Raw genomic sequence first — 288,358 nt, forward strand, 5'->3', positions numbered from 1 at the left:
CTATCGCTTTTGTTTATCGATATTCAAACGCAACGGATATTGGAAACTCGTGAGAGGGAGCCACGAGGGCGAGTCGCAGTTGCGCTAGCAGAATCTTTTCGTTCGTTCTATTATTATTACCTATACTTCCGCGATAAAATCAACAAGATTATAAGCCGACGACCTCTATCGTGTATCGAAAAATTTCATATTACGCAATTCAAACGAATCGGTATCGCATACATTTCCGGTTTTTAGTGATTATCAATTGGTAATTGTTGGCGAGCTGCCCGTAAGACTTCGCCGCGAGAATCCTTTTTCGGTTTATCATATCTAAGACTCGATAAGCCTCTGCCAGTGAGAACGACGGATGATGAGGAAAATATTCATCGACCAATTATAGTGGGGAAAAAGAGAAAAATAAATCGTGAAAAAGTGTGATTTAGTGAGGCTTGTATTCGCGAAACGCGATAGACGGTATAGAATTTCGTTCATTTTATATGCCTGCGCGTACATCAAACTTCACCACAACAATATATGAAGGAACTAGAAGAAAATAAACGCAATCATGTTTTTTGTTCAGTTATATTTGTCGTATAGAGCGCATTTATGTATCGCATTTTATTTCTTTTATAATCCTCGTAACAGCGATATCTGCAATGCCCCAGAATATGTTTTTTGCATCAACCATTCAAGTTTTTGGAACATACAGAACAAAGGAACAGGTGGAAAGATGCATAGTAATAGGCTCACCAGTAATTTGCAAGGCATTGCAGGCACCACTTGACACACTTTTTTCGTTTCGTAATTCAATCGAAGATTTTAAATAAAAACTGAAGCATACTACTCTCGCATATAAGAAAAAAGCGCCTTATTCATTCAGAAAAAGGATTGAAAAAAGCAGCGTTTGTGTATTGTTTCTAACGAATGTAATAAAAATGTTGAATCGTCTCGTTCGAATGATGATTTCTGCGAGAAAGACCCTGCTTCAGATCAAAACGCTCAGTCAATTTTTGACAATCTCAGGCCTCGTCAGGTACGAAGATCGTACAAGGCTCCCATTCGATTGTAAACATCGATTTCGGCGGTTATTTTATTTCCAGGCTGTCGATTAATGAATCATTGAAATAAGCTTTGTAGAAAATTTTATTGACGAAACACGAGAGAAAGGAATTTCGAGTCATCGGAACCAACGGATTCTTAGATCGTACCCAGTGGAAGGCGTAGCACGATGGGTTTTCAATGTGCGCGACATCGACAATAAAGTGAATATTGAAATCCGTCAACGTTGAACAAAAATTGATTTAGGTTATGTTTGATGGGTTTCCGGTTTTCGAAATAACATCGAAACTGCCATCTCGGGCAATTTCCGCTTGAACTCGTTCAAGTTTTTAAGACATAAACAGCATTTTCAGCGGTTGATTTTCTGACACATAGAGCTCAGTCAGTCAGAATCATTTATTGCTTTTTTGTAGTCTTATCTTCAGTGTAACTTCACTGAGGACTCGTTCGATAAATATTGCATGATGAATGGAAACCTCAGTCTTATTTTATCGCTGATAATGTGTTTGTATGAAATCTGAATAGTGTATTCGTATAGTTGGCTCGTTAAGTAATGCTTGCGCGTACCCGCAAAAGACAAGGCAGCGGGGGAGGGGCTATAAATTATCTATTACGAAATTTACCCTGGACGCTTAGTCTGTTCTTGAACTCAGTCCGACGAGCATTCTCATTTTTTTGCCGATTCATCCTGTGTAAAAATCTTCATATCATTTCTTCCAATTATTCTATTCGTCTCCATCGAATTTTTTATAATCATGGAGAAAATGCTCACCGTCGATGATTACAAGCAACGAGCAATGGAACTTCTTCCACCGTTAGCCAGGGATTATTACAGAAGCGGAGCTGGTGACGAGTTGTCCCTGCAATGGAACCAAATGGCTTTCCAAAAGTTTGTACACTTGAATTCCTGCATTGCTGAATTATTGAATTATTTATTTTCATTTTGAAATGCAACAAATTTTCGTTAAGTCTTTAGGGTTTTTTTAGTACGAGGAATCTTTCCGTACGAACGTGTGAAATTTTGATAAAATATTTTCATAGTTTTTATAAAAACATGAAAATTGAAATGTTTGAAAGAAATTCATTCGGAATTTTTCCATCCGACGAAAACAAAAAATTGTAGAGTTTCTATTTTTCGATTATTTCGAAAGTTCTAATATTTGTTTCCAATCATTTTTCGCTGATAACCTTACTAACGTTGATTTTCATCATTTTTTCGCCAGACTTCGAATTCGTCCAAAAGTACTAAGAAATGTATCGCACAGAGACTTGAGTACGATGGTAATGGGCGAAAAAGTGTCAATGCCTCTCGGTGTTTCACCAACGGCGATGCAACGAATGGCCCACCCGGACGGAGAGTGCGCAAATGCAAGAGGTAAAGAGATAAATTAATGACGATAATGAGGCGAGAATGGTAAAAATCATTTTGTAATAAAATTTTATTATACAATATGATAATTATATAAAAATACATATTAAATGCATAACCGATTTATCAGGCTAATGGCAAGATTGCACGTGTCTCAGCAATTTTTCATTTTCACCAGTTAAAATCCTCGTGTATCAGGTCCGAAGAAATGTCACGTACTTCTTTAGACTCACGATGAGTATTCTCGAAGAACATTAAAAATAATATTAGTAATCGAATATACGTACGATTTGAATAATAAACAATGTTAGGTAATAACGATGAATTGTTTTAAAAAATCGTTAAACTAATATTAAATTGAGCAATTGAAAATTGATCCCACGTTTGTTTCATTACAATCTCAATAAGAGAAACAATAATAATAATAATAATACTATTATAGTGTATGCACCATTGAATATAAGGCACAATTACCTTTTTTCAAGAATGAGTATGGATTTCAGTGATAAAAAACATCCAAAGTAAAGGAATAAATGAAAGGAATTCATTGAAACTTGAGTTCCTTGGAATATGAAGTTTGCGATGTTGAAAAAATAGCTCCTGCTTCTATAGCAATACTGATAATCTCAGTTTTCAGAATGATTAATACGCGTTGTTCATGACGTTGCAAAAACTCAAAAAGGAAATGGAAAATCATTCCAAGACAAGAAAATAAGGGTATTCATCGGCAGTGACTAGTCGACGATAACAACGTTTCTGTACAAGAAAATAATTCTTGGCTGGTTGTAAGGACGTTAATTTCGATGGCCTGATCTCTACTCATTCTGAAAAACGAAAATAAATTTAATACGAATGGTCTAGAAGAGTGTAAAAGTGTTTCTATTGGTGTTTGGAGCCAATATTAGCCCAATCGTTAATAGCCTTCATGTTGACAGTCTCGATTCTCCATTTTTGCGTGGAGGACGCTGCATCGCAACTAGTTACAAATACTTTTTTATTTGAGGGATTGATGTCCAAGCATCTTTCGGAATTGACGTGTTTCAGCCATTGATTTTCGACGTCGTAACGCCACAGTTGGTTGCCATGCTGGCCATGACAAGGATATAAACTAATGGGTGATTTAGAATCACCCCGGGAAACGTCCAAGCAATCGGCACGACTCTTCGGTCTGATGTCTTTGTGCCAAGTGAGGCGAAATTCTTGTTCGCCGTCGATCGACGGATCGTCTTTTGAGCAAACGTCTGCTTCGATGAACTCGTCCTTCTTTTTCTTTTTACTGTCTAAGCAAAGATTGGAAGCGCCGATGTTGCGTATTTCACCGTGAGCGAAATCGTCCGGTTCGACCGGTGGATAAACTTCGACAAGGTCGAAAGCGATCGTCTCAATGAACCATTTGAAAGATTTACATTGGAGTTTCGCTCGAAGAGCTTTTTGCTCGGTGAGGTTGCCAGGGTTGAGAGCTCGAAGGTGCGGACGTCGACGATAAATGTGTTCAGCATATTCGTCCATCCAAACTTCAGCAACTCTCTTATAATTCTTACCCAAAAAATCGCCTCTTCCAGGGTTGGGAAATGGTGGAAATTTTCTGTATATGTGTCCGACTCTCGAACACGGGGCATCTAACATTTGACCACCGCATTGCCAAATCTTGAACGACAGCTCGTACTGTTCACCTCCCCAGATGTCAAGACCCGGATCGTATCCACCCAGTTCCCAAAAATATTTAGCACTTATCGTAAACAATCCTCCAGCCATTACAGGACTCTTGAACGGTTCGGTGGGACGTTTCAAATCTTCAGGGAGCAGCGGAAGCCTCTTATAGTAAAGTTCCCAGTCAAAAGCTCCACGCGCACCTTCGTCCTGGGCTCTGTACTCGAAAGTCTCGTACGCTATGACGTCGATAAACGGGCAGACGCAGGTCTTGTAATCCTCGGCGATCGGTTCGAGCAACGGTGGCAACCAATTGACGTTTGCCTCCGTGTGGGAATCCAGGAAGACGAGAACTTTGGCTTTGGCTTGTTTAGCACCTGCCAATCTTCCTCTTATGAGCCCTGATCGCTTTGGCAGACGCACTATTTTCACCAATGGCAAATGTTTTTCAACGTACTCTGACAGTTCTTTTTTCAATTCTATTTTTGTGCTTGCGTCATCCACCAAAATAATTTCTTCCAATAATACTTTAGGTGATCTATTGATTACGCTCCAACAAGTTCTCAAGAGAGTCGTCAGATGCTCGTTGTGAAAAGATACTATGACCGATACAGAGTCCAAGTGCGCAGAATATTTCTTCTTTTTACAATCCGGATGCCTTATGTCCGGAATTGAACGGTTCAGCGATATTTCATCACTAAGGGCAGCGTTGAATCCATTCACTTGATACAGCTTTTCTTTTTTCACTTCCAGCGAAGGTGACAAAACCGCTGGCTTACCCTGCTCTCCGATACCCTTGCGATTTTTCTCCATGTTGATCCTCTTGTAGTCATGCCAATCGATTTTGTTCCCATCTTCCGTCTCATCCTGTCAAGATTAATACAAAGGCATAGTTCACGCATCTTTCATTTTAATCAGTTTTCAAAAAATCCAGATGAAAAATTTCTTAAAATTACATTGTGTGGTTTTTACTGTTTTTAAGAACAGGATTGATATTAAAATCGTGTGATTCAGCTGTACGATATAGTACAATAAATTATATTAATACAAAAATGATTAAAAATACCGAATATTTTGAGTAGAAGTGTATTGATTTTCTCTTTTTTTGAGTGGACGTATGAAAAAGCGAAGAATCGGAATGAAACTTGAAATTTTTCGGCTATTGACAGTATTTTGTATAAAATAAATCCGTACCTGAACGTCGGTATTTTGTGCATTTTGGTTAGAGGATTCATTATTGATATCCGACGAAACATCCCCATTTTGTAGTGACAGCGAATGTGGTCCATTGCGAGATTGTGTACCTCGCATAAATCGAAAAATGACGATTGTCAGAAGAACGGTAAAGACGGCGAGAGTAATAAATTTTATCAGACTAACTAAATTTCGCTTCATTATCTCGCCGTAATCATCGCGTTTTTTGTGAATAACAAATCGAGGTTATCTCGATTTTTACACGTGTCAAATACCAAGTCACAATTTCCGGTAATATGTCCCAAAGGTGGATATCGGGATATACATAAAAACGCCAGCTGACTGAGAATCTTGGTAACTACACGTGACATACACAAGTGTACACGTAACACAACGAGACAACGTTGATGCTCGAACTCTCCGCGCGGATAGCCGGAATGTCTTGATAAAGAAAAAAAATATATCGTATCTCCCATAAATCTGACAATTTTATATACGCGCTATCTCGCGATATTCAGTATTCGCATCGGAATTAACCAAAGAAACCGAAAACCGAATATATATCGTATCTGCCATAAATCTGATTATATATACGTAATGCGCCGGAATGAATTAACCAAACAATTGACCGTAAAGGAGTGCTTATCATTTATGTTATTATTGAGAAAAAGTTCCACCACCTGATTCAATTGAAGAACACAATACAAATTTCGAATTGACGAGTCATTTTTTTATCGCGCATCATTATATTCAAATTCCAGCTGCACAAGCTGCCGGTACTATATTTACACTATCAACAATATCCACAAGCAGTATAGAAGAAGTAGCTGCTGCAGCCCCAAAAGCTGTAAAATGGTTTCAACTGTACATTCTCCGGGATCGAAACCTAACTCTCGAACTTATTCGGAGGGCGGAAAAATCGGATTACAGAGCTCTCGTTGTCACTGTGGATGCACCGATATTTGGCACCAGACGATCTGACGTTAGAAACAAATTTTCTCTTCCTGGACATTTGAAGTTTGTACACTGCATATTTACATTATGTAGTATTAAAGTTTACATGATAGGAACATCATGAAAATTTCAATTGTTTCTTAGTTTCCCAGTTGAAGATTTTCTCATCAGGATAATAGGATCAATGTTATTTTTCAGATTGGCCAATTTCATAGGTCCGTTGTCAAATAAAATTCATTCTGCAGAAAATGGTTCGGGACTGCAGGCATATGTGACAGATTCTTTTGACGATTCACTGTCGTGGGACGATATCTCGTGGCTCAAAACGTTTGTCTGGAAATATACTTTGAAAATTCTTTAAGGAGACCAGAAACCTTGAAAAATAAACTTTAGAAATAAATTGTAGTTTTATCTTTCGGAATTTTATAGAGTGACAAAACTACCAGTGATTGTAAAAGGGATTCTTACTGCAGAAGATGCACTTTTGTCCATAAAATACGGGGCCAATGGAATTGTAGTTTCAAATCATGGTGCACGCCAGATCGATGGAACTGCTGCGACGGTACACAAATTTTTGTTACTTATTTTCTAATGAGTAGGAAAATTGAAAACGTTTTATGATAAGAAAAGAAATTTGCTCCCCCCATTTCATTAACTGTTTTCCTTCAATTGGGCAGTTTCAGAAGTTTTTTGTGGCTAAAAATTTGGGAAAGCGTAAAATATTCCTCGTCTAAATTGACACATTTTTTCACTCCAAAAAACATTGAAATATTGAGAACAGAAAAAGGGCGAATTCACAAAGAGAAAAAAATGTTTATTTTCAGATAGAAGTATTACCAGAAATTGTTCGGGCTGTAGGCAACAAAGTAGAAATATATTTAGATGGAGGGGTGACACAAGGAACTGACGTCCTAAAAGCTTTGGCACTCGGAGCAAAAATGGTATAAAAAATTTGGTTTCAAAATTGCTGTGAAGTTTTTTCAAAAATGTGAACAAAGAAATGAATTGTTTATTTCGAGCAGGTGTTTATTGGCAGACCAATGATTTGGGGTCTCGCATGCGGTGGAGAAAAGGGAGCAAAAGACATATTGGAAATATTCCGAAGCGAAATTGATCAAACTTTTGCCTTAACAGGTACCGAAAATAATATGAAAATATGACTAAATCAATGAACCTGAATTGCGAAATCCCAAATACTCTTCACTTAAAAAAATAACTTTCATATCCAACAAAGTTTTACCACAAGTAATGAAACTTTAATCGCTTCAACAGGTTGCAGAACAGTGTCAGAGGTTACTCGTGACTTGGTTGTTCATGAATCTTTCTACAGTCGGCTGTAATTATGCTCAACTGTCATTAGTTAATCAGTGGTTTAAATTTAGGTAGCTCCCGATAAAAATCAGAGCAATGTTTCCTTTAGATAAATAACTGTAATTGAACATTCTGTTACTTTTTTTGAGTATCACGCCTCTCGATGATTTGTAACTTGTTGCAAATAATTTGTTTTCTATCCGGAATGTGAGGGTCGATACGCCACAGATGATTTTTGATTGGTTATTTGAAAAACGACTTGATTTTATAAAAGCGTGTATATTGTAAAAATTTCCAAAGTTTTCCGTCGTTTTACACCAGAGACTAACCTTTCGAAGATAGAAAAAATCCATCCAGCGATATTTTCAACGGCATGAGACTTCTATATTTGATATTCGCTTATCCAGACAATGTAAGACGATCAAAAGAATATGCTGAAAGAGTGTAACGTGCTGTGAAAATAAAAAAAAAATAACGAATGACTAGACAAAGAATTTTCACAACATGGTTGGTATTTTATTGAATATACACTTTCGCCGGTATGTGTACATGTGTATATATATATATCTGTATGTGTAGTACGCCCGACGCGTGAGCAGGCCCATTCTTTGTTGAGTATACAGTCAATAACAATCCGACTTTTCTACGTAAACCGAAAACTCGTGTACGCGTACATAAACGTAACATATTTTAGTGGACGAGCGACCACCTGCAGTATCCTCCGATAGTGAAGTAAAAGAGGTTGATGCGCGAGCAAGCCGAAAAATTGCACCAAAATAAATTGACGGTTTGGAGAACGAAGAGCGCTCGTCGATTGAATAGTCACTTTGCCAAACTTTTACAACGCACGATTGGAATCATTTTTGTGATAATATCAATCCTCAATAACGTATGTACACATGTGGACGAGTGCGACTCGCGTATTCGGAGCTTGCTATATGCTTCACTCTTCACTCGGGAGCTAAACAAAAAACGGGTGTAACGGAAAGTTAAAAAAAAAACGTAAATTCTCTACAGTCTGTTACGCCGTTCGATCAATCTGAACGTATCTTGGTACAATTATTTCGACAAGCTTCCTGCTTCTGTATTTTGGCTTATTTGTACTCGATCAAATTCAACGCGTCGTACATAATCTCTTATCCCAGTATCCGTTACAATAAAGGTTTCCGTTTCATATTGTTTCTTTTCTTATTCTTTTAATTTTCTTATTCTTCTTCACAATGTGTCAATTTACAGAGCTGATATCGGCTATATATTTTCCGGTATTGTATTATATAATTATTATACACTCAACGATCGCTCGCTCTCTTTTTTTCTATATATTTCTTTATATCGATATTTATATATGTACACATGCCTGCGTGCACATGTTCATCTTTAATATATTTTAGGTTAAAACAACGTCTGGCGCACACGCTCAACAGTTTTTGCGGCCGTTGGAACATCAAGTTTGATTATTTATCATCGCAGGAAATGTATAGCAAAAGAAAAAAAATATTTATATGTTCAAGGAAATCGAAATAAAACGTATCAGTACTGCCATATTTTTTGCTTCTGGATATTCGATTTTTGTTTCATTTAATTTATATGCTTACCGCTATGCATTGTTCGTTCAATGAGCAAACAATCAGCTCCAACGATATTGACTGAGGTTTGTGTATATATTTCTTCTTTTCAGCATATATATATATGTTTTTTTTTTAAATTATTTGACAGTTATTTATATATATCTAAATCGAGGCGATGCTTCGCTATAGATTTCGCATCAACGTTTAACGGCTTCGTTAAACACAACAAAAAATTAGTACACGCACCGTTTCTCATTTTGTACATAAATTTTCGTTACGTGTCTCGTCGCTTCTCACAAATTTATTTTCTCTTCATTATCTTTCACAAAGTTTACGATAAGAAATTTTCCAGAATAGCAAGCGCATTTTTTCGTCGTTTTATCACGTTCAATCACAAGTCGCGTCCGTCAACGTGCGATCAAAGCTTCGATTCAAAACGACTTTGTCCTCTAAAAATGACTCTTCGAATAATACACTCGGGGATACAGTTGTGATTTGTTTTTTCTAACTTCTAGGCATTTTATCCTTTTGTGATCGGCGTCTGACCCTCTGGCATTTGGTCCACGATTATTGACATCATTTCTCGAACGCCAAATAACTTTATTTGTGAATTCGAATGGATTCGCACGATATTTCTATCAACAGTGAGCCGATATCAGTTGGCAAAAATGCTCATAGATGTCGTGGCAGATGCGAGGACCTTTTTTTACCGCAGTTTCTTTCTCATTTTTCTCCTATACGTTTGTGGAGTTTGACTTTTTTTGAGTTTTGAATATCGTTTTGCTTGCTCAATTCTTCATACTGTTTCTTCGGTTCTACGATTGTTTCAACGAATATCATTCCTGATGAAATCTTTTCAAGTTAATTTATATGATTACGGAGGTGAAAACAAAATAGTAAAATAACAAATCCTGGACCAAACGTCAAGGGCGATCGAGGGTCAAATCTCGGTCGTCTACGGTATGGATATGTATAGTGCGACACGTGCGACTATTTTATATACTATATACACACATTAATATGCACACACGTTTTTTACACAACATATACATATTTATTAAAAATAACTTGGTTGTATTTGGAACCGTAAAAAAAAGAAAAAATTGTCTCGACATGAAATAACATCGCAGCATATTCGTGCATTCTCATTTTATGTTTCCTGCTTTCAACGTGTGTATTTGTCAATTGAAATTTTTTACCCGAGGAATAACTGCATGGGAAAAATGTTCGGAGTCGTCAGCGATTCGAGAGCGTACCAAATTCTTCGTGCTCCTTACTCTAATCAAGCATCGATTCTTAATCACTATACGTAACCAGAAAAATATTAGTTCGTCCATCGTGTTTACTATTGGCTTCTTCATATCAGCTTCGTATCACTGCCAAAACTAACCTATTCGATTTTTACAGTGTCGAAGAATATTGGACAGCGTCTCATCATCTTCCCTTTCCTTTCCCCATGCTATGTGCAAATTGAACAACCCTCGAATTTGCTACAATCACTATTTTTTTCGATACAATTTTACATATACAGTTATGTTGCTAATATACAAACGATGATACATTGTTCAGTACAGCTCTATATTCTCGATATATTATTTATCATACATTTGTATACGTTTATTTATATACGTGTTTATACCCCGCAGTTTGTGTGTCCTTGGTTTCAGAGATATAGAGCGACGTGTTCAAGGAATTCTTTGGTTTGTTTTTTTTTTCTTTTTTTTATTTCATCGCGTTTTAGTGAGACGTACCATTTTTATAGAAGTGTAAAATTTATCATTGGTCCAGAGATAGCTTTTTTTATATTTTGTTCTTTCCTATCGGGAGTATCAACTGATTGGCCTCCTATATTAAGCCCGGACCTAACATGTGTTTTTTGTTTGTTTACATTATTTTTCTCTCGCACTCGTATTTCCCGCACCATCCTCTTTCGTTCTCGTCCCGGACGTACATAGTTTTGGTTATATAACTCGATTGACGATGTAAAATATCCTGACTGATAGTTACTCTTTTATGACCCTGGTTGTTTTTCTCTTATGTCTTTATGATTTTGTCTCACTTTTGGTTTTCATCATTCTGTGTGCCTTCGCTCTCATTCACTGTAAATTCGTGCCAATTTTGAAGTAATGATAAGTTGATTCAAAAGATATTCGGGAATTCAAAGGAATAGCGTGAGGTTTTTTGTGAAGATGTTTTAAAAATGATGAGCAGAGTTTTTTCACGCGTGATTTTTTTTTTTCGTTAACCACATTGAGTCAAGTCGTGGTTGTGAAGAAATAAAAATCTGGAGGGACGACGGAGAGTCGTTTCAGCGAAATTGAAAAATTCACTTCATGCTTACTGTCAATATACTTTTTTTCTTTCCCACCGATTTCACTCACCAGAAAATCGGTAAGGCTGGCTCGAATACGTTTAAAAAATGAAGGAACAGACCCAACGACGAGACGAAATGGGCAATGAATGAAGACGGCGATGAATATACGACGAAGTTGACGAAACAATTTTCACAATAGTCACAGGACAGAGAAAAAGTAGTTTTTTGTGTCTGACCCTCTCATGTGTTTTCATGTGTGTCTGTATAAAGTGTTTTTTAATCAATCCCTGCAGTCAGTCTGAATCTAATTGACATAATGGTCGAAAGGTCCACTTCACTTACTCGCTCGTTTGGTTTGTTTTGTTAATCCTGTATCGTCGTTTGTTGTTGTGTCTTCAGTTCTCCCTTGCTTTGTATATAAGAAGAGGCGCGTTTCACTTACTGCCCGTTACGCGCGCGGAGCGCTACGATCGCAACGCCCAACACGGCCACTGTGGATAATGTGGATACGCTTTCGGGCTTTGCGGGCGTGCGTGCGATAAGTGAAACGCACCCGGGATGTGTTATTCTTTATAATGACTAGCACACGACCATTGGAGCAACTACTTGGTTAAGATTTACATCGTTTAATTCGTAGATATACGAACGAGACTCAAATTCAGCTGAATACCGGATGAATCGGTCTCATTAGTACGCGCTGTTGAACAAAAGAAGTGTCACATAAAGAAGCTCGCTTATTTTTATTTTGTTTCCACCCGATGACCGATTCAACCGTATCAGAAGCTCGTGTTATAATTTTGCCTCGAACACGACTTTGCTTCGTTATTAATTTTCACACAAATAAGAAGCCGCCAGTCTGCAGCACAGTGCAATCGAGCCTAACTCCTCGCTGCTGGCCTAAAATTTTTTTCACCATTTTCATCATCTCTGAATTGATTCGATCACGGATGCAATTGAACGGTATTGGTTATTTAAAAACTTACGCTCACGCTGATGGAACAACCCCCCGTCATAAATCGAAACTTTTAATTTTATGTTCGTGTTAGGACATTCAGTTGCACGTGCGTTTATCACAAAGGATCCTCGATATAATCAACATCGAACTTTTCTCACAACCTCAATGTTCATAAACTTTACATTTTTTCGTTTCTATATTATTTTCTCAAGCAAGACGCGAAGCTTTGATCAGCGATCCCTTTCCACGAGTTTTCTTTGGTGAATAACGATTTTCCCCACCCGCTCCAGCTTCTATTCTGAGAGTTATTTAAAAAAAAAATCGTCAACTCACTACTCCTACATTTACGTAGAGGCAGTAGCACATCTGTGTGGTATTTTACATTTTTTTTTTTTTAATTTCTTTTTTTCGAACTTCCATTACGAGGCTGAACTCCCAATTCCAGTGCTGCGTGTGATATTCTTGAGGAAAAGTATGCTCGTTAAAAATTTGTATTTTTTTTCTATTTCTTATTGACTCGATAGGAAGAATACTCGAAACCGGGTAGTTTTTCGAACTGTCAAATCAACAAGTCATCGCAGCTGGAAATATGGGAGCTCCGATCTGTTCGGTATCACAAGATTACGTCAAAATTACGTCTAGAGATAACTCATTTATTCCTCTAAGTTTCCTCCTTTTTTTTATAGACTCTGAACAACTCTAAATTTTCGTTTAACGCTGTTACACTTCGTAATGGCAATACACTTGGTAAATATATTCATCGAAACAGCTAGAATCTACGAAGCACTATTTTATCTCCTCGATCCCACGTCTAGTGTACGAATGAGCTACTTTTTCAAACTCTTCCTCCATTTATAATATTTGTGCGCTACGCCCACGTCTCCGTATTTGTTGATTGGCAATAGCGCGCGTCGTAACAATAAATGTATGTCAATTTATACAATTTTTTTTACGATTTCGTTTAAGACGATATAATCGAAGCCGGAGTCAGGTTGTATAGCACGTACGAATGCAGGGATTTGGTGTGACAGGTGATGAAAAACACTGCGAAGCACATTTTTTTGCAACGATTCAACAATTGTTAGCCAGGCATCATTAAAAAGTCCAAAAGTCTTTCTAGTGTTGCAGGATTGATAATCGAATTCGATATGTTGTATTACAAGTTGTTCGTTTTCATAAGAATTTCAAAGAATTTATATGTCACATTCACAGGGCGTTCGTCACTTTCTCAAAAATGTTTATTTTTTCTAAAAGTATTTTATTTTTTTAATTTTAGAACAAAAAATTAAAAAAAAAAGAAGAAAACATAAATATTAGAAATAACTAAAATTGTCTGCTCTAAAAACTGGATCAGAGGTCCGATTAGCGTGATTATCAAGGCTCTCACGTAAAATCTCACGATATGTGAAGATGTTTACGATTATGGAAGATCGTCCCGGATCCAATCGTTCGTTCGATTTCTATGACATAGGCCTGCATTTATTTGCATAATGTTTTTTTGAACTTTTACAAATTACCTTCGAGATTCGACAACAAAAAAAGCGACATTTTTTTCATATCCTCGGCATAGCCTGACGAAACTATTTTCGCGCCTGTCACCAGCAACAAATGTTAGTTTCTTCCTTTGTCAAATATATTTAGAAATGTCTGTTATTCCGCAGGAAAGTATCGTCGACTCGTTCGTTAGCAGAAATGAAACGAAAATGTAAGCGCGGAATCGTGAAACTGAATTTAAAGAGCTTGAAAAATGTACGTTTGTATCTATTTTGATAAATTAATAGAAAAAAAAATCACCGGAGGCAAGAAAACTTTTTGCCAATCTATCGAAGAATTTTCGTTTAACGGGGGTAAAATATTTGTCGCAATTATTGAAATCCCGTTCGAATCTGTCATCCAAGCAACGGATTGCTGATGAATATTGCACGACTTTGTCAATCATGGTCATTCAAATCTTTTTTCCCACGGATTCGAGTCTTTAGTGGGGTTTTTGATCATCCCGAGAGGCGTGAGTATCAGCCAACATCAATCAATCATCGTTCTCGCTTTTGGTCTCGGAGAAGAACATCGAACAAGCTATAACAAAGCTTTTTTCAACGCGCACAAGCAATGAGTAGGTGTTTATCCCTCAACATTTTCGATGCTAGTATAGACGAACACGAGGGAAACATTTTCCGGCGAATGGACTTGCCCGCGATCCGAGTGGTGTAATGAAAAATTCTGGAATATATTAGAAAAACTAAAATACACTGAAATTCATAAACGAGAGACGGGATGAATCGTTCAGTTAGCGAATTTGATATTAAAAATTCCAAAAAGGAAATATCGAAACTGTAAAAAAGTGTAAAAAAAGAAACTCAAACATGAGCCATTTCGGTTGTAACATTTCCAAAATTTCAGCAAAGAGATTTTTTTTTTATAGCAGAAATGTGTGAATTTAATGATTTTCGAGAAAGTCAGCCGCGAGCGTTTCGGCATTGAAAGAAAAGAAAAAGCGAAGCAGATCAATTTTGATGACAGAATTTTTGCAGTTTTCAAATTTTCGGATGGGAGTTTTAGTCATACGAATCACAGTTAAGTCGACTGTGCGATAGCCGTTTCATATCGGCACGTATATTCGGATACAAATATTTATAGAATAATTAATAGCGCGATAGCACGACAGTACCAAAGAGCAGGCACATTTTAATCGTAGGGTAAAAACGACTGGCGAGATCATTTTTCTCTACAATGCATCAAAATAACGAGCGCTGAATAATCATTTCGTTATTCCACTCGTTTCTTCTTCTTTTTCATTATTTTATTTCTTCGAGCTCGAAAATGGAGCGGCGTGTGAGGATGAGAGAGATTATTCAGGATGGGAAGGGTCTGTCACACGCAGGCTGTGCTCGTGTTCGTTGTGTGGTCGGCTGATCGTAAATGTACTACATTTCACCTTTTCATTTTCTTTTCATTTAATTTTTTTGTTTTTTTTTTTCGTTTAAATATATATATATTCATATGTTTTCCATAGTATCATTCAACTCAATGGGCAATCGGCTTACGATTCATTATCTCTTCCTCTCCAAATATTCTCGCAATTCGATATAGTTTTATCCATTTATTAATCAGTTTTTTTTCTTGTCGTATTATTTTTTCGTTTTTATTTAATCGAGAGTACGGTTTCGCACGACTTCTACACGCTACTTTAGCTTTTCAGATCCTAAATACTGGTCGAGGTTTCATCTCTTGGGGCACGCACACCCTGGAGTTTTTTTTCCCCCTTGGTATATTTATACACACATATATATATAATATATTCATATCCATATTCTCTCTCTCTCTATATATATATATACTATATATATATATTTGTATATACATACACGCGTTATACATTTATATATCATGTACGATGTTACTATAAGTGTGTATATGTTTCTTGTTGTTGATGTTGTTTAGCCAAGGTTATCTCAATGCAGCGTTAAAATTAATCATATTTTCTCCTTTTCTTTCATCTTCATCGGTATTTTTTTTCTTTTTCTTCAAATCTTTCAACACGGTTGTAATATATATATTTACATTTACTATCTACAATTATCTACACATCAAGAAACGGTTACTTGTTTGTTGTTGTTGTTGTTGTTGTTGTTTATTTTTATTTTAACTTTTTGTTCAGCAGTTTCGTGGCATTGTGTTATTTGGTTGGATTTTTCAAATTGCTTATCTCATTATTTCGATATAGTTTTTCGTACATCACTGATTAGCAACGTCGTGTGGTCGGTGGTGGTGTTTGTTGTGGTTTTTGTCTAGTTTATTGTTTGTTGTTTTATCATAAATCAACTAACGTGTGCTTCTCTCAATGCCTTTGAATTTACTCCGTATCTCGTTTTATCGTTGATTCTCTTAATCATCATCATCAATATTGGGAGTTGAAGATTATTATGTATTCTATACACATTCACGATGGCGACGTTGCAGAAAAAAAGATATTTTCAATCGCTCGACAATCGTTATGTCTCTTAGCCTCCCTCCCCTCTTTTCACAGGTGCTTTTTTTCGAACAAATACGTTCGCTAACATTGATACGCGAATAGTTACGATCGACTTAGAAAAATAAAACAAAAATGATGGATACAATCGATTAAAATTTCATCATCATCATCATCATCATAATCTTCGTAATTATCGTTCTTTTATCGTGTCCGCTATATAATCGACGAGAACTGCGAGTCCGTACATTCATATGTAATAATATATAAAATAATAAAATAAATACGATATTAAAATTAAGGGGTATGAAGTTAATGGTACGGGAGCGGGGGAGAATTGACGAAACAAGATCTATGGCGAGCCTTGTTATACACAATCCTAGGCCCAAACGAATGACGGATACATTTGTAAAAACGCCTCCAACTCAACTCATGTTGCAGGTGTAGTTTTCTCCAGCATCCCCGATCTTGCTGTTGATTTAACTATTTTTCCTTTCACTCACTTTTATTCTCTCTCTCGCTCTTTCGCTTTCGCTCATTATATCTGTCTCTTTCTCTATATCACTTTTTTTCTCGCATGCTTGCAGCAGCAATCTCATTAATTGACGAATATTTGAAATTCGTTTGGTAAACCGCCCCCCGCCAGAATGCCAATTAATCTCGTGTCTTTCTAGGCGTAATCAAAGCTATCGGACCTACTGTCATCAATATCTACGAGCGCCGGAGTGTTTTATACACATTCATTCACGCAATTCGATTGTTTTTTTTTTTTCAACTTCATAGACGGGCGCGATGCGATCAGCTAATTTTCATCTCTCTTCTTTCAACGTCCATTATTAGTCTTCCTCTGATCTCTCCTGATACTCGGGGGGACTCTGGAAGGGATCGAAAATAGTACATTCCTTTTTCCGTTCGTTTGTTCCTTTTCTCTCAATTTCTTCGTCTCATTTTATCTCGTTGTTGCTTCGTTCTTTTTCATCTCTTTCTTCATCTATTGACAACCGCGCGAATCCTAAGTTCAGGTAAAATTAGGCTGCGGTGTCGGCGGTGGTGTCGACGTTGACATTGGCTGCCCGAACATGGCCGTGTCCTATATGAATGCCCAACATTCCAATGTCTTAACGACAAAGTCTTCGTGCGGTGCCAATGGCTCGTTGCCGTAAGTACTGCACGATTGCGTCCTACCCTGATACAAATCACCGTCCAACCACAGACCGAATTTTCCGCTGTAACAGGATTTCAAATCCATTTAAAATTCATTCCATCGATGTCCAATTACAAGTTTATTTTAAATTATTCTTCATGCTTTCTTCGTCTTTTCAAGTGCAGTCGAAACTATTTTAATTGCTTTTTCGATTCGATTCATTGTTGTGCAATTTCGAATCCAATTTAAACTATTTTTAAACCACTTCAGTCTCATTTTGAATTTATCTCGTTTCAAAGTTCAGATTATTTTTTCTTTCAAGAGCAATGAATCAACCAATCAACTTTAATATTGCAATCATTTCGATACGTACTCTCCGGCCCCGATAACCAAACTTTCGTTGTTTCCCTTGATGAAATACAGATTATCACCGGTCCAATTGAACGCTTGGAACCTCGGTGTGAACCTGAACAGGAGGGATTCGCCCGTTCCGTAGAAGTGATCGCTCACGTGGAGTGAACATGACGTCAAAGCACCGAAAACCTGAAATTCAAGCAAATTTTGAAACATTTATTTCAATCTACTTTTTTCACCAATATAACGTCAAGTTGTTTAAAAATTTGGGTCGCTTTTGCTCGAAAAGGTAAAGAGTCGAAAAAAGAAGTTTCGAAACTTGGTAGAAACGATATGAACTATAAATTCACGCTTTATTCTTCAGTCCCGTAACCCCAAACATTGTCTGAAGCTTCAAATCAAATAGTATTCGGCTAAAAATGAAAATTTCTCTTTTCCCAGAAACACAATATTCAAGAATAGCGATTGAGGCAATGAATGAAAATCGATGAATAAGCAGAGCGTTAGAACGGTGAGTGAATTCGGAAGGTCAAAGTTGACGTACATTTCCTGCGGTGTCTTCGATGACAAGGAGAATAGGACTCTCAACTTTGGCCATTTTTCTGTACATGCTGTTGAGACTGAAGCCATGTTGGCTTGTGCTGAATACAAGAGTCCACAGATATCCTTCTGCTCTCGCGGGTAAGTGACGACAAAGATGTTCTCTGTGTTCATCGCTGAGTATTTCTGTGGTGCCAACGAGATCGGGAGGAATAATATCGACGTCGAGTGATATCGCACTGTTTGCGTATAGTGCTCGCCTGAGCTCCTCGCTCATAGACAGTACCTGAAGATAAGGGTCAAACAAAAAAGTCGTTAGTTCATTTTCTTGGACAACATTCTATATATTCACAGACACAAAATTTCGAGAAAATCATTTCTCGAATCTAAAAGTTTCGTACGATTCTACCAACTTGGAATTAAGGGTGCGTTGCATAGTCAACACGAGAGAAGCACACGAATAAACAAAAAATTTTCATTTCAAATCTACTCGTCAAAATTTTCATTATTTTTTGTGCACAACATTCATTTGAAAAATTGCACAAACATTTCATAAAAAATGGAGTCTCTATAAATGTTAATGTCCGATCAACATTCGTTGTAGCACCAACGACCATTACTTTTTCCTCCAGTTGACTATGCAATTGAGAGGAGGGTATTGACAGGTTCGAAATAATTAAGATAAACCAATATTTATGAACAAAAAGACCATAAACTCCCAGTAATGGTTTCGGGGTGTTCATTACTCGTCGAGTTTTCTCTCATGTTAAATCGGCTTCATCTTTTCTTGTTTCGATCCTGACCTACGACTACACTGTGCTTAGAGGACAACTAGTTATGTGTTACGTCAGTAACAATTGCGGTGCGACATATCGACGAGCCATACATATGTTTGTGTACATAAATATATGTATTCATTTATTTGTTTACGAATAAACATTGAGCGAACGAACCCTTGGATACCAAACATACGACAAGGTCTATATTTATTTTCTAACATCTAGGACACAACTAGAGCACATATTATTCACCATGAATACGTTTTAATCTCGTGTTATATTCAGAAATGTGAAAAATTTCAATTTTTCCATGACAACTTGAAGAGACAATATCTTTCTTGGCTTGACCATTTTTTTTGTTTCGTTAAGTAAGAAAACTGTTTGAAATTCATCGTCAAATGTGATAGAAAAATTGAATTTCGTTGGCTGACTGTTTTTTCAGTTTTTCATGGTAATTTTGTATCGAATAATTTGTTAAGAGTGTCGAGTAATTATTGTTGGTTAATTCCTGTGTATTTTCCACTTTTGAACAGTTAAAAGTGGCTCGAAAACGCATGTTATGTTGTTAAGCTTCGGTGAGATGTACGGTTAACAGCGAAGTTTAGTTGTGCCGGAGTGGAAGAACAAAGTAGTGCCAACGTAGAGAAGAGAAAGGGTCAAGAGACAGGGAGAAATAAAGAAATGGAAGGAGCACGATCGTTGTGTGTTGGAAAGCAAGGTCAGCCTGAAAGAATTACCTTGCTACGAGATTGCAAGCTGTCGAGACGAATTGAGAAGAGATTCACGATCGAAAAAGAGTGCATCGGTTAAGGGTATGTGATTACCGATGATTTTCGTTGTTTCGTTAATAACAATGGAGAAGAAAAAACATATTTTATCGATTAAGCACTGATTTTGGGGAACGAAAAATAAGTTTTTCCGTCAATGAATCTTCCACTCGATTCTCACGCTCGAATTTCATATCCTCGAGGCTTCTTTTAATCTGAGAACTAATGAATTACTGCAGTGAAAACCGGTTAATCGCGGTTCGATTACGAGCGAGACACGAACGTATCTTCTTTCACTGGATCGTCAGTACAGTGAGTAACGATCTTGGTCGATCACGAATAGCGACATCTTGGCTTTTCTGCCCTCCGAAGGTACTCGCGTGACTGACGCGAGAGCTCGAAATTGCGTCAAGATTCGTATTACATCGGTTGCAATATCTTGTTCGTCTTTTTTTAGGCATCGTGAAAATTTTCTTTCGAGAAAAAATGAGCTCGTTGCGGAGCAAGAGATGTGAGAATTTATCAAGTTATTTGTCCCCTTGAAATTTCCGATCACAAAATATCGATCGAAATGAGATTCGCGCGAGCGAGGTCGCAGAAATGACAACGTGTGAGCCTCGCTGGCCCTGTGCTCAATGTCTCTCGTCCACAGGCTCTCTCGTTCGGTGCTCGACGCGAGAAAAAAAAATCTTATAATTCCTGTCTGCACATCGTGTACCCCTTGGGATTACAACAGGTTTTCCATGAACGTTCTCTGCTGGCAAACGTAAACCGTTTTTTTATCGACGTTATCGAGGAAATTGGAGCGAGCCGATAAAACTGTCCGATATTACAGTTCGAGTATGAAAAAAGTGTACGCGATATCGGACGTAAAGCTACGCGATCCGCGGCCCAACCGATCGCGCTTTCGCGTTGAAATCGCGTTGTGGTGAAATTTTTTTAAAAAATCCATCGATTAGAACGGAGAATCGTTATTGTCGTCACATCCATTTGCGTAAACGATTCCTCCGTCAAAATGAGGAAGAGAACAACAAAGCGATTCACTCGCAACGACGAAAGGTCAGGGCCCACGTAAATGATTTTAGCACTTTTTAATTATTCTATCATTCCGAGTCCGAGTCCGAGTCGGAATGTAATGAGCGAGGAAAAATATTTTCGACTAACATTTCTTTGATTTGGGTCGCCACGGTGACTCACAAAATAAACGAGAGAATTTAAACTTATTTCAATGACCGAAAAAATCTTTCGGAGGCATTTGTTCCTTCGTATTTTCCTCGATTTCAGATGCCTCGATCGACACTCTCGAGTCTCATTAAACCCGAGAAGAAATTCATAAATTTCATCGTTCTCACCACTTCATGACTTTTATACTTATTACGTATTGATCCGTTCGACTTCTCAATTTGCATGAAGCTCATACAGCGCGAAAAAGTCGTAAACGAGGAATTTGATTTACGATCGGATTGTCGGTGTCGACGGGGCTGTTTAAAATAAGGATGCTCAAGAATCATTCTCATTCATAATTGTCATTTTCTTTGGAGAGTCGGATCGTCGGTGATCACTGACCAGGGTCAATTGCGCATTGCTCTTGAATCGCGAGTGACCTTCGATCGCGTTATTTATTATTATTTTATCTTACGGTGTGCAACCGTTACGTGCTTTTTTCCGCGTTTTAGTATCTACCAATTAACACGTACTGATCGCTGAAAGCAAAATGTCTTTGGGAAAAAAATTTGAGAAAAAAATCGTTCGATATTCGACCGGAAAACGAAGTTTTTAAAATTCGATTCGACCGATTGTGGTCCTTGAAAACTTGAGGGTTCAATCAACGTGTTTCGTGTTTGCCAGTCAAACCTCTTGAGAGGTAAAAATTGTTATTAAATTTTGGCCTGGTAGAGTGGAAACTCGACGCTGATTGTGAATACCGCTTCATTCGCTTATTATTCGCCCCTTCAAATTCCGGCGTCTATGGGAGAAAGAAAGAAAAACAATTTCACAGTTTTTTGTCGATGCGGACACGCCACCAATCACGTCGGAGGTGCCAACAGCGTTGAGTTACTGTAACGCACACTGGTAACGACGATAATGTTCGTGATCGATCGATCAAACAAATTCGCCAACGATGCGCTTCGCTTGCAACCCCTCAAATTTTACTTCATCGCCTGAGAGAAGGTTTCTCGCGCGAGGAGCAACGAGTGAAGAGTCCAATCGAATTTCAACGATTTTCCAAACCTCCCAATACAAAGCACTCGTTTCAGAGAGCACGATAAACGATTGAAAAATAAAAACGAGTCTAGAACGAGGTGCCACAAACGATCGAGGCGAACTGGCATACCGACACGAGGAAACCACTAAAAAGTTAATTGTATTTGACAGTAGGTTCTTTGTAATTGAATCATTACGCATGCGGAATACGAGATGCGTCGCGAGGAAAGGTCGAGGCTACGATTTAACAAACTCCATATTTATTGTATCTCAGTTATTATGCAAGCAGCATATAACATTCAACTGAAAAGTACTATTTACACAGTGTGCATGCACATTTTTTGTAAGTAGGAAAGAACAAAAAACAAAATGTATGTACGAGATGAAAACATGCTGGGCGAGAAGCGGAGTGGCTCGAAAATCCGAATGAAGGAATTTATAAATATAGAATGGAGCGCGAGTGCGCTGGTGCTTTGTCTAGGCGGGGGCAATAATAAAGAACCGGATGAAAGTGGAGGCACACAACGGGTTTTTTCATCCTTTTTTTCTATCCCGTAGTTCGCGAGGGCGTCGAGTTCGCTCGAGAATTAATTACGCAGAGTCTGAGGCAATAGTGCACGTTGATATTATAATTTTATGGCGAAAGGTTCGATATTATAATAGCAATGTTTACAAATGGTAGTAGCTGGGGGGAAATTTTTCAAGCGTTATTCATTCAGTGATATTGATTTGTACGCTTCTAGAGCTCTGGTCGCGATTCTGTCGGAGCGGGAATGATTATTGTCTCTCCGGTTTAATATCGATCGTCGGAGCTTCGACCAGTTTTCGAATGACTCACTGAATAATTAAGGAGGAACATCGGCTTGGTAAAAATGGTGATAGCTTAATGAAACTTTGAGAATCGATTTTTTGATAGACTTTCTATAGCTTCTGCAATTTTTAATCCATTTTATTCAGCCATTTTTTAGTAAATCATTTCCAAACTTGGAATATTTCACAGCTACGCATAGGAAATAACTCCACAGGCCCCATTTTTTCTTACTCGAAAACAAATAAAAAACGGTGACAGGTTAGAAAAAAACGTACTATTCCACAGTTTGGACTCTAAAGTACATGTGTGCAAAATTGGAGGTCGTTTAGTTCTGTCATTTTTTTATATTTCACATAAATTACACACAAAATTGACGTATTTTTGGGGGTTGATCTCGTATAAACTAAGCAAACAGGGTTTACGTAACCTAAATAACTTGGATAAAAACAATCAAATTCGAATTTGCATAACCTCACTTAACGCGAAGCTGACATTCCTCCTTAAGGTAGATCATGTCCGTAGGATCGTATTTTATGGGTGTCTAAATTGGGTCAATTTTTGCTTCTTAAATAAATATATTATCACTCTAAATCAATGTCAGAGTTATTAATTAAAAATTGCAAATACATTTTTTCATCTTATTTTTTGGAGCATGAAATTACAAGCCATTAATTAAGCGGGGATCCGTCAGCGATTCGACCCAAAATTTCATTCGTCCCTGGCGAAAATACTATGGTTTTTTATGTCAAAACTCGCTTTAGAGAGCGCAAAGGGAAGTGGATGAAGAAAAAAGTATTAATAAAAAGACAGAGAAGGCTATGACAGCAATGGGCCGAGCCAAGAAGAAACAAAATGCCGAAATAAGCAAACGTGAGGTTACGAGTGCTCGTTACCAATTTCGTTCAATCTTTAAGGTACCATATTCTTCATTACTAGTAAGACGATCGTCTCGAGTTTTTTCCCAGACCTTCATTACGTACTTCATTGTTATTGTGAACGTTTTTCATAAAATTCGTGAGAAGCGTTTATTCGTTATTTGGAAAGATAAATGATTGTTGTAGTTCCTACAAGCCTTTGTATTTTTCTTCATATTTAAACACGCTTATCGAAATAACCAATGAGACGAGCCCTTTAAAATGTGATATGCGTGTGAGTCGACTGCCCTTGAAACCCTGTGTAAATTTCAAGACTTTCTTAAGAAAATCGATTCGTGTATGAACTACCTTAAGCTCAGAAGAACGACGATGACGAGGGACAGAGACGAGAGACTTTCGGGAAATCAAATTTTGATCGAATTAAGAAGAATTATTTGTGTGCATTGTGAGCTGGGAGGATCGATCGATCCTGAAATTCTGTCGGCGATGGATCAACTCTCGATAAGAATGACGATGTTGATTATTATCCAAAGAGACGATAATGTCGCGCTCGCGATAAATTTTCCATCAAGATCGAGGCTTTCGGATAAGCGAGCTTTTTTTGCGTGTATTTCCGAACTCCTCGAGTAGTCTGGGCAACCTATCGGAAGTATATTTCGTATTTGCATAATATTCTTACCGATAACATCCGCGACGAATGTTGAAAAACGTAATTTAATATGGAGAACGCGTGGGCTGCGGTCATCTTGAAAACGTGATGAAACTTTTGGACGAAACTCCGTATTTTGGTCGTTCGAACTCAAGTGCGAACGTGTCGATCGCGATTCGACCAGAAAAATGGAGTTTTTATCTCCAAGGATCGACGAGTTACTGGCTTTAAACTTTTAACTTCGCGAGCTATGATTCTGCCGAGGGAGCCGACGGTTAAATGCACTCTGTTCGGTCCGAGGAACGAGTCGCGACTGAACTGGATAAGCATTTATCCGGGCAATATTATTCGTTCCCCAGGGACCAAATGAGTGTCAGGGCAACACAGATCTCGTTTGTCGAAGGTACCTCGGAATCTTTAGAGCGCGCGCGCGCGCGCGCCTCTGTGTACGTGCGTTTTTTCTTCAATTATACGCGTAGAAATTCTCCCTACCATTTTCGCCAACGAGACTCCGCAGAGCATCGAGTCCTTTCTTTTTCGTATGTCGAGGCTTTCCTCTCGATTTATATCTTTTTTCGTCCCAGTATATGGGCTCTCATGACTCTCAACCAAAGGATCAAGAAACTCGACTGACCTCGTCTCGATTTACGAAAGTCTCAACGACAGTGAACGTCGCAATTTCTCTATGGATATTTATACACGTGTGTGTGTGTGTGTGTGTGTGTGTGTGTTTGTTTACTCTTTCAATTTTTTCACTCCCTTGGCCATAAAGATATGTCACATCAACAAGATTACCGAGATCGTACCTTTTTCTTGTGATTATTCATTCGCAAAATCTACTCAAACGACTATTTTTTATATTCGACGATTTATTTTTGTGCACGCACGAATCCTCGGGTGGTATTTTTCATTTCCTGGAAATCATGGAATATTTCTTTTGGACGAAAACAATGAAGATGGAAATGAAGATTGAAGGCTAATTTTCTTTAGACTCTCATTCATTTTTCGACTGGAAATTCAAAAGTTTGAGGCTAATAAAAGTTTCTTTATTGAATTTCAGTATCAATTCCACGATTTGTCTGCGAGCTGAATTCGTTGTAGAGATTGGCGATCGTCCTCGTGAAAAAAAGTCGTTTGACTATCGGTCATCGAGCTCGTATTTTCTTCTCAAGATTAAACAGAATGTTGAAATTTTCCACAAAGTTTTTTCGTTACTACCGAAGCTCGGAGATATAAAACGAGATTATCTAAGAAGGTTGATCAATAAAATGAAATATGAAACGTGAGATGAAGAAAATCGATGGATTTTCGTTTCCCTGCAGAGATTTTTGCCTTGGTTCAAGCTTCTTCGAAACGTAAAAGCTCTCGCGCCCTTCGTTGATTCGAGCGAAGCTTCAAAACTCCCCAAAACCGGCGTCGATTTTAAGGATCAAATAAACTCTCGTGTATTCTCTCGGTTCGTGAGCGCAGCTTCATCGAAATAGCGCAAATGGTATTTTTCGCTTTGCCCTCTAAAGCGGGAACTCAAGGAGATCAGGAAGCTGCGAGCTCATGACCCAAAGTCCATAGCGGATGAAAACCGGAAAGATATTTCGAAGCTGTCCTGGCGCCACGGTGTTCGAGGAGTGTACACGCAGAAACAAATATCTGCGATCGTTTATCCGCTGTAAGCGATCTTTCGAAAGGTCATAAAGCGTTTAATTGTTGGGGGCATGATTAATACTGGATGATATGAAATCGATAAAAGCACGATTCCATTGAAATTGGATAGTTCAGGAAACTGCGTGTATTTTAATATATTTCGTATGCACGAAGAAATAAAATATTCAACAAAATCACAATAAAAATTTGATTCTGGCGAAGAGAGCCAAGGGGACAAATATTCCTGTCGATTCTGTCAAATTTTACGATCTCAAACAAAATTTATATCAGTTCACAAATGACTTTTTAATTTCGGAGTGTTCCTCGAATATGAATATAAAAAGATTTGAAAAAGTGAATTCGGGGCGGAAAAAGTTGTCGAAATCGTAGTGAAGAATCCACGTTTTCGAATCGGAGCTCTCGGTCCTCGAAGATCGGCGCATGAAAAAGGGTGAAAAAATGTCGAGGTTGAACGCGAGATGAAAAAAAGGTCAATGAGAAAAGTGTAACGATGCCAGTGTCCCGGCAGCGATCAGGGCTCCCAATAACGAGGTCAAATAGAAAACGCAGAGGCTGTGCAGAGCGAATTCTTTCATACGCATGAGAACGAGAGTATGTGAACGCGGGTGTTTCAATAGTCCGCGGAGGAACATTGTCGATGCTAATTTTTCATCGGGAGGCTTTATCGCGTCATGTAAATGCGGGATTTTTAATGTAACTAATCGCGAGTTGGGAGAACGATAGCGCGCTCGCGATCATCGCCGATGAGCCGAGTTTATTTTTATTTCCACGTAAGCGTAATGCGGCCGCGGTACGCAATATTTATTCGTGAATTATGAGGACGAAGATGTGGAGGTGCGAATAAAAGTGAGAAAAAGAAAACGAGTTACGATATCGTGATGTGTATTGAAGCTTCGAACCGATGCGCGCTCGGTCGATTCAACCTGTGCACAAAGCACGTGCAGCGCCAGCAGTTCGATTTATCCCGAAAACATGAGCGAGTTCGTTTTTACCGGATCTCCGCCGTTATCAATTTAATTAGCATTTTTCTCGGAACATCGCACACCACCGATATTTAACAATCGTGAATAGGCTGACAAATATTTTTCGGGGCTCCTGCGTTGTAATTTCGCCAAAATAAAATGCAATTTTATCAAATAAACTCTGGCTTCACAGGTGCAATCTTTCTGTTTATTTTTCCTCGAAATTTTATTTGATAATTCAACAAAATTGACGCACGTGCTCGTAAAACGTACTCGAGAACATGCCACATTTTTAGCATTCTTCTGCGCCGTTGGCGTTCCTTTTTTTCAAATTTTTATGTTCGATTGTCGCGACCACATCGAGCGTGCTGCTCGTTGAAAGTGATTTGAAAAAAGTCAACGCGAGAGTTTCATCTTTACCTTTGACCTCTGCTTGAGAAATTTGGTGATTTTGGTTATCGGATTCGGGATCTTTGACTTGGGCATCTTGAGGAGTGTTTCGCGACGCTTAGACGCTGTTGAATCCAGTTTTACCGGCCCGGTGTCGCACGATTGTCGTGAAAAATCACTGTTTTTTTCTCTCTCGAGTTCGTTTGCTCGTTCGAGCCGTCGATAAGTGGAGTTGGTCACGACCGTGCGTTTTACTCGGAGCGCAGAGGACTGTAAGCCTTTCTAGAATTTTTATTCCCACATGCGAGTTAGAAGTCACGTATGCACACAGAGAACAAAGTTGATCGGCGTCACGCGTGTCCCGAAACGTTTTCCCCGAGTATTTTCGAATCGGAGGAAAAGCGAATGAGTGAAACGTCGCAAGGCCAAAAGTTATCGAGCGATCTCCAATATTTTTTTCTTTTTGTTGCTCCGATAAATAAAAGTCGCTCCGACTAAGCGAATTCGATCAATTGCATCATCGCCGTGTGAATTTATGCGTTCGATAAAACCGCCGCAATAATTCACGACTCGGCTGCACCACCGAATCGTCCGTGTCGCACCACTCTTAAAGTCACTCAACGAAAGTCAAACACGCGCAATTCGTGAGTCTCAAAAGCTCCAAAATGTAAGCGAGAGTCTCCCGACGTTCGTGGTCACTAGAACCAGTTTTGATGGGCTAAAAATTCCGGTTTTAACGTCTAAATTTACGTTTGACGAATTTTTCCTTCTCCCGATTCACAGACTCCAACGATAAGACAAAACAGGCAAAAAGTCTGCTCGATTTTCGTGAAAATACCGTCCGTTAGTCAGATCGAAGGCAGTCGGGTTGTCGGACGTGAAAAAAGAAATAGAAAAATTTGGACACGTCACTCGACGCAACAATTATTTTTACTCGTTGGAACGCGAAATCCGTTGCTTTATTTATCGATTATTGTGACAGCTGAACGACTTTGGTACATCGAATTATTACGATAAATATAAAAGCAACGATTACGAAATATTTTCGTAAATAAAAGAAACGTCGAAACGAGCTTCACTTCACGAGGACTAAAGTCGTACTGAGCTTGAGGCCTCGTAACAGCCGGTAGATATATAGCCAAGCAATACAAACTCAGAACGCACACAGGCGGACATTAAAATCGCCGGTTCGTCTGTGAGTGCACCGTACGAGATGGATTAGAGGCTGATTTGTGTCCTCGCGGTGGCAACGCGCACGGTGGATTGCGCAGCACGTGCTTGTGCGCTTCACCTGCTCGGCTCCTTGGCGCACGTGCTTTTGCATCGACATACGCTTGCAATTGCGATCGAATCGGGACAGAGGAAAGAGCGCGTTTCTGGTAATTGTGCGAAAGGACACTTTTTCCTATCAATTTTCTTTCAGTCATTTTTCAAACGAGAGTAACAGAAAAGTTTTGTAAATTGGTTTTACCATTGTTTCAGAATTCCTTTCGATTAATTCACTCCTTGAGTGTAATTTCCTGAAAGTATTAAGCAAATTATTGATAAACGTGGATAACAATTGTATACTGGTGGCGGAGAATTAATTTGAAAAGTTTTTGAAGCAAGGTTCAGAACTGTGAAAGCCAGAGTCGAGATTTTTTCGAATCAATATCGCTCTGCAACAATCGAATCGTTGGCAGAGGAATTGGGATTTTTTCAATTCTTTCGGTGAAAACGTCGCTGCAACAGTTCAGTTCGAGAACGCAGGAGGGCAAAGGGGGAGGAGAAAGAGAGTGAAAACTCGTGCGAATTTCTGAGCAGTTATTTTAGTTCACGAAAACGAATAGCATTGAAGGATACGAAATGCTCTCGTGCACAGGGTGTTGAAGAAATGATGGAGAAAATATGAAGTGCTTCGCTGTGCGAGGAGGCGAACGAGGAGGACGAAGACGGTCGACGACCTCGGTAAAATTAACGCGAGACTCGACGAGTATGTTGCACTGTGTTATTGGCTGATCGAACAGTCGAGAAGATCGTTCAACGCTTTTGATTAGCATCAGTTACTTTCTTATCTAACGAGTTATCCAGGTCAATAATATGCAGACGATTTTATAGGATTGATCGAAAAAATACGAAGCCCGTTTATCGCGATGAGAGGTTCCAATTCATCGAGTTTCGTTATTTTTCAATAAAGTGCCAGCTGTTGCCGAAGCTTTGCAGAAGCTCCGGACTAAAAGAAATTTTAGTCCCCGGCGTTGACGGACACTCTTTTAAAAGCAAGCTTGGATTTCAGTCGATGAAACTGCTTTTCGCAGGAAAAATCCAGTGACGTATAGAAACCAAATAAAATGTTGGAGAGTCAGGAATTTTTAGAACGATCCGAAGTGGCAAGAACTGAGAGACAAAATTCGCCTTGATCTCTATGAGCGTGAACGCAAACAATTCTCGAGACTGAACTTCCGTTAAAGCCGAGCCGTTATACGAGACTCGCCAACTCGAATGATCTCTCGTAGAATTAAAAACTATCATTTACATACGAGAGATTGAAAATGGTGTGCTACACCAAGGGAAAAACAAAAGTGTTGAAAAAACAGTGGACAGACGTTGCTCGTTTTTCCAATGGGTCAATGTCGAATAATGTGTTACATCTTGGTGAATAACCAGCAAGGCCAAACAGCAACGCGATCCTTATTAATTCGCGTTTCCACGGATATGCCTATGCTCGTCTTCGTACACTCTTGCACGTGTGTTTCAAGCTCTCTCTTATGAACGAATTATTGCGACCGAGCGAGATCTATTATCCTCTCGGGCGCGACACAACTGTGCAAATATTCTCAAGCTGTCGCCAAGAGATACGCACTAATTAATGGGAATCGAGTGCAACTGACGCGTCTGTTAATTTCACAACGACGACTGTATTATTATTAGCGATAAAAAATATTGTGACAATTCGTATTTTTATCTTTCTCGGTTCGAGTCGAAATAATTATCCCCTGAAATATTCGTCGAGTGTCTAGCCCCGGATAGGGATTGGCTCTAATTCGATTGTGCGAGATTTTAAGACGAAACTGCTGTCAAACGCACCACCAAATGTTGCGAAAGAAAATTTATCGGTGTTGAATTTTCAAGTGGCTAAACAGAGGATAAAAAAACTTGTTTTTGCGACGAATACGAGAAGTCGTTCAGAGCCTAGATTGCCTCAGCACGAATCGAAACAATGAAAAGAATTGAGAACCTCTGGCGATCGGAGTATTGAACAACGCGTGGGTGTGTATCGGAAGATCTCCAGGTTATTTGCTGTCAACGCGTAGGAGGTGGGATTTCGTGCGGGCCGAGAGTCCCGAGTCGTTGATAACAACCCAAAAACACACGGGGGACAGAACGGATACCTTAAAATCAAGAGCACTAAGAGAAATTGAGATTGGGAGGAAGATGAACGCGGGACAATAAAAATCTTTGATTCAGTCCAAGTTTTATGGCAAATTGTAGAACGAGAAACGACTCCATAAAAGTTTACTCACAGATTAAATAATCAGCTCTTTTGAAATCGAGAGTTTTTTTTATTCTAAATGCTTAAAATATTGTGAATCTATGAAGAGTGAATAAAGTTCTTGAAATCTTATCGTAATATTTTGAATTCATTATTCTGCGAGCAGTTATCGAACGATGATTTGCCTATGTAAACAGAAGGAGAGAGAGGAAAATTTTCGGTATTTACATACTTTTAAAGTGTTCAACTTCGTGACGCAATGCCAAGCTTTTCTTTTTGACTTTGACATTTAAACACGTGGTCGAGACTCGAATGAGAGAGCATCGTTGGGCATTTAAACGGAGGTCATGGTCAGGCAAGTTTGGTCAGGGAAAAGGACTTTGCAAGGGCCATAATTCATCGATCGCTCTGCCTCTCACTCTCTCTCTCTCTCTCACGTACTCACTGTTCAGGGCTTGAGACCCCGATTGGTCGGTGTTTCGATGGGGAATTTCTTCAAAGTTTTATGAGATTAAAGTAGCTTTCTTTTTCACGTGTTTACTTAGGATTGTGCCTGGAATATCGTCGCTGCATAAAATCGTAAAAGGGCGGGCACACGACGGTTTTTAAAGGTGCTAAATTTCGACAAGTGCGAAAAATTGTTGTAGGACAGACGCTGTGAAGCCCTCCGCTGTGCTGGGATTCCCGAGTATCTTTTTTACTCTCGACGATTCAACGGAACTGGGATTATTTTTACTACCGATATCACGAGATTTACCATTTACGATTCATGCAGTTTTATTGCATCGTAAATTCGAGAGACTCACGAGAGCCACTGAATTTTTCTATAAACATGGTCGTTTCGAAGGGTCTGAGGAAACGTGGACCCCCAGCCGCAAATGGGATGATTAATTTTTCGATGGATTTGAAGAAGCCAAAACCTTGGGTCTCGGGACCGTGAGCCTTGCCGGGTCGTTACGAACACGAGAATCCATCGAATTGGTTTAAGGTCACTCTTCCCTCCTGAAAGGTAAGACCAAATGATGCGGCGTGCGTTTCGCGCGTAGACGATTTGGCAGCACGGTGGCGAGGTGCAATTGTGGGTAATCGAGGGCACGCGCGTTTAATTGATCATTAAAATGAAAAAATGTTTGAGATTTCTGCTTTCTATGTTTCTTTTTTTTCATTCTTTTCAACGTTCACGGTTTCATCGAGGTTTTTTCTACACAGAAAATCTATTTATACGTACGAATCTCTCGTGCAAAATGACTGAGCTCTCGACGAAGAAAAAACAACCGTGGGTGAGAACTTGCGAGGGGTCAAAGATGAGAGATAATGCTCTTGAGATAAGATTTGACAGTGTTTTTTTTTTAATTTTTGTATCATGTTTTCAGCTGCCCCACGCAGATTGCGTGGACATCGATCGACTCTTTATTTGCTGCGACGAATATCATTATTCGAAAGCTCCATTTCTCGAACTGAAACGATGAACGATGGAGAAGCTGAGAGACTCCTTTTGTCATTGAATCGCTGAAAACTGTTCTCGTGAACGTGTTACTTTGCACGTTCTCGGGAGTCGAGCTCGCAGCGATAATCAGAAAAAAATAAGCGCACGAAACATCTGTACGCGTTGTACAAAACACATTGTGTGAGTCATAATCTATAATGAAAAATGAGAGTGACAAAGGCGATAAAGGAGCGTTCACGGTTGGAGCACGACCGTCCCATTTTTCTGCAGCTCTTGGTCGATCGGCTTCTAGACTTTTCTTCGGATATAAAAAGTTATTTATTCTGCTCCCATTCATCATCGCGTGCCAATGAGACTACGGAAATTCAATGGGAACGAAAAATGTCTGGGCTCTTACGAATAGAGTGACAGATGAGAAATAGTTGACAAGTGTTTGAAAAATTCAGGAACGATCTTCGCAAACTTCGCGAGTAATATCGAATGAAATTTTCGAGAAACGTCGCCCCGCGGTTCGCGTAGTACAATGTTGATTTTAAGCTCGTTATTTTTGAATTTGGGAGGGGAAAAAAGTCGAAGCATCGTACAAGCGTGCGTGGCTCTTACGAAAATATAATGTTCTTTGAACGCGGTTAAAAACAACAGCGAAGCCGAGGAGAAACCATAACGAATAAGACCGTTTGGCAGGCTTCCAAAAATTGGCGTGCCACATAAAAATTCGAGATGGAATTCCACTCTCGTGGCCTTGTTCGCTGCGTTTCATACGAAACGTGACAAAAACTTTAAGGGTTTTTAAGTTGAGAATTTCTTTGTAGAATACCAATAGGAATGGAGGCTCGAATGAATTTTTTCGATTTTTCGTCGTCGGGCATTCAAGCAGAAGCTCAAAGAGACCGTGAAAGAAATTTTTTCTGATCACCATGCTGATTCGCTTCGTTCAGAAATATCCGAACGAAATCCACCAAAAAAGTGTGATTCGAATTGAGAGATAAAGAAACAACCGTTTCTCTGCAACACGAAACTAAAATGAAGGAAAGATTATGAAAAAAAATACGCGACCAGATGTGCGAACGGAAGTGCATCGACCCACTCGAGATTGATGTCCCCCGCCGAGCGATTTGCAGAATTCAGGAAACGGAAGTTTCGTCTTTCCGCATAGATTAAAAGTGCTCGGGTATACAGAATTTCTTTCAACCGAACGAATATTTATAAAGTTGATCTATTTTGAGCGAGTTATTTTGGTGTACGAGCGAAAAATTATTCCAGCTCGTCTTCTGATTTATTTGGGCTACGATGCCTAAACTCGAGCAGTGATTTAAGGTACGCGAGATGTTTTGGACGTTAACGCACCCAAAATGTGCGTCACTCGGATGAGCGAAGTGCTGCACATTCGGAGGAGTATTCGCTCCGCTAAATTTGGGAGTTAAACTTTTTTTTAGAAACGTTGACGCAAATCTTTGGGCATATTCCCTCGGGTACGTTTACTACCGAGAATATACAATTTTCGATGCGGCACATTTTTCCGAATTTTCAACGAGGTCGTAAAGACAATTATAGCAGCGAGGAAAACGAATGGAAAAATTCATTCGAACTCGGGGATGAATGGAATTTCGAGAAATTCGTGGCTGATTCTTCGTACGGGGAATAAATTTCATCTGAAAATGAGATTTTTTCGAAAATCCGTGCAAAAAAGCAACATCGATTTCGCTCGTCAATAAACTATAAATTGAAGCATTTTTAAAAACACGAATCCGCTCAAACGCGTCACGTTGTCTCATGAGTTTGTTTTCAAACGCAGCTTCCAAGACCTCGGTCTTGATTATTCGTTGGAGCTGTCAACCGTTTGGATGACGAGTGACAATTTTTTCCGATTTTCGTTCGAACACAATCTTAGCATATTCGTGAATAAAAAATCTAACTGAACATTTTCGGCTCTAGAAAGAGAGAAGCTCTGGAATGAGATTCGTGAGTTCGAAATTTACAGACTAATTTCCATTGCTGAGCATCCTCGAAAGAATTTATCGTGTTTTTTTCTTCCAATTGAGTGTGACATGCATTTTTGCAGTGCTCTAAAAATTATCCTTAAATGTTTCGACACATTAAAATACTCAATCGAACGATATTTAAATAATCCCTACGACATGCTCGATTCTTCATCATTTTTTTCGACAGTTAATCTACCGTGTGATCTAATGACGCAAAATATCTATTTTCTACAAATTGTGAGTATCATGCACATCTTTTCTCCAACTTTTCATTCATTCCCTACATTCGCTTTGTGATTATTTATTGTAGTCAATATTAATTATTGTTTTTGTATTTGTATTTCATGAGTGTCGTCGTTCGAGATAACCGAACGATGTCCTGTGCCGAAAAAATAGTTGAGAATATTCGGTGTCTTGTTTTGAAGATGTAAAGTAAAAGCTGAGGGTTTAGGGACAACATAATTCATGTATTATTGAAGTGCACCCGCATTTAACGTTCGCGTAAATGTGGTGTCAGTGAGTGATAATAATTAAGATGCTGTGACATCGAGTTGTAAAGCTCCATTGACAATAATCCAAACAATGGGAAATGAGTCTTTTTGTTTTTGTTGCTGTTGTTTTTTAAGGGTACCTCGGGGTCCTGGATCTGCTCGGAATCGGCCGATGCGCTCGAGGTCTTCAGAATGCTGTAGAGCTTTACGTACGGGGCCTTGATCAGCTACATGAATACGCGAATAGACTCGTCACTTTATTTTTCTCCTCTTTTTCTTTCGTGCTTATTTATTTTCGTCGTTTTTTTATTCGTCTTGTTTTGTTTTGTTTTCTTTTTTTTTTTTCAATTTTAATGCGGAAAACCTTGAACGAAGCCCGCATCTTGAGTTCGCGATCTTCCCGACTGAATGGATAAGCGAAAATACGGGAAACAAAGATCTGGCGATAAAAATCACGGCTCGTTTCGGTAAACGTTAGAGGAACGTTATTCGCTGCGTCGAAAAAGTTAGCACTGGTGGAAAAACAATGCAGATTAATTCACTAATTAGTCTATTTGAATTCTGACCACGTATGCGACGAGAAGAATGCGAAGTCACGACGCGAGATTCGTTTCTGTAATTTGTGGCTTTTTTGCGCGTTTGTTTTTGAAATTGTTGAAATAATTTCAAGATTTGAAGGTAAATTTTTCATTGAAGTTCAGATTCGCGGAGTAAGGTTCGAACGAGAATTTCAGCTGGTAAAGTGACAGGCTCAAGAATGAAAAAATCTTGGCGAGCGGCCTGTGGCGCTGAGAAAAATTCATGAACGACGATTCATTTTAATACTCGATCGAATTGGATTCTAAATGAGTCGATTTGTGAAGACTGATTCCATTGTAAAGTCTAGGAATAATCGTCTTTCCTTGCGTCGTAGCGCGAACGCATCACGATTGTCGTCGACAGTAGCACGATCGCGATTGCAAAACGAAAACCAAATGATACTGACCTCCCATGATTCTCGGGTGAGCTCGGTGATTTCACCGCTGTTCCCTTTTCCCTCGTCGGTTGTTTCGCCCGCTTCGCCAGACTCTTGAGGCGATAGTTCCGGCGACAAATCTGTGTCTGTATCCGATAAAATGTAGCCCTTTTCTCTCCAATAATCCTCGTCCAACTCGCCGTAGAGGCTGGGCACCCAAGCGTGGATAAATCTGTACAAATCGTCCACTCTGAAAAGACAATAATAAAGTTAAATTCTGTGTATCTTGATATCGAACTCGATAAATCATTTTCGAGAAGAGTTTTCATCTTATAATGGGAGAAAACTTGAAAGATCTTAAATAAATCTTGAATACAACATTTTTAATGGTTCATCAGTCGAATAATATTCCTGCAGGCCGAAAAAACACTGAAATCACAAGATAAATAATGAAAAGTTTAGAAAAATACCTTCGATTAAAAAAGGGCATTGTACTTTCCACAATGTTTCTCAAACGTGGAACGTACATATAGTCTAATGCTCGTTCCATCGTGCCGAGGAGAAAATTCATAATCTACACGATCAGATGGGGGTACGAAAAAGCGTTTTTTTGCGAATTTCTACTGATAGAGGCTGCCTGCGATGGTGGATATGAGAATGTTACCAAGTTTATCTTTGTCACCAGCAAACAATTGAAATTTCAGTATCGAAAGATCGAGTTTCATCCTATAAATACGATAATCGTTGGGAATCAAGATTATTATCATAAAGACATGATATTGTGAGATTCAAATCAAATTCCTATGAAAAGGTGAATCTTGATGATATTATTCGTAGATAAAGATCTATAAAAATAGATTACAGACAAAAATAATGATTTTTCCAATCGATTCCGAAAGTAGATTTCTCAGAAAACATATTTTTTCAAGCGTCACATTCTCAATCGAATCTCCATCAAGTAGCTACGGAAAACATGAGGAAAAATCTACTGCAAATATTGCCAATACACGAAAAACGACTGCTGCGTAAAAAATTATTGACATTTCAATGTTTTCTGGTTCAAATGCATACCCAATGAGCACGTAAGAGCACGGAAAAAAGTGAAATAAACTGGCGAACCGAACGCGGGTATTCTAAAGCGAGCGACTGGTTTTGCGTCTCGAAATGTTGAATATACCGTCCGAGTATAATAAAATGAAACTAAGTTTAGAAAGGTTTGACCTGAATTATATCTCGTTTTCGCGTGAGTTTACTGACTGAACAAGTGGCTGGGATTTTCTCGACGCCCAAATAATTGGGCGCACTTCCAATCTTCTTTTTCCCTCTCCCTCTAAAAAATGACTCGCGATAAGGAAAGTTATCGCTGATTAGGTGATACAAGCACTACAGTAAGTTGTTACAAACGAGCACGATTTAACGAGTCAACGATTCCAATAATCCGAAATCTACAATAACATTCGTTATGTTCATGTAAACATTTGCTTGCGACGCAATTATTCGCATGGATTTATTCGACGCGAACGTGCTCGCCACTGGACTTCAGCAGACTCCGCGTTCGTGATTCTCACATTTTCTCGCGATAGCATTCGATCACATGACCGTCGGTCAAGCACGTGAGTCATGACGTGGCACTAACGCTTGAAACAACGATGGTAAGAACCGATCGCTTGGGTAGGTGTAATTTTTAGTTGGGTAACGACCGCTAGGTGCGTGACTGCCATCCCGAGATTTGCCATTCCTTTGAATAGTATTTTTCGTCTCCATTGAACTTGGACACTAAAAAGACTGAGATTGTTACTAATTTCGAACCCTCTTTTCGAGAGGTTTGCATTCTCGAGCCTGCAAGAGCTTCTTATTTTTTTTTTTTTTTAACTTCAATTGCCGAAAACAAAACATTTTGATGAAAAAATTCATGCTCTTCTGCGATGAATTTCAAAGAAATGTTTATTCTTCCGGAAAAGTATTTCGGGGAAAAATATTTTCCAACGACTTGCAATCGATAACTAGTTTTTCCGTTTAAGGTATTCCTTTCACGAACTCGAATATTCTACAAATGACTATTTTTTAATTACGGTAAAGTAAAAGTGCGTGCGAATAGATTTGTGAAATTTCAAGTCGTTATCGAACATTTGATAAAGAATTAAAACTTAAAAAATCGCTAATTTATACGGGAGCTTATGGAGATTCCATTATCACCACATTTCTATTCAACATTCAACAATTCATGTACTCAATAATTCTAAATTCCTGATACAAACTATCTCACAGATAGAAAAAATGTAAGGAATCCATCGCGACTTCTCAGAGGTCAAGAATCAGTCCAAATTTTGAGTGACCCATATTTGCGTCACCAAAAAATACGGTCATACGAAAGGAGTACCTTAAAATTCACAAGATCGATGTCTGTTCCTGAGATTCAAGTCGCGCAAATGTTTCAACTGCGAAAATCAATTTCTTTACATTCATCAATGATTTCCAGAATGCTCTGAAGCTGAACTTCTGACTTTTCGGTATCGGTTAAGTTCGAGCCGGGTTCGCTAACGAGCCCGTGATACTTTGCGTTATCGACAAGATAAAATGAGATAAGCCTCGACTGGTCACGAGTTTACACGATTCGTCAATAAAGGGAAAAGATATTCAATTAAGTGCGATGAATCGATGATATCGTATAGACAAGAATGATGTAATCAATTATTTATGGGATCGATCGATTTTATCGATGCGGATGAAAACACGTACACGAAATGTGAATTTAAATTTGGTAATGCAGCATCCATTATGTTTTTATTCGTTCTGTCGTATGACCGGTGACAAATTGCACTGACTGACAACAGATTGATTGCGTAATCCCGGCGGTGATCGATTAAATATTGCATTAAGTAAGCTTGAATGCAGACTCCCATTTATTTTTTTTTCATAATTTCCTGTCGAGTGAAATTTTTGCAAACTTTGTTTAATATTTGGCCAAATAATGGTTTATTTGTAAAATAAAATGAAGAGTTCGATTCTACTCCGTAGAAAATTTGATTTCTAAATGAAAAGGGATTTTCATTGCTCACCTGTCACGCGGAACGCTGAACCAATACTCGGGTCGAAGTTTCTTCTTTCCGTAGCTCATGATCGGTGTCGAACGAGGTATCTTTTTGTCCTTGGGTCTGCCAGTTCGTAGTCTCAGATACAACGGGGGATCCTCGCAAGATCGTGCAGGCCGTGGGATCAATTCTGTGTCACAGGCGTTCGATCAATTAGTGAAAAAGGCCAAGGAGAAATTTCTGTTAAATCGATTTTCAAAGATTTCTTACGTTAGAATTTTGTCAACGAACTTGCGAGAGACGTAAACAAATGCGAGTTTCAAGAATAGAAAACGTTGTGTCATATTTTTCGAAATAATGTCAGATCACGTTTTAATCATCATTTTGATACGAAGTTTATTATCAAAGGTTAAATATTAAAGGTTAAAAATAAGGAAAATTCTCGCAGTTTCGTTGGCACGTATCTACAGAGCAATCCTCGATTAAGCACACTCTGAAAAAAAAATATACTTAAAAAAGGAGGGGCAGTTGGGCAATAAACAATAGTGAAACAAATGGTTACACAAAACTATAGGAAAAATCTTATTTTTGATTAATCAACGGAGCAATAACGCAGGGATCAGAGAATAAAGCAAAAATATTCTGCCCCAATTGACACAAAGAGGAAATTGCATACATAAATCGTCGATGCAATGGAGACAAAAAAAAACAGTAACGAATGATATTAATATGGTGCACTTTGCAGCAAGCTCGAGTTACACGCTTTGTAGCTCGATCCCAAGTTTGATGAACCGTTTGGACATTGTGATTAATAAATAAAGAATAAGAAAAAAATGCGTCAGCCTCGAGGAAGTTTTGAAAAAACAATACCTCGCGGTTGCACCGTTTTTACAACCTCGTTGTTATAATAATTGTGATCAAAAGTGCGACGACAATTCAAGTGTTTGAACGGACGTATTTGTCTCAACTTTGATAAATCGTCACACCCGTACGAGTCTTGGTTCGTTCCCCACATCATTGTTTTTTTACTGTGCTACGTTTTTTTTTCTTTTTCACTCAACTACGATATAATGAGAATGAAAGCCATGAAATGAAGAAAAAATACACTCGACATGTGTAGTTTTCGGATAACAAAGGGACATAAACCCACACACAGACACACGCGCACGCACAAAAGCAAATATACGAACATTTCGATCGTAAAGAAGAGAACGTTTTGTTTTTTCTTCAGTTATTTCTATGCTGGAGACATTGTGGGCTTTCTCATGAATACAACGAATGATAGGAATGAAAAGACCATGCATTAACGTTTTTTGAGTTTTTTTTACTCAGTTTCGTATAAAATAAATTATCAAATTCTGAGATATAAGTTGGGAAACTGAATATCCCGAAAAATGTTCAAGGAAATAGAAAATCAATAGTTTTTGATGAATGCTAAAAATTCGAAAGTTTCCCCGCAATTTACGAACAAGAAATTTTCGTTTCAATCTCAAAAAAACTTTTGATAATGTAAATAAAAGCCAAAAGAATTCAGTCTTCTCATCCTGTTCGTCATGGTTTGTAGCGGTAATAACAAATGGTGATGAGAGAAGGAATGAAACTATAAATAATGGAGGATCGATCATGGGGTGTATGCTTAAGAAATTTAGTACACGAAAGAAAGAATAAAAAATGGAATATTCGAGGATACTAAGCGATGGCTCGGTATTGCTGGGAGTGAACGATCTCGATGTTTATCACGAAAAGAATAAGGGGGGGGGGGGGGTTACGAAAAGTTATTTAATCTCGTGACTGGAGATATATAAGCGTGAGAAAGGGGAAGAATATAAATAAGCAATAAATGTATTGGGGGTGAGATACCGTGAGATACGATAAGCGAGAGTGAAGACAATGCAGAAAGAAAGGAGTCGAAGACAGAGAAGTTTCCATTCGTGTTCGAATCAGAGTGGTCCAGAGCAGTACAAAGGATTGTAATACTTTCAGAATTTCTTTTTCATTAGAAGTGAAAGAAGAAGAAGAAGAAGAAGAAGAAAGAGTCGAATAGTTAGAGAGAAAGCAAGCTAATACAGTATGAACCTACCGAGGCCTTCAAGTTCGGGAAAATTAGGTGCTTGGACTAGAGGGACAACAGAAAGAGATGATATTACTATTATTAGTTATGAAACTGAGAAAACCTCTTCCTGATTATGCTTTTTTTCTCTATGAACGATCGTGCAGCTCTTTCTCGTCTATTCAGACTTTTGGTTCGTTAAAAAAAGTGGTGAAATCTAAAAATGTGTAACTTTGCACATATTGTAGAAGGAAAAGTCTTTCGAGTGCACGAACTTTCACAAAGAATAAATTTGTTCCGATTCATTGTTCGAGTACAATTTTCAAGTTTCAATGTGTTCATGTAGCATCAAAATTTTCATACAAAAAATTCCTGAAAGCCCATTTCCCGACGAGACATTGTGTTTGGTATGTAAAAAGTGTTATGTAAAGGGCATGTCGATTCTTCAGCCATCGTTTGTATTGGCAAACGGTATTCAACGATTGAGCATCTATTTAATGATCAAATGGACGAAACGATGCTTACAAGGAAAATAATTGTACAGGTAAAGAAGCTGCCTATGCTGATAGCCAGTGCAGTGCATCTCACGATAATCTCAATTAATATTTAACTCGTTCATTCATGATTAAACTAGTAATTAAACAGCTTTGCAAATTAATAATCTGACGCGATAATGGATAATCAATGAATGACCACCGATTGCAACTCATAATCAACGTTTCTATAAATATTCGTCTAACATCCTAGTATTTCGAGAAAAAAATCTATTCTCATGTGCACAATAAAATTTGGAAGATAATCCTGTAAGTGAGGATATGAAAATAGGAGGGATTTGTGAATTCTGGAGGGAAACTTACTGTCAAAACTGACGAAAAGTTCAGGCATGTCATCGACCGATACCATGCTGCGATAATCAAGTCTCGGGGGTGCCGCTGAAATTTTGTTGCTTCCTCTGCTGCTGTCAACGCTGCTGCTGCCCGAAGATGTTAAAGGCTGTTGTCGAATGAATGTACCGACTGACGAGCGTCTGAAATAAATATTGCACAATTTTTGGTCGTTTGTTTTCTTTCCCTGTCGCACTGAGAACACCAAAGTTTCGAATTTCCGAGTGACAAAAGTTATTTACAGAACCTAAGATTATTTACAACGTACAAATACCTTAAAAGCATTTGACGATTCATAACCGACCATCTCGCAAGTTCGAAACCAATTTATATCTAAATCCATTTACAGCATTAACATCAAGGGGATACAAATAAAATGTATTAAGACAATTAAGGTAGATAAAACGCAACGAGCGTTGTGCATACAATGAGAAATAGTAAGACGAGACTCATGTTCATTAGTCTTTTTAGTTGTTGTTGTGTTGTTGATGTTGCCTGTAAGCGATGTGGGGCACACAAAGGGAAACATCTTTTTTTAAAGAATCTCGAAAGATCTCTCTCATACCCTTGTGGTATTTGCTGAAAATATTCCTGGAGACAGCAATAGGGGTTAGTGGGGGGCCATCAAGTCTTTATAGGAAAGAAGGGATTACATGGAAGGAATACAAACTTTTAGTTTTGGCCAATGTACTTTCTACTCCGTTTTGGGAAAACACATAAAGCTCCCATCGTTTCATGTGAAGAATTCCAATTAAAAGTTCTACGAGTTCAACATTGTTTGGAATTTCCGCATAATTTTCCACCTTGAACGCTAGTCAATGGTCCAAAATCATGTCAAGAACGGTATGTGAATCATTTTTTTCACGACTGTATTGGAGCAAATTGGAGCAAATTTCAAAATAAAAATCGAAAGAAGCGATTTCATCGTCTTCAATGATAATTAATTGGAATTCAATGGAATAGTGTATTTGTCGTGAAACTACGAAGTGACAGTTGCATTCGAGTAAAAGTTAATAATCAACTAGATAGACAGACATGTATAAAAAGGAAATTATTGAAAAATGTTGAATATCTATTGAGATTGCATTGCAAAGTTCAACGTTAACGGACATCATCGAGGATATTTGGAAAGGATAAAATTATAGGGCTGACAAAAAGTGGAGAAAGATGAGGGGGGAATGAGAATGCGGCCGGGATGAGACTCACCCGATGAGACCTCCTGGGCCCGGAGAAAACTGGGGATTGCCGATATCCTGAGAGAGAGTGGACGCGGTGAGCGGAGGAGTTCCTCCGGCTCTACCGGCACTCTCTTCGCTCGGCGTTTTGGCAAAGAGGCCCGAGCTAAAGTCACTCACCAGGTTGATCGGCGAGCTTTATTATGTACCCAAACCATCATTACCACATTACACATTCAGCGGTTAGTCACGATTTTATAGAGAAGATAAAAATGCACATATTAACCCATTTTCAGTCAACGTTAAAGCGTCTATGCATTTTTTTCATCAATCATTTAAACCGGCAATTCAATAATATGTAAAAACTGCTAATTTTAAAAGAGATGCAGGTATACGAAGGCTTTTTCTAGGCCACGTCATGGTCTTTCTAATTTTGCCATTAGGAAAAAATCATTCAAAGAAAATTTACCATTCGTTGGTACTTTTGGTAGGAAAAAAACAAAACTGCGAGCTACATATAAACGTTTCCAATCCATTGGATATTAGCAGAATTTCAAATATTTGTTAAAACTTGATGATTTAACCGTTGAACAGTACGAAATGCAATATTGCTAATAAGTTGCTCGAGAAATACTTTTGAATCGTTACAAACGATTCCACAAATTCATCCACAGCATCGGAAAATGGATTAAACGAGCGTAACAAACATTTTTTATAGAAACTTAGTTAAGGTATGAAGAAAGCGTCAATTTTTGCGCTGGAGAAATATCTCGTCACGATTGGTTTGTCAATTTGTCTTTTTTCCTCCATCACCCATGAAATTATACGCACTTGGTACTCTTAGCTCGTTCCTGTATCCGAGAGCGACTGTCTTCGTAATAATAATAAATTCATAAGAAAAGTAAAATGATCGCAGAAGCTGCACTATCGAGCAAATCGATCTAACAATGATGCTGTCACGAGCGAGCGATTTTCTATGTTTTTTCCATCGATCACTAGGCATTAAAGACAGAAAAGAAAAAGTAAAAATTTGCGCAAAGCGAGTTCGCTGCGTTGATCAATGTTTCGAACGCATCGATAAACCAAGCGTGACGAGTTTCATCATTTTCGATATCCTGACTGAAATATATTTTAGTAAATGATTTAATTCACCCTGTTACCTTACGTACAAGACAAACAAATTGATGCACTTTTCTGTCGGTTAGTATAAAGTGAATAAACGTCGAAGCGTTCCGAATATCTATTGTATACGAGATAAATGCGAGATAAAATAAGAGGTTCAATTCGCAACGGCGAATAATCGTAATTAAAATAATTGATAGTAACAGTTGTAAAAACAGGCCCTTCAGCTCTCAAATCTTCAGAGTATCTCACCTTGAAAAAACTTTACTGAAAACTGAGGAGTGATGGCTATCCGCACTGTTGGGGAGGCTCGTATTTTTATCAGATATTGATTTATTTTCGTCCTCCTTTTCGCCGGTTAAACCTTCCATCCATGACAATGGATATGATAGTCTTTTAAGCATCTGGAAAAAAAGAGTTTTGTCAATTGGGAATCACCGAGCAATAAGCTCTTCTAAAAGTCTAGTTCTACAAATATTTTGCCAACTTAACGTCGACGAGGTGTCTTCTTCCCTTCCGATAACCATTTCGAAACCGAATTCGATCAATAAAATCAGTCTTTTCGTCACCTTATTCCTACGGGTTTCCTGCTTGTCCTCGTCCTTGTGCTCGTCATCTTTTTCCGGCTCCTCAGCATTACTATCTAAACTGAACGATACCGAAGACGCCTTCTTTCTTCCGTTGATCGCCGGGGTCGCCTCCAGCGTTGTCACCGTTGTCGTGATGTTTGTCGGTGCGATCGTTATCGGCGGCACCCAATCTGAAGACAATACTATGTCCGCGTCCGAATATACTTTCTTCGACGGGATTGGCTGTACTACCGGAAGTGGAGGGTTGGGTTCGCGAATGTCGATACCTGAGTCGTAGCACGACTGCTTGACTAGAGATCCTTCCTCGTCCTCTGGGATGGCGATCGGCTTTGATGACTCCGCCTGAAAAAATCCGAATAATTGTTTTAAATATCGATCTATCAAGTAGGTAAAATATTTTTAATTTCGACGAATGATCGTGAATTTTTTTTAATCGATGAGTAATATAAACGGTTTTTATTCCATGTGTACCTTGTCCGAGTTGAGAGAATCTTGCTGCTCGTCGTCAACCGAAAAGGACAACCGATCTTTGCTAGGAACGGCCCAGTGGTGATCCAGCATCGAACGCCGACGTTCCTCAAGAGTCCTGTTCGCTTGTCCAGTTCCACCGCTGCTCTCCTTTCCGCTGCTTTCGTTGTCGTCGTCCTTATCTTTATCTTTGGTTGGGACTGAACCTTCGTCCTAAAAATCACATCAAATTCGTTAGCAATTTTGTCTATTACAAAGTAATAACATAGCAAAAAGTAAAGCAAAAACAGTAATTCGTGTGCAAATTTGTTTGCGCGCAGGTTTTAAATTATTTATTTTTCAGTATCACTCAGACAAACAGTGTCAGTTGAAAAAAAGGTTCTTTGCTTTGATACAAAAATGAAGTTTTTCACTTTTCTTCTTAGACTCACGTTTTGAAGAGTATTCGGTGCAACGAGTTGCCTGTCGAAGGCCTTTGGAAAAGCATCACCCTCGCGCTCAGCACAACTGCAAACACTCTCGTTGTCATCGACCACAAGCTCAGGAAAATGTTCATCCTTGCCAGGGGACAAACTCTTGTCGGAAACAGATGGTTTTTTCATGTAATAGATCTCGGGTTTTTTGTCGACGTTACTCGCATCTGTATGACTGACTCGCATATGAGCGATATCGTAATAAATAGCGGCGTTCACGACAAATTCCATAGGCGCTATTACACCGTAGGATTCAGCACCGTGCTCGATTACCAGAGGATCCGAAACATTAGGATCGAACATTACAGCGTTTGGCGTTACCAACAAGACTCCACCGACAACACCCTGCAAACAAAGCACCACTTAATAGCTCAAAACATTACAAAAAGTTTACATTTCTACGAAAGACATTTTAGTCAATTAAAAAATAGAACGTTAGCCTTGAAATAGTTCCGAAAGATTGTCAATAATTTTTCTGAATTTTCTGATACAATAGCAAATGAGAATATTTTGTATTGAGTGCACATAATCGATAAAAAATGTTACCTGTCCATCCGTAATATGACGAACATTGATTTTCAGAAACCGTTCCCTATAAGCTGGCTCATCCTCGTCTATGGTTGCACTGGAATTTTGAGGAGTCTTGATACGTTCCATGTGTCCTGGTTTTGGTGATACAGGCCGCAATGTGTCCAACAGATCTGCAAAAAAAAACAATTCAAATTTGCAATTAGCATCAGGATAGTACATACTTATTCTTCTAAATATGTCAATGTTTATACAATTTTCTTAACAAAATTTGAGATAACTGATCAGTGTTAAAGCATTATGAACTTGAAACAAAATGAATAGAAACTATGATGAGAATATCATAGCATGGCTGTGATTGGTGATCATTCAAATTTTCAATAAAGTACGAGGAAAAAATTGAACCATTGAATGCTCTAATTATATATTCAACATTTAAAACCGACTGCATGAGATATTTCTTTGTTTTTGAGAGTTGTTGTCATGTTAATAAAACATATTTCAGCAATAATTCTTCCAAAAAATGTTGTTACCTATTTTGTGTAACTGTACAAACGCATCTTCGTGAAGGTAATATCTCAAAGGAAAGTTTTTTCACATCTAGATATATTATCCAAAGCCAAGTGTCGTTTATAAAGGATGAGTGTACTTTAAATCACGAAAAATAAGAAAAAAAAAAATAAATAAATGCAGCAATATGTCACCTTTCAGGTACGCCATAACCTCACTTCCAGCCGATTGAAATATCGTATACATGTCGCGTATTTAAAGAGAGGAGAATCTTCTCGATAGCTTTCATCGATCGGTACACTAGCACAATTGATCGCGAGCGTGATATCGTGCTCAGGAATGGTGATAGATAAAAATTTTTCATGTTTATCGTGTTCATCATGATTATTATTGTCGCACCGCACGACGACGCCATTCCGTCATATTTGTGTAAGTGTGCGAGAGAGTCCCATGCAACCGAGTTCAAACAGTGAGGTATAACGAACTGTCATTCATTATTAATCCCACCATTATTCTTATTCTTTTTATCGCTATAAAAGAACATTTTCTACCCTTCAACTCTTTATTTCAAATAAAAATTTTCCACGTGCGGTTGTGTTGAACTTTTTCTTTCAATCTTCAAAAATAACCTCTCAAATTTTGATACGAGAACGTCCCATTCACATTTTTGTCATGTCACATTTTCTACAGTTTAATTCTAACGAAGAAAACTCGGTGTTTAAAGCTACGTACTTTAATTAAAATTTCAAAATTCCCGCCCTTTCCCGCCAATTCGTAGGAGTTCACTGTACAGATTCGAGTCGCGTTCAACATTGAGGCATTGTTAATCTTGAGGATTATTTTGTCACGGTTTGTCAGATAAGAGTGAAATGAGCGATAAGAAATCGCGTAGATGATGAAACGAATGAATTCGTTGTGACTAGGTATACACTAAATGGTATGTTAAAAAAAAAAAAGAAACAGACGCGTGTGAAACTCTAATGTGTATCGTAATGGAAAAATGACTCATGGACGACATTATCCAATTTTAGATAACATTTTAACTCGAGAAGAGAGTGACAAAGAAATCCATCATTGGAGTGGGCATAATTTGAGGGGTGAAAGGAATTAGATCGATCTTCGTTTTAGATTTCGATTTCAATCGTCAGGATTTCGTAAAATGATCTCGTTCGTGTGTTTATTGTGTTTCCGAATAGAAAAAAACAAGCAATTTTCGTAGACGAAATCCCTGTCGCGATATACATAAATAATTCATGAATCGTATTTCGAAACGAATATTTGTACACTTCCCTACAGAAAGATGAAAAAAACAAAAAAGTACGCTTCTGCGTTTGTTTTTAACGACGTTATTTACAGTCCCTAACAAATTGCTCGGAAAACATAACCTTGTGCGTTGAAGTTGTTGATTTCATACGTTTGACCTCGGAGACAACAAGTGGGCGTGTCACTCGAGCGAACGTGTAGAGAAAAATAACAACGCGTGGTACCCAATGTTAGAATCTATTCGCGTTCATATTTAGGTGATTTTCAACACTGACATTGAACTCGTTGCGAATAAAATTGGAAACTGATTTTCTCAGAGAATACTGAATCGACGAACGATTCGTTTTCGATGTATTTACAAGCTGATAAATGAAACTAACCTCTCTCCTCGGCCGGTAGGTCGTCTTGGGTATCATGATGGTCGCGACACGGATCCGGACTCGGTGCGGCAGGTCCAGACCCGGCGCCCGGATGGGCCTCGCCTTTCGTTGGCACCCACAATTGTTGGCCCGGATATACAAACGTGCTTCCGAGTCTGTTTAGTTTCGTTAGTTCGGACGGCGTAGTGTCGAATCTCGCCGCCACCGAAATGAGAGTGTCTCTGTCGCCGACCTGCAATCAAAGGTAATAACGTTAAAGACGAAAACGAAAAGAATCGCGATGGGTAAAAATATATCTGAAATAAGCTTGGAATGAAATTTTTAATCTCATCAAATTTTCCTTCGTATTTTATTATCGTTTCATGTTATTCGGTTATTTTGAATTAATTCTGAAACCGAAACCCGCCTACAACGAACCCTGGACAATGGGAACAAATTACGTTGGCTTCAACGTTTCAAACTTCAACATCATACACATGAAAACTCGACGTACCTTCGGGCTACGCCGGAGAGTTTCGTTGCAGAAATCATTTATAAAGGATAGCGAAATGAAGTGAAATTGAAGTATGAATTATGCTGCTCTGATTCAAACATCGAATTCAAACAAACCCAACGCTGATATGAAAACTTACTAAAACCCTCTCGAACACTTTGGCTACTCAACAAAAATGGTTCTCCCGGTTTTTTCATTTGATAATATAATCCATGCTTTTCCAACAACTTTGTGTTCCGTGCTTTCTTTTTTTTTTATCATTTTACGTTTCATTTTATCTTGTAAGATTTCGTAAGAAATTCGTCGCGCGGGCGATCAATGGCTCGAAATATTCGAGCCAAACTTTTTGTCCGAACGGATAAACCGAAAAGGATTCCCTGAACGAAAAAATGATGAATCTGAGGTTAGCGGATGAAAAAATTGTTAAAAAATTGATGAATCCGTAAACTCCGAGGAACTAGAGAACGATTAATGGAGCAGCGGAATGTTGGGATTGGGTAAAAACATCGTGGCGACTTTGAAGCGCGGTTAATGACGAAGCCGAGCACACGCGTGTGTCGATCGATACGTGGCGTATACGGAGCACCGCAATTTCACGGATCGCTGCTAACGCAACGTTATAAGCTCGTATCGGTCTCTCTCTCTCTTCCAAGCATTTCCTCGAATTTGCATGTGCTCTGTTCCACCGCCCCCGGCACCACCGAACCCGAGGAGCATTTTCCACCCGGTTTTGCATCGGTTATCGGCAAGCATCGACGGTCCTGTGTGACCTCACGAGTACAAAAACTCCTCCTCGAAAACTCGCATTATAATGAGAAGGGAGGATTGGTAGAGCTCCTAGAAAATTCGGACAATTGGAAACATTCGATTCTTTATTTTTTTCACCGCGATCACTTCACCAAGGAACACCGTTTTCGAAACGTTACTTTCGGGGATATTTTGAAATTTATAAACTCGTTGATCGTCTTCGAAAAAGACATCTTCAACGCAAATTTTTACCGTCGAATGTTTTATACGAATATTGAGTCTCTGGTTCGTTGAAATGTTTTTCTTTTCAGAGCACATTGCAAAATATAAATGTGAGTCGAGGTGAATTTCGGCACGAAATTCATTGGAGCGAAGAACCACGCGGATTTCCTCCCTTCACTGATGTCAATGCCACGATAATTATTCGGATTCATTGACATGAAAACTGCGCCGAATCGCTGGAACGCACCGACCGAAAAAGGGCGACCGAGCAGCTCCGAACCCAGGAGGAGATGAGCAATTTTGATGTACCGCAGTTCTTCGTGATATTTATGTTTTTGTGGCATTGAAATTCTATTAATAGATTGACAGATGTGGGCCAAACTTGACATTTCAGCCGAGCAAATACGGTGGACCGCGATTCAATTAGGATAACATAGCCGAGTAGTTTCCTCGTCGCGCTTCCTCTTCCCATTATCGTGGGGCGAATACCGAGCTCCCCGCGGTTATGCATTTCCGACAGCCAGGTACGCGCGGATTAATACGAAATAAACGGGGAATATTATTTAGCGAGGATCATCGATGTAACTAAATTCTGTTATCAATTGCGACGATAAACTGACGCATTAATAATCGAGAGTCAATTTTTTAACGACGCTGAAGTTTCCAACGTTGGGGTCCAACGAAATGAATGAAAACAAAATGATACATCCATCAGTTTATTATTTCACGAATCATAATTGTGTAGGTTGAAAAACTACGAAGTATAAATTCGGCAGGAAATAAATTAGATAATTGCTGGAATTATTGAACAATTTTTTAGATCATTTCGTTGGGCTCCAACTTTGGAAACTTCAGCATCATATTTTTTATCGAGCTTCGTTAAATTTTAGTGACGAAGCCTCGGCGAGTGGAGCAAAAGTGCAATATTTTTGTTTCCTTCACCAGGGCGAAATTCGTCAATGGAACAAGATCGATTTTCACATCGCTCGAAACGTTCTGGGCTCCGGGAGAACTGTGAATGAAAAATTCACTGCAATGTCGCCAGATTGATCGGTCCTCGCGATGTTTGATGTCAAGTGAGTTCTGTAAATCTGCGAAAATGCTTGAATTTTTAAAAAATTTTTCCAAGGGGATGGAAAATCTGTTTGAACGACATTTTGGCACCGAAAAAATCGATTTCGTTCGAGTTCGCGATATCTTCAGTTCCATTTTACGGCGAATCCCAAAAATCCGTTATTTCGTAATCATCTTTGAGAAAAATAGTGCTCGAAGCGATTAAACTCAGAGAAATATCGTTTAATAAAATTTCTCAAACGTAACGACCCCACGCGCGATATTCATGCACTTGATAAATGAAGAATTTCCTCGATACTTTTCTCCTCCGCGTTCCAGAGAGCGAGTACGCTGGCAAATTCATTAACGTGAAACGTTTCTGTTTACCTTGGTGCGAGGAAACTGAGGATACGAAATGTTGAATTTGAGGTCGGAAGAATATAAACGAGAGGAGAAGATGAGAGCGAAGAGAAGCTATTTGTCTCGGACACTCGCACTGAAAGCGCTCGTGAGAAGATATTTCGTTACGACGCAGTCCCAGATCCTCAACAATATTTTTTCACACCATCTCTTCAAAGATGCGAGTCTCAAAATGATTATTTCTCGGAACCCCGAGCGTGTTTCCATTCCCAAAATTCATTAAAAACTTCGTCCCTACTGACGAATGGAGAAAAATTGAGTTCATCCAGTGCTCCGATTCCGCCTTGTCGAAATATCTTTCCACCCCAACCGCGGAGAAGGAAAGAAGGCGTCAATTCGTCCCTGGCGAAGACGCCAGGCTGGAGTTGGAAAATTGGAAAATTGATTAGCAAATGAGGGCGTTGGATAAGAATCGGATCCGTAACGATCATGAGGATTAAAATGAAGAGAAAAAACAAAACAAAAGATTAGAAAGAACGAGAAAGTGGGGAGGGATAAAAAGGGGGAAGCTGGATAACGTAAAAGAGCGCTAGAGCCGGGGCGGAAGAGCAAGGGAAAGATGTGCCCCCAGAGAAGCGGTCGATCTCGAAGTTTGAATAGAAGGGAAAGAAAGGAAAGAGGGCAGGGAGAATGAAGAAGAAAAAAATCTCTTCAAGAGGCTATAAAGAGTGGTGTGCACTGTGCGAGGGACAAGAGGATGAGGGCCAAGCTGCTGGTCCGAAGGAAAGAGGTTTGCAGGCTGTACATGGATATAGTGTCGCATTAGGGGGAGCAGTGAATCGCGAGTGGGGAGGGCGAGAAGGTGTTTTATAGAATAGAGAGGCCAGAAGAGAGACATTGTCTTTCAGTCTCTTTTTCTGCTCTTCTCTCGCTCTTTCCTCTTCTTTTCTTTCTCGCTCTCGATCTCCGCGTGTACATCCCCTCGAGTGCTACGACAGCTCTTCTATTTCTGACAAAAGAGAGGACTGGGAAAATCCATCCTGCTCACCCTCCGATCCTCCTCGGCAGGTCCCACGTGCATCTCTCAGATTTCCAAGTCATTTCGCTAAATGCTTCTCCTCGAAACATCCATCCGAAGATCTATTTTCCCGGCGGTATTTAGACCCAACTCAATGCTCTTTTCGCGAAACTGCTGGTACGACTCGAGCGCGGTTTTCGATCGATTCAACCGATTGCTCGCAACAGTTCGAAGCCTCTTTTGCTTCCTTTATCGCGGGGCGTAAAAAGCAGTGCTTCCGGGGTGAGCGACGGGCCAGCACCGGACCATTGGACAATCCCATTTTCATCCCAGTTTATCCGTATCGAGCTAATTGAAAAAACGTTATCCGAGTTGATTCCTCGAGTAATTCAAATCAGCGGTTCGCGTCTCCTCGCAATGCGCCCCGACGCGAGCGCGCCTTTGAGAATCTGCTCCCCGCGGATACAATTCATTGCCGCTCGGGAATTAAGGAAGACCTGCGGAAAATACGATGAGGAGGAGACGCGTGCTCGGGGCGGGGGAGCCACTTTGACGAAGATTCTCCGTTCGTAGCGGGCCCGAAGAAAAAGAGTTTTCCTCGCGGTAATTCACTCCGGTACGCTTAGTTTTTTTCGTTAGGAAAACACGTTACTGAGTCAGGAAGAAAGGAAGCGAATCGAATGATCGTTTTGATAAAAATCAATGCAAAAAAATCACGAACTTCGAAAATGGAAAATCGTTTTCGAACTCGATTGAAAAACATTCGAAAATTCATTGGAAAATCGAAGAAAACAAGTCTGTTGAACCTCGCGGGGAGTGCCAAGAAAAACGAAGGAATGGAGGACATTCGTTGAAGAATTTAAGCACACCGGGAGCTTCCAAGGGGAAGGGAAACTTGAGGACTTTTCAAGGACATCAAAGTCCCTGCCGAAACATCAATTAATTGGATCAAAGAGTCGTCAAACGGAAAGAAATTGTGCGAAATGAATTTTCCTCTCGTAGAGCAACCGGTCGTATTCAATGGAGTGCCTGCGAGACTCCGACGAATATTTGCCTCGTAAACGGAGAGGAGGTCGAATAGATTAAAAGTAATTAAGATCGAATTACGCGGTTGGAGTTTTCGATTATAATCGACGGTTTGAGTTGATAGTATTGTGTTCTCGAAATTTGCGAATTAGTTGTTCTACAGAGATCCGCGCGCGCTCTCGCTCTTCGTTATGCACTCGGATAGAACGTTGGTAATTCCATTAGCTCGTTTAATGTAATATTGCCTTTGTTCGATTAGCTCGCGAGTTGTGAAATGATGGAAAATTAGAGAGAAGTTAATTTGGCAGTGATCGCAAAATAGCGTGTTTCCTGTTCACAGGAAAAGCTACTAAAAAAAATGCTAAATGTACTGGCTCCGCAATTACATCGAAAAAGGTCGAAGAGCCGATTCCAAAGTTCCGAAAGTTTGGCGACCTCAACTCTCGCGGATTATCCTCCCATTTGCATACGAATATTCTCCACGCGAATTTCTCCGTTCCCTCGAGCATCGATCGAAGATAAAAACTATTTGGGGATCGTGCGTGCAATCAATTCCTGTTCCGAGAACACAAATTTCAGGGGACACCGCGAATCTAATTTTTTACACGCATTTTTAGGCATGGGGACTTCCGAGCAGGGAGACAAAAAACCTTCATTTTTCCTTCACACTCTCCCGCGACGTCACATTTTTCGGAGAGGAGAAAAAGCCCAAAATTTCCGAAAAATCAATTTTTCTTCGACATTCTTTTCAACTTTTTTGTTGTAGCAACGAAAATTCACTGCACTTTGGCAGGGCTGATAAAAACGCTGAAAAGTTTACAACGATCTGAAATAATTACCGTTTAGGACAAAAACAAAGGATATAAGTGTGCAGAAATTCAACGAAAGTTCCGCCAATGAAAGCGAATTAGAAGAAACGAGTAAAAAAAAGATAATCAACGGTTCGAAAATCCGAAGAAAGTAGGATGGAACGAAAAAAAATTTTATTCACTCCACCAACGAAAAATAAACGAAAAAAGAAAAAAAAAAACAACATTCGAATTAATTATGAGCGCGAACACGTTTTTTCCGTGAAGCTGCGACGGTGCGGGACGGTGCATGAGCGTGGAGAGTCGTTCGGATATTTTCTACCATTCTGCACCGTTTAGTTTATCACGAGAAATTATGAGGAGAAAAGGAGAGCGAGGTGTGCAATACCTCGGAGATAACACCGAGAGAAAAAATTCGTAGAAGAGGAAAAAAAAGGAAAAAAAGCGCGTGCAATCCTCGTTGCAGGCGCTCCATTAATAATGTTGGATTTTCTATAACCGTGAATTGAGCCCGCGTCTCGTATTGTTTCAGAGGTGAAATGATCGTCAGAATAATTCGAGCGTTAATCTGCCTCCGTAATAATCTGTTAAATTCAATTGTTCTGGAGAATCGGCACAAACGTTGATAGACGACGAAAAATAAAAGCTTCCAACAGACCGAAACTAATTTTTCCGTTGGCCACGTCGTTGTTTTCAACAGTAAATACACAAACACGCGCGAGAAAGACTCACCGTGTAGGCAATCGTGTTTTCCGGCTGACAGAGGCGACTGTGTTTTTTCTCCATTGCGACACTTCCATCTTTGCTCTCACTGTCCGAATCTGAAAAAAAAAACGAAGCGAATTGTAATTTACTTATGAATCGGTGTGCCTGTGCGAGCCCTCTTTATCTCTTAGTTCGCTGAAAAATTTAAATCGAATCTATCACTCGGATGTGCGCGCATGTTTTCAAAAGTCTCCTTGACAATTGAGCCAAGGGTAAAATCGATAAGTTCAAGAGCATTTCCGAGAGCAACCAGGCTTAATGGATAAACAAGCATTGGACGATGTGCTCTCTCTCTCGCTCGCTCTCTCGTAGCTGCACGTGATTCACGTACGTATGATCAATATTGTAAGACCTCTGTAGAGACGTTGCATCGAAAGGATGGAACGCGTGATAGAGATCGATCGTCTGCCTGACTCGTGCTCCGGCTGTGTCCCTCTTCTTCGGTTTCTCTCCGAGCGACGCTGGAGCACAACGAACGGTGACAGAACGAGGGAAATAAATGATGATTGTGGACAATTTAGTGTTCTGGTCATGGGCGATTTATCGCATCTTACGAACTCACTCGACGGTCTTTTAATTGAACGATTATGCGACGAGCGTCGATCTGGGATCGATCTCTTATTTTCGTTTCGTCAAGGAAAACAATAGAGTTAGAAACTTCGAAATAATCGGTCGACACGAAGAGAAACGTTTTCTCTCAAACTCGTGCAACTGGACGTCCGCATCGCTGAAGTTGACTACAGAAAGATAAATTCATTTTGTTCCGAAGGTTGAAAGAATAAAAATGAGGAGAACGTGAAACAAGAGAACCTGTCAAAGTGACATTTTGGCGAATTGAGATCGAACTCGGAACTGCCCGACGATCGTTTATCTCGAACCTCGTCATCGTGCTTCCGAAGTAATTATTAGACAGAGAAGTTTTACTTTGAAATGAATAAAGCGTTACGAGAAATGTATGAAAAAAACTGGATCGAAAGACGCCCGTGAAAAAACGAGCGAAAGTAACCGAAATACGGGGAAGTCGGGGGTCGATGTGAGCGAGCTTAAAAGTGGTTTCATTAGAAAATCACTTTTGCTTTTTTACACACGCACTGAATTACAGCATAAGGAAAAATCTGTGGCATGTTCGTACGAATGTGTTCGACGATGAAGACTCGCGTGTTGCATGCTCGGTATCGTAACTTATGCAACTCCGACACCATATTGGTTTTGCATCGTTATTATTTACGGTTACAAAGCAAAAGTTAGCGTCGCAACGAGTACTGAAAGTGCTGCTCGACACACAGGCCCGAAGTGCGAATGCTCCAGTAAACAGAGCATCGCGCAATCAATCGCTGCAACGAGACGCGCGTCGAGTTAACGAAGCCAGAATAACAGCTCTTGAAATTTGACCGGGAATGGAAAAAATGCCGATGGTTTTACACCTACGCGAACTTCCTTCACGCAAGCCGGTCTTCGAATCAGTCTTTGGCCAGCCCCGGGAAAAACTTGATCTCGCGAAGTGGGGGATTTAAAAAAAACGTTATAAAAGTTTTCGAAGCGTCGAAACAATCGAAAAAGGGTACGAAAGTGTCGAATTTTTGCGAAACTTTTCTTGAATTTTTTCCTAAAGATCGATTAAATTATGACAGGGGAAATGAAATGAGCGAATCTGATCGAGTAATTATTTCTCTGAATTCGTTATTTTGACATTCGATCTGATATTTTTCTTTAGCTGTGTAAAGGTAAAAACAAAAAAGTACCTAATTTGACGTGAACGAATTTCTCGGGAAACAGCGAAAGCGCGTCTCCCTCGACAACGTAAAAAACAACGTAGTCCCGATATTTAATTTCGTAAATGTGAACGTTGTTGATAACTTCGTAATCGAATGGAAGATCAGGGTCGACGTTCGATCCTGGGATTTCACTGTCACTGTATTCCTCGTAAGCCGGCATATTGATTCGCGATTTTCGTGTGTCCCTCACGAGCGACGTTTGCGGACGAACTGAGAACTGACTCGAGGTGTGGGACTACAAAGGAAAGGGTCGACGCCGCCGTTCTGCCACTGTTTACATTCGTTTCTGGGAGATCGGACACTTTTCTGACGAAATATAACGATAAACACAAGTTATGTTCGGTTGAGTCGTTTGCCAAGCGATCGTAGTTCCGATGAATTCTTTGTGCCGAAAATTTTTCGTTCGCGAAGCACTCTCGATCGGTTTACGAAGCACTGATTTTTCGGTCAACTTTCGACTCGATATTTTTCAATCGTTTGCGGCTGTGCTCAGCTCAAAATTTGATCTCGAACTGACGACAAAAATCGCTGCGACATCTCGCCGAGTCCAAACCGAGTCGCGTACTGCATTAGCGTCAGATAAAATAAAGCGCTTCGTTAGCGAGTCCAGGAGGACATGCGGAGTGTCAGTCAGCGGGGTAATATGCGATACGTGCTTTATAATCGGCTCGCTAAATAATCCCTTAAGAAATCGCTGCGAGAATGTGCCGATGAAGAGAGAATGACGGGGAGCTCAGATTGGAATGGACCGGACGTTATACAGTCACGTTCGAGTAACGCGAGCGTTCAACTATCGATATCAACGGTCTAAAAAAAATTCTCAACACCTAGACGCGTGGAAGTCGAATTTCCATAATAAAGTGCAATTTCACAAGCAGTTTCGAACTGAATTTCTCGGTGTCATCGAGCTAAACTTTCATCGTACTTAACACTTGGGGACTAAGCGAGTCCCCAAACTTTCCGATGACGTTGAAGTTTGCAACGTTGGAGTCCAACGAAATGATGTAAAAAAAAACTCTCCAATAATTCGAGTAATTCTCCAATTTTCTTCCCTCCCGAATTTGCAAACTCGTGGTTTTTCAACCAACACCGATGCTTCGTGAAATAAATCGGTGAATTACAAGTGTTTTTTTCCTTCATTTCGTTGGACTCCAACGTTGCAAACTTCAGCGTCGTACTTTCCGAGTATCGAAACGTTCACAAAAAATTCCATTTTCTCTACAATTTCAAAATAATTTCATTCATCGAACACGCTCCAAGTTCAATGAAAATAATCATGAAAAAAAACATTCAGGTACCCATCGGAATTCGAGCGAACAAGTGTCGGACAAGTGTATAGAAACGCCCCATACAATCGTCTCGGAGCTGAGTCAGACTTGCAGCCGGGCTGACATGTTTTTTTCTTTTTCTTTTTTTTTTCCTATTAAGTCACTCAGCTCTCGGTGACGAAGAGTATTTATAATGAGATGATAAATAAGTTTACATTGATAAGTACAGTCATAACGGGAGACGCGAATATTTGTGCTCGCGTGACCATATTTGTATATATTCGTATATAGGAATGAGCCATTGACCGGTAAAGTGTGAAACATTTTATACAGTTTGTATACGCTGGTATGTGACCATTTTGATAGTCATTGAAACACGTTGCAGAAACTCGACGACGCACGGTTTGTCAATTTTGTTCTTTATCACGCGTGAAAGAGGTCGAGACACGAAGAGCTTATCCGAAATTTCATGACCTTAAGATCGATTTTTTTTGTTGGGATTAATAAAATGTTATAAACTCGTGATAAAAAAGTCTCGGGAAAGTAAAAAGTGTGATAAAGATGAGGATTTATGGAGGGATATTTGCGATCGACGTTCGAAGTCCTCTTTTATTATGAAATTGAGTTGTCGCGTTTTAAGTTAACCAGGATATCGATTCGGATCGATTAATTGCCGGGGCTAATACGCGATCGAGTAATCGAGATTGCGGAGGAATTAAATTTATCAAAAAACTCGATCGTGTTGTGTACCGAGTTCAGCTTCATGATTTTTTTTATCGAAGGCAAACCCGTGAGAGAACACGATTCGATAGTCCGCGATGAAACGTTCCGAGAATCGTTTAGATTCGAGCTTTTTCACCCGCCACTCATTTAATCGTGTCAACCAATCGGATTGCCTGATTTTCTGCACTTATCATCACTTTTTCTGCAAACAACGCTCGACAGAAACACGCGATTAAAACCGCTTCCTGCATTCGAATTTCACGCGAAGATAAATGACTTCGATAGTGAGCAGACGTCGACGGGAATAATGGCAGCAGTTAGCGCTCGTTAGTGGCGAAAAGAAATTTCATGCCCGAAACGTCATCGCAAGAGTGTCAATAGACTGGCCCTCGTGGCTATTCACTGCCTGATGAAACACTCTCATGAAATTGTCGCTATAAAGTATTGACAGTCACGCCTCTGGCTGCAGAATAAAATAATCTTTCGAGTGACTCATGGAAGTGTCAACGATCAAGCGTTATGCAACGCAGTAATGCATTGATCAATTGTTATCCGGAGAATGAAAAAAAAAACCAATTTTTTTCCACAACGAAAATCTCATTGTGAAAATCGTTTGAGAATTGATGGATTATTATTAACTCGACTTTGTTTATTTCCAAATAAAATGACAACGCGCGATCGGCTTTTCAACACTTGAACGATCACTTGGCAAACTTGCTTTCGACGAGCACGTAAAACGCCCACGAAAATTAGCACAATTTCAAACGTAATGCCACGGTTGATTTACCATTTTTCGAAAGAGCTCGAAACACTCGCGAAAGCGTAATTAACGCGGTCGAACACCGAGCAATTTCAGGATTTTGATAACGCCACGAAAATTAACTGGAAACATCGTTGTTGTTTAAAACTGGGACAAAAACAAATGTTTGGCTTGAAACTCTCTCGAATGTTTGGCTGTGATGCGAGACTCTCTCGGTGTGACGAGTTACCGACGACTAGTAAAGCAAGGCTTCGCTTTCTTGTTTTTACTGTAGTGAAACTCTCGTACAATGTGACACACGAGTTTATCAGCGACACGCGTTAGTGACCGTGACGGCCATACTGAAATTACGTCACAAGGAGATCGCGGAATTGTTCAAAGTGGGAAAACAAACGTGTGGTGTCGCTTCGCGACACGGTCGGTCGCTGGTGGCGCCAAACGTTTGACGAATCAACATAACCTAATCGAGTGTACGCGGTCGCATTTTTTACAACGTTTATACACTTCATTGCCGACGGAGCTTTGGACGTTGGGACACGAATCAGACAGCACCGCGTACGTTTTATATAGAAATTTTAACCAAAAACGTACAAGTAGAATATCAAAGCAACATGAAAATTAATAGGCCGTGAATGAATCTCGTTCACAAATAACCTAAAAAATCTCACGAAGCGAAATGAAAGTGAATGGTTTCTGAGTTTTTATTCGTTTATACCAAAAGCCCACGAGTGCGATCCACAAAATATTTCGAGGATGAAAAAATCGATTATTCTAAAATATTCTTGATCACTTTATTCGACTACTTTGCGGAGTCTGCAGGTGAGCATTGTTTTTTGCACGAATTTTCGGAATTCTTCAACACTCGACAGGCTCAAAGCCGAAAGTGTCGTGAAGACGGCTGAAGTTGAAAACACAGTTTCAAGGAATGAGATCGAATCGAATCTTTGCTCGATGCACCAAAATAAAGCGTTTCACGCTCTCTGTTCGAGCGTATCAAAAGCGTTTGGGATTTCGGCAGAAATTTAGCCGCCATTTCTCGAAGCATGAAATTTTTTGACGACATCCTGATAAAAACCGCATGAAATTTTCGGACGTTCCAGAGCTGTTGGGTTGCCCAACGTGTCAGCACACACGACCGCACGTCACCGACCAATCGAGCGTTTTTGCTGCCCCGAAACTCCACGCAGTAATGGAATCTCGCTATGAAGACAGACGCTGGAATTGCTTCGAATGCGGAGGGAAAACCGAGAGTGCGATTGAGGGTGCAAGTCAAAGAGGTACACAGAGGTAAGCGAGAGCATCGAGCGAGAGAAGCGCGGTAGAATCACATTCGGAATTTGGGTCAGACCGGTCAGACGCACGTGTTTAACCTCGCTCAAATATTTCGTCTCTGTGCTTACATCCCTTGAACAGTACACACGCATGTAAACGGAATAATTCATCGGACTGAAACGACGCGGATTTCGTAAATATGGCGACCGATGACGTTATCGCTCGTCATTTAATATTAAGCATCGATGTTGCAGCTTCGATTATGCTTCCCACTCCGTTTCCTGGGTAAACGTGAGCGCTCGTCTCCGTCGATTGAGCGTATTTGGGCCGTTCGAAGGAAGAAAAAGGTCCGAGGACTCGTACGAACGCGTGTGCCAACTTCGAAGGCGCGTATTCAGTCGTTTACTTCGAATCCTGGGAGTTTTGATGCCGAAACTCGACGCTAAATTGACGGTAATTATGAAGGAGGAGAATTTATGAATTTTTGAAGATTTTATTTAAAAAATGGAGTTTGAAATGAAAAAAAAAAAAGAGTTGGAATTGGAGATCGCAGAGTTTAGTGACTTTGCGAGCGATCTCAGGATCCGAGATACAATAGACTCGACTCTCCTTTTAGGACGAAAGTACAACGAGATCTTCGGAGGGAGATTCGGCTCGAAGTGCCCGAAGAAAATCCACACTCGAGGGGGACGGAGCTCGATCTTGGAGAACGCGGCGAAGAGGCCTTCCACTGTGAGATCGAGGCCACCAGGAGCGTCGACCGGAAGCCAAGCTGTGCTTTTCGTAGTTTAGCAAAGTTTGCAAACTCTCTCGTTTGGCGGACCTCCCAAAAAGGAACGAGGGAGAGATAAGCTTGTGCCGCGAAGCTCGCCGAGCTGGCGGAGGACTTTACAGAGCCGAGGGGCTCGAAACTTGATCCTTGCACCGTGGAAAAGCCTCCGGGGAAGATCGAATTGGGAAGGGACGAGAGGTACGCACCAGCGTGGAACTTAATATCCGGTACGGACCCGGGCCCCTCCCCCCGAGCGAATTTACCGACATTTTTACTCGTTACTTCTCTTTATTCGCTGCTCACTGTTGCGCACGCGAACACAAACGTACTCCGGCTGAGTCTTAAGGAGTTTCGGTACAAAAGTCTAAATGTTAAGAAATTGATGAAATTTGGTGATAATGTTCTTCAACATCAAGTGCGAAAACTCAAATTTTTTCAAAATTTTCTTCTACTTAGTTATCGAGTAATTACGCATTAAAGCAGATTTCTTATGCCCGGAATATATATGGAAACGCTATGCTTATACACGTGAACTTTAGTGATCAATTACTCGATAACTGTGTAGAAGAAAAATCTTAAAAAATTTGTATTGTCAAATTTGGCACTAAAGAATATGTTCACCAAATTTTATAAAATTCTGAACTTTTTGAATTTTTTAATTTTTTTAGCATGGATTAGCATGGCAACATTGTATCGCCTGTACCGAAACTCCTTAAATAAAAAATAGGGAACTTTAACAGTATCGAATCCGAACAGGCTCACTTTCTTTGGAAAATGCAGGTGCAAATAATGGCACAGATGAAAATCAATTGAAAAAGGATGGAGGGCCATCGGAATTTGGATTTTTCCCAAGCTTCTTTTGCTACAAATTTTCGTAATAACTTTTCTCATACTTTAGTGACGCGAATCGGAGGATCGTGGAACTGAGGAAACTCCAAAATACCTTGCGATCCGGAGTTGACCGTTGATGTTTTTCGAGCAGAATTTTTCATCGGAAATTTCAGTCGATTATTCGGATGACAAATGGGTAACAAGTCCATCGAGTCAAGGTCGAAGCGAGGACTCCTCCGAGATGATGAATCCGCAACGAATGTCAAAAGGACGTCTTTGAACGAGAGAATTTTCAACGTTGGAGAAAAACCTTTCCGAAGAGACGCATCGAGACGCGAGCTGTCGGAAGCGACACACATTTGTTCGTCTTTGAAAAAAGTGAGTCAATGAGATTCAGGCGTTTGGAATGCTCGTTTCTTGTACACCGGCAGCGCGGCAGACGTCGCGGCGTCTCCTGTACAGTTATTTTATTTCTAGTCAGCCTCGCGATCCACTCCGCGGAGCTTTTGCGTTTTAAAAATACGGGAAAAGATGCCGCGAGGAAATATTGTGGAGAACATTTGACAAAGATGCGAAGACTAATTCGAAGATTTCAAAAGAGAAGCGAATCGAAGCTTCTTTGTGAGCCCCAATTGGATTACTGAAGTCCACGGTTCGCTGTTATTGTTTGCTCCTTTTGCTCATCATTCGTCGCCACTCCCGTTCGATTCTCATTTCCATTTCAAAGGATTTGGTCATGACACCGATTCCCACGAAGAATTTGATAAAACGAGTTCAAAGTTCGCGTTTATTCTGAAATATTTGAATTTTCATTCGAGCTATGAAACTCACCTTTCGATAATTTGTCGACGGATTCGAAGCGGCTCTCGACCTTGCTTCGGAGCGAGTCCAAGTCGTAGGGCATCGTGAATCCATGATCGACGCTGCGGCTTTTGCTCCTGTGAAGAGAAAAAAAATAAAAAATTGCAAGTTGAGACGAGAGTACCGAGGAGAATTCGATATTCGTAGTTTGTCAAGGGAACTTTTAGTCGACGAAACATCGTCGACTATATAGGACATAAAAACGGAGGAGAATATTTGACGAGGGCTCGTCGCGATACGTGTACAGAGAAATCCTGGCACGAGCGATCCACAAGCGCGATTGGAGAATGCGAATAGAAAAACCTCAATTCTAAGCAAACAGAAATTCGAAGCGTTGTCAAATTGAATAAAATCAGAAATGCAAAAACGAGCGTGCCGTCGTCGTACGTACCTGAAGAATCCAGAGGCCGTGAGATTCTCGGTCGATCTTGTCTGCGTAACATCTTGTTGGGACATCCGTCGTGACCTTACGGATGCAACGATCAAACCACGAAAATAAAAGAAAACAGAAAAATGCAAAATAAGACTTCATGCGAGCAGGCAAAAATCATAAAAAACAATAACAAACAGTTTTACGAGTCAAACGCGATTTGAGGGGGGAAACCACATTAGGAGGCTCTTTGACACTCATTTTTTGGGATCTTTTTTTGATGGGAAGAATTGATTAAAACTTTATCAAATTTTCACATCATTTCATTCATATTTTAAACTGTTTTTGTGCATTTTTTAAAATAATTTCAGCCAAAAATAACGTGCCCAAAAAATCTATTATCATAAAATCTAAACGCTATTCGAGCCAACGATTTATGCGATAAATAAAAATAAATAAAATCGGATTCTTTGTACTAATTGAGTAGCAAATGAAACTGTGCAAAGATGGCAAAGATCAACGAAAAATTGCGTTATTTCCATGCGAAATTATCGGAATGACTGAAAATCATTGAAAAATGTTTCAGAGCTACGAGCTCGCCTCGATTTTTCGGTCTTTTAACCAAGCGAGTTCATCGTTTCTTTCGGAAACGTTTATTCGCTTTGAAGCCTGAAAATAATGTATTTAAATGTCAGCAGTCTCGCTTGCTTCGTCGCTCGCGATCTTAAACTTTCGAGGAACAAAAATGCACCTCGGTCAACGGTTAATTTGTATGTAGATGAGATCGAGCGGTGCGGCAAGCACCCGACTAGCCGTACGCTTCAGCGTGTGTCTATAGCCAATAGCTTTATACAGAGATACGTATACGTGCGGACTTTTGGGACGGGGATATATATGCACCTTCGTGGCAAAGTTTCATGCATACGAATGTCCAATTTCGCAGCAGTAATTCAATCGTAGCGCGAGACTTATTTCACCCACTCTCGAGGATCCGATCACGTTCGAGTTATCGGGGAGCGCATGCAGGGAGAGCGGTGGACGCGTATCCAGTAAATTTCGTGAGATATTGAAGAATTCTCGTGAGAAATAAAACTCGCTCGAAGCAGGCGGAGACGTTCGCGTAATACGTGCGCTTTCAGTTCTTCTTTCCCATCGATATTGCGAGTATCTCAATCGGGAGACTTTATCCCATCGAATGGACGACCGTTTTGACAGATGCGCGGGTATACATGGAGAAACCTTTTTTTATGGATATTTGGATAAATACATGGAAATATTCGCTATGCTATGCAGAAGGGCAGGGTCCGGTGTGTCAAATAAATAAATTGTAGAATGCTCGATGCAAAAACTTTAAGGAGGGTAGATCGCGACGTCACAACGTTGCCATGCTAAAGCATGTTAAAAATGTGAAGAATTTCAAAATTATAAGAATTTGATGAAATTTGGTAAACCTATTCTTTAAAAATATATAATACAATATACATTTTTTTAGATTTTTCTACCACGTAGCTCTCGAGTAATTGAGCACTAAAGTCCACGCTCAATTATTCGATAACCACGTGGTAAAAAAATTTGAAAAAAATTGTATTCCTATGCTTGGTGCCAAAGAACGTTGTCACCAAATTTGATCAAATTCTGATTATTTTTATTTCGTGATCCACCCGAAGGAAGCGACTGCTTGAAATTTTACTGCCGCTAGTTCATTTTCGTGTTTAAACCCACAACACCTCATATATTTTGCGGGCGCTTGAATTTTGCTGTTATTGAGCAAAATAAAAGTTATTTATTCCCTAAATTTTCATCAAATCATTTCATTATTTACAAACGCTCCCTGGTTTGTCACGAACGACAGACTCCACCAAGACCTTGGGGTAGAAAGAATTAAAACGCTTGCACAAAAACTATGCACGACATACGAAACAAGACTCGACCAGCACCCAAATCCACTCGCAAACACCCTCCTCGACGAACAAACGATCACGAGAAGGCTAAAAAAATACAAGCCCTTGGACTTACGTGAACGCTTCAACACACAATAAACACACACACACACACACAAATAGACTGAGTGTATCGATGGATACACCATCTACTAGCGCACACTACGTGCCATTTGCCCCGAATATGATTGTTCTACTCCCCAAAACTATTTATTGTTAAACTTAAGAGGATGGGTCAGTCGGTAACCTCACTTGGAATTTTCGAAATCGAAATTCTTTGAGACAGTTTGATCGATTAAAAAAAGGCTCTGTCAGCCTACGCGCAGAACGATGGTAAAAATCGACTGACAGAGCCTTTTTTTAATCGGTCAAACTGTGCCAAAGAATTTCGATTTTGAAATTTGCAGCCATCTCTCTCGCACTCACGATTGCGATATACCGACTGATCGATTCTCTTAAATAACAGATTATAGTTAATAAATAAAGAAAAAACAAAAAAGATTTCATTATTTACTATGTTTTTAATCAGAATTCGCTCGGTGTCCATTTTTTATATGACGCAGCGCGATATTTACTGTGGACTGCTGTGAGGGTTCCCCAAACAATTGTATTATTTGATAGACTCCGTATCGATGGTCATTGTAACATCGATGTGGCCCGACGTTCTATAAAAACGGTAATTTCTCGTATAAAAGTCTCTCCCTGTAGGGAAAAACATTTTTTTCACTCGCATTCATTTCGTTGAAAAAAGTTGGCTCACAATGTTTTCTGTCGAAAGGCGAATGCTGGGCGGTTCGTCCCCCAACTCGGGTCAGCAGTCCCCAACGATTTTTCCGCTCGAATCTCAATATTTTGGTACAAACAAATTTGTCGACGAAGAAAATAGCTTTCCCGGCGTAGACGAACGACAGCTTCGAATCCGAGGTGCTCGTCGTCGAAGAATCGACTAAGTTTAACGAGAAATGCTAACTTTGGGAGTCCTCGTCAATCCTGAGCACAGTTTACGAGGAGTCGTATACAGGAAAATGCAGAAACGCAAGTGCTCGGAGTTTGCAAAATCATTATTCGGAGCACGCACTCGCAGCACGTGTGAGCGGCGAGAACCCGGGACACTCGGGCGCGAAACGTGTTTGTTCCCTCGCTATTTTCCGAAACATAAGTCCACGCGAGTTGGCTAAGAAGTACGTTGTTCAGGGGACCGAGACGAACGCACCGCGAGGCACCACTCCGACGAACGAGGAGGAAGCATAAATCTGAAATTTTACACCGCGGAGAGTGCTCTCTCGCGCTTTCTTTATACAAATCCACTTTTCGTTTGCACTCTTTAAGGAGTTTCGGTACAAAAGTCTAAATATTAAGAAATTGATCAAATTTGGTGATAATGTTCTTCAACATCAAGTGCGAAAACACAAATTTTCTTCTACTTAGTTATCGAGTAATTACGCATTAAAGCAGATTTCTTATGCCCGGAATGTATACCTATATATATGGAAACGCTATGCTTATACACGTCAACTTTAGTGATCAATTACTTGATAACTGTGTAGAAGAAAAATCTTAAAAAATTTGTATTGTCAAATTTGGCACTAAAGAATATGTTCACCAAATTTTATAAAATTCTGAACTTTTTGAAATTTTTTATGCTTTTAGCATGGTTTAGCATGGCAACATTGTATCGCCTGTACCGAAACTCCTTAATCCGGTGCAGGAGAATTCCCACGATGCGCTTAATCGTGCGATCAGCCGCTGGAAAAATTCGTCCACCGGCTCGGTGTCGCAACTATTTTAATTGGAGAATCTGCTACAGAGGCCTCCGAGGGACACTGTTTCGTGAGAAAAAATTAACCGAGTTGAATTTTCAATGAAACAACGGTCCCAGCGAGGGAAGGGGGGCGAAAATTTCTCTCGGAAATTCAAGCCCCCGCGAAGCGACTGTACGGTGCGCGCTTCAGCCCACTTTGAGTCCCCGCGCGCAATTGTTTGCGCGAATTCGATGAAAAAGCCATTCGAGCTTTATTAGCCTCGCGACTCACTCGTTTTACAATCGCTGTAAAAGTTGCTCCGAGCACCCGAAAGCCGTCGTGCGAGTGCGCCCGAGAACAAATTACGTGGGAGCAGGATTGCGGACGGTTTGCTGTTTCAGCGCGTGCTAAACACGCTCGCTCCGCGAGCCCTTGCGTGACCCCATTTTCGTCGGTTATTTCAGAGCTTTCCTGAAAAATATGTTCGAAAAAGACGCGCTGTTTGAAACGGTCTCGGGACTCGATTCTTCGAGAAATTCGCAATTTTCTTGCCAGTCCATCGAGCCTGGAGTTGCGCGAAAAGTCGAAAAGTCTGAAGCTTTATAAATCCGTGTTATTTTCGTAACGCGACGACAACGAGATTGATAAACCTCAAAATTCTGTGAGGACACAATGAGAAATACGGTAAATGGGAAAGAGGAAAAATTAGAGAAGGGGAGTGGTGGAAGGAAAACGCGGGAAATGGGGCGAGTGCTCTCGACGCAGGTGCACATATTCGTGCCAAAAAGTTGCCCCGAGTTTATAATAGTTTTGCATTCACTGCTGCGCGACTCAGACTCGCGGGAGTTTCTGCGCGGTCACCTGTTGGGACCGATCAAAAAATCGCTCGAAGATAAACATTTGCGGGTGCACGCGTCTCGAGTCTCGGAGAAGAAAGACCGTCTGTCGTTTCGCCTTTAAATACACGCTCTGAAACGTATACGGTCGCCATCGTCACTCGGTGCATCACGAGAATGAGATATTATCTTGGCATCGTGCCTTCGCTCGAAGCGTCGCGTCATGCATATTCCTTGAGTTCTAGCTCGTCGATTTTTAAGCGTAACAATTTTCCAAAGAGCGATTTATCCTCGCTCGTTTTTCTCCAATAATCAACGAAAACTGTCGGGAGAATTTATTCTTCGCCAGAATAAAAATATCAATCGATGCGGCAGCTCACGATTATTCGATCGGAGGCTCGACACGACGAACGCAGAAGTGGACTTTCATGGCAAAATCGGAGATGCCAACGAGACGAACTTTCTCTCAGGAAGGAGCGAAATTCCCACGAACTGCATAAACTTGAATTTTGAAAAGTTTCGCGTTGCGTCAGCGAGCCAATTCCACGTGCCATACCAGGAAACTGCATACTTTCTCATTCATGTTGCACGAATGACCTTTGAAATTACTACTCGTACACGCTGCTACGCCACCTTTCCGGAATTTTATCCCACTGATCCCCCACGGGTGGTGAGAATTCTAGGGTTCTAATATTTCACGACAACCGACTTTGTGCATTGGAGCTTACACTTGCCAGAGATATTGACAAACAAATTCCTTTTGTCTCAGTCTCTGGGCCAAAAAATCCAATACCACGAAGCCATTAACGGGGAATTACTCTTGAATCTAAATTCTTCAAATTTCTGTCAAAGGAACCGTAAAAATGAAACGAACGGCGACAACACTAAAAACGGACGATAAAGAGAAGAAAAAGAAATGTTGAGTATTTTTCTAGATTTTCCTCTAGCAAAATACATGGAAAGCCTGTGCAGCAAATGTTCGAGAACATTTTTTCTGTTAATTTTCAAAAATCTCAATCTTTTCGATCCTCTGAAAAAATCTTGAGCCTCGCCTCGTGTCAGTGTTGCTTCCGCGGCGGCTTCGAAAAACTTCCATTTTCCCGAAAAACTTGTTTGTGTTTAATCCAAAGCATTTTTTACCTTCCGCAGAATGTCCATCTTCAAATACCCATCAAAATCGATTTCTCATTCGTTCCCGTCGTTACGAAGAGCGAAGAAAAAGTGTGTGACCGCGGCCCTCACTGCGGCGTGCAGACGGGGATTATATTTACGGAAAAGAGAAAATCGTCCGTAGTTTCCGACCCCGATGGAGGGTTCCCGTTGAAAAGGCGAACTCGCAAGAGTCGAATCGTTGCGACGACGTCTCTGCGCGTGAACAATTTGACCTTTGCAGCGATCTCCAAAATTCAGGGATTTCGAAACGAGCGACGAATCCCCGCAGATATTTGGAGCGTGTAAAAGGGAAATATGACAGAGCAGCGATGATAAAAGTCGTCGCGAAAGGACACGAGAGAATATGCGAAAATTTTGGCGTTGCGCGTCGACGCAGCGGGTGGCCGGTGGAGCATGTAACTCTTCTACTTACGCTGGTGAGGTCGTGGAACGAACGGCCGTAATTTCGCCGGGAATGAAAGAGAGAGCTGGAGTGGGAGGAGAATAGAAATTCACGCGAGTAGTGTTGGCCATTTACGGTCGGACGTAACGGCCAGACCGGGCTCTGGTGCGCCTGACGGCCGCGACCCGTCCGGCTTTTTATTACAAAACGCTCCGCGTCGCCGACGTACCGCAGTTCTGCGTATTTACCATTAGGACATTAACATTAACAGAATTTAAGCTCGAATGTGCGCGGCCTGCGTTGAACGCGCGGACGGAAGCTCTTCGTACTGCGGAGTGTAAACATGGAGGCGTTGAAAGACGACGCTGAAGTTTCCATGCAACGTTGGAGCCCAACGAAATGAATGAAAACAAAATGATACATTCATCAGTTTTTTATTTCACGAATCATAATTGTGCAGATTGAAAAACTACGAAGTATAAATTCGGCAGGAAATAAATTAGATAATTGCTGGAATTATTGAACAATTTTTTAGATCATTTCGTTGGGCTCCAACGTTGGAAACTTCAGCATCGTGTTAAAAGCCTAAACGTACAGCGTCCACCTTAAGCTATTGCTTTCGCACGGCGTATTTTTTCGTAGCACAAATTGGGGCACTCGAAATTTGGACTGATTTATAACCTCTGAGAAGTCGCGGTTACGTGGGAAAAGCTTCTGCTTGTGCCATTTTTCTAACTCGCCAATATCTCTTTTAAGGTTACTCCTAAACGCTTTTAGACCAAGTTCAACGTACCTATTAAACTTATTGTTAGTAGATGTGTATTCAAGCATATTTTATTAACGTGAAAACATATTTAAAATGATAGTTTTGCAAAACTATCAAGTGACGGATGCAAATTTCCATGACGACACATTTTCACAGGTATTTTTCAAAGAATCAACTGTATTTTTTAACCGATTTCATTGCACCGAGTCTCATTTTGTTCCTCAACTGATCCTCTACGAATTCACCACGTAGATTTTCCTTTAAACTCATTCCTGAGAGAAATTATGAATGAAAAAGTTTTTTCACTCAATGAACAATTAGCTGCAACGGTGAAACGATCGAGTTAAAAAAACAACTACACGGTGGATTCATAGAGGACCGGTTGACGAACAAAATGAAACTTGTTGCAATAAAATCGATGGAAAAACGCAGATAAGTCTTTGAACAATACCAGTGAAAATGTGTCAGCGTGAAAATTTGCATTTATCAGTTGATGCTTTTGCAAAACTAGCGTTTTTAATATTTTTACATCTTAATAAGATATGCTGTAATACAAATCCACTAACAATACACTTAATCGATACGTTAAACTTGGTCTATAAGCGTTTTGAAAATTTAGCACTCATTTACATAGCATGCAGTCCAGGAGTTACCTTAAGATGATGGATCAGTCGGTAATCACACCTCGAATTTTTGAAATTGAAACTCTTTGACATCGTTCGTCCGATTAAAATAATAAAAATGTCATCGTACGCAGCACGATCGCAAAAATCCGATGACATTTTTATTTTTTCGATCAGACGAACGATGTGGAAAAAATTCCTTTTCAAAATTTGCAGCTATCTCTCTCGCACTCACGGTTGTCATTACCGACTGATCCATCATCTTAAGGAGGTTGGATCGTGACGATACAATGTTGCCGTGCTAAACGATGTTAAAAACATTAAAAATTTCAAAATGATAAGAATTTCACAAAATTTGATAAATGTATTCTTTGAAAATATATATGACAATGTTAATTTTTTTAAATTTTCCTATTACATAGCTCTCGAGTTATTGAACATTAAAGTTCACGTGCATAAGCATAGAGTTTACGTATATACAGTTATGCATCACGTGCATAAGAGCTTGGATTTAAAGCTCAATTATTCGGTATCCATGTGGTAAAAAATTTGGAAAAAAATTGTACTTGTATACTTGATGCCAAAGAATGTTATCACGAAATTTTGTCACATTCTGATTGCTTTGATTTCGTGATACAACCTCCTTAAGAATTCGGTAACCCTTCATTTTTATAGTCGCTGGTCGGACTCTTCACATTTTTTTCTATCTGTGAGACAGTTTGCATCAGGAATTTAGAATTATTTAGTGTTGAATTATGGAATAGAAATTTCGTGATGATGCTCCGTAAGGTCCCGTATAAATTTTACGATTTTTCAAGTTTCAATTCTTCATTAAATGTTCGATAACCTGACCTGAGATTTCGCCAATCTGTTCGCATGCATTTTTACTTTACTGTTATTTAAAACCAGTTATTCGTAGAATATTCGCGTTCGTGAAAGAAATACCTCAAGTTTTAACGTCTGCAATATTTCCCTGTCGGATATTCAACGCTTTCGTTGTGGTTGGAGTGCATTTATTCGGGAGTTCAAAAAATCGTTATGGTCCCTGCTTTATTTATTTTGTTGGCAATTGAATTTTGGTGTTTTACTGAAAGATTTCGTTTGGCGAATCCAATGAATTTTCTTTGGGCCGATAAAGCTTCGAAGCTTCTCCGTGAGGCTGAACATTTCGTGTGTATTTCGTTCCAGTTTCCATAATAAAATTAGAGCTCATTGTCGCTCCGATAATACTTCGGCTCGATACCGCGCCATTAATAGACTTTAAACTCGTAATTTATCAGTGCGAGTTTGCACTTTATAAAGAGAAATGCAGAAACCGAGGCAGAAACGAGAACGAATTTCGGTGCGATTTCTGCGGCTCGGAACGCAGCTGATACGAAATCGCTCGGGCGAGCGATTACGCGAGCCCAGGTGGCGCGTACCCCGTAAAACGAGTGGACCGGGAAACAAATATTTGTACGCGAGAGCTCGGCTCGTTACCGACCAGATTATGCGAATTTTCGTATCCGTTGTGGCCGTTCAGGGACCGGGCGCGGTACGTCGCTAATTATTTCAAATTATAATAAAAATTTCGAAAATTGTGTGTTAAACTCCGCTGGATTCGGAGCTCTGCGAAAAACGCCGAATATTTTATGCAAATTTCGATATTTCGATCGCAGTAACGCAACATCACTGATTAAAATATTGTGCGGAGACCTCGTTCACGATCGTTTCGTACACAAAACGATTTACGAAGCGAGCTATCGGTGTGACAATAATTTCGAGGCAAAATTCAGCGCAGTCGCGTGTCCGCAGCAGTCTTTCCATTAGGAAAAGTCATTCGTGACGATAAACACGATTAATGAAATTTGTTAATCGAGACACGTAAATTCTCGACAGGATATGAGAGACTAAAGAATTGCAATTGAGATACCAAAAGAGGAAGAAGCCCGAGACGAACGAGCAGTACAAAGAGGGTCGTCAAAAGTCACAGGCTGCAGCTGTTACGGCGCTGCTCATTTGTGTGATAATTATTCTGAAGGTGGTCACACCGAGTGTGCTCCTTCAGCGAGGCTCGCTTCACCATCGAAACTGGCTGCGCGTAACACCACACGATCTTTACGCGAAGCGTTACGTTGCACGCACGAAAGCCAGGAGATTTCGTTGCAACACAGGATTCTAGAAAATTCGAGTCACGTTAAAACGGGGAGTGCGGCGACCTGCTCGTGTGTCGCTCTGTCGTTGCTCTGCGAGGAGGTGATCAACAGGATTCGAGTCGAATTTGCTCGGAGGGAAAGTTCGAAGGAGGAAAACGACGCCGCGCTCGTGATTTTCCGAGCAGAGTTCAACTTCTCTACTTTCGAAAGCAAGTGTACGATTGTAAATTTTTGCTGCGAATAACTCCTTTGGATTTGACGGGATCATTAGCATTTAGAGATACAAAAAATAGATTTCTTCTCTCGCCGAATCTATATGCAAATTCTTTCCCAATGGACGTCACGAAACGAGGCTTCGTGCGCGCATTTGAATAAAAACCGGTCCAAGGTCCCATCAATTCGCCGCTTTTTTTCTAGCTCGGGGCGTGTTCTCGCCGATTTGGACAGGACGCGAATACACCTTCGTTCGAAATTTCTTCACACAGAACGGGGCCTGGGTGTGTCAAGGGCGAAGAAAAAAAATTCTGTTTGTCACAGAAATTCTTAAAGTAGTTCGGCCGTTCAATAAAGTACGGTAAAAGTCCACTTTTTTACGATAAATTATAGTTTAAGGAGTTTCGGTACAGAAGTATAAATATTAAGAAATTGATCCAATTTGGTGATAATGTTCTTCAACATCGAGTGCGAAAACGCAAATTTTTTCAAAATTTTCTTCTACTTAGTTATCGAGTAATTACGCATTAAAGCAGATTTCTTATGCCCGGAATATATATGGAAACGCTATGCTTATACGCGTGAACTTTAGTGATCAATTACTGGATAACTGTGTAGAAGAAAAATCTTAAAAAATTTGTGTCGTCAAATTTGGCACTGAAGAATATGTTCACCCAAATTTTATAAAATTCTGAACTTTTTGAATTTTTGAATTTTTTTAGCATGGATTAGCATGGCAACATTGTATCGCCTGCACCGAAACTCCTTAAGATCCCCTGACAACGTGAAGCACTCTTAGGGGGCAAAATTTTCAATCATTTCATTTACAATTCTGAGTTTTTAACGGGTTACGCTATGGGAGAACTCGCAATAATATTAATTGTCAAAAAGTCGCACGGTGTTCGAGCTTCGGAAAGGTTTATATCGTGAAGAAAATTAACCACAGATTCCGTTTCTTTAAAACTAAAAATTACCTTACGTGGCTTTTAAGAAAGAAAACATGAAAAAACTTCAGTTTTAAACGCGTCGAAAACGGATTTCATTACGTGTTGAACTCAGGAATCTCGAAAATTTCATCAAATTTATTTTTGAGACTGGCTCACGCGCTTTCATTCGTCTAGTAGCTTTGCTTTTTTTTAATGAATTGGCCATTCCTTTTTCTCGGTGCCATTACACCGATTTTAACTTTCTTTCACACTTTTTTTTAAGTGTTTATTAATTTTATTAACAATTTAGACTTGATAATTAGATTTTACATTACAAGCTTGACTAGTCATAGAATGGCTGAACTACTTAAAGAGCGGAAGCTCGTGCTCGAATGTGCTTTTCCTGGAAGATCATAATTTCTGATCAGCCAAAAGTGGCCGTTTTTCTCAAGGGACTCGATGATTTCGAATGATTTCTCAATGGTCGAATGACTGAGAGTTTTTTCATGGTTTCGACATCCCCTCAGCTCTGCGGAGCAGTCTCATGAGAAAGCGTCTCAAAATATCTCGTTTTTTTCCCGTCAGAATTAATGAGAATGTTAATTTATTGTTTTTTCGAAGATGAAAATAGCAGCGCAGATGCAGAGGCTGTTTAGCTCCGCGTAAACAGATTTTCTTGGCCTTCGCTGGTGCGTCGAAGCGCGCGAGCGTTTCCATTGGATTTCTATGGAAACAGAGAAAGGATTCTGTGCAGAATGCTGCGTGCCACGATTCACGTACGTCTCCAATTCCAACTCGTGCTCCCTCCGCACCTGCTACGAGGTGTGAAGCAAAGTTTCGAAACGTTTCGAGACTTTTCGCGGAACGTTGCGGAGGTGCGCGCGGGCCTGGACTCGGACGACGGCAACCATTATTGCACGAGCGTCTGCAGGTCTGCTGCAAAGTTGCTCTCCACACGAAGGACGTAACACTTTGCTGAGTGGAGGAGGCTAAGTACGAGCAAACACAAATACTTACGCAGCTCGTCGAGAACGGTTATTGAGTTTGCCGTTACGTTTTGCGCTCATTGAAACGACTCGCCGTCGTCTCAGGCTTCCGTATCGAGTCAAGAAACATTTTTTTATCTCGTATATTGATTCAACGAAGTTGCTGTCAAAAGTACAAACACCTCGATCCAACGCTCAATTTTTCTTTAGAGCTTAAATTTTCTCAAAATTGCACTCTGCTTTTCAAGCTTTCCTGCTGATCAATTTCACCCGTTGAACGAGCATTTTGAAGTAGCAGTTCAACTGCCTCCGGCAAACATGGGAACTACACGCTACTTCGGCCTGGTGACAACGCTCAGTTTGAAACTCAACGTAATTATGTGCTTGCGTACAATGGGCGACACGCTCAAATAATATGTTAAAGAAAACAGTGAAAGCTTCGAGGCTAATGGGAAATTTCGTCATTGAATCGCACGATGGTTTTTTTCATCTGAAACTTCGTCGAATGGCGATCGGTTTTCCAGTGCTTTACTTTCATTTTCCACTCTCCTTTATTCATACCGAGATATAATTTGATGAAAAACGTGAACTGTGGGAGCGCCGGGAAGCGATTCTTGGAGCTGGGAAACGAAGGTTCATTTTGTTCGAAGAGAAAAGAATTCCGAAGAGCGTGCGTTATTTTTCGAAATTTCATTATCCTCGTAAAAGTGGACTCGAATTCTCCGTGGGAAGAAGGGCTTTCGGTTGCAATATCGAACGATCTTATTGGAATCCCTTTTTAATGAATTTCCTCGAGGTGATTGATCATTTTGTGGGGCTTCGCGGGCTGCTGTCGAGAGAAATGGGATTCGAAAGCCTCAATGGGGAGGTGAAGCGTCACTGCTTCTTCCCGCAACTGCGAGAAAACTAGCGGAGAATTCTTCGACTCTCGACAGCGTCGACAGATTCGTCGCTATTTAAAATCTACGAATTTTTCGCTCGCCTCCTCGGAACTTTCTGGGACTGGAAAATTTTCGTTATTTCTTAATTTCTCTAGTTTTCAACGTACTGCTATAAAATCGAAATCTTCCAACGAAAAATAGTTTTTTCGGGAATTTTTTTAGAGCGGATAGAATAATCTGATCATTTTCAAATTTGGAGATGAGTTTGTTATTACGGTCGAGTTTGAAAAAAAAAATTTATTTGGGATGACCAACAAAATGGCGGCGTCATTGAGGGTCTTTGGACGCTTGTTTTCGGTGACATCGAAAATTCTCCAATTGTCACTCTTTTTCTGTTGGACTGAAAATGATTTAATACGTGTTATTTGTTAACTCACACGTTAAGGGGGAGGATGTACCCAAAAAATGATGAGAAAGTGCAAAATTCAACATTTCGGAGCCTTTTGACTAAAAAATTCGACTTCCCGACATTTTTCGACATCTTTGACTCGAAAAAAGTGATTTATTTACCTGGAACCCTTTGAAATTTAGGTATATCCTCCCGATAATATTACTGAGAGTAACCGACCAAAGGTTCATAGAAATCCGTCGATCCATCCCGGGGTAAAGCCCTCTTTGCGAGCGATCCGGGACGAGGGATGCTGCGCGACGTACTTGGAATAAAATCATAAAGTTTCAAAGCGTTTGCAAGATTTGGAGCGTTACGCAGGCAAAAATGCGAATAGGAATGAGCACAAATATCGTTGCTCCGAAGCTAACGAGTTTTGCGTCTCGCAAAAGCTTCAAGCCTCTCGTGTTTTTTTGAACGCTCGTAACCCTCGCGTCCCAGTTGGTTCACCCGCTCGCCTACCTCCGCACGGACAGCTCACTTTTCCCATAATTCTACCTCGAGTCGTTTAAGTCGCGCCTCTAACGAGCAACGCCAGTCAAAAGCATGTACTTGAAAACTTCATTCAATTAAGTGAAAAAAATCGAGGTTTTTTCAGCTTGACGAGATCGCGATCGTGCTCAGTGACATTTAGAAACGTTTCTGCCCACTCGATCGGTCGTTGGCCAGCATTGATTTTCCAGCTTTGAAAAATGATCGATCGATTCGTTTGAACCGTCGACGAAACGAATTCCTTCTCCGGACAATCGGAGCCCACTTTTTTTAGGAAGAACGTTCGCTTCGAGCTAAGCGGTCGTTTCTCCAAGCGGGTTACCCAGCTCTCCGGACGCAGCAATCGCAATTCCGAGAGCAAGAAAATGGACACGGTTCCCATATACACGTGCGGATTCATTTTACAAACATAACTATTGAAGTTAACGATCCGGCTCGAGTCGACGAAACGAGAATTCGCCGAGTCTCGCCGCCGCGAGAGAACGTTGATCTTTCGGTCTCTCGCGGTCTCGCTTCAACTTTTATTTCGGAGCAAACCCTCGACAGAAGTAACTTTAACGAGCGCCGGACCTTCGTTTCTCCGAACTCTGGATTAGTCCACTGAGCACGAGAGCGGAAGTCTCGTCACGATTACCCGGAATGCCCGGGCCAACGGACACTTTTATCTCGTTTCGAAGGTTCAAGGTCTTTGACACTGCGTCGAAGGGACTGCAATTAAAAGGATCTCGACGTTGCTCCGATGGAGCGTTACGTTGCCGTGGAAAAGGAATTTTTCGAGAATTCCTGAAGAGACGACGCTCGAAAAAGTCGAGGTTCCCGGCGCGTTAAGTAGAAAAAAACTTTCGGTCTCAATGGTGATCCCCGCCAGGGAGTTGAGCGAAAAAAATGCTCGAATAGTTTCTTGGCCGATGATCGTTTCTACGAAAAGAGCGATAATATTGCGAGATCGAAAAGTGCTTCGGTTAATGAGATGCGATCAACTTCTGAGGTTTCTCGTGTTGATTTCCTGCCAACGTAGCGACGCGCGTCTCCCTACGAGAGTCTCTATTTCGCCCAATTCGTGACGAGGCCCGCTGCGCAGCGGTTCGTGCGCGAGACGAGGCCTTGACTCGTTGTCAAGCTCCGCGACTGCCCGGAGGGATATTTCGGATATAGCGACAATGAGCACCGCGATCGGATGAAATACGAGATTCTACTTTCGAAGGAGGAAAGCGCGAGGCTGGCGCAATCAGGCGGGACGTGAAGAAATAAGCTAATGCAGATTGCACGTAAATCCGGCAAATGAAACGATCAAAAATTCATAAGCTTCGTTTATCGACGCAGTAAAATATGAAACAGGCCAAGATATTCGCGTGGTGCCGAATCATTGATCGGTTTATCGAAAACAAAACGTTTTCGCGTGGGCGCGTTTATGTGTGTTGAAAAACAGATCGTATGTCATTGACAGTTCATCAGCTGGAATACATTAGATCTGAAGAAAAAGACTTTGCGTTTACACGAAAATATGTATAAAAATAAAAAATTACTCCTCAATTTGTTTTTAAATTTACCATTCTGTCGTAGTTTTAGAAAAAAAAACGTTTTCGAACGTGTTTGCCAGTCTGCAAATGCACATTGCTAATGCATCATTGAAATTTCAAATAAAGCGCACACAACCTCGAATTCGAGACGTTGCAACATCTCCAGTGACGCTCTGGAAGGGAGCGAGTGTCATGCCTCATTTTAATAATAACTCCTGTCACAAGTCACCTTCGATAAATTTTAGGCCGGATAAATGATTGTAAATATTTCGTTTCTCTACTGTTCAAATTTTCTTCCATCCTATCCATCAATAACGGAATTTCTCATAAGAGGCCATCGAGGCTCGTCGAGGCAGAAAAGAAATTACAGATATTTCGCGTTACAACCGACTGCGGACCTCAAAAATGTGTGCGAATGACTTTTACATAATAATTTGAAATTCTGCAAAGTTTCATATTGTTCTCTCCATTGATACTATTCCTGATTAACTTCCTGGACTTGTCGCCAACTCCGTTTTTGACAGGTTGCTAATAGAATTTTGCAACCCGAGAGAGTGAAAGTTATCGTCGCTCCTCTCAATTGGAGGCTTCGCTGTCGAGGAGTATCGAGGAAATGATGCAGCATGCGGCAGAGGAGCGTGAGAGAGGCGCGTCCCTTCCTAATTCCACGAAGTAGAATATTTCATCGAGTCAGTTCCCTCGAAGTTGTTACACAACTTTCATATTTTATGAGTTGTTACAAGACAAGAATGAAAAAACGTTCTTTTGCCCTTTGGGCCCTTTTGCCAACGGAAGTTTCGACCGTGAAGAGCGTCTCTGGAGGAAGGTCGTTTGACCTCATCGCACGAGGCGTCTCGCTGTACAGTCCTCCCACGGAACGTGATCACCAGCGAGCCGATACGAATAGTAATTGCCAATGCCAATGCTCGCACAATTAAGGCAGCAGCACGAGCAAAAAAGGCGAGTCAAGAAGCTTGTCTATTAAGGAGGGAGACAGCGGGTTGAGGATCGACGAGAGGACGAGGAACTTGTGAAAAGTTTCGGTCCTCCGCGCGATACACACGAAGCGAGAGTCTATTTTAACGGAGACTGAGTTTCATCGCTGGGAGAGCGTCGTCACGAGTCGACTTCAACCTCGAAGCCACTTCCGTTAGGTAATGGTCAGTTCGCTCGGCTGTGTAGCAGCGGAGAAGCTAGAAAATGTACGTGTACATCGGGGAGATAAAAGTCTGCGACACTCGCTCCTATTCTCTCGAATTCCATTGGAATTCATGACAACATGAGCCCTTTGGCTACAGCTGATAAGTAACTGAGGGGGCTGCACTCGAATGGCGTCGCTTCCGTTTCCAGAGGGACGGACGTCAATAAAGCGAGTTTTTCTCCTGCGAACTTGTTTTTCCAGAAAACACGAATCTCGTTGGATGACTAGCAGAAAAATGTGGATTTCCGTCCTCTCGTTCTCGGATTTCGAGATTTTGCAGCACGGAAGAACAAACGTGCGGGACTGAACTTTCGATACAGCAACAATGCGAAGGCGCTCTGTCGCGAGACCGTGCCTCGAGCCACACCCTCCCAACTGATCCGTTTTCTCCGCGGTCGCAGACCTCTGCGGAAAGATCACGATCGCTCCAGGATCTCGAGAACATACGCGCGGCGGCGGCGAGTTATCGCCGGAGCAATTGCCGGAGCAGCAGAGGGCTGATCGCCGGAGGATAATTCACTCGATTTTATTAATACTTGCAGGCTCTTTATTCTCGATATGAAAATTACACGGGGAGAGAAGAATGAGGAGGAAAGAGAGTGAAAAAACGTGTGGCAACCTTCCTCGAGCCACACCCTGCGTCATGAGCTTGCCCCCGGTGCCTCGCTCGAAAGTATCACAAGGTTCGTACTTTTTCTTCCTTCCCTTTCGTGCCGCTTCTGTTTGCCAAAGGAGCGTGTTGAGCTCCTATGAATAAACATGAAAAAGGCCGTGTTTCTTCCCTACCTTCGTTTCTGTCTTTTTTACGTTTTTTTTACTATGAATCACACACGCTTGGGACCAGCGAATTGCGATCGCGCTGGACCGTGAGAGGCAAATGTCCCGGCGGGAAGTCAGACCAACCAGAGCATGACCGTCGATGCATCTCGCGCGGTATTCACGCTAATATAATTATGTACGTATTTACGGATATGCGCGGCTCGCGGCACGGCCGACGGTCGCGTAGTTTCCAACTCTCAAAACGAACACACGCGGAGTCAAGTTCAAGACTCTGCTCGCGATTCTTTATACTACGAACTTGGCAAAATTAGTGCTCCTGCGCTGCCTGCTCGGCTTTCCTTTAAAACGAACTTCGTTCCTGGTGCAGCCTCCTGCTTTCGCTGCGTCCGAACGAGAAAAACAGAGCGTCATCCCGGAAATGTCAGCTTTAAGGGGGACGAAAGACACGAAGATTCATGAATTTTAGGCATTTTTTGAGGCCCGTGGAGCTTCGGGGAACATTCAAAAATTCTGGATTTGGTAAAGTATGTTTTGAAGTTACAAAGCGTAAAAATTGGATTAAATGTGCGGCCCGAATACGCCGAAATTTCGTCATTCTTGTCACTCGTATACTTTCTTCGTGAAACTACTCGAAGTGGAAAAAAAAAATAGCGAGGATCGCAGGCTTTCAAAGTAGAATGTGCGATTTTCCGAGTAATTTTCTGCCATATTTTGCTCTAAAAGTGCTTCCCGCTGCTGCATGTTTTGCAAGATTCCTTTCCAAATAGAAAGCAGCGATGAAATAGAACAAAACTGCGCCCATTTTGAATCATTTTTCAAGTAAAACGAGAAAGACCTTTGTTGAGTCAAAGGATACCTCGATAAATGCCAATGTTTCGAGATTCTCGACTCGCTGCTTCTTCCCCAAAAACATTCCCCGCGAATTCATGCACATTTTCTAATGAACTTCTCGTCAAAAGATATTGAATTCGAGGAACGGCAGAAGCGGAACAATTCAAATCCTTTCAGAAGCATCGCTACAATTTCCGGTTACAATAATAATCGTTCCATTGCTGTGAGAATATTGCCCATAAATCCCTTGAGAATCGCGAGTATCTGCGCGTCTTAATATTGAATGAAACCCGCACGATTGTGCGAACGATCCACAAAGCCTTCGTCTCTTAAGAGACGTCGAAACCACGTGATTCTCGTTCGGATGCGAGGGATCATGAGAAAATAAATTTGCTTACGTTAATGCCAGTACGACGTTAGACAAACGCTACTGGTTATGGAGCCAAATTTCGGAATGTATAAAAGCGCAAGGTTCAAAATTACGAGCATCTCGTTATCTATTCGCAGCGTCACTTATCAGCGAGTCAGACTTTATTGCAGTTTGTCATGCGCCAATGGGAGTCGAAGATATTCGATTGACGGGATGTGAAAAACATTTGAGGAATGCACGGAAACTATGAGGGAAGGAAAGACGAAGGTTTTCAGGGAGCGATCGCAACTCATGCTGGATGGAATCCTTTCATGCGAAAAATTACTTTGTTTTTATAATAACGTCGAATAATAATCGATACAGAGTGTGGCAAATAATGGGTCTGCATTTTCCTGTATACGAGCCTCGTACACTGTGCTAGGATTGCCGAGGACTCACAAAGCTATAGCATTTCTCGTTAAATTTATTCGATTCTTCGACGACGAGCAGCTCGGATTCGAAGCTATTATCGTTCGTGCACGCCAGGAAGGCAATTTTCTTCGTCGACAAATTCGTTTGTACCAAAATATTGAGATTCGAGCAGAAAAATCATGGGGACTGCTGACCCGAGTTGGGGGACGAACCACCCAGCATTCGCCTCTCAACAGAAAACATTGTGAACCAACTTTTTTCAAGGAAATTAATGCGAGTGAAGAAAAATGTTTTCACCTGCAGGGAGATACTTTTATACGAGAAATTACTGTTTTTATAGTAGCGTCGGACCGTATCGATGTTACAATAACAATCGGTACGGAGTTGGTCAAATAATGCAAATGTTTGGGGAACCGTTACCACAGTCCATAGTGAATAACGCGCTGCGTCATATAAAAAATGGACACCGAGCGAATTCTGATTAAAAACATAGTAAATAGTGAAATGATTTGATGAAAATTTAGGGGATAAATAGTTTCGTATTTTCCTTTTTACCGCACTGAATTTTGATATTAAAATCTCAAGCAGTCGCTTCCGTTACGAGCGGACCTTGTGCTCGCGAACATTTCAAATTTTTGTATCATTGAAACGTCCGGACGGTGGACCTCAACGGTACAAAAATTTAAGACATTTCACCAAAAGCACGAAGTGAAATTTAGATATCGATGCATCGCTCGATGTAAGAATCTCACAGACCTATAAATTTTGCCTGTCCTACAAAGTAAAATTTGAGAAAACTGCTCTCGGCATCAATATTACTATGAAATGTAATAAAATGGAAATATAGATCAGCGCTGTTACATAACGTAGCAAATTTTTCTATGCATTTATCCCAAATATTCGTGTAAAAGTCTCCTCGTGCTGTCTTTCAACATTTCCAATAATCCAACTGCTCGAAATATCTCTGCGCTTCGTGTAGCAGCTTACTAAACTACATCGAATATTTAACTTCCAGAGGAAATTCATTGACAAGCTCATTCAATATTCATACATCATTGTTCCATGCCCGAGTAATTTCTAGGTTGTAACCGTGTATGTAAGCTCGCGTGACGGAGCGAGATCATGAATATTCGAGCTGCTCTCATTTATGAACTCGTCGCTTGACGTTTCGGTGGTCAGCGTCAATTCAAAAATGTAAAGCGAAACTCTCGCTCATCGCTAACACCGTCGTACGCGCTCATAATTCAATATTCCGTTACAATTGATTGGCTGCAATGTGGCAGCGACCATTTTACTAATTGAATTTACCCGAAGGCGAAATTCATTGGAATTAAAATGTGAGAAAAATGAATTTTCTGGCGGAGCTCCGGAAAGCACGTTGCTCACGTTCCTTCAGAGTTTCAGAACTTCATTGCCAATTCGCTCAATTTGTTAACGCGCGATGGTTTAATATCCGTGCAAAGGGACCATCGTTAAACGAGATGAAGGCGAAGGTGAAAAAGCTTCGAAGCTACTTTCCTCAGAATTGAGATAATCTGCAAGTTTCCATGGTCTCGCTGATAACTCGCGGTTCAGTAAATTCTCTCGGGATTCAATGAAATGATTTAACGAGAGAATACCGTGGATCGTTTCCATCGAGGAAAATGTGACTCGCGAATTTTCTCGTAGAAGCTTGCCAGAGGCTTGAACTTGGCAGGTCTCGATAAAGAGTAAAAAGCAATTTTACGCCACACGAGTTACCAATTACGCGATCGCCGAATGGCATCCGAGACACAAACCGAGTATAATAGCCGGGCAAGAAATCTCTGGGTTCAGAGGCGTGTATCGATGCCCTCGTGCTAGTCGGCTCACCCACGCAAGTTCAATTGACACAGACGTACACACGGAATTTTTATATCTATTTTCACGTCCGGACGGTCTCGAAGTTGTTTTTCCTTCAAACATTATCAGGGGCGTCTACTTTTTGTGTCTTCGTTGGGAAAGAAATTTCGATAAAGCTCATGGAAGGAACGAAGACTCGAGGAATCTGGAGGGAAAAAACTAGAAAAACATCGTAAAACGATTGTTGAACCTTCTGAATTGAAAACCTTCTGGGATTGTGTATTAAATCGTAAAAAACCGGGTGACGAAATGACAATATAATTTATCTAACCCGTGCCTCGATTAGAAGAGATTATTTCCATTCGCTTTTAACGCGTGCTAATCACAATACTCGCGCGTATCAACTAAACACTTTTTTAAAACGAGCGTCCCGAGTGCGCTTCGGACGTGTTATACGCTTGCGTTTAGCGCACGAGCAATATTTAAACGTAAAAGTGAGAGGTCCACGAGCGTAAACGACGCAGACTCTCGTAACGTGTAATGATCGTTCGACCAGGAGAAAGTACATTTCTGTGGAATATCAAAAGCCACGGCGATCGTAAACGCCGCGGCGCAGAGGCCTCTCTCTCCATTTCTTTGCCTCGACTCCACCTTCAAGCAGAAATTTAGCAAAAGGAATCCAGACTGTTGCTCTCGCCCAGGAACCTTCGCAAGTGCAACGCGTTCACTCAATCCGAGATGGAAGCGAGCGTGTCCTCAAAAACGCAACATTTTATCAACGTTTTCAACGCTAATCCTAGCGATGGAGTCCCACGGATAATAAAATTTCTTCAGGCGACAAAACTGGCTCCGAAAATTCGCGACTGTTGATTTCGAGAACTCCGAAAGTCGTCGTAAAAAGCCCGACGCTGCGTCGGCGATATTCTTTTCCTGAAATCCGAGACCATTTCAAGGTCTCCAAGTCAGAATCGTCGGGGACATTTGCTCTCGAAGTGAGAGCGAAACAACGTTGGAGGAAGTGCGAAATTTCTAGGAAGCAATTCGCAAAGTTTGCTTTGCAGCGGTTTACTGATCCAATTATCATTTTTCCTGTTATTTGAGCAGCGTTTTGAGCTTTCGGAATTGGAGGCACTTCGGAAATCCCGAAACGAGGGAGTTTCGCTCAGAGTCGTGCACCGAGCCAATTTTTTCGACGCTCCCGCCCAATTTCGAAAATATATTCTGAACGATCTTTCGCTAGAATTTCGCAGCTTCCGCCACTCCGCCGCGGCACGACGGTAACGGGGCATGCCGGTATTCGGTAACAATGCGAAGTCTCGAGCCACTTTGATAATTAGCCTGACACAATCGGACTGTCGAGCTGTTTGAGTTGCGATGCGATCTCGTTTCGCGAGTCGGTACAGCAAACACGCGTAAGACGCGGTTTACATCGGGCGCGACACAATATGCGCGCGATAACTCGAAATGTTTGTACGAAACGATCACGTAACTGAGCTATGCAACACGCCGAGTGCATTTTGTGCAGGTGCACCATCTGTCGTCAAGGTCCGATAGAAAGACGCGCGATCGTGAATCCGCTCCACGTGCGGAGCGTAAAGGGGCTACGAAGTTGGAACAAAGTTGTTTCTGTTATTGCTGCTGATCGTCAGACCGCGAACGAGAGCATCAATTAAGCGCACGCTCATCAAACGAACTGAAATGCGAGCCTCTTACGAGGAGGGGGGAGCGAAACGGGCGAAATCGGCGAAGAATCGTGAATTCGTTTTTCCGCGTTTCGCGTTCTTCCCCTCTCTGGCAAAATTCGAGTATTTTTTCGGCAGTTACTCGACTCCGGGTTGGAGGGAAACTTGGGAAATGAATTTCGGTAGGTTGGCGATGATTCCCGCACAATTTTGAATCCTCGGGACGGGGAACTTTGCGAGTGAATTTTTTTCGAGTGCAAAAAAACTGTCCGCGAGCTGGTTAATTAGTTTTTTTAATAATCGACACGAAATGATTGGATTTTCGTCCGAAAATACTGCGTTCTTGGCCACTTTTGTGTTGTTGAAAAAATGATACGAGAAATAACGCGACTGAAGGGAATATGCCGAAAGGGGAGGGACGAAAAAGTCTGTAAACGCGAATCTCGATGCGACGAAAGAGCGGAAAAAGGTCGCACCAACGTCGGCATGTCTCCTCGCTGCGAGAGAAGCGGCGACGTAACCGCGGAGAGCGTGTACAAATTCACGTAATAATTTCAATGAGTTGCGGAAGACATTGTGCCGCTGCATCACTTCATTGTGTTTTTTTTTCTAGACCCAGAGAAGACTGAAGAAAACGGGAGATTCGCTGAGCGACGGAAAACGATCGAGTCGTGGCTTCTCAGCGAAGGACATAAAACGTGTTTGACCTGATATTCGGCTCAATGGAACTCGCGTGCTCTATTCCTCGTTGGAGAAACGATTTTGCTACGGAAATAAATGACGAAAGAGGCAAAAAACATCGAAACGCAAATCCTTTGAATTTTCCATCCTTTCAAGCACATTTCCCGGCGGTTTTTCCACTTTTCATTTAATTTCAAAAACGAGGGAACGACGGGCGTGGAAACCGGGTTTTTATGCGAGACGCTACGAGCTTCGTACTTGGCGTTACCGTCGACGAAGATTCACGAGGAAACATCATCGTTGGCAAACTCGCATCGAATTTGCCACGTCATCGATTAAAGAACGCGTTTGCATTTGTGCGAAGCTCCACACGCAACGAATATATAAATAAATATCGAGCATTCCAGCTCTCGGAACGAGAAGGCCGAATCCACGTTGCCATCTTATTTCAGTATTTTCGAGTCATTTATACATTTTTAGAAATGAAAATTGACAAATTAGCTATCACTCTGCCTTCAGAAATATGCTAATTGACGAATAACAAAACTAAAAGAAATTGAGAAATCGGCGCGAACACCGAAAGTCGAAAAAACAAGTTTTCGTGTCATCTTCAAAGTCTTTGCTTCGAAAAGAGCAATTTTGGATCCGACCAACTGCACGGAGTAAATTAAACGGTAATATTTCGTGAAAATTTTCAATATTTTCAGTTTTACAATAGTAAATATTGCAAACAGTAAAATTTACGGTACGTATACTAAAATTTACAAAACGTTTACTAAATTTTACGGTGACGCTCGTGTAACATTTGCGAAATAAATATTGAAATAATCTTGAAAAGTACGGCGCCTTTGACCGGACATTTATTTGAGACATACTTTTAAACATGCTCCGGTAAAAGTTCCTACTTTGGGTAATGAATATTATTTAATGTACGGGAAAAATTCAATTTTTCCCCATCATAATATCACGAATTGCGACTCCTCACCGCGCTGTCGTTCTGGACGGCGATTTTTCAAATTTCGTTATCTCCGCATGAGAGAATTAAAGAAAGTTGAAAAAATAGCGCAAACACGAGGAATTTTGTCGACAAAGTAATTGAATAAATTGAGGGACAAATTCCGTTGTAATTTTCAAAATCTATGCTTCGTCAAAAAGGGATTTTCGATCCGACTGACTTTTTAGTTGCACGCGGGGAATGTCTGACATTTTTTACGAATGGCGTTAATCGCGGTATCGAAGATCAACCGGTTTATTACATTCCGGAGATCCCTTGTCTTTCTCGAGCTCTTTGCGTTGGAGTATTGGAGTAATTAACATGAGCAAGATTGGCGGACGGTTTATTTATACACGTTTCCAGTGCCGCGTGGATTTTAGTGTGGGAGTATTAGCGCGGATGGTCGTTGTTGCATGAGTCAGGCGACGATCGGGAAATTTGCGTGATGTGAATTAATTAACTGACCTATGCAACGTCTCCAGTATCTTCATTTTCATTTAAGTGTCCCCTGCCAATCGCCGTTCAAAGTTTGTTCTCCGCTGTCATTTCAATGCGAATTTTCTTCGTCCGAGAGATTTGATCCGGTGATTAAATTAGCGGAAGTCAAGTCTCCTGGGTTACTTTTCTTATCGGTTAAATTGCAGGGGAATTCGAGCTCTCGATTTTCCTCGAGCATCGTCCGATTCGAGGTCGATACTGATCCGTCACTTGCATCAACACAATAAAGAATACGTTCAACCCAGAGAGTTATTATTTGTGCTGGCACTGCAGATTTCCATAGCAAAAATATTCACGAACGGCCCTAAACGAGGAACAATGGCTGACCTTGCGGCTGCAAAGTTCATCGAATCGTGATGATTCCGATTGATTAACGCAGCTGGAAAATATCATCGTGTGGGACATGCAAAAATATAACAAACGTTATCGCGGAAGCTAGAACGTCGCAGGCAGGAAATGAAAATTCAAACTCACGTCACGAAATGTAAAAAAAAAAAACAACTAAATTCCCGTGGTGAGAGGAACGCAGCTTTTTCTACCGCCCAAAAACAATCGTTTCGATTAAAACTTGATTAACTTCGTTGCTCATTAAACCGCAAAATTCTCCGAAAAATCTAAACTTCTAAACCAGCAAAAAACGGTGCCAATTTCCTCGCCCCAATCAAGTCTGTGAAGCGTCATTTCGTTATCTTCCGGCAAGGGGCGATAAGAAAAAGCGTTCGTTGACGATGAACCCGGAACAAAGTGTTTATTGGCTCTCGAAACGAGTTCGAATAATGGGTCAAGTTTGAAGAAGTCTCTCGACGGATGAGCAAAGAGTTAGCACAGCCGACGACGAGACGAGGCTCTCGGTGTGAATTAATTTAGACGCTGCATCCAACAGTGTGTAGAGCGTTTGTTGAGGGCTCTCCGTGGGGGGGTGCACGTGTGAGAAAGATGTTATACTGTTACATAGAGGATCGCAAAGAGTGGACGGTGAGGTCGGCGACCCGGAGCAGCCGCGCGTCAGGTCTCGTGCTCGAGTGGTTCGGTCTCCCATTGTCGAAGCGCGCGAGGAGAGACGCGAACGTGCCGGGACTGGGGGCGACCGATGGCGCGGTCAAGCTCTCGGCATCTTAGCACACTTCGCAGCATCGGCGGCTAAAAGGAGCAAAAAACGAGGCAAAAAGAGGCAGCAACGAGGAGGAAGGGAACGGAGGAGGCGGACTAACCTCGAAACCGAGTGAATTACGCAACCCCGAAACTGGAGCATGAAAAATAAACGTCTGTCGATATTTCTCTCGAACCGTTACTGCGGGCCGAGGAGAAACTCGAGATTTCCTGGGAGAAAACAAAGGAAAAGTGGGAGGAAAAAGTCCGCGGGAGTTTGCACCCGCGGACCGGGGACTCGATGGAAAAGTGGTCGAGGAATAAATACTGAAATGCTGATACTCTCGCACGAGCAATTAAATTATTAAGGGAAGGCACGACAAGCATCGAGCCGTTGAGCGATTGGCGAACGCGCTGCGAATCGAGAGGATTAAAATTCCTCGGTGTACGCACACCTCGCGCGCGCGCGATCGTTCTTTTGTTTTCATTAGCCGTCACGAGAGACGATGACTGTGTCGATGTTGGGTTACTGCTCGATTTGTTATGCGAGATGCGCGCTCGCATAATTTCGAAGGCGCAGGGAATTCACGAACGTCGTCAGGCCAAGAAAAGAAGCGTGATATACTCGACGCTATATCCAAACTTCCGTCGCCTCGGGAGTGTGCGAACACCCTCGTAAATGCAGCATTCTCGTTGTAGGACGAGAAAGTACCTTAAAGTTCTTCCTAATTGTGTAATTTTTTTAAACACTGCGTAATAGTAAAATGCGAACGTGAAGAAAATTCATTTAACGAACATTTGCACAAACGAACTCGAATGAGGAACCTCCGAATGAAACGAAAAACTCTTGTGACGACTGAAAATGATGACGATGCTGAATTGTCAAAAATATTAACAACTTACGTACGATCGTATTTTATGGGTGTCTAAATTGGGTCGATTTTTACTTCCTAATTAAAGATATCATCACTCTAAATTAATGGCAGAGTTATTCATTCAATATTCTAAATAAATTTTTTCAATTTATCCTTTGGCGAATGGAATTACAAGCCACTAATTAATCAGGGATCCATCGCTGACTGAATCCAACATTTCATTCGTCCCTGACTAAAATACTATGAAAAACCGCTGTAGACAGCGCAAAGGGAAATGAATCGAGACAAAGTGTTGATAAAAAGACAGAAGGCTGTGACAAAAATGGTCCAAGTCAAGAAGAAACAAAATGCTGCTGGAATAAGCAAACGTGAGATTACGATTGCTCATCTTACCAATTTCGTTCAATTTTTAACGTAATATATCTTTATTACTAGTAAGACAATCGTCTCGAATTTTTTTCCAAACTTTCATTATATGCTTAATAGGATATTTTACACCATGTAAGAAAATATATAAAAGTGCATGTTTATGATAGATTTCGTAAAAAGTAAATGAGAAACGTCGATATTTATTCATAAAAATGCAATGTGAATTTTATAATTCAATTTAAAAAGTCGTCTTTTTTCATTTGTTTCTCAAATTTCTAAAACGCCATCCGCCATATTGGATTCCAACGTGACGTCACTCCGATAGTAAACAATCTAGATTCTTATCGCGCGCTCTGTGTTATTTTGAAATTTTACAAGTTATTATGCACGTTTGTGGACTTTTATCATTCATTTTATTAAAATCGCATCGTGGAAGAGGTTTTTGTGAAAGCAGAAAGTACAAATCTACCAATGATAAATACGTTGATGGCGGCGACGAATCCATAATTTTCGTGGCATTTTTACACTTGTATTATTGCATTCAGGCACAAGACACCAATGATATACCGTTATAACTCATTATTTTCACAAATCTTGTTGCCTTGGCTTTCGCAATCGTATTGTTTACTAACAAAGCGACGTCACAAACCGAAACAACATGGCGGCTAGCGTTTCCGCGCGAAAATTGAAAATTATAAATAAAAAATAGTTTTCAATACACTTTTTGGGCTTATAAAATTGAAATAAAAATTCTACTGGTTTACTACGATCTCAGGATTACTTTAAAACAGTTTTCAAAAAAAGGTGTAATACCCTATTGTTATTGTGTACTTTTTCATAAGCTTAATAAGAAACGATCAATCGTTATATGGAAAGATAAACGATTTTTTACACATACTATGGTCCTTATATTTTTTTCATATTTAAGGACGTTTATCTCAATAACCAGTAAGACGAAACTTTTAGCATTTGATATGCGTGTGAGTCGACTATTCATTTAAACTCGGAGTAAATTTCGAGACTTTCTCAAGAAAATCGTTTCGTGCATGAACTACTTTTGAGGAAGAAATTCGCAAGCTCTTCAGAAGCTGTTTTTCCAAATTTTCATATCAAAATTTTATTTCAACAGTTTACTATTCTAATCTCGAATCATTCAAGATTACACTGAACAAATAAATCGTTGCAAATATCAACAAAATTCTAAAAAAAAAAAAACGATCAAATTTAAACACCGTCGAAGCAAATGCGTAAAAAAGTATGAAAACCATTCGGAAGCTCTTGAAAAAGATTTTTTTTTATTATTTTGTTAGAAACATTTTTCTTCGACGCTTTCCTCCCCGGACTAAATCATCGAAGATTAAGCTCGGCGATAAATCGTCAAAAATCTGGCGAAATTGCGTTCTCCCTCTCCCCGTTATTACGTAAACATTTTCTCCCTGTTTTGCTACTAAAGGGGGCTCCTTAAGGACGAAGGGGAATAATAAATCGTGACAAATTTGCAGCAGATATGAAAATGATCGATATTTTATCGTCCGACACTGTACTGGCTGTTTCCACTGACGCATCTACTCGCCAGCAGTTGCCGTTTGTTTTGATGACACTGGAATATCGCGCTGGGGTTATAGCAGCAGCAATCAGCGCGTAATTTCACGAGGGAAGTTTGCTCTACGCGAAGTTCAATTCCATTAAATGCGTGTACAATTGTTCAGCGTTCTTTCGATCGGACGAACGATGTCGCCGCTCGACTAAACGTATGTTTACGTGTGCGGACAATGACAAACACGAGAGCGATCGGGAATAACAGCGGAGAGAGAGCGACGAATATAGACGATGATCCATAAAGATAAACACAAAGGCGGAGGGAGCGATACGAGCGGCATGCGCAATTTAAAAAGCTTCTGCAAAACGATCGAGATCGACAAACGTCAGTACACCGGAGGCAAATGTATCTGCCTAATGATCGGCCAATTGACCAGCAGGTCGCAGCGCTCATGGCGAAGGCACGTCGGTGTTATTATTACAGCAGGAAGTCTCATGAATGTTTACATTTGCGCGAGAAAATATTTACGGTTTTTTAAAACTCTCGAATCGAGGTTGACCGCGATCAATGGGCAAATGGCAGGATTCTTAGTTTGGGGTCTTCTGAAAATTCAACTCGCGCACGTTCCGCTTATTTTTTTAGCCGTTATTAAATCATTATGGGGCAATTTATTGCTGAAGAGTCTGAGGATTGAGAAGAAAAAATACGTCGCGAGCGATTTATTGATCGTTGACGATCGACGGTGTCCTCGGATTCGAAGATCGTCGTTGTTTCATTGAAATTCATATTTCGAGTATTTGGAAACTACGGAAATTACGACGCTGAATTTCGCGGGGTTCGAGTCCAACGAAGTGAACGAAAAAAATCATTTGTAATTGACCAATTCATGGAGAGTTTTTTCGGATCATTTCGTCGGATTCGAACGTTGCAAAGTGTTCGCAAAGTTCATTCGCTCATTTTTCAAGATTTTGTCGCCGCTACGGAGCGCAGGAAAGATTTTCGTTGTCTGACCCGTGCTCGAGCGAATGTACCCTCGAGTTGATTCTACCCTCGGAAACACGACGAAAAAAAGCGTTATAAAATGCACGTTGCGTAATACCTGCCAACGGAATCCGGCACGAAAATGTTCCACCAGGAGAGTCTCTTTTGTCGTGAATTATAAAGGCCCTCGGTGCTTCCGGTCTCGGAGGCCGAGCCCCCGCCGGCGACTCCCTTGCGTCTCTTCCGATCCAATTTGGGCGCTTTTGCCAACGGATGCCACGACTTGCGGCGTCCTTTTTTAGCGGCCATTTCAATCTCCGTTTCCCTCGGACTGTTCTCGTTGGCCGAAAGGTCAGTATTTTCCTCGAGGAGATCATCCGATACGTAAAATACGGAGCCTCTCCTATTGCCCTCGCTGCCGCGACGTTTATCTTTGCTTTTTTCTTTGTCGGACGAGCGAGCGCCGTTTTCTTTCTCTTCGAATATACTGGCTCGTCGGGCGCGTTGAAAGAGGCTGTCGCGACGGGCGCGCAGGTCGTCGAGGACGCTGTATCTTCGTGCTTTCGGTTCTCGAAGTATTTCAGGGCTCATTTCGATACTTCCGGAACGCCCGAGTATCGAGGATTCCTCGACGAGCGCGGGGATCGAATTCGTCGAGGCGAATTTCGGGGTGCCCGCACCGCCCGCTTGGCCGTTGCTCTCTGCCATGTACATCGCGCTTGCCATTTCGTACGATCCCGAGCTCGAGTTCCTAGGTCGGTGATCTTACTTGGGCACTTGCTTCCTCAAAATCTTGCGGGGATTCCTTTTTCTTAACGACCAAAATATCAGTCCGTTCGCGGCTTCGATTCAGCCATTTTCATATTTCACTTCCTCAAATATATACACGCATTTATATATTTATTATCGTCCCTTTGGATCTCCGCCCACGCTGCGCCGTTGCTCAGCAACGAGCCTGAAAAATACCGATTCGATGAACTGCGACTCAACTCCGAACAACGAGGACGCAACGAACGCGCTTTTATCCGAATCGCTCAAACTTTTCCTCCCCGGAATACCTCGCTCGCGTTCCCTTTTTCGGTGAAACTCCGGTAGATTTTCTACCGGAAGTTTCGACCTTTTTCACCGATCGAAATCGCAATAAAACCGCGTTCGTTTGTCGAGCTGAAAACTCGTTGCGTTCTAATTACATTGGGAGACTCGCGCGCCTGTTTTTGTCGGATTCATTAGTTCACGAGAATTTCATGAGCACGTGGTTGAGTGTATCAGTGAAAAGAAACCTCGCGCAGGCCCGGGTTCGTTGGGGTTAAGTTAAAACCGCGTTATCTAATCGCTGGTAGGAGGACATTCCGGGAGGATCGAGAGTCGTTTGAAATTTCATGGGTTAAAAAACCGAAGATTCGTTAGAATTTAAAGTTAGCGGGGGAAATTCTGCGCCGATTTTTCGACGGGCGTTCCCGAGGAATTTGTCGAGCAAAAAAGTCCCGGAAAGTTTTGAAAAGCGAGTGATTGACGCGGAAAACGAAGCGCACGGAAAGTCGGGGGCCTTCGTACGAGAAAATATTTCAATTTAGAGCCGAAGTCTTCGTTCGCTGTGCCCGAACGAGCTGAAAAGCATGATTGTTTAAAAAAAAAGTGTTTACGTGTACGTGAGAGGAGCGAGAGGCAAACGAACAGCGGCGAGCGCAGCGCGGTGTTAATCCAGGTGAAAGCCGACGAGTGTCGACGACTTACACGGACACGGAACACAGACGCGAGTTAAACCGCGAGCGGGCGACCGCCTTTTCACAATAATACGGGTCTGTGCTCGCCCGATCCCGCGGTAATATTCGTCGCACGCTACTTCGACGCTTGTTTCGCTCCGCGGATCTCGAAAATTGTCGAAAAAGGAGGAAAATAGGATGAGAGAAAAAATCGGCGAGAAAATCTGCGACGTTCCAATGTCGATCGAATCGGTGGGATCGAGGGAAACGCAAGCACGCACGCACGCGCGTCAACCGTTTTTCTAGAAACCGTAGTTTCCCATTACGAAACGTCGGCAAGTATTTCCGGTGTAAGGACGAGAGCCTCGCTCTCACGTTTCAGACTCTTTTTCATCCGTTTCGCCGCAGCGATCGCGGGAGCGAATTTAATTCCGTATTAATCGACTGGGAATGGCGAAAGAGTTTAAAAACGCGGCGAGAAAAATTGGGCCTCACCAGCGTGACGGGGAGAGAGAAAAGGGCAAAATCGGCGATCGACCAGGTCCAGTCGATCAACGACTGCTATCGATTCGCTCGAGTCTTCGCAACACTCGCGTTTCGCGAATCGGCCTTTGTCATCGAGCACGAATGATGAATTTACAACGAGAGTCAGTCACGACCGGCATGTCTCGAGGTTCGGAGCCTCGAGCCGGAAGTTGAGTATTTCGTCCCGAATAATTCTCCAGAATTTCCTAGTTTCCTGTTATTTTATCTCTCTTTCGTTGCCCGCACCATCGATCCCTCGAATACATTCGCACAGACACAAAAAACTCGACTCTATTCGTATTTTTATTTATTCACGAATGTACTCAAACTCTCGGTGAACGAAAGACACAAAATTTAAGCGCGTCGAATGAGAAACGATTCCGATGAAGGCTCGGCCGACACTGGCGAGACTTTCCTCGAGTGCTTCGGCTCGTTGGCCGACTCGCGAGGCTTATAACAGTCGGTATGGCACTCACAACACGTTTGGGGCCACGTACACACACACACACACACACACGCGAGCAATATACCTCGGGAGAGCACGGAATCGAGCCTCTTCCTTCGTCAGCGCGCTTTTCTCCGTTGTCGCGCACATACAGCGCGAGCGTCCAACGGACAACACCACCGGCCACTGTGAAACCGATTCGATCTCGACCTTGGGGAGGCCACGGTGACGACAACAGGATCAGGAATCTCGGGCGCGATGTTTCGGGCGCGGTGCGAGCCTCATCGTGGCTCCATCTTCCGCTCCACTCATGCCGATTTATCGTTTATTTCGTTGCTTCCGATCCCAAATTTCGTTATTTTTCTGGTCGTTTATCGACTCGACAAACGCGAGTTAACAAAACTTTTCGCATCGATTTTTGACATGACAAAATCTTTCCCACTTTTTTCGATGAAAAAGTTTCAATTCACGAGCGTGATCGACGAGCCTGAGTTTTTCCTCCATTCTCGAAACTTGCTGACTTTTTGTGAAATTTTGACAGCAACTGTTCCTCCACCTTGCACGAATTTTTCTTCCCGAATTTCCGCTCCGAGTCGATTTCTCGGTGTTGATTCGAATATCTCCTCAAACATCGAATTCGACTAGACTCTTCTCCCGAAGACTCTAAAAATGTGTGACTTTCGATTCAGCGGATTTTCTCCTGGCGAATACGAGACGAAAGAGGATTCGCTTGGCGCAGGGAGCGAGGGTACAGCGAGGCGGGTCTTGCCGATCCGGCTGACCTTGAAGGGCTTGCCTCCTCCTCGCGGAGCGCCGTCTTGGCTGAGCGTTGCTACACGCTCGTAAAAACTTAACGACCAGGGAGAGGTTCAGCGGCACGGAGATTTTTCCAATTAATACCCGGGGCGTGTGTAAACATTTGAGATTTTCATCTTTTGTTCCCCGCGCGCGTCGACGCCCGTCCGGAGCTCGGTATCCGCCGCGGCAAAGTCGCGCGGTGAAGGAGAGCGAGATTTTATTTACATTCAGTGAAGAAAAACGTGTCTACGATAAGCTTCGTTATTATCGGTAGAGGAATATTTGTCGGAGCCTCATCGAGCCACGTGCTTTTCACATTCTTTCCATTCTTCAATGTCTTTTCTGCCTCCTCGTCGTCGTCGTCGTTGTTTTTGAGGGTCGCAACGGTGGCATGTTTACGCGGCGTGTTCCTTGGATCTCGGGAGCAGGCTAAATTTGCACAGAGCTTGTCACTCGTGTGTTGGATTTCCCCGTCACTCTTGAGCCACCTCTCCTAATAATTCCTCGCTCCTTCGCTCGCTCGTGACGAGCGAAGAGCGTCGAGGAGCGAAGAGACGAGAGGGAGCTCCGTGGCTTTAACTTCGACGCAATTCCTCTCCGGCGCGCGCGCTCCCGTTACTTCACTCGCCACTTTTTTCCTCCGAAAGCCACAGCCGCGTTTTCGTCATCCTCTCCAAAAACTCAGGGTTCGTCGTACTTTGCGGGCTCTTCGTGCTCCCTCGAACTCGACTCGTGCTCGACTCCTCGCGATCGAGTTTCACGCAATAAATATCCTCGTAACTAGCAGGTTTATTGAGAATTTTTCCAAGCGGCGTTCCATTGTTAGCGGAAGGTTGGTTCGTTCAGCGGAACCTACGAGGTATAACGACGGCGAAATAGTCATTTGAGAGACGACACGAAGCCCGATCACCGAGGGTCGCTCCGCGGGGCATAAAATACGGCACTAAGCACGAGCAACCGAGTCGGCTTGTATTTATACGGTAGTGCATCAGCGAGAACGCTCGTGCTCTTTTGGCTTTGAATCTGGCCGGTGTATGTACAAGCAAATGCTGCTGCTACTGCTGCAGCATATCCCTGACGTAAATAAAAGAAGAAATTAAGAGGCGAGGAAGAAACGGCGACTCTGCAAAAGAGCGACTGTTTTCTGCTCGCTCGTTGCTTCTCTTTTTCTGTGTACCTTGCATTTCCTCTTTTCCTGCTGAAGAATCGTGAGCTACACACTCCGAAAACTTGACCGGAACGTTTCTATCATAAACGTTCGGGCGCTGATGCGCATTTTATGTCGCATTTATTATCGGATCGAATATTCTCTTTGATTTTTAATATTTATCTTGACCCGGCCTGCGATTGGCTCGGGATTGTTGACCGTGCCCGCGGACATTGGAAGTGAACGAGCCTTCGAAGTGGTGCCTTCGAATTTGAGGATTAGAAACGATCGCGTTGGGTCGTGAGCGATTACTCGACATCGGACGAGGAATTTTGCTTTTTTATTATAAAACTTCAAATCAAGGAACGTTTTCTCCAATTTTTCCACTCGATTTCGGTAGCTTCGTGGCCCGACTGTTTTTCTTACGTGTAGCGAAGCCCCGGTCGGACTCTCCTCAGCGAAATATGAGTTGCGGATTAAAGAAAGTTTGAATGACGAACAGGATTTGGCTGACAGAGCCGCGTTTGCAGTGCGCGAGGGACCCCCGCGTAGCACAAAATAAACAGAGAAACGTCGAGCACCATTTCGAAGGAGACAAAATTCGAATCGTTTCTCGTGCTCTGTACCTCGAGAGTATTTTGAGCGTAAACAAAGCATGCGTCGCTTATCAATGCGCGAGCGAGTAAACGCGAGCTTCGCATTCGTCGTCGTGAATTGAATGACAGCGAGCCGAGCTTTGTCCCGGCACTTTATTCCTCTTCTTTTATTTTATTACAAGACGAGATGTTTATCTCGGGGAAGCATAACAGGTGAGTAAGCAAGCTACTGTCTCGTTAATTTCTGTATGCGAGCTCTCTCGAGGCACACTAAACAAGGATTGATCGAGTGGCTTTCGAAGCATAAATCTCGAGGACGAATTTCGCGTTTGCAGTTAAAGCAGTTCGGCTGTTCGACAAAGTACGGTGAAGCTTCACTTTTTTTGCGGCAAATGATAGTTCAAGGTCCCCTGAAAACGTGCCTCTTACGGGGCATAATTTTCAATTATATTTCATTCAAAATGTGGAGTTTTTAACACGGTGCCCTGTGGGAGACTCGCAATAATATTAATTGTGAAAAAATTGCGCACGGTGTTCGAGCTCCAGAAAAGTTTATAACGCGAAGAAGATTTATCACAGATCCTGTTTCTTTAAAAAAAAAAAAAAAAAACATTACTTTACGGGGCTTTTAAGAAAGAAAACACGAAAAAACTTTAGTTTTTGACGTGTCGAAAGCGGACGTCAGTCATTACGTTGGGCTGCTGGTAACGGCTGACTGAACTTCGGGCAAATTCGGGAATCGAGGCAATGTCATCAAATTTTTTTTTTGATACTGACTCGCGTGCTTTCATTCGTCTCGTAGCCTCACTTTTTATAGTGAATTGACCGATATAAACTTACACCGATATAAACTTTCTTTCACGCAATGAAAATAATGCTTTCTACCAGGAAAAAACGGATTCGCTCTGTACAGTGAGGAATATATTATTTTTCAAGAATTTCAACAGTATTTAGGCACCGATTACAAACAGCATAGTGTATTTTTTGAATTTTCTAATTTTTCCTCCCTGCAATTATAAACAGCTTTATGTGCATAGCAAAAAATGATGCACCTGAGAACTATATTTCGTTTTGTTTTCGAGTGTTATTCATCGTATCAGACTAGCACTTACTGATAAGTGGAAATGTATTGTAAATCACAAATTTTCACTGTCAGCATAGTAAATTCTACACGAATATACACCGAATATGTGTGACATTTTACCATATAGTTTTTTTTCAGGGTTGCCTGAGCATACTTCACAATATAAACGTTTGAAGTGACTGAAAACATTTTTTACTATGCTTATAGAGAAAAAAACTCTCAAGTCTTTTGAATAAAAGGTATGAATATTGGTTTTTTTACTATGGCGGATAGAACAGTTGTTGTTATTGCTCTTCGAATTAATGCTGCAATCCAGTCCCCGAGATTCTTAGTACTTTCCTCTAGAATTTTCGGCCTCGTTTTCTCCGTGTAGGTTATGCGTATTTAAAGGGTCGAACTCAATCATTATAACTAGTCAAGTTGAAGTAAAAATTTGATCTTTTATGAGATTTTTAAAGCATTTTACAACATTATCTTGTGATAAAAATATTCTCAATGCAAGTGTTTATTAATTTTATTAATAATTTATACTTCAAATTATTAATCATCACAAAGTAGCTGGGAACTTGACTAGTCATAGAGCGGCCGAACTACTTAAATACGAAAACTATGAAATTAATCGTTTCATTGTTATCCTCGACTGCATTACCTTCTTTTTCAGTCTCACTTTTAGCTCCTCGTCAGTGGGACTGTGCGTGGGAAGTTTGTAATTATTTAGTGCGACGTTGAAACAGGAAGTGCGAACGTCTCGTTATTATTGTTGCTCCACCGGTGAACCAGCGAGGGATATAATTACATTCGAAAGATTCGGGGTTCCCTATTCGTGTCAGGTTTCACCAGAGTCGTGAGATCCTCGCCCGAGAAGCCTGGCACGACACGCGATTATCCGGCGAATTCGCGAGGTGAGAAGAGACTCGAGGCCACGGAAATAATGTGTAGGACAAAGTTTCTGGGATGAAAGTGATCGAGTTAAATTTGCGATGGGTCGGAGGCAGCGCGGGTGTATTTTTGTCGAGTAAAAAGTTCTTCCTCAAAAGTATCGGACTCGGGGGAGGAGACGCGGACGCGTGCAAACCGGTGACAACAATTTGTCAATTCGTAAGAGGCCAATTATGAAATTGCTGGGAATGAAAATACGAGAGAGCGCGCACGCGCGCGCGCTTAATTCGATTGAGCCAATTAACCCGAGCGCGAGGCGACTCATGTCCAATTCGTACTTGCCTCGTTATTTTTCCCCAGTCATTCGTCCCTTCCAAGTCTATTTTTCCTCGGCTTCATTTTCTTCGGAAGCGATCATTTGACGTTTCGAATAAAATTACGAAGATCCACGGCAGGCCGGGAGCGATCGGGCTTCCATTCGGGCAACAGCCCCGCAGCCACGTGCTCTTATCGACGTTAATAGAACACGAAACGTCCAGAGGCCACGATAACCCTCGAGATAAAACGGCCACGGGGCCACCGGGCCAATAAAACATGCCGAAAGAGCGATCCTACCGAAGAGAGAGCTTCGATGAACGGATCTGCTCCTTAAAACGCGATGCGGAACTGCTCGCAATTCCTTTTTCTTTATCAATTTTCTTATTGCCAGTAGCCCGGAGATCTGTTCGCCTCGCACCCTCCTCGTCACAGCTGCGAATGATGCAGCAACCTCGAACCGCTCGTAAAGCTGTCGCATAATTCCTCCTTGAGGTCGTCGCAGGAGCGATTAAAATAATGTAGCGTGCGCGCCCGATAAAATTCATGCGCTGCTCCCGATCGCATAATCACGGAGAAACACTTTTTATTTACGTTTATATACCACGAAACGGTGCGCTTGCGAGCACGCCGGAGACCAACTGCGAAAATCTTGCCAATCCATTTCTACGGTCAAGAATTTCATAATGTTTCCACCGAATTTGTAGGTTTTGCGCAAACGTCTCTGACAAGGTCGACGCGAACACGGGGGACTTTTGCCGAAGCATAAAAACACGGTTTGATCGTTTGCGTTATTGTGGTTTCATCCCTACCCAGAAGGGAGGATCCGCCTCATCATTTGTCACTACTATCAGTGTTTATCTTCGGTCATTTTCCTGTCTGTCCTCCGGCGATTGCGTGTCACTCGTGTCCCCCGAACCCTTGACGGTTCTACGACTGACCATTGTGTAAGGGGATCAAAAAATGTGTTGGTACGAACGAATAACGTTCCGAAAAGCTTTCTTTTGTTCGGCGATACCGGATAAAGGGGAACCCTTTGGGCGGTGGTCGTCGTTTACAAGAAACGTGAGATTTGCCAGGACTCGAGCCACTGGAGTCGTGGACTCGGAAATGATTTTTATTTAGTCGTTGCCGGGAAATTTATTGCGATGTAGTCGAATTTATTTTGATGAAAAGGGATTATTCATATCTCGAGATTCTCTCGAGCGATTGTTGACGAGGACGAGGATGGGCGCCATTTCGTTTATTCGAGCTTTCCCTTATTTGCTGATTTCTGATTGGTCTTCGGGGAGGAAAGAAGCAAGGGCTTCGCTGGTTCGATGCTAAGTGCACCGATGCGTAAATCTTCGTCGGAAGTTAATGAAGAAGGAATAGAATTAAGGCAGGTCATGCCCGAAGGATCGTAATTTATGGGTGTCTAAATTGGATCGATTTTCACTTCTTCATTAAAGATCTAAATCACTCTAAATTAATGTCAGAGTTGTCAATTCTAACTTTAAATACATTTTTCCAACTTATCTTTTGGCGAATGAAATTACAAACCATTGATTAATCGGGGATCCATCACTGACCAAATTTCATTCGTCCCTGGTGAAGATACCATACTTTTTTATGTAAAAAATCGCTTTAGAGAGCCCAAAGGGAAAGCACGAAGGGAAATGGATGGAGAAAAAAGTATTAATAAAAAGCCAGAAGGCTGTGGCAGGAATGGGCCGAGCCAAGAAGAAACAAAATGCCGAAATAAGCAAATGTGAGGTTTTTTTTACGCATACTGTGGTCCTTATTTTTTTTCATATTTAAGGACGTTTATCTCAATGACCAATAAGACGAAGCCTTTAAAATTTGGTGTAAATTTGAAGCTTTCTCAAGAAAATCGTTTCGCGAATGAACTACCTTAAAAGTACGAAAGAAGAGGAGCGACGAAAATGTGCGTCGCGGGCTCTTTCCACCGTGACATATTTTTGACGGTCGTCGCTTCTCTCGCAACCTCGGAAAAAATCATTCGCGAGTTTGCTCGTGTGCTTACACGCTCGTCATTTTCGTTCTCGTTTGCCCATTACTCATCCCCGCGCTCACGTGCACATTCATCATCGCGCATGCACAAACATTCAATGTTGTTAGCAAAAATGTAACCGCTCGTTTGTAAACGGCAGACGCTCGTGCTCTCTCATCGCACGAGCAACAATAAATCTTTTCCTCGTTTACAACGACTTTTGAGTTCGGTCATAACGAAACACTCGCACGTTGACAATCGAAAACAACCAGCGTGCTAAATCCCGGACGGAATTGCTGCACGCAAACAGGCCAGGGAGCACGACGATCGTAAGAAAAAGAAGAAAAAGCGATGAGACTCCGGCGCCGAGTAAATATTTGAACTCGTAATCTAATTTCTAGAGCTCAGAGACTCTCGTGTGTTGTGAGTTTTCCAAACGCTCATTTTCATGCCATCTCGCCTCCAGACCTTAACCAAATAATGTTTCTTCCTCGACCTCGACACTCGGCAATTCTTGGAAAAGAGCGACGAATCAGAGGAAAATCGTCGAAAGCTTTCCGGCGAGGGATTCGCCGACACATCTCATCCGGAAAAGCTCCCAGAAATTTTTCACATCCGTTGCTCCGGTGGCTGCGCCTCGCGGGAAAATAATCACGAGAAATCCGATCGAAAGATTGGAAGATCGAGGGGCATCGAATTCGACACGACTTCATGAAAATTTCAAAAATTTTCAACTCCACGATCGCCGACGAAAAACAATTGGAGAAGAAAATCAAACAGCAAATTCGACATACCGCTAGAAAGGTTTTCCACCCAAGTATTTTTGTTGGAAAAGTTGCGTCGAGAAACGGAGACTCTGCGGTCAATTCCCCGCGTGAAAATGGCTAATTGATTCCAGCGAAGCAAACAATTCCAGCGCATTACGCTGCGCAGCAAGAAAGCATCACGCGGCGTGCACGCGATGGTCCGTCAGAGCCCTTGCTGATACGTGACCATGGGCGCGTTCTCCTGCATGCGGGACGGGAATAATGAGCTGCAGAGATCGACCAATCGGGAGCAGGTACGCGACGGAGTCAGCAAAGATATTGCGAGTGCGCGACGAAGATTGGAGTACTCATTCGCGGCGTAGAGAACGTCCAAGAAAATTTATTGCCCGTTCTTTTAAGAACGTTTGCAAAGACTTCGTCATGGAAAGCTCCGATTCGGAGGCTGCTTCGAAGGATCGTTATTTCCATCGGAGGGTTACGATGTTTCCGAAAGTTTCGATTGTTCAGAAAATATTATCGGAGCCGAAGAAATATCGCGTTCGATAAATCCTCAGCGCACGATTGCGCTTCAATTTTTTATTGCCGAAGTAATAAAATGCATTGGAAACATGTCAGCAGCTGATTTCGAAGGATTCGCCATTTTTACGTCACAAATGCAACCGTGCTTTTTCCTCGGACCCCGCTCGTCGCGTGCGTTCGACGAATGCGACGTTCTCGGCTAACTTCAAACGAGAGCGTCTAGACAGCGATATTTTTAAAGAAAGTGTTTCGTCCGAGCGGAGGAAAAGGACGCGGGGGGCGATTCCACAGGCAAGAAAAGTCGACCCACTCGCTGGAACGCACGCGTCTATGATCCACTTCATTCTGTCAGCGGAATCGACGCGCTTACGTCATTGTCAATCGAGACGATTAGGTCGATTACACTCTTTTATGGTCAGATGCACCAATTAAACGCGCGTGGACTCAGCTTTGCCACAGCGTTTTAGAGAAAGCGGACGGTACGTTGCTCGTTTTTATCGATTGATAAGAAAAAATGGCAAAATTATGATTGGAGAATCGAAGGAATTTTATCCAATTATTTGCAAATACTTTGGAAGAATATTTGTGAGTTTGAGGGTCCTGCTTCAGAAAGCCAAAAAATCGATTGTTTTTGAAAAATTCTAATTTTTTTTTTCATTTTCATATATTTTCCTTCCATACGAACCTATGAAAACACGAAAAAATTGCGAAATTCTATATTTAAAGGATGTTGAAGTGATATTCTTATTTAGAAGCGTTTTTTTTCAAACTCGCTAAAAATATAAAATTTCGCAATTTTTTTATGGTTATATGGAAGGAAAATATATGAAAATGAAAAAAAAATTGGAATTTTCGTTGCAGACGAGAATTACGATCTCCGCATTGCACGCAGCTGAGAAACTCCGACAATGAGACTTTACGCCTAAACTCTGTACAAATTAATATTTCTCACATTATTATATGAAAAAAATGTTTTTTGTACTCTTGAAATATCCTTGAAACTATACCGAAAAGTTCGCTATTTTTTTAAACTTTCTAAAGCCGGACCCCCCTTAAACCGTCAATTATTTCGTTTATTTTCTGCTACGTTTGATGGAGCAATAACTTTTCATTCAATCGCTTCTTTCATCATCCGATTCGATTACCCTGATAAAAAAAATTCGAAATGATCGAGCAATCTCTCGATTGGATGAAGAGCAAACGCGAAAAATGGATGAGGCACGACGCGATGAGTCGTTGGAGGGGCATCTCAGAGGAGAAACGCGACTCGAATCTCGTGCGAGCTTAATCGCAACGAAAGTTGAAATGATGCGGAGATTTTTCATCGATTCATTGTTCCTGTGAATCGAGGATAACGAGTCGTTGGTACGATTTGTCGAATTGAGCGAGTGTATCGCGCTCGAAGCTTGGAGGATTAACGTCCGAAGATGAATGATAATCGTGATAAAACTGGAGACGATTTCGTTCGCTATCGCTCCGATAAGGTTTTAATCGCGCGATATAAATCGACGGGCTGTCATCGAAACGATTTTTTTCCCGATTTCAACGACCCAAAGTGCCGGAAGACCATCATTTTTCACGTGAATTTACCGGATGAACGTAAAGCCTGGAGAATTTATTCGAATCGACGAGATTGGAAGAGCGATTGTGCTGCGAGCGCACGAGTGCATCGATCGCGGTATTTTTACTCCAAGTACGAGAATTACCTCAATCGCCATCGCTCCAATGTTCTCTACACTCGAAAGGCAAGCCGCTCAGGAAAAGTCCGAGCAGGTCGTTGAATTTTGATCGAGCATTCAAAACGCGGATGCACGGAGAGAATGAAATTTGAAAAATTACCGGCCAGTAACGATTGCGCGGTGACGGGCTGCAACTCATGTACTTTTCGAGATTATTTCGATATTTATTTCGCAAATGTTACACGAGCGTCACCGTGAATTTTACTGCGCTGCACTGTTTAAATTTCCGTACGAATGTTTATGCCAGGCGATCCGGCGATAATGGGAACGTGGCACGGGTATGTCGTCGCTATAACGGCCTATTTCCCCATTCTTTTTATGTGCTCAGCCCTTTGTCGAATCGCCGATTTAGTGTGCTGCGGAATTCGGAAGCGAGCGATCGACACTTACATCGGGGCAAAGACATTTTGGCGTGATGCACCGTAAAATTGAGTAAACGTTTTGTAAATTTTGGTACAAGTACCGTAAATTTTACTGTCTGCAATATTTACTATTGTAGAACTGAAAATTCCGCGAAGTATTGAAAATTTTACAGTGCGTTACCGGAATCTATTTTTTTTCGTTAACTCATCCCCGCGTGGTCGAGCACATCCGGTAAATTTTACGGCGAATTTCGCGCTAAATATTACCGTTCAATTCTCTCTGTGTGCATCGTAATAATTAATGCATTAACGGTGGATTATTAAATCGATAAAGCTCGGAATTTCGACGGAATTTCCACTCGCGTTACGAGCCTTTTTCTCTGTCGCATATAATCGCGCGCGCAGTTTATGAATATTGCTCGACGATCGTTCCAACGAACCATTCGGTCCGCGGGGTTTCTGTCGAGCTGCAAAAATCTCATAAATTCCGAGTGTTCCAACGTCCATTTTGAATAGGGACCGAAGGAGTAAAAACTTTTTGTTATCGCTAGTCCTCAATATACTCGATTCTCGTTCGAGCTTCGTTTCTCGACAGCTCCGAATCCCTGAAGGATAAAAATCCAATAAATCGACTCGGGTCGAGAGCTGCGTGTGTACGGAAGAATTAGTCTCTGCTCCGTGGGAACAATGTTTTTCCGTTAATATTTCCTGCGTGGCTTTGCATCGCTCGTAATGTCCCTCGCGACGTAGAATTTCGTGTAACCCGCGTTGATAAGAGTGGAGCGTGTGCGTTCTTATCGGACGAGAAAATCGGGAGAATGCGTCAGAACTTTTTTCTTCACTCGCGTCAAGTTTTTCCATTTTCTCACTGAATATAAAAGCGCTCAACGGAAAATTGGACGTTGTTGAAAAGCATACGCGAGAGGGGATTGAAAAACAACGGAAAACGCTTAAAAATTCCCTTTAACGCGACGTTAAGGTGGTTCCATAGCCAAGTGGCGTATAAAAAATAGGGTGCAGCCCCATTCCACCGTGAACATTATCCGTTGTGAAATATGTTCCAAAAATCATTCAAATTATTGTTGACGATCAGTAAAAAAAAATATGGTTACGATATTTTCCTAAAATTTTATAATTTCTCGCGATTTTGTACACTCTGTGCACAGGCCCAAAGTATAGTGATAATCACGGCTTGTCTCACGCGACGCAGCGCTGCCACGTCGCGAACCTTGAAATTCTCAACAATAATTTTTTTCTCAAAAACTAGACGGTAGATCATGTTTTTTTTTAAATTTTTTCTTCAGAAATTACTGTAACACTGTGTTTTTAAAAATCAAAATCGTAAGAACCATTCTCGAGTTATTTCGATAAAAATTTTTTGTTTGACGATTACCACGTGTTCGGGTGGAGAAACCGTAGAAGAACTTGAAGCTGCAGTATCTGGAAAACTATACGGTCGAATGACCTTTCTTTTTAAATCGATTCGTTAGATTTTTCCCCGCGAAATATATTTTTTTCAAAATTCCCGAGAAATCGGGTTTCGCCATCGAACAACCTTAAAGGGACAGGATGAAAGGATGATCTCGTAAACGAAGATCGACGCTGCGAGGAGCCTCTGCGACCTTTGATCATCTCGGAATATATCTGCACTTTATGATAACGAAGTGAAGCGCGAAAATATTTGAACGAGGATAAACGTCACTAACGAATTCCCATAACGAAGCTCTTTGCCTCGTCAGCGATATAAGGCGGCAGGAGTGTTTTATTCCATCGACATTTGTGTGAATACAAACGCCTGTCGGTGTGTCCGCTCGTTCGTGGGTGTTGATCCGACTCGCGGATGCTTTTTTCGGGTCAAGGTTCTCTGCGCTATCGATCGTAGCTTGGCACAGAGTGCGAGATAGTCGGAGGAGAGAGAGAGAAGGAAAAAATGATAGGCCTGCTCCCTCGAGAGTGTTCGATAAGCGATCAACGCTTTGGAGACTCGAATTTGTACTTTGGGCTTTAATCTAACGCTTTAGAAACGTTGACCCAATTCCGCAGCTGTTTCATGATTTCCGAGGGATTTCATATTGGGATGAGTCGACCCGGATGACCTCGGTAAATTCAATCATTTCGCTCGGGCAACAAAGAATACGCGTGTGGATCAAACTCTTTGAGGAAAACTCGGAAAGTTTTTCGAAGGGCCGTGACGACGTGGAGTTCGCACGAGTTGCTTTTGCGAGGGGACGCAGAAAACTCCGAGTTTCATTTCGAGGGCAACAAATTTTCGAGCTTTTCGTACAAATTACAAGAGCAGGATGCATCGACCACTTTTCCCATTCCCATGTAACAACTTTTCTATTTTTCTCCTCAAAATTTTAATGAGAATGAAAATAAAAACGTTTCGACAAAAAGAGATTTGAAGAATGAAAGGGAAACGGAACGATTTTCCATCCAGTGGAAACTCCGACGAGCTTCGAACGTTTCAAAGCTGTTTTTTTTCTCCCGATGTTGCCACGAGGAGCTGTCGCAGCGCTCAGACTCGGTGCCGAGTAACCCACACACACACGCGCGCGTATAGAGAACGATTTTCCACGACTTTATTCTATTCATTTTCACCGCTCTCTTCCTGGCGTGTGCGCAGTACCCCGCGAGAGTGTAAGCTCGTCACAATACTTTTCCGGGAGCGGAGACGAGATGCACGCGCGAGAGACGAGGCAAAATATACGGACAGCGATCACCGACAATGGAGAGTGTGTTCGTCGAGGGTTTCCTTCCAGGATTTCTGTTATTTCCCGAGCGTTTTTCCCCGTCGTTTTACAGAGGATAAAAAAACGTCACAGCTGAGCTTCGACTCGAGTTTCAAACGATTTTTTTCGCCGTTGCTAAATCGAACAAGGTCACGACTCACCAGGTATTTGGTCGCTCAATTATCGGGGCGAATTCCCATTCCGATTGTGCAACTTGAAACCACTACGAGACGAGGGTTTCGCGTGAGACGAGCTTTAAATGTTTCGAGATATAAAAACGTTGCGCGGAAGAGCGGCGCTAGTGTCACGCGGTCGTCGAGGACGCTGCGTGTCCACCGCCGCTTTTATTTCGTCGTTTTCGTCGTAGCGCGCTTCGAGTTTAATTCTCACGGAATTGCGTTGCTGCGCTGCTCCCGACGTCTGTAGAACATGTCTCGGCCCTCCACGCGAGGCTCCATTTTTTTATTCACGTATTGCTCTGTTGCTCGAAGCGCGTGCAGTTGTTCTCGTCGCTCTCGTCAAGTTAAAGATAAAAGGAAAACGAGCAGAGTCTTTCCCGTTTATGCGAGAATTGTTGAACGCCCGTAATAAGAGACAACAATAAAGTGATGGAGCTCGTAAAAAATTAAACGAGCTAAATCTCCGGATGAAAAAGAAAAATAAGAAAAACAGAAGCTCGAAAGCGAGAGCCGCCGAAGGAAAAAGGGAAATGCGACCTCGTCGGAACTGGAAAAAACGCGTTTTTGCTTGGATTTTTTGTAACGATACTACTGCGCGCGCGATAGACGTGCAGTAGATGGAAAAGCAGCGAAAAACCTTTCCATCGCGCGAGGAATATTCTCGTTACTACATCCTTTGGCGTTGTGATTACGAATTTTATTATTTTTTCCTTTCATTTCAACGACTTCGCATGAAGGCTTCGTACTGAAAAACCGGTAATTGGCTACTTTTGCTCACAAATTATCGCGAGGCAAAAGTAGTTAAAATGAAATGAATTCAGTTCGGAAGCTACGTGTGTGCGCGTCAAACGCTTTTTCCAGTCCAATATATTTCGGATGAAAAAAAAGAGAGATTCGACGATCGAAAACGCTGCTGGGGCTGAAGTGCGTCCATTGAAGAGTCTACAAACGGTGCTGATTGAAGTCCGTCGACGCGAAAAATGTCGATCGCGCGATTGAATGAAACAGCAAACGAGGCTTTTTGTTTCGAGGCATTATTCGAAGCGGCGATAAAATTCGTCATTTGCGACGGTCATTCCGATGAAAAAGTGGACGGAGCACACCGGAGTCGTCGCCGACGGGACTCGGAATGACGTTTTTTTTTAATTAGCTGTCCAGTCGACGTTGTCCCTCGTCCCTTTGAGCTCGAAGAGAGCGAAATGAGAGTGAAAAAGGGGCGGGAGGAGAGCGGAGTGGCGAGCGGTGCGATTAAAAACGACGGAGAGAACGCGCGCTCGCGTCTCTCGACAGACCTTTGCCGATATAAGTGGAGCACTTGTCAAGGTCCTTCGCGGTCTTCTCGTGCGAAACCTGCGACTGACTTGCCAATACGTACGTGCGCGCGCGATTGCTCGCTCCTTCCTGAGCTCCTCTGCGTGTGTGCCGCGTCCGTATGCGCGGTTATGTTCCTGCACGATCCCTTTGCGCCGCGGCGAGTGCGATATTTCGCGAAAGATTAATCGACACGCCCTTCTCTCGAGTACCGATGATCCTCGTTATTTCTCCACCGACGAAAGAGTTCGAGGTCAAAATCGTTCTCGAACTCGCCGCAGGAGCAAACGATTTTTTCACGAGCCTCGAGCTCGAACGACGACGTCATTCTCTCCATTGACCGATTGCTCGAACGCTTCGTTACTCCATTATTAAGCTTGTTGCTAAATCCTTTCAGAGGGTGGGGGTAAGAGACGAAGCTCTAATGCTAATAACATTGAGTGACGTCAGCAATGCCACCTTATAGATACTTGATGATTACTATTCATTCGGATGAACAATGCGAAAATTTTCAAGTGGGGGAATAATAATATTCATTATTATTCAGAAATACCCTTATTGCATGCTAGTCAAATGCGTGCTAAATTTTCAAAACGCTTTTAGACCAAGTTTAACGTACCGATTAAATGTATCGTTAGTGGATTTGTATTACAGCATATCTCATTAAGATGTAAGAATATGAAAAACGCTAGTTTTACAAAACCATCAACTGGTAGATGCAAATTTCCGTGCTGACACATTTTTACCGGTATTTTTGCAAAGAATTATCTGCGCTTTTTCATCGATTTTATTGCAACAAGTCTCATTTTGTTCGTCAACCGGTCCTCTATGAATCCACCGTGTAGTTGTTTCTTTAACTCGATCGTTTCACTGTTGCAGCTAATTGTTCATTGAGTGAAAAAACTTTTTCATTCATAATTTCTGAAGGAATGAATTTAAAGGAAAATCCACGTGGTGAATTCGTAGAGGATCGAAACAAAATGAGACTTGGTGCAATAAAATCGGTTAAAAAATACAGATGATTCTTTGAAAAATACCTGTGAAAATGACAGTTTTGCAAAACTATTGTTTTTAATATTTTTTCACGTTAATAAAATATACTTGAATACATATCTACTAACGATAAGTTTAATCGGTACGTATTGAACTTGGTCTAAAAGCGTTTTGAAAATTTAGTACTCATTTGACTAGCATGCAGTACAGGAGTTACCTTAAGGTTGATGGAAAATTTATCTTTGGCAATTAAAAATTGCGTTGAAATAAAGCCAAAGTTTGGCAACGTTTCTTGTCTTTTAAGTCGGTAAACTATCTGTTCTTTTCAGTAAAATTATTCTATATATCGTCCTGATCCGAAGTGTCTCGTTTTTCAAATGAATTTCTTCATTAATAAGAGTGACATGAGCAAAAAAAGTGTGAAGGTAACGACTTCGTGGCATTCAAGCGATGCAATGAAATGACATTTTCAGTCAACTTTTGAAAAAATTTGAAGCAACAACCTTAAATAAGGAAATGTCAAAACGAACCTCCAGCGTTTGGAGCCCTCAGTTTCTGTTTTTTATCTCTCGCGTCAATAAAAATTGGGGAAATCTGCGTTCGATCGCTCCATGGCGACTTTCAACCCTCCAATATGGTCGTTCGGTCCAAAAATATCTCAATCCTCGTGTAAACTATCGATTTACGAGGATTTCCAGTGCTCGGTCGAGACCGAAAAGAAAAACAATCGAAACGCGTGTTAATGCTCAACGGTTCCATCAAACTGCCTCGAACATGCGTCTTCCGACTCGCTCGTTTCCTTCCTTCCCTCATAATTGTAACAAACAAGTCATAATACGCGATTTGGTCGACAACGGCGCGTGCACGAGCGTAAAATATGTGTATTTTTCTTGCAGTGCACTCAATATTTCACGACGATCAATTGAGTTTGAACTTGCTCGAAATTCTCGGCCGCGCATGTACGCGTCTCTCGTTTATTAATAAATCGCGGCGCTCGTCATGAATTTTACCGTAAAAAACGAGAAATAAGTAAACGGTGTCAAGGGTTTTTCAAACTTCGATATTTATAATCACCCGAATCCAGGCGATAACGGGAGTCTTTAAAAACTTCGTAGAAGCTGATAAACTTGCACGAGAAATAAAAACCAGCGCACACTCGACGAACATAAATCGACGGTATTCTCGATCGGATTATGAATCGGATTATTATTAGCCGAGGCAATAGCATAGAGTGGAAAATTGCGGTTTGTTTTTACGCCCAGCGCCGTTCACCGTTATCGCGCTTTTTATTACGATATTAAATTTATAACTCTATTTTCAGTTTTCGTAGACCCGGAATTTTGAGACTCGACATTGAATGCATTTTCAACAGCGGATCGCTCATCGCCGCCGCTGCCTTTCGCAACCAACAAATTCACCCGTTTCCATGGATCCGGCTCTGGCGAAATCATCGAGTACGATCAGTGCTACTTTCGATGCCTCAAAATTTAGCTTCAGCCATTGCAGTCGCGAGGATATAATCGAACAAGCGTACTTCATTTCACTCTTTTCATTATAGAAAAAACGCATTTTCTAGGCTCCCAACTTCTAACAAATCAACTCCGACGGCCTCATCCTGCTGTTTCTCTTCGATTATAGAGTTTCCTTCGAAACTTATTAACCCTCGTTATTTCCCTTCAGTTTCAAAGTGCTCGGGTAGCGCTCGAAGCGATTGATGTTTCAGTGCGGCTGTTTCCGGCTCGTTAAATCGGCGAGTTTCAGAGTTGGATTACCAGTTGGAAAGCATGACGAAGGAGGTTATTTAAAAAGATATTTTCGGATATGAGAAGTCGATGGGATTATGGTTTCAAGGATCAGTTTGCCTGCCTCGTTGCAGTGAGAGGCTCGTTAATTTAGCGGAACTTTAATAAAACATTGAAATGAAGAAAATCGAGAACGCTCGCATTACCAATAGGAAAGGCAAATTATTTTCTGCAACAAACCTCCATTCATCGACTCGCACAGCGGTCTCGAGTTCATATTCGTTACTAAAGTGTTTCCGAGGCGAACTTCGCACTAATGGAACGAAAGAGAACGCGCAGCGTATTTAAACGAAAAAAAAGTGTTTATTAAACTGCGAGAGCATTGAAATAAAAGTTATTTTACTCACGAAATTGTCGCCTCATATTCACGTGTGGATTATAACGAAGGAAAAGTCTCGTAACACGAGTTAGTATGTCGAACGAGTACTCACCTGAAACAATGAGAAAACGTGATTACTGCGAGTTTTCAGATTCACTCTCAGCGCGGGTATAAAATACGAAAGTGACGTTCCGGGGGGGTTGAGCGCGTGCTCGAATCGTTTTGGAACGGACAGTCGAGCGAGCTAATAATTCTGCGCTATAAAATTTTTTGGATCCGCGAACATTGTATTGCGCGGCGCGCGTGTGTCGAGGGACATTAAATTCAAGGATAAGATTCACGAGGAGAGTTCCGAAATAGACTGGACGTCGTAGAACGTATGGAAAGGAGAATTCCGATGGTCCATTTGGAGCGAAAGTTGCGCACTGGCAATCGGCATTCCAATCGCATTGATAAGCGTCGAGAAGCAAACCATTTCCGAGCTGGTCCATACGAGGCTCGTTGGGAATCCGGCGCAGCAATGAGCTGCAGATACGAGGAAGTGACCTTATAGAACATATCGAAGGTCTCGATGGAGCGAGTTCGCGGTTGCAAGATTCGAGCTTCCAGATCCGAGGGTTCGGCGATTCCACGTGAATATGCTGGATGAATAAGAAAGGGCCGAGAGTGCCTCTCGGGCGAGGAGTCGTGCAAAGAAACTTGGAAGCGATGCCCAACACGAGGAAACACAAGCAGGCGAGTTAAGAATTGGACGTTGGGGAAGTTTCTTGCATGCGCGATTGAGCAGATCGGCTGCCAACGAATGAAGCGAAATGCAGCCGCAATATGAGGAAAAGGACGGAGAGTGCGAGGGCGGAGTGAGGAGAAGGGAGACAGAAAGCACCGGAGAACTCGCGGTAAAACCTGCTCTCGCGACGAAAGAACCTGTTTCCCAACGAGCCACAAAAACGACGACGACGAGGAGGCGGAGAGCCCGGGAATATGCAGAAGAGAACGATCGCCAACAGACTCATTCATTCACTCGCAACCATAAGACGACGCGCCAAGTGCGTCTTCTATAAATAGAAATCCCGGAAGGTGCCTCCACCTTTCTTGGCCAGCACGCTTTGTGTGTGCGCTGTTGGACGAACGATCGAGAAAGGTGAGAAAAAGAGAAAGAAGAATGCGAGGATTGCCCACACCGGGGCGGCGATCCGGGACGACGATCGACGGGTTTGCTACCGCGCGGCGAGCGCATACGCGCCGGTGAGACTTCGCATTTCGCTGCATATTTCAGCCTAAATTAGCGAGGAAATTTCTCACCGTTGCATTTATTACCGCCATCTTTTCTAGCTCGGGATATTATTTGCGAGCGTTCTACTATGCATAATTCTCTCCTCGACAGCATTTTCCACATAACTGCACAATCACAATGTTACATTCTTCCTGTCACATTATAAATTTACCCCGTTACATACAAACATTTGTTAAAAAACATCGCTCGTGCTGTACAAGCCGATAACAATATGCAGTAAGAATATTAAAGTAACTCCAGTGAACTGAGCCAGAACCAATGAAAATTATGTCAAAAATACACTCGATGTTTCCTCGTAATCGTTGCGCAGACAGCGCTCGTGCGTCTTTCAACTTTCTTTTCGTCGGATCGCGTCAACCTCGTCGGAGCTCTCGATCCGTAAGTTTGATGCCGTATTCCATGGTGTGTCGGAGCTTGAGCCTTAATTCCCGGGCTCCAAGTCCCACTCCTGGTCTCGATTGATCAGGAATTTCTGGAATAAGCATCAACGAGAATCGTCACCGTTCGATTTCCTCCAATAATTTGAATGACTCGCTCGCTTTTTAAGCGCGCCTCAGGCGGTTGGTCTTCAGGGAAAGCTCGCGTCACCGACGTCAACGATGGTCGAGCAACGACGCACTCTGCTGGCTCCTCGTGTTTACAGCTCGATGCTAATGTCCCGGCGGCTGCTGCCTGTGTTACGGAAGATTCTGATCCAAGTTCCATTTGTCCGACTCCCGAGGCGAAATGATTACGGAACAAGTCGGAAATATTTAACGGACAAATTGTATACTGCTGCTGCCTGGTAACAGGATATCCCATTCGGCACGTATGGCGTAGCGATTATTGACAGGGTTATGAGGAACGAGGCTGATTCAATTCGCAAGGTACATGCAGCACGCCCTTCCGCATCGATCCGGTGCTGCCGCCGTCGCTACTGCTCGCTATCGCAAGGAGAATCGATCTTTGGGAGAGAAAGCTCGTTTGGGTGGAAGCCTGACACGAAGGCACGTGTAACAATACACATTATACGGAGATAGGAAAGCCTGAAATAATAACAAACTTCGGGGCACAGGAAAGGGCGGGTGCGGGCACACGCTTTACCGAAGCAGGGCGCACTATGTGTGGCTCGAGTTAGCGCCGCGCCATGCTTCACAGTCAGGCTAATAAGTCGACGAAGTATCGCGGCTGCTAGACACGTACAGCAAATCTAGTCACGTTCGATATTCTGAAGTTGCGACGGAGCAACTTCCTCCACTATCGTGTGTCGTAGGAATATCACTTTCGAGAATACAGACTCGAAGTTGGGATAGTGCTTCGAAAGCGGTTGAGTGAAAACGGATCGTGGTCTCGAAAATGATGCTGATACAGTGCAGCCGAGATGCGATTCGATGTTTTCGTGACACCTCATATGGGAAAGACGTTTCTGAGAAAGCGGCGATTCGCAGTTACCGAACTTTTGGAAAATCTGGACACACGTCGCGGTGGTTACAAGTTCCTAACTTTCGGGGGCAAACAGCATTTTCACAAAATCGTCTCGTTTGCGTGGAAAAAATCTTGTCAAGTTTCGTTTGAATACAGAAAACTTTGACGTCGCGTACAATCCGCGTAGGAAGGAAATCGCGAAACTAGAAAACTCGAGATTATTATAGTTAAAATATGTGTTGGTCGTTCGAGATTGAAGGAGCGTTTGTAGTGCAATTAAGGTAGATCGCGCCCGAAGGATCGTATTTTATGCATCTCTAAATTGGATCGATTTCTATTTCCTAATTAAAGATACAATCTCTTTAAATTCGACACAACAGGAAATGGATCAAGAAAAAACATTAATAAAAAGACAGAAAGTTATATGACAGGAATGGGCCAAGCCAAGGGGAAAAAAAATCTCGAAATAAGCGAATCTGAGGTTATACGAGTGCACATTACCAATTTCGTTCAATCTCTGAGTTAGTATATCTTTATTACCGGTAAGACAATCGTCTCGAACATTTTCCCAAACCTTCATCATCGTATACTTCATTGTTGTTGTGTACTTTTTCATAAAATTTGAAAGAATCGTTCATTCGTTAAATGGAAAGATGAACGATTTTTTACGCACAGTTCCTGTGTATTTTTTTTTCATATTTAAGCACGTTTATCTCAACAACTGTAAGGCGTAAAAGCAAAACAAAACGGTGTATATGTATGTGTGCGGCAAGCTCGAAGAGGCATTGTCCTTTCTGCGTGCGAGATTTTGGGCTATGCAAAAATGTGTGTGTGTGTGCGTGTACGTTTTTTTTGTTTTCCGAGAGAGGCGCGCGAGTCGCGATAGGCGGCGTGAAGCGATCAGGGCAGTAGAAGGCAAACAACGAACGCAGGCAGAAGAACAAGAAAAAGCGAACGTCGAAGCGTCTCAAGGTGTTTTGTATCTTTTCCATTTCGTATAATAATTAAAGTTTTGATCTGTTCTAAAGTGCAGTGTCGTCCTTTTCACCCGATCTTCCACAATCCTTGTCGACCGGCGGTGTTTAATAAACTACATTCGGCCTAATCTTACAATTGGTGTCAGAAGTGGGATGAGTGGAATTTATTCGTGTGAACGGTGACGTGAAATTTCGAGAAAACGGTGTGTATTCGAAAATAAAAACGGTGGACATTTTTGCTACGACGAAGTAAAAAATTCCCTGAAAACGACGAAAAACGAGAACGAGCATTTTTGCTAAGACGAAGCAAAAATTTCAAGCAACGACGAACAAAGGACAAGAGTTTTCGAGAAGGCACGACGAACTTTCTCGAAGACTGCGCAGTAGACGAGTGCGCAACACGTTCGGTGTGGCGTGACAGCATTGTTTACGCGTGTGCGGGACAAGCGAAAACGAAAGACGAACTTACGACGAAGCGATGGCTGAAAAACAAAGAGACATCGAGACGTTGACCGGTGCTGAAATAAAGAGCATATTAAGGGCGAAAGGACTGATCATTGGTGGTACAAAGGCAGAGCTGGTGGCGCGGCTAAAGGCGGCGGATCCCGAGGGCGAGTGGCTAAGCGCAAAAAACGGCGACGAGACGAATCAGTCGGGGAACGAATCAGCAGACCCCGGCGCTGTATCACAGAGTTACCAACGAGAGGCCGATATGGCACAACGAGAGAAACAGTTAATGGCGGAGCTGCAACGGGCACAGCGAGAGATCGAGGCGTTACGACTTGCGCGTCCCGCCGAACGCGAGGAAGCCACAACGAGCCGAACCGAACGAGTCCCAGACGAAGGCGCAATATCGCCAATGATAACGACGAAAGTGAACGTGACGGCAATTGCGGATCTCCTCAGTAATTTCGACGGAGATTCTGAACGATACGAGACATGGGCAAACCAAGTTGTATTCCTGAGAACGGCGTATCGAATGGACAGTGACATGACGAAGCTGCTCATCGGAATGAAGCTCAAGGGCAAGGCCCTCGAATGGTTTCACTCCAATCCAGCGTATATACGAATGACGGCCGACGAGCTTTTGGCGGAGCTAAAGGATATGTTTTACCTTCCCCCAAATCGTATTTTGTTGCGACGGAGCTTCGAAGGGCGAGTCTGGCAGAAAAACGAGACATTCCGCGAGTACGTTCACCAGAAAATAATTTTGGCGAATCGTATTGCGATTAACGAGGAGGACATCGTGGGCTACGTCATCGAAGGGATTCCGGACGCGCATCTACGGGACATCGCGCGTGCGCACCGATTTTCATCGAAGGAGTCGTTGCTCTTGGCATTCGAGCAAATCAAGCTGAAGGACGGCGGTCACGCGATGGCAGGGCAGAAGTCGAAACCCAACGATGATCGACGGAAAAACGAGAAGCGCGAAAATTCTAACTTTGTAGCGGGTGAGAAAAAAGAATCGAGTGACAGCGGAAAGAAAGGTAATGTGAGGCATTGTTTTAATTGCGGAAGTCGGGAACATGTAAGCGTCGCGTGTCCTGAAAAAGCGAGAGGCCCAAAATGTTTTGACTGTAACGAGTATGGGCATGTAGCGTCTAAGTGTCCGAAGAAAAATAAGGCGGAAGCAAATTGTCTCGCAGCGAAAGTAAAGTCACAGAAACGGCTGAAAGAAGTAAAAATTAACGATGTTCTTATTTCCGCGATAATCGATACGGGAAGCGATTTAACGATAATGCGGGCCGATCAGTACGTCAAGCTGGGCGCACCGACGTTGATCCGTAAACAAACGCCGTTCCGCGGTATCGGTGAGGGAACAAACGTGACTCTGGGAGAATTTAACGCGAAAATTACAGTAGATGGGAATACCTACGATATTTTGATTCAAGTCGTCTCTGACGATCTGTCGAGAAACGCATTGTTGATCGGGCAAAATTTCCTTAACGAAGTCGAGTTACGCGTAAAACGAGGAGAAGCGACGATCACTCCGTGCGAAGAAGAATTCGGTGACAATGTCCCCGAAGTGTGTAGAATCGATGCGTTTGACAATTGTGAGGTAAATCCGGTAGATCTTTCCTCAATTAACGACGAGAAAACGCGTGAAGTTGTCCGAGAAATGATTGACGAATATCGACCGATAAAAGCGCGCGACGTAGGCGTCAAAATGACGATTTTGCTCAAAGACGAAGAGCCAGTCTACCAGAGACCTAGGCGACTCAGCAACGTTGAAAAAGATGATGTTAACAAACAAATAAGCGAGTGGATTGAATGCGGCATTGCGAGGCCCTCAACGTCAGACTACGCGAGTCCCATAGTGTTGGTTAAAAAGAAAGACGGTTCGAATCGAATTTGCGTGGATTATCGCGCCTTAAACAAGAAGATCATTAAAGACCGATATCCGTTGCCACTGATCGAGGATCAGTTGGATAAGCTGCGAGACGCGAGAATTTTCAGTACAATAGATTTAAAAAACGGGTTTTTCCACGTCGAAGTCGATAAAGCAAGCCAAAAGTATACAGCGTTCATAGTCCCAGACGGGCACTACGAATTTACGAGAGTCCCTTTTGGACTATGTAACTCACCAGCCGTGTTCCAAAAATTTGTAAACGTCGCATTCGGAGATTTGATTCGCGAAGGTATAGTTCTTACGTACATGGACGACGCAGTAATTCCAGCAGCCGATTACGAGAGCGCGTTAAGAAATCTGCGACGAGCGTTGAGCGTAGCGAGTCAGGCGGGATTAGAGATTAATTGGAATAAATGTAACTTCTTGCAACGAAGAGTGGAATTTCTGGGGCACGTGATAGAGAACGGACGAGTGCAGCCCTCAACGCGGAAAACAGAGGCCGTGCAAAAATTTCCGAAGCCCGTGAATCTACGACAAGTACAAAGTTTCCTCGGTTTAACCGGTTACTTTAGGAAGTTCATCCCCGGATATTCGCTTATTGCTAGACCTTTAACGAATTTGCTCAAGGCAAATACAAAATTCCGATTCGGTAAAGAGCAAATGGACGCTTTCGAGCGTTTGAAAATTACGCTGAGCAACAAACCTGTGTTAAGTTTGTATCGTCCGAAGGCGGAGACCGAGCTGCATACAGACGCATCTATGCACGGTTACGGCGCGATACTGTTGCAAAGGGACAACGACGACAACCGTTTACATCCGGTTTTTTACGCGAGCGGGAAGACGACCGATTTAGAAGAGCGATACACAAGCTACGAGCTGGAGGTGTTAGCGGTGGTTAAGGCGTTGGTTAAGTTCAGAGTTTACCTGCTGGGTGTTGAGTTTAAGATCGTCACAGACTGTCGAGCGTTTGCCTTAACGATGAATAAAAAAGACTTGTGTGTACGCGTTGCTAGGTGGGCTCTTCAGCTCGAAGAGTTTAATTACACGATCGAGCATCGACCCGGCAAAAACATGGCGCATGTAGACGCGTTGAGTCGCAATCCTTTGCCAGCGTGCCTGCTAGTGGACGAAGACGAAAGCGCCATTACGGTGAAGTTGAGGAGAGCGCAGCAAGACGATTCTGAGGTTACCAGAATAACGCGTTTGGTGGAGCAAGGCGGAATCGAAGGGTATACGATTCGAGATGGCTTATTGTTTAAAGACGATGGAGTCGACATTCGATTGGTCGTTCCGAAGAGCATGGTTCATCAGGTGATACGACGAGCTCACGAAAGGGGACATTTCGCGGCGGGTAAAACAGAAGCGATCGTGAAACGAGATTTTTGGATCCCAAATCTACGAGAAAAGACCGAGAAAGTCGTGCGCAATTGCATCGATTGCATTCTGGCCGAGAAGAAGCAAGGACGACAAGAGGGATTCTTAAACACGATCGAAAAGGGCGATGTGCCGTTGGACACTTTTCACGTTGATCATTTGGGTCCACTGGCTTCAACGAAAAAAAGCTATCGACACATCTTCGTAGTGATCGATAGTTTCACCAAGTTTACGTGGCTCTACGCGACAAAATCAACAAGCACTGCAGAGGTTATTGACAGGCTGCGCAAGCAGTCGATCGTATTCGGTAATCCAAGACGCGTGGTCTCCGACAGAGGCACCGCATTCACATCAAACGATTTTAAGGAGTATTGCCGACAAGAAGGCGTTCAACACGTGTTAACAACGACTGGTATCCCAAGAGCAAACGGTCAGGTGGAGAGGGTGAATCGCACTCTTATCCCGTTGCTCACCAAGCTGTCGTCACCAAAACCCGACGAATGGTATAAGCATCTAAATATTGCTCAGCAATATTTGAACACAACACCTCATCGCAGCATAGGTACAACGCCGTTCCAGCTGTTGTTCGGCGTACAAGCGAAACTCCGAGATGACCCTCAAATACGTGAGCTGATCGAAGAAGAATGGACCGCAGCGTTCCAAGAGAGACGAGACGAGATACGAAGCGGCGCAAAGAAGAAGATTGCGCAGATACAGCAAGAAAATCAACGAGTCTACAACAGGAAGAGGAAAAAGGCTGCTATGTATCGCGAAAACGACCTGGTTGCCATCAAGAGAACGCAAGCTGGGCCAGGTATGAAGTTCTCAAACAAATACCTTGGACCGTACGAAGTAACTAAAAAATTGCGAAACGATCGTTACGTAGTAAGTAAAATTGGTGAACACGAAGGGCCTTTTCAGACAGCATCCGCGGCTGATCACATGAAGCCGTGGGTAGAAAACGCCGATTGTGATGATGAATCTGACTCTGAAAATGTTGACGAGTGTGAGAACGAAGAGCGAGGAGCGTCGTCGGTACATTCGAGGACGAATGTAAGTCAGAATGGCCGATTGTAAGGCGTAAAAGCAAAACAAAACGGTGTATATGTATGTGTGCGGCAAGCTCGAAGAGGCATTGTCCTTTCTGCGTGCGAGATTTTGGGCTATGCAAAAATGTGTGTGTGTGTGCGTGTACGTTTTTTTTGTTTTCCGAGAGAGGCGCGCGAGTCGCGATAGGCGGCGTGAAGCGATCAGGGCAGTAGAAGGCAAACAACGAACGCAGGCAGAAGAACAAGAAAAAGCGAACGTCGAAGCGTCTCAAGGTGTTTTGTATCTTTTCCATTTCGTATAATAATTAAAGTTTTGATCTGTTCTAAAGTGCAGTGTCGTCCTTTTCACCCGATCTTCCACAATCCTTGTCGACCGGCGGTGTTTAATAAACTACATTCGGCCTAATCTTACACAACCAATAAGACGAATATCGGATTATGGAAGCAGGTTTCGAAACAAATGGCACAAAGTTTAAGCAGAGCAATTATATATTTTATTCGATGAACTTGACTCTAAGAGATCTATCGATTAGCTGAACGTTGCAGTGTTCGTTTTATAAACAAACTTATAGGACTGCGAGCACGCTCTAATGTGTATTGTTTAATATCAAGTTTTATTACTATGCTGATGGATTATTTTTGCTCATATTCCAACGCTCTAAAATTTTATATTTTTGTCAATCGACAACTAATTTGTAATAATTTGAATTTGGCGCGATATAATATTTCCCAAAAGGACTGAAATTGTGATCTCACCCCTCCCCAAAATTGTAACCCTTGGATTTCGCTTACAAGAGAGTTGGTGTGAAGAGTGCTCTCGAGTAATAAAGATCGACATAGACCATGACCGTCTTCCGATCATTTGCCTCACCTTATCTCACCGCTCTATAGCTCAATATTGGATCAACGCATCGAGCATATTTCAGGCGAGTAAAGACTTTGATAAAAATATAATAACACAATATTCCGCAAAGAAATTAAAAGGAACACACTTAAACTCTGTGTAAATTTCAAGATTTTCTTAATAAAACCGTTTCGTGCATGAACTAGCTTAATTGGAGTGATAACTCGCCAGCGTCGGCTAATTGGTCAGCTCCTCAAACGCACAATGTTCTCATCAATTTGTTGATAACCGCGCACAAGAACCTCGTAGATGATAATCAATGTAACGGGGTGCACCATCTCCAAGGAGCTTGCGCTACGCTGGATAGAAGCTCCTCGGATGCTGGTTACGCCTCGGCGAATATTACTCTACCACTTTCATGGGCCGTGGAGGAGGGTTTCGGAACGTCGCTCTTCCGCATCATCGGGCCGGATGATGCTTCCAACAGCGTCTTGGTCTGTCTCTCAGCCAATTCCCTGTTGACATACACCCCCGGCGTGCCCTTTTGTTCCCTGGGCGATGGTACATCGTCGATGGGTTTGCTTAGCCTGCATTTTCGAAGCTCCTCGAGGTGCGTTTCGTTGTGGAGTCTCACAGTAGCAAAAGTCGAGTTCGTGGACTCCGAAATTGCCAGTGGCAGTGTCACTTGGACTGATTTTCCATTTGAATCAGTGTCCCAGATTTGCATGACGAAGCTTTTGATATTTCTGTGAAAACTCTCAAAATGGATGTCAAATAACGAAGCTTCGAATTATTCGGTCCCAGGGATGTTTGCGGTGCTCGTCCTCTAAAGGCGGAGACCGAGAGCCGTGGCTCAGCAGCTTCGAAACAAGCTCGCTACAGCTATTCAGAGCCTGAATAATCTTAGCCAAGATATTCTCGTTGACGTATAAACAATTTGGGGTATTCAATTGATGCGGTTGGCTTGGGCATCGCCCCGGGAGAAAAGGGGCTTCGTGCATGCTTCATACGAGGACACACGTCCCTCGTGGCTTTCCGGATAACCAAATTGAAGGGGCGGCACGAAGGTTTAGCCGGGCAAAGAAAATGTCGTCGACTCGTCGGGCTGGGCTATCGCAGGATCGATGCAAGCGTCATTTCCTTTTGGTATCATCATATCCATTCGTTCCACTTTGAGCCATGCACGGATGTAATACACACACGACGGGGCGCTCTCGTCGCTCTCCCCTCTGTCTTTGCCTCTCATCTAAACCAACAATTTCGTGGTGGTTGGTGCTGTCGCAGCAACGTCAGAGTACAACCTCTTCGAGCGTGTAAAGCTTGTCGAAGCAATTTTCAACGAAGCTGGGGCGTCGAGCGGTCCTCTCGTCCTCGTGTTTCTCCCCTACGTGCCAGAGGATGCCAACGAAGAGCCAGAAATCTCTGGGTTTACCCAGAGTCCATAGAGAAGTGGAAATAACAATGACGAGGCGAGGGGCGCCGACGGAGGGACAGAGGGAAGCGCGAGGGGACGAACGAACTGACGAAGAATGTGCACAAATATGGCCCCTGCCAGCAAACACGAGAGACGAACGAATTTCTGAGAAAATTAGACTCCTCGCTGTGATCAAATTCTCTGCTTTTTATCGTTTCGTCAATTGCTACGATTGCGCTATTTCACTCGACCCTTTCCGAGATCTGACGCCTGCGGATTTCTAGAGACGCTTTGGGACATTTCCGGGAAAGCCTTCTCGCTGCGAAAAAACAGAGTCGAACCATTGAGGTCGCACCGTTGTGGCTCTGTGTTCCAGGGGATGAAAAATCAAGGCTATAAGGGCGAGGATGAAAGCTTTCCAAGTCCCCTTCCTCCCACTAAATATGACAGCTCGATCGAGTGAAGTTTTTTCTTCGATTCGTTTAACGTTTCCTTGAAAGTGAATTTCCTTCGTCGAGCCATTCAGAAGTTTGATTAATTAGAGCCAGGAAACTATGCAACGGATTAAAATGGACCTGCCGCTGCGGAGCTCTTCGACAGAATTCTGATCATTTGGCATCTCGCTTCATTTTTCATTCTGGTGAAAAAAAAATGATAATGAACTTCCGGAAAAATGCTAACGAAGCGAGAACTCAGTTTAATTACAAAATTAATGAAACAAAAGACACTTTTATCCAAAAGAATTTGAAAGTCGGAGCAAATGAAGAATGATTGGACGAATCTAATTATTTCTGTCGTGGGATCGTGCTAAAGTGTAATATAAAGGATTAAAACGTCCAAGCCAGGCCACAGCTAAACATTTGTTCGCGGTAATTCGCATCTGGTATTAAAACTAACCCTCCTCCCTGTTTGAGAATTAGTGCTGCAATGAAGATCAGTTTCTACATATTTATAGTCGCGAGACACACATACGTGAGAACCGCAGAAGGCGCAGGATTATCCTGCGAGCCTAATATCGACCAAAAGCTCGGTTTCCTACACACGTTAACTGTTGACACGTCTCCGCCGCGTATTCTCTCAGCGCTCCTGGCATGTTTGCGTTTGTAGCTGTGCGGGGTACAGTTCGGTTCATGGATCTCGAAGCCACGAACGTCTGTGACGAAAATTTAGTTGAAAATAAGCACGAAAATCTGGTGGAAAATCCAACCGAAAAGTTTGCTTTTTACGTTACTTTCGTTCCACTTTAAATATTAAGCGATCATTTTTGCTGCGAAAGTCAGAGCTTGCTCCATACTCTCAACTCGATTTTTGCACTGATTTTATGAAATGTAACGAGAAGGATGCACGGAGAGAAAGAAATTTGAAAAATTACCGTCCAGTATAACGATACTGAAATTTTCCACGCATTAAATAATGTTCATTGCGGAGCATGTCTAAAAGTATGTCTCAAAGAAACGTCCGGTCAAAGGCGCCGTACTTTACAAGATTATTTCAATATTTATTTCGCAAATGTTACACGAGGGCCACCGTGAATTTTACTGCGCTGCACTGTTTAAATTTCCGTACGAATGTTTATGCCAGGATGCCTCGATAGTGGGAACATGGCACGGGTATTCCCTATTCTTTTTATGTGCTCAGCCCGATTTGTCGAAGTGTATAAATCACCGACTTGAAAAAGAGTGATCGATACTTACATTGGGACAAAGAGAACTGACGGTGATGCACAGTAAAATTGAGCCAACGTTTTGTAAATTTTAGTATACGTACCGTAAATTTTACTGTCTGCGATATTTACTATTGTAGAACTGAAAATTCCGCAAAATATTGAAAATTTACAGTGCGTTACAGGAATGAATTTTTTTTCGTTAACTTGTCCCCGCAGTCAAACACATTCGGTAAATTTAACAGTGCATTTCACACTAAATATTACCGTTCGATTCTCTCCGTGTGAAAAAACCATTGAATTTATGAAAGTTCGAGCGAATTATTCACTAATTTTGATTGAGCCTGTACAGAGAATTGGTATTGGGGAACCAGCTACGCAGTGCAGCCCGCAGTCAGAGCGCTGGAAGAAGTTTCTCGGTCTCTGCTTCTGTCTCGCTCCCTCTATGGATCGGTTATAGGGCGGAATAAGTACAGTCGATACGTGTATGTATATAGAGAGCCGAGAATGTTGCAGTGCCAGGCTAGGCGCAAATGCGATTTTCGTGCGACGATGGAATGGGGCCGAGCGGCCGTAACAGCTGATTCGGGTATCCTGTCCTCAATGGAATTCGGTTCGTGTCATTTTTCTCGACTGTTTCGATTTGCTGTATTGCACAAAGACGACGGACGAGCGAGTGTGTGGCCTTCTAAATCGTCTCTTTGCACGAATGCAACTTTCGCAGAGCTTTATCACTCCGCACGATGCTCCGCACTGTTCGGGACTGAATCGGGGAATCTCTGCTCTTCGAACAAACACAATACGGCGATCTCGAACTCATCCAGTTTCTTCAAATTCATTAGGAAACTGCAGCAGCGAATCTGCGCTCTGCAAATAAACGCTACGACGAAAGCAGCTTGACAGCTTCTCGTAATTGTTTTTCGAAACTCATAGTGACTCAACACATTTCTCAAATCATTAAAGCTCGTCAATCATATTAATTTTTCCTCTGAGGGCTGAACCGTGATTTTTTCCCGATCCATTAAGTTTCGAGGCAAATACTTTGCCACGTTTTATTATTTTTCCCGAGCGATTGGACCAGCTTTTTCGTTTTTTTTTCTAGCCGAGCTTTGGAATTCCCTGACGACGAGGGCAGCACTTTGGCCGTCGTCAAATTCGCTTTTTTCCCCTCGCGCGATGAGGGGGATGTCTCTTCTCTCCGGAATCTTAGAAATTCGTACGAAGCCCATCGGAAATACTCCGAGTTTCTGTCCGCAATACGTAGCCATAAAAAAGTGCCCGATGCGAGTCTATCCAGGTCAGCAGACCGGAGACTCTTGCGGAAAATTCAAGTTCGCCCCCGCGAAGAAGACTCGCACGTTCTTCAGATGCGACACAAACTTCGAGCACGAGCGCATACTCCGGGAAACGGCGATGCTGCTCTCCTACTTTTTACTAGAATTAAAAACTCAACAACTTCAACGATCGGCAACAAGAGAGATTCCAGTGATTCACTCGTCGTACGCAGCTTACGTGCTCAAAGACGATAAATGAAAAAAAATCATATAAAAAGAAATAAATCAAATGGAAAGATCAAGATAAATAGAAAAATTGAGTTGCCAAGAGTGACAATGAATAAAAAACAAAGCAAAAATTAAATTGTTCTTATTTAATTTTTTTAATTGGTTCAATTTTTTCTTTACATCTCCTTCCATTATTTTATTTTATAGTACTCATTGAAATGTGAATGAAATATTCGTTTGGAATGGCAAGCAAATGGAAAAAAAAAATTGTCCACGTTCAAAATCGCCAAATGTTAAAAAAAAATAAAATTGTTGAGTCCGAAGGGGCCAAGTGAACAAAAAATTAAATCGTGTTAAAACCAAAATTTCGTGTTTCTTTTTTATTCATGGTAGCGATAGCGAAAATTCATTCGACGGTGATTAAGAAATCTGAGAATGGAATCTATCCACGAAAAATGTCGTTTGAAAAATGGTGGAGATTATAAAAAGTGGTGGGAAGGCTTGATTACATTCTAACGATGCAATCTTGTGCTATCTCCTAGTACGAATAAAAACTTCTGTAATACTGTCAGTTTTTTTCAATGTTCTTCGTAAATCCCAGCACGTGCGATCGTCCAGTGAAAATTCTCAGTACGAAGGTGTATTTACAGTTTAAAATCCCAACGATTTATTGCACACGGAGAAGAACATGTGCAGGTGAAACCGAGCACACGAGATAAAGTCACCTCGCGTCTGTGTAACGTTACATTTGCTCTCTTGAATTATTGGCTCAACATATATATACGCGCCGCTTGAAATGTTGTTACGTTTGATAAACAAACGCTCATCTTACTTAATGCGATTTTACCCTTGGCACATGTTTCGACGGAGAGCCAAGTGTCATGTGTCTGTTTTACCGGATGTAATTACCGCTCGAACGTACAACGCTCCGTTATAACTTTATTTCACTACGAAGAGCGAGAGAAACGATTAAAGAAAGAGCTGCGATTAAATTCGAAGTTTGAAACGATAAAACTCGATGCTTTGGGCCACCATTTTTGCCAGTGAGATTTAAAAAGCTCAAAAACCCATTATTCTTGTAAATCACGTTTCATACCGAAAAATCGCTCTAAATGCATCGGGGGGAATATCGAAAAAGAAAATAACGAAATTAGAGCGAACCAACGACGATCATCCGGAATCCTGAAGCCAGAATTCGAAGGCCGAAGACAGACTGTCTCGTGTATTTGAAAAAAAGCTCCACGAACGAAGAGGATTCGTTCGGAGCCGAAAGCCCCAAAGATGACTCCATTAGCAATTGATTCAACGGAGCAATCGAATGAAGAGCCTCGAAAGACCTGGCTCGTCGAAAAATCGATGGAGTTCAGCGCTCGCACCGTTTCTCAATAATTTCTTCACAATTTAATGAAAACTTGAAACACCGCGACTTTGCTGATGAATATTCATTCACTTTTTGATAATCCGATTTCAGGGTCGGAGCTCTCACTACTCCTCGAGTGAAACTCCGTGGAAACCACGTTCGATTGCGTCGCGGTATTACCGTTGCGACAACACCGCGACGCGTTTGGAACAATCGATTCAATTTTTGTTTCCATAATAAAACGGCAGATGTTTCTTCTCAACATTCGTAGATAGCGAGGCGCTGGAGTTACGGCGTTTGAGGCACAATTGTGCTTATGCAAGTGCAGCCTTGGCACGCACTAAACGTTTTCTCGGGGTCTGCTCGTCGTTGTTTATTAGGGAAGGAGCGGGGCGCGAGTCAGACGGTTTGTTACCTCAGTCTGTATCTCGACAATTATGTCACCGGGGTAAGATAAATCCAGAAAAAGAGTGAGCGCTTTACGCACCAGGGAGAAAAATCTTTATCGAGAATTTTTCTTTGCCTCAATAACATCGATGCGGAAATGGCGGCACGCTGCTCCGATGCTTTCGATCACTGCTGTTGTGACTTCAACCACAAAAACGTGCTGAAAAATCGGGATCTGGGACTTCCTGAATCTCGATATCACCCTCAAGTCCGTCGAAACGCTCGACGCTGCGTCGTCAGGAAGAGCGACGCGGTGCTCGAGCTCGTGCAGGGGCATCGAAGAGCACTTTGAATCCTGACAACCAGCGAGCCGCCTTTCCGCTCTCGCATTGTTCTGGGAATGGGCCAAAACCAAAAGGATCGAAGAGACGGGAGCGCGAAAAATAATAACTTGCGATTAAAAAGCGGAAGCATCGTAATTGGCTGTTTCGTTTTTCCAGAATCGGATAAGCGCGAAGGAGAAACAACGTGGAAAGCGTCAAAGCTAAGGTCGAAGGGTGCGTAACAGAGGGGAACTCGGAGGGGCGCTGCAGCTTGAAAAACTGGCGCGAACTGTATAACGATGGCGAAGCAAAACGCGACGCAATTTGTTTGGACCAGCAAATTGCTCGTTGGCCGATTCACGCAGGAATAAATGTAGCTACGGGGACTCGTATCGATCCGTCCACAGTTCACGCGCTCCGAGGTGGAAACTTTGTAATAAATTGGCATAACGGTTAATTAGCGAAGCGTTGGCGCTAGCGTTACGTCACACGCGCGGTCTGACAATGCTTCGGCTACAAACGACTGCAGCATGATCCTTTTTTACGCGGTTCGCTGCCGAGTCTTTGCACTCGTTAGTTACGTATTACCGTTACGTGCCTCTGCCGAGGAAAGATCCACGGGCATTGTCAGCTCGGCTATCATTTTCACGTCGTTATAACGATCATGGATGGAACCATCGATCTCGGGGTCTCGATTGCAACAGTGAATCTTCCGATTTCAGCGTCGGTTTTTAGCCTCGGTTCCCAGAATTTCAAGGCCTCAATTGACGAAACTTTCGTTCGAGTTTGCAATCGACTTTTGTGCGGATGGGAATCTTACCGAAGAGCTTTGCTTCGCTCGCATCACGTTTCCAATCCTCTGGAGAAAATGAATTGAAAAAATTGTTTCATCCGATTGGAAATCCGGGAGCTGCGGAGGCTTCTTGTACACATTACTTAACCCTCTCGGACCGCATGTCGCTTCTACACGAAAAGACTTTTATACGAATATTTCGGATGAATTAGCTAGAAAAATTTGCTATGTTTCGTAGTAGCGCTGTTCTATATCGCCATTCTATATTACATTTCACCAAAGTGCATAGTAATTTTTATACCAAAAGCAGTTCTCTCAAATTTTACTACGTACGACAGGCAAAATTTAGGTTTGCGACATTCTTACATCGAACGATGTATCGATATCCGAATGTCACTAGTATTTTTGGCGAAATGTTAAAAATCGGTGAATTGGACTGGACGAATTGCTTGAAATTTTACTATGTACCATTGGTTAATTTTCATGTTTATACTGGCAACGCCTCATATAATTGGTGGGCGCATGAATTTTGCTATGTTATTGAGCTAAATTCAATACAAAAAAAGGAAAATACGAAACTATGCTATTTTTCATATAGCACAGAAAAACGACTGCTATCTTATCTTCTAAATTTTCATCAAATCATTTCATTATTTACTATGTTTTTGATAAAAATTCGCTCGGTGTTCATTTTTGATAAAGTACAGCGCGTTATTTACTATGAACCGTGGTACTGGTTCCCCAAACTTTTGCATTATTTGACACACTCTGCAGCGATTATTATTATAATATCGATGTGGTTCGACGCTACTATAAAAACATAGTAATTTCTGCTATAAAAATCTCTCCGTGTACGCAACCCGCGCCTCCAGACCCCATAAAACAGCATCGCTCCGTAAGGTCGGGGTTCTAACTGCCCAGCTCCGTCGAGCAAGGTTAAATCGCACCTTAGATACTCCCAAACCAAGAGACAAACTGCTTCAACCCATCGAAATATCAATATCGCGTTGAGCTGGCGCTGTGCGAAAACGTGTCTTAGTTATCGCAAAGTAAAAGTGAGTGCACCTTAGTTTTTCATGCTCCAAACGTTATATTCTTTCAAAGGGAAGCCAATGATGTGTTTAAGGTGTTAGGTGCTAGATTAATTCGCAAATTTTGCTGATTTTACCCAAGTGTCTGCTGCAGCGCACCCAAAATTCAAAAAATCGTATTTGCCAACAAAAAAAAACTAAAATGTCACAACGAATTCGTAAACTAGAAAGTATTTTGAGGTAAAATTATGAAGGGGATGATTTTTCTTCGATAGGCCTCGGTCTGAGAGGAACAAAGTAGCGATGACCTCAGACATGACCGCTCTGTACAAATGCTGGCTTCTGCTTATTAATCTGCTCATTAGTTAGTGCTGAGTCTACGCGATTCTTTGTAAAGCGATTAAGCTGAAAAGATAAACTTGGATAATAAGCGTGCAGCTGGGATCGTTCGCTGAGCCATAATCGCACACGTATTTCGACGGTTAATTGCGCCGGAGGCATTTCGTCGTGTCGTAAAAATCCAGAGGAAAACTGACCTCGGGCTCGGCCAGCGGATTCGATAAGGTTGAAATATTGCAATGGGAATAAAATTGTTAACAAATTTATCGAATTCGATCGCGCCATTACAGGGTTTATCAATAAAATGAAATTTTCGCTGTAAGTGCGGGCCGTGAAAACCGGTTGGTGGGGGGCAGGGTCGAGAATCGAATCGGCGGTTCGCTAAAGGTGCACTTGCAATGCAGATTTTCTCGTCACGACTCCCATCGCCCCGCTTATGGAAAAAAGTGGCAAAGGATCGTTCACCGAAATTGCGCTTGCGAGTGCACGTGCGTATAACCGACAGAAAGAACGACGGAGGCCGTCGAGCCGAATCGCGAACGACTCGACGTCCCAGAGGCACCGCTCGAAAAAATATTTACGTTTCTGTAGGTACGTGATTCTTCGAACGAGCTTCGGTCGATCGTAAAACGAATAAAGTTAATGGAGCACATATACGCCCCTCGAAACACACATGCGAGATATTTTCGTATCGCGGAAACTCGCCGCACGCCGCCCAATATGTTAAAGCTAATAAAACTTGAACTGCCACGATTATTAACAACCGGAAGACCAATATCCAGTTTAATAGTACGACACTCGTAAAAATGAGAGCCCCGTAATTACGCTAATGCTCCACCTGTTCGAGCCCAAACGCATTTATTTCACCGCTCAAACTTATCCGTGTTCAGTTTAATATCTTTTTCATTTCGTTACATGAAAATATTCGTCGTTACACACGGAGAGAATTAAATTCGAAAAATTACCGTCCAGTAACGATTGTGCTGTGACGAGAGCTGCAATTCATGATATTGTGATGGGGAAAAATTGATTTTTCCTGTACATTGAATTCATTGCTCAAAGTAGGAACTTTTACCGGAGCATGTCTCAAAGAAATGTCCGGTCAAAGGCGCCGTACTTTTCAAGATTATTTTTCGACATTTATTTCGCAAATGTAACACGAGTGTCACCGTGAATTTTACTGCGCAGCACTGTTAAAATTTCCGTACAAATGTCTATGCCAGGATGTTGTCGCTACATCGGCCGATTTCCCCATTCTTTTTATGTGCACAGCCCTTTGTCGAAGTGTATAAATCACCGAGTTAAAAAAGAGTGATCGATACTTACAGTGGGGCAAAGAGAATTGACGGTGATGCACCGTAAAATTGAGTAAACGTTTTGTAAATTTTAGTCTACGTACCGTAAATTTTACTGTCTGCACTGTTTACTATTGTAAAACTGAAAATTTCGCAAAATATTGAAAACTTACAGTGCGTTGAAGGAATGAATTTTTTTCGTTAACTTGTCCCCGCAGTGAAGAGCCATCGAGGAATCGAGTTTGATTATTTAGAAGAAAATCATGTTTTACGAGAAAAATTCTAAAATTATTCTCGAAATCATAAAACCCCAAGACCGTGTACTAAGCACTCGAATATCTGCTCTATTCGAAACCAAAAGCCTTCGTTTTTTTTGAAAATTATTTCCGAATCGACATTGAAAATGGCGTCAAGATAATCTCTGGACAAAAATATTCACGACGATGACAGCAATTCAGTGTTTTAGGGCAACGTGGCTCCTCTGAAGCAACCGAGTGCTCTCCCCACTCCGATCCAAGCTTCTAAGCAACCTCAAGACAAAGTTAGAGGAGTTCGAGGTTCGTCTCATTCCAGTTGGTTTATTCGAAGACTCCAAAGTCCTATGAACGTCAAAAGCGATTAGAGCGGTCGAAGATTCGTTGGCATAGTAAAAGGAAACGCGAAAACAAAAACAGAAAAGCAGGAGTGTCCGAAGGAGAGGACGTCGGAGAGTCTGCAAACGCAAGTGCATTAAGCAGCTGCAGTTCTCGTCGTTCCGTAACAATAAAGCACGAGCCCCCCGCACCCAGTGGAAATGGGACGGTTGACGTACGTTCTTGCACAGCGTTTCGCACACAAAAGCAAACTTCATTCCGTGTGCAAATAAACGCTTCGATTATCGCGTGGCATTTGTGGAATAGCAGGCTCTCGCGAGATCGTCGCGAGGCAGACTGCGCACGGTGCGGCTTTGCATCGATAAAACTCATTTACCGGGTCGACCGCAGAGACGAAGAAAAAAGCATGCGAACCGTCCATTTTTCGAGAAGATAACGAGCGATTTGTCAAGTTATTTGCCATTGATTGTGCGGACGAGCGACGCGAATTAGCGTTGACAACCGAGGGGACGATTGTTGACGGCACGTTCGCCGTAATCGGAATCAATGAGGCGGAGCAGGAGCGTCGTTTCGCTTTTGAATGGAATCGCCCGCGAGGATATCGCCACTTTTCCTCGCCACATTTTTAAAGAACATTCCAACAGTTAATTTTACTTTCCGAAAGTAATTTAGCGTTAGAAGAAAAATCGTGGTGGTGCGCAGTGGCTCTCGCGGATGTGCGCAACACACGCTCGGACAAACTCAATTCATCTACGTAATTTTCAGAGTCTAATTATTCTCGTTAAACGTTTAGTCGTCGCGCGCGCCGCGGGCGAAGGAGAAGAGAGAAGGAAGTCTCCCGAGTCGCGTCTCCTCTGCGAGTGGGTTGATAAATGAGAGACCTAAACGTTCGTCTCTTACATTAATACACACACCACAGAATTTTCCGTGGGAGCAAACGAAAGCGAAAATTGGAGAATTCGAAATAATCGAGTTCCACTTTCATTTAGTTTCTCGCGCTTATTGCTGATAGTGAAACGTCACGTTTATCAATGCTGCGGAAAACCTCGAGCCCCCGATATCGCGGGGACCTAATTTCCCGAATATGCATATTTGCCCTTAAAGAGAAACTTGGATAATCAAGTTTTTTCGACAAATAAAAGTCTCGCGACGATAAAATATCGGAACAAAATGAAAATAAAAATAACGGACAGATCGACGAGTGCGCCCTCGACCTCGCGCGCAATTCTCTCGAGGCTTCCACTCATCTCGAGAGCCGAATTATATAGATCGCTCGGAAATCTTCTCCACCGACTATCAAGTCGATGCGCGACGCTTTCGTTTCGACGACGATAAATCTCACGATATAATAATGCAATTTCTGTTCCCCTTCTCCCTCCCTCCGGCTGGCTCACTCTCTTCTCCTATTTTCCTTTAACAAGAGTTTTTATCGTGATCGTTTGTCTCCCGTTTCGTATCTCATCCTATCGTGGAAAAATGTTTTGTCTTGAGTTGACAGGGCGGAGGGGACGAGAATATCGCGAAATAAAAATAATCGCACGTGGACGTTTGTTCGAGGACACGAAGGTCATTGTCATTGGGGAATTGCCGATGGCATCGTCAAGAGGAAAAGCGAGCAGGGACTACTGAAAAAATAGGCGCTTCGAAGAGCCGTGTCAAGAGTCGGATTTATTGCGAAGGGGAATCCGAACTCTGGTCAGCATCGCTGCGATTCTATGCAAATGCAGATATGCCCGATAATATTCCACTGACCCATATTCCTCAGGGTCGGTCGCGTCCTGTACGCTCCTTGCATTGTTATCTCTCTTTCTATTGGTCTACGATCTCAATAACCGATACGAACATTGGGAACGAAAAAATGAGAAAACCAGTGCAAATGTAAAACTTGGTCATCGTCGGACCAGTCGAAATCAAATTTTTCATCGACTCTCGTGCGATCGAAATTTATCACAAACGCGGTTGCTTTTGGTAAAATTTATTTTCATTAAGGTAGTTTAAGCACGAAACGATTTTCTTAAGAATGTCTTGAAATTTAGACAGAATTTTATGGGACTGACACGCATATGAAATTTTAAAGGGCTCGTCTTATTGGTTATTGAGACAAACGTGTTTAAATATGAAGAAAGATACACGGCGATTTTTTACATAAAAAACTGAATGAAACTTCGGGCTTCATTCGCCAAAAGATAAGTTGGAAAAATTTATTTACGATTTCGAATTGATAACTCTGACGTTAATTCAAAGTGATAATATATCTTTGATTAGGAAGTGAAAATCGATTAAATTTAGACACCCATGAAATACGATCCTTCGGGCATGATCCACGTTAAAAAAAGATCAAAAATTCCCAAAATATCAGGAATTTCATTGACATTTCGTTGCAAAAATTTTTTATTTGATTTTTCAAATTTTCCGTCATCAAAAGAGATGCTTTCATCAATCTCATTCGTTCGTTAAGTTGCTCATTTTTCAATTTTAATCACGATCATCATTTTAAGTCGCGAAGTATTTGATAGAGCAATCCGCGACCATTTATGTCCAAACTCTCCTTCGAGGCAACCTTTCCGATGATTAACATTTTTTAAGGGGCCCGTTCATCCATTATTAATCGAACAAAGAGTGTTGACTTGGAGTCAAATGAGACGGAATCGAAGAAAACATAACAGGAAGAGGAAAGAGGCTGAAAAAGGAGGAACCACTGCGAAAATACGAGGCTCCAACTGGCTCTGTAATTGTTAGACTCAACTGACCGGAAATCACGTAGCAAAATATGTTTGTACAAACAAAGGTATCTCTGGGCGTTGAATCTCCGCTGTTTTGAGCGACAAGGTCGACGGATCTTTTGAATTTTTATTCAACGTTTTTTCTTTCTTAACTGAATTGGAAGGGGCCACGAGCCAGTGTAGGAAGGGCCTTGACATCGATCGCAGAATGAAGGAGAGTCTCGCGTCGATGAATCGAAAAATAAATAGAAGAGAGAGCAGAGCTCTCAAAAGTTGCTTCATCATTCGTGGGCCCGTGTTGTCAACTCACGTTCGCGCGCACCGGAGGCATGGTTCAACGTACTCTCGACGCGTCGAACGATTTTCTAATCGGACTGTTAGTCCGCCCGCGGGTGCGTTAACCAGAGTGGGCGTTACGTTTTAGCATTTTGTAAATCAATTTGCATTTTACAAGCGGATTCGTCTCGGCCAATCTTTGCGGGCAAAAGTTTTCGGTCGTTTTAGTTTCGTTATGTCGCTTTCGTGGGAAGGCAAAATTCGAATTGAGGAAACTCTTCGCGCGTGCGATTTATCGAAGCTCAAGGCGGAGTGACGGGGAAGAGGAATTGCCATCTTCTCGCATTCCTTTATTTTCCCATCTCGCTGTCAGCTCATTTTATCCGGGAAAGAAAATGCCTGGAAAAACGTCGGAGGGCTGAGCGAAGCTGGGAAACTAGTCGCGAGACAGGAGCTAAAAAACTCGCAAATGTCAAGAGGAAACTTTTAATTCCCCGGGGAGAAAAGAGAGCTCGTCGAGAAAATATTACAAACGCTCGTTATACGCTGCTTTTGTATTTCGTATACAACGTCGCGCATCGATCGACCCTCCCCGGAAGATTAGCTTCACTTTCTTATCGCAAATCCCACGTTCCGCTCCCTTCGCAAAGATAAATGGAGAATGAAAATAACTGCTTTCAATTTCCATGGAGTTCGAGCCCTCGCGAGTGTCCTCGCACCAGGTAATTGGAAATTCGTCGTTGCGGAGCCTTTTCGATCGTTTATTTCTCGCCCCTCCGCGATATCTCGCCAGGAATTCGCTCTGACGAGCTGCGATGAAATAACTTGCATAACAGCCTCAACAGAGTCGCAAAGTCTGAACGCAGGGCCACATATCCACCGGACGATAATTGCGCTCGCGATCGTTCATTCGTGTGCGTTCGCGGTCTCGCGCGTTGCGTGGTTTATCGGGGCACACGTTACGTCGCGAGCGTTCCCAAACACGGCGGCTTCCCGCGCGCGTGTCCAAGTGTTTGTGTGTGCGTTTGCCCTTCTCTCGATCCGCCGCTGCGGCCAGGAGCTTTATAATTGATTAATCGGTGATCATCCTCGAGCAAAGGCGGCGCTTTTGACCGGTGCACGCGCTGAGCATCGACGCCAGACAATTTCAAAGGAACAATTGCGCCTCTGGCGGCTCAAGGTTTTTGCGCGCGCTAAAAAAATCACTCGAATTTCATAAAATTGGAGTGAACTTGAGCGGAGGCTTCTGCCTTAAAAACCGCTCGAAAAAAGTTATTCGGAAGACAAATATTGTCGTAATTGAGCAAAGATCGTGAAGAGGCTCGAAACACGAGTGCGAGAACTTGCCCACAAAATATGTTATTTCGTATTACGAAATCGGAGTAATTTTCAGACGAAAGTTTAAGTGTTGACAGGGCAGGAGCGAGTCAGCGAAACGTGCTACCGCGTAACCACGTACAGTTTGTTCACCGTCGGGAAGTTCATCGACGATCGGACAGTCGCAGTTTATCAAGCAGCGAGGAGCGCAGAGAATAAGGACGGAAGAGAGCGTCACGTTCGCGTTCCAACTTGGTTTAAAGCTCTGCCGAACACCGGATCGAGGGTTTGGGGCTCCGGGACGGGGCGACCGTCAGAAATGGCAGGGAGGAATTCACCGGGCGAGCTCTCTCGACGTTGGACTCCTCTAAATTCAGGGCAACGTCGCGATGAATATTCAAGCGATATCGTGCGATCGTGTTCTCTCTCACTCTCTCTCTCTCTCTCTGGACTAACCTCGACTGCGCGGTGTTCCAGAACAGTGTCACCCGGTCTAGGATCTATAGAGGCGTCAAACCTCCCTCTGCGTAGCGCTCTCTACGCTTCGAGCGTCGTACGGAGTCTCGAGAATCTCGAGGAGCGAGCGACCTTTATGAATATTACGAGAGACACAAAGACCGACTGAATTTCGCGCGACGAATTCGCCCAAGTTTCTGTGCATGCCGATGAAAGGAGGCAGTTGCATCCTTCCAATTTACAAGCATTCCTCATTCCTTACACGCCTTCGTTCGGCTCGGTTGAGCATGGAAAATCTTCCCGAGCACTCGATATTGAAGAACTTTTCACTGCGCGGGAAGGCGCGCACTAAATGGCGAAAAGTATCGTTCCATTACTCAGGAACTTCAATCACTCGGGCTTTTACTGCGAGTCGAAAAATTGAGGAAATTCTTAAGCTCGTATTCGTTCGAATTCTACTTGCCCCGTACTCACGGATTCTGCTGGGATATTCGAAGTCGAATGAGGAAAAGTTGTGCGATACTCACCTGAAACACAAGAATGAAACACAAAAATGAATTATTTAGATTTAAGGGGTCTATTCTAATTAGAATTTTCATAAAATCGATGTTTTTTATTGCATTTTTCGTAAATATTTAAAAGTATCGAACTAAAATTTTATGAAGACCTGAGCTGTCCAAGTGTATTTTTGAGCGACGCAAAATTTACCACGTGCTCTTTATGACCATCATACAAATTTCGAAATTTTGACTGGAGCTATGTTTTTTTTTGCAAAAAACGATGAAAAAACGTGCTTTTTCGTAGTTTTTGGAAAAACGCCCGCCATTTTGTCATTTTTGAAAACATCTAAAATCGTATGACATGCACCTTTATGCTATTTACCTATTGAATTTGAAACGATTTTTATTTTTTTTCTTCGATCATCCATTCCAGAGATTTTATGAACAGTGCACACCCATCTTTTTTTGGACCCGAAGTCCCCCATTTTTCTGTACGAAAAGTGAGTAGAATAAATATAAAAAAAAGTTTTTTGTCTATTTTAAGAGTGCATTTTTTACCGGTCAAAAAAATTCGCGAAAATAGTCTTTTTTTGCCCATTTAATTGGGGCAAATCCCTTAATCGGTATTGAGATTGAAATTTGCTTGTATCGAGGTCCGCAGCGAAGGCGGTTTCTCTTGACAGGAGGAAACCCTAATTTTCCATCGAATCTCGTTGAAAGATTCGTTTGACCTACACGTTGAATCGTACGGTGAAATCGATTTTCATCGTTGTCCGATGAACGTCGAGTGTTTCTACTGGCTTTCCAGATCTCCCGCGATACCGCGAGAAGTTTCAATATTTTCCGCATAAACGCTTTGAAAAATGTGCGAAATTGGAAGTCCGAAAGCTTGGAAATTTACGATGGACGAAAGAGCGCATAAAAGTTGAGGAACGCGAGATAAAAGGCGTTGACAAAAAGCCACGTCGCGTGGAGCTGCTCCGGCAAGAGAAGTGTCAGCTCTCGGGTCGTCTGATCGGATCAGGGAGAATCTACTGATCGGATTAGCCTCCGTTTCGCCGAGATCTCAGCTGCTTTTCCTCGCGTTTTTCATTCCCTTCGAAAATTTCTCAGTTTTACTTCATTTCTTGTCAAGGTTTCGCTCGACCTCGCAATCTCTTTTGCTCTCTCGCGGCTTCTCAATAGTCGAGAAATTCGGGGGGCAGCTCGAGAGGGCAGAGAGCTCGATAAAATGTTGCTAAGAATCGTACGGGCCAATCGCGCCACGATCCGGACGGAATTTCCGGACGAAAAAGCTCGCCCAGGTAACGCGGCCGGCCTCGTGTAACGGGATCCAATTTCGGCGCGATAAACTTTGAAACGCGAGGAACGCGTCGTGTCGAGTTCCGCGATTTTTCTCTGTAATGGCCTGCTTCGAGTGACTTCAAACGAACCAATTTTCGTACAACGAAACAAGCCTCGCCGGTGATAAAAACGGCGTATTCTCGTCACACAACGCCCCCCCGTAATCCTGGTGGACGTGAACGAAAGTCCTGTCGGTCGCTCGGTGTGCGGCGCGCACTTGCGTTCGCGCTAATGTCCGGTGTGCATACGTAATCTACAAAGTTACACGAGTCGTCCCATAACAGCGAAAGTATCTCACGCGCTCGAAGCGGGCCAAGGTCTCGAGCCGGTGGTCCGACTCGTATGGCGCACCGCGAAAATTTCGGCCCGACAATATAAGACACGCCAAAAGTCGGATAATAAATTTGCGTTGCGAGCATATGCACCAGTGCACAATTATTTATCGTCGCGTGCGAACGATTCATTTCAAAGTTTGTGCGCGATAAATCCCTTGCAAATCTTTCCAATCCAGTTTTTATCTCGTTCGATTTTTCAACGAGAGAAATAAAGTGAGCGGAGAACTTCGAAGGTGAAATTTACGATTTGTTCGTATGTCGATCGTCATCAGATTTCATCGGGAATTAATAAACCGAAGTTGGTCTCTGCGGAGACTTCTCGGCATCGCGAGGGCGAACCTTTTGTCGCCTCTTCATGATCAAACGCCCCGATTTTCGGATCCGAGAGTCCGGATAAAAGAGCATTTGGTAACACTTCAACGAGGCGGTGAATTTAAGGTATTGTTAAGCGCATGAGCGCTCGAAATGAGGCACTCGAAATTTTGATCGATTTCTAACCACTGAGCAGCCGCGGTTATACAGAAAAAGCTTCCGCTTCTGCGAGACAGTTTGTATGAGGAATTTACAATTATTTAGTACATGAATTATTGAATAAAAATTTGTTTTCATTCCTTATTAAATGTTCGATAACCTGAGCTGAAATTTCGGCAATCTATTCGCATGCGCACGTACTTAAAATTATTAAGTTATTTAAAATCAGTTATTCTTATTGTTAGAACAATCGGGTTCGCGAAAGCAATACCTTAAGCTCACTTGGAAGTTCGTGTCCAAGATGTTCCAGGGCAATTCGTAACTTAATCACGGAGAGTTAACCAGCGCATTTTGGTCTCCCGGGACAATGAGTTTGCCAAGAAAGTACGCAAATCTTGCATCTTTACTGAGTAGCATTAAGCGGGATTTACGTTGCAGTGCGCGAGCCTGCGAGCAGTTATGGACGTAAATGTTGCCACAGGCACGAGAGATATTCGCTCGACGTGATAAATCCGAGTCTCCCAGTCAAAGAGACGTACTCCCAACGCTGACGAACTCAGGATTTGACCTTTCGCGTAACTCGCTCGATATACGCGAGTTTAAACTTTGTGCAGGAAGCGACTTTCGTGCACTTGCACGCAATAGTTTGCTGCTGGCCTGGTATAGCCTGCTCCAGACTCTAACCACTTGGCCCATTTACCCAGTGACCTCGGGAAGCTTACTGCGATCTTTCGAAGGAATTACTATCTTCTGGCTCTCTCTCTCTCTCTCTCTCTCGCCCCACACTCCATCATATTCTGTCTTGATGGCTCCTGACTCTTTCGTTTCAGAATTTCTCTCTCACACATTCGCAACAGCGGGCTGAAGATTGCCTCTCGTAGAATTCCCGGCTGTCACTCGTATTTCTGTCCAATTTTTTCTCTCTCTCCGACGTCAAACAATGGACGCGACTTTATTTGGCAACTACTGTGAAAACGAGCTCGTCGGTACCGGTGTCCGGAAGAGACGGGAAGGGGAGGGCGGCGGAATGACAAAAAGGATCTTGAATTTTTGAGGACTGTGGGAGAGAGAGAGAGAGAGAGAGAGAGAGCAGGGTCGAAAGATCCATGACGAATGTTTAGCAGCATTCTTTCTTTCGTGCGAGATGCGGGCGCTGATTTGGGTGGCTTTTAATCTCGTGCCTGAACGTTTTTAATGAAACCTTGAAAATTTGGTTAGTCAAAAAAATTCAGTATGCAAAACGGCTTGAAAGTGTACGAAGGTCGCGAAACTTTGCTGCCGTAGATTAATCACTGGAGCTCTTTCTCTCTTACTTTGCTCCTCCACTTTTCGTCTTACTTTCTCTCTCACGACTCTGATCGTGATTCGTCACTCCGCGAGTCCGAGGTCAGAGGCACTCAGTTCCTGTGGGAAGCGTAGTTTTTTATCCGAATTATAATTCAAGGGCGTTTCCTTCACCGGACGATTTCACGGCGCATTACCATTCGAATATATTTCCGTTGGGATTCATCTGCAAACACGTGCTCGGGGACTTGACCTCAGACTTCTGGAGGCGCGAGAAAATGTTTGAGCGTCACTAAAAAAATTCGCCACCGCACTTTGCTTATTCGTAATTGGGAAGCTTCGCTGCGGTTTTTCCGTGAACTCGAAGACGCACGTGCGGATAAAATATACTACGTGGAATTTTGGCCGAGGGGAATTGCGAGTCGAACGGAAGTTGGTCTCGAACCGGGAAGTTTTATACAGCGAATCGCCCGGAGAGCTCCACTATCGGGAACGAAGTCGATAATTTAATCAGGAAAGTTTCCTTCGAACGAGCTTCTCGCCCCGTTCCTTCGCTCGGGCACCGCAGACTCACTTCCTTATTCTCGGGCCCCCCCCTCGCCCCGGCAGATCTTCGTCGAAGCCTCCCTGCTCTCCCTCGTCGCTCGTAAGACTTCCGAGCATTTTCCAAGCTAGAGAAATAAGCATTTCGCTTGTCGAGGCCGCAAAAACCTCGAGGTTTCCTGGACCACTATTCTCCTCCCCCCTCGCCCGTTTTTCTCTCTCGTCTCTTGCTCTCGGAGCCATCAAACTTTTGGCATCCGGAGGTAGAGCGACGCGCCCATTCGAGCGGATCTGTACGTAGCCCAAAGCGCGGTTCTCCCCTTTCGTGTCATCCTCCCTCGCCTCAGCCTCGCTCTGGCTCTTCATCCATCAAGCGAGTCCTCCAATCATCTCGATCTAGACCACCGGAAGGCGGTCGAGAAAATCGTCGTCGAACGCGAAAGCCTCGGCGGAGTCTTTTTCCCTCCGCGTCCTCGATTCCGGCTGCGTTTTTCTTCCAATTTCTTCCTTCCCGTTCCACCTTCGAATCTTACAGCGACGTGCTTAATTCGCGACTAAAACGAAATCGAGTTTGTCCTCGCCGCTCGGGAAAATTATCGATGAAAAAAGAAAAGGCGAACGAGATTATGCGCAGCAGCAAAAAATACTCGAGTTGCGGTAAGTTGCCAGCAGTCCAAGGGGAAATTGAAAAAAAATACATTTTATCCGCGGCACGTGAATTTCGGGCCGCTCCGCGATGCAAAAGTTTATTTGCTCATCGACGGAAGAACGGAACACTCAACAAAAAACGACGAACAGACTTTTGTTCAGTGGGACCGAGAGCTCTGCGGGACGCGATAACTTTTTATGGCGTTTTCAGAAAAGCTCCTTTCCTTGAAATTCTTAACGACTTGCAATCGAATAATTATTCTTACTCGCACCAACGAAATTTGTCATCTCATCCGTTTTTTGTTCGTCACCAACTTTATTGTTCTTCGAGCACCATCACGAGGATTAAAAAATGCGAAATCATCAGAAAATTCTTTATCGATTCTCCGTAAACTTCGTTCGACGTAAAAAAATATTTGTAATTCAGCGATTTTTTATTTCGCGAAGTATCGCTGCAGGTTGAAAAATTACGGACTGCGAATTCGGCAGGAAAGAAAATTGGAGATTTGCTGGAATTATTGGAGAGTTTTTCACGTCATTTCGTTGGAAACTTCAGCGTCACGAAGAAGTTTACCGAAGCATAAAGTCCTCGTTGTTTGCAGTCGTCCATATGCAAACCCGAGGAAATAAAGGTGTAAAAGTTCCTCGAGAATACAATGGGCGGTTGTAGCGTGAAAATTTCTAATCGAAAGTGGGTTAAAACTTAACGAGTATTCAGAGCATTGTTACAGCATCCAATTTTAAGTCTGTATAGAGCGCTCGCTCGACAGGCGATACGAGACACGTGGGTCGTGTCGGAACGTCCGTCTCTTCGTGTTGGATGACACGAGCCCTGCCGTTGTCCCGTGGCTTCGCTTTTCTTTCGTATCTTTGACGCTTCCCCGTTCGCGTCATTGTCGTCGACGCGAGCGTGCGGAGAGCCGCGCACGTGTGTCTACATACGACAATGTTTTTCTCATTGCAAAAGCTCTCGAAGTTTCGAGACGACGAGGCGCGAGGGAGCGCGCTAACTGCCGGAGCGGAAGTTCCCTTGTCTCGAGGGTGCTGCAGTTTCAGCGATAGTCGAGGGCTTTGTGTTGCGTCGCGCACTATATTCTTTGGCACAATTCTGTTTGGACTGGGGGAATTTAGGTACGGAAGAATGAGAGAAAAGTCGGAATTTTTTACGAAAAGTCGAGCTTCTTATTTTACGTTGGAAGATTCGACTCGCGCGGAAAAAGGTCGAATAAAAACTACATCTTATTCGTGAGAGAAAAGACGACGCTTCGCGCACGAGGCCGTTCCTGGAGCATCGATCTCTAAATGCTGGCCAAGTCTCTGCAGAATCAACACACTTAATCATGATTTATGTACATTCAACGAGACTTTACATTTCGAAACGACCTGTTGAACGATTATTACCAAGGCCTCGACGCCAACCTCGCTCGTCAAAAGCCCTTCGACTGCGCACCAACCATCTCGCCATAATTCCACCAACGCCAGGCCGAGAGTGTAATAATAACGACGGCGAGAATTACTTTCGAAAGTGGCACGAACCGCGCCGGGGTACAAATTATTGTAATATTCGATTGCAAGTTGTTTTTTTTTTGTGCGGAGCAGCCACCGGGTCTTTTCTTCTCGGAAATGAATTTGCCGATCGTCGATTCATGGCTCCTCTGTCTCACTGCTTAATCACGTTTTTCCATGCTCGAATACGCTCCCGAAGTTTGTGCTTCGGGCGTTACGACGTTGTTAAATTTCTGATATTCGCCGTGCACACTTTCGACTTTTTACGAGCCCATTTCGCCACTTCATTCACTCACTTTATTAACTTTAATGCTCCCGCCCGGTGGCAGACCCGCTGCAAGAGTGTCGCGGAAAATCCAGTGAACGATCGCCGGAATATCCGAAACTCAGCAAAACTGTCGATCGACCTTGACCGATCAACGCTCAATAGGCAACCGGATTCCTGGCTCAGCGGTCACCGACCCGAGTACGGCTTTTCCCGGAGGCTTCTCAGCTTGCCGAATCGACGAATAAGAAACGCACCGAGAGCGAGTCGAATTTTCACCTTTTTTAACTGATTTTTGTCAAGTTTCTACGCATATTTGATGCCCCAGGAGGAAATTAGTCGAGATTATTTTTGAGACTTATCGAGCCTCAAAAAACTCGTTCCTCGCATCGAGTGGGGAGGATAAAACCAGCGGCCACGTTCTTGGCGGATTTTTTTCGAAGGTGAACGTATTTTGACTGGGAACGATTGAGGCGAATCGAAAAGGTTGTGAAACGTGAGGACGGGGCCGAGAAAAATTCCACATCGGTGCACGAGCCACTTGCGTGCACCCACAAAGGAAAAAACGAAGAAAAAATCGTGATTTCGTTAAATTTTATTAAAATTGGCATCGATGGGCGTGCGGTCAACTTTTCCTCAGTTTCTGATGACCAGAACGAGCTAAAACTGGGTGAAATAATACGGAAGAGTGCGCTGACCAGGGTTTCTGCAGTTTCTTTCGATCCTCTTGCAACGCGATGCAACGCTGCATTAGAAGAGAGTGCAGAAAATAAAACAGGGACGGTGGAGTGGGGGAAGAGTGACGGTAAGAGCGGAAAAGGCTCGTAAAACCCCGGAAAGGTTTACGCGGATTTATAAAAAAATTTCATCTCAATATTCCCAGGATCTTCAAGTGACGTCTGTTGGAATCAAAGTAACGTAAGAAGCGATTAATTTATTTTTTCGTTGCTCTGCAATCATCAGCCTCGGGATCAAGCTTTTCTTGTTTCCCTCAAGAAACCAACGCCGCAAGCTACAATTTCGTTCACTACAAAACAGAACGGTACGGAGCAAAACTTTGATGTTGAATATTTTAAGGAAGATCATGCCCACAGGATCGTATTTTAAGACTGTCTAAATTGGGTCGATTCTTACTTCCTAATTAAAGATATTATCACTTCAAATTAATATCAGAGTTATTAATTCCGAAATTTCGTTTCGGGTTCGGCCTGGCAAAAATACCATACTTTTTATGTAAAAAATCGCTTTAGAGCCCAAAGGGAAAACACAAAGGGAAATGGATCAAGAAAAAAGTATATAACAAAAAGGCCGAGTCAAGAAGAAACATAATGGCCAAATAAGCAAATGTGGGGTTACGACTGCTCTTTACCAATGTCGTTCAATCTTTAAGGTAATATATTTTTATTACTAGTAAGACAATCGTCTCGAATTTTTTCCCAGACCTTCGTTACATGCTTCGTTGTTATTGCGTACATTTTTCCTAAACTTCGAAAGAAGCGTTCATTCGTAATATGGAAAGATAAACGATTTTTTGGGCATAATCCCTGTCTATTTTTCTTCATAATTAAACGCGTTTACTACCCATTTAAATTCTGTGTAAATTTCAAGACTTTCTCAAGAAAATCCTTTCGTGCATGAACTACCTTAAATTTCTTCATTTCGTGGAGAAAAGCTGCGGCAGCAGTTGGAAAAATGCGTTTGACGTACGATTCTGCCTTCAATCATTGTTCAGCCACGCGCGGCTCGCGATACAGCGAAAAGGAGCAGATTTTAATAGCGTAACTAAGCATCGTGAGGTAGAATTTTGAATGAATATATCTCGCGGGCTCTTGCGGTGGATGAAAAATAAAAAAAATAAAAAAAAAAACAAGCACCGATCAAAGAGCCTGACAGGGCACGGAGGGCTCGAGCAAACTGTGCCTCCGGGCGGGGCGCTCTTATAGACGGAAGAAAAATAATTAAGTTCGCGTCTCTAAAGCGGTGCAATCGTTGCACGGTTATCCGCAGAGATATAAAGGAGCTTTTGAACGCGAGGAAAATTAGATTTTTTGAGCAAAAAAGTTGGCGATGATTCTTTCCTCACTCGTCAGTCAATCGCGCGGTCGAGCTTTTCATTTATCGCGTTTCGATCCTGGCCAACTGACACAGATCCGAAGCTGCAAGTTACGCGACGGAGTTTCGCCGACGAGCGGCGAATTCGGCTCCGCTCGAAAGCTCCGACAGCTTCTTTCTCGTTCCGTAAATAATCCTTCGAATTCCTGTGGCATAAAATTAGGAAGCGTTCGATCCGGAGTGAGGGGGAAACTCGCAAAGCGCGCGCGGCCGCGGCGGGTATGCGTGCACGTTGATAATTCGATTCTCGCGTGTTCGGCTCGATGGAGATGTTTGTGCCATCTAGCGATGCTCACTCGCAGCTTTTGCATTTCTCCTCGCGCGGTCTATAAAAATTGATGACGCAAACTCGCTCGGTTACTCGGAGCACCGAATTAACAGCGGAGCAGGCATCGGGAGACGGAACACAAAAAAAGAAAAACGCGTTATGCGATATCGCGCTCAACATTCCGCTGATAAACGGAGATTAAAATCGTGACGTCACCGCATTTTTTGAAGCGCGAACGACGGAAGGGCAGCAGGAATCCGGGGGCTGAGGACGAGGATTAAATTTGACGCGCTCCCGAAACCGGAGGCGGGAAAAAGGCAATTCGAAAACTCAGGAATTCCATTTTTCAAAATACTTTTATCGCGAATACGCGGAAATGAAAAAATCGAATAAAATCGTCTCTGACGCGCTCGAGCTGCCAGGTATTTACATAATTTTCCAATTCGATCCACTTTTGGTCGCCATCACGATGAAAACGAGCGTACCGAAGCTGCTCCATCTACTCTCGTTGGCTCAATTGAAACTACCGGAAGCATTTTCAACGATCCCATAGACGAGACCGCTGCACTCGAGCTACTCTCGCTACTGCCGAGCTCTCAATGAGATTTCATTTGACAATAAAATTTTCAACGTTACGTTACAACAATGAGAGAAAACTCGCGGCTTTGAAAATTCGTTTTTCAATTTTCAATAACTCTGAGCTTTTCTGATTCCTCGTTTTTCCATACACTCACAGGCCCATGGCCAAAATTGGACGAGAAAATTATTTTTTTCTCCAAACCGCTGTGAAAGTACAGGAATTTTGTTCAGTTTTCCTGGGCATACCCTGGTGACCTCGAGCATTCACTACCGCGAGGTTTTTGAATGATGGTTTTTAAATAAATGGAATAAAAATGGTGGTCGATCGAGACCGTACTCACTGCCAACTGAATCCTCCGGCGATTCCTTCGCGAAGGCGATCCTTGAGGCTCCTCTGTCTGGCGGGTCCTCCAGCTGATCCAGGGCACTCTTGGTGCCCTGGACTCGGATTATGTGCTTGTCCAGCGGGAGCGCCGCCGCCGCCGCTGCCACCACCGCCGACACCACCGGAGAACAGGGCCATTGGATCGTGCTTTAGGGATTTATCGTCGACGGGCGAGGAGCTCGTTGAACGAGTCGATAAATACGCGAGTAGCGGCTCTCCCGGAACCACGAATTCTCGCAGTTCGAGCCCTCGAACTCTGGCCGATTTTTCCGGTCGAATCTCAAGACGTGAAGCTGCGGTGAAACAGTGCGACGCGGCTCGAAAATTCTCCTCGCGGATCTGGCAACATTACGCTCGAAACCGATCACTCGCTCGTTGACGTAGTCGGGTCAACGGAAAGAAAAAACAAGAAAAAAACATCCCAAGTTCAAGTTCACCGAGTCGGGGATCAAACTTAGCGAATAAATTTTGTCTCTTTCGATCGGAAACTAGCGATCGACGTCCGTTTCCCGACGTCTCAATCCCTCGGGATTCATTCGCAGTATTCACGAAGCACTTCCGGATTCGTTTCGCACTGAAGCAACAAAATCAAAGCTTTCCTTCCGAGATTTGTTGATAACGAAACTCCCGCGCGTCTGCTAGCTGAAAGTTTCACCAGAAATTCCGTACCTTTCGGATCGTCCGAGTATTTTTTATCTACAAATCTACTTCTCGCTCGTGGCTTTTTGGCTCATATCGCGAAGTGTGACGCGTCTCTCGTAACTACGCGCGTTTCTGACAAACTGCCAACGATCCCGCGGGCTAGACGCAACTGATGTAAACCGCGACGAGCGAGTCTCGCTTCTATCGCGAACGAGACACTCGCCGCAACGGAGACAAAAAGCTACGAAATGTTTTCAATCCCTGACAAACGGAGTGACGAGACTACGCATCGGGCCACGCTCTCCCCGGTGGTGTCTTTTAATCTCGCTGCACACTCCCCGAGACCCACGAGATCTTTCTCCGCGCAGCTGTTACGTTAGCACTTTTGGTCTCGCGCGCGTACGCGTTATTCCTCATTATCTCGCTCCTCTTATTTTTCTTCAGCCTGCTCTCCGATGCATAAGCTCCGGCGAAACTAACGCCCGACTGACTCGTCGTACAATTCTCGACCGATACACGCGTCTCGTTTCGGATTAAGATCAACGACCCCAATCCCTGCAAACGGCTCTCTGCGCTCGAACTCGCCCTTTCGCAGCGACGATATATATATTTTACGTGGAAAGTCAAAGCTGTTGCTTAACATTTTTGGGGTGAATAGGATGCTGTTAAAATGTTTCTATTTATTTACGAATTTCTCCTGAATGTACTGTGTTTCGAGGAAAGCTGAGGATACCGAACTAATTAAGGAAGTTGAGGCGGCCGTACAGTCATTTTTTTACCCAAAAGTTACGACCTGTACCTTTCAAAAGTTGGGCCAGTTTACGGTTTAGCAATGTTGCATACACTTTGAAGAAGAGTCAGGGAATAAAAGACGAAAAACTGGTGAAAGCTCAGTCGAAAACACGCGGACGGTGACGATCCTAGCCTCAAAAAACTCTACGGGAAATAGATTATTACTAATCTCAGCAAATCTGCTAATAAATATGAAAAAATTGACATTATTCAGCTCGTGTTGCCCAAAAAATTTCATAATTTTACATTGAGAAAAAAAAATTGTTATTGTTATTGGAAGATTGTGATGTTATTGGAAGAATTTTCTTCATCGAACTGCAATGTTTTTGGAGAAGACTAATCTGCAGTTTGATCTAAAATTATTTTATTCGTTTAAGGGTGAATGATACAAAAGTCGAAATAATTAGAAATTGATCAAATTTGGTGATAATGTTCTTCAACATCAAGTGCGAAAACACAAATTTTTTCAAAATTTTCTTCTGTTTAGTTATCGAGTAATTACGCATTAAAGCAGATTTCTTATGCCCGGAATGTATACCTATATATATGGAAACGCTATGCTTATACACGTGAACTTTAGTGATCAATTACTCGATAACTGTACAGAAGAAAAATCTTAAAAAATTTGTATTGTCAAATTTGGCACTAAAGAATATGTTCACCGAATTTTATAAAATTCTGATCATTTTGAATTTTTTTATGTTTTTAGCATGGTTTAGCATGGCAACATTGTATCGCCTGTGCAATATATCCTTAATCATATTTAATCTTGTGATGGTCATATATTTCACTGGCACCCTGTAATGCCACGTTTCGTTGTTCCAGGGACTTTTTTTCTCAGTGTAGCATCGTTTTTTACGGAGACATGACTAAATGTGTCTTGACTTCGACAAGGCTACATGTTATTTGGTCCAAATTGTTATTGATTTTTCTCAGCAACGACGCTCCTAAACTGTCGGAAATTAACTGATTTTTTTGTACACTTCACTTTATAAGATGCATTCGGTTTAAAAGCGATGACATCATTTTTTTTCTAGTATACGCCTCAACTTCCTTGAGGAAAAGTTAAATGTCGAAGTTGAGTAAAAATGTCATTTGATCGGGCCGCTTGATTAGAATTTTACTGCCGAAACCGAAGGGGAATTTCGTCCGAAATGGACGCGTGTGCCGCCCGTGGCTCGGAGTTAAAAGCAGCGAATTTAATTTCTTGGCGACACGTCAGTTCAGCGATGGTCGATGTGTCGGGTCACGATCAAGAGGAACCCGGAGGTCGGCAAGCTCGCGCGAGGGATTTACCTCGCTGCGGCACTTTGATGCTAGCCATAGAAGCGAAAGACGATGCGCAGAGATAATATGCATCGATTGCCTAGTTCGCGGGATTTCTATATGCACAATCGAGCGTGCGGTTTAATTAAGGCGAGAGAAGCTCATCCAGCCAAGATTATCACACGTCGCCGGGGCACGAAGGAAGCAGTGCGAGGGGCCGTGCAGGCGTGGCAGACTCGACGCGGCGTACAACGCTGAATCACCTATAACAGCCCTTTCTTCCAGCTTCCCAGACAATGAAACCGACTATCGAGCCCCTTTATATGGAGAGTAAAACTTCCTAAGTTCGTAACACCTTGAATAAACGCACTGCAGCTTCACCAAATCCTCATCAAACTTCTAATACTCGAGTCATGAAGTTGGACAAGTATTTTATCGGAAACAGTGTCAGAGAGTGAGTTGAAAGTTTCATTACGCGGCATAAAATGTGTCGAATTTTCGTCGACACTTGGCAGCAACCCGGGTCAGATCTTCGAATATCGATTTGGTGGGAAAAGCACGAAAATAATAAGGAAGTTCGCAACGTTGGAATTCAACGAGAAATTTCAACCTTCATTTGCAATTCGTTGTTTATCAACCCGCACAAATTACTCGAGAAATCAAAAGTTGGAGAATGACAAATGTTTTTTCATGTTTACCGCACGGAGAGGAATTAAACGGTAATATTTGGTGTGAAATTCGCTGTTAAATTTGCCGGATCTCTTTGACTCCGCGGGGACAAGTTAACGAAAAAAATTAATTTCTCTAACGCACTGTTAAATTTTTAATATTTTGTAGAATCTTCAGTTTTACAATAGTAAATATTGCAGATTGTGAAATTTACGGTACGTGCACTAAAATTTACAAAACATTCAGTCAATTTTACGGCGCATCACGGTCAAATGTCTTTGCCCCGATGTAGGTATCACTCGCTTCCGAATTCCGTAGCGCACACGACGCTGAAGTTTGCAACGTTGGAGTTCAACGAAATGAACGAAAAAAAGATTTATAATTCATTATTTTTTTATTTCACGAATTATTGATGTGGCTTGAAATATGACGAATTGGAAATTCGGCAGGGAACAAAATTGGAGATTTACTGAAATTATTTGAGAGTTTTTTTAGACCATTTCGTTGGACTCCAACGTTGGAAACTTCAGCGTCATAGCGCACTGAATCGGTGATTTACACACTTCCACGAATGGCTGAGCATAATATAAAAAGAATGGGGAAATAGGCCGATATAGCGACAACACACCCGTGCCATGTTCCTATTATGGAACGTTGCAAGCCTCGGTGTCTTCGAACTTTTGTTTGAGACAGAAAATATTCGTTCTGAAGCATCAGCTCGCAGTTCGAAGGCACAAATAACCTGAATTCATCTCGATATAGTAGGTCAATAAAATCACGAACGATTAGAGCGAATGTTAGCGCAGCGCGATGACGATCGTTGCATCGACTTCTCCACCGCATGGTACTTAAACGTATTTATTGGCTTTCTTGTCTCTCGGTTATTTCGCCATCTTCGTCGAAGTGTTCACAGCCAGTTGAATCGCTTCGGGAAATACCGGAGACGCTGCTGAAGCGAGCTATAAACGATCCAGCGCTCGCTTAATCCGTCTCTGTTTCTCATAGACGTACAAGGCTAAGCTCGGATGAAGAAAAAAGCTGTAGAAAAAAACGATTATCCTCGGATCGAGGGGGGGTCGAAGACAAGGGAGCTTTTTACGAAATTCTACGTCAGCTCTCCAAGATTTATCTCAAAATGTCGTGTCCCATTTTTCCTCTGGTCCCTCCCGCCTCTGTACGCGAGGCTTACGCTCGTTAATATAGAAACGAAGGAACGAATTTGTCATGAGACAGCAAGAATGCATTTGCGTACCTCCGAAGTTCGCACCTTCCGAAGAATCCTTAAATTTAGTGAATTTACAAACTTCCCAATGCGTTTTTGACGCGCGAGCTTCGAGGCTGATCCACTTTCACGGTCCCTGAAAAACTCGGATCGATTTCCTCGAACTGAGCTCCTGCGACCGAAATCCGCTGACTCCGAACGAGCCGCGAGCTCCAACACCGTTCGCTCCTCGCTGCGCCGGCGAAGTCTCCGAGTCAACTTCGAAGGAGAACTTCGACTCTCGCGATAAATCGCGCGCGGGGGACAGCATTAAAAGACCGTGATTGAAGTTTCCCCGGAACAATGGGACAAGTTCTCGACGAAGTCAAACCAAAATTGCAGTTGGAGCTTAAGCGCGGTTCGATCGCGGGGTGCTCGAGTCGCGATGCACCTTCGCCGGGGGCGAGCACACGAGCAACTTCAATTTCGTTTTATCTTCTGGTTAAACAAGCGTGCGCCATAAAAAGCACACTCTTGGATTACTCCGGCGTGGAGCTCCGAGAGAAAAGGGCAAAAGAGGAGAAAACTCCGAGGATCGGAGTCTCACTCGCTCCGCAGCCGTGAAGATTCGTAACTCAGTGGAAAATAACTTTCGACGGGGCTGGAGAGGACTCGGAAAATTACTGAGCTTCTCGTAAGAGATTCGAAAGTGTCTCGAACGCGTTTGTTCGGATGAACGAGGATGAAGGAGACGCCGAGGAGGAAAATTGAAACAGCGCGTGCTCCTTTTGCAAGTTGGACAATTCAATGCTTCTTCAAGCACGTCATTAATTCTCGCTCGGTACGATTTGCCCCCGCCCCGTTTTTCGCCTCCAAGAAATCATGCTCCGCAGAAGATTTTCCCGGAGAATCTCGTCAGGCCACTGGATTTGTGAAAGACTGGAACCCTCGGTTATAAATTGTGCGAAAAGTTCGCAGCGTTTTTCCAATTCGAGTTTATATTAGCCCCGCATAACTTTCGCGTCAATATTTTTGCTTCAACTCTCTCCTTCGAGCATTCCTCGCTCAATGACGAACGGAGCGGGCGATTCGAGCATGGGATTTTTGCTGAGTCAAGGGAGTTCGAGAGGACAAGTGACCTCCGGAGCCCCCTCGTGTATCGCGACTGTACTTTCGGTGTGTTCGAACGCTGAGGAATCTCATGCAAAAATATAAAATCGCGAATTTCCTTTGGGCGTTGAGCGATTTTCTATTTGGATAAATATCGAATTAATTTATAACTAAAACTCATTAATAACTCATCGTCGGACCGAGTTTGAAGGACTTTTGCGCTTCGTGCATCGAGCCGAATGGCGATATCGCTCGAAACGATGGTTTTTCGTATTCACGACCTACGTTGAGATTCCCAGTTTCGGCGACCCCGGCTTTCGCGATGAGAATATACCTTTGACATTGAATGATGGATGCCGATTCGGCTGAAGGTCCGCAAGCGCGTCGAATGGCTCGATCGAAACGCGATTTCGAGGTTCGCCATGCAAGGTTCGCGCTAAGCCCGTCGAACGATTTCTTTTCATTTTGAACTCTCCCTTTTCCCCTGCCTGCCGCCGCTTCTCGAGCTCTGGTAACGAAGCTCAAGTTCTGGGCCGACTGGCATTAAGCAGCAGCCGAGCGAACGTTGAGAGAGGGAAAGAGAGAGGAGCGAAGGCTTGTAGGCCGTGTCGAAGGGACGAGCACAAGGTCAAGCCCACAGCTGTTTCGCCCCCGTCCTTTTCCTCGTCGAGTTGAGAGGGCTGGAGAGGGCAGAATCTTCCTCCGCCTCACTCCCGCCCTCGCTCTCTCTTTCCTTTCCCATCCCCTACCGAGCGAAAGAGCCGTATTGATCCCCTTCGCCCCGAAACTCTCAACCAATCCGAGCCTCCACCCCGCGTGGGAACCAATCGCGCTCGTTTTCCAAGGCCTACATTCCGCCCTGTCTTTCCCCCAAAATTACCCAATGTCCGTTTCCACCAAGTAAAAACAATTCATTAGAATTTATACAAAACCAGGCCATTTCAATGATCCCCGGTTCTTTAGTCATTTTTTGTCAAATTTTTCTTCTCAGTGGATCCAATTAAACTTTTGTTAGTCACCCAGAGCTTGACTCTCGCTGTAATTAACCGCAAATTAAAATACAATTTCAAAAAAAGCCTGCACTCAACGATCAATGGGGAAGCGACGAATTCTTGGTGCGAGACCATCGCGGATCGCGTCCTCCAGAATTTTCTCACTTTTGGAGCTCAACTACTTTTGCGTTTGTTGGGAAACTGGTATTCAGGATCGAACCGTCGTGGGGTTGCGACGAGAACCGCGTATTTTTCGTCCCCCACTCGGTTTTGGATAACAAGTATCGAGCAACGTTAGTTTCGGGAAGGATCCTCGTTGCGTTGGGAAGTGGAAAACTCGAGGTTTACAGAAAAATGTGAAATAAATAGGCCGGGGCGCGGCGACGGGAAAAGAAAAATGGAAAAACGAGTCGACGAGCTTTGGAGAGGCTGCACGGAGGTGCCCTCGTTTCTGCTCTCTCCTCGCGAGATGGAAATTGCCGGAGTGCTCTTGACTCTTTAACTTTGTCAGGGTCTAGGCGAAGCGTGCGCCAGCATCGACGTCCGAGGGCCGCGGGAGTCTGAGGCTCAGACAATCCGAAAGAGAGTGGGAAAATGTTTTTACTTGAAAAAACAAAAGTAAAGTCAACAAAATGAGATAAAAGATCTGAGCCGAGGGCGCGAAAAAATTGGTGCACATCGAGCTCTTCGTGCGGAAATGTGTTCCAAGATGGAGCTTTTTAAAACGGTACATTTTCTGAGGCAAAAAAACGCAATTTCGCGTCCACCAGAGCCCCGATCTACGCACGTTTTTGCTCATTTCTCATCCTCGGGAAAACGATATTGTCCGATCGAGTGACAAAGTTTTTTTTCCTCCTTTCTCGAAAGCCGACGGTGATGTACGAGGGCGGCTCGAAATTCTCTGCATAATTCGAACGTAGAGACTGACAGGTCCAATGATGGATGATCGTGCGTTCAATCTTCCTCGCGTTTTACCGCAAAGCCTGCTGCTCCTGCTCCTGCTACACGCCACTCTGTCGAACTTCAACGTGTGTTACTGAATTCCGTAAACTTCAGACACACGCCTTACGTTCTCCAGCTTTTATTTTCTCCTGGCTTACTTTTTCCCCCCTTTTTCAAAGTTCACCCGCTCCGCTGTGCCGGCACCTGTCTTCTCATCGATCATAAATAAACGACAGGATGATATAGCCGACTGAACAAGGAGCTCGAGAGCTTTTTCTTCACGTATTTGCTGCTTTTTGCACCGAGTTTTGTTGCAGCGTCAGCCTCGAGGACCGATAACTTCGCTTCGCTTCTTCCTATTATAGTGGAAATTTATCGAAACTCTATTCCTGCTCGCTCGTAATACATTAAAGACAAAAAGCACTGTAGGATTTTTGAAAATGTAAGGCGGAAAGGTTTGTACTGAAGAGTGTTTCATTGATATTCTAAACTCCTTCTCTCAGAGCGTAGCTCCTTCGATGCGGGGTTTCAAAACTTTTAACGAGTTTTTCTCAAAACAACCTTTTTCTAGACGACACGCAGCGTAACTCCGACAATTTCCATTCTACTCTTTGAATTTTTGAAAATATCCTTAACCCTACACCTCATGTGCCTTTTTTCATACCCTCAACCTCATGACCGGGGTTTGAACGCACCCCACTCTTTTTCTGCTTATAAATCCGATCCTACGATGCTAAACTGACTTTATCCTACACCATTTTCTTCGTTTTTTTATAACGAAAAGAATGATGTACGATAAAACTAATTTCAATTGAATTTATATATATAAAAATCCGTCGATAATCAGTCGATAATGTCGCTTGTTAGGACGGGAGCGTAGTTTGAAGTTCGCGTGGGGTGTGCTCACACCCCAGTCATGCGTTCTAGGGTTAAAATGGCAATGCCGAAGGAAAAGACGTGCGCGGAACCCTCGGTAAGTTCGCATTCAAACATTTTTTATCAGCGAAACCCCTTTGAGTTTTAATACTCGCCAATAATAAAAAACTGAAGATTTTCAAAATTCCTTACGTACTTCACCGCAGCCACGAGTGCGTCTCGATTGTGAGATTTTTTTTGTATTCCGAGTCAAATATTGCACCGGTCACGCTGCGTGCAGAGCGCCTCGGATTGAACGAGTCTCGCGGCAACGGCTCTGTCGCTCTTTTCGCGATCATAATTTTTTGTTCCACACTCCGATATGCCCTCAAAAACTCCCCCGAATATTATCACTCGAATATCCCTCGTTTCCCTCGTTTCACCCCTTAAGAATTCTCGAATAGTATTAAAATTGAGACTCATCGCGTCCCTGTTTTGAAAAGTAGAATTTTCTGTTTCCGTGACCCGGATAAAGATCGCAAAAGCTCTTTTTTCGTCGGGTTCCCTTAGACGGAAAAATTGTAAGGTGCATTTAGCGTGGCAGCTTAAACGAGGCGTGTTATTTATTATTGGGCGATAACTCACTCTCATTGGTGAATATACGATGGTGCACGAAGGATTTCCAAAAAGAATAACGACTCGTCATGCTGAACGAGAAAGGCCCAGCCGAAGGGTCGAGTTGAAGATAAATAATTCATTCCCAGCTGATCGTGGCTCTGACCCTCTTCGGATAAGGATGGATAAGAGGTCGCGGGGTTTGTGCACGTCATAAATTGTGCGAGGAGCCGTTGGAAGTAAGAACGTAACGGTTCCGGTGGCCCCCAAAACGCTCTAAATACCGGAGCATAAATAAAGAAGCGGGCTCTCGAAGGGTCGTCCGTTGATCCGCTTGCGAGCGTCGCATAATAGAAAAAAAGTATCCCGGAAAGAGCCAGCGGGAGCAGAACGCGTTAAAAACTGTGAAAGAAAACGATATTTCGGGCGATGTCGCGAAGGACGAGACAGCCGATGATCTGGGGCTCGATAAAATTGAAACTGGGCAAAACAGAGGACGAAGAGCATAAAGAGCCGCCGGAAATTCATCCGCCGCGATGCTGAAGAGGAGAGCAAGCCGAGGGAGAAAATGCTGTAGCTAAAAACTGCTCCGAAGCTTGAATATTCTTCCAATGGAAAAGCTTATGGATTAAGTTCTCAAGGGATTAGCATCCGTTTAGCCAGCAAACTTCCTTCCTCGATCGAGGTCGAAGCGAAAAAGAAAAAAGAGCGGGAGAAATGTGCAGAAGGAAGCGCGCGAGGTTTTTCGTTCACCGGTGAACACTCCGGCCAGGTGAACACAGCTTTTCGCAAGTAAATGCATTCGATGCGGGAGAGGAAAATTCGTGTTTGAAAAATGAAAAATCATGCAGACAAGGGAGCTCGACTGTCATTGCTCGGTGGAAAGGGCGAACGCAGGAAGGACCCGGTCGAACTGCAGAAAAGTGCGTACGTGTCACAAAACCGAGAATGAAGCTTCCTCGAGAATTCTGAAGTACATAATTTATGGATAAAAGTGTGCCGCACGCAGATACGGCCCAATAAAACGGTGGATGTAAATCCTCACGAAGACGTGGGCGAAATAAGACGCAGCTCGAGTCCTCGAAGAAGATGTCGAGCGAACCGAGCGATGCGACAGGGATTGAATGAGATGAGACGAGACCAAGGCCGCGCACAGCCTAAGACGAGCACCCGCGCGGAAATACCGTTTCGAAGAAACTGATAAGACTTATCTCGTGCATTCGTATATGTGCCAGATATGCATTGTCGAGAACACAAAAAGAAAATCTTCGTATACGTGGAGAGGAGAAACAAGCTTTATAAATAAATCGAAGAGCCTTTTTCTCTTCATTATCGACGAGAGAACATGTGAAAACAGTTTTTTTACTATTAAACTCGATCTTGAAGAGAAAATCGAGGAAAACAATCAGCAGCTTGCTAATTTTATGATTAGCCTTGTGCTGGAATGACCCGTAGATGTCTCTGGGCGCGATAATTTATGGGAAGATTTGTGGGAGTTTTGTGCTGAATAAGAGCAACTTCATTGGTCTCAAATTCAGGTTCAGTTCGATGATCGCGCATCGAACGCGACAGATCATTGTGTGGAAATTCGTATACCAAACTGCCTAAGTACCTTAAAGGCGGTAACGTCTATTCAGTGAAAAAAAGCCCCGATTTCAAGAATTTTTTTAGACGCAACAGGTAATAACGAATAAGTTTTATTGATTGTGACCTCGTGTTACAATAAATGAACGATATTTCCGGAATTTTTGAAATCAATAATTAACTCGAAGCTAGCAAATCTTCGGAGGCACTTCAGAAAAAAGTTGACCATCGGTGAACAGTATAGATCGAAATCTGCTCGACCGATTCTTTTGAAATTTGACACGGCACTTACTCGCACAATTGACCATCTGCGGGAAGCTTTTTTTCCATTTTTCCCATTTTTTGTGACACTCAGAAGTGAAAACACTGATTTTCGCCGAAAAATGAGGCTTTTTGTTATTGTAAAATTATTAATTATGAAAAATTGGGAAAAAGCTATCGCAGATACCCGGTCAATAGTTTAAGGAAGTAACATGCTAAATTTCAAGAGGATCGCTCGAGTAGATTTCGATTTACGCTGTTCACCGGTGGACAACTTTTTTCCAAAGTGCCTCAGCTACCATCGAGTTAATAATTGATATTCGAGTTTCAAAAATTCAGAAAATATTGTTCATATATTGTGCTATAATGTTACTAATCAATAAAATAGATTTGTATTATTCGTAACGTCTATAAAAAAATTGTTAAAACGATTTTCACCGAGTTGACGTCACCCCGCCCTTAATCGAGCTAGCATTGAAGTATCATATTGAAAAGAGTTTGCTTTACCGCAGAGAAAAGCAGGCGATAATTGATCGTTTTAGCGAGGAGGAGAGAAAATTCATTTTCCATTCGGATTCGAAGTGTTTTTGTTCTTTTATATCTCAAGAGCTTCGTTAAGCTGCGACGATTCGATTAATCCCGGCGGAGATGAGCACGCCGGGAAATTCTGAGGGGGAAGCTGCCGCGAACAAGGGAGAATTCTGATGAAACAATGAAACCGGAAAGACGAAGTTGGCCGGAGGAAAAGATCGGAATTCTCGTCTTAGCTCAAGCACTTTAAAGCGTCTCGAGATCCTCCCGATCCGCACGCATTGCAAGTTCAATATTTAACAAAGTCGAACGATTGTTGCTCTCCAACTCGAAGGGAAAATCTCCCAAGAAATGAAACTTCTCCAGCACACTCGAATCGACGTCCCACTTCTCATGAGCTCGCCTCTTCCCTTGATCAATGAAAGATTAAAAAAGCAGCAGCAGGCGCCGTGCACGAGCCTCGTGAACAGCAGAGTAAACGTTGAAACAAACGTTTGGAAATAAATTTACGTCGGTAAGTAGAGCAGGGTAATAGATGTCGTTACACGCTCGAGGGAGAATCGAAGGATCCATTATTAATTTCACGGTCGCCCGCGGTGTCTTTTATTCCGGCCGGTGTCTCTGAACGGAAGCACGCAGGGGCTAAAAATCGATCTCTTCTCTCCGCATCGCTGCTTGTACACTCTTCTCGTTAAATCCGCCCCTCGTTGAAAGAGTTCATCGGAATAATGACTGGCGTCCAATTTTTTCTTTCTCAGTCGATCGTCTTAAATAACGGTGACTTTAACGAGATTTCTACAAGAATGTGAGCAGGAAGTTGGAGAATGTAGAAAAAGCAGAGTGAAAATTTTGTCATGAGGAGAGCAAAAGCACGCGTTATCGGTCTATTCGCTATTTGAGGAAACGAATGAGAGTCTGTCACCTGGGCACGTGGATATTCATCGGGTTGTACACGGAACGAGAAGAAGATCACGCGCGCGCCTTTTCGAGCCAAGTTTTTCCAGCTCCGAGGGGGCGGGCAGACGGGGTAGACACACAGAGAGAATATACGAATGCGATCGTATAGGGAGTAGATTGTGACGTTGGCGGCCTAGTTTGGGAGACAATCGCACAATGCGACGAGGGGACTTTTCCTTTCTCCTTTTTCCTTTCTCAGCTCTTTCTCTTATTTTTCCTCCATATTTCCATTTTCCGTTGTTTCCTCGCCGTTGAAAAGTCACGGGAGTTTTGCTCGCCAGGGGAGGCTGCGGGTGGAGCCAATGTCGGGGGATGTTCTCGTGTCGCGCGGCGCATGTACGACTATCGCTCCCGGTGCTGCTGGTGTAAAAGAGAAAGCGGGAGAAAGTATGACAGGGTGGCACGTGACGTCAAGGTCGATGAGGAACTTGTTTCACTCGAAATATGTCGACGTACAATTTTTTGCTTCGGTGCTAAATCGATATGCGCATATAAAAATCATAATTTTTATGAATTTCTGTCCTCCTCGTTCGGCTCGTGTTTCATAAAAGAACACCAAGTTGGAGCTTCCGGCCCAGTTGCTTCCAGCGTCGCGTGTAACATCGATACGGAGCGACGTTCGGCTCGTAATGAGGACAGCGAAAGAGCGGATGAATCTGAAGAACGAAACGAATCCCCGCGTAGAGCCCGAGCACGCTTATTCGAACTGATTTTTGTTACCGCACTCTGCTGCGATGAATCCCGCTCACTTTCGCGGGATTCATCGGCGCAGGACCCAACACGAGTCTTCGTATTTCGTGTGTCCGCTGACTGGCTATGGAAAAACGGTAGTGCGCAGCGATCCATTCTCTCTATGTACTTTTCTAGCGTTTTCGTAGGCGAGCCTCCTATCAAAAACCTGCCGGTATCTCTTCTGTTTTTTCTATCCGACCAGGGACACGTGAGCTCATATTGGATTACAAGGAATCCTCTTACGATGCTCGAGCTCATTCTCCCTCGATTCCGGACTTCGTCGAAGCTCGTCCAAGGCCGTAATGATGACCTACGGTTCTTTCTCTTTCTCTCCCGCTCGCTCGGTCTCTAACTAGCTTTATGCGCGTGTTGACAGGTGGACTCGCGCCCTCTCGACAAATCTTCCGTCGTGCAAACAAGACTTCCGGGTCGATGCGTCAGCTCCCCTATTTCCTCTGCTACTATTTTCGCATCCATTTCCCGGAACACACCTTTGCGCGGAAATGTGAATCGCCTCGGATTGCCAAACTGCCAAATACTTCGAAACGTCCCCAAACACATCGTGGACCCAAAGCTCCAAGTTCCAGTACAAAAATTGCGTTCGATTATTGAGAAAATTCTTCAAAAGCTGAATTCCTGAATAAAAAATGCTCAAAGGAATCGACTCACGCTCGTGTCAGCTCAGTTTTCGGGTACTTTCTTTTCGAAGGGCTCGCGAATGTTCGGCAGCTTTCATTCTCAAGACGCCGCAAAGTATGGTGAATGCTTCAATGAAATAACGAGAATTCATTTTTATTTTTAACGAACCGCTCAACTTTGAGCGATAAAGTAATTTACCGTTTTTTTGGTATCGTTTGCGGGTGCATCACGAAATAAAAATCATCAGAATTTCATCAAATTTTGTGATAACATTCTTTCGCATCAAGTGTACAAATATTATTTTTTTCAAATTTTTTTACCACGTCGTTATCGGATGATTGAGCGTTAAATCGAATTTCTTATGCACGAGATGTAAACTGTATATATGTAAACTCTATGCTTATGCACGTGAACTTTAGTGTTCGATTACTCGAGAGCTGTGTGGTAGGAAAATCTAAAAAAAATTATATCGTGTTATATATTTCTAAAGAATACATTTACCAAATTTTATGAAATTCTTATTATTTAAAAATTCTTAATATTTTCAAAACGGTTTAGCATGGCAAGATTGTATCGTCGCGATCCACCCTCCTTAATCGGTACTATTCTCATTTGTGTAGAGAGTCCAACATAAAAATGCAGCGAAGAGAGACAATCAGCGGTACAAAGGACTGAAAAGAAAGATTGAAAATTTCCGATGAGGAGTAAGAAAGCTGTCTCAATCAGGTATCCTATAACTCGTTGAATCTTGGCTCAGCGAAAGGCTGCCCTTTTCGCGTCGAGTTTTCCTTCATTTCTCTATCCTGTTTTTTTTTTTTATTCTGGTTGTATCCGTCGGATAAAAGAAACCAGTGGATTTGCAGGTCGGAGATTTATCCCGGCTGGGAGGCGGGAGGAGAGCGATCGTGAAAAAGCTCGTGTACAGCATTCAGAGAGGGAGAGAGAGAGCGGAGTGAAGAGTGTAGAGGAGATATTCGTGTGTGAGCTTTTGTTAATACTTTTATCGAGTCCGTAGAAAAATGTCTGAAAAAAGCGGTTCGTGGTGACGAATAGCGGCCTTATTCGGCAAAGAATCCTTGCGGAATCCTTTCTCCCGAAATGTTCGTGTATACGAGCTCCAAAAATTGATGCCATCGAGAGCGAAAGTGCCTGGGAATAAAGGACGAAAAGTCCCTGGAAATCAGAGGAACGTACGAATTGATAGGCGCCGGCAATAAAGTATTTGGGCAGTCGAGGATTAACGGCAGCTACAAATGGAGACTGAGCCGAGAGCCTCCCCTCGCCTGGTACGCAGAAAAAAGATTTTTTCGCTCTTCCAGGGTCGAGGCTGTGTTTCCCGAGTAACGCGAAGCCCTTTGTAACACGCTCGCGACATTTCGGGTCTGAGGTTGTTTCGCTATTCGCGTGTAATTGATAGCTCGAAACGTGAGTGTGGTCACACCCTTGAATCTCGATATCCCCTCCCCCGATTCGATGAAAGCCTGAGTGCGTGTGTACCTGTGCACGTATATCGTCGTCATTAAGCCTTGCGAGGGTTCTCTCCCGCTCCTTCCCCCCTAATTTGCGGCAGGCTGCTCCGGATTAGTGACAATCCTAATGGGCCATCGATCATTGAGTTTGCGGGTCAGCAGCAGCAGCAGTTGCATAACAGTTACACGACCAGAGGTCGTGCTTATTGAAGCGACCCGCTCATTGGCAGAATCCGTCACTTATCGAGGGTGTCCACCTGCGCCTGAATTTAATGCTCGGGCGAAGCTGGCAGGTGGACGAAATCTTGTTCGAACACCCTCAAAAACTCGCTTCAAACGCTCACCTCCTTCTCGATTTTTCTAACCGTCACACGCAACTGGGAAAAGCACATTTGAAAAAAATAAACGCGTAAATCACGGGGAAACTAATTACTGTAAAAAATCGGTAGGAAGAAACGCTCCGATTGTCGTTACCGCTCCTCTCGCTATAACGACCGAAATAACATCTTTGCGAAATTTTGAAAGCGGTAATATCAGATTGGAGAAAAATAAGCAATCGGAAATTCTTACTTTACATACGATTGTCAAAAATTCATATTTTCGAATTCAAAATGGAGAGTAATTGTTTCGTAGATAGACCAGAATATAGAGCAGAAAAAAATCGAAAGTGAATTTTTCGAGCCTATGAAAGTTAGATTTTATAGGCTCGAGCCATTTTGATCGTTCGACTTTTTCAGTATTTCAGCCCCAGTAATATTTAGTCTCGTTATTAAATTTTCGAAATAGTGAAAATTCACAGTATTGCTGATAGCAGTAATAATTTATGAATGGAGAGAGTGATGGTCGAATTTTCGGAAAAACGATATTTTAGTCTGTGGATTGTTAAATTCTATTTTCGAACGTGCTTCGAACCTCGAAGTGTCTACTTTATTTATTCTCGACACTCAAAGCTCTGCTCGAATTCCCCTGTCGCCGTCTTATCATTCCAAGTTCATAAACTCGAGATTTGAGCTCTTCGAAATTTGAGTCATTCCAACATTTTATGCCCACCCGAAATAGCCTCCGAAATATGGCGAGAAGGGGGCGCGAAACGGTAGCAAAATCACGGAGACGATACGCACGTACAGAAAAACGTACCGCAGTTCGATGCAGAAGATTTTGACATTTGGGCGTGACGCCGCGGCCCGATCGATCGACGCTCATCCACAACAACAGCAACAACAGCAGCTCACGAAATACACGTCAAAAGAGATCCGCATACGTACATTCCCAGCGCGGCAGGGGCAGCGGGGGCGGCGGCGGCGAACGATAGGGGTTTATACAATCAAGAATCGCCACAGCAGTCGAAAGTGGGACGCGTTAATGAATTTCCTTATCAAATCGCGGCGGCCTCGTCTCTCGTGCGCTGCTCTCGCGCGCTCGTTCGCTTAACTCCCCAACCTATTATTATCTCCCTCATCGATCAATACGTGTCTAACGACGGTGCGGTGGATACTTTTCCGTGTAGGCAGACACAGAGAGACACGTTGAGCGAATAAACGTTTTAAAAAGCTCCGTGTCAGCCTCACTTTTGCAAACGCATCCGCAAGCACCCGCGCGACTTTGTTCCGCAGCGATCGGATAAATCGCGCTCCGAGCCTCGAATCTGCCGATTCCACGAGTTTTTTTTTTTTTCCATCGGAAGGCGAATCGAATCTCGACGGATTGAAAAGAATAAAAATGAAAATAGCGAAGCTGCGGGTCATTTTTTCATCTTCGCGATCTTTGTTCCCTTTAAAATTTTACGATGTGCGACTCCGTTTTGACAACTATCGCTGCGCCAGGAGAACCGGAACTGTTTTCCTTCCCAAGAGGCCTCCCCGCATCGCTCCAACTCGGTTGCGAAGCTCGCCGTGAGATAAGGGGGATGACGCGATGAGAGACAGGGAGCCGGTTTTGTTGTGCGAGTTTTGGATGATATCGGAATACATTTTATGCTCAGAAAGCTCGCTTAACTTACCGCTATCTAATCCTCGGCAAGCTCCCTTAGCGAGTTACCCGAGGGATTTGTCAAGTTGTGCGCCCCGAGCTCGCTCCCGGCGCGGCAGGTTTACGCGATAAACGTTTTGGACTCGGTGCGCGTCGCTGTTATAATCCAACGTCCTCGCTCATCTCCGAAGCGGCGTTATTTGCATAATGCACGTATTCATGTACGCGTTACACTCTCTATTGTGGAATTAGAATGCCTGCATCACGAATTATCCGTTTTCCAAGCCGCCCCAACCAATTAAACCTACTTACCCCCATTTTTCTCCATTTCATTAACGCGCCAGCTGCTTTAAAATTAATTAAGAAAGACCCAATTACCCGCCAAGCCTCCGGGCCCTCCGACATCCGCGGCGACAGCTTTTCTCGTCGTTTCAATGCGAATTATGCTCCCCGAGACTTTTTACCACAGTCCGCGGCTGCAGTCGGCTGCCTAAAAAAAAACCTCGAAACGACGAGCAGCGCGCGCGGCTGGCCCGACGCCCATCAGCACTTTTGAACCGATCGGATCTCGCGGGAGTTTCGAGCTCGTTTCTTTCTGCGCAACGACGTCAGAATTCTCGAGTCGTTGATGAAGGGTACTGAAGAAATCACTCGCGGAGCTACGAATCTCAGGGCTCGATCGAACCGCGCGAAACGATCGAAAAAATCGGGCTTTTCAACGCCCTCGATGGAGTGAGACTTTGGCAGGTGGTTAAAAGCACAGAAAACAGGTTGCGAAGAGATAATGAAAAGTAGAGTAGAATTTATGGTCTCCGGATGGTTCCCACGCGTGCGGCGAGGGAAAGAATAAAAGCAGCGAACGTTCCTTTGAAATGCTTAGATTCTCTCGAGACTTTCGTTTCAAGATCACCGCGCTCCTGGCTGCTTTCGTATTATTTTTTGCACGCAATTGCCCGTTCACAGCAACCCAACGATACTTTGCAGCCCCCTCTCGTACAATGAGCGTACAACCGAGCATAAAACTTGGGCAAAATGTGGCTATAAATGGGCGAAAGTGTTTTTTTCTCCCGGATAAAATCAGGCTTCGCTACGGTGCTTCTTCGTCCTTCGTCTCTCCCCCTCAACGATATTTATCCCGTTTCATTCCGCACCTTTTTCACATCCCATTTTTACTTTCCGCGGTTATTATTATTTCATTTTCACTCGGCCAGTTTTCTGCCTTTATCGAGCCACCGGGAGAGCAGGGTTCTGGTGAAATTTTAATATCGAAGATTGACGAGTCTCGAGCGTAGTTTTTGACCCCCGGGACGAGGAGCGAGAGGAGAGAACGCTCGGCGCGACTCCTTTCCTCCCCCGTACCCGACTCTCGTTTTCTCCAGAAAAACTGAGCAGCAAAATCACACGCGCTAGGCTCCCATAATTCGAGGCTAATCCGCGAGTGTGCCAGAACTCGCGGCTCGACTGATCGCTCACGAGGGTGAAGGTTATCATCCCTCTTCCGACGGCTGGCACGCTTCCAGTCGGTCAGACGTTCTCTCTTTCCCTTTTACCCTCGTTAGGCGTCCTACATGCTTTTGGCAATCTGCTTCGACAGCCTCGATCGTTTACCTTAAATTGCCTATTCCGAGTCCAAACATGAGCCCCGCGTTCATTAACGCGTTGCCCGCGAGAATCGTGTGCGGGAAGCTGCCTCGCAGGCTGTTTCGAAATCCGGCAAAAATGTCGATCGAAACGAGAAAATTTGTCGATCGATCAACACCCGGGCACACATTTAGCCACGAAGTTGACACCAAAGTATTAACAAATCGAAACTTTTTCTGTCTCGTTGAAAAACAGATGAAGATTGAAGTCGACTTTTGACAGTTTGCCAAATATGAATAGTTCGCAAAAACGCGGAAGACGCGGTCAAAGTGTTCTCGACGCTTGGCTTTCTAGCTTCCCAGCAACAACCTGAGGAATCTCTCAAAAGAAAACGATTACTTATTTCACCTGGACGAAGGCGCCAGCGAAGCGTTAGAGAAGAGAGTGAAAGAGCGGCGTTGAATAAATGAATGGTGGTTTAAACAGATGGAGCAGCTCTGTTAAAAGGGGAAAAACGATGGTGAGTTTTGTTGTTTTATCCGGCGAGGAGGAGCGCTCTTTCATCCGAAGTTTCAAAAGCCATTTCTTTCATTCGTTTATTTCGTGCTGTTGTCAGCCTTTTTCGGTTTCCACGTTCGTTTTTTTTGGATTTTTTCTTCCACTTTGTGTGCCCATTTTCCACTTGGAATGTTTCCTCGTTTCGAGAAATGGATAGTAGGAAACGCGAGGAGAGGAAAAGAGAGAGACGGGAAAGAAAGAGACACGCGGACGTAGCTGACGGACGGAGAAACACAGAAAGAACGAGAGAGATAAAAACCCGACGAGGAAAGCTCGTCCTCTCGACTCTCATCACTCCCCCGTATATTTCAACTCCACCAGAGACGCACTTGTATGCGGATTGAAAAGCGATAAAGCTCCCAGGCCCCTGTCCTACAGTGTCACCGAGCTTTACCCCTGTCTCGGCCACTCACGCTCCGTCACTCGACGTATTATTTCGTTCATCTCTCTTTTTCCCTCGGTCCCTCCCTCTCTTCCGAGCGTTACATCCAGTTGTTTGTGTTTCTCTTTCTCGATACCGACACAAGTATTTAAGTGACAGAGAAAACGTTTGATCGACAGTTGTAACGACAAAAAAAACAGCGAAACGTCAAACGGATCTGACGGAACTGACGTTTTTATTCTACTTTTTTTTTTATCAAATTACGTCTCCTCTCGAATTTTATCGTTTCTGGACCTGCTATCTCAAAAGCGATTCCCATTCGTTACTTTTTTCATAAAATACACTTGTGCGTTTTATGACGTCGAATCTACGAAGGGTCGCCAAACTTGAAAAAATTCTTCGAATTTACAGTTTCAAATATCGTTTCGTGTCGCGAAACGCCTCTCGTTGAAAAACATTTTCTGCGTCGTGTAAATTCTCTTTTCGCTGTTTCGTAGAAAATTTCATCAAAGAATGCCAATCGTAGGCGAAATTGTTGCTGCTTTTGGTCAACAGTTTCTCATAAAATGGAAAACGATGAAAGATTCTTGGTAGAAATTTATGAAAAAAATGAAACAAAACGAATAAAAACGAATTTTTCGAAACGCGTTTTCCCCAGATTTTTAGTCCACAAACGAAAAATAACGTTTTTTCACTCACCGAAGAAGCGTGAGCGGAAAAAAATTTGGAAAAAACTGAGTTCGAGGATCACAGTTTTTCTGATCGCGAGCACAAAATTCTTTTACCGAGCAACGGTCGAGGCGAACGTCGACGAAAAAAATATGAAAAAAGCGTTGCGTCGAAAAATCGATCGGAACGGTCGGAAAAATGCGAAAATTATTCGAGACTCCTTCACATTTGTTTGCAAACGTCTGAATTCACTTCCGCAAAGCTGAGAGAATTTGTGTCGGAAAAGTATACTATTAGCGGGGTTCATTTACGTGCGTTTTTACATCGTCCAAGTACTTGTGTACAAAGTAAGAGTTCACAGCACTTTCGTATAGAGCTGCTCGGGCAGCGGGCGTAGTGTGTGCACGTACACGCGGGTAGCACACTTTGCACTTTTCTGCACAGTGTTCTTATCGCTACGAGCAATTACGCTCGGTGAGATTGTACGGAGGGCACCGAACTTTTTACCATAACATTGTTCAGCAGAAAAAATCGAAACTTTTTGCTCCTGATCTACCAATCGTCGCGGACGTTTCTTTATTTCGTTCAGCTGTCAAAACCTTTGAATCTGCTTTTTCTTTCATTTTAGCGAAGAATTTTCGATCGTTTCCCTCATTTTTCTCGACATTCCAAAACTTGGAGCCGATTGGTCCTTCGGGTAGAAATTTTCGAAATTTCAGGCAAGTTTTGCCCTCCGTTCCACGAGAGCTCGCTCTCGTTACGAAATTTTCTATCGCGACAGGGAACTGCGAAGTGCAGCTGAGCCAGAGAGCCCGACAAGATCGCGTCAACCGACGCGCGTCGTATCACTTGAGAGAGCCAAACCACCGGAGGTAACAAATTTCCCATTAATTAATTCGCCCCCGGGTTATTAGAGATTGACAAGCCAATTTAGGAGAATTGCTTGCGCCGATCCCCTCCGGTTTGCCTGGCAAGTCGTCGCGTCCTTTTCAAACCAAAATACAAAGTGAAAAATATTTCAAACGCTGTCCCCGGTCAGTGCGGACATTCGACTCTTAGTTTTGGCCACGAGATTTCTATTCATTCGTAATTTCAAATTTAATGTTCGAACCACAGCCGCAGGCTCGATGTCCCTGAAATGCGCAATTTTCGTAAATAACTGAATGAATTGTACGCGTTCACGAAGCAGAGAAAAAAGGGGCGGAAAGCGAAAGGAAAAAATGTTTAAAAATGCCAATTCGCGCTCCCAATCGACGTCCCGATGAAAGTAAACGCGAAAATCGCATGTGCATTCTCCGAGGATAAAGAATGAAAAGAAGCCCGCGAAATTCGAGTTTCCATACGCCTCGCCATCGAGATTAGTACCAAAGTAACAGAGTGAGTTAAATCAACAGTTGTACCTTTACGGATCCACACAGTATCCAAAGTAATTACATAACTTTGGGATCCAAAGCGATACGATTGGGGGGGGCGCGAGGACCGATGAAAATTTCGCGTATCCACGAGAACGTCGCGAAAGGATCGTCGTGAGGTAACTGGCGCACATTTCCACGACGAGCCCTCTCGCCGACCTCCCCCAAGCGGAGCAAGAACGCCACCGCATACATGCACAAGCCACAGGCAGTTAGGAAGAGTGAACGAGGGAGCGAGAGAGCGAGGGAGAGTATTCAGAGTCGAACGGAAGCGGCGCGCGACCCCCTCGAACACCCTGCGAGTTGGAGCGATCTCACTCTTTCGCGTTGCCTCCGCCCCCTCCACTCGAGCGCGTTCTCGCCACCGCGTCGCGTACCTCTTTCGACCCCCGTGTGCTTCGACTATCCGTCCCTCGCCGCGAGCCTCCCCTCGCACCAAACGCTCTTCGCGTTCGCAGTCCTCTTCGGTTCGTCCTCGGATCCTGAGCGCATTCCGTCGGAGCCTCTCCCTCTGCTTTCGCGCCCCTTTGAACTCGAGAGTTCGCCTCTTCTGGTCGGAACGCAACGAGCTCAGGCTCTGTCTTTTGCCCGTTCCGGCCGATTCCTCCAGCACGAAAATCCCGACAGTTTCGTTAAATAGGAACTCTAATGACGCGATGCTGGCTGAACAACAGTTTGCTTTACAAGCGCCCGATCTTCGTAGATAAAAATAGATGGACCGAGAGACGAAATGACGAGGAGACTGACGAAATTTCATTTATCTTGCTCGTCTTGCTCCCGAGGAATTGATATTTCGTCAGATTATCCCGCGCCCTAACCTTTCTTCGTTCTTACAAACGCTCTCTTTATTCTCCCATTCGCCATGGAACGTCTGCTCAACAATGAAGATATCAGCGAAGTCTTGTATCTTCCTGCACACGAGGTGAGCGATGGTATCCGACGCCTGTATCACTCCGGGGATCAGGAACCCTCTTGCCTGGCTCGATATGACGATGCGCTGAAATTAGGGTGTTACACATCGCCTCGCTCAAATCCTCTTTTCTTCGAGCTGACGTCACGCCTCGCCTTAGGACGTTGGGCCGAACATGTATCTCCTCGAAAAGGCATTAGGACGCCGCAATTTCTCGACAAAGTCGTATAATTCGAAGAGCATTAATAAGAATGGTTCTATTTACCGCAGGAAAAATACCTTTTATTCAAAGGACTCGCAAGAGTGTTTGTCTCTAAAGCATAGTAAAAAATGTTTCCAGCCACTTCAAATATTTGTATTGCTAAATATTGTAACGGGACAGCCTCAGCCCTGGCCCGATTTCTGCTTTGACTCAAGTCCGTCAGAGGGCTGCGGATGGAGCGCTCTCGCGAGCACAGCAGCGTCGGTGAATTTCCGCGGTGATGACACCGCGATGCCGTAGAGCACATTTCTATGACGCTAAAGTTTGCAGTGTTCGATACGAGCGAAATGTTCTAAAAGAACTTGAATAATTCCGGCAAATCTGCAATTTTGTTCGCTGCCGAATGCGCAACTCGTAGCTTTTCAAACGCCAATGATTCGTGGAATAAAATAATTGGTGTTGGTCTCGAACCTCGGCGTCGCCTTTCCTGATAGGCGTTAGAAGACAAAAGTGTGACGAAGCCTTGGTCGAAAGGTGTCAACAGCAAAATAGCGACGGTGGAGAGATGCGAGTGGAGTCGAAGCACGGGACACTCTGTCCAGTGGACGAATAAGCATTATTATGGAATGCGCAACATGGCAAACACAATTCGAGGATGTGGATCTAGCCTACATGCATTTCTATGTCACGATGTGCCTATACGAACGAGGGAATCACAGCACTCTCGCGCCTGCATATTGCACGAGGAAAAATAGCGTATAAGCGAACGGCCTCCTTTTTCCACTGTAATGATTCCTATGTACAAGCGCCTCGTTTGTGATGGAATACGAAGATACGCGGAGGCCTCGTCTACGAGGCGAGGAGAAAGGGGAGGAGGGTCGGGTATGGATTTGCTTGGAAGAATCGCGATCCGAGTATGCAGGAAAAGGTGTGACGACGCTGCACGCGCATATATCCGAAGTGTATTAAAGAAGGCAGAGGAGGAGACCTGCCGCCGGCTCGGGGTGTTTCGACGTCGGGATTTTTCGCGTGTCGCATTGGTGCCCGAGGGGGGAGGTTCGTGGGCGCCATTGATCGCGATCAGAGCCATTGGGAGGCTGTAACTCGAGTTAATAACGTTGGAGAATCGAGGGAATGTGGTAGCGGACGAATCGCGCGAGTGTCTGCGGATCGAAGAGTGCGGCTGTCTCGCGAGTCCGGATATATCGAGGTGCGGGAATATCGTGTCGTCGTATAACGAGGCCACCGAGTTATATCGCGATGAAAACGTGCCGGGAAAAACAAAAGGCTTGTTCACAAGGGCTTTTCTTCTCGCGGATGCCGAGACGGAATAAAAGCAAGATGTCAGGAGCGTTGCTCGGCTACGGAGGAGTGACGCAGCAGCAGAAGCACCAGCAGGTGAAGAGGGGCGTCTGCGTGCGGACGATCGTAACTGTATGCCCCGAACACACGTCCACCCGTCCATGTATTTGTCCACCACACCCTCCTTCCCATGAGAGAAAAGGAAAAAACTCCCGGCCGAAGGGTCTCGCGGCGGATACCGCAAGGTCGTCACGACGCCTGTGGGAGCTTTGTATCGACAGGAGCACCGAGCACCCTTCCAATAGCCTAACAAAGTGTACGAGACCGACTCCCGTTCCTCTGTGCCGATCTTTCACAAAGAACTCGCGGCGCGCTGCTCGGCGTGCCGTAACCAGCACGACGCCCACAGCATCGCGATCACCATTTTATCCTCCTATTCCCTCTGAATTCCTCTCTCTTTGCTCGCTCCCTCTTGTTTTACCGTTCCCCAAACATTCTCTAGTGCCAATCGAATGTTTTTGGGGTTATCCTGCCCTCGCGCGACGCCTCCGGCTGTTGCTGGGCTGTACAAACATGTACGGAGCCCCATCGAAACCTGTGGCTGGACCATCGACATCGAATTTTCATCAACTGGCACGGACCCCCGTCCCCGTATCTACTTACGAGGTCTCGGGCTCTCGCGAGGCGGAATCTTGAGGGGAATCTGCTAGTAACAACTGTCAATTGTCACCAACTCGAATTAACTCTGATTCTTGATGTCGATATTAACGTAGTTCGATAGCTAAGTGCCGCATAAAAAATAGGCCGCAGCCCCCTTTCTGTGTGTTAAGGAAGTTGAGGCTGTACAGTCATTTTTTTTACCCAAAAGTGATGACCTGTACCTTTCAAAAGTTAGGCCAGTTTACAGTTTGGCAATGTTGCATACACTTTAAAGAAAAGTTGGGGAAAAAAAGACGAAAAACTGGTGAAAGCTCAGTCGAAAACACGAACAGTGACGATCCTAGCCTCAAAAAACTGCACGGAAAACAGATTATTATTAATATAATCTCAGCAAATCTCCTAATAAATCTGAAAAAAATTGACATTATTCGGCAAGCCTTGCTCATGTTGCCCAAAAAATTTCATTTTTTTAGCATCATTTTTAACGGAGATATCACTGAATGTGTCTTGACTTCCATAAGATTACATGTTATTTGGCCCAAATTGTTATTGATTTTTCTCAGCAACGACGCTCCTAAACTGTCTGAAATTTCAACTGATTTTTTTTTACACTTCAATTCATAAGATGCAATCGGTTTAAAAGCGGTGACATCATTTTCATTCTAATGCCTCAACTTCCTTAACATTATTCGTTGTGAAATATCTCCCAAAAATCCTTCAAATTATCGTAAATCACTAGTAAAAAAATATATGCTTACGATATTTTACTAAAATTTCATAATTGCTCGTGATTTTGGAATTTTTATATTTGCTCTTTTGCGTACGCCCCTGCTAGAATGCATCTTCGTGCCGTATGCACATATATACGAGCATACAAATTAACGCTCAGAAGCGCGTCAATCGTGTCAAAACATTGTACACAGGCAACTGTGTTTGAGACGAGCGCGGCGTCCCGAAGTATATGGTGATGATCACGGCTCTCGTCTCACGCAACAGCGCTGCCACGTCGCGAACACCTTGAAATTAATTTTCCCACTCAAATTTTCATCCAATTTTTATTAAAATAATTTTGTTCTCGAAAACTAGACGGTAGATAATGTTTTTTTAGTTTTTAATTTTTCTTCGGAAGATACTCTAACGTTGTGTTTTCAAAGTAAAAATCGTAAGAACCGTTCTCGAGTTATTTCGTTTCACATTTTTCGTTTGACGATTACCACGTGTGTTCAGATATGGGGAAACCACAGAACTTAAACTCGCAATGTCTGAAAAACAAAACGGTAGAACTACTTTTTGTTTGTTTTTAACCGATTCGTTAGATTTTTCTGCGCGACATATATTTTATTCAAAATTTTCGTCAGAAATCGGGTTTTGATATTGAACAAGCTTAAGACGAGTTCGCTACGGACATCGATCCATTTGCCTGGGGCACCAAACATTTCACTGCTTTTTTCACTGAGAGCGGAGCTCCATGATCGTGAGCCTCCGCGGATGAAGGTTCGCGTGTGCACGAGCGTGCAAAAGGGCGCACCCGCAGCGGATCGATCTATCGGAGAAATTGGGCCTTCCGGGGGGAGCAAACGGATGGCGAAGAGAAGCCGTGCTGCTCTGCGATGCCGGGATATAAATAAAGAGGAAAAATCACGACGGAGGTGCGGGGGAGAAAAAAGGGCGCGGAGAAACGGACGCAAGGGTGAAGGAGCTCGAGAGTCCCAAGGGAAACGTGAAAATCGGGCGAGAAACGTTCGTGCCGGACACAAAAAGCTCGCCCCTTTGCCTCTCGCGCTCCTTTCACTACGCCGCAGTACCTGCGCGGCCCCCCCGCGTACGTCTATAAATATCGAGATGGAACGACACGAGGCCACGCCTAATGAGAACGTCGAGAGCGATTTTCTATCGGTTTTCCAGGACTATTCTCTCTGCACACATCGGCGAAGGTCGTCGCTGCTGGTGCGGCGACTGAAATTCGGCGACGAGGCCAACACACCGATATACAAACCAGGAGAGAAAAAAAAACACACACACACACGTGGACCCGATGGAAAAAAGGAAGAAGGAGAGCTCGGAGAGGGAAACGAGAGCAAGAAAATGAGACTCCCCTTTTGTCTCGCCTTTTTTTCGCTTGTTTGTTGTTTCGTCGAACACCAGTCCAAGGACACAGCGAAGACAAAAAAACATTGAAAACCCTTCGGCTCTCCGAGAGCGGGAAGAAAAAATATCGCCCGGATGTCGCGCGACTTTTCCTGACTCGATTACGCCGCGCGAGAGCATCCAAATTGAGGGATCCGAAGCAAAGAAGTCGCGTTGAAGATTAAACCAAGCCCCAGGAAAAATAGCAAACCTCTGCGTCAATCCCCATCGCACTTTCGGAAACATCCAGAGGAAATAAAACACTCTATTTTGTTCAATGGATCGTAGAAAAGGGAGATCGTAGAAATATATATTAAGGAAGCTGCTCAGTTACATAACTAGTCGTTTAAACCACCGTTTGACCCGAGTTCGTCTGTCAACCGCGCTTTTCGTTTTCACGTGCGTTTATGTGCGTTTAAAAACAGATCATATGCATTAGTTCTCAAGAAAAAGACTTTGCGTTTATACGAAAATATGTATCGAAATGAAAAAGTACTCCTCAATTTGCTTGTAAATTTGGAAAGGAGCGAGTGTCACGCCTCATTTTAATAACAACTCCTGTCACAAGTCGCCTTCGATAAATTTTAAGCCGGATAAACGATCGTAAATATTTCGTTTCTCCACTGTTCAAATTTTCTTCGATCCTATCCATCAATAACGGAGATACGGGGAAAAATGTACAGCGTGATTTCTCATAAGAGACGATGCTAACGTGGCTCGCGTCGAGGCAGAAAAGAAATTGCAGATATTTCGCGTTACGATCGACGGCGGAGCTCGAAGATTTGTACGAATGACTTTTACATCGTAATTTAACATTCCGTAAAGTTTCATATTTTTCTGCACATTAATACTATTTTTGGCTCAACTTCCTTGAGACGGACGAGCCCCTCGTGGCCTGCTGGCAAATGTTTAATATTTTCGTTTTTATCGCACCCCCCACCCACTCGTAAGTCGGATCATCAAAGCGGCAAGTGCGACATAAACTTCTCTTATGTTTTAGGCATTCGGTGGGCTGATGAAAAAGCACAACGAGCTTAGCAGCCCGACGAAATAGTTAATAAACCGAAAGCATTTCTTTCGGGTATATAAAAGAGAAAGAAAATAACAAGCTGAGCACGGTAAACGAAGCCTCGGGACAGTTCAACAGACCTCGCTCCCGGATCTGACTGTACATCTATGTACACGTCCCACCGACGACGGGGTTCATAGCCCATATCTCGAAAACGACACACACGCAATCGTCGAAGCTCGTTTCGAGTGTAAAAGCTTTCTGCTTTAAGCGACAAAGTCGAGGGAAAATGAGCTCCGATCCGGTCTCGTGTACGAACCGAATATAATAAGGGACGAGATGAAAGGCCAGGGAGAAAGGAAAAGAGATAAAGGGAGAAGGACGAGACGAGAGCAGCGGCGTGCATGGATATTAGGAAAAGCAGCCGCAAGTCTCGGGGAGCTTTCGCTGTGTCTGCGCGTGCCTTATCAACGAGAGCTGAAGCGTAAAAACCTTTCGCTCCTTTCCTCCTCCCCTTACTCTCTTGTACATCACAACACGTATCCTCCTCGCTTCTATTATGTATGCAAACAGAATAAGATTATATATTTGCGGCGGGAGGCGTGCTCCCCTGCTTCCTAACAACGACGAGAGCCTCGCCGGCACATCTTTTCCCCATTTGCCACGAAAATCCTCTTCCCGCGGTACAGCATCTCGGTGTTCGCTCATTTATAAATAAGCGTCGTAACGTTCACCTCACTTTTTCCTCTGGGTCCTCCCCCCTGTGCTCCTCCTCCGATTTTTTAATCTTTCCTGAATAATTCAACGTTCGAGGTCATTTGGCCGTCGCTGAGTCCATCGCAGCTTCGGGCCACTGGCGACACTCGCAGGCTCGAAATCGACGACGCGAATGAGAAGCCTCAGAAAATCGGTCATTTTCATCGATCGCTGAGGACTTTCAAGCCCGAGGCTCTTGGACGTCCGCGATTCCGGAGGAGCCGGAACTCGAGGCTGCTCCGACGCCTCCGCGGAGCCAATCTCCTGGGCTCGGGAGCGGAAATAAAGGGGGGAGAGTTGCACGTGACTGCACAGAAGTGAGACAATGTATTTGAGGACGAGAGGGAAAACAAAAAGCGCCCGCTGAAACGATATTGGAGCTGCGGAACGACGAAACCGGAGGAAGCAAACGGACGAGAAAGAAGGCGCGGCGGGGCGGAGGAAAATTATAACCGGAAGAAGTATCGCGACAGAGCTCGACATTTTTCTCGGCTACGGAAAACGAGGCGTCCGCAGATCTCTATTCCCAAGCGGGGCGAATCTTCCTCGCCAGATCGAGGGAGGCGCACGATCTCGCGTCCGAGCACACGGCTCGCAGCCCAACGTGCGCGGAATAACGGCCGCGAAGCCTCGAGTCGAGCAACTCAATTCGACGCACGTAAATCACGACCCTCCCACCGATGCGCGAACACACTCGACTCGAGAAACGGAGAGCCAAGAAAAATTGCTACGACGCTCGGGAGCCGCGACGCAATCGTGAGAAAGCAAATCTTTTGTGGGCTCTCTGAATACTTTGAAAATTATTGAAAAATAATATTTCCTCTCACTGCACTAAACGAATACGTTTTCTTCGCGTATCGATTCGCGAGATTGAGGCAAAACGAAATCCTTTCGATCGGCGTTGCACTGGCGACGATTTTTTTTCTCGATTTGCCAAATTCTCGTGCAGACTTGCCAAATTTCGGAGCAGAGACCCGAAGCGAGAATTGAAGGGGGCGAAAAGCTAAGTTTGACGCCGAAACGTTGAGCCACTGCTCAGCCAAATTGCATTCGTGTAAATACAGAAAATTTCCTTTTTTCGTAGCAGTTCGCAATGTGTGCTCGGCGGAGCTTTTGTCATCGCGAGATCTCAAACTTAATACCAACGATTCAAAAAAATTGAACGAAGAGCCAGATTTTCGGTTGTTGACGTAAAAAAAGTTCTGAAATGAAAGAATATTCGAAGAATCGTGATAAAATATAATCGAAAAATAAGCGAGTGGTGAATCGATGAACGAGTGGGAATATAAATGGAAAATGAAGCTAGCCAAATAGGCACGGGATAAAAGGCGAATGGAACGAGTTTTTATGTTCTCGCCATTGTATTTTCATAGTTTCGTTTCTGTTTGCATACGCCCGCGTCTCCATTTTCTCAAAAGCAAAATATTTTCGTATGAGATTAAATGTAAAAGTACGTGATATGCGACGGAATAAAGGACTTTTACGATACTGTAAAAAAACGTCCGGGAACCGAGGATACTTGATGTGCGCAGTAAAATATTTCGAACGTAAATTCAGAAATACCGGAGGCCGAATGAAATTCGACCGAGTCGTACATTTTTTAATCTTCGCAGAGATTTCCGAGTTTAAAAATTTGACGGTTTTAGTGAAAATTATAATTTTCACTCTGCTACACGAAATAATGTTTCGAAGCTTTTTATTCAACTCATATAATCACTAAAAATGTTGATTCTCCGCAGAACCCTCGCGCTTTCCGGAGTATCGCAACCGCTCACCTTCTTATTTTTCACGCGCGCAAACTTGACTTTGCTATTCTTTTTGAATAAACTCGATTACGGAGATTAATCTCGCCCGTTTTCAAACAATTTCTTCTCTCTTCGTCCTTTTTCCAGCGCGGCGAGTCGATTATCCAATGAGATTACTCGACGAAGCCACAGTGATCGTTCATTATTCGGAGATTAATCTCGAAATCGATATTCCTGACTTTCGATCCGTCTTCCTGCGTTTTCACTTTTTTTCTTTCTCTCGCTCTTCGCTCGATGCGCGGACGATCCTAATAAATTACATTTTCTCCCCGGCCCCACTTTGTTTTCACCTGAAAAGTATGTTGCTGTTCAATTTTTGGATAAAAATCGGTCGAGTCGTGGCTTCGAATCGAGGATTTCGTGGCCAAAATTGGTCGAAAAAATTCCCGAAATTTCCCGCCCTTTTTCCACGGACTTGGAAAGTCTCGTCGACTTTCGTTGCATCGACACATCGCGGGGCGAAGGGAGCGCAAATCGAGTCGGTGATTCGATTCGCGACGAAATTCGCGCCCGCTAATCGCTCGGCATTGCCAATCGTTGAAATTCGGCGCACGGGAACAACGTTGTCCGAGCAGAAAAAAGTTCAACGCAGTCGAAGAGCCGAAAAATTATGAAAAATTATATCGATTCGCCTCCGCGATGATTTCCAAAATTTAAACACATTTGTCACTTTTTATTTATAATTTATAATTTAAAAAAAAAGATTTGATTAAAAATGACAAAAATGATTTTTAAAATTTTGAAAATAGTTTATTTTCAATTGAAAAAAATCAAGAGAATTCGAACGCTTCCGAAAAAAGCTAAAATTCACCGGCCAACCGTCGAACTCTAACGGCCGATGAACATTTTCCGTGCTGGGGGCTGAGAGAAAGAAAAATGTTTGTCGGTCGAGCCGAAGGTGAATCGCTAGAAACTGCGATATGAAAAGGAAGGTCGAGCTCCGAGTAAAAGTAAATGGACCGAAAAGGCGATTGTTATTCACCTGAGCAACGCTCTCGTCGAGCACGGAAAGAAATATTTGATCAGCTGTTTTCCGAACGTCGCAAAAGTCCGTTTCCACGTCTGCTCCCCGTGCGAAAGCCTGATGCTCGCGATGAATGCGCGCGCGAGAGCGGTGTGTATCGTAGATGAAAAAGTAGCAAGTAGGTCACGTGGATAGTCCACAAGAGCATCCTGCTGTGCAGCGTTACCTGAGCACTCCGCGTCTCGAATAGAGAGAAATCGAGCCGACGTTGTTTACTTGTGATGGATAAAAATTCAAAGTAGCTGAAAAATTGGTTGGGCCGATGAATTTCGATGAGAAAACGTCACTTTAGGCAGCGCAGTTGTCGGTCGAAAGCGGCGAAAGAAAGCTGGAAAAAACGATTGAACGGAGGAGACGAGCGATAAAAAACAATCGCGAGTGATAAGCGATGGATCGTAAACAAATTCGATGAGCTCGCATACGAGTGTTTTCGTTCGCAACGTTTAGCTCTGAAAATACGGGCGATAAAAATAATTTTTATCTCGAAACGTGATGCTCTCATTTATTTTAAACTCAACATTTATTTTTATTCCCGACAAATACGAGCGATTCGTTGTTGTTGGGGTCGTTTAATCAAATTCGAAAAACTATTGGCCTCCGAAGTCGAATGCGGGTTTTTAAGAAGAAATCGTCTTGGAAAGCATGGGGAAGAATATATATTCGAAGTGAAATTTTCTTTTTCGACTATTTTTTGTTGAAACATCCAGCAATATTAATGAGAATAATTGAAAACATTAATTTCAATATTCGCCATCATTTTGGTGTCTCGAGAAGCGATTGTTTTTCACGAACTATACTCGCTCACTTGCGTCGTGGAAGAATCGTTCTAAATTTTCTTGGATAGGTTCGTTATCGATTTGTAACAGCTGGGTATTCTCCGATAGTCGTAATACTAGTCGAAAGTAACAGTCACCTGTCCGCTCTCGGGGCCCTCTGTGCGCAATTGGATCATCGATCCGTCCGAGAGAGAGAGAGAGAGAGAGGAAGCGAGACGGAGAGCGGAAAAGAGGGTTTTCGAGCACGGAGGAAGATTGCGGCGATTCACGGGGCCGACTTTTATGCTAAATATTGCCCAATAACCACTCGAGAGTCGGCGAAATGAAATAAACCAGGAGAAAAAGAGAAAATATATTTCAGTGAAAATGGAAAGTTCAATGTTTAATTCACGTTTTTATCATCCTCCTTTTATTTCAAGGTTGCAAAGAAATAATAAAAGCCGATGGCGATTTAATATGCGAAGATAAAAAATCGATAAACGTTCGAACGCTCAGTCCCACTAATAATTCTTTGCTTCGTCTTGAATAATAATCATGATAATAAAAGTTAGTCACTTCCGCGTAACGATATTCGGTTTACCAATTCTTCAAACTCCCATTATTTTCCAGGATACTACAAATTTCCCTGAAGTACCTAATAAACACAACTATTATGTAAACACACTGTTTCGAAGTTGCCCACCTCGACGATTTCACGCTCCGAGCAAGGTCAAAGAGGTTATGTTATTATTCAACGTTCGTTGAACAACAATAAACTTGAGGATTGCATGGATTCATCACTCATTTATTGTTAAATCATTTTTATCTGAAGTTCAGTTAAATTTGACATTAATTCGAGCGAATGATGCCTGCAATATCAATTCGCAGATATAATAGTCGGTGGTCATTACTGAAAAAATATGGAACCTGAAGATAATGTATGTACAATTATAAACACATACATCTTCGCTAAGAACCATTTTTACGATTGAATATTGAAGCATAGCTCAAATGTCATGTACCGTGTACAGATAACGCGGATACGTTGACGTAAAACATCGATACAGCATGTGTTATAGGAAATATAAACGAATACGTCACCCTCGCAACCGCAGTTTATTCATTGGAATAAGCGAAGAGTTGACTGGCAGGAAAATTCGGGTTTTTAATCAATCTTTGAGTTCGGTCGATAGATCGAATGACAAGCTTATTAAGAAAAGGGCGACAGTCAAATTGATACAAAATGTCAGGCTCGAATATTCGTTTCGAATAAACTGGGCGCATTTGTACAATATTTGTCATTCAATTGTTTTGTCACTTGATCGATCTGAAGCTTGCTGATTATTGCAGAAACTGAAAAACCTTCAATGGCTCTTTTTACGGGGGGTTAATTTATTTTTTTTCAAAATTCTATTGAGAATCAAATGAAAGAATGTTGCATTTTTTTATCGAAATTTAAAATGAATGAATATTTGCGGAAGTGACTCTCAAAAAAGGGTCAAAAATTTAATATCAGAGGGATTCGTTGAATTGAGCGCATGACATCGACTTTGACGTCGTATGAGAACTAAATTAAAAGTTAAAACGACGAAAAAAAATGTTCACCCCTGTGTTCACCGTGTGAAACAAGTTTTTGATTTTTTTCGCTTGTGTCATTCGATCTAATGAAATCCGAGAACCTCGAGGTATAAAAATGGAAAAAAGAGAGTCCGACTGGACGGAGAATTCAAATAGCTTACTCACATTTTACCGTGGTCAGCCATTCGTCCTTTTTTTCTCCACTTTCAAGCGTGTTTCGTTCTTTTTCTCCTGTGTCCCTGTCGCTCCTGTTTCTTTCAACTGGAATCTGGGATTTCGGCCCCTTCCCGTGCGACCCTCGAGTCGTCACTGCGATGGTTGGCGATTTTCACGATCGCTCATCACACGCACGCACGCACGCACCGGAGTAAAAATAAAAACAAATGAAAAATAAAACACGACACAAACTTATGGTTTGGAGCGAAAAGTAAGAAAGTCAAAATGAATACGATTTCGAGATGAAAACTTGTCAGATGAAAAGAATGCTTTCACTTAGGAGAAGGAAAATTGAGTAACCGGCTGGGAAAAAACATGGGCGCACAGAAACACAAATCGCACGCGAAAACGCGCTCTTCTTAACAGGGGATTGAAATAATGGCAAAGGGAAAAGGGGGAGGGGAGAGGAGAGTACAATAAAAAACCGCGTGCGCGCGCGTCAATAAATCTTATTTTTGCTTATTCTTCCAGTATTTTATCGCTCACGCTCGTCAATCTTACGTTCATATGCAGACACGATCGCAAACGCACGTTTAACCAACTCGAGCTGTTTATATTTCAGCGTAACTTCTACAACTCGTTCTAATGTCCGACTCCTTTCAATTTTATTTACTTATATTTGTACCACTATAACGGCGAAACGCTGCTCGACTCTTCCCGAAACGAGCCACCCAGAAAGCCTTTGACTTTTCTGGTCTGGTCGATTTGTAAAGTACGCACACACACACACAAACTAGTCAACACGAGGCTGTTGTACGTTGTACGGAGAAAAACACAAACACGTTCGAACGTGTAATGTACGTCTGTCATCGATTCTTCGGCATGGCACAACCGCCTTGTCGCAACGCCCGACTCGCACTGCCTCGTGCCGCCATCTAACGACCAAAACTTCGAACTTTTTGAATTATTCAATTTTCCAACGCATGACCGTTATTGTTCGTTAAACGTTACGCGAATTTTGAGTTTCGATTATTTCAAATCCAATCCTAATTATTTTTTTTGTGACTAAAATAAAAGTAGTAAGATTAGAACGCTCTGTTGAATCCACAAAATTACAGTCACATTGAAAAAAAGATTCGAATGCAGTAAATTTTTCAAGTTTTTAACTGAATGAACAAGAATGAGATTCTGTTTCTATGCTGCACGGATCTGCGGTGAGGTTCTATATAGAGTTGTATGTTCTAGAATCCATCGTTATAGCATTTTGAAATTCGATAAACGGCCATGGCGTGGCGGATATTTGATAGGGAAATAAAACACGACAAATGTAATCTGCCTGCAGTAAAATTTCGCACATACTTTATTTTCGTTCGTATTCACGCCTGGTCTGTAAATAGCTCTGATATTAATTACGTATTCATATAATACAACTTGATTGAGTAGCTACATTCGCAACGATCCAAACTTGCCGCATATTAATCTCTTTGCTTCCTGTACATTTTTTTTTGACTATCAATTTCGAGGAAATGTCGTATGGCTCATTTTTCAAATTAATCCGCTTTAGGTTTGGACTCGGTAGAAGGTTCTTTTTTCTGTAACCAAAAATCACTTTCATTTTTTGAATCATATTTTGAAAAAATTTCCATAAAACAGTGGGAATGATTGCGTTCTGGTACCTCGGTGTTGTCGGTCAGAGCATCAGTTGCTTTGCTGAGTAAAGAACCAACGGCGGAAGTAAAACTGCTAGCAAGTTCAGCGAAATCTGAGGTTGACTTCGGTAACTCCACTTTTGGCATTTCAGGCCATTTGATTTCCAGTTGATTAGCGTCACCGGGTTTCACTGCAAATATCCTGGTTTACACAAGAACATGGATGTCGAATTTTTTGGTATTCCGAATTCATAGATTGCCTAGGATGATGAAATTTAGGATTTTCAACGACAGGAAGGATTCTACTAATTTTCATGGATCTTCACGCAAGCTATTTTAATTTTCATCTTCATCTTCAGTAATTTCTTAATGAAGTCATGCGGGGCAGCAAATCGTTGACCTAAGATTTCGGATCTGAAGGAGTTTCCAATTCTTCTTTCACATTTTCTGGACAGAGGCACAGAGAAATTTTTTTTCTATAATCCTAACTGTGGACTATTATCTACTATTTTTAAGTAGAGAAAAATTTTTAGTAACGCAGGCATTCATTCAAACACGTGGTATTCGTTGGGTCATTATGATAAAGGGTTAAGGAGAAAAATTAACCGAGCTTTGGAAGGAAATGGAAAAATGGGTATTGCTCCTTACCGCCATAGACGAAATTGTAGCCGATATTGGCATAATGCTTGACTAGGCTGAAGCTCTCCTGAGCCTGTTTCGGATAACATACAGCAGCTACCGATAGAGCTCCAGTGCTAGTGTATATAAATCGCTTGAATTTTCCACCTCTCAAACTAAATATCAGACCTGCCAAACCACCAATGCCGACAGCTCCTAAACGAGGCATCATGTTACTTTCCTCTCGAAGATAGTCCAGCATCACTGTCATGCAGAACCAAAATTAGACCTTCACGAGTTAAATATCTCACGACACTGAGTAGAGAGAAAGTCTTTATTCTTATGTATGAACTTATTATGAATGACAAACTAAAGTTGTAACTATAGTGGATGGAAAGTAAACTGAACTTTTAGTTTTTTTTATAAAGCTCAAGTTTTTCTACATTTTTAAAAATTGTATCTGAATTTTTATCTTTAATTTTTTATTAAGAGGTTTGATGACTGGTTCTGTTATGATAATTACTTAATTAGTGTTGGACCATTCAATATTCTTTTCAATTGATTTGCCAGAGTAGCAATAACAATATCTTGAAAATTACTTGACCTTAATCACTGTTTATTTTTACCCTAAACTCGACTGAATAATTTCTTGAAGAGATCATTTTTAATTGAACTGGATAATTTCAGCAATACCGTAAAGCCCAATAATAAAATAGGTTCAAATTTTAATCATGCATTTTGTATTTTACAATGGAACAAGCACTTTCTCCAAATGTATCCAAGAAAAAATGTACATTCGTTCTTTTTTCAACAAGGACAATCGAATTTTCTTACATAAACTGTGTTCGTATCCGGTGCTAATTTTGTTATTGAAACCTTCCGTAACCGCTGAGTATTCAGAAAACAATCCTTGAACACCTTTGCGGATGGTGCCAAAGCCATTTTCAATGAAAGGTGCTGAAACTTGGTTTTCACTGAAACAACAAAAATAACCAAATGTAAAAAATCATTGTTAATACAAAAAAATATTTAATATATTTAAGCATTTCAGGAAATTCATAAAATTTAAACTACTTGCGCTTTACCACGGCTTCGCCTTCACACATGATTCCTCAGCTACATAAATTGGTAACTCAGAAGGCCGAATGAGGACTGGTTCTTGGGTTTCATTAGTGACATTCGACGGGAAATTTTTGTCAGGCGATGCAGGTTTGAGCACCGGTACAGCGGCACAGAGTCCACAGGGCATCAGGAATTTCTTAAAAAGCTTTATCCATGAAATTTTTAATATTTTGGATTATAAATCCCCGTTACGTCATAAAATATTGTGTCAAAATTGTCAAAATGGGAACGTAATTTCATTTCCGAATATTCAGTGTAAATGAACTATCTGAGATTATCATATAAATTATTCGAGACAATTCATCCAAGAATTACTAAATCTTTGAATACAATAAAATTATTCCCTCAAGATAAGTGAAATATGAAAAAAAAAAATGTTTCTAAACAAACCGAGTTGAATTGAAAAGAAACATAACCAATACCTTCACTCCCTGCATTTTCGCTCGTCTTTTAAAAAGACCAAGGTTTCAAACGGATAATTCCAAACAATGCAGGAATAAGGAATGAATGATATTTATTTCATGCAATTATACTATTGTCGTCCGGTTCGTTATAAAATACTGAAACATAATAGCAGAAGTTGTTCGTCGGCGAGAAAAAAATTCGAGAGTGACGTCACGAGTGAAGGGCTCGGAACGACCGGACCGTTGGGACGCGGACTTCCGTTTTGTGCGTGATTTCAAACAATCATTATTTTTCATTCAAATTGATAATGCGGAGAAATGAATAAGTAAACAAAAATACATGAATGGTTGTCTGATACTTACGGACGTTTATTTCACATCAATTTCAAACTTCACACATTAAAAATGAGCTTTGCTGATTGAGCACTTCCAAAATGCAAACGCGTACACATACAGACATGTAAATAAACATCTAAAAACTCTCAACTACGTTTGCATGGTTAACATATGGGCGCTTTTTTATTTTATTGTTTTTCCTATCGTAATACGGTTTTTCCATGGCCATGCTGTCAAACAAACACTATTTTTTTATGCACATACCTTGAGTCCTGTTCTGCCGAATTCGACAACAACTCCAGGCTGATACTCGTCGCACTCGTCGACGGGTTCTCTGCAAGTTATATCCTTGCCGAGCAAATTGCCTACAGTTAAATCAAGAATTTTGTGTACTATGTCGTTCATTATAATTCCAAAAATAATGCGCGAAGTATAGATAAACTATCCATCAATTAAAAACTGCTATGCTATAAAAAATGCGTGAAATCAAAATGATTTAGACGACTCAATTAAAATGCTGTCACACATGCGAAACAAAAAATGAAGAATGATAAAAAACAATTGAAACTAACCCGGCGCGTTTGTTTTGCCAGTTCACCACATTCCGCGTTTATTCCATTAAATAATATCATCATATTCTTTTTTTAATTTATTTTTTAAGCGTATGTCGACGAAAGGAATATACGGAATAGAAAACCAATGTGCTCTCGTGCCCGAGGGCGCAACTGGTGATTTCTGTATAGTTGCTAATCCAAAATGTCAGACATCGACAAATGGATAGATATTGCAAAAGAGTGCAAATATTTACCAGAAAATGATCTCAAGGTAACGAAAATTGTGTATAACGGAAACATTGTTGTTCGCTGAAAAAGTATTCATCGAGATTTGCTTGTCTCGACGAGTTAAAATGTTGTACAATAGGTTTTTTATATCGTCTTGTGGTTGCTTATAGGTTACGCGTTTTCTTTTTTCCTTCCTGTAGATCTCAAGCTCCGTGTAACTCGAGATCATAAAGTATGTTTTTTTCTCTCTATGTTTCTTTTATGCTCATTAGAAATTGTGTGACATGGTGTGCGATTTGTTGCTGGAGGAGTCCAACATACAGCCGGTTTCGAGTCCGGTAACCGTTTGTGGAGATATTCATGGTCAGGTAAGAATAAAATTGTCGAATAACCTCCAAAATGCATTATATCATTATCAAAACTGCTTCATGACTCTACTTTTGTTATCAGCTCATTTCCGCCCATTTCCGAGAGTCTCTTTATCGATACATCGCATTAATGAGCGCTTGTGTCTTCGATAACAAGTCATTCCTTCTCTCTTTTCAGTTCTATGACCTGGAAGAATTATTTCGCAATGGTGGTCCCATTCCGGATACCAATTACATATTTATGGGCGATTTCGTTGATCGAGGATATTATAGCTTAGAAACATTTACTCGGCTTTTGACCCTCAAAGCTAAATGGTCCGACAGGATAACGCTTTTGCGTGGCAATCATGAGTCAAGACAAATTACTCAAGTCTACGGTTTCTATGGTATGCTTACATGGAAGGGAATATATTTATTTATTTTTTAAATTGTAAAAAATTTTCTCAACTCAACAATTGCTCATTCAACTACAAATCAATTCAAATTGTTAAAAAATAATGAAACATGCGCAAATAGGTATATTTCAGTAAATTATTATTAAGCTCCTAAAAAGCTGATTTGTTGTTGTTACGACTAATTCGAGTACCTCAAAAAAACAAGAAAAACTATATTTATTGCAAAACAGTGAATCGATTGTCAAGGTGATAGATTTGAAAAAAATCATTTCTCAACAAATTTTTTCTTCCTTAGATGAGTGTGAAATGAAGTACGGAAATGCAAACGCATGGAAATATTGCTGCAGGGTGTTTGATTTACTTACAGTAGCTGCCGTACGTACTAATTATAATCCCCAAAGCTGCACCAATGATTACACTACTCGTAATTCTTCAACGATCAATTAATTAAGTGATAATTTCAGTTAATCGACGAACAAGTACTTTGTGTGCACGGTGGTTTGTCGCCAGCCATTAGAACACTAGATCAAATTAGGACGATCGATAGAAATCAAGAAATTCCTCACAAAGGTGCGAACGAATCGACGAACCCAAATCGAAGTACCTTTTCGTTTATTCCTTCTTTCCTGCAGGTGCGTTTTGCGATTTGCTGTGGTCTGATCCAGAGGATGTTGAAACATGGACCGTGAGTCCTCGTGGTGCTGGCTGGTTATTTGGCAGCAAAGTCACCCACAAATTCATGGAAATAAACGACCTCAAACTCATATGCAGAGCTCATCAATTAGTTCATGAAGGTGCAGTAGCGATATCGTCTTCCATTTGTTTTATCAATTCAAATACCGAAGGAAATATGCTGGGAAAATGCTCAAATTTATTTTCATCATGAAACGACAATATTTTTTTTCTTCTCCATTGATTCATACCTTTTCAAGCTTTAACCCCTTCACCTTGAGTGTTCTTTTGATACATAAAAATTGGAGCTTTCTGCTTTCGTTGTTGCAGGATACAAATACATGTTCGACAATAAGCTCGTAACAGTGTGGTCAGCGCCGAATTATTGTTATCGATGTGGCAACATCGCGAGCATATTGGAGTTCAAATCAGTCGACGAGAGAAACACGGTGTTGTTCAAAGCGGTGCCCGATAACGAGCGGGTGATTCCCTCGTTGACCGTAACACCATATTTCTTGTGATCTAACATAGCGCTCCATCTGTTTCGATGCAGAGGAGGGGCGTCTGGGTCTAGGCTTTACGGATGTACATGACTGCTGTTCCTTGATCGGTTTTAATCTCGCTGATACAATGACGGCGCAAAAATAACAAATTCCCTAAGAAAGATAGAAAGAGAAGAGAGGAAGAAAGATATCAAGTGGGTAAAAACACCAGAAAGATACCGAAAAACCCGCAGGCGAGAGCGAGACAGAAGATAGAGAAAAGAGAGAACGCAATTTTTCGCGTACAGGGAATTCGATTAGATTGAGCATTGGATGGAAAGATTTTTCTTGCTCTCTTCCAACGAGAGATCGAAATTTTGAAGGAATTTTTCAATTGTTTTTTTTTTTTTACTATTTTTTTGCCTGTTCATGGCAAGTGACAACGCGTCATCGATACGCGATGAGTCAGCTCAATCTTTCCATTAAATGAAATCGTAAAACAATCGTTGACTACGTATTGGTTATTTTATTTTTCTTTAAGAATTTTAACGAACTATTATTATGAGCATACGAAGGCTGATATTTTTTTGTATTTAAGGAAAAAAAAAAAAAAAATGGAAAAATTCAACCGAAAACTAAATGCGCAAGTAATCTGTAGCAGCACCTGTCATCGCATCAGCCTGAAAAATTACCGTTTCGAGAATTCTTCGCACGTGACGCTGAGGAAAGAATTTATACGAAAAATGAAACTCAAGTGGCAGGAACAGAATATTGAGGAAATAAGGGTGCGAAATGTTGTAGTTTAGATTGTGTAATTACTGTCTACTTGTGTACATTCTTTAGAGCATTCTCGCACGTCGAGCGAGTGGAAAACGGGACGGGATTTTTCTTCATTCCCTCTCCAATTGTGTCAAGTTTTCGAGATACTTGAAGAGGGAATTGTTTCATTTATAGTTTACTGAACGCATACAAAGAGTCGTCGATCGGAGAGACACAAAGGCGAAAAAACGATAGAAATATTATTCAAACATTCCTGCGCGAGGGTGGGACGTGAGAGAAAATCACTGAAACCGATGATTAACGGAGAAAAAAAAGAAAACGGATCAACCCGTGGTACTTTTATGTTTTTTTTTTTTTTTTTTTTTCGATCGTGAAGAAGGATCGTCGGGTGTGGAATTCAGGTTCACTCGCTTCGGCGTGAGTGTGTACGGTAATATGTGTTATATTCTTACGGTCTTCCTTCGAACGAACAGACAAAACTAAAATCCCTTAGTTTACAAAAAAAAATACGAAAAATCTATACATTTACGTTCACCGGGGAAACCTCGCATGAAAAAGACACACACACACACACTGCTTTAATTCCTAATGTAAAGTATAAATTGAAATCAATTCGTCTTTCAAGAAAAGATTTAAAAACGTCAAACTCATTGGTACTGGGCGAAACGTCCATTTCCCAAAGATCGGTTCCATTCTCTCTGGAGCAACCGTGTCGGTGCTCCATTTTTGTTTTGTTTTTTTTTTGGTTATACACAAATCACGCGAACTCTCGCATTTTATTTTATTTTCTATTACTCGCTGTGCGAATATTTACTCCTATTAAGAATAAACGCGTCGAGGTTTAGCTCGTTATTTCGAGAAAAAAAAGAACACTTTATAAAATTACTACTCCAATTCCATTACGGTAGACGACATTCGACATGTCGTTTTTTGTAAAATCATTAAGATTGGATTATCGGGCTGAACACGGTTATTTCCAAATTTAAATCGTAAAATTCCGTTTTCGTTACAGATGTTAAGTTATTGGAAAAATGAATGAGTCAATTTCGTTGAAAGTTTTGAAAAAACAAATTATGTAAGTGGCAACTGCCACATTTTCAATGCTCCATGCATTTCGTAGCGATAAGGAATTTTTTCCTCTTCCATGGAAGAATATGAGATAACACTCAACACAAATGTCACTATTTTCCACTTTGATACTCATTTCGAAGAGCTGTTACGATATAAAATGAAACGTGAAATTTTACTGAGATCCAGAAACACTGATACACTGTGCAATAGAGAAATAACCTCAAAAACTTCAACAATGATAATGAATTCACGAGCAATTAATAATAAGAAAAAAGAAATGGATAAAGAATTAAAAACTATAATGAATTGTTCTTACTGAAGCGTCACGTTTACACGAACATGATGAATAATTGACAGAAATACATTATTTTTTTTTTGCGAAATAACGAGAGCTACTCGACCCTGTTGATATTTTATAAGTATAGATTGATACAGAGGGATGTTTCTGCCACGAAAACACTACAAACAACAAGAGACGAAGAGAAAAGTAAAAACAAAAAACCAGGTTAAACCAACAAGTAGAATCGTGTGACTTTATTGAGTGACACAGACAGCATGCCAAATTCGTTGCCCTGTTGCATAATAAAACAAGTTAAGTTTGTTGAAATCTTTCGGGATTTCATGAACACGAAAGGGAACACCGACAATTTATACGAACAAAAAGAGTTGATGGAGTGAAAAAAAAAACGAAAGAAGAAAAAAAAATATGAAAAAAAGAAAAAAGAAAAATAAGAAACACAATGAAACCAAAAACTCTTAGCAAATGTGCCTCTAAATTGATAAGCATTCGTGTAGGAGTTGTATTGATAGGTTGAGATTGTAGGTTTGAATATAGTGATGAGAATAATAAAAGTAAAAATGCAGAATCGCTAACGTACATAAAGATCGTACGAACCTGAATTTCGAACATCGTCGATTTGCCACATAATCAGGGTGTTTTTATCAAGGGAGTTATAATATACGATGATAAAAAAAAAAACATTTTCGCTGTCGTGTGTATTTAGCGTTTATTCAAATGCTTACGCAAATGTCAACAACAGGCTTGAATTCTCGGGACAATATTCGTAGAAAAATGTTACAAAATACGAAAAGAATAAAGGAACGAAACGGATTTGCCGAAAAAAAAAAAAAAAAACAGAAAATATCTAAACAAAAGTAATAAATAATCAGTGAACGGACGAACGTAGCAAGAAATTGATAAACAACCATCGGGCAGTGCCTTTAGAAGCCTAAAACACTGTGACGGTCTACCGAACATTTTAGCATCAATATTACGATGATGGACAAATTAATAGTGAAGAAAAACACAACAAAATAAACAAACAATAAGTACAGACGAATGAACGTTCGAGCATTGACAGATGTCGTGAGAATACGAATTTTACGTGCACTATCGACGGATAGTTTCATGAGCTTAACGAGGATACGATCTCACCCGACGTTCCTCATTTTCCTTGTACACATTTTCAAAAAAAAACACACACAAATTGTAATCATTATTTCCGTGCAATTGATCGCGACTTTAGTTTTCTAATAATTTTAATATTTCGTAAATGATCGCTTTTTTCGAATGAACACGGACGGATACACGTTCGATACGATATTTTCGGTGGTCTTCGAACTGCTTCTGTCTATCGTCGTTGACATATCCGTACTGGTATAGCGCAGCTTATATTTACAAAGAACGTGCTTCGACGAACGTGGAAACAATTCATGGAAATACTGCAAGCAACGATACTTCCCAGTATTTGTATCGATGGCAAAGAAAAAGTTCAAAATGTCAACAAATAGTCACGAAATTTCGTGCCTTTGGCACCCGAATGATCACGTGGAAACAACATTTCAATGCTCCTTTTACAAAGTTTTTTAAGAATACCAATTAAACGAATTTTTTGGTCTGATAAAAAAAAATTGACGCAACGTTGAGTTGCAGCGGAATCAAAGTTCTTGCTGAAAACCGAATTTTCCGTGAATTGCTAATTACCAGAGTTTTTATTGTGAGTGATCATTCGAAAATTGGCGGATTCCAAAATTAGCACGTTACTAGAGAAACGGTTTGTGCTCACAAAATAAAATAAATAGTAGGGACGAAAGCATGCAGCGAGTGAAAAAATATGGCGAAATTTGTTCAACAACCTTCGATAAAGAAATAATGAGGAATGTAATTGGAAGAAAAACTGAAGGAAACTGAAAACAGAGGAACGGATTGAAACGGAGGTGGTGCATGGTGAATGCTTCCGTGACCTCGGGTACATCTAGGAACCTTTAAAAGTATTAACCTCTGTGTCTGCCGGAGGTGTTCGCAGTTTCCGCCTCCGAATGCCTCTCACTGTGATCGCTTTAATCATTATCGCGGTTTGAATAACGCTGGCAAGCTCCTGAGTACGAACAACGATCACTTTCCACGTAAGCTCTCTCCCGCCTTCCTTTTCTCCTTAAACTGTGGCTATCTCTTGCTCTCGCTAACTTTCCAAATAAAATTGCCCGCTGGGCGTTTTTGTACCTCGATAATCGTCCAGGGGCTTGCTCAAAAATCAACAAAACCGTGCAGTAACGTATTTGAAGATTTCACAGGTAGAAATCATTGTAACGATCATCATGTACCTTGAAAGTATAGAACTTTGTTATGTTAACGTAAATGAAACGTCTGTAATAAAAACACGTGAAAACACACATACGCAGAGAACAAACCTTACCGTATCTTTTGTAGAGGTCACTTATGGGCACCGTTTTCAAGAAAAACTATTAAAAATCGTATTTTTATGAAGTTTTTATTTTCATTTTTATGGTCACTGTATTATAAACGGCCAATATTTCAAGCAGCAAACCTTCAAAGCACTCCGACCCTTCGCGATATTATGACCCATTGAAATTCTCCTTATGCAAATTTCAAGTTATTCACCATAAAAATGGTGCCCATATTGCGCTACGTACCCCTCTCCAAGACCTCAACGACATTTCCCCCATTTTCGTTTTATCCGTGCAACCGAATTTCAAGCTCAATTTTTTCTGACAAACAAAAGATGTTGGAGGCAAAAATGTTTTATTCGATCTTTAAAAAAAAATCGTTTACTTTCATCATCCGATTTCCGTTGTTCACTTACACAACGAGAAGAGAATCAGAAAAATAAATTTACTTCAAAAGAATTATAATTCAGCAAAAAAATATTATTTTTTCGTACTCAACGTTCGAATATCGAATACGAAACTGGCCCAATCCGTCAACGGTCGGTCGCGCTACTACTAGCACCACTCCAAACGTCGGTGGTTCGATGAACAATTTTCCCCCACTTACAGCTTCGGGCGCTCGAGCCGATGCGCAAAAACCCGGAAGTTTTGTCATTTTCAATTTTTCAAAGCCATCACGTAGTGGAAATCAACCCCGTGAAAAATGAACACCACAAAAACGAACAAAATTTAAACAAAACTTGTAACCTTCCTAATGAAAAAAAATTATTCGACGATAAGAAGAAAAATTCTCAAGTTTCCACGTCATTTGAAATTTTCGATCCATTCATCGTTTCAGCGGAAGAGTCAGAATAAGTTTCATGGTGCGAGCGCTGACAGGTTACATATTTCTGGTGCGTGAGACGAGGAAGAGGAATGAACGAGAATAAAAATGGTACGAAGCAGCAGCCAGGGTTTTATTAATCGTTAATCAGTTTATTTACTCGTAATAATATTATTTTTCCGTCATATATATAATAATTCTATTTACTTCCTTACTATATAATAATATATAATAATATAGTGTATTTATGTTCATTATGTATAATATATTATCTACATTTATAATCCCTATGAAAGGCATCTCCAAACAGACTTCAAGATTTTTTCTTATTTCTTTACGGTTTCTTTTCTTTCTTTTTTTTCTTTACTTTTTTTAAAATATCTTATTTATTCATAAAAATACAGGGGGTTTACACACCCACGAGTTAAGAATCGGCGAGCTCTGTCGGGCAATAGCAGAAACGCGAGGATGAGATAGTGGTGGATCGTTCGGAGGAGAAAAACATCGAAGAAAAGAAGAGCCGAGTTCCATCGAGTTGGTTTCCTCGTTTCTTTTACAGTCATCGTTTTGAAATTTTTTCACCAACAATTATTTGACACTGACGGTCTTCTCTCTGTTTCGTTAATTCCACATGAGTTTTTTCACAGTATTTTTCTGGAACATCGTTATTATTGTACAGTCTATTTACATGTGTCCCGCGAGCGCCAGCCAACGTAAACGCGAAGGACAAAGGAATCTGGCGGACAGCGGGGTTACGTGTTTACGAGTTTTAAAAAACTGCATGCTCGAATCGAACGACAAATGACGGTCATAAAACAACTTTCCTTCCGAAATCTCTCAGTGTAGAAATATCTCGAATTTATTCATCAAACAAAATTTGACAGAAGACTCGTATCTATATTTTTGCTACGTGTAAAAATGCAGTCCGAAAAATGCATTCATTTTTTCCTCCCCTCCAAAGTGTCTAGCGTAGTGATTTTATTTGAGTTTTTCATTGTCATATCAAGCTCGTAATTCAACTAATTCTCCTTCTTTCTTACAACAGCAATATTGAGAATTTTTTTCTTTTTTTTTTTTTTTTTTCTCATGCTTTTGCCGATTTTAGTATAGTTGAGCGTCGAATCGTATTACCCGGCAGAGCGATGGATTCCCGCGGGGGTGCCCAATCTCAGTTATAAAAGGAATAGTCGAAGGTAAACAATGATAAAAGTATATATGCATATATATATCATATATATCTGCATATAATTTTGTTTCTTCTACATACATGTGTGTTTATATACATATACATATGTATACAGATAATATATAAATACATATATATGTATATGCATATATATATAATTTCTAAACGTAGGTAGAAATTGGTAACTTTGACTCACTCATTGCAAAAATTATAATGCCAGCATTGCGGCACATTTATTTATATTCGGGCCTGTCGTTTCTGGGTTGACACTCGTATATTTATAAAGCATCGAAGATACATCAATTTATCGTTATTTCGCGTTACGTTTTTATCTCTCTTTTTTTTTAAACCCTTATTTTTGTTCGCAGCGTACTTTGACATTAAAAATGAGTAAATTTGAAGAAAGCTGTGTTTCATTTGACGATAAAATAGAACAAAATTTCGTTGGATTTTTACGATCCATGTCCCGAATGATGAACACTCTCGTCGTCGAGAGTTCGAGCACGACAGCAGGGAAACGGAAAGTCAGACTGGCATACTTCCAGCGTACTTATTTCGAAGAATTCGATTGCATTTTTTTTCGTGCTCTCTTATTATACTTCAGTGATTTTCATCCATAAAAATAATGCTTTCGATGTGTATACATTTACTACGTTGAACCCACAAACGAGAGGCGCTAATCCGTTATTCCCTCTTATAGGACTCTCACTCGCACTTAAATATTAAAGGTTGGGCACGATAATACTCTCGGTAGTATAATGCCCTAAGTCTTGCTGATCCAACACTTTTAGCCTTTCCGTGAAAGGCTGCTGTACTCCCCGGACATCTTTGTACATATTTATATAACATACATATATATTTTTTTTTTTTCATATTCATATTTAAATAAGACAGCCCAAATGCGGTACAATTTAATTCATTTTTCCATAAGTTCGTTATTTTGAGTTCATCATATCCGCAATTTGCTAACGACCCTCGTACGTTTATATACATGAATAGTGTGGGCAGGGTGGGAGGGCGGGGGGGGGGGGGGGGGCGAGAAAACAAACGACTCGATTCCGCGATCCTCGAAGCAACAAGTACTTAAGAGCAAAGAACAAATTTGACTATTTAATTATGCGAATCAGTGCGAAAATAATGAGAGAAAATGAAGAAAAAAGAAAACAATTTTATCTTTATTCGATAATTGTTTGAAAAAATTTCACTAAGTCACATTACTTTTCATATCTCTTTTACAATAATTTACAGATTATATTTATATATTTATGTATATATGAACAAGCTTTTATAGAAAAAGTCTGAGAGCCATGAGCAGACAAGGAGTTTGCAATCGTGTTACGTGTGGCATATTTTTGTTTTGTTTTGTTTTGTTTTTTTTTTTTTTTTTTAATTATTTTCCAAAAGTCTCTGCGTCCTGTGGAAAAACGTACGAAATTCGTTAAATTGACTATCCAGATTGTTCGATCGAATCGCGAAGAAATATGCAAATATTTTGTCGTTATTTTTCATCGACAAACGACGATCCATAGCGCGTGCCTTACTTTGAGGTTATAATTCACTTTTGACGACACAATTCGTTGCCAACGGGTTCGCGACTCGAATAGCAGGAGTACCACACACACACACACACGATATCGGGTAATACAGTAGCCCTTAACTGCACTCGCGCTACCTTCAAATAATATACACAGAATTTTTTCGGCATTTTTTTCTTTTGTCTCGACCGTTGTTTTTCGTTTCTTTTTTTCTTCAGTTTTTATGTATAAAGTATCAATCAGTAGTTAAGTCTTATGGTATGGACAAGTATCCCTAGGCTATTAGGCCCAAGGTTTAGCTTATATAGATATATACATATGCGTATCGTCAGTAGACACATGTATACAAATATATTTCCTCAAATTTTCGTTCGTTTTTGTTATTTTTTGTGTGTGTGTTTTTTTTTCTCTTTTTTCTTTTTTCTTTTCTCGTTTTCTTTCATTCATTATTCCGATAATATTCGTTTTGAACGTATGCTCCCGACCACAAGCTCGGTCAAACAGGTCGTTTCGCGCCTCTCCCAAAAAACGGGGCCAATATATAGCGCTAGTAAAATACAATTTGTTTTTATTAATTTGTTTTGTTTTTTCCTTTGTATTTGTGTTTGTATTTATTGATTTTTCATTTTATAGAAAAAATGTTTAATTTTAATTCGACGATTGAATTGACGAATGCAAAGAATTTACCGCAATCATTCCCCATCGAGGGAAAAGTCACGTGACGCGTGACACTTTTAATTACTATTTTATATATTTTTCTTTTTCCACATTTAAACTCGAATCGATCGACTTTCATTAAATTTCACTGAACACGATTGTACTCGGGAATAAAATTCGCGAGATTTTAACACACGATCATATTTTTTTACAAGATTAATTTAGTGATTTCTCTTCTTTTTGTTTCTTTGTTTGTTTTTTTTTTTTTTTCTTACGATTTTTTCTATAATTCTTTTCTTTACGAAAAAACAAAACGTCACTTAATACTCTCCCAGGCAATTTGCGCCGAGAGCAGCGCGCTTCTTATTGTCAAAAGGTTGTTGTTTCTTTTTCCCTTCCATCGTCTCATTATCGCTTCATAATTATTTGCCCTAATGATTATTTATTAATCGAAACAATCGACGTCTACCGCGCTCGAGATCGTTAGCATACAGATCGATTTTTCACATGTATTAGATCGATAAAGAGTTGCTTGTGTTTACAATAATCTTATATGGTTTCAGAGGCAAGACAGAGTTCCAGCGCGCGCGTTCATAAATTAACGAGAATGTACGGAGATAAGAAGAAAAAAGAAATCAATAATAATAATAATAATAATTATAGTAATAATAATAAAACAAGTTAAAAGCCTTCGTTTAACATCTTAATTAATCGATATCGCGTATATTTGATACGTGAATATAGCGGGAAGTAAACACTCGAAGTTCGAATATCGAAACATGAACAACGTCAACCACTGTTTTACACATATCAGAATTATCATTATTTTGTTTTCGCTTTTTTTGCTTTTGTCATTTGTTTTTTTGTTTTTTTTTTGTAATTCGTACCTTAATTAATTGAGCCAATCGAAGGGACCGAGTGTGCGCTCTCGTGAACAATTTTTCTTCTCCTACACCAACAGTCTTGAAACGTCGAACACATGAAATTCCTTGCATAAGGTATAAAATGTTTTTCCAAATAATCGCATTCATACACTTTGCTTTTTCTCTTACTAAAAAAAAAAAGGACAAAACACTTTCGATGTTCCATCCAATTGTGCGCCACAACGTATCGATCAGTATTGTAATCGAGGGATTCGAAAAATCATAACAAAAGAATTGAAACCACTCGAGCTGGTCACGCATGCTTCTGCGTAGCGTATAGCAACTGGCATAAAAACCTCCGACCAACGGCCTAGCTTGATCGGCGCCAAATCGGCGTAAACGGAGCACTCACTAGCGCCACAGAGCTACGTGATTGGTCGGAACTCCGTACGCTACGACGCCGTGCGGAAGCGTGTGTAACCGTCTCTACTTCGGATTCGGAAATGTCGTTGAAAGTTGTCAGTTCCTCGCGAGAGAACGCACTCGGCATTTTGTAACGTTCATTGTATCTTATTTTCTTTTCTTCGCTCATTAGTTTACCCGCTCTCAAAGACTCGGGAACGCATCTCACTCGACATCTGCCCTTCGTTTATTTGTGTTTGTTTTTATTCTTTCACATATAATACTATAACGATAATATCGTCATACAGCAGCGTAAAAACACCGTATTAAAAACTGTTTCATTCGCTCGAGTGTTTTTCATTTTTGCTCTCATCGCACTTTGAGTTTTTTTTTCACTCGTTTTTCAACAATTTAGATTAGGCGTAGATTTACGAAAAATGGATCGCAAGATTGGACAAAAAAACGATAATAAAAAATAAGACGACTTTCATAAAGCCCCTCGAATTAATTTTTCGTAATTATTATCATCGAATTGGTATCTATTTAATGAACACTCGTTTTATTCCACTGGGAATCGTGCGAAAAATAAGTTTTCGCAATAAATTATCGTCGAATCACCGTACGAACGTGACGAAGTGAAGGATTATTCGTTTGAATAACTTTTTTTTTCTTCAAATTATTTTTTTCCTCTCCTCCGTCTATCACTTTGACCGATAATTCGTAGCTAAGATCTCGTCGTACAACACACGTTTGGTGGTTTGCCCAAACACGATGGAAGAATCGTTTCGTATACGCAATTTGGTTTTGTTGTTGTTGTTTTAGTTTGAACGATGACAATGCTTCTCTTTTTTGTGATAACGTTGTTCGAAAGGAATAATGTGATTTATAGGTTACTCCGATTATCGCGTACGTTAATGATTGAGAATGGTAACTCGAGTTAATAAGATTTTGATAGTGATGTGAAAAATGTGAAATTCATAAGTTAACAAAACCTGCGAAATATCTCGATTTCTCACCGTATAATTTCGTTTTTCCAAAAGACTTTCGAACTGATTCCCCAACAATTATAATCGAGATCGCACGTCGAGAAAAAAGAAAAATTAAGATAAACCGTAAATAAGAGCCGAGTTAACGCGTAAATGCTAATATTTCAGTTCGAAAGCGATTTGTGATCGACGATGGAGCATCGAGTGAGAAAATAATCGTGAATTATAATATGACAGGCGGCAGCATTAAGCATCAGTGGCAACTATAATCGGTGTTTCATTGATTCAGGGTGTTTCTCCGTTTCGTTATTCTCAGCTCAGTGAATCGTTACAGTTAATAGTTAAATCGTTTGTAAATAGTTACAATAGTAGTTTAACAGTGAAATAACAATTATAACGATAATCACGTCGACATTGATGAGATGATGTTGAAGTTGTTAATAGAAAAACGATTGTGACGATGAGGTTTGCTGAATACGATTATTATTTATATTATTTAAACGTTCGAACCTTATTTCCTCCAAATTTTTTCGAAACGATGAATTTATAGACAAATGTGTTAAACCTCGATCATTTCAGTCAATTTTAGTCATTCTCGTTGCGTCGTCGTCGTCGTCGTCGTCGTTTCGAACGTATTTCGTTTGTTTTCTTCTTTCATCCAGTCAAAGCAGGTAACGTCTCGTCGTGATGAGTGTCATACGTACGAGAGTCTTATTAACGATCGGATTATGCAATGTGAACACACACAATGACGTAGTTGCGCGACTGCGTACAGAAATATAGTCTTTTAGTTTCGATATAAAAGTTTCAGTTCTTCTCAATTGATTATATACTTTAAGTTATGCATCTTATTTTCACCCTCCTATTTTTCTCTTTTTTTCCCTCGTTCTTCGCAGTGAACGCTTTCGTTTTTTTTCTTTCCTCTTCTATAATAATCATATACGTTTGCTCCTATCTCTCGTTTACTCGACTTTTCCTAATTTTTGCGATCACACTATTGTTTTTATTTTACTTCTCTTACGTTATTTTTTCTTTCGTTCGCTCCGCCCTTTCGTACTTTGTACACCGCAACGAAGACACAATTATATTACTTTATATAATATATATATATATATCTATATATACTTTTTAGTTATTATACATACACAAACAAAGCCTTTATCCTCGTTTTTTTCGAGTCCGCTGTATCGGTTTGTTTACTTCTCTGCTGCTCATCCTCTTCTCTCAACTTCGACTTGTTTCTTTTGTCTTGTTTATCTTTTCTCTATTCTCATCGATACCGGAAACTTTCCGGCTCATATTCCTTTATTCTCATTCGTTTAAAGTCGTTTTTCGTTTATTTACTATCTTTGAATTGCTGAGTTCAATAGGAAAGGAACGTAGAACATTTTGCTCTCGAGCAATAGAGCCGCTGCCGACTGTACCTGAAAAATGGATGAAAAGTTCTCGGTTATCTGACGAATGCCATTTTTATTGTCCAGTCGAACATTCTTTTTATGGAAAAATGTTTGAACTTCGGGTCAAAGGGGCTTGTGAATTTGAAGTGAAGCCGGAAAATATCGTCGACGCGAAAAGAGGTTAGAACGAACGCTTACGTCGGGCAATCTGTTGAGAAGCTCGTGAAACCGTCCGGGCTGCTGAGGCGCACTGTGCTCGACGAAACTTCGTAAACAGCTCATGTATCGCTCCTGTATTTGCTCTAATTCCAGTGTACCTCCTCGTGCTACAACGAAGCATGAAAAGGTAAGAAAGATTTCGCTTAATTTTTCTCGAATGGTGTGTTTTTAGGGATTTTAGTGGTTTCTCGATTCATTGCGGAGCTGCGCGTTACGATAAATCCCTGTGAAAACTTACATTTAGCATCTCCAATTGCCGCAATGTTGAGAAACAAAACAACAAGATTTTTTCGTTTAAAAATACGTGTGGCAACTGCACGAACTCGAGTGACAGTCGAAACGATTTAGTGATCATTTTACCCGGAGAGCTGCTCGAATAAATATTTGTGAAAGCTTTGCTTTGACAGCCGAAGCTTTTCATTCGTGGAGAATTTTCAAAAGTATACTCAAAGTCGATTTTTATTTTTATTCGTCCGAAACCGTAAACCATTTCGTTGGCGAAACGCTTGCTTTTTTTTGACATTTGACCATTTGTTTGGCTCCGCGGAAATCTGTGTTTCGAATCGCCCGTAGTTCGAACGAGAAAACAATGAATTCGATCGCTAGTCAACAGCAACTCGCACATTTACATAAATTCTGAAAACTCACCTTGCGAAAGCATTGTTATAACTTTCAGACAGACGTACTCTTCCATCCTTAGTTTCACCCGCCTGAACATGAGGGTGACGTACGTTATTTTTTCAACCATGAGACCGACGTCTTGTCGTAATTGGTCCATGGTTATCGGCCTTCCCATCATGCTGGTCAGGCACGTTTGCAACGTATACATGTTGTTCGAAACCTTCAGCATCAGACAGATAAAAATCAACATTTTTCTATGACCATGAATCAAACGGAGGTAGAAAATGTTTAAGAAATGTCATTTCTTCATTCTTTAAAATTAAACAAATTGTGCAGAGCTTAAAATATGTACTGTATTGAAAAAAAAAAATTCAACATGAAGAAAAAACCGTAAAAAATTCTACGAATTCAAAGAAATACAATTTTTTTTTCATGCTTTTTATGACTGAAACGCGACATTTCAAAAGTCCCGAATCGTGACTCAACGCCGGTAGAAAAAATTTGTTAAATGATACAAAAAAAATTAGACCGACGCTCGAACAATATTTCGGAATGAATCGAGAGGAGCTTGTCGAAATATAAAATAATGAGGCAGAAAAATTTTCTTGTAAAAGCCAATTTGATAAAATATTGGTAGAAACTTGTCAAAATTAATTATCCAAGCAATAAACTTAATTGAAATTCCGTGAAAATTAATTGACTTATAATTTTTCAGGTTCAATCGCCTCTCGGTAAACAACAACTGAAAAAAGGAGGAACGTACTTCTTGCATGAAGTCTGCGCCCGTTCCATCGGAGTTGACATTGGTAAATTTGTGCTGACCGTGCATCGCTTGATAAGCCGATGTGGTCAGTACGAGAAGCTCGTGCCACTTGTGAGTGAGTAACCTCGTGTGAACCTCGACCGGGAGCTCAAGGTAAAAGGGCAATCTCTTGGTCCACTGCACCAACTTGTACACTATGCTGTCTCCTATTTGACACAGCTTTTCACTTAAGTCTGATTTATGGTCCAGCAGCTCATCCAAGTTCTGGGGTGGAAAGAAAAAGCATTGAATAAATTATGATAATTGAGGGGATTAACGGGGGAATTCGAAGGGAAAGTAGTGGCTCGAGTACGTTAATTTTTCATGGATCATTAACGAGTTTCGACCAAAATTTCATTAACTTTTATTTCTCAATTGTCCACAGATGTCGGAGATTCTTTACCAATGTTGAAACAATCCGGAGGGAGCATTAAAAAAAAGAGACTGAAAATGTTACCCTCAACGTCGCGATGTCTTGGAACTCGTCGCAGTCTATGAGGGTTTGAATCATGGCGAGAGTCGCGTCCAGAGGGAAGGCTCGATCCCTCGAACTGCTCACGGCGTTGTCGAGCCTCTGCCTTAAATGCACCACCTGCGGAAGAAGGAATATTTATCGGAGCACCGAACAACGCGTTGGACAATCGAATGACGAAGGAATAGCAGTTCGCAGGTGATTAAATTGATCCGAAATTGAGGCTCGGACGTCGAGGATCGTCGAAGGCTTTTACGATTGTTTAGCCTTATCTTCAACGTTGTTATTTTTTCATCAATCTTTCTCACCACTTCCTACGCGAAGGCAGACAAATCGGGCAGGCCTTTCACTGACCTTTAGCTAAGTACTCGAGTGTTCCTCTCGCGGGCGCGAGGTCTCAACAACGAAAAAACTCGTATTTATTTCCTCGTAAAGAAATCGTGAGGACGCGCGTGTGTATTACAAATCACAGTAATGTATACAGAAAACAAGGGGGAACGCGACGACCTGGACTTTGCGTAGGGAAAGTTGTGACCGTCGTCGAACGAAATATCGTACTTGTACTCAAATATATGCATTCTCATATAACTCTATACGTACTGCGATGTGGTATAAAAGGAGAATAAGAGAGAGGGAAAAGAAGACGAGAGTTAAAAAGTAGGAGGCGAATATGATGGGGACCGAGGAGTAGGGTGAGGTCAGTGTCCTTTATGCAGACTTTCACGAGAGTTACGAAACGCCTGGAGAACCCGCCCGTCCTTGGCACCGGTTGCCGCTGCTCATATTCTCTTGTCCAACCAACAAACTCAGTCGCCTCTCTCTCTCTCTCTTTTAACACTCACTACTATTGTACCGTCGACTATGACGATCTCGAGATCTGCATTCACTTTCTTAGGTTGAAAATTAAATTTTAAAATCGATGAAAAATTTTGATTCAACGTCGCAGTGATGTTGAAAAATCGATGCTGGCATTTTGAAAGTTTCTCAAATATTTATCAAACAAATTCGGTTTAGAATGAAGAAGACTTTTATTGAATAGGATTATTCTTTATTTATCGAATCACTGAAATTCCGATTGGTTCTTGAAATGATGTTTTCAAAGGTCGATTTTCGACTCGATTTTTCGAGAAATTTTGTGGCCAATTCCATTGATTTTCGGTAAAGAAATGATTTTCTTTCGATAAGTTGATCCAACAATTTTTACAGTTCAGACGAATAACGAAGCTGTTGGTGTGCCAACCAAGATTTTTTATCTCTTCGAAAACCTCGGATACACGAAAGAAATAGTTGTTAGTCGAAATAGTAGTTTAGGGAAAGTGGTCGCGTAAGTGTCTGCTAAACTTGGTTTAACCGCCGCAGTCGTGTGTTTCATTACCGTGTATTACGTAAACTTCCGCGTTATTGCGTGAGCGAGTGAAAATTCTATAATCATATATAGAACTTTTATTAAATGCTGCTCTAATAAGACGAAGAAAAAAGCCAAGCTTTTACATAACGAAACGCGATTGACGACGTGTTTTTTTCTCTTTACGAGCTCTCATTTTTGGGTCGTTGACGCTTTTCTTCTCGATCGTTTTTATCGTCCTTCTTTTTCGCTGTTTCGAAATCTCTAGATTACCTCCAGCGAGTTTTTCACTCTTCGATGTAGTTTCGAGTTCGTTACGTACGCATACGTTTTTTCGTGATAGATACAAGCAATCTCAAACGGAGTCTTCGATTTTTCGTCATCGACTCATTGAATTTTCTTCTTTCCGAATTTCATTCTGTATTTCTTTCCATTTTTCGTTATTTCCCAACGAGAGAAAATCAAAAGAACTTTTCCAGTTCCTCAAGCTTAGCAAATTATTACCATTTCAAATGCCTGATCATTCTGAATTTAGATTGTTAAAGTTAAAATATAATTGAAGTTCATTTTTACCAAGTTTTCATGGAGGTAGCCACGGAGCTCTTTTCGTGAGTTAAATTTTGCACTTGACCGCTTTTTAAATTCCACTTCGAATGAATTATTGTATTTCCTTTCGATCGGCTGTTTATTTTTTCATCGTATGTGTGCTTTTTGTTTCTAGATCTCCTTTCACCATCGAATATTTCGTTATCGCTTTCAATTCTCCGCGACACGGTGGTTCTCACTCTCGCGTATGTGAGCGACATGGAAAGTGGCCTCTCCTTAACGGGATTTATACGAGCGCTGGTATTCGTGGTCAATATTTATCCGTTCGGTTTAGAACCGAGCTCCCGATGATCTCCGCCGTACAGTCACACACCGCCGGTTTCACTTTTGGCAATGGCCTTTAACTGCTCGACGTGTTAACCGATCGAGCCCCCCTCGCTCTTCTCCTTCGTTTCGTTAAGGCTGACATGTGTACACACGGGTGTACGTGAGCGAGGTTTGCGTCTTTGTGCGTAGTAATTACGCGTGAGCATCTTCTCTCCTTCTGCCCTTCCTTTTCTCTTTCTCCTCCCTCTCTATTTATTCCTCCAACGTTCCAGAGCATTCCATCATTTGCATAATAATCTCGCATCCAAAATAACTGTCCTGGACTCGGCTCAAGGGAAATCGCGCGTGCCACAAATTGTTCTACCTACTTTCGGACTTGTTGGACTTGGAATCTATAATTATGCGCAGTGCACTAACGCGTTTGACGTCGTTCCCAAAGTTCTTCTAATTCTAACAAGTTTTTTCCACGATTTTCATCAAATTTATCAGCTCGGAACGAAATTATTATGAATTTTCCTCATTAAAGAAACTTGAATTTAATTTTGAAGTATTTTGAAAACTCAATTGTTTCAATAACTTTTTAATCTCGAAGAAAAATCATCGGTTCGTAACAGCGACCAAAGTATAAAAATGGATAGGAAATTAATGGCTATAATAATGTGAAAAGTTTGAAGGCGCGCGATGCATGGAGAAAACGAAAGAAAAGTTAAAAAATTTTCAATCTGGAGACACGGTAATGGTATTTTATGTGCGAGACCTTTCTCGGCCTCGATGTTCTATCCTGTGTCGTATCGCGGCTTTCGTAATGCAGGAAACCTTGAGTTTTACACAAGAGTTTTCAGCACTCGGCGTAAGAAAGTGAAATTGCAACGAGAGTTCATTCATTTTACTTTCCGACAGTAACGCACCAACGAGAATGGATTACTCTCCATAACGTACGAAATTACCAACACACGCGATAAATTATCTTTGCATCCTTATTATTGTTATGCTCCTTGTAATTTTGGGTCCACTTCGTGCCTTTTTTTCCAGTAATAAAGACCAACTTTGCATTCATAAAGAAACAAAGTAAAGTTTTTACAGTTTTCTTATTTCGTTTTACACTTGAACGCATTTAATTTCACAACAGATAATCGGAAATTTGACATTTACAGAATTCTACCTTTGCTGTGTTTTTTTTTTCTGAGAACGAAAAGTTATCGAAACTATTGGAAAAAAAGGATGGAAAATTCGAATTTCATGGGTTTTCTTTGGATTATCGTACTTCCTTTAAGCCTCGCAGGGTTAAAAACGATCCTCAAATTCGAAAAATTTTATTACAATTAAGCTGGCGAGCTCTGGTTCCGTTACGTTTTTTGTTGTGATTTCTGTTCATTAAAATGTCGCAAAATATTGAAGCAAAAATTGAATTTTAGTTACTTGCCGATGACACCCGATTCGGAAGCTTGTGAAACCGAATACAAGACTAGAAAAAGGACTCACTTCGGAGGGATTGGTCAGGGCTGTCTTCAGGATGGTCCCGTTGACGAGATGTCCTGTTTGACTCGGATGACTCGGTGTGGGTGGCGAACTGATCGAGTCCCCGGACGATATTTTGTGATGGTGAAGAAAACTACCGGCTAATTGCTGGGCGTGCTGCTGTTGGCTGTGATGAGCAGCGGCAGCCGCAGCCATATGCTTGTCTAGCATCGTCGTTGCCATTACTCCTTTCGCACCACTGATCGTACTCGAACCATTTACACCTCCTGCGTTGCCACTCCCCGTCATTCCTCCCATTCCTCCACCTACGTTACTCGTTTTGTTTGTCTTCTTGTGCTTTTTGTATTTCACCTTAAATAGTCACGAAAACGAATGATTTTAATCCCATGATGTTGAACTCGGTGAATAGAAATTTAACGATTTTTTTTCACTCCCATCGAATACTTATGGGGAGCTGATGGAAAATGATTAATTAGTTTGCAGTCGTTTCATATTAATCGCTCTTAAACCCTACTCGTTGCTCGTCACAGCTTTATTATTTCATCATTGCTGTCATTGTCCGTTGAACTATTCAAAAAGATCGTAATTTTTTGAAATATGAATACAATTGAAATTTGGCCAATTCATCAATTCAATTCGCTGTGCGAGAACGAACTTCTGCGTACATTTTAAAAATGAAAGCACGCGAGGTGAAAAATAAGTTGAACAAACTAATTTTATAAAATGAGGAATGGAAAATCGACTGAAATTCTGTGATTAAAAAACTTATCAAAGACCGTGAAATGAATTGTACGAAACGTATACGAATCCTATAAATAAATTCGAGGAAAACGTTGGTTTTACCTTGTAAAGGTTGTAAACTGCACCAGAATTCCTTCCACCGGGCATCCGGTCCTCCCTGACGGCCTGAAGCACCATACCCTGTTCTATACACTTTTTGAATCGGCAGTACTGACACCTGTTTCTCTGTGCTTTGTTTATTTCGCAACCGCCTTCAGCGACGCACGTGTATATCCGCCTGTTTTGTACAGTCCTTTTGAAGAATCCTTTGCATCTGTGAGGTCCGAGAACGAATGAAAGAATGATGAAAAAGTTAAACGAAGTTGAGAAAAAAGCAAAGTTTCCGTGTTCATTCATTTTCATTGTTTCAGCCTCGGATCTTTCAAGTCGTTTCATGAAAAAATGGAGCAAGGATAACGAGCGAGGAAGATTAGAAAATTTATCCAAAGTATGAGGAACGTATAAGAGACAGTAAGTGTGCACGAGTGATCAGCTCGTGTCGAATATTAATATCACGGATCCGACTGCAGAGTCTAAACTTTGTTGCGGCTCCCCAACGTAACGTAAAACAGAAGGAGCTTCGTTTTACGTTTTTTTTTTTTGAGAAAGTTGGTGAAAATTGAGCATAAAGAATTCCCAAGTCTAATCCCACATCGAAATTTGCATCGTTATTTATTTAGTTTTTTTTCTCTTTTATCGATTTGGAAATGGTGCTTGGAAAATTTTCATTTCGTTCATAATAAAGCACCAGAAATTGGATGAAACTGAATTTTTGCATATAACTTTTTGCAGATCGAGCTTGAAGGAAACTGAAGGATCTTTCCAAACGATGACCGAGTTTCTGGCGACGAATTTTGATCGAGAAATACCGCAACAATTCGTCCTTGTGATCTCGAGGGAAACGTGGATCTACGCAAATGAGAAATTTTCTTCTTCGCACATTTCCCATGTGCCAATTTTTTTAGAGAACTCGAGCAATTTCGTCCATCGCTGTTATCCGAGGAAAAAGCAATCACGTTTTTCATTGTACATTTCATTCTCGTACGCGCGTTCATGGAGAAAGTTTAAATGTCACGGAAAATGAAATTTCAAATAGCAAAGGTTGGGATTCGCATAAAAGCAAAAGGTCAACGATTTTATCGAAGGAAACGCGCCGTTGAAAAAAAAATTTTTTAAAACCTACATTAACAGAAACTTTGATGGCGAATTTAGTTGAAAAAACTCGATAAAATGCAACGAAAAATCGCGCATTGAGATTCCAATCCAAAATCAAGTTTTCTCGTCGTAAAAATATCCTTTCATTTCAAATGACGAAGAAAATTTTGTCAACGAATCAGTAAGCGTGGCTCCCGATGATACAAATTCTTAAAATGATTTCGTTTGCATTCAAGGTGAAAGTTTCGAGTGTGTGGTTTGTTTTTCAGGGACAGAGGACAGACCACTGAATACGTTAGTTTCTACTTCGTCTCGATCGAATTTCCCAATCGACGCTGAGACATTGGGACTATATTTAGAAAATTATAGTACACGTTGTACAGCGACACGAAGAACGAGCTGCAGTCGAGCTGCTCAAGATTTTACGTCCCCGACTGCTTTGCCGATTGTATTTTCATTCAGAGATGCGAGAAGCGAGCAGTACGGCGAGACGAGGGTGAATTTTGAACGAAACTTTGCGATTTACCCTGAAGCTCATTTATGTTAATTCATTACCAATAGTTCATTCGATTTTCCAGTTTTCCCTTCGATAAAGACATCCAAAATCTCTGTAACTGTTTTTCTCACAAAATCGAATCGTCGGTCAGTGTTAATTCGTAGCGTTTTCGAATAATCTTGAAACGAGTACTTCTCTCGTTACGCGAATCATGGAATTTGAAAATGGAGCAAAATACTTAAACATTTTTTTTCATATTTTCGGAATGAATAGAAATATTGGTATTTTTTGTGCAACCGCACGCGTAGTTTAAATCGTGATTTTGTGAAAGATGTTGTGTTTGTTTAAGATTTGGAAGAAAACTCACCCTTCACACGTGATGATCCCATAATGGAGGCCGGTCGCTTTGTCCTCGCAGATCATACAAATCATCGGAGTCTCGTCTTCCTCGTGTTCCTGAGGTGGCAGGGGAGGTGCGGGTGGTGCAACGGATTGGATGGATTGCGAGGCCGCCTCGGATTTGACGGACCCGCCATTTCTGACCCAGGGCTGACTGGAGCCGGAGGCGGTAAGGTTGAGCGCCTGCATCTGTTGTGCTGCGGGCAATTGTGTCAAGTCACCTGCCCATAGCCTCTCCATATTGAGGGGTGGTCCGGACGGGTATGAGACGCAAGGTGGTTTGCCCCTGGACTCTTGTCCGAGGTTGAGGAGCAGCTGAGCCGCTGATTCCTCGGACGAAGAGCAGGAAGCGGCCGCGGCGGTCGCTGTCCACGAAGCCGCGGGCGGTGGTACCGGGTCAAGTGGAGGTGGTGACCATCGCATGGTTCTAACCCCACCAAATTCACCCATTATCACCGTCGGCGGTGGTCGAGGAGGCGCTGGAGCGGCCCTTTGGGCAGGGGGCTTCATGCCTTCGCCTGTTGAAGTTCAAACAGAGCAAGAAATTCGACTTGAGTATCAGGCGGAGGATCGTTCCTGCTGTGTACAGTAAGCGCAATCAAGCAATCGGGGAAAAAAGTGCATACATGGGAGTCTAACGAAACGAGGTGCTATTGGAAAGCTGAGCAAACGTCGGAGACGTTGAAAATATGAAAAAAACGGAATAAGGAAAAGCACGAGGATAGTTACGACTTACACGCTGATCCGGTGGTTACAGCACAAGTTCCAACTCCGCTTCCTTGCGTGCCGTTTCCACCGGGATTGCTGCTACCACCACCGTTACCAGCATTCCCATTCCCACTACCACCACCACCGCTACCAGCAGCACTACCACCACCACCGCCGCCGCCGCCGCCGCCACCACCACCACCACTGGTAGTGCCACTACCAACACTACTGACAACACTGGTAACTCCACCTAGATTTTGTCCATAGTTGACGGCACTGCTTATCACACCGTTAAGTAGTCTCTGAGCAGCGAAGCCTTGAACCCCGGAGTTTTGTGACCAAAATTGATGGTGAGCGAGTAGATGAGGCGGGACCGATGGTGCTCTGGGTCTCGGTGGCATCGGTGGACTCTGTTGTTGACCCTGTTGCTGCTGCTGCTGCTGCTGCTGCTGCGGCTGCTGTTGATTCTGATTCGGGCTCTGCTGATGACTCGTTGGATGCTGTTGCGACGAGGATGAATTGCTACCGGGACTGTGACCTTGACAATTTGGATTGTACTGGGAGGAGGGACTCTCCCGATGGCTGTCACGGTGACTAGCTTGACCGGAGAGCTCGTTTCGCACGATGTTTCTCCCACCACCGTTACCAACTCCACCACCGTCGAACACCGAATTGTCCGACTCCATTTTCTTCTGTCCCGAAGACAGCTCGTCCCTCTCGGGACTCTCGCATTTGTACGAGCCCTGCTGCGGCATCGGCGTCGTCGACACCGCACCGTGACCCTCCATCGGCGATACCGGCGACGATCTACCCGGCGCCGGCGTGTAGGAACGTTGCTGATCTTCGCTCACTCGCGATATCATCACAGCTTCCGGAAACACCGAATCCGGCGATGCCGTCTCTCTCAACTCCTGACAACCACCGTTTCCGGCTCCGCTTACCGCTCCACCGCCCATCCCGCCGCAACGCACCCCATCCCGCTGGTTGTGATGATGCTGTTGGTGCGATTGATGGGACTGCGCATTACATTTCATCGTTATTCTCACACTGTCTTTCAAACATTTTTTTATTATTTGGTCATCTGTGACAAAAGCCTACTGAGACAAACTCTGCCATTTGGGAAGCCAACGATCCGCGTCGAAACAGTTCAATGATCGCTGGGTATGCAGGAAAATTGATTTATCAGCGAATTTCTTACATTTTTTCATACCAATTTAACTGTGTCTGTGTTGCAAGTTTATTTTTCATTGTTGGTCATCATTTTCTAATATATTTTCAATGACATATGCAAATAATCATTTCGAAATTTTTTATCGGTTTATCGAAATCAGCAAGAGTTTATTTCGTTTACAAATCACCTTTCAATCGATATTCCGTTCTTCACGCAATCAGTATTCATTGAATAGCGACGAATTATTAAATTTTATAATTGAACGAGATTTTCATTTCTCTTGACATTTTCGTTGATCAAAAAAATCATTTAAAATGGATTTTTCATTTAAATGACAATTGTTTCAAATGAAATAGCTCTCATTTATTTTCTACCCAAAATTCGACCTTAGCCAGGGTCTGTTCCTTCGTTTTTGCATTACCTCTCAATCCCCAATTCATTTTTCACGTAATCAATATTTATCGAATACCGACGAATCATTGAATTGGAAAATTGAACGAAATTTTCATGTTTTTTTCACACTTTCGTTAGTAAAAAAATAAGAATTTCCGTCAGCTACAGGATTAATTCGAATCACGATGTTTGATCCCCCGAAAAATTCGTCGGAATCGTTTCGGTGGTTCTCGACTAAAGCCAACCTTTTTCCAGCGACCAGATTTACGTATGCAAACTTCACGAAATCTTGATCCCAAGTTAATTGTTATTTGAACGTAACGATTACACGAATGCTTACCGTGTGGTGATGAGATTGATGCGACTGTTGATGGGTCTGTTGGTGTTGTTGATGCCTTTGATGATGGTGTTGGTGGTGCTGGTGCTGGTGTTGCTGTTGTGTGATTCCAGGGCTAGGACTGCTCCGTAAGAATTCGCTTTTAACTTTGACGACAGGGCAGCCCGGGGAGCCTGGCATGTTGACATCCGGGGATGACGTCGATGTGTCAGCAACGCTCTCCCCTGGAGCAGGAAATGTAATTGGTGAAGGTACGTCCGCTTGCTGGATCCCCAGTGGCGAGCCTGCTGATCCGAAGGATACTGGGGAGTCTGAGAAAAACCAGTTGATCGACTTTCGCTTATGACTTTGTCACTGGACATTTCTTTGGCTTTTATCAGCACCAAGAATCTTTGTTTTATTGATTATTGAAGGGGGACGATTTCGGAAAGATTATCAATCGCTCGTTAGACTCGTTAGGCCTAAAAAACCTTCGAATCTCATACTTTCCTTGACGATTAAGAAGAATGTAAGAAAATCAAAGTGTCTCATTCAAACAAATGGCTAATCGTCGATGTGCAAGTGCCATCATTGATTATTGGACAGAGCTCGTCCGCGTTACAATGTTTGTAGAGTTTAATACCCGTGGGACATTATTCATCGTCGTACTGCGATCGAGTATAATGACGTTGGGCTTGGTTCAACGTTCGCGCAATCATTTTGAACCCTGCCGAGTCGCCAGACCCGGATTCTCCATCCTAATGATTATTCCCTCCCCCTGCCGCTATTTTTTTCTGCTCTCTATTTTACTACTCTCCGACTGAATTCTTCTTTATCTCGGCCCCATTATCTCCTATCAAATGATATCAGAGAGTGCCGCCGCGAATATCGTGCGATTCGCAACGTCTGTCGAGCATGAAAATGTTATTAATCGACACGACGCGTTTTTCTCTCGATGGCTACCACGCGAGACCGGCTAAACGGAGCTGAGAAAGACGGACTCACAGACACAGGGAATTGCCCGGTGATTAATGACGTTTCTCACCCTCCGCCCCTCGACCTGTGCCTCCGGTCGTCGCACACCGCGGAACTCGATCTTACGCTTCGTGTGCCGCGACACACTCGCACACACTCCGATTTATATCGCGCGATCGGTCGTCGGCTTTTTCACTCTATTTCGTCACGAATATCCCACGCATTCCCCCGCATCAAGTATTCATGAAAATTGCAATTTTACGACCACCCCTCCCAACATCCGAGTCTCTCGAATCGTGTGTTACATAAAAAATACAAAAGATCCACGTGCGATGAGAAGGTTACGAATCTGCTGAGAAAATGGAGCAATCTTGATTGATACTCGTTCCTCCGAGTCGGCAAACTACGATTATTTCAGGATTCATGCATTTTCAACGTTCTTTGTCGATCCTTATTTTCATTGAACTGTTTAAAGTGGATGATTTACGAAGAATCGTATTTTATGGGTGTCCAAATTCGATCGATTTTTACTTCCCAATTGAGGATACATTTTAAATTAATGTCAGAGTTATTGATTCGAAATTGTAAATAAATTTGTTCAACTTGAACGAAACGAAGACCCGCGAGGGACGATTTCCCTGTGGATTCAATTGTTTTCTGTTTTTTTATCCATTTATCCATGTCTCCCAACGATTTTCTTTCCACTCCAAAGATAAGTTCTCAGGAACGATCGATGATGGAAAAGCGTATAGAAAATAAGCGTTCGGAGAGAATTTATTGGCGCAAAGAGTTTGCGTTCACGAACGAGCGATTATCCCGCGCGCGTCACGCTTCCGTGCCGTACAGTTTCCGGAATTCGTAGCAAGCTCCGAAAGAATCTTCCATGTGCAAGTGTCGCTCGCCATAAAGTAGGCGAAACAACGTGCATAATAGCGGTATTACGGAGTGCGTAGCGGAGAGTAAATTGTACAAATAAATACTCCGGCAGGAGGAACGAAGCGCGTCAAAAGGATGTGAGATTATATGGAAGGACGCGGTAGGTCAAGGAAAGAATGCAGTTGACAAGGCCACACGTCGCGATGACTGCATGGCTCCGCGCGATCAGTTCTCGCGGTAGCGCAAGTAAACGAAACGTTATTTTTTTTTATTTATCGAGACCGTTTGAAAGTCGACTCAGTAGCGCACAACCGTTAATCATTTGGCTCGAGTTTTTAATAACTCTTCGTGATATTGGAGAACGAAGGTTGCGAGAGAGTTCTGCGGGATCGGGAGCCGTTAAATGGGAGCGTTAACGCGATAATTGGACCCCCGTTTTCCCAAGCTTTTACCTCCTGTTACTTTAATCAATGAATCCACTCCGAGAATTGCAATTTTCCATAAATTCGAGTGAGAAAATAAAATCTTGTCTCATAACCAGGAGACTTTGCTGCGCTGTAACAAATCTTGGGGCGGTAAACAGCAGTGAATTCGTGCACGACTTTCCGTCACGATGGATCGTTAAAAATGATTTATTGACAAGAAAATCGTTGCGTCGTAACGCGTCTATTTACCATCGATAGAAAAGTAAGCTTTCGAGGCGAGCCAGTTTCGGTATCCGACGTCCCAGAAAGCGAATGGATTGAAGCGGTGGTCGCTTCGGAAGTACGGATTAAAAGCGTGGTAACTCTCGTTACTTATCGTGAATGGGAGATCGCGGTATGCGTGGTACTGCCACCGCGTCAACTGCCGGCCCAGTGCGTCTCCCGGGAAACGATTAATTACGTTGTAATCCATAATTGCTGGGATTTTATCGCGATTATTAATGAAACGATCGATGGCAGCAGCGGTCCAAGAGATTTGACGTAATCATCGTTGAAGCGTTTGAAAAATGTTCACAAGATAAATTCACGATAAAATATTGATTGTCAGGACGATCTCGGATGGAGCACCGTTCATTAACACCATCAATTTGTCCATCGACACGATTGTCGTCACAAAACCTGAGCATTTAAGGGCGGGGAACGTCACACCGGTGAACAAACATTTTAACAATTTTTTTCGACGCTACAGATAATATAAATCTGTTTTATTGATTGTGACGTCATAGTCACATATGTGAACGAGATTTCCTGAATTTTTGAAACTCAAATATTAACTCGATGGTAGCAGAGGCAATTTGGAGAAAAGTTGTTCACCAATGAACAGTGCAAATCGAAATCTACTCGAGCGATCCTCTTGAAATTTGGCGTGTTACTTCCTTACACAATTGACCGGGTATCCGCGAGAGCTTTCTTCCAATTTTTCATAATTATTAATTTTACAATAACAAATAGCTCCATTTTTAAGGCGAAAGTCAGTGTTTTCACTTCTTAGTGTGGGACAAAAAATGGGAAAAATAAAAAAAAAAGTCTCCCACCAATTGTCAATTGTGTAAGGAAGTATCGTGCCAAATTTCAAAAGGATCGGTCCAGGAGATTCGATCAATACTGTGCACAGATGGACAACTTTTCTGAAGTCCCTCCAAAGATTTGCTAGCATCGAGTTAATTATTGATGTTCGGGTTTTAAAAATTCCGGAAATATTATTCATGTATCGTGATATGATGTCACAATAAATAAAATTGATTTGCTGTGGCGTCTAAAAACATTCTTAAAATTGGGCCTTTTTTTTACCCTCAAAAATCGTCTTATCGAATAGCAACAGCAATTTTTTGTTGTCCGGAAGAGTTTCAAGTAGTGTGATCACGATTGGTCAGACGTCTCTGAAATTCATTCGTCACGACCGGGTTCGCGACCTTTGCTGCTGTGCTCACGAAAGTGCAGTTATTCTCATTCATTAACGAAGAGCTCTGATCACTGCACTTGAGAAAGATTTCCGCGAAGTGAAGTCGTGCGATGGTAAAAAATGGATTTCGAGGGGAGAAGAAAAATCGGCGTTTTCCCAGGACGTTGTAATTTTTGTTTTAGACAGTTTATTGACTCTTGCTGAATCGGGGTCTGTTGCACTGGGGAATGTAATTCTGGAATTGCGTCGTTGGTTCACGTGCCGGGGTCGTCGAATCAGGAGGTAGCGAGAGATCAATGATCACTCCTCCCACTCTCCCCTCGCGGTCTGATTGCCAGTCGCTTAAATCCGGTGATCCGGTCCTCCCGGGCGCAACGGTAGACGCGAGTAATCGAAAAAAAATTGTCAAAAAATGAAGAAATTCAAGTTTTTTCTCGGACGCAGGTTCAATGGGCGAAAGAGTATCGGAAGAGCTGCGCACTTTCTCGAGGGTGGTTCAAAATTCCGGATGAATCAACGGCAAGGAAGAAGCGCGTCGCGGGGGAGCGAAATAACGCGCTTAAAATTGACGCGTAACTTCGATCGTTCGAGCTCGAGAATTCGTCGTAGTTTTCTTCCTTTTCATAGGCGTGATATGAATGAGTGCTTCGAAACTAGCGTCTACTCGCGGCTTCAGGCGGAGGAAAACTAGCCGGTGCATGTCCGGGAAACCGCGTGGGCAGACATTCACCTATCGGCGCCCTCTTCGCCCGCTGCCACCCTCTTGCTCCGCGTCATCATCCCTAGCACCCCTTTACACTCCGGCTCTCCCCTTCCCACGTTACTTTCGCGCCCACGCTTTTGTCCTCCTCGTTTCTCCCTCCGCTCGGCCGCTCACGACCCTCTGGAACTTGCATTCGAGTTCAGTTTCAGTCCCCCGATGTATACACGTTTATAGGGGCGCAATAAACGTGCGCTCGTTTTCGTTTATGGATGTAGAGCCAGTCCGAGGGAATAGTAAGCGTGCGCCCTGCGTCGATCTCTCGCCGGGGTCTTGACACGAGCTTCTGCAAACTGCGAAAGGTCATCCGCCATATCAAATTCCCCCTCTGACCCCCCGCTCGCTACTCATCGCGAACAAACCCACGCTCCGCTACAAGTCGTTTCCTGGTTCACGAGCACCGCGCGCTCCTTTATTTTCCGGACGATTATATTGCACTTTTCTCATTCTCCTTCGGCGCATTTTTATATGCCAATTATCGTTATCGCGTCCATTCTTATCGCCCCCTTCGACGCCGCGCTCATTTATTATTTTTCTTGTTGAAGAAAAGAAAAAAAAAAAACAAACAAACAAAAACAACAGGACAACACGTGTCAGAAGTGGCCGTTGCATCCCCTTCAATTTCGGTGTCTCGCTTTATCGCTCGTAAACATTCCCGAACAATGGCATAATGGTACGACGCGCCGACAGTTTAGTGACTCCTGCCGCAGTGGACATGCATTTTTTATGAATTTTTTTACACCTCCGGGCACAAATACCGCATTAGAGATTCGTCGAACTGACGCGCCTTCGCTATCGACAGTTTTGCTCCGACAGTTGCGAGCACTGCGTGCTGCTGCGCAAATGAAATGTCTAGAAAAGCTTTTAAATAGCCCCCGATACTTGGGAGACCAACATCATTCGGCCGGAAATCAATACTCGCGCGTACTTCAATCGATCTTTACTTTTATTTCACCTCGCAAGTATCGTGCGTTCCGAAATCATGAGAGAAACAAACTAAAAAGAGTGTTAATGGTTCGGAATAAATAAATGTTCTTCTCACCGTCGCTACTACATCGAGAGTCGACCTTTCTCCTTTTCAACTTGAGGTCTTGAAACAAGCTCATGTTGTCTAGCTCACACGGGCTGCTCGTAAGGGTCATAATTCCTGAAAGCAAATGAAAATGGCATTAGTTACGAGCTTTCAACGACAGACTTCAATCGTAAATTCACCAAGTCAAAAGTGATCTTCGAATTCATTAAATTCATTGGCACACGGAGAAAATGAAATTTGAAAAATTTCTGTTCAGTAACGATGGCACAGTGAGGAGCTGCGATTAACGATGTTATGGTGGGGAAAAAGTTGAATTTTTCTACACATTAAATAACATTGGTTCCTCAAAGTAGGAACTTTTACCGGAGCATGTCTAAAAGTATGTCTCAAAGAAATGTCCGGTCAAAGGCGCCGTACTTTTAGAGATTATATTTCATCCCTACATCGGCCTATTTCCTCATTCTTATTTTTATGTGCTCAGCCCTTTGTCGAAGTGCGTGAATCCCCGACTCGGTGTGCTACGGAATTCGGAAGCGAGTGACCGGTAGCTACATTGGGGCAAAGACATTTTGCCGCGACGCGCCGTAAAATTGATTAAATTTTTTATAGACTTGACTGTCTGCAATATTTACTATTGTGAAACTGAAACGTTCCGCAAAATATTGAAAATTTAAGAGTGCGTTACAGGAATGAATAATAACGTTTGAATTTCATTCGCGTTTTATGATTCGCCAAAAAATCGACGCTCACAATACAACGAAAGGATGTCGACGTCAGCAACGAAGCGCACTTCGTACTTTGAACTCTCGCGCACGAGAAAGTGTCATTTCGAAGCCCGTGAAGTTGAACGACGCGATCGACTTGCATTCATCGCGTTAACGAGAAACGTGTTCGCTTTTCTATTAACCTCTCTCCGTGGCAATAGGCGCGTGGAACAATTGTCTTGTCTGTGGCCTATCGATGCCGCGTTCGCGTCGTCTGGCACGGTATTGACGAGCCTCCCCGTTTCTCCGGGTTTTTCATTATCGATTTTTTTTTATCGGAGAGAATAACCGCGGCAAAGACGTTTGAAATACAAATTTAGCGCTCGCGACAGATCCGGAGTTAAACTACGTCGAATACGCGTGAAAATTATGGACGAATCAGTAGCGAAATGCAGAACTGGCCAGACACAAACGTCGCTGAAAATCAACTTGACGTTTGCTTTACGGATTTCTATTAAAAAGTCAAAAGTACCTTAAAACAGTGAAAATTCTTCCAAAAGTCCATGGACCAAAAAAACGAAGCTTTACCGATTAACGCTTCCAAAATCAAGCATAAAAAAGCGAAATTTCAGTAACGAAAATTTCTCAAATGGTTGTTTACACAACCGATGAAATGTGCCATATTTTTTGGTAATTTCCCATCGGTTTATCGGCAACCAACGAGCCCCATGAGCTCCCCTTCGTAAGTGTCGATCCCAGAGTATTTCGTTGGTGAAAATATGGAAAAATGTTGCATCAAAGTTGTCGAGTAGCTCGGACGAAAGCTACAAAAGCTGCTGGCAATCGTGGGTCGGTGGAGGAACGATTTAGTCGCGTACAGCCCGCGCTCTCACACGTGCGAGAGTGACTGCGAGTCTCTCGGTGAGAGTTGCGCATGCGCGATTACTCTCCCACCGCGGAGGGCGCGCTCTCTCGACTCCTCCCCACTTCGCGCAGTTCGCGCTTCGCTCGATCGTGTTGGCTCGCTTATATACGTGGTGCATTGGGGTCCTTGCTCCCTGGCGTATGTGGGTCAGCAGTCTCACACACGCCGCCGTTCTTGCGTAACTCAGTGCATGCATGCGCCGCTACGCCGGGGAAGAGCCGCGGCCAACAGCGCGTCGTCGACGTTCTACGCGCGCTCTTCTAACTCAACGGCGACGTAGCTCGGCGCGTATTCTGACGCTGAAAAATCGACGTCAAATCGTCGCATCGAGCTTTCGACTGTCGCAGCTCGTTTTTCCCAATTTTCGCTCGAAAATCCGCGAGAGCTTCATCGAATGCTCGTTCCTCGCCAAGTGTCATTCGTTCATGTACAAATTTGAAAATTTTCGTTGAGATACGACCGAGAATCGCTGAGCTCCCATCGCGGCAATGAGCAAACGAAAAATGACCTTTGCGGCGCTGTGCGCAAAGGTCTCTCGGACGCTCGCCAAGAGCATCTTTTCATGCGATGACGCTCGCGCTCACTCAGGCGCCCAAGATACTCGTGCCGGTAGCTCCACCCGATGGATCCGGACTCGAATAGAACGGGAGACGATCGAATTTGCGATAAATGTCACTCTATTTGAGTTCCGAAGCCTGCGGAAGAGTCTCGAGGCTTTTGGAAAACTTTCAGTTTGTAAATAACCGTGTTTTAACTCGAGGAAGTAGAAACGCCTCGGCTCGACTCACAATCAGACGATTCGGAGCCGAAAGCGAGCTGCGCGACGCTGCAGGCTCGCGGAACGGTGAATGGGAATGATGAAAATCGGAGATAGAAGGCACACAGCGATGCGGCCTTAATGACCTGGATACGTGCGCGAAGGGCCGAGGGAGCGGATTGCTCGGAAGCCCTCGAGTTCTAATTAAGGTATTCTTAGCATATCGTGGCACCCAGCCTCGTCTCGAGTTCGTCAAAATGCTTATAAAAGAAAAAACGAGGGGATCGTGCGACGCGGGGCAAAGGCGCGGAGGGATTTTAAGGTAGCGAAGGCACGAGGCACGCGTCAATGAGGAGAGAATCGTCATTCTCTGCGCGGGCTCTTCTCGTCTTATCGCGAGCAGGCGACCTCCTTTGCCAGCTCCACTGTCGAATCCCTTCCGCTTCCCATATTCGTGTACACTTTTTTCCGCCTTTTCGATCGTACGAGTCCAAGCAAAATGACTCATTAAATCCCTCCTTACGAGTTGCATCATGCGCTGACTCAGGTGCGATGAGTTAATGACACAAAATGCCTTTTTAATTATGACAATTTTTTTCTCTCAGGCTCGTGGCCAGCTTGGTTAATCGCTGAGTTGGAGCGAACGGAGCTTCCGTTCATTCTCGGCCTTTCGATGTTCCTCCCGTTTTCAATCGAAAAAACTCGAACGTTGCGCCCTCGATAACGGGCGCCGGTGTCTACCGAAAAAAGAATTTCCAAGTCTGCTCAGCTCCGCATTCAACCGGGAAGGAAAATACAGTTGGAAGAAAATCGTTTCAACTTTTTTTCTATAATTAAGGAACTTTTGCTATTCTCGTTGTTTTATGTCACGAGGAACTCCGCAGTAGCGGAATCACGAGAGTCAAGTTTCTCCGTGTGTGTAAACCTACAAGTGTAAGGCCCCGAGGAACGGTGAAAGTGACTCTCCCACGCTATTCCTTCTGCTGCTTCTCTTGCCCCCTTCCAAGCTACAATTTTATTTCTTCGCGTACCTATTCATTTTTATTGACGAAGCGAACGACATCTTTTGACGAGGGACCTTCGTTTGGTCGCTTTTTGTCTTGTCCTCGTCGCAAAAATATCGCCGCGTTTCCGGATCCCGCTTGCATTCGATCCCTTTCTTTCGGCAATCGCGTTTCGTATCGAGCCGCGATTCGGGTTTTCGCTACGAGAGCAAACCCGTGGATGGCTTTCGCTCGTGCGAAGGAGCACGCAGTCAGGGACGAGGCGTAATTAGCCAGGGAACAAACCCGACGTTTATTGACGTGAGAATAAAGCAGGGAATGATTAATAAGAAAAGTTCGAGAGGTTTGAGAGTTTAACTCCGCGTAGTGAGGAAGCAGAAAGAGGTCGCTCGCAGCCGCACGAGTTTTCCTTTGAAACGCGCACGCAAGGAAGCGGAACCGTAACGTCTGTTGATAAGCTTTCTTACAAAAAAATCTATTCTCACGCTTAATTATCTGTGACAATGAAAGACTCCGAGATGAAACGCGCATTAAAGCGTAATGTTGAATGCGGAACAATGGTGAATCGTGATTATTCTTTCTCTGCGCGTGTGTCCGCGAAGAATCTCACTTTGTGAATTTATTTTCATCCGAAGAATCATTGTTATTCACAGTGAATTTATTCGGGATCAGTTGTTCAACGAAAAGAGATGAGGAAAGGGGAGAGATGAAAATGAAAACATGGTGCGACTCTCGGACGAAAGTAAATCTCCCGGGGAATCGAGCACGGATCGGCAGTGCTCTGTCTCGGTTCGTTACCTGCTCTGCCGCGTCCGTCGTCTCCCAGCAAAAACCGTACTGTGCGCCTAAGCAAGCCCAGGAACAGTGAGAGAGTCGCGCCGCGCCACGAGGAACGGTGAGTACCGTACGTTGAACCTCACCGGCCGCGCGCGCGAGTGAAAGTTTCTATTATACCACTCTGGCCTTACCTTACTTTTCCTACGGCAAGCTAAGCCACGTTGTGTCATAAGCGCCTTTCTGCCGGGGGGGGGAGCCGGAGAACGAGTCTTAACAACGACTCAACGCGCCCGCGATCGCGGGCTCGCTCCTTCCATCGACCGTTTCATTCTCAGCTCGCGACTCATTCTCTTCCTCGCGCGCGATCAACAAAAAGAGTGCGAGTCTTGAGCCGCGGACTGAGAAATTGCCAGTTTTTTTCAAAATTTCCAAGATCGATTAAATTGAAACTCGTTTCTTCTTTGATTTTATCATTTTTACCATTTTGGCTGACTAAAAGCGTTTTTTTAAAACTCGAATCGAAGTCCGATATGAAAAATTCATGATTTTCTTAATCGCAAAGGTCACGATCGTGCCGAAAGCTCACGGTGGTTCATCAAATCCCATTTTTGGAAGTATTCACAAATGAAAATTCTAAATTCAATGTATGAAAAATCGCTCAGCAGAGTCGCGGTGCACGCTAATCAAGCGAAGAGCTCGATTCGTTGATCGATGAGGTGGGTTTTAAAATATTGCATTGAAATTCGACCCGATTCGATAGTTTCCAGATGACACTATAATTATTGGACGAATACGGAGCGGCATTGCGACAAGTTTGGAGCGTTCGCGTCCAAGGAAATGAACGGAAAAATCATTTGAAATTGAGCAATTTTTTGTTTCACGAAATCATTGCTGCAGGCTGAAAAATAACGAATCGCGAATTTTTTCTAGATCGTTATTTCGTTGGACTCGAACGTTGCGAGCGTCGTGCGGTATTCGCGAGGTTAATAAAAATCGGGATGAACAACGATTTCATGAAAAGTGGGTGGCCGTTTGTGAGGGATTTTAGCAGCAGAAATGGAGCCCCGATGAGTTGCCGAGTATCGAGGCGATTTATGGGAGCTCTCGCGCTTGTCACACACGAGTGTATTCCGAGATAGCTAATTAATGAATTCCTCGTTGTGGGAAGCATGAAAATGTGTTATTATAAGTCGGTCCCACGAGAGCAAACGCGTACGCGCAATCTTCGAGTAAGAAAATAAAGGAAGGATGGAAACGGCGCGAGTGCGGCGACGAAAAAAAGGAGAGTGAAAAACCTTAACGATCTCGAAGTTACGTGTTATGTGGGATCTCGAGCGCTCGCACTTTTATCCAGATTTCTATGGTTGTTTACGTAACGAGGCAAGCGCGCGGGCGCGCGGGATGCCCGTAGAATCCGTTGACTCTCGTCGACCTCTTGTTTTGAGTCGTTGAGTAACGGGGGGACGTGTATTTATATCGCTCTCGATTTCTCACTCGATAAATAACGTCGAGCGCTCGCGGAGCAGGAAAAATCACTGAAATTCTCCATTTATTCATCGATTATTTTGCAACGAATCTTCCCTCCTGCGAGGCAGAGAAAATTACGCTTTTTCCCATCATTCTTGGTTACTTTGGAATTTATTACTTGGAAACTCCTTCTTTGGCGAGACATTTTGTGATGGTCGATTCTTTTCTTACGCCAATACGCCACAATTACCTCATTAAATTTGTGTACGAAACAACTTTTCAAGTCCCCACTGAGAACAGAAGTTTGTGAATCCAACAAGGACTCCGTTGATTCAACAAACCGCGTGGGAATGAAAATGAAAGTTTTCGACTCAACAAAAAGTCGGTTGATTCGAGCCGCCCCTGGCTCGCATGAACGTGCGACGAGAACATCGTCGAATCACCAAGAGTATCGTTGAATCAACAAAACTTCATCTGCTCCCCAAAATCCGTGGATTCGAAGCATTGAAAGAAATGAAAAAATTCTCAAACTGAAAAAAAATTCGATCGATTCGAATCCTCGATCCGCTGGCTCCGACAAACGTCATAAAGATCGAATGAGCGATTTTCTTATTCTTCCCAGCAGCAAGGAAAATCAAATTTTACTTCGAGTACCTTGAAAACTGTCGTTCATTTAGTATTTTCGTACCTATATGTCGACCCTGAAGAACACTCATCTTCGTGCACATGTTATCACGTTCCTGGTGCGAGTATAAATCGCGTATAAACAATGAGAATCGAGAGATTCAGCGGGGTCACGGTACGTACGACTTGGAGCGTTTCACGGACAAGAATCTCGCGAATCCACGTTAATCCACACAGTTTGTGTTCTCGGTAACACATTCACTCACGTAACTCTGTTTATTTCGTAATGATAAGTCGAAGGTCGTTCAGGATATCACATGGGAAGAATAGTTGGTCGACGGGGAGGGGTCGGGGGGAGGGAAGCTCGAGTAAAAAGCACGAAAAACAATTGATCGTGCTCGAGTCTCGAGCCTCAACTTGGTCGACTCGGGAGTTCATATATTTTCCGATAACGAGGCCGAGAAGACTGCATGATTCGAGGGATCTGGGTGAGCGCACATTAACGTGTAATCCCGTTGAAATTCGAGCTGGAACGTCGGATCGGGAGGGTTGAGTATCCACGCAAAAGCCCGGATCGAAGGATCCCTGGAGTAGGATTCACAAAGCGACACTTCCCCGGCGCGGAACACTCGATGGCGTCGAGCGGTGCATCAGTCCCTGGCATTTCCGAGAGCGCTCCCGACGAAACCGTATTCCCGTGACACTGGGGCGATGGAAAACAGGATTTTTAAGGATCGAGGGCCACGAGGAGACTTTCACTCTTGTTTTCAACACCGAAATGAAGCGCGAGTTAAGAGACGTCGAGGAAAGAATAAATAAATGAAAATGGGCTTTCCGATGGCGAGTCTCGGAGGCCGCTCTTCCTCTGGCAACGAACAAAGTACGTATGATGCAAAATGAGCGAGATGTAGCGCGGGGAGCGAGCGCGAGCGAACGGTAAAAAGTGAAGGCTCTTGGTGCGGGCCTGCCGAAACTCTTTTCGGGGGCAACGTGTCGGTCTACAGACGATGCCAACACACAGCGGCGTTTCGAGCCGGATCATGAGAATTTCACGGCGTGTGTCGTGCGGGGCACGATGCGTCGGGAGAACTACGCGCGCGATCCTCCATCGCAGCGGAGGTGGTGGTGGTTGCTCGATCGTTGTGGTGGTGGTACCAGTGACCTCGATAACGCGAGCGTAGCTATATATAAGTCCTCTCTGCATCGGTCTCCCTCACTTTGACTTCTTATCCTCGGCCCTCTGCCCCTCTTTTCCTACAAGCGCCCGTTGCCCCAGCGCCAAAAAGCATAACGTTTGAGAGAAACATCGACGTCACGAGAGCAGGAGTTCGGCCTCCCGAGCGGCCCGCCAAAAGACGAGTACCCGTGCCACACCAACTTTCACTCTCTCGAGCATCCTCTTCGCGCTTGGTCCTCTCATCTTTCAACGTTCGCCTTCCAAATGTACACAAACGTCGAGGCCTCCGTTTATTCGATTCTCATTTATTCAGTATTTCAACAATTTCGCTTTTCATTAGTCGCTCATACGAGGTTTTACGAAGGGATAACTTTAGGGCTTCCCTCATCATTTCTTCGCTGCGGCTCGAATTTCTGCCGGAGCGTTTTCACTTCTTTCTTTCCTTCGTCGTTGCTTCTTTATTGTTTCGCTCAGGACTTTTCTGGGTGTTGAATCATTTTGTGCCCATCGATGCTGCACTTCAATTGTCGCGAACTCCGCTCTATAATGGAACATGGAAAGCAATTGCTGGTTTATCAGAGCTCGGGGGCTCAGGGCCAACAGCCTCGTCTAGGGCCTGCTCGCGTGATCGAACGAAGACTCGAGCGTAGGCAAGCACCGGGCCCTCGATGAAATTAGGCTCGAGCGTTTTTTTTCATACTTTCTATTCTCGAGTTGACTGAATTTTAACGACACGCGCGGAAGACCCGCGACGACCACGGGGCAGCATGGAAAAATTACTTTGATTATACTTTCTCGGTATAATAACGGTAATCTGAGAAAAGTTTTGTGTAATCGCGTGGGAAGGTCGAGCATCGTTGCTGGTGCTGGTCTTGATTTATTTTTAATGGAAACGAGTTTGTGTGATTATGGGTGAAATCGCGGGGGCCACTTTGGGCGAGAGTACGTCGATTGCGCCTCGGTACGCGCGTCAACGTTTCGATTTTCAAAGTCGAAGAGACTTTGACGTTCGTAAGAAATTTCCATCGAAAGTCGCACGAAAAAGTGTTGCTCCGTAAGGCGCTGATTTAAGGTCAATATTTCCGCGGTAGTTTCACCGATTACGATGCTTGAAAAAATCTCGAAGACTACAAAATTGTTGTTTCTATTCATCTCCGTTTTAACAGAGGGCCGATAAAAAATTCCATTATTCCACTTCGCTGATTAACTTTCGAGTCCGTGAAATGAATTTTACAACTCGCTCGCTGCCGGGTTTGTAAGAAGCAGGCGAAAATAAAAAAATTCTCCTTAGGAGGGGAGAGATAAAAGCGATGAAAACGGAGAATGCGAGTGGAAGAATACAAAAGATTTCTCGCGCACCTTAACCTTGAATCGGCTACTTTGCTCCGAGGCTGGTGCGACGAGGCTCTCGGATTTTCGTTTCGATTGAAAGAATTTTAGTCCGCGGCGCCGTAAGCGGAAGGAAGTGAGAGCTGAATTTTCGGCTGTTTCACTTTTAGCTGACGAAAGAAAGTAACGAAAGTCTTGTTCGCGCGGTGACGACTGCGAGACCGACGAAAGTTCTCGGCGGGCCATCGCGCCGAGCTCGAATTCGCGGGCCGAAGACGCGATTAAAAACGACGACGAGCCGCGTTGCACGCTCGGTGCGTAAAGCACCTTTTCTTTCTCTCCGTTTCGACGTGCTTTAAAAACATTGTATGTATACCTCCGGACAGGTTTCCGCGGGCGAATTTTCGACGAAAGTAAAAGTATGTGTTACCGAAGTTGTTGCCGCTCGCTTGCGGAGCGAGGGGGAATGAGGGCCTTGCCACACATCGCTCCAGCGTTCCTCCTTCATTTTATTTTTTCAATTCTTTCCCTCGGTTTTTTTCCATAATCTATCGAATTGAATGTTCCCTAAATAAACGTGTCTCCGCGTGTGCCTCCGTCCTCGATTCTCCTCACCTCCGAATAGAGTTTTATCACATATTTTCCAACAGAATTTTCAACGTCCTACGAAAAGCGGTCGAAAATTCCAGAGTTCCGAGCAGCTTTGCTACCGTAATTCGACGATTACTCAATCCCGATGATACGAGATGTTGGCACGGTTGATGCGCGTTAGAGATACGCCGGAGATAGGTTCGTCTAGCCGGCGTAAAACTGGACTCGCATCTCTGCATTTACACTCGCTTCGTACGCGCACGCAATGCCCGCGCGATCAATTATCGTACGTGCGTGCGTGTGTTTCTGTCCGCGTAACGGAAGAGCGTTTATCTCCGAGGTCTGGACGACGATCCTCACGAGTTACGCCCCTTTCGCAGCGAGCAGAATTAACACGAAGCTGCTCGTGTACGTGAGAGCGAGCGAACGCAGTGTGTGGGCAGGAGAGCCGCGCGTTCGGACTGCTCGCTCGGCGTAAGAGCGCACAGCGAGCGCATGTACGCGATACAACGACGATCCGAGCAGTCGGCCATGGCATACTTACTAATGTCAATCACACCGTTGCACAAAATACTTGTGTGCGCGCTCGTGCTCTCACACACGCGGACACGCACACCCTCCTTTCAGGATAGTGCACTCGCGCGAGCGCGCACACCACTCGACGCTCTTCGCACTCTCTCGCTCTTAACATATTTATGCATGCATAATCCTGATGGTGTTTCGCTCGTTGACCGCGCGCGCGCGCTTCAATAGCATAGAAAAAACGTCCAGCCCCCTCACTCCGATGACTCGAGTATAGCTCCGTCGTGTTTATTTGAGTTTCCGTTTTTATGGCGTTTTCTATGGGGGGAGAAAATCCCAATTTTTCGTGCGTTTTCGAAGGTGGCACTTCCAGTTTTTTCCAATTTCGTTCCCCTCGAGAGCTCCTTGTTTGAGGTTGAGAAAAGCCATTTTCGTCGAATCCAAACATTTGTCACAGCTTCAATGAAGCTTCGAGCCGGTGACGGTGTCGATCGAGTTTCCTGGAAAATCGGCGAGCGACGAAAGCAGAGGGGACCAGTAGAGCAGGCCGTACGCGGTCAGACGACACTTGCGAATTCGACTTTGGCCACCGGCGGGCTCATCCAGTCGCTCAAAATCTCAATGACAACGGAGAATGAACACTGCGAAGGGAGGTGCAGCTAGAAAAACGAATAAGGACAACCGACGAGTTCATGATCGGTGAAAGTGTCGTTTCCGGGTCAAAGTCGAAATGAAACGCGGAGTGCTCGATGACTTCTGCTGTGACCACTACAAAACAAGCGCTATTATACGTTATGTTGTACTGCGCGCTCGCTGCGCAGCTCGTTCTCTGCTCGTTGATTGAGATAAAAGAGAAACAATTTGCGTGCCAACAGCTCGTCACGACGCAGAACGCCATTTTTCGTCATTTCGAATTTCGAAGAAAGTACAGAAAATTCTCTCCCTTCGAGCCGTTCCAACGTTCTTTCAACAAACTGAGTACACGGCCGATGAGTTTTGAGAAAATATTAGCAGCTCCTTTTCCGCAGTGGCTAAAATTTCCCTGGGGAAAATCCGGTGACACATTTTCTCAGTTTTCTTCTCATTGCGAGAACGCGACCGAGTAAGAAGAAGAAAAAACCGCGGTACATCGCTTCCCTCGCCGAACTCGATTTCCGGAACGGCCACAATTCCAAATGCTCTCGTCAACGAAAAAACATTCGAGTTCCGCTGTGTTTGTTGAATCTGGTTGGAAAAAATGTTGGATTTCCAGTCGACAAAAGACTCGATCGTAGCCGCCACGCCGCAGAATTGAACACGCAATCGGGCATAGATAAGCCACGCGCTACTTCGAAGAGCATTCAACATCGCGCATAGGTTCAATGCCCCCGATGAATGTTTGAGAGGAAAAAAGCAGGAGTAACGTAAGTAAAGTGCTGAAGCACCGAGAAACTTGACAACAAAAAATTCCTCAGTGAACCAACGATAAGCTTTTTCATTGAAAGTTCTCGTGTCTTAAGCAGTAATGCGTTTCGAACATTTGGAACAGATCGTGTAAACGGCGTTAGGAAGAGTGCGGAGTTTCGCCACCAATAGTTCAACACGCGTTTTCTTGTTTTCAATTTCCAGAAAGGTTCGTGCCTGTCCCAGTTGAACAGTCATGAGTTATTAATATATGGTAAAAACATGCTTCAAAATATTGACTCGATCGAGTTGTTGCTCCTCGACAGTCGCGTTTCTTCATTGACACGCGGGGACTTTCGGGAGCTCCGAAAACAGTTGGCAGTTTGAGAGTAAACGCGGCGGGGAGGGGAGCAGCTAGAACTCGACATAAAACGCGGTGTTCGCGTTCTTCGCTGATACGCGCAGCCTCGAGTATAAACATTTCAGAAGTAGCGACGTTCTACCCAGGAAGGTTATGGAGACGAAGCCAATACGCGAGTTTTAGCGTCTCTGGCTTCCGTTCCTGGGCTCTTTCGATCTCAGACGGTGCAGCCAATTTTCCTACGCGCATCAAAATTTCTCTGGTTATCGTCTATTTTCAAATGCACTTTAAACACGAATAAATACCGAGCTGTCACGAGGTTTTTTCATCGAGGAGTTCCGGTTTTCCCAGGCTCCGAGAGATCCAAGGGAAATGGAATTGTCAGTGGAATTGATAACCGAACGATGCTCCGCGCGATAATCGTTCGCTTTTATCCACTCCCAAGCTCATTAATTCAGCTCCTTTCGATCTCACTCGGATCATAAATCATTCGCTCGTTTCCTGTGCGGAGCTACACAGAAGCGAGCGATTCAACGACCCGGCATGTTCGCTTATTCTCGTACGCTGACACCATAAAACCAGATAGAATTCTACGAGTCCATGATCTTGCTGGAATGTCATGTGGAAGCTCGCGAGCGGTGATTACGCCGCCGAGCAATTTGCCTTCTTGAGACGTACGACTTCTCGGGGACTCGGCTCGCACGTCGCAGTCGACAGCGACCGCGGCATCGTGGGATTTCCACGTGCACAAACGTCTCCGAACGCTCATCCGTGGCTGGTTAATCTCTCGCTCGATTTCGCTCTTATTTGTACGTTACTCTTGAAACTTCGCCTCCAAAAGTGGGTCGAAAGCGTCGTCGCTCGACACTCGCACGGAGATTTTGAGAAGGAGCTTCGAGGAAGCTCCGGGAGAGAATTTTTAGGTTCGAAACTCCGATGCAAGACTCTCTGTTTGATTACGAGTCCCCACCTGGAACAGTGATCTGTGAATATCGTCGCCGAATTATATCCCTTCGAGAATTATTATTGCGTCATATCTCGGTGGCCTCGAAAACCGATTGGCTGCTCCAAGAATCGTGAAAACTTCCAAGATGAGCTTTATACGAGTAGGAAGTTTACTCCCATTCGAGAAAGAATTACCTCGAAATTCATTGAAAATAAACAGAAAAAATGAATGAAAACAAATTTTGTCGAGCGATGATAAGAGGGAAAAATTCGTCGTTCTTCAGCGAATATTTCGATCGTCTCGTACGAAGAGTATGCGTACGAAGATAATTGGAGGAGCAAGAATTTGGAGAAACAGAGACGAATCGTGTAGGAAATTCCTCTCGAAACTGCTGGATCGGAAGGACATTTTCAGTCGACTTGAACTTGAATTTAGAACGGAATCAGTTTGCATTGTACTTGAAACGAATTCAAAGAGTTTTGCGCAACGTTTGACGTGCGAGCGAGAGCGAAGAGTAGAGAAGAGAAAAAGAAGGAGGCAAACAATTAAGTGCGTATTAAGTATGTAGGAAGAACCTCGACATTCGATGACCATCGAATTTCGAGAGTCAACGAGCACCTCGTAGGTTCTCGACTCGCTTTCGCTCCTCCCGAAGACACATGCACGTGTCCGAAAATGAAATCGGAGAGAGAGAGAAGCGAGATGTTTGCGAGGATTTCGCGCGAAGGTCGGCGAGATCCTTGCGCGAAAATCTCGCCTCTCTATCCCTCCTGCGTAAATCGCGAGCTCACGGAGCAAAGGCCCTCCACACGCCCGGCATTGAAATCTCCGAAAGGCTCGTACAAGATCCTACGCCGTGTGTCCGCGAGCCCAGGCGCGCATAGGCCTCGCGCCAAGTGTCCTTGGGCTTCAGGACTGTAAATTCTAGCGATCGGATCGTTAGAAACTCTCAGGATTTCGAAGCTATCCAATAAAAATAATCGAGTTTATCATTATTTCGGCAAACCTGGCGGTGGAAGCGATTGAAAAACAACTTACGAAAAGCCAAAAACATCCTCGGCAAAGCGTTTCAACGGTTTTCAGCTCCCGCTGCAATTGCCAAAATCACTGTTAAGTGCAAACTAACGAAGCAAAAGTGACTTCCGTATCCCTGGGTCTCGACGATCCACTTTGACAAAATTCACCGAGCAACGAATCGAACATCAAAGTATATTTGAACCTTCCGAGCTCGAAACGAACGCGAATGATTCGCTCGTCCAGAAATATCCAAAAAGTCACTTGGCACTGACGCGTCTAATCCTCGTGTCCGCTGCACTTCCGCTGAGTCGCGGCACCGCATCGCTCGGCCCCTTGAGCGAATGCGAGTGAGCAAAAGTGTGTTTTCCTCATCGAGGTTTCGGAACTTGATTGGAACTGGGAGCACTTGAAATTGTAGCGAATTGAAAAAAAGTCAAATGATTTTATCAATCGACTTTTCGAGTTGATAAATGGCTGCTCGGGGTCGTCCTCGCTTCAACGAGCATCTTCTTTCCACCTTTTTACACCGAATAACCGAAAAAAAACGCGATTTATTTAACCGAGTCGCAATCGAGTTGCGCGGGCTGTCGTCGGATTTGTTGAAGGAGCGTTTTCTAGCACACCGACGTTCGCGGGAACAGCGTTAGAGCAACAGACACTGGCAGAACATTCCAACGACTATATCGCGGGCTTGCGCGGTTTCTTCGTTTCGCGGGGCCTTCGTAAAAGATCGCGTACGCATGCGCCTCTCTGCTCTCCTCACTCGCTCTCTATCACCACTTTTTTATTAACACTGTGAACTTAGGATAGTTCATGTCACGCGCAAAGTCTCCCGTATTATCGCATATATTCCGAGTGAGACCTCACTGTTAGACCGCGCATCATTATTATATTTTATTTATCATTTCATATTTACACCATAATCGATGGACATTCACGATTATATGAATACGTCGAATCCGCATGCGTTCGAGTTATAACGACGCCTGTGTAATGTCACGATTATTAGAGTAGCGGGGTGTATTTATAGTACCGAGAGATTGGCATAGGTCGTGATAGTCTGCTGTAACGTTATCTCTCTCTCTCTCTCTCTCTCTCCTCGTATATGTATATTTTGCATGTTCTATATACGCGCTAGAAGCTTTTCTGTCTGCCTCGATCAATCCGCCGAGCCGTTGCTACTGACCTCCATTGTCGAGTGATATGAGTTCTCAATTACCGATGGCCAAATGCTTCAGGCTTTTTTATCTTTTCCAACTGAATCTCGTGTGGGAATCAAGAACTTTATCACTTGGGGGATAAAAATCTCGGCACGGAGATATTTAAACGGAAATATTTAGGGTTAAATTCTGTAACGATCACTAACGTCGCGCGGTTAACTATTTTTACCGATCGGAGTTGTAAAGTCCAACCTCACTCGTACGGTGACGCGACTTCAGTGATACGTTCGTAAGTGAACTTAATCGCCTACGAACTTGGGTAGGAAAGTGAGTCTTGAACTCGACAGATTGCGGAGATAACAAAGTTGTGTTTATTATGAATTACAAGGTGAATCTACTCGCGATGTCGTGTATGGGAGACGACCGTCGCGTTTGAAGGTTTGATGTAGACTACTTTTTGAGAGCTCACTGAAAAATCTTCAAGTCGCATCCCTTTGCTGTTTGTTAGCTGCAAAACGATGTGGTTGGTCAATTTGAGAGCTGTGTGCAGAAGGCGGAGACCCGTTTGACCAATCCAGCAAAAGTTAGATGTCAACTAGAAACAAGAAAGATAATAAAGGAAAAAACTCGAAGGGTTTTCCGCGAGCTCAAGACATTTTTTTGGATAAACCGGGTAATTACAAGAAGAGCACGTCCGTTTAGAGATGGTCCAGAACGGCTACCAGTAATAAAGGATTGACCGTCAGGAAAGATGTCAAGAGCCACACATTTGGCTGCCACATGTTTTATGGGCCTGCGAGCGATCGAACGCGAACGATCGACCGCGCGCAAGACCCTTTTTTTTATGGCTGTGCAACCCCCTTGCAATTCCCGAGTTTACCTTTGATCATCGTGCAATGACTCTTCTGCTTTCGTGGGAGTATGCAGAGAGAAAATAAAACTCCCAAAAGTTCCGTTGAGGACGGAACATGCTCCCCCCTTGAGAGGGTATCGATCAAGAAAAATGAAAATGAATGTAAAAATCTGTAATTCTATTCGATGGTCATCGGCAGTGGAGAGAGCCGCCGAGTGTTGCGGATGAACGTTCCCTTGGGAGTCCTTAGTCGCACGACCCTGATGACACCGTCGGCACCTGGGAAAGTTTCGATGACCTGACCCATGGGCCACCGAAGGGGAGGCACATTGTCTTCATTGATGAGTACAAGAGAGCCCTCCTTGATCTCGTGCGTTCCATGGGTCCATTTGTGACGAACAGTGAGGTTCGTCAAATACTCCTTGTGCCAACGTTTCCAGAAATCTTGGCGCACCTTTTGGATTAGCTTCCACGATGAAAGATCGTTTCGTTTCAGTGCGCAAAGGTCAACTTCTGGTAGGCTCGTTAGTGAATTGCCGATAAGGAAATGACCTGGTGTAAGAACTAAAGGATCATTTGGATCATTGGAAATGGGAGTCAATGGGCGTGAATTCATGATCGCTTCAACCTCAGTGATGAACGTGTTTAGTTGTTCAAATGTGAATAATTGATCTCCGACTACGCGCTTTAGATGACGTTTAAAAGATTTCACTGCCGCTTCCCAGACTCCCCCAAAATTGGGTGAATGAGGTGGCATGAAATGCCATTGAATACCTTGTTCAGACAATTGATTGGAGACAGTCGTATTGTGTTCGGCAGAACGAAGAAGTTGCATAATCTCCTTAAATTCATTGTTCGCTCCGACGAAAGTCGTCCCGTTGTCCGAATATATGTTTTTGCAGAGTCCTCGGCGTGCTGTAAAGCGTTTTAACGCTGCGATGAATCCCTCCGTTGTCAGGTCACTCACGAGTTCCAGGTGCACGGCCTTCACCGAGAGACATACGAAGACCACTACGTAAACCTTCACCCGACCCCGATTTCGGAACTTTTTTTCTTTTATGAAGAATGGGCCGCAGTAATCGACTCCAACATTCAAAAATGGCCGTGCTTCGGTGACGCGGACCTTCGGTAAATCTCCCATCACATAATTCGTAGATTGAGGCTCGACACGATTGCATCGTAAACAGTTTCGAATTATTCTTCGCACTTGATTGCGACCGTCCAAAATCCAGTATCTTCGCCGAAGAGCATAGAGCGTTGCCTGGTTGCCACTGTGGTAGTTGCGGAGATGCTCGTAGCTAATTAAAAGGTTGGTAACATGGTTTTTCCGTGGCAATATGATCGCATGCCGTTCGTCGAAGGGTATCGATGCGTTTCTTAATCGGCCTCCTACTCTTATTAAACCGTGATTGTCTATGAACGGAGTCAGGGGTGCGAGCTTGCTCTTTCTATCCACGCACTTAGCTTCGCGAAGAGATTTTAATTCTTCGGCAAAATGCAACGATTGAACACGTCGTAGAATGGTGTTCGTTGCTGTTTGGAGTTCTTCGCAGCTCAACGGGCCCTTCAATTTCGTCTTAAATCTTAGACAATAGGCGATAACTCTTTTTAGTTTGACGATTGAAGAGTATCGCTCAAGAACGTCCCAGTGGATTGGTGCCACGAGGCATTTTATCTTTCGGGTTTCGGGCACCCGTTCCAGACTCGGCAATCCCAACCGTGGCCAATTTTCTTCGCATTGTGTCAACCAACTGGGTCCGTTTTTCCAGAGTGTTGGTGAAGCAAATTCATCTGGAGTCTGACCCCGTGAGATAAGATCGGCGGGATTGTCAGCTGATCGGACGTGTCTCCAACTGTCTGTCTCGGTCCTTGCCTGAATATCGCTGACGCGATTGGCAACAAAGGGCAGCAGTTGGCTCGGCGAGGTTCTTATCCAATGTAGTGCGATAGTCGAATCGCTCCAGAAAATAGTCTTGCTCGGATTAACGGGGATCGCTTGACGAACCGTGGTATATAAACGAGCAAGAACTTGCGCAGCGCATAATTCTAAACGCGGGATAGTGACGCTGGAATAGTTTTTTGTTTCGTCTGCTTGGGCAGATCGTTTGTTGCTCAGCGGAGCTACTCTACCCTTTGCACAAAGTAGAGTCGAAGTGATTCTTTCCTCGGAATCGACGGCGCGAATGTATATGCACGCACCATATGCGTTTTCGCTGGCGTCACAGAAACCGTGAATTTGGAGTTCATCGGTCTCCGTCGATGAAAATTTTCGATCGAACGATAGGTTGTTGAGCTTGTCGAGTCCTTTCGTGTACTTCAACCATTTCGTATGGATAGAGAGAGGAATCGGATCGTCCCAATCTAGTTTTTCAACCCATAATTCCTGCATAATAAGCTTGGCGTACGTTATCACAGGACCAAGCAGGCCTAGCGGGTCAAAGATTTTCGCGATCTCTGAAAGGATATTTCTTTTCGTAGCTCGGCTATTCGGAGGTACCTCCTGTACCGTGTAGACGATCTGGTCCCTTTCCGAATCCCAGTGCACTCCGAGGGTTTTGATGGTGTGGTCGTCCCGGGATTGAAGCTTGAGGTTTACGTAATTGACGGGCAAACCATGAAGAAGCTTTGGTTCATTGGACGCCCACTGCCTCATGTTTAGTTTTCCTCGTTGCAGGAGTGCGTTGATGTCGTCGCGTAACTTGAGAGCTTCCTCGAAAGTCGGTGCTCCGGTTAACAAATCATCGACGTACATATCTTTCTTGAGAGTCTCTGCCGCCTTCGGATATGACTCCCCCTCATCGTCAGCCAATTGGTGGAGACAGCGTATCGCCAAGAAGGGGGCAGATGCTACCCCAAAAGTAACTGTATTAATTTCGTATGTGGCGATGTGACTGTCGGAATCTCTCCAGAGAATTCGTTGGTATTTCCGATCCGATTCTTGTACCCAAAACTGCCGATACATTTTCTCGATGTCTCCTGTGAGCACGTAATTATGTTTACGGAACCGTAAGAGCAGCGAGAAAATATCATCCTGAATGGTGGGCCCCACCAGAAGTGTGTCATTTAAAGAGATGCCACTTGTCGACTTGGCCGATGCGTCGAAAACGGGTCGGACCTTAGTCGTCAAGCTTCCTTCCTTTATGACCGGATGATGCGAGATATAACATCCTCCGGGTTGTGGCTCCCCGACGACCTTTGTCATATGACCTAAGTCAATGAATTCTTGCATGGCCTTGCTGTACGAATCCCAAAGTGAGGCGCTTTTTCTCAATCGTCTCTCCAGTGCGAGAAATCGTCTTTCCGCCATTGCTCTTGTGTCTCCCAACTCTGTTATTTTCTCGTTGAAAGGAAGAGCCACGATGTAGCGCCCATCTTCGCCGCGTTTCGTGTTTTTCCGGAAGTGCTTCTCGCAACTTTCTTCGGCAGGTGGTATATTCTCCCGCGATGGCTCCTCTATTTCCCAGAAACCTCTCATCACGTCTTTTAGATTTGTAAGGAAACATCGATGTTTCATTGACGTTGTTTCCTGAGAATCAGCTCTTGGAATGGAACCACCGATTATCCAGCCGAAACGCGTGTTCTGAAGATAAAGATCCTCTTCTGATGATTTGGAGAGTTTCACTTGTCCTACGCAGAGACTGGCTAAGGTTGTCCCGGATGCTATAAGAAGATCTATCTCTCCGGGTTGGTCAAACTGGGTGTCGGCCAGTGGTTTGTTTGACGGTATATTCAGAGAGCTTCGTTGAATTTTCTCGTCCGGTACCAATCCAGTGATGTCTTTCACTGTCAAAAACGTTAATTCTCTCCTGAACCCATTAAGTCTCGACAGGACCGTAGTCGTAACTAAATAATTCGTAGTTGATTGCGCATTGTCAACGCCGCTAATCGGAACGTTATATTGTTTTCTGGGAAGCCCGAGCGATATTGCTAATCTGTCAGTCATGAGATTGGAATTTGCACATGTGTCCAACAAGGCTCGGCATGATCTCGGAGCTCCTGCAGCGCTAATTATTTTTACGGTTGCCGTAGATAAAATGTTTTTTGATGGAAAGGTCGCCACAAGAGTGATTACCGGTGAAGATCCCGTCTTGTTTAGTCATGCTTGATTACCCTCCGGCACCGCTACCGGCGTATTTAACGGTTCTGCAAAATGTAACCACGTGTGGTGTTTGCGTTTGCAGACTAAACAAGAATAATTCGATCCGCAGTCCTTAGTGTTGTGATTGGGTCGAAGACAGTTGAGACACAAAGTTGCCTTTACTGCGATACCATGCCTCTCCTTTGGCGACAACGTTTTAAATTGTTGACACCGCAAAATCGGATGGGATGATCCGTTGCAGGCAGGACAATTTGCGCCAGTTGCTGCAACGAAGCAGTGTGTACGGGTAGGGCCTTTCCCGACTGGATCGGCTCCCCTACCTTGTTTTCCCTTCGTTGTGTTGTTAGCCTTTTCTTCTTTACCGGTGTTCCCCGATGGAGCGTCGTCCGATGCGATGACCGTTTCGCGCAAGAACAGAATCAATTTTTCAAAACTTGGAACTTCGTTTCCTCTTTGCGCCCGTTTCCATTCCCGACGAGTCGTTTTGTCGAGTTTGTTCAAGATAATGAAAACTAACATCGAACCCCATTGATCTACCGGCTGTTCTAGAGACCTAAGCGCGGATAAATGCAACTGAGTCGTGTTTATGAGGGCGCAGAGCTCGGTAGCGGATTCTCGCTGCATCGTGGGGATGTTGAAAATCGCATTGATATGACGTTCCAAAATTTTTCCCTTCTGCTCGAACGTCTCTTTTAAAAGCTTCATGGCTTCGGGATAGCCTTCACTAGTGGTGCCGAAACTCCGTACTAGTCGCTCGGGCTCATCACTCAGACATGATCTCAAATATTTTAGTTTTTGCGTGTTAGATAAGTCCACGCGGGAACCGATTGACGATTCGAAGTCATCTTTGAAACTCAGCCAATTTTCATATTTACCGTCGAACTTGGGTAACCCTTGTTCAGGTAAGCGAGTGAAGGAATGAGTCACATTGAATGGACTTGGGGATTCGCGCACCGATTCTGCCGCATTGGCAGTAGACGGGCCAAACGAAGATACTTCTCGGTCGCACTTGCGACCTTTTGCCAAAAGTCTGATGTATTCCGCTTCCATTTCCAATTGCTCTTCGGTGTGTCCTGCCTCGGGTTCCAATTCGGCCAGCTCGGCGGTCAATTCCGCGAGTGGTTCGAAGTATTTTTCGAGACGTTCCATGTATATTTTGACAGTGTCAATGTCCGGAGGGGCCTCGGGTGTTTCTAGGACTCTTCTGAATGCAGTGAGCTGTCCCTTTACAAACGCTCGTCGACGGACGAGTCTGTCTCGAGACCGTATTTCTTCCGGTGAGAGCGACATGATTGTGGAATGGGGGAAACTAGGATTTGGCAATGATATCGACTAACGAGCTTACCTTTACGCTGAAGCGTCGTTTAGATCGATGACCACGAAGTTCACTGGATGATGCTGTAGTGTAGCTCTCCGGATCCAGGAGGTCGCAGTCCTTGGTTGATTGGCTAGGAGTGATTATGAAGCGATGTGTTGATGGAGGATGCTGTATAGCTCGTCGGCTCCAGTATCGTTCACTCACAAAAGTCACTGTTTCGAGAAAATTGACACCTAGCAGTTTTCTTTTTCACATTGAATGAATTATTTCGAAAACACTGTTCAATGCAAATGTTTCGAGGACCGTAGTGATCCAATCCGGCTCGAAGGACCAAAAAATGTAACGATCACTAACGTCGCGCGGTTAACTATTTTTACCGATCGGAGTTGTAAAGTCCAACCTCACTCGTACGGTGACGCGACTTCAGTGATACGTTCGTAAGTGAACTTAATCGCCTACGAACTTGGGTAGGAAAGTGAGTCTTGAACTCGACAGATTGCGGAGATAACAAAGTTGTGTTTATTATGAATTACAAGGTGAATCTACTCGCGATGTCGTGTATGGGAGACGACCGTCGCGTTTGAAGGTTTGATGTAGACTACTTTTTGAGAGCTCACTGAAAAATCTTCAAGTCGCATCCCTTTGCTGTTTGTTAGCTGCAAAACGATGTGGTTGGTCAATTTGAGAGCTGTGTGCAGAAGGCGGAGACCCGTTTGACCAATCCAGCAAAAGTTAGATGTCAACTAGAAACAAGAAAGATAATAAAGGAAAAAACTCGAAGGGTTTTCCGCGAGCTCAAGACATTTTTTTGGATAAACCGGGTAATTACAAGAAGAGCACGTCCGTTTAGAGATGGTCCAGAACGGCTACCAGTAATAAAGGATTGACCGTCAGGAAAGATGTCAAGAGCCACACATTTGGCTGCCACATGTTTTATGGGCCTGCGAGCGATCGAACGCGAACGATCGACCGCGCGCAAGACCCTTTTTTTTATGGCTGTGCAACCCCCTTGCAATTCCCGAGTTTACCTTTGATCATCGTGCAATGACTCTTCTGCTTTCGTGGGAGTATGCAGAGAGAAAATAAAACTCCCAAAAGTTCCGTTGAGGACGGAACAAATTCACTGCGTAATTTAGCGTGATATATTTGACTGCGGGGACGAGCTGAGGAAAGGTGTATTGTAAAGGCAGTGGAAAATTTTTAATATTTTGTGGAATTTTGAGTTTTATGGTAGTAAGTATTGGAGATGGGATGCCACTCTGGCAAAAGTTCCTACTTGGAACAATAAATATTATTTAATTCATAAGAAGATTCATTTTTTCTCTCATTTTTAAATTTAATTCTCTCCGTGTGTTTTTTTTCCGCGTTTCTTTTGAAAAAAATGTCGCTGGATATTTTTCGGTTAAAAATAAGGTTGAAGAACGGAAAAATTGACATTTTTTTGAGGCTTTGGTATCGGGCTCTCGAAATATTTTGATCGCAAAATCGTACGCGTTTTCGTCTCAGAGTTAGTGTTTGTGTATGATACTAATAATGAGACGTTCCAATGCCACGAAACGATGCGTCGGAAGAACGATCGCGAGCGCGTCATTGGCATTTGTTTACGACAGCGGAGCTTTTTGTAAGGCGCACTTCCATGGAATTACGACCGCGTAAAAATCATGTATGCGGCGGCTCGTTGCGTGACGAAACTGCCCACACGGTGGTGTGTCCGTCCGGACTAATTCGGTTCGAACTACTCGACGCGGGTTGGTGATATTGTCTCGGGAGGAAATTCATTCATTCGAGTGAATCGTACCCCGTTGATGATCGAGATCGCGAAGCCGACCGAAGCGCATTAGAAAAAGCGAAAGTTTCGCTTCCCACGAAGCCCCGGTTATCGGCATTTTTCAAACGAAAATTGCTTGAAAATCATCTCTGAATGAGACTCGGTCCCATGCCGATAGCCATTCGGGGGAGCCCGAGCATAAAAATTGCTCACGAATCGGATCGTTCAGACAGAAAAACTTTTTCGATCGATCGCAAACCCTCCGAGTTTTCTTCGCACGAAGCAGCCGGTACAAGCGATCCAGGATCCGCTTGTCTCGATGTCGTCGCTCGCGACGTGTGCGCTGCGATATTGATTCATGTCTAACTCGCATTCGTGCTATATTTGTCTCGGCGAATTCCCCGGCGATGTAAGCGCTACCGATATTCCTGCTACCGTCTTAATCCGAGCGCGTCTTTGTCCGCGTGTCTCGTGCGGTTTCGACGACTCTCTCGCGAGTCTTTGTCGAGTCGACAGACTCAAATCGTGTATTATAAAAGGACGCGAGTAACTGTGGCTGCTCCTGAATTTCGCAAGATCGAGAAGATCGAAGGCTCCGCGGGAGCTCCGACCTCCCGTCGAGACGCGATCGACGAACGCCGAGCTCGTGTAGGATCCGTAGAAGGATCTTGGCTCGCATTGTTTCTGTGAAATGAAAAGTCCAAGAGTCCCCCGCAAGATTTAGAATCGCTCGGGATCCGTTGAAAATCCTTGCGAGTTATTCGAGTCGATTTTCTGCTCGCTGGATCGCGATAAATCGCCGAAAAAAACGAGGAAATGAAAGCCCGAAAAGACTCTTTGGCACTTTGATTTTTTCCGCCGTCGAACGCGCCCGACAACGGCCTCCAAATCTCACAGATTTGGCTCTGAGACTCGAGCGCTGATGCGTTTATTGACGACCAAACGAAAGAGCGTTGGACGTGGAAAAGTCCGAAATAACGACGGCGCATTCCCCGGTGATTGACAACCCCCCGGTCGCCCATTGAGCTCCACATTTTTATCGAAATTTTCGCGACGTCCCAACAACAGGCAAACAACGCGTGTTTATCGCGAATTACCGCGTGACGATTCGAGCACTCGGAGCGCTCGTAAGCGGCCTAGACGCCCCGAGATACTTTGGTATTTATAGCGACCGAGCGAGTTTCTCGATTTTCTAGTTGACCTAGGGATATCCCCACGCACGCCTCCTCGGGCTCCACCAACATCTTTCGATTTCGTCAGTGCATAGTTTATACGACGACGCGCGATATATGCAGAGCGTTTCAGGACGAATCGAAAAACTCTCTTTCGTCACGTTTATCTCTATAAATAAACATTTCTTTCGAGTGCTTCGGTAAGTCGAAGGGCACGTTTTAAACGGACGGACAAATTTTTGGGGGTCTCTTCCTTGGTCTAGCGGAGACAGTATTGATCCGAGTGGTTTTTGATCCAGCGAATGGCACCGAAGCTCTCGATTCTTCATCGTTACGAAATTTCGAATAACTTCGTTCTCGAAAACGATCGATGGGTCTTTTCAATTTTTCACCTCATTCGATGAGACCGGCAAGAAAATTTGAGCGCACTAGTTATTCGACCTGAAATATCGCTCGTTTATAAACTTGGTTGTGTGTGCTCCGGTGACTTTGACAGAGAGCGAGAGACGCGCGTATATCTGTATAGAAAACGCCTTGAACCGATTGTCATTGTCGGATATAAATTTCAAACGCGTAGCTGTCGAGTGCGCGACGCTCGAAGGAATTCGCGGCTCTAATAACGCACGCAGAGTCGAGAGAACGAGCGCGCGCGGTCTATTTCGTTGAAAATCTCGTTGTTTGTTCTTCCGAATTCGTCGTTTCCAATTTTTCCGAATTTTTCATTCTCCGCACTTTCGCGTATCCCTCGAATAATCGAATTTTTTATTCCCCGCTAGCTTCAAATTCGTTTGCTTTTAATGCGAATGAAAGACGAGTTTTGTCCATCAAATAATCGGACGGGGAATAATCAGCGCGACGCACCACGGCCTGCGGGTGTATCGTCGGACATCTTGGCACGTCGATATTCTCAAATAAAATCAAAGAAGTATAAACGACTGGCCATAAAAAAACTGAAAATTATTGATGACCCTTCGGCACTTAAAAGTGACATTGAAACTTGACAACTTTTTTATTATTCTTACATATGATCACGTAATCGCGTTGACGGTGAACTTGACTTATATTTTAAGTGGCTAGCGAAGGTGGAGCTCAAGATTTATTAGCGAGGAAAAATCATCGAAAATCTTGGAGAATGTACTCGAAAGACTCGCTTGAAAAGTTGCTTTTTTATTTTGATCAGTTTGGAAAACCACTCCGCGCATTTCTACTGCTGAATAAGCATGAGCGTTTCCATTACAACTCGAATAACGCTTGGCACCGTCGAAAGACGTCGTCGAAATGCTGCCTCTCCAAGAAAATCTTTTTTCAGCTTCTTAAGAATGGTCCAGCGGAAGATCGACCATGGATGATGATCGCTGTACCCAAACGGCCTAGACCTTTAGACGAGCCAACGGAGCGAAGTTGTGCATAGTTTCGTCGCACGATTCGCATCTCATGGAAACCTCGGCGAACGTCTCTCACGAGCCCTGAGTCTCCGGAACGCGCGGGCGGCCATAAAGATCTTGGCCAAACTTTCGAGAGTCGTCTTTCGACGGTTGAACTCGGATTTTTTTCAGGAGGACACTTTTCGAGCTCTGTTCCCGGAGACTTTGGGATGGTCAGGATTTCTCCGACGCTTCGTGCATGAAAAAGAGTCTGCGAGAATAAACGGAACGCGGAAGCATCATAGCAGAATTGCGAATTCCAGAAACTGACGTTTTTCTTAAAACCTTCCATTCGAGCATACCGGGGACTCGCAAAACGTGTCTGCTTCAGGATTTTGTTCTGAGAAATAAAAACGGTCACGCAGTGCTCGTTCGATTGGCTAAGCGCCTCGATGATAACTGAGGAATACTGACTGCAAGATTTTAACCAAAAGTTCCCATCGAAAGTTCCGATGAAAAAACTCACCTTGATGAACGTCCGTGTCCATGCCGATCGTCAAGTCCAAGTTGAATAAGTCAACATTCACTTTCACAATAAACTCGTATATCGTATATTTCCTTTATCTCTAATTGATTTTTTATCTCAGTTATTCGAGGTACTGAGAAGCGAGGAAGAATAAAATTGAAGAATAAATAGAGGAAGAACGCCCACAAGCACGTGTAACTTAACAGAGTCTCGCTCGATCGTATTTCTTTTCATACGATTCTTTCTTCCTCGCTGTTAAAAAGTGGGTTATCCTTTGTTTCCGAGCGACGCAGAGGAGAAGCGTTCCCATCGTGTGCGTACCATCTTTTCCACCTCGGCATCGTTCATTGACTTTTCGCCGGTCGCCTGTTCCCCGCTCGAGCCAGGGGCCGATTCGAGCCTCGTATTTTCGTTTCCGTTTGCTCCTCTTTCCGGTTATTCTTCGTCGCACATATACTCGCGCCGGCTAACGGTTTCCCTCTGGTAGCAAGTAGCAAGATTCGCGAACGGTTCTTCTTTCATTCATGCAGCGCACTCTCAGCTGTTGTCTCGTCGGCGTTCCCCGTTCGAACGGGAGTTTCCGCAGGTTTATCTCTCCCCACGAAAGAACAAGTTTCAGGCGGAATTCGATTCGTCAAAAGACGAAAAAACTTTGGTGCTCCTCGCGTTGAAAAATCGCATGAAGAATCATTTTCTAGATCGCTTCGCGATCATAATCGTTTCGGCATTGACTTTAATTACTCTCCACCGAGCGAATTTCTGTTGCAAGAATCGTAGAGCTTGAATAATGTACCCGTTGCGTTGGAAACGTCGCGAGTAATCCATCAATTTCACACACACACCCACAAACCCGATCCATTCGTCATTCGACTCGTCCCGAGTGCTATTTATTTTTCGTTTTTTTTCAAAGCCCCGTTTCCGCTCATTCGGATACGTGGACCGGACTAAAATTCGTTGTACAACACCGGATCTTTACTTTTTTTCTCTCGCCAATAGCTCCGGCAGGAAGTTACCAACGAGACTTGGGATAATCGCACAAAAAAGGTACGTCCTCGCTGCTTTATCGACGCTTTCCTTATCGCCCGATTGACATTCGGTGTTGGACGATCACGAGGGATCGCGGAGATTGGACCGCCGATTCGTTTGCGGCAATTATCATCGTCAGTTTCTTCGAAAGCTCATTGCAATCAATTCCAATGCAGGAGCCTAATCAGACTTTTGCTCTTGGCGATTTGCGATGTTTCACGATTCTCCCTTTCTCCGAAGAAACGATTTTTTCTTCACTGTTAAAAAAAATACGATTAATAAATCGTTCGCTACTGGTCGAAGGCTGGACCGAACTTGCAACAATCAGCGATGTCCTTCCACCGCACAATCGCACTTTATGACGTGGCAGTGAGAGAGCTCCATGTCGATGTCCTTGTGCACTCAGGAGGCGTAAGACTACTGGAGGGACGTTCACTGAACGGCCGTTTGCTCTATTCCAATGATAACCTCGCGCTCTCTGCGTCTGATTCACACTCGAGCACAATAAAAAAAAAATATATATATATATTACTCAATACGCGTGAAATTTCTAGAAAAGGGACACAAAAACAGAGGGGAAATCGGTTTGGGAGGACGCGAGATCGTCGCTTGGCGAATCACAGTAAGAAAACTTTTCCTCGATCGGAGGAAGAAAGAAATGCGGGTGGCAGTGACTTGGCAGTGTTTGTCGTCGAGAGATCGAAGGCTTCCTTCCCGCCCGGGTAGATTTCGTTTCTCTGATTTGTCTCTCAAACTCGAGGATCTTAACACTCCAGAGTGTCACTTGAACCGGCGAAAGGAACTTTGACGCAGCGATAAATATATCTAAAATCTTCGAGCGTCGTGGCGTCCAACTCGGTTCATTCTCCCCTCAGTCTCGAAACGAATTCCTTCAGTATTTTCACCTACTTTTAGTTCAATTATATCCCAGGAACACGTTTTACAGAGTTTCAGGACGGAGCCGGTTCCCGATGAACACACTTTCGCAAATGTAGAAAAAATTACAAAAAATTCGAAAAATAATGGCACTTCCGGTACACAAGATTCGATCCGAAAGAAATCCACTGGAATCCGGTATCGAGTAATGATTTTTCACTCCACGGTAAATTTAATCGCAGAATTTGCATCGAAGCACGATTGAGAAATGCAGGAAGATCCGAGCTTGGATGCGCGTTCGAATCCGATCTCGGAGTCCCGATAATGAGCCTTCTCCGTGAATCCGAGTCGCGGAATCATCAGACCCGAGGAGAGATTAGGAGGGAAGAGCAGGTGAGAAAGGAGATTAGAGCGGTGACGGATGCGCGTTTCGTAAAGGAGGAGGAAATCGAGACTAAGAATCTGGCGTAGTAAGACCGATAGTGAAAATCGTATCGCGCAGCACTACAAAATCGTGAAAATATTTCATCCCGAAAACTGTGCGCGAAGCCCGGCTGTTTCCCCCTCTCAGCGACCCCGGAGTTTGTCCTCGCGTTAAGGTGGGTCGTCGGTCGTTCGCGTCACGTGTTTCTGGTGCGCGAAAGCATCTCCCTCTTCATTTTCCTTAGCGGGCTTTTGAGTTCGTCCTCCTCGTTCGGGGGGCACTTGTTTCTTTATAATTCACGGGAGGATAGGAGCACGTGTTTCGTCGATACGCGACGGTTTTTCCCCCGTCCTCGTCCCTTTGATTCTTCGTCTGGTTCGAGTCTCCGTTTTTTTTTTCGTTTTTCCTCCGTTATCTCGAATTTTTCATCGAGAATATTCGAAATCGAGGCGCGGATGCGGATGTGGGAAAATTTTGACGAGGAGGACGAGAGAGAGAGTGTTTATCGTAGCGTAGTAGAGTTGGCTTGGACAAAGTAGGGCGACGACTGGGACAAAACGCGCGGCCACGGGCAACGAGCGCTGCTCCGTCGAGGAAACCCCGGCGTTCGCGAACCCGAGAAAGAGAGAGAGAGAGAGAGAGATCTGACTGTGTGTGTATGCGAGCGCGATTGCATGTGCGAGTGTAAGTGCAAGTGGTGGAAGTGGAAATGCCGAGAGAGAAAACCCTCCTCGTTGCTGCCCCTCGCTCTCCCTCCCCCACCCGCCGCCCCTGCCCCTGCCCCTAGACCAAGAATATATGCCCGATTCACGACTCGCTCTCCTACATGCACTTTGCCTCGTTGCAGAGCCTAGAACACACCGCGAGCTCTCTCACTCTCTTTTTTACGTTTGCACTGTGCGCGACTATCCTCGAGTCTATGCACGACGCTCGCGAGACTCTCGCTCCCTCTGCTCGAGCGCTGTGAGCTCGACGAGCCAGCAGCGGTTCGTTCTCCAGTAGGGGAATCGCCATCGCACTCAGCCACGATGTGAGAGACTCGCGAGGATTCTTTTTCCTCCACCATGAAACGAAGCATCTTATGCGCGTCCCGTCGACTCGCCAATTTTCGCCGTCCGTGTTAATTTTCAAATTTTTAGATTATTCCAAATTCGCCACAACTTGGAAGCTGCGACCGCGTCAAATCTCTTCGGAGGGAAAATGGAACAGAGATCGAACCAGCGGCAAGAGACGGGAGGGTCGAGCAGGAATTTTCTACTCGAAAAAAAACACCTGAAATTCGAGCCCGCTCCGGGGATCGTTCGAAAAGCGATTCTTCATCGCAGGTACTTACGCTACCGAGTTTCTCTCTGGGAATCATAAACGACACGAAACGTCAACAATGCGATGGCGACGCAGCAATTGAACAGGAAACCCGACTCGTCGTCGTCGTCGTCGTCAATTTGGTCCTGCTCTCGACAAACAGTTCACGCGCTACTTGTCATCCGTTAGACACGATCGAACGATTTTTCAGGACGCTGATATTACCATTAGGTCGTTCGCGTCTGCTCCGCTCCTCCCGCACTATCCGCGGCGAACAGGGTAGACGCGAGATTAAAGTCGCATAATATAAGAGACTTTGGCTCTCGTGAGGCGAGGGAAAGAAAGGCCGAGACGCGGGAGGTGAAACGATATGAGGCGATGCGACGAGGTATAATTTAACAGGATCGTGCATCTCGTTAGCTACTTTTACTCCATATACTAACTCGTAACCCTACAACGATAGATCGCGCGCAGCGTATAATCCACAGGTTGGCATATGTAAAACGAGTTTGAGTGTTGCGGAGGATTATAAGCGCGCGACGTCCTAGTATCTCCCTCGGCGTATATAATCTTGTGCGAATGAACTCTCGTTCGATCGAGCTCTGATGTCATCTCGACGACGAATGTATAAAAGACTTTTACATCGGGCGTTCATGGGAGAAAAGTACACCGTCATTGCGCGCGCGCGCGAGGAGCGGAGCATTCGACGTGAGAAGAGAAAGTTCCAGGTCAGCCGGTACTACGAACGGCCTGTAGCCTCTTTTCCTCTCTGCCTCTCGCTCTTCCTCCCCCTCCCTTCGCTCGAGTTCGTTCCACGTTTCTTCTACATTTCGTCTTTTGTCCTTATTCGAGAAAACCGTTAAGGATTGCGTTCCTCGCGCTTACGGTCTAGGCCAACGAGATTACGTTCGATAACCGAAAACTTTCTCTCTCGAGCGCGGATTGTCCCGCGCTCGTTCTCTTCGTGGAAGACACCACGCGGACTAGAATTGCCTGATGCTGAGCGCCCGGGCATACGCATCGACACTTTGCTTCGAATAATTATAATCTTTCATTACGACACTAAAATCGTATATTTTTAATCGGTTCCCAGGGGAACGGTCCTTGAAGAGTTTTCTTCTGGTTGACGGAATTGGCTGTGCACGATTGATTGGGGACGGAAAATCAGGTCGGAGCGTTCTTCCAAAATATCGGTTTTGGCGGACCTTTGAGAAGGTACGGCGAGCGACAGATTCGAATTTAACTGAACAAATTTGTCGCTGAAATAGCTTTTCGTTAAAGTAGTTCTGCCATTCTATGACTAATCAAGTTTGCAATTACTTTATGTTGATTCCATTCAACTCTAAATTATTTATAAAATTGATAAACGCTGGCACTGAGAATATTTTTATCACAAGATTGTATTATAAAATGATTTTTGTTTATATATCGGTGTAATAGCATCGAGAAAAAGTCTAAAAAAAAATTTGATCAAATTCCCGCGATTCCCGAATTTGCCCGAAGTTCAATTTACCAGCAGCAGTCCAACGTAATGGCTGACGTCCGCTTTCGACGGGTCAAAAACTAAAGTTTTTTCATATTTTCTTCGCGATATAAACTTCTCCGAAGCTCGAACACCGTGCAATATTTTTCCAATTAATATTATTGCGAGTTCCCCCATAAGGTACCGCGTTAAAAACTCAAAATTGCAAACGAAATAATTCAAAATTTTGGCCCGTAAGAGGCCCCAGAACTGTGCTCATCGTTATCAGGGGACCTTGAACTACCATTTACCGCAAAAAAGTGGACCTTCACCGTACTTAATCGAACGGCCGAACTACTTAAAAACGGTAATGCCCGAAGGCTCCGCCAGGAGCATGAGACCGTTGAATCGGTATTGGAACGCGTTTATGTCGCGCAGAGATATCTAAGCGCGCCTTCCGTTCCATCAAAACAAGTTGAGCGAAGTCTCAAGGGGCCACAAAATCCTAGACCTCGTAGCTCTCGGAGTGTCGTCGAGAGTAAAAGAGTTGACCTTTGGTGGTAAAACTTCCGTCATTTGAGGTCAGCCGCGTGTGTGATCGCGTAATACGCGCGGTGCGAGCACGGAGATTGAAGTTAGCTCGGAATGCGGAAAGCGCGCGATATCTCGGAATCAGGAAGCGCGAGTACGTTATTAAGCGAGCAGTGAAAGATCGAACGCTCGTATGAGCCATCAGGATTTATGGCCGTCGATATTTTCAGGGTTTAGCGTCGTATCCTGCTCCATCTTGCTGTACATTGAATCACCACTTTTCCTCCTCTCTGCCGCCAGCGCATTCGTAAAAACTCGATGAGAGTGTCCGAGGAGAATGAGAACATTAATAACGACCGACGAGTATCACTTAAACGAGGCTAAAGCGCGCGTAGTGCAGAGATCCACTGTTTTCAAATCGATTTCGTCGAAAATAAGTCGGTCCATTAATCCTGCGCCAAAACTTTCCAATGAATTTCGCGATGCAATTTGAGGCTCCGCGCGATTATAGAAACACCCGAATACGATCAATCACACTTCCGATCCCGAAATCGATTCCGTCCCACCGAGGACAAAACGCTCCGTTGCAAAACAACTAAATTCCCTCCAAACTCGAAACCGTGACTTGCTCCCGAGCTCCCACTTCCCAGTGGAGCACGAAAAGTACTTTTCTTCCCCATCAAAAAGCCTCCTCCCCCCGCTGTTCGGCAGACCCGAGAAGCTCCTTGAATTCGTACGAAAGGACGAGACCTACGGAGAGCTCGTGTCGAATTCGCCTCTCGGCGTTGTTAATCGACAAGGCCGTACGTATTCGCGGCGCTATACCCGCCCGCGGAGCAGCCGCCGAGCGTAGCAATATGCACGAACGAAGCTTACATCGCCTCGCGCTGTATCGGAGCGCAAGGATCCTTTACGTTGTTGCCCTGACCTCAAATGCGGTCGAGGTACATTGCAGCCCGCGCGCAGTTTACCTGGTTATGTATGTTTTGTCTCGCAGTCATCAGCTAATTGCAGCGAACTCACGAGCGCGCGCCAGTCGATTGCGCGACGAATAATACCGTCATTATTTATGTACCTGCGTCGCTGTATATTTATGTACGTACAATCCTCGGTATATACTTGAAATTTTTTACCCGTTGTTACTTCTCATGTCTGCTTATTTTATGTACGACTTTGAGAGTGAGAAAAACGAACGTGCGGCCTTAACTAGCGAGAAAATTAATGGCCAGGCTCGATCTCTTCGCTGCTAGTGGATTTATCTCTGTACACTTTCAATACCCCCCACCCCTGTTATTTCTCTCTCATTTGCTATGAGCTGAACTCACTGCGCTTGGTTATTACGATTGGCTTCTCGGTTTGGTACTCCATCGGGGAACGCGAGCGCTGAGAACACGGAGGATCGAACGAGCTTCGATGTTTTCTCATCAATTTTAAACTTTGTAGCTTGTATCGAAGACTCTGAATTTTCTGATGGCGGAATTCAGTTGCAATTTTAGTCGAATCACACGCGTGTTAAATTTTAATGGGCTCGTCTTATTAACGAACTTATTAACGAATGAGCGGTTCTTACGAAGTTTATGAAAATTCGAGATGATTGTCTTGCTAATAATAAAGATATATTACGTTAAAGATTGAACGAAATTGGTAATGAGTACTCGTGTAACCTCACATTTGCTTATTTCGGCATTCCGTTTCTCCTTGGCTTGGCCCATTCCTGTCGTAGCCTTCTGTCTTTTTATTAATACTTTTTTCTTGGTCCATCTTCCATTGCGACTCTGATCTAATCTTTAATTAGGGAGTAAAAATAGATTGAATTTAGACACCCATAAAATACATTCCTTCGAGCATCATCTACCTTAAGCGTTCCCGGAAAGCCTCAAATATTTCCATCAATTTTCAAAACCTCGATCGAGCGATTTCACGTAAGTCGACAGTTTTGGTCGAGCGATTTATCCAGCCAGACAAGATGTCGATTATGAATCGTTTATGCGCGCGGGGCTTTGATTGTGGGAGGAAAAAGTGTCTAGTGATCGGGTCGGACGAGGGTGGCTCAAAGTTCACAGAGTTCATCGACGTTCGCGGTCCGATCTATGAAACGAAACGAGGTGAATTGAGAATGGATTCGATCGAGTGGTTATGGACGAGTATGAGACAGACACGTATTAACAAAGCGTGTACATAGGCTGCTGAGGGAAGTATAACGAGTCAGGAGAGGGGGGGGGGGGGTCGGGTCGCTTCGTTTGAACGCATATCCGGGTCGTCTATTGTTTGTCGTAGGATTAGATGACCGCGCTTCTCGTCAGCGGAGAGGCGAACAACCTATTTCCGTCCTCGCGATGCGAATAACGCGCGCGAGAGCTGCACGCTCCTCTAGTCGCGAATTCGCATCGAGCGCTCGCCGCGCGCGCGAGCAAATTTACCTATAAATCGCACGCACCTTTCTAACCGTCCAATTTCGTCAATCCCGTCGTTACTTTTATTCACACACGCAACTACACAATTTTTTATCTATCAACTCGGTCAATGCTGTATAATAATATTCCAATCATTTCCGCAGCCATTACTCCCTATCGGTCGCTCAATTTATTCGAGTATCGAAATACACTTAACGATTGCTCATTCGGACGCCCTCGGTCAAGTCTCATATTCGAATATATATGAACAATTTGCGGATAAATTCACCCGGAAGTTTCCATTTCCACGGGCGAGCACGTCGAAATCACTGAAAATCATCGTCATCTGAAGTTTTTCGGTATTAAGGGAGTCGCCCCGTGGGGCAGCTGGACTTTATGGGGTTTTTCGCGATTTTTTTGCGGCGAGGTGTAAAAAGATAGGCTTTTGAAATTCGAGGGGTTTATTGTGTGAAGTAGTGGCTGTCGCCTGAACAATAAAAATCGTAGAAAAATATTGAAAATTTAAAGATTTTCGTGCTTCGAAAGACAAAATTTCAATTTTCTTCAATTTCATTTTTTCAAAAGTGGTTTCGAAGCACGAAAATCCTTCAATTTTCAATATTTCTGTATGATTTTTGTTCAGGCGATAGCCACTGCGCTTTGCACATCGGAAAGTTCTTTGGTTTTTTTTGCCACCCCTTTTAAATTGATGAAAATGTAAGAATTTTATTTTTATTTCCATCCAATTTCATGTCCACGTTACTATACTCAGCTCTTGCTTCAACGTTCCCTCGTTTTTGGCATGCACAGTTGCGTACAATCGGCGTGTGCAGTCGATTAAAAACAACGCTGGAGAAGCAAGAAAAACTAATAATTCGAAATCGAGTTCAACGATGATTATTCTCGGAACAATGGACCATTGAAAAAGGACAATGACAAAACGCAATCGTCCAATAAGACTGACGTAGCCGCGGAATGGAATGGAAAAATATTTGGACCACGACCTATCCGTACAACAGCGAGTTGCACGGTCAATTAACACTAAAACCACAGAGTCGTTGAGCGTTTTCTCTCGTCGTTCTTCCGTCCTAAATGGTGTGCTGGTCACGGTGTGTTTCGAGCCTACGGTCAGCGCGCTTCTCATCTCTCATTGTCATACCTGACGGAGCAAAGCGTCAAGGAAGTTCACGCGAGTCTAATGGAAACTGAAAATTGCAACTTTAAGAGTTGAAATTTGGAAATATTCTAGAAATATACGGCGTGCATCTATTCCTGGAATTATTATGGGATCCACCGTCCAGTTTTCGAGAAAACAATTAACGAAAATCACCTTTTTGGAAGGGTTACGCACAGGCTCTTGTGGCAGGCACGCACTTCCTGTGCGACCATTTGGATTTCATGTAATAGAATCCTCTCAACTTTAAAGAGCCCAAACGAGAATAAGAAAATAGAATGTTTTGAGATATCAATAATGTGTTGAGGAAACCTTGCTAAGGGTGAAAATCATTTGGGAATGGAAAAAGAAAAACACTTGTTTGAGGTCAACTAGTAATAACGACATGGAAGGTTTGACAACACCATGACAACCATGAAAATGGCTGTTGTCACATTTTGCTTGACGATTTTACAAGGAAAGTATTTTAACCAAATAAGTTATACATAATTCTAATAATTGCGAGAATAAATTTCATTCGCTTCTCTGATCATTAAGGTAAGAGTCGCGCGACTCTATGGTCAAATGACTATTTATTAATCGTCGAAATAAAATAGGTTATAAGAAAGGTTTTCTGTATTGAATAAATCTTGGGGCAATTTAAACTGGATTCGTCTAAATTTATACAAGATCATATTTAATAATTTATGATTAAAAATATCTTATGATTGCTTATTTGACCCGGTTTTTCAATATATACATATATATATCGGTTCTCTTCTCACCTGACAGTCGAAAGATATCCTAGCCTCCAAACTCGCCGGCTATCACGAAAAGTATATATATATGTATACATTCTTAACGTTGCCAAGTATATCGAGCCACTTCATGGCAGTCGATCTCCTTCCATTTTCTGAGTTTTCATCGAGATTATTTTAAAAATTCTCTTCGAATTAGTCGATGGCCCTATATTTTTATGGTCACATTATAATCTTTATAATATAATCTATGAGGAGCAATTTTATCATAAACTATATCTAATCGATAAGGAAATGAATTCTGCAATCATAGTGTTGGCGGGATGGGTTTCTCATACGATGCCGTGTTATATTTCTATTTTTGATCGTAAATTTCTTGATATAATTTTCGGTAACCTATCAAATCCTTTAGCCATATGAAAGTTTATCACGTAAAAATGGTATAATTTAAAAATCACGAGTTCGTCTAATATCGATTGTCGCGCGACTCCTACCTTAAAAGAGCAAAAAGTTCAGTTGCTTTTTTGAATCGCAAGTACCGCACGATCTTCCAAGAGGATCGATCAGTCGGTATATCGGAACCGTGAGTGCGAGAGCGGAAGCTTAAAATTTCGAAATCGAAATTCTTTGAGACAGTTTGACCGATTAAAAAAAGGCTCTGTCAGTTGATTTTTGCCATCGTCCTGCGTAGACAGAGCGTGTCAGAGAATTTCGATTTCGAAAATTCCAAGTAAGGTTACTCGACTGATCCATACTCTTAAGGAAAGGAAAGGACTCGCGCGCGCGCGCGCGCGAGGCGAGGAGCAGCGACTCACTAGTCCCCCGTTCTCCCTCTTTCGTCCGCTCGGAGCAGGCCCTGCGAGCGGAAAACGGCCGGCGGGGGGTACCGCAAGCCCCACTGACTCACAGAACTACTTTCCCTCCTTTCTCGCCTCTCCGTACACGGCGAACAACGCTGGGAGCCCGTTATCCAAGTCCGTTCGCCGGCAGTGCTGAACCTCGCCGCTGCCGATGCCTCTATTTCATCCTCGTCCACGTCCTCGTCCTCGCCGCGTCGTTGTCGAGAGTGAAACCCACCGAGCACATCGGAACTTTCCGTTCCGCGATGAGTATGCACGTGCGTGTCGAACGATAACACACGCCGCTCGAGTCCAAGGGGGAGGGGATATCGAAAGGGAAATTCCTCTCTTTTTTCTTCGTTTTCAGACTCACTCGTTCGTTTTTCTGGATTTTAGGATCAAAGTATATCGGCGCTTCTATGACTAGTGAAGTTCGCAACTACTTTATGTTGATTTAATTCAAGTCTAAATTATTAATAAAATTAATAAACACTTGAAAATATTTTCATCGCAAGATTGTAATAAAATGCTTTAAGAATATCATAAAAGATCAAATTGACACTTCAACTTGACCAGTTAATGAATGAGTCGGTACCGGTGACACTTCAAATACACACAAGCCAAAATTTTTATTGTGCGAAAGAAAGTTTATATCGATGTAAAAGGAACGGTCAATTCTTTAAAAAAGCGAAGCTACTAGACGAATGGAAGCACGCGAATCAGTCTCAAAAAAAAATTTCTTTCATATTTTCTTCCTTAAAAGCCCCGTAAGGTAAAGTTTTTTTTAAAGAAACGGAATCTGTGATAAATTTTCTTCGCGATATAAACTTCTCCGAAGCTCGAACACCGTGCAATATTTTTCCAATTAATATTATTGTCAGTTCTTCCATAAGATACGTGTTGAGCACTCAAAATTGTAAATGAAATACGAAAATTGAATGATTTTCTCAAAACATTTTTTATACTTTCATTTTACTCCTTTCCTCACGAAATTTTCGGGTTTGGAATAAATTTTTTTTAATTTTCATTCACGATAAAACAGCAGCAACGAACGTTTCATCGAGCGATGAAAATGGTGCGTGAGTATTTCGCAATGGAATGAATTCCGTCGTCGTTACTCATTGATCATCTTCCCTTCACTCGCGGGGGGCTATTACATCAACGCAGAGTCGGGAATTCAATTTCTCTTTCTACGCGAACGAAGAAAATGTCCAATCGAATCGACAACTTTAAACTTTTTCCTCGAGTCATGAAAATTAAGTCTCAGGAGGTCAATGATTCTTCGAACGCTTGACGAAATGTCAACCGCACACTTGCAAGTTCTTTTTCTCCGTCTCGATTAACTTTTTCGACCGGAATGACAAGAACAATCTCGAGCAAACCGCAAAAACGAGAATGAGAGTCAACGCGAGCGCCGGGGCGCAGACAGGATTGAAAAGTCTCGAACCGATCCTTCGATAGTTATAAATCCGTGACGACCGGTTGCCCGACACAAACCTGCTCCTGCTCGAAGCGGTCATGCATCCGTCGTAATTGAATAGTTCTGTAGAATTATAAGTGCGAATTTTGCATGCAAACATCACTGAAACGACGTCGATGGATGTTGGTCTCATAAATATTGGTCCAAACAGATTCAGCGGTTTCTACGTCGATTTACCGTCCGCAAATCATCACCAACATCGAGCATCGATCGGTCAATAAAACTGAGTTTTTCAGTGACAAAAAATCAACCAAACGACAGAAATCTCAAGGAAATTGGAGCCCAACAAAAAGCTCTTTGACTGAAAAAATCCTTTCGCGATCAATATAATCATCGAGAGTCATTTTGAGACGAATTTTTTTCTCTAATGTTTCTGTTTTCCACCAAAAGCTCAATAAATTGTAACAAATAGTGGAGTCCGCCTTTGGACGTTGTTTTAAAGGGTCTACGCTAATTACATGGCCAAAAAATAAAGTTGATGAAATTTCTGGAACGGATGATCGGAGAAAAAAAATTGGTTTTAAATTCAATGGGTAAATGGTTCTAGCGCATATCATACGATTTTTTATTTTTTCAAAAATTACGAAAAAGCACGTTTTTTCATCGTTTCATGCAAAAAAAAAATAGTTCCTCTCAAAATTTCAAAATTCGTATGATATGGCGCTGTAGCCATAGTAAAAAAAAAAACACTTGGTAAAATTTTGGTAAGGATTGGTCGAATAGTTTCGGAGATTTGATCAACGAGCCGTCGAAAAACGTAATTTTGAGATAAAACGTCGCTCAAAAGTACACTCGGACTGCTCAGACCTTCATAAAATTTTAGTACGATACTTTCAAATATGTATACTTTCGAAAAATGCAAAAAAAAATCAATTTTTCGAAAATTCTATAGACCCCTTAACACCGAATTTCCCTGCTTAGCACATTCGCTCAAATGAGAATCGTTGCAGGCGAGTCCTCTTGTTTGGGATCGAGCGAAATATGTGAGTACAGAGAAGTACGCGTGTACATATGAGAATTCTCAAATAGATTGAGCAGCAGAGTCAAGTATAAATAGTGTAAGCTCGTCGACTCGGCGTTGCGTATCAGCGCGAACGTTCCGGAAAACTTGTTTTATCCGAGCTGCAAAACTGGAACGAAGCTATATAACTTAATGCCGTACATAGTCGAACCCCGGATGAGGCTTTCCGTCGTGTATCCGCAGGGTTGAAAAAGAAAACGTTGCCAATCGAGTTTCGCCTCTCATTTTTCCTGTCGCTCCAGCGTTTCGCGTTAGAACCGGTCCCAAAAAACCCAATTTCGCGTTCAATAATCGCAGATTAATTGCCAGGATTATTTAATCGACTGATCGCTAGTTTTCACATCTTCGGACATTCAGTTTCAATGCCTTTGAAGTCGAAACGATTCTCACTGGTTCAAGCTCGCCGTTATCCTGTTCCGAGCACGTTCGTCGTCCCTCGCAGAATCCTTTGGGCTTTCATTGATTCGTTTCAATAGTTTCAGGAGACATGTTCGTGGAGAATCGTTTATCGGAATATTCGTTTGTCCATATAAAAGCATGCAGTTTCTCTGTACCGTCGCTTAATTGAGTTACGTAACTCGAGCACTCGCGTGGCCGAGCCGACTAATGATAATTTGTATGAAAAGGGTGAGTCGGAGGCGGGATAAAATATTTCGAGGCGAGTGCGCATCGAGGATTGTAAAGGCGGCGCGAGTTCGATCGGTATTTCTGTTACGATCGTTGGTCACTGCCGTTGAACATGACCGCGAAATAAAAAGTGGCTCTCTCTCGATTGGCCGTTCGTTCTTGCGATGTGTATACGCGACAGAGCAGAGAGACCGGGCGCGAGAGCGTATTCTGGGTCAAGATTCAAGTTCCCGGCTCCGTACGCGTACATTTTCCATCTCTCTTGATCCGCGGCTTTCATCCTCTCGAGCAGGCCCCCGATTGCGTCGATCTTTCAGTCTTGATAAAGGTATTCGCGGCGGTTGATAAGCCCGCTTGATTTCGCTGTCTGTTATTTTATGACCGCGGCGAGGAGGTCCTCGCTCGTATTTACCACGCGACACTCTCCGCCGGGCTACACATTAAGGCACGTACGTAACTTCACGTTATTTAACGAGATGGTTTATCGCCGAAAGCGGATAAAATACGCGGCCCGAAAGCCCGATTCTATCGAGCCAGGCTATCGCTGACGTAATCGGGAGCTCCCCCATACATGGCAGTTCATATTCAACGCCCGAAGCAATGCTACGACTTTATCGCTAATTTCATTAGTGAAAATATGAGACAGCGGTCGCTCGCGGTCCGCGAGCGACGAAATCCTCGAAAAACACCTCGGACTTGCGAGCCCTTCCAATCTCTTTCCCGTCTTATTTCAAAGCTGTCAAATTATTTCACGATTCCAATTTTTCTGGGCTCCTCTCCCCTGAATAAACTGTAAAAAAGTAGCCTCGCGAGCCGCTCCTCTCGACGTACGAGCCAGACAGCAGCCGGCACGTCCGTCTCGATATTCCTAAACGCGATTTATCGCGATCGATCTATGTGCACGTAACAGGAATAGATCGCTGTGAGATCGATCGCGATCGCTCCCTCTCGTTCTCAATGGAGCGCGAGAGACCGCGTTCCTGGTGGTGGTGAGGAACGATAAACGGAGGAATCGAGCGCTGTTGCGCGAGCCTGTTTCTTCTTCGCATTCATACGTATTTGCTCTCGCGCGCCTAGTTCCGAGCGAAATACACGTACGTACATTTGCACTGTTTATTTAAAACACGACACGTGAACACCGCAGACACGATTTATACCTTAACTCGTTTGTTCAAACAAATACGAACTTGGCCACTCGCGACTGTGTGCATTTTATAAATATAAAACGATCGCTCTCTCCCGCTGCTTCTGCGTTATAACGTAAAAATTCAGAACCCCGTGCAACGACGTTCCCCATCACTTTTTCCCCCCCGGCAGGATCAATCGTCGAGGAACGTCGCGATGCTTTAGCGTGGGAAACTCAGTCACGTTGCAGGCACCGATGAGATGTGCTGCTCTGACTCCATGCAGCTGCGAGCTTCACGTACGAAGATTTAACCAATTATTTCATTCCTTTTTCTTTCAATATTTACATCGATCCCTCGACGATTGTTCATCTCAATTTGAAAATTTCGCAACGAACTCGCACACGTGTTTTGTCAACGTGGCGAACCTCATAATCGGAGACGAAGCGACTCGAACGTGCGAAACATTTCTTCGATCATTTCAGAGCGTCTGACTATTACTGGCTCATTCTACTTTATGAGGATCGCTGAGTACGAATCGAGATGCCTGCTCGAAAATAGCCTCGAATCTCGCACTGCCCTGTATTCGAATTTCGTGCACGGAGAGAATTAAACGGTAATATTTAGCGTTAAATTCACTGTAGAGTTTATCGAATGTGTTTGACCGCGGGGACAAGTTAACGAAAAAAATTAATTCCTGTAACACACTGTTAAATTTTCAATATTTTGCGGAACTTTTAGTTTCACAATAGTAAATATATATTGCAAACAGTATAAAAGAATGGGGAAATAGGCCGATGTAGCGACAACATACTCGTGCCATGTTCGCATTGTCGCCGCATCCTAGCATAAACATTCGTGCGAAAATTTTAACAGTGCAGCGCAGCAAAACTCGCGGTGACGCTCGTATCATATTTGCGAAATAAACATTTAAATAATCTTCAAAAGTACGTTAGACATGCTCCGGTAAAAGTTCCTACTTTGAACAATGGATATTATTTAACGTACAGGAAAATTCAATTTTTTTACCAACCTAATATCGTGGATTGCGACTCGTCACCGGACTGTCGTTACTGAACGGTAATTTTTCAAATTTCATTCGTATTTTGAGCGACTCGTCGAAAGTTATGAAGTTCGATCGTAAGTGGGATGAAATCGAACAGTTTTTCGTGGACGAATTTTCGTCAAGAAAATGAAAATTCTTCAAAAATTCGTGGAGTCTCTGTAATTATTTGAAACACAAAGGGTCGTCGCAGCTCGTTTTTTCTCCGAATGCCGGAAGCGAATCTTGAATTCCTGATCGCTGATCGTTGAAGAAAAAGACGAATAACTTTGTTCGAAGAACGTAAGTCGACAAGATTTTTCCTAAAGATTCAAAGCATTCTTGGATCGTGTATTATTTGATCGTTTCGTTAAAAAAATACGAGAATCTGTTAACATCTGTATCCCTCGCCGAGCGAAGAGAGAAAGATCTCGCGGCATTTTGGGTGTCTGAAGTGAGATCACACCGTCGGCGTTCACTCTTGACGTTCGTCTCGTCTTTATTTAACGCCGCATCGCGTTCCATTTACCAGAGCAGACATCAGGCCGAGATACATGCGTTAAAGGCTAACAAGCAAAATGGCTGCTTTCGAGTCGATTCGGCCCTCGAATTAAAGCGAGTTAAGCCCTTTTCGTTGGTTTTAAATTCCGATTATACAGAGCTTGCGATGCGCTTTGCTCCAACGGTTCTGTGGACGCTCTCGTATATCCTCAGACACTAAATAGAAATAAACTCTTGAGATAGCGTGTATAGAAAGCATTTTCGTCGAGTGCTATAACGCCGCTGTACGCTCGCGAGAGCCTGCTCTCTCACGTTATATTGTCTGTACCACTTTTGCTTTCTTGCCTGCCGGCACTTCCTCGTTCGACTGACCTTTCTCTCGTGTGCCTTCTCGCAGCACTTCTCTCAACATATCTATGAGCCACGATCGCACTCCTTTTTTCTTCACATCTCATGTGCCAATGTCTTTTTTTATTATTTATTTTCTTTTCGTTTTTTTTTTCAATTTTTTTAATTTTTTTAAAATCTTTCTCCAGCAGCACGTTACTCCACTTTTATTCGCAGACTTTTGAAATTTATTACGACGACGCGTGTATATTCGTGGGATTATATCGAGACTATGCTGGGAACCGCGAATGTTCTGCGAATTGCACTTTCCAATATGTGCCCATAGACATCGATCGAGCAATAAAACTTCGGAGAAAGTATATTCTGCTAATTATTTCGATCGCCGGCTCGTCCCCCGAACGCTGCGAATCCGAATCAATCGCTTCTCTCCAGGTTTCAAGGCTCGCAGCCGAGTCCCAACATTTTCTTGTCCCAAGGAAAATGTGCAGTTAAATCATCCGTAACGAGAGATGAAATCGCTCACGAAATAGGCGAATACGAGCGCTTGAGCCACATTTGCGTTAGAATATTCATACGCTCACAGAACAATTACTTACGCGGATTGTACCGAGCAGGGCAATAAACAGCAGGAGCGCGATCGAGAACCCCGCGTAGGAGCTTAATTTTGCTCTTTTTTTTCTATATTTCCTCCCGTGTGCGCGCGATAGATATCCGAGTTTAACGACCTCGACAACAAGGGAACGTTGTACAACGAGGGCTTTCTGGCTGGTTTTTTTTCTTCTTCTTTTTTCAACAATGGTGAAAGTTCCGCGCGGAAGCGACGACTGCGACTATAACCAACTGCGAAACTACACTCGTGATAGAGTACGCATACCAAAAATACTCGAATCCTTTCATTTTCGTACGTGCCATTCGCCGTACAGGTACTTTGTGCAGGCACGGTACTTTGTGCCATTTTGATTTTGGCACGTTTGGTTTTTGGTCGAGGTACAACAGAGGAAATTATTCCAAAGGATACTAAAAAGATCATTTTGAGGGGAAATTGAATTTGGATGAGAAAATATTGAAAAATTGTTTTGAAACACGATGAATCTTGGGAGAAGCTTCGGCCCGCAGTTTTACTCCTAAAAAGCAAAAATTGGCGAGATTTTCGATGGAAAAAGTCGCAGTCGCTCCGGAATCGTTTCAAGCCGATGGGGAAATTCTACAATAGGAAACTTTTGTAAAAATGGCGAAATGAAAAAATGCAATATCTGTAATGGTCTGCATACGAGTCGGAGGCTTTTCCAACGGGCGGGCACTTAAGGCTCTGCCACAATTATACCATTACATTAAGTAGCAATTTTTTTCTGCCCTCCGCGAGGTGAGAATGCACGAGAAATATTAAGCGCGTTCGTTCGCGAACTTTTCTCTTGAGGATCGTCCAATGTTTTATGCAGCTCGAGAACCGAATTCTTTTCGTTGGCCAAAGTGTTACGAAACGCGACGTCGAGCCCCACCCTCCAGTCGAGGGAGCGGGCCCGTGAAATTCCAACCTGTCCCCGCGGTAACGCAGGAAGGTCAAGGGCTTTTCGACCGACGAAACTTATCATTATCGTACCCGTTCGATCCTCCAGGGGCTCAGAAACAAAGACCAATAAAACTTTCACTGCATACATGCATGTAGGTCAACGCGCATGGTTTATGCACTCTCGACGCAGCAGCAGATGAAAATATCAAATTTTGGCATGTATAATCGATCGGGTTTGAACGCAGGAAAATTCTCTTCTCCAATTTTCCAACTTTCCTTTCTCGAACGAGATGCATCTTGCGCGAATGAGTCGATCGGAGCGCGTCGAGCGAGCAGCGATTTCAAGTGAAAACGGTGTAAATTTTCAGAATTTCGATCGTTCGATTTTTCGCCCTGTTCACACTGCAATGAAAGAATGATTGAAGCACTTTGAAGTGAAAATTACGTAAATTTCCTGTTCGAGGATTGTCGAGATATTGAAAAAATGATCGACGGCGATGAGGAATGACGAAATTCGTCTTTCCGCATCCCGCCTGATGAAAAACACTGCGAAATTCCATTTCAGGAGTTTTCTCATTCCAAACAGCGTTTCCGCTCTCCGCGAAAGACCGTTTTCGACGAGCGTATCAACGATAAAAGATCGACCGCTCAAGATACGATAATCACGTCTGTCTGAGACATCAATAGAGTCGAGCCGGAGCGGAGCTACTTCGAGGTCTGAGAGAGTCGGCTCGAGTAAAATCGTCGGGACTTTCTCTTCGGGTCTTCTCCCCCGCCGCCCCATAATATATCCGCATCTGCGGTAAACTCTGTCATTGCACCGTTGCGTTGCTAGAGACCGGAGGCTAACAACGAGAGTGAGCGTAATCTTTAGCCGCGGCGGGTTAGAGGCGACGCGGGCAGATGAGCTCGAGCAGCGCGCCGGAGATTTCGATTTTTTCTCGATTCTCGCGCGGAGGACAGATCAATGATTCGATAATAACGCAGGCTTTTGATCCCCCGAGGCTGATGAATCAAACGTTACGTATGCGAAGGCATGCACACGATATCTTGCGAGGAGTCGCGGAGCGTTCAAACGGTGGGCGAAGTTGTTCGGCGTAGGAATCACTATCTAGGTTTACCGCATGAGTTTTTCCATCGCGACGATTCTATGCGACGACGCACACAATGGAGCGCTGAATAAATTACGCTGACTCATTCGTTTCGAATTTTTATGCGGGGAAAACATTTATTGATTAATTGCCGGATGTGCGTTTGAGATTTTTTCCATTCGCGATCGGCTCCGCAGATATTTGCAGCCCACTGTTGATTGGCAGGTTTCAATTCATTGAATTCTAATGCAGAAAACGAGGCCGAAAATTCTAGAGGAAAGTACTAGGAACATAGTATCTTGGGGACAGTATAAACGCACTGGATTGCAGCATCAATTCAAAGAGCAGTAACAACAATTGTTCTATCCACCTCAGTAAAAAGATCAATTACCCATTATTCAAAAGCCTCAAGAGTCTTTTTCTCTATGAGCATAGTCAAACATCTTTTCAATCACTTCAAATGCTGTTTACATTGTAAAGTATGCTCGGGCAACCCTGAAAAAAACTATACGAATGGTAAAATGTCACACGTGTTCGATATTCGTGTATTTATCACGCACAATTTACTGTGCTGAGAGTGAAAATTTGTGATTTACAATACATTTCCACTTATCAGTGAGTGCTAGTCTGACACGATGAATGACACTCGAAAATAAAACGAAATATAGTTCTCACGTGCATTTTACTGTGCACATATAAAGCTGTTTGGAATTGGAGGGACGAAAAATTGTAAAATTGAAAAAATACTTGAAAATACTTTGAAAATTCTTAAAAAATAATATGTTCTTCATTATAGGGAACGAATCCGTTAACCTCCGTGTGCGAAATTCATTTGTGAAATATCGCAACGGAAGGGACCTTTGTTTCGCGCTTTTGACGGAAGAAAAACGTTCGAAGAAACTGATTTTTTGGAATCTCGTTGAAAATAGATCGGGATCGTCGGGCTTTTCTCACGATCACCGCGACCGGGAGCTTAAATCACGCGCTGATATTTTGTAACGTCGATTGTCAGAGGAAGAACAAACATGAGATGGCCGCGTAATCGAGCCATGTAACTAGTGCACGGGAATTTCTCTCATCAGTTTCCTCTTTCCTCATATCACATATATTGCAGATATTTTTATACAGACGCATGCAAAGGTGCGCGCATGCGAGTTTGTATGCGGAGGTGCACGTTTACAGGGCAGGAGAAAGTGAATCGCACACGCACGCACACGCGCACAGACAATGTTCCTTCGTAATTTTCGCATAAATTCATTCGAACGTGACGTTCGAGGCTTGAATGATACGGGAGAATTTAATTGATTGAAAATCTGGTAGCAACTTGTTTTTTTATCTTTCATGAAATCTCCGTTTCTGAGATAACGCGAAAAGCATTACTCGCAGTAATGCGCAACGCATAATCTAGTCGACGTCGTTTCTCACGATGACGATTATCGGAATTGTATCGACGAACGTTGACCCCCGGGGGGAGCAAACGACGATGGTTAATTATTCGGAAGTGTGATTTGCTGCTGTACAGCGCGGGTCGCGTCGCTCGTGATTTATTGGAAATTCTAAAACGGAATTAACGTCGAAGATTCGGACAACCTCGCATCAAGACATCGCACGTTTTTCAGCTTCCCCGCTCCAGCCCCCGACCAGGACGCATTTTCGTTCGAATTGGTTCGAGTGCGTGTGCGGCGGCTCAAATCCGTTTTCCATCGCATTGATCGACGTGAGTAATGCCGCCAAAACTGAGGCCCTTTTGTTTAGCTGCGGGAGGACCAAAGTTCCATTTGACCATTGTGTCTGTTGGCACACGTAGGAAAAAGCGTGGAAAAAAAGAGTGACAGAAGCTAGGGAGCGAGAGAGGAAGAAAGTTGAAAATTCCGATGGCACGGATGGGGAGGCAAAAGTGGGGATGGCTCGCCGAGGGGTTGTTGTTCGTTCGAGTTCACATGGAGGGGGGATCGAATGACGTCACGCGAAGATAGGGGAGTCGGTTCCCGAGGAGAAACGAGGCTGGGGGCGACAGTGGCGGGAGAAACGCTCGAGGCCGAAGAGTGGGGAACTCAGGGGTAGTTTTCGCCACGATTCCGGTGGAGATCCCCGGAAGAGGAGAAGTCGGGAGGAGGCGAGGAAAAGGGGGGTCGGAGGTTGTGTTTGCGGGGAGAAGGCTCGCTCGGTTCGGGGTGAACGACCGACCTAGACTCGGAATCAGGGGTGTGCAATGTATGAAACCAGCCGTAATAGCGACCAACCCTCCTTCGAAGCAACCTACAAGGGTAGGCTTCGACACCCTTCGACTGTAGTGTTTGCGGCCGCTTCTCCTCCTCTCTTTTCATTTCTGTGTATACTCTTTTCATCTACGTTCCAACATTGGGATATAAACTGTTGCAAATATATGAAATTTTCCATGTACGTGAGCCTCGGACGTCGAGAGTGTCGACGACGTCCTAGACGCCGGCGCACACACGGCCAAGAACGCGATGCGATTCGAGAGACTCGCGAACTGTTGACGCCGAACCAATAAGACGTCGGGAGGCGACTTCTTCACCTCGAGTACACACTGAAAACAGACTCCTCTTCCTTGCTCCCTTATTCCTTGACTTCCGGTTAACGAAACATGAGATTTTCAAACTATTTAAGAAATTACGTCATTCGAGAGCGATCCAAGAGCGAATGGAATGCGCAGCGTTTTGGGAATTCACCGTCGAAACTAGACTCGATGTTTCCGATGGAATTTCATACTCGTCCAGAGTTCCCAGTGACTTTCCTCGCGGAATCAACGCGCTCGGGCATTCTCTTAAGAGCACACGGAGCAACGTTCTTCTCTCTATTGCGACGCCGAAAAAATTAAAGCTTCCCCGTCCCGTTGAGCGACCCCCGAAAGACTCGTTCCCCGATGGCAATCGCGCGTCCCCTTCGGTGACGCGCGAACGGGCGGTTGACGGTTGAAATAGCAAAGAATCTTTTGCCCCGAGAATCATTAGAGTTTTCCACAAGGAAAAATAGGCCCAGGGAAAAAGAATAACTCCCCACGAAGCCAGTCGATTTTAGTGTGTTCGAGCGCGTCACACTGCTGGAAACCACGTGGCTCGTATTGATCCTCTTCGGCGTTGGAACCACGGAGGAAACAGCAGAGCGAGAGAGCGAGCGACAGAGAGAAAGAGAGAGGGAGAGAGAAGGTTGCTATTGGAGCTCGGGTTTCTCTGCCTCTTCGTCTGTTCCAAGCGAACTCGCGCGCTATTTCCTTCTCTACTTTTCTCACTTCCTCCCCTGCTGCCTCCTATTTTCCCCCTGTCTCACTTTTCCATCGTTCTCTCGGCACTACGCCACTATTTTCCTTCTTCCTTCACTCCCACCCTCCTTACGACGAATACGACCCTCGTTGCTCCATCCTTCTCCCTGCTCCCGCTCTTTCGCATTCTCTGTCCTCCTTCCTCCACCGTTGTGTAGTCCCACTCGTCGCAGAGGGTAGCAGCCTAGTGCCCCTGCCTCTCGGTCATTCAACCCTGCCCGCATATACATCGAGTCCCGTCTTTTTTCTCTCCCTCTCTCACGCTGTGACGTACCGCATAGATATATTTTTATCCATTAGGATTTTCATCCTATAAGACTGCCGAATACGAACAAAACATGGATTTTCTTTACACGGAGCTATCGATCTGCGTTTATCTTCGTGAAGCGACTGACGTTGGGGGCCCGTCATTAATTAGTTGTTTCACGAGGGAGAGTAATGAAAGTCAAAGGGAGTCGTTTCGCTTTGTTTCGATTCGTTAAAGCCTGAAATTTTTCCGGAGAATCCTAAAAACGATGTTCGAAGCAGTGAAATTACGAATTTTTTGACGCCGTGCGCCATCGCCTGGCCAACGGGGAACATTGAAATGCCATTTTCGCGATAATCAGATTCGTCATAAATACGAAGCTCAATGAGGCAAGATTCACTGTGTGCAATAAACTTACGATCACTTCCTTATATCCGAGTACTAAACAGTCTTCCGAGTCTTACCTGAAACAAAAATGACACAAAATCAGTTTTGAGTTTTGTAAGAGTTTGAGGTTTTTTGGGCGGATTTGTCGCAACGGAATTAGAGGCTCGCGGGGACTCGTATTCGGGCTTCCGCCTACTCTTGAGTCCATCTCGTCGCCGTTGTTATATTTCGTCTGAGCTTAAAGGAGCAAGGTTAAGGTCAATGCGGGGCCATGTTCCTTCGTCAAATCGCTGTTGAAGCGACAAATATATTGACAGCGTTTACGGAAACGCTCCTGCTCGAGCTACAGTTCTCTGATTTTTCGCCGAATGCTCGAAGAAAATTGGTAGTGAAATTTCCATCAACGTTCAGAATGGAATCATTCATTTCCTCAGAAAAATATCCTTCGGTTTTCAGTGTCCGAGGTTTTCCGATGCGCTAACAACAATGAGATAGGAAAGAAGAATAGAAGGGGGATATGAAACGGATTGCGGCGAGCGGAAAAATTTCAGTATTCGCCCCTCGGGGAAGGGCCTCCGCCCTAACGATATGGAGCGCGCCGCGCGATGCCGATCCATCTACGCGTTTGCGTTTGTGTATAGACCCGAAACGTGAAAAAACCATCTGCCAGAGAGTGTTTAAGAAAGCGTCGAAAAATTTGGGCTCTGTATGTCTATACGTGCTCGGTGGAGGTTCGAGGGGCAGACGGAGAGTTGGGAGAAGCGAGTAGTGGAAATATATATAGCGGAAAATGCCCCAAGCTCTTGAGAAAGACTTATTTTCCTCCGGGACATTTCGAGGTTCTGGGGTATCAACGGAATCCTTATAAATTCGTCGTTCGAGAAGAAAAATGGAGGAAAACTCTCCAATCCAGGCACATTGTTTCTTCCAGAAACAACGTTTCTCTCGGGACTTATCAAAATCGCTGAGAACATGGGACTCCGGAACGTGTGGAGACTCGAATCACCCACTGAATTGGCGCTCAAACAGAATTTCTTTAAAATATCAACATTTACAAAGTTTGAGCAAAAAAACACCATTTTTCGAGGATCTAAAAAACGTTTTTTCATCGCCAACTCGACGAGGGAACGATCGCCGAAATGAAAATGGAAAATCAATACGAAGATTCAGATTTTTATCGTCATAGATGTTGTTACGTGAATAAAACAATGAAGGCGAGCCTCCGTTGTGTAATATTTTGAGTATATTTCTCGGTGAATATTCTGTGACCACACCTAGCCTACATTTGCAGAGGTGCATTGACCTCCAAAGGGGTTGATCCTCCCAGCTCACCACCACCCCGTTGTTTTTCATGGATTCCCCCGGCTTTGGGTCCGCGCCTGCGTGATGTCGCAGCCCCACGTGGCGCTGCGCACCACGTGCTTCGTCTCTGCTCAGGGCGCGGGAATTTTCCTGCAGCTTTTCGTGGTGCACAGTCACGCTAGCCTCGGCCGAAGGGAAGCCGAGAGATTTTCCCCCTCGTTCTTTCCAACGGAAAATTTTCGGGGAACCCATCTCGTGGGCAATGCCGACGAACAAAGAGCCCTGCGCCCTTCGAGGAAGGCCAAGTGTATCAAAAATTTCGGTTCAGGGACGGCAGGATTCTTTATCAGCTTTTCTCCTTAAAACGCGACGCGGCGAACTAAAAAACGATTGAAAAAACCCTCGAACTCGTTCGAGCTCACGTTTTATTGTACAAAAGCGTTTTTTCTCATGTTCCGAGTCAATAGATATTTTTGCAGACTCCCGTCCCAGAAATATTCTCCAAAGTACACTTTTCGGGATGAGAAATCTCTGCGAATTCGTGTCCTACTTGTGCGGAGCAGATAAAAAAACGACATTTGTTTTGAAATCCGCGCTCATTTAGCGAGTTTATTATTAAAACAGCGAGAACGAAAATAAAATTTATTAGGGCTTTATCGTCTGGAAGGAAAAGGACGACGAGAGGATCCCCTCGTCTGGGGTTGAATCAACTTCCCCTCTCGGTGTGTTTTGGACAACCCTGAACATTCGTATCGAGCGGCAATGCCAAGGGCAAGGGCGTCCTTCCACCGCCCCCGCGTTATGGACTGGCGGGCAAGCCCCTCCGCCGCGCGCCCCTCGCCACGCCTGCTCTTCATTTCTCTTCCACGTCCGTTTCTCGCTTCCTCTTCCGCCGACGCGGGGTTGGGCAACGATCCGCGCACGCACCGTCGCACCCATGGGCCCCCTTCGCTCTCCCGTACGATCCCCTATTAATTCGTGGTGCTGCTGCTTCTCGCGTTTGCGCTCAAGCCCTCTCTCGCCGCGGAGCCAGTAAAGTCTTTTTTCTTCTTTCTCTTTTTTCCCGTTTACCAAGTCAAAACGATCGACATTTTTTCACCAAAATACTGCCATTTTATTTGCCAATTTTCCTATTTTCCAGTCAGAGAAAAAACCGAGGCTCCACCGAAAATTGAATCCTCATTCAGCTTTTCTCGAGCTCGAATATCCGCGAGGATTTCGAACTACTTCGGAGAGCAACAACTGCGTCTAAAATTAATCGGATCGTCGGAGCCCGGAAAAGTTTCGATCCTAAATTCCCATTTTTACGAGGACCCGTGTCCGCGCGTCGTTCCCTCCGACGACGAGAGATCGCGGGCGCTCGAAATGAATGAAAACTTCGCAATGAATGAGGAGGCTAGAACGGAAGCTGCGAAATTAAGATCGAATTCCCGAAGACTAAGGAAGTTTATAAAAGCCAAGTTTTTGCTGCTCAGGGGAGGGTGCGAGAGGGTCGTGTCTCCCGGCGACAGCTCTCAACGTGTTCTCCGCGTTCGCGGTCTGTTCTCGCGGAATGGAGAAAGCAGCTCGCGGTCGTGGGGTTAACGTACCCCGCGACGAAGAGAGAGGGAAATACTTGTGCCGCGGTCTCTTGCACTAACGATGATGTTTCTACCGCGGGGCGTTACGTAAACGTTAGCAGTTTGCATGTACTACCGTGCGGGATACGCTGCTGTCAAAAGATTCGAGAGGAGAAGAACGGCGATCGGATCGTGACGTTGAACGTACACACGAAGCTCTGAGCACACGGACTACGGGATTGAAAACAAACACAAGTAGCCCAAAATACACAGCTGTTATGCTAGGCCGATTTCGAGGGGCGCGCTCGTGCCATAAAATCCACGAATCCTCCGTCCGCATCTGCGTGCACACATTAAAACGCGTTTAGATCATTCTCCCCATTGTTTAACGAGGCTAAACGAGAATTGTATTCGGGATCGTGAGGAAATAAGGGGTTTGGGGAGGAGCTTCCGCAAGCGGGGATGTTACATATTTTTCAAGTCTGAAAGTGAAACCGGCTTGTCGAGGAATTGATCCGAGCGGGGAAAAGCGCGGCGGGATTTTGAAAAATGTCTGGAAGATTTTTCCCGAAAGCTCGATTTCTGTCGTCATCCGGATCCTTCAGAAGGCTCGTTGCATAATTCCATGTCTTTGCGGGATCGATTTTGACTTTGTTTGTGCTCGATTAATGTGGGGTATTGAAAGAGCCATGCTGTTTGGCGAGGAACTGCGAAACAGGAAGCGAGTATGAGAACCTCTGAGCTAAGAGAAAGTCGCGCGACCGACATATTTTGCGCTCGTGAGGCTACATAGTAATATGAAACTACCACTATCGCGTGTACGCTGAGCATACTGAAAGACTTTCAATGTACAGACACTGAGCAGTAAAACTGACGAGTAGAGGAGCTCGTGTCTGCCCGGCAAAGAGTCAAGACGAAGAAAAAATTAGGGAGAGAGAGAGAGAGAGAGGAATTATTAAGGAGGGAGGAGAAAAATGACGAGGAGAGAGAAAACTCCTCAAAGCCTTTTTTCGAGACTGACGAGGATCGTGTGAACGTCCGTTTCTCTAAATGCCTGTGTCTATCTCCGCGTCTAGGGAGCGTGACGAGAAGAGAACAGCTGCTTTTGCCTCGTTGCAGAGAGTGCAGAATTACGCGGCGATATTTCAAGCGAGGCGAAAAACGAAGCGCGGGTTATGAGGAAGGAAAAAGTGAGGCTCGGGAGTATACGAGCATGTAATAACTTCATTTGGCCCTGGCGACTCTTAAACTGCGCCCTCCCAACGGTATTTGTCAAAATTAAGGTGCTACACTGTCGGCTTTTCTGCACACACTTCGCGGCTCATCGTTCTCGAGGATCGCGCTCTCGATCCTACGATGAATGGCGACTTTTTCATTTCTGATTCGCACGAAGTGGATTTAACGGGCTACTCTGAAAATCTTGGCATGCCTCAGCAGCTCGATCTTACTCGAATCGAGTTTTAAGGTGGATCATTCACTTCCTAATTGAAGATGTAAACACTCTAAGTAACGTCAGAGTTATTAATTCGAAATTGTAAATACATTTTTTCAACTTATCTCTCATGCTGGCGAATTAAATTACAAGCCAATAAATAATTAATCGGGAATCCATCACTGACCGAACCCGAAATTTCATTCCTCCCTGACGAAAATACTCTATAGTTTTTTATATAAAAAATTGCATTAGAAAGCGCAAAGGGAAAACACAACGGAAAATGGACCAAAAAAAAAGTATTAATAAAAAGACAGAAGACTATGACAGGAATGGCCCGAGCCAAGAAAAAACAAAATGCCGAAATAAACAAATGTCAGTGCTCGTTACCAATTTCATTCAATCTTTAAGGTAATATATCTTCGTTACTAGTAAGACAATCGTCTCGAATTTTTTCCCAAACCTCCGTTATATACTTCATTGTTATTGTGTACGTTTTTCATAAACTTCGTAAGAAGCGTTCATTCGTTATACGGAAAGATAAACGATTAAGGACGTTTATCTCAATAACCAATAAAACGAAGCTTTTAAAATTTGATATGCGTGTGAGTCAACCACCCATATAAACAAGACTTTCTTAAGAAAATGATTTCGTGTCTGAACTATCTTAATCGAATCCCATGATTTTTCATGCGACGTTACGCGAGAAGTTTCTGCTATTTCAGTTTGTTTGTCTGTTTCTATCGCGCGGGGTACATTGAACTCGAAGCGACGATCGAGTTACCGCCCGAACGTGCTCTTTCAAAATCGAAAACTTTTGGGATTACGAGCTCGTCGAGCAGGACGAGACAGCAGAGCGCACGGCATATATTCCGCAATCTGTTTTCATTATTTCGAAATATGTTTTCGCCGCGGTTCGGAACTAGTCGCAACAGTTTAACGCGCAATAGAGAGAGAGAGATGAGGTCAATGGGAAGGTCCCTCGAGTTTGGACACGTGCGCGCGCGGCTTCGACGCTCGGCGATTCTATTGAAAAACCTTCGAATCTTCGCATCCGTCTCACGGTGAGCTGCACTTTCGTAATTTCGGCTTGTAAAAAAGAAACTTTTTATTATAATGAGAAATCTCGACCTGAGGAGGTTCGAATGCCAATTGACTTTTTCTGTATTCTGAATATCCATGGGATTTGAAGAAAAGTGAGAATTCACGATGACAGGAGTCATCGTCCCGGCGGACGTTCATTTTCGCCGAGAATTCTTCGCCCGTGGGACTTTTTTTGACCACTTTGAGACTTTCAGTTTCGCAATTCCTTTTCCCGTGACGTTTCCAAGCGTCTGAGCGACTCGACTTTTCTTACAATCTTACTTGGACGTGGAGAAATTGTGTGTCCGGCATACGGGGTCACGATAATGTGCACGGAAGCATTATCAACGCTGCACGTATTCAGACCGGAAGTCGCATCGTTCCGATACACTTTGCCGTGTATAATCGAGAGTGCGACAACTTTTCCGCGACTCGATGCGTCGCTCGGCTCGCGAGTACGTCGCAATTTTAGTTTCCCCTCAAACGGAATGATCCTGCCGCCGCATAATTAACGAAAATTCGTAAATTCTTTGCCGAAATCGGCTCTCGCGCGCCCCTTATTTCTTCCAAAAGTTCCAGAAATCATTGCAAGTGCAAGGCACTTTTATATTTCGGAGCGTTGCGAATAAACTCTGCAAGTAGACAAGACACTCTGCTTCGAGGGAAAGTTTCTTACGTAAGTTCTGCAAAATCAGCTCACTTGCATAGCCGTATAAAAGAGTGATTAATTACGTAAATAACATTGAGCTCACGCTCAATTAAATATCCAAGAATAATCCCATTTCCCGCCAGTAAAACCAGCACACAACTTTCGTATCCGACAATAAAAGTTCACGATAGAATCGATGCCAAAGCGATGAAAAAATCTCATCGAATTCCCAGAACAAAAACCCCTCAAAAGTGGTCCGCAAGCGTGTTTGAATCGCCGAAAATAGTCGAACGAATCCGCGACCATATGTTTGCCCACATTTTTTCAATCAATCGCTTCCAATTTCCTGAAACGAAACCAACACGGAAACGAGCTTAAAGAAAGCGAAGAAAGGATTGGACAATCGAAGCACACCGTTCGACGTCAGGTTGAGAGAAAAACCGTAAAAAATTGATAGAAAAAGTAAAACGTTGGCAGGCCGGAGCCAATGACCGTGGCTCAAGCTCAAACTGTCGAGTCCAAATAAAGAAAAAGGAGAACAGAGGGGCTCACAGAATAAATAGAGGATTTATTTACACCCACCACAGCGTGTATGTATCGATCGAAAGACAGAGCGATACAGCACGGTCGGTAAGAGAGTTAAGGAGGTCGGATCACGAAATCAAAATGATCAGAATGTGATAAAATTTGGTGATAACATTCTTTGGCATCAATTATACAGATACCATTTTTTTCCACATTTTTTGCAACATTTTTTACCACATTGTTATCGAATAATTGAGCGTCAAATCCAAGTTCTTATGCACGAGATGTAAACTCTATGCTTACACAGGTGAACTTTGGTGTTCAATTACTCGAGAGCTATGTGGTAGAAAAATCTAAAAAAATGTATATTCTCGTATATATTTTCAAAGAATACATTTATCAAATTTTGTTAAATTCTTATAATTTTGAAATTTTGAATGTTTTTAACATGGTTAACATGGCCTTAAGGCCGGAGCATCATGCAGTGCTTTACACACGCTATAGTCCGCGCTCCACGCATACACATTCGTGCTGAGACTGACCTCGCTCCTCGATTACGAGACTGCAAACTGCACACGTTGTGTGGCTACTCCAGTGTCGGTGCCGAACGCATCTAATCCACGAACACTAACGCAACTTCCTATTCACGGTGCTGCACGCTTTCTACGTTACTTTATCCGCAGATATATATACGAGGGACGAACAAAGTGACCGGATATCAAATCACATGGAAATACGGTTAACAATATTGCCGAGGTCTGAGCCTGCCGCTCGGTTTTTCAACGTCGATGCTTCGCGGTTTATGCAGGGAATTAGTCGACGGAACGAAATCACACTTTATTTCCAAAAGGCAAGATTTATTGGCGGATCTCTTTCTCTGAAAATCGAAAGATTTTTTTCCGGGCGGAGGGAAATACGAGCTCGGAGGCGAGGTTATCGATTTTTTGAAAGTTCTCATGAAAAACTTAAGGACGCTCTTCTCTCGAGGATTTTCACGACCGCGAGGGGGTTCAAAAAGCGTTTTTCTCATTATTTCCTGAGAGAGGGATCGAACTTAAGGAGGGTGGCTACCGACGATACAATGTTGCCATGCTAAACCATGTTAAATACATTAGAAATTTCAAAATGATAAGAATTTAATAAAATTTGGTGAACATATTCTTTAGGGCCAAATTTGACAATACAAATTTTTCTTCTGTACAGTTATCGAGTAATTGATCACTAAAGTTCAAGTGTATAAGCATAGCGTTTCCATATATATAGGTATACATTCCGGGCATAAGAAATCTGCTTTAATCCGTAATTACTCGATAACTAAGCAGAAGAAAATTTTGAAAAAAATTGTGTCTTCGCACTTGATGTTGAAGAACATTATCACCAAATTTGATCAATTTCTTATCAATTTGACGAACGTAGCCACCCTCCTTAAAGCTCGCTGGCTCGATCACTGCGGGATCGAGAAATTCGGTCGATAAAATTCGGAGGGAAAATCGATCTTATAATTCATTAAGGAGTTTCGGTACAGTCGATACAATGTTGTCATGCTAAGCCATGTTAAGAACATAAAAAAAATCCAAAAAGTTGAGAATTTTATGAAATTTGGTGAACATATTCTTTAGTACCAAATTCGACGATACATATTTATTTTAGACTCTTCTTCTACACCGTTATCGAGTAATTGAACTCGAAAGATCACGCATATGAGCACAGCGTTTCCGGGCATAAGAAGTTTGCTTTAATGCTTTATTAGTCGATAACTATGTAGAAGAAAATTTCGAAAAAAATTGAGCTTTCGCGCGTTATGTTGAAGAACATTATCACCAAGTTTTACAAATTATTCTTAACATTTGTTAAGAGGTATCGAAACTCCTCAATAGCTCTCATATTCAATCGGAAATGATCGCGCCGGCCAATTGAGCGTGCGCATCAATGGAAGATCCGATTGAGTAAATATCGAGCAACGGTTATGAATTCTTCGATAATATACGGACGGAGCAGAGTGTAAAAGCCTGACATTGTATAACGCAGTAGCGTGAACACAGAGCTATTTCCGTTATTAAATTGCAGAGCGCGAAATAACGCGCGCGCGCGCGCGCCTCAGGCATGAATATCCGTCGGTGTGAGCGTAGCCTCAAGCTGCATACAGCGCCGTCAAACGCTGGTTTTTTCTCCGTCGCTCTGGTTGCGCCAGTTCTCTCGGTTTCTCGCTCGCTGATGTGTTGCAATGGCCCAGAAGCGGGACGGTAGCTAGGCGAAGGGTCAAAAACACCGAGCGCGCTGCTCGGTTTCTAGGCCATGCGGCTCGCTATCTATAAACCCCTGCGAGAGAGTCCGCGCCCTGTCTCTCTCGGTCTCTCTTCGAGGCTCCGCGCGGTCGCGGCGTCTTTCTCTCGCCGCGAGAGCGTAGCGCGAGCCTCCCCTCTGACCCAGGCTTCTCTTTCTCCCTCCCTCAGAGTTTCTGTCCAGATCGCTCCCCCTTCGTCTATTTCCCTCCCCGATTCACACACGCGAGTCCACCAACCGCGAGCGTACGTGTTCCTCGCTGCTGTCTGTACAGACATGCAAACGAAATGTCCGCAATACAGCGTTCCAAAGAGGCGTGCTAGACCGTGGCACTACATGCGAGAACTTTAAATAGAAAAGGAACGAGACGAGAAAGCTCCTGATATTAAGTAAAAGTTAGAAAGGGAGGCGAGCAGGAGAGGACGGCGGGGAGGAATGTAAAGGAGGCACGAATATCCCTCGATATTTCCGTTTCCCTGAGAGACGCGAGAGAAATATGGAGACACATGGGTTCTTCTTTATTGCAACTCGAGTCTTCCCTATTTTTCTCCGCCGAGCGAAACCAGCTCCGATCCCGGGGCATTCGCGTTTTTTTCGTACTTTCCTCAAGAAATTTATACCCCGATGACAACCCCCGATAAAAATTTCCTTCCCTGACCCTCTTCACGGGATCTTTCATGACTTTTTTTCATTTTATTATCGCACGACGAATGTGAACCGCTCCAAAGTGGATTCGCTACATCGCATTCCTTTCAATCCCGTTGTTTCGAAGTTTAAGGACGGATTTCCAATGGCTCGGGTCGAAGGCCAAGTTTGGGGGTACCGGAAACGAAAACCTGGCCTATTCCTCGATTGCTGGCATAACCTTTTTACGGATTATACCGGCGGAATCGGTGCACTTGAAACGACCTCAAACCGCTGTAACCTGAGCCTCGAAACGTTGAGAATTATAATAACAGCGCATATACGCTGTTATTGGAATTACATTCCTCTCAAACTCCTCCAAACTCACTAAATTGACTCCGTATCGAGACCGCAGCTGCCAACTTCCTTAATGGACAGTAGTACACCGCGCGCTACAGTCAGACGCGTATTTCGGACACAATCCAAATCGTCATTGTCTTTTCGTCCAACGTAGCATTGTCCGAACCACTTCCCACTTGATAATGGGCCGATCAGTGAAACAAACGAGCACGTGGATTTGAATGTTTAATAATGCGATGGTCTCGTTTTTGAATAGACTCAACCGCACTTAAAATTTGGCAGTTAAAATTTCTCACCGCGAGAAAAATCTCCCAAGTGATACCAGCAATGTTTACGGCGAAGAAAACTCGAGAATCGTTACGCAACCTGCATCGCGTACACGCTCGTTGTTCTATTGCTTCCTTCCACTTTTACTTGTATTTGGTACTCCCCTGGGTCTCTCACTTTTGTAACTCATCCGCTCTCGCTCTCTCTCCCTTTCTCTCTTGTGAGTATTACCATTATTATTATTATTATTACTTTAGTATTGAAATTATTATTACTATTGTTTACACACGTTTCATTTCAGTTTTGTATGGCTCCATAATTAGTATAAGTTTGTAATATCGATTGATCGTGTCATCGTGTATTTAATTTTAATTTAATTTTATATTTAATTTTTTTAAATTTTTTATGGAACCGTTGTTATTCTGTGGTAATTGCTTAGTTGCCTAGAGGTTGATACTAAGGCAAATAAACAATGATCAAATCGAATCTCTTTTTTTTACTATGTGTGCAAAAGTACAGACAAAATGACTGTTATGGAACAGGAATATCCCACGAGATGGAATAGCACGAAGAGTCGCACGACGAAAGGAAAAGAATTGAGTGCTAATTTAATTGGGAATTTATGGAGTTGCGGTTATTAATTTGAGCGAAAATTATTTTATCGTGGGAACGACGCGGTGGCGTTGACGAAGAAGACGACCCTGTAGGAATCCAGGGACTGGATTTGGTTGAATTCGAACGATACTCGAAATCTTGTCGACTTGTCGAGAAAGCTAAGATTGTTTGTCCATAGAAGTTTGCCTTAGAAATTTGGCTCATAATGACAGTCTCTCTTTACACAGCATGGAAAAATGCTACTACAAAGCCTGCAGGATGACAAAACCGTGAAATACTGCGTAGAGAGCTTTTCATCTATTTTCGTCTTGCGTGCGGATCGCTGATCCGAAGTTAATCGATTAGGAAGTGTGCTGAGCACCGGAGGACCGGAGTGGGGCAGCCTTTTCTTCTACCGACGCAGCCGATTGGCTCGTCCGAATAAATTAACATTTCGCATCGGGGCAGCATCTCAAGCGAAGATGGTCAAGGACCTTTCTCCTGAAAATTGCGTATTTTATGCATGACGCAGGACTCGTGTATGGGTTATGGAATGAACTGTACAGAGTGCCGGTGACAGGAGCTTGGCTCGGGCGGTCGGTATCCGCTTTCCCCTTAGAGGTGCTCAGCCTCCTTTTGAAATTTTCCTCGTTTCTGTTTCCCTCCTTTTTTGTCTGGAGCGATCGAACAAAACGTTTTTTTCTTATTCTTACACGACGAGAAAAAAAAAAACAAGAAAATTGTCACTTCTCGAGCTCGTGACAAAAGGCGAAACCGGTTTCCATTCGGCGAGCCAATTACCAGTGAGCTTCGAAAGCTATTTCCTAGGGAACATCTTCACCCGGAAATATACAGAAAACCGGAAACACGCGACCGCGTGGGACAAAGCGCTCGCAGAATTACAGTCATTTCGTCACCATTCAATCGCTCCTTTTATACTACAATCTCCCAACAAAATTCTTATTCCCGATGCGTGCGCGGGCACAGGATTTGTCTATAATCGAGAATATTATGACGATCATGTCTCGACACCGAAGTAATAAATGCGGAGAAAGCGATAATTGAATTCTGCGCCACCAGAATCAACGGCAATTAAATTCTAATCGAATCCTTCAGCATCGCCATAAAATGACGAACAAAAAACGCGAGAATTATTCGCAGCTCTCACGAATAACCGAACTATGCCATTTCTGCAAACACATTTTATTCTTCGTCCAAATCCCCAACGACTCGAATTTAGGATTTAATAACAATCTTTGCTGATCTTTCACCTCGAAACTTTCATTCCCACCCACCAATCCAGCCCAACAAAGTGCAGATAACTAGACAGCATCGCGATCGATGAAGACCCTTAACAGTGACATTTAAACTAATAAGAATTGGATTGAGCCTCAATGATGGTAAAATATAACGATAAACGCGTCACGGTTTACACCGATTTAACTTCGCCCCACGAACATCGTGTTTCCTCTCGCTTCGCCGATCTCTGCGACCGAGCTCCGATGCATAAACAGCTACACACACACACACACACGTTGCTAACCCTCCGTCGAGTTCCCCTTTCCTCCCCGGTTAGCGAATAAACTACTTTCACTCGTTCGGGAGACTTCCTGAATATGCGGTGCTGCAGCAACAGCCCAGATGCGATTTCATAGCGAGTCGACATGATCCAATCCCCGGAAATTCATTTCTCGCGTAACTTTATACGTTCCTACATTCGATTATTAACTTCGCTTGAATATATGACGAGTTTTCAAACTTTTACAAATAAGTTGACAAAAAGCTTCGTTTTATTACTTCCGATATGCATCCGCGGTTCTGTGATTAGAAAGTTGCAAGGGGATCGATTATACGGGTCAATACGAAATTTGACATTGACGTTCGAGTATGAAATTTTTCTAGATTGGATCGTATTTGAAAGAAAAAAAATTACGAGGCATGAAAAAGTTTGCTTTTGTGTCCAGGAGATCGCTTGATTCGAAAATCAGTGATTTCAATGCTTATTTTATAACAAAAGCATGATCTGAAAAAACTCTCCTACAATTGCAGTAATTCTCCAATTCTGTTACCTGCCTAATTTGCAATTCGTAGTTTTTTAGTCTACAACAATGATTCGTGAAATAAAAAATTGGTCAATTACAAATGTTATTTTCGTTCATTTCGTTGGACTCGAACGTTGCTGATTTCAGCATCGTATAAAACCATACAAATATAAAATGTATATTATTTCGATTCATTTGAACTATCGAACTAGCTTACAAAAAATTGCAAAATCATTTAAAAATGCACACGTATGAAAATTCATGAAAATTCTCATGAAAACATGAAAACGAGTATTATTATTATTACAACTATCACAAAAGCAAACTTTATACGATAAACAACGATATTTTTTCGTCGTTTCTGTGCACAATTGGCCACAAAATCATGTAACGAACTCTAGAACAAACAAAATTTAATTTATAGAGTCGTGTTTTATCGGCGTTTAGAAAAAAACGAGGTTTCGTAATCGCGATGACTTTTTAATCGTCTCTCGTAATGTCTCATTTCGATGATTCCACAGGAATTGAAATAATTTTTCAACTCTCGAGCTGTCGATGCCTCTACGTGAGAATAGACTCGAGATGAATATTCCGAGCTCGCGATACGCTTCTATTTAATGGAATATGACATAACTCTTCAAACACACACTCTCTCTCTCTCCCAGGGAATTCAGTCTCGTACACCGGTTTGATATTTACTTTTTCTTTAGTTTTTTTCTCTTTCTCAGCGAGTTGTCAATGTAGAACGTTGCACTCTGGTTGAAGCGAAGCGTGTGTACAACGCGACCGAGCTGAAAACTCGTTCTCGTGCATTAGTGTTAGGAGGGAGAGTCCCGCATAGGTCATTTCCTCGTGCATAACCCAATTAAGTGATTATTCAACGCTCGAAACGAATACGAAGAGAAGCACGCACGCATGCAAGCGCACACACCGACGAGGGCCTCGCCGCGCGCGTGCATTGCTAGCGGCAACGGTCAGCGAGCCTCGAGCCTCTCGCTCTTTTTTCTTCGCACTCTCACTCTTTCCCCGGCACCTTTCCATCCTCCTCCGTCCCTCGCTTCTCCTTCGTTTTCACCTTCTCCTGACTTTCGCGACCTCGCAACATCGCCGCTGCACTTCGCTTCCTCTCTACTCACTTTCCCACCTACTTTCACGAAGGAGATGAAGCCGCTAGCGGAAACCTGCAGTTTACGGGTTGCATACGTGCAGCGAACAACGATACTTTTGAAGTGGCGGAGCAAGCAAGCACGCGCGGATAAGGAAAAAGATTGAAACTGACATCAAAGAAATATCGATTTTCAACTTTCCTTAAACCAGTCTCACCCCCTTTTTCTCAACGCGCTACGACGTAACCTTTCAGATTCGTTTTTCCTCGCTGATCATAGAAGAAACTCTTGTTCCCCCGAGCGCTAGTTCCGGCTGACGAAAAACTCGATCTGGATTTAGCTAAAAGTCGAGAAATAACTCAAAAATTTCAAAACCATTGACGATCAGAAGAGAGTGGGATTTTTCATTTTTTTTTTTTTTTTCATTTTGTAAATCTGGAATGTTGCCCAATAGAAAATGTCAAAATTTCGACAGAGAACGACCTTCAAAACCTCAATATTCGAGAAAAGAACAATTTATTTGAAAATTACATTTTTTTGAAAATTCTTTTTTTCAATCAATAAAATGATGAACTCTCGTCAAATTTTTCAGTTTTCCTCCAAGGAAAAACATCAATCACTTATTTCCTTTAATAAAGTAAAATTTTCAATAAATATGACAAAACTTGGTGAATTTTCGAAATTCGTTTCTTTATCGAGTTATCAAGTTTCAAGCCGACGTTCCGAGTGTAACGATCAAATTGTGCAACGTTGAAAAAATGTCTATTCTCCGGGGCAAAAGCGGGGGGGGAGAGGCTGTTCCACTTTGCCCTGCTTTCCCCTGCATGAAAACCCATTATCGATCTCGTTCGGTGTAAGCGTTCAATGCCTCTTCATGTAGGAATGGAATATCAACTGATCGCGCCGAGCACGCAGAAGATGTTCTCAAAACTCATTGCGAAGAGCGCGGATCATTGGAATTGAACGGACGTTCGTCACGACAAAAAATGATGGAGAAAAGTCGAAAACTGTCAAATTTAGTAGGATTTTCACGAGTTTCTCGTCGTGAAATAACGTTTCGACAAAATTTTGAGTTCCGAGCTAATTTTTTGGGAGCTGAGAGGCCCCTCCTCGGCATCTATTTACGTTTCCATTTGACACGAGGTCGTAGCTATGAAAAATGTTGTTACCGATGCTCCCCACCATCCGCACTGTTGTTATATACCCCGGTGAAGGTAATCGTAGGATTCTGTAGGCACGGTTGGCTCAGGCTGTATAGGAGAGTGCGCCTTGGCTGGGGGACAGGGTTACCCGCGGTCGTTGTGTCCGAAAACTTTGGCAATAAACTAACACTCTCCTGGTGTAACTCGCGGAGCTGGTGCTGCTATACTCGCGTGCAAACGTAACCAGAGGCTAGGATAGTTTCACTAGTTGCGTAACGTCGCGGCTTGTGTTCCCTCGCGCGTTTCTTCGAGCTCTCTCACGAGCCACGCCGATAATATCCCATGGCTCATTATAGGAAGTTGCTTTATCGTCGTTCTATGAGGGAACCGGTGTGTTTTGACTATATAACGAGCCTGTTGATAAATTCGCCATCTCGAAGATGGCTGCTCTCGTTCTCAGCTCGAAGGATGCGCATTTTATAAGGCTGGAGTTAGAAGACACGGATGGAAACGTTGGTGAACGTTTCTGTCATGAGACGAGATCGAGGCGATGAAGCTTTTCCAAAAGTTCTTTTACCGGATTGAGATTCGTTGAAATTCTTCGCCGTCCATGCTTTTTTCAAAGCTGAATAACTTTTACCGGTTTCAATATTCGAGAATTTCCTTGGAGAAATCTCGTCCCCGGATCCCTCGAAAGTTTGCCACGAAAAGCTGTAGATCGAAGATGTTTTTACGGGGTCTCATTACCCGCTTATGCTCCACCGCCCAATCGCATATCGATTGAAAAAACACTCCGCGTCGTTGGATTGTTGCGCACAGATACCACGGGAAAGTTGGCGAGCGCGAGAGGGAGGGGGCAGTTATGACGTTGCACAAAGCAACGAAAAGTTCATGATACAAAGTCACGTTACGAAAAACATTGGCCTGGTCTCACCTGCGCGCGCTCGCGCCTTAATTCTTGGATGTGGTTCGCCTCACCTCGTGATACACACGAGCCTTCGCCAACAATCTCATCGAGCGAGATATCCCAATTGATTGCGAGCGAGAGACCGCGATCGAGCTTTCAGCTCGCGTTCGCCTTTCCGAGATGCTAAGTGTCCCTGCTACGAGCGATTAGAATTCTCAATCTAAGTTCTAACGAGGGCGGCTTCTGCCAAGCACAGATCTCTAGGAATTACGGGATGAAGAAAATCGGTGCTGAAAATTGAGCACCAAAAATAATTGAAAAGGGAGGATTACCGATCTAGAGCTCGAGGGTCCGAGTGATTGGAAATATTCGTTAAACGTGAGATTGACTCCACTAAAAACAACGAGACAACGATATTGCAAATCATTTCGAACGTACCACAAACCGTTCCAGTAAATTCAGAGTCCAAATAGCTTCCAAAAATCCTTAAACGTAACGAGCTCATTGAAATAATTATCAAGTCATGATGCGAAAATGAATATTCAAGCACAGAAGCTTTTAATCACACGAGAGTTCGCACGCACACATCGACAGGTGTGTGTCAGGGCGGGGGGATTCGATAATTTCCTTCTTTCCTCAATAACCGCAATTTCATAATGCCAGCATCCGAGCGTTGGATAATTTTCCCGTTGGTAAATTGCTCGCGAGAGATCGGGAGAAAGACGGGCATAGGAGAAGGAGAGCGCCGCGAGGGGGCCGGGGGCGAATTCACCTCGCGTGGCCTAAATAAACAACCGAGAATACATCGACCCGCGCGATGCTGAGACCGTGTGGCTTGTCAGTTATAAAGCTTTGCTATGTGCCGCTTTCTGGTTTTGTCCGGGAATGAAGTTGCATCCAGAGAGAGAGAGAGAGAGAGAGAGAAAGAGAGAGCGAGAAAATTGGGAAGCACGTTTTATTCCGTGCTTCCGAAGGGAAGAGACAGCGGCAGGGAGGGGAGACGGCAGCAGAGGGAGAATTTTTATGCATTGTTGCGCGTAGATCGCGGGGACGAGGAAAAATAGAGCAACGGGAAAAGGATTTTCGATGGAGGAGGCACGGGGCGGGGGAAGAGAGAAAACAAAATGGCGAGTTGGAACACATATAATACGATGAGGATGAGCACGTGCTCTGGGAATGGGAAAGACGACCTCGGGAATAGACGACGACCACACGGCGTCAGGGTGGCCAACGGCACACATATACGCGCATGCATGCATGCATGGCTATAGAATAAGCGAGGGAGAGAGCGCGACGGAACCAGCGAGAGTAATACTACAACGAATATAAGTTCGAGTTAATAACGCGAATGTGGGTCGCCTCGGTGAACTCGCTCTTCTTTACTATGTGCGGTCGATGCGCCGCGGGTGGATTCGTACGTTCGCCAATTTAACAACATCCATTTTCGCCGCCGCTCGCTGCTGTGTGTCTGTATAACCGAGCCAGGAAACACGCTAGAATTTAACTCGCCCATCAACCTCCGAGATCGATAAAAATACATATTACGAAGCTTCCGAACTTCGTAATTGCGTCGAGAGCCCCATGAAAAAGTCTCGCAAGTAGCTCGCTTTGAACTATTACTTTTTTAACCAAAACTGTTTATCGATCATTGGAAATGTTTTTCCGCATTGTTACGATTTTTATTGTCCTCTACGCTGTTAACAGTGACGACGAACTTTCGTGGCGAAAGGCGCATGTCCCAGATGACAAGTTTTTCCAGCGTTTTAACGTCGACGAAATTCATTTTGATGAATTGAAAACGCTTTTGGTTACCTTTCAAGTGACAGATCTTCTCGTCTGCTGATTTGTCTCCTTACAATTAGTTGTGCTTTGGAAACACTGCGAGAGCAATTAATCCAACAAGGAACGCGAGCGGATCGTGTTCTATTTTGCACGGCCTGAAGTTTTCTCTCTCTCTCTCTCTCTTTATTTATCTTTCTCCATCTCTCTCGCTCCTCGCGTTCATCTTTTTCTCTCTTCCTCTTTCCTTTTTTCTCCAACCGTGCCCCCCCGACACACACAGAGCTTCGAGTGCTCGCTATACAATTATTACGTAAGCTTTCGTGCTACTGGGCTCTGTGTTATTCGCTTGCACGCAGGGGTACACACTGGCAGCAGCAGCAGCAGCAGCAGCAGGCTCTTCGCTCTCCGTAACTATATGTGCATCGATAATTTCCAGTACTCCACAACGACCGAATGTGTATATGCCGCGTAGAACAACGCGAACTTCGCGCTATCGCTAGCCGGCCCATTTTTTCACCCAGTTCAGCGGAGGCATCGGCGGCTCTTTTTTGCCGGCCTAGTTCCTTATCGGGAACACCCGAGTAACGCGCACAGAGACGCCGCAAACGATTACCATTCGCTCGGAGAACTGAAATGCCGCGTTTCTTGCTCTTCATCATTCTAATTTTCCATGGAAAGAATTGATGGACAAACTTCACATTTTTTTATGCCTAGCTTTTTGTCAAATTCTTCTGTGAAACCGAATCCAATTCCCTTCGAACCAATCGATCGACTAACCGAAAAGTTTCGTTTTTCCAGAAGTTTCCAGTGCGATTCGATCGAAACGAGGATATCAATGTCACCGAAATTTTTCGCACCAGTTTCGAATTACTCCGAAGAGGTCGGTTGATTTATTGATTTTACATTTCCGTCCAAGCACGCCAAAGGGCGCAAGACAAAAAGATAGTACAGCAGGATTTTTTACGATATGAACAAAATAGAAAAAAATCAACTAAAATGAAATAAAACTAAAATAAAAAACAGAGTCCGAGTCCGGCGGAGTCCGCGAAGATTTGAAACGCCGTCTGACCAAACACCGATCGTTTCTACTCAACGACATTTTTTCCCATCCAGAATCAGCGCAGCTCGTATTACAAAAACGATAAAAATGTCGATTTCCAATAAAATCAAACCTCTCATTCCGTGCATTGAAATCGAATATTTTCGAAATAAATAACAATTTTTCTTTGAATTCCTAGACTCATGAAAACATTTCAAACCGCATGACGCCGAAGGCGAAAAATTATTAAACAAAAACCCCAACCGGTCATTCGTAACCGTTCATTCGATCCCATCGATCCGAAATTTAGTTGCGCAAGTCCGACAGAAAGCGAGTTTTTGTAGGTTGACGTCAAGTAAAAACTGTTCTGTTCCCCACATCGTGAGCGTAGCTCGCGCTTCGAAAATTCAAGTGCGTTAGACAAGCCTGACTGCGCGGAGTGTCTTAATCTATGGAAAGTTACAATGACGAAGGTTGCATCAGTGCATCGGAACGTGCGCGTAGATAGCGTGTTGGTGCGCTTCGCGGTATATATTAGTAGAGGAAACTTGACTCTGACCTACAATATAAAACTGCAAGTGCACGGGTCTCTCGCTCTCTCATCGCGCTATACTCGGCTCTAACGCTTTTACTATTGCCATTGGTGCTTGTAAGAGAGGACTTTTGCCTCGGATGCATGCAGCACTTGTTGACGTCTTTATCGCTTGGGCTCGCTGCTTCTCGCGATCCCTGCGTCTCTCTCTCTCTCTCTCGATGCAAGTTTGCCAGTGTATGTGAGCGCATAAACAGACAAATTCTGCCATATTAGAAATAACAAGAGGCAGATACACGCGCGGCGGAGAGGAACTCGCGGCGTCGTTGTTTCTCGTCGACCTCACGTACAGATCGAGGCCGCGAGCAAAAGACCATCGCTTCTGGAATTACTGACTCTATTTACCGGGTTTTAGCGCTTTTTTCGTCAAAGACTCTCTGCTCGCGCGCGCGCGCGCGACGACGCGATTCAAGGATTCGAAACACTTCACTTGACCCAGATCTTGCGGTCGTCGCGCTCGTACGCATTAATTCAACGGCGAGGGAGCAGGTGACGTGCGCATTTTCCATGCGCAATATACGCGCGGTAAACAGAATTCGCTGGATAGATTATTTGCATAGAATAATTAGTGGATAAGTGTCTCGACAGCTCGACTCGACGCGGTGTGTGCTCGCTGTTGAAATTATTGCTCGGTTGTTTCGGCCTCTCATCGACTGCTATGCGCCGCTATCTCGTGGCTTTTATGTATAGAAACAAAAATATGAAAAACTTGTGTTTGCTTAGTTCTTAAGCCAGTCGAGTAAAAATATCCGGTTAACGAAGTTTGACTGGATAATTTGTGATAAAAAAGGGACATTTTTATTGCGCTTATGCGTAGGTGAAACGGCTGAGCTTTTTGACACTTTACGCCCACACGAACGGCTCGGAGCGTGTGCCAAGAAAATAGCAAAAGATCGCGCACCGCCGGGCGTTTCGAACTCTCTCGTTTCGATGCTCAAACGTTTTTTTCATTGAACCTCTGAAAAAATGTGGCTTTCAACTCGAAATTGGAAGCACCAAAGTAGCGATATTTTGACGGTCGCGAAGAGTTTTGCAACGCTCCCATTCAGACGCCAGTCCGCGCGAGCGCACCGACGTGAGGGGCTTTTTTAATTATTCGTTATTCCTAGAACGCGATGCGAGCTGTGTGCATCGACCCTAAAGTGGAGCACGCACGCGATATAGCGAGCTCGAGAGATGCGAGAGTCTCGAACGGCGCGCAGCCACGTTTCCTCCAGAACTCAACGGCCACTGGGAAGCTCATTTGTGAGATGCTGCGCTAACCGTTAAAGAGATTACACGATTTGGATAAGTTAGCTTCAATCGTGATAGCCAAATGGAGAAAATCGATGCGAGAAAACACCGAGCAAAATCGTAGTCCAAGGAGCGTTTGCGACTTCTCCAGTCCCCCGGCATCGTTTCAAACCCCCTTAAAGCCATCGCTCCGGAGGGGGGAAGACGAAGAACGAGGAAGCGTCGCAAGGAAAATGGAAAAACGCAAAGAAACGTTGGTGCGAGACAGAAAAAGTTAATCAAAAAAACGAGGAAAGTGAATGAGGAAAAACCGCCGGCAGCAGCGTTGATGCAGCAAAAAAATCGAACGAGCCGCGAAGAGGACGATCAAGAAGAAAAAAACTGAAGAAAAGAGGAGCGTCGAAGGCGAGAAAGGGCAAGAGAGTGCTGCTGGTCACGGACTGTCTATTGGCCGCGGGCGTCCGAACACACACACACACACACACACACACACACACACACACACACACCCACTTCGTGTGTGCTCTCCTCGTACAGAGAAAAGAAGAGGGAGAGGTCGATTTTATAGTCCAAAGAGACGTGGGACGCGCGCGCGCGCGAGCTCAAAAGAGGAAAAGAGAAAGAAACGGAGGGCCGAGAGGAAGCGAGAGGGAGAGTGAGGAGGTTCGAGGGTAC

At 43.1% G+C, this 288,358-nt stretch overlaps 7 protein-coding genes and 3 long non-coding RNA genes across 26 annotated transcripts; 4 read left to right on the forward strand and 6 right to left on the reverse strand.

Annotated features, from left to right (window-relative positions):
* Positions 1-1,460: 1,460 nt before the first annotated feature.
* Positions 1,461-8,013, forward strand: Hao (Hydroxyacid oxidase). 2 transcript variants are annotated; one of them, XM_043419984.1, is made up of 8 exons: positions 1,461-1,930; positions 2,265-2,416; positions 6,016-6,271; positions 6,407-6,535; positions 6,638-6,770; positions 7,033-7,149; positions 7,228-7,342; positions 7,481-8,013. In XM_043419984.1, the coding sequence occupies exons 1-8, from the start codon at positions 1,797-1,799 to the stop codon at positions 7,546-7,548; spliced, it is 1,104 nt and encodes a 367-aa protein (XP_043275919.1). In that variant the 5' UTR covers positions 1,461-1,796; the 3' UTR covers positions 7,549-8,013. The 2 variants fall into 2 exon arrangements, with proteins under 2 accessions (XP_043275919.1, XP_043275920.1); XM_043419985.1 differs by having other exon boundaries at positions 1,473-1,930; positions 7,231-7,342.
* On the reverse strand, positions 2,454-5,594 carry Pgant6 (Polypeptide N-Acetylgalactosaminyltransferase 6). Its single transcript, XM_043419983.1, has 2 exons — positions 5,255-5,594; positions 2,454-4,927 (listed from the first exon to the last, which is right to left on the reverse strand). The coding sequence occupies exons 1-2, from the start codon at positions 5,453-5,455 to the stop codon at positions 3,290-3,292; spliced, it is 1,839 nt and encodes a 612-aa protein (XP_043275918.1). The 5' UTR covers positions 5,456-5,594; the 3' UTR covers positions 2,454-3,289.
* mtd (mustard) lies at positions 8,014-182,717 on the reverse strand. 15 transcript variants are annotated; one of them, XM_043419970.1, is made up of 21 exons: positions 94,793-95,270; positions 92,713-93,549; positions 63,430-63,504; positions 63,009-63,115; positions 54,744-54,832; positions 48,284-48,515; positions 46,149-46,303; positions 45,561-45,947; positions 45,133-45,342; positions 44,928-45,003; positions 44,641-44,831; positions 44,324-44,475; positions 42,981-43,145; positions 41,748-41,917; positions 40,921-40,956; positions 38,868-39,030; positions 35,839-36,058; positions 34,994-35,080; positions 18,366-18,647; positions 17,841-18,010; positions 8,014-17,549 (listed from the first exon to the last, which is right to left on the reverse strand). In XM_043419970.1, exons 2-21 carry the CDS (start codon positions 93,318-93,320, stop codon positions 17,414-17,416), a joined length of 3,711 nt encoding a protein of 1,236 aa, XP_043275905.1. In that variant the 5' UTR covers positions 93,321-93,549; positions 94,793-95,270; the 3' UTR covers positions 8,014-17,413. The 15 variants fall into 15 exon arrangements, with proteins under 15 accessions (XP_043275905.1, XP_043275910.1, XP_043275911.1 ...); XM_043419975.1 differs by lacking the exons at positions 92,713-93,549; positions 94,793-95,270 and adding exons at positions 147,763-148,448; positions 169,622-169,748 and having other exon boundaries at positions 44,641-45,003; XM_043419976.1 differs by lacking the exons at positions 92,713-93,549; positions 94,793-95,270 and adding exons at positions 147,763-148,380; positions 169,622-169,740 and having other exon boundaries at positions 44,641-45,003.
* On the forward strand, positions 18,004-18,467 carry LOC122411278 (uncharacterized). The gene is made up of 2 exons (XR_006261134.1): positions 18,004-18,110; positions 18,263-18,467. It is a non-coding gene; the product is annotated as an uncharacterized lncRNA (long non-coding RNA).
* LOC122411277 (uncharacterized) lies at positions 59,551-86,352 on the forward strand. Its single transcript, XR_006261133.1, has 5 exons — positions 59,551-60,589; positions 60,829-61,027; positions 61,191-61,544; positions 62,245-62,555; positions 86,181-86,352. It is a non-coding gene; the product is annotated as an uncharacterized lncRNA (long non-coding RNA).
* A 528-nt stretch (positions 182,718-183,245) lies between the features above and the next one.
* Positions 183,246-185,919, reverse strand: Mic26-27 (MICOS subunit 26/27). Its single transcript, XM_043419988.1, has 6 exons — positions 185,729-185,919; positions 185,270-185,451; positions 185,019-185,158; positions 184,215-184,448; positions 183,594-183,757; positions 183,246-183,509 (listed from the first exon to the last, which is right to left on the reverse strand). Exons 1-6 carry the CDS (start codon positions 185,741-185,743, stop codon positions 183,468-183,470), a joined length of 777 nt encoding a protein of 258 aa, XP_043275923.1. The 5' UTR covers positions 185,744-185,919; the 3' UTR covers positions 183,246-183,467.
* Positions 185,920-186,711: 792 nt separating this feature from the next.
* PpV (Protein phosphatase V) lies at positions 186,712-189,362 on the forward strand. The gene is made up of 7 exons (XM_043419987.1): positions 186,712-186,871; positions 187,101-187,196; positions 187,375-187,582; positions 187,887-187,966; positions 188,056-188,161; positions 188,224-188,385; positions 188,594-189,362. The coding sequence occupies exons 1-7, from the start codon at positions 186,803-186,805 to the stop codon at positions 188,782-188,784; spliced, it is 912 nt and encodes a 303-aa protein (XP_043275922.1). The 5' UTR covers positions 186,712-186,802; the 3' UTR covers positions 188,785-189,362.
* A 2,222-nt stretch (positions 189,363-191,584) lies between these two features.
* Positions 191,585-193,827, reverse strand: LOC122411276 (uncharacterized). 2 transcript variants are annotated; one of them, XR_006261132.1, is made up of 4 exons: positions 193,701-193,827; positions 193,425-193,605; positions 193,293-193,338; positions 191,585-193,200 (listed from the first exon to the last, which is right to left on the reverse strand). It is a non-coding gene; the product is annotated as an uncharacterized lncRNA (long non-coding RNA). The 2 variants fall into 2 exon arrangements; XR_006261131.1 differs by having other exon boundaries at positions 193,425-193,817.
* Positions 193,828-194,243: 416 nt separating this feature from the next.
* Positions 194,244-224,341, reverse strand: Hr4 (Hormone receptor 4). The gene is made up of 13 exons (XM_043419982.1): positions 224,216-224,341; positions 217,903-218,007; positions 212,387-212,694; positions 210,511-211,498; positions 209,743-210,292; positions 207,788-207,998; positions 206,948-207,295; positions 203,233-203,367; positions 202,737-203,000; positions 202,001-202,193; positions 201,591-201,599; positions 201,332-201,459; positions 194,244-201,160 (listed from the first exon to the last, which is right to left on the reverse strand). The coding sequence occupies exons 1-13, from the start codon at positions 224,253-224,255 to the stop codon at positions 201,080-201,082; spliced, it is 3,360 nt and encodes a 1,119-aa protein (XP_043275917.1). The 5' UTR covers positions 224,256-224,341; the 3' UTR covers positions 194,244-201,079.
* Positions 224,342-233,668: 9,327 nt separating this feature from the next.
* On the reverse strand, positions 233,669-237,433 carry LOC122410857 (uncharacterized). The gene has a single exon (XM_043419304.1). It carries the CDS (start codon positions 237,431-237,433, stop codon positions 233,669-233,671), a length of 3,765 nt encoding a protein of 1,254 aa, XP_043275239.1.
* Positions 237,434-288,358: the final 50,925 nt, after the last annotated feature.

Source organism: Venturia canescens, chromosome 5 (assembly GCF_019457755.1).
Source record: "Venturia canescens isolate UGA chromosome 5, ASM1945775v1, whole genome shotgun sequence".
In the NCBI taxonomy this organism is placed as follows: domain Eukaryota; kingdom Metazoa; phylum Arthropoda; class Insecta; order Hymenoptera; family Ichneumonidae; genus Venturia; species Venturia canescens.

Excerpts from the sequence above, each read along its gene's own strand:
- Hao (XM_043419984.1), top strand. The coding sequence starts at position 1,797 with ATGGAGAAAATGCTCACCGTCGATGATTACAAGCAACGAGCAATGGAA. Across the intron at positions 2,417-6,015 it reads AGAGTGCGCAAATGCAAGAG|CTGCACAAGCTGCCGGTACT; the intron begins GTAAAGAGATAA and ends TTCAAATTCCAG. Across the intron at positions 6,272-6,406 it reads TCTCTTCCTGGACATTTGAA|ATTGGCCAATTTCATAGGTC; the intron begins GTTTGTACACTG and ends GTTATTTTTCAG.
- Pgant6 (XM_043419983.1), bottom strand. The coding sequence starts at position 5,455 with ATGAAGCGAAATTTAGTTAGTCTGATAAAATTTATTACTCTCGCCGTC. Across the intron at positions 4,928-5,254 it reads CACAAAATACCGACGTTCAG|GATGAGACGGAAGATGGGAA; the intron begins GTACGGATTTAT and ends TAATCTTGACAG.
- mtd (XM_043419965.1), bottom strand. The coding sequence starts at position 93,320 with ATGGCAAGCGCGATGTACATGGCAGAGAGCAACGGCCAAGCGGGCGGT. Across the intron at positions 44,476-44,640 it reads AGGAAACCCGTAGGAATAAG|ATGCTTAAAAGACTATCATA; the intron begins GTGACGAAAAGA and ends CTTTTTTTCCAG. Across the intron at positions 39,031-40,920 it reads TCCCGAACTTGAAGGCCTCG|AATTGATCCCACGGCCTGCA; the intron begins GTAGGTTCATAC and ends CCTGTGACACAG.
- Mic26-27 (XM_043419988.1), bottom strand. Across the intron at positions 185,159-185,269 it reads TGTGTGAAGGCGAAGCCGTG|TGAAAACCAAGTTTCAGCAC; the intron begins GTAAAGCGCAAG and ends TTGTTGTTTCAG. Across the intron at positions 183,510-183,593 it reads CTCTGACCGACAACACCGAG|AAAAAAGAACCTTCTACCGA; the intron begins GTACCAGAACGC and ends TTTTGGTTACAG.
- PpV (XM_043419987.1), top strand. The coding sequence starts at position 186,803 with ATGTCAGACATCGACAAATGGATAGATATTGCAAAAGAGTGCAAATAT. Across the intron at positions 187,197-187,374 it reads GTGGAGATATTCATGGTCAG|TTCTATGACCTGGAAGAATT; the intron begins GTAAGAATAAAA and ends CTCTCTTTTCAG. Across the intron at positions 188,386-188,593 it reads TCATCAATTAGTTCATGAAG|GATACAAATACATGTTCGAC; the intron begins GTGCAGTAGCGA and ends TCGTTGTTGCAG.
- Hr4 (XM_043419982.1), bottom strand. The coding sequence starts at position 224,255 with ATGTGCACGAAGATGAGTGTTCTTCAGGGTCGACATATAG. Across the intron at positions 207,999-209,742 it reads GGGATCATCACGTGTGAAGG|ATGCAAAGGATTCTTCAAAA; the intron begins GTGAGTTTTCTT and ends CGGACCTCACAG. Across the intron at positions 201,161-201,331 it reads TTCTCAACAGATTGCCCGAC|GTACAGTCGGCAGCGGCTCT; the intron begins GTAAGCGTTCGT and ends TCCATTTTTCAG.
- LOC122410857 (XM_043419304.1), bottom strand. The coding sequence starts at position 237,433 with ATGACTGACAGATTAGCAATATCGCTCGGGCTTCCCAGAAAACAATAT.